Genomic DNA, 288,358 nt, shown 5'->3' on the forward strand with positions numbered 1-288,358 from the left:
GACGAACTCGTCACGCTGCTTCCTGGCACGTACCCGACTGTGCTTGTCGTCGGAGGAGCTCGGGGCCTCTGTGTCGCTGAGGACAGCTGTGGTGCCTTTCAGGACAGCCCCGCTCTTTGTTGTGAGTGTGACTTCTCGGCTCCAGCGTAGAACCCTCATCCCACTAGTACAGCTCCTTCATCCTTCTGGCATAGACTTTCTGGCTTCCACCGCTGACCCTTGGGTCTTCCCGGCACGAATCCGTAAATCAGACTGGTGTGAGTCCTTCTTGTGCGCTCTGGACTTCCAGTTGGACACGTGGAGGCATTGTCCTGAGCTCTGGGTTTTTATCTGGACTCACGTGGGACATTGCCGTGGGGTTTAGACTCTTGACTAAACAATCTATGTCATTGGTGTTGCAGATAGATTTCCTGCATTCTCCTGTGTTAACTTCCGGTGACCATTATAAAAATATTATAAACTCCATGTCCTGATCTGAATTGTTCTCTGTGTACAACCCCTGACTACAACAGGGGAATAGGAGAGAGGAAGGAAAAAGAAAAAAATGACCGAATAATCATAAAATTGAAACAAAACTTTGTAAATAAGGAGGGGAAGAGAGGGTGAAGGGAGAGGAAGGGAATAGGGGAAAAAAGAGGAACTAAGATATATCATGTACAAGAACAAATTCTTTTTGATGAATGTGATCACTATGTGTATCTACACTGTACCAGTAAACTTAAGAAAAACACACACACAAAAAAAAACCCCACAGCAGAAATAGTGTTGCCGAAGGAGAAAAGGGAAGAAACCTTCCGGTTTCTATTGCCTTCTTCTTTCAGCTCCTGTCTATTAGACTAGAGCTTTACTGAGAAGCTACTTCATGCTACTTCAGAAATTGAAGAATTTTGTCTTTGATTATTTTCTCCTAGAACAGTGCAGAAAAGTAGAAACATAATTACTGTAACATCACCTTCTCCATGAACTTGGCTATAATTAATAACTCTTCCTTTAATTTTAGGAAGAACTGAATTACTGAGTCTGAGCTGCCAATTTTCATATTATGACAGAAAATTTCAGCTTAAGTCGCTCTTAAATTTTAAAATCCTCAGGGTTATATCACAGTTGTCGTCTTGCACAACCCCAATAGTGATGGTGAGCAAGGAAGACCTACAGGGTTATTCTTCAAGTTACAGAATTCTGGTCATCAGTGGACACGGATTACCAGACATCACTGCCAAAAACCCAACTGAGTGTCCTCTTTAGGTCCTCAGCGATCTGAATCTCTAGGTACAGACAAACCTCAGGATTTTATTTCAGGACTTTCCTTGGTTGTCACAAGTCAAACCATGTTGTTCCCCAGATGTGTGAGTGGGGAGAGGAGGGACTGTCAGAAAGTATGTTCAGATTCTTGATTTTCTAGGACCAGAGATTATTCTTTCTTTTTTCTCTAAACACATCATTTATCTTACTTAAGAGCATAATCTGATAGAGCAAAACATTCTTCTAATTGTTTTCTACTATACACTGCACTGACAATAGAAAAAAATTTAATTTGGCTTGCAATTTGAGCTAAGATATTCATACCAAATATGTTCATGTTTGTTTATCTTTGTTTCTGGTTTTCTTCTCTCTCTCTCTCTCTCTCTCTCTCTCTCTCTCTCTCTCTCTCTCTCTCTCTCTCCTCCTCCCTCTCTCTCCTCTGTTTCACTTCACTTCACTTCACTTTGCTTTGTTTTGTTTTGCTTTCTTTCTATTTTGACATTTGTGCAAACTGTGGCCTGTATACTGAGAAACACAGAAATACCATGTGGAGTGACAAGTCTTCAGAAAGTGGTGATGAGTCAAACTCATGAAAGACCTTAAAAGCTGATCCAGTAACAGAATAAACCACTATATTTACCTTTAGGCTTGTCCTGAAAACCCAGGGTAAGTCTGAGGCCTGAGGTCATGCAGTCTTCTGTTCTTCCTCCCTCTGGTCTTGCCTCCTTCCCTTTCTTTCATTTCCTTAAATGCATCCCCTCTCGTCTCCCTGCCTTTGCTTTCCCTCTTTTCTTTTCTCTCTTTCCTTTTTTTTCTCCATTTTCTCTCCACCCTCCTTATCACCTGTCCATCTATTCCTCTAAGTCCCCAGTCCGCCTCCCCTGCACAGGCCTCAGCCATGCCTCCCTCAGGCTTAGCCTCCAGGATTAAGGCAGAAGACAAGACATGGGTGTTCATCTTGTCCCAGGGTTGTTCAGGTCTGCACTGGGGGCCTTGCTCCTCTTCCCCAATCTCTGGCCTCCTGACTTAGCAAGACGTCCCGGCTAGGGAACTAAAAGCTTCATCCACATTCATGCTGGATTTGGCATGTGCTTCAGAAAAGCAGATTTCATGCTCTGGAGCCAACTTATTAACCTACTCCATCCCTTGGCCTTTATGGCACCCTTGTTCTCCCAGCAAGCTCTCCACCTCAGCTGAGGCATTCCCTTTGATGCTTTCATCCAGCTCTGAATATTTTTAAAGGACTTATCACCTGTGATGTCATGTACTAAGATAACGCCTATGGATCCTGAGTAATAGGTAATTGGCATTGTCTCGAATACTCTTGGTCAGTTGTGTCCCAGACTTGCTGATGGTTCTTCTCCCCCCACCCCCCGCCTGTATCTGTGGTACAGATTTTGAAATCAGTTCCTATGGTGATTTAAGTGGTGTTGAAATTGTTCTCTACAAAGTGAGTAATCAGATAAGTCTTGCTCCTTCCAAACATCACCAATGAGCAGCAGTTTGAAGAGGCTTTGGTCATGGTGAACACAGGGGCCAGGGAATGGGATCGGGAAGCATCCACAGTGGGATGGACAGCTGGCCAGGGACTGAGTTGGAGCTCCTGTTTCTGTTTTTCAAAAAAAGTAAAAATTAATTATATTCCACAGACATATAATATTTTTAATTTTTTTTCTTTTTTCTTTTTACCAGTACCAGGGATCGAACTCACGACCGCCTGCTTGCAAGGCAGGTTTTTATGCCACTGAGCTAAATCCCCAGCCCCTAACATATAATATTCTATAAATTACATAAAAACAAAATTCAGACTGGTAAAAATTATTCTCACACTTGCCTTGTTTCCTTGTGCCAGGCTTCTTACTAGCCAAATTTAGTGAATCACAAAAGCAACATTAACAAGTGTTCTCCACACATTTCAAGTAAAATTTTGATGGAACTTCTACTTGACCTCACTTTTCAACACTTCAGTTCCTGACAAGACATAGGGCACAAAATGTTTGAAATAAGGGCTGTGTTAGTGGAGAGGTTTCACTATTAAATGTGCATTGTGCATTCATCATAATCACTTTCAAATTGAGGCCAAGTCAAAGTCAAGACTAGGGTTTACTATTAAAGTTCATACTCAAGGAATTCCAGGGCTATTCCTTCCACATCTCCCAAGTACTTGGGAAGGTTCCTGTCATAATTCTAGAAGGACTAGAGAACCAAAATTAATTAGTTCTTCATACTGATTCACAGACACCCATACCATACCTTTCTAATGAAAATATGTACTCTAGCATAATGGTAGCCAGCTTTGCATCTCAGTAGTCGCTCTGAGTGAAACACGAAATAATCTTTAGTTTTACCCACTTTATATAACAAACAGCAAGATGTATACGCATGTACTAAAAGTGTAAATGGGTGAGTTTTACCCACATTATGCACTGTGTTACATTTTTGTGTAATTATTTGACTAGTCAAAATGCTACAAAATGGTCATGTATACCTGAATGAGCCAATGTTAGAATTAGGTCAAAATATATCATTAGATTCTTGCTAGGGGTGAAACTTATTAGATGAAATGCCAGCACTGCAATTCGATGCTGGAAATTGTAATGGATGATATGCTACAAGATTATTTGAAATATACTAATGACTAAATACAACAAAACATTCTATGTGCATCAATAGTATTACTCAAAAATATTTTTCCATGACACCTCACTATCCGAACAAAAAGATTTCATAGCAAGAATTTATTATCCTAATCATCTGAATCAAAGGATTGGTGGGGAAGTGATAGATGTGGTGTTGAGATTTTTAAAACAATAATGACACAAAAGAGATTTGGTTTCAATGGAACCTATAAAATTATAAGCCTTCAAAATTTGATCACAAAGCCCTAAGCAGTAGTACAATTTTACATCCGGATATAACAATAATCAGCTGATTTGAAAATAAATAACTTTTAGGTACATTTCTGTGGAAACTTTGTCTTTCAACTGAAATAAAATTCAGTGATCTGGGAAGCAAATGAAAAAAGTTACTTGAGCCATGTTTGCTTGTAGTATTTCTTCCATGTCTTATTTCAGGTTTTGGTGCTAATCAGATAAGTTGGTAGTTATAACCTTTTGTGTTAACATGAACATGGATAATGTATTTCTCAGGCCTCAAACCTCAGTTTCCCTGCCTGTTTCAAGAAGTTGCATCTTAATAATATGATTGATAGCTTATGGAACCCACAGCTATGTAAATCCTGAGTGAATTTTTACATTGGCTTGCCACTTCATTGTATCTCCATGGCCTTAATCTAAAATGAAAAGGGATTAAGTTTCTCCAGCCTCTTAAATACGTTATCTTTGTACAGTCTTAAGTTGTATTTTATTGACTTTTCCCTAGTATGATCAGCCAGATGCCTGCCAGTTTCACAGACATGCCTGCAACTAGCAGGAATGTGTTGAAATGTTTTTTCAAGGCATTATCTCAGTCACCAGCTTTGAACTCTCAGCAGTTGCCCAACCTCAGCCTCCTGAGTTCTGGGATCACAGTTGTGTGACACCATGCAGGCCTGAGGACAGTGTTTCTGTTAACCCAGGCCCCTCTGGGCCTTTTATTGTGTCTCTAGCTTGTGGAGGTCCTTAGGTTGGATCCCCCAGTGCTGTTAAAAAACAAAAATTGCACAAAACTACTAAGTTTTCACGTTTGCTTCAAAAAGCATCATATAGTGTGAGGCAGCTGGATGAGTCTGTAGGGTAAAGCAGTGGCCTAGGAAGGGAAAGCACACAGAACAAAGGACAGTAAGAGTTGAGACATACAGATAACTCCATTGTATTTCATCCTACATGTTTTCTTTAGCATCTGCTGTCAAAGACAAAATGTGACTTCGTTCATAATAAAGTACAAATTATACAATTGCAAAAAAAAAGAGATTTGGTTTCCTTCAAAATTATCTACATGTTGATGACAAAAAGACAGGTCAAAAAAGAAAAAAAATCTGACCATGTGAATTCTGTTCACTTGTCATCTGAATAGTCAATCAGTTTATATACCATCCAAAACATGACAACTGATGAACAATTTTTGTCACTTCGTACTGCTTGAGGCTTTCAGCAATATGGGCCAACTAAACTTTCCAACTGTGATGTAAAAATATATGCCCTAGTAGGTGCAAAGACATTTCACCTCTTGAATTTAGAAATTTACCCTGGAAGTCAGCCACCAGGTCTTTCTTCATACTGTAATAAACCATATGACTTTATGAACAGACTTGTTGCACCTACTTCAAAAAGAAACCCAAGTGTCACATTTAACAATTGATTCACTAGTTACACAAATTTGCTGAACAACAGTACAGAAACCATTTGCAAGAACAAAGCCGATTCTTTTTTTTTAAAAAGTTGCAAGTTTGCAATAGAAAAATATATAGTACAATCTTTGGATTTAAGAAAGAGATAGCATAGGCCTTCTGTATGGTAAAGAAAAACAAAATAATAATGATACTGGCAACATTACATCATATAATAAGATTCATGGTGAGGTCTATAATCCTAGCACTTGGGAAGCTGAGACAGGAGGATCACCACAAATTTGAGGCCAGCCTGGGCTACACAGTGACTTCAAGGCCAGCCGGAATTATATATCAAGACTCAAAGAACTTGGTCCTATTCCTTCCATGCCTCCACAAAAAACAAAAAACAAACAAAAAAACAGGCAAAGCTAAGCACATGTTCTGTCAGTGTAAGCAAGATTTATGTAGGGAACATGCTACCATTATTTCTGAAGATTGTTTAAGGTGTGATAATTGAAGCAAAGCTTATTTCTGTGGTAGAGATTTGTTTATATTTTAATTGTAGTTCACATAGGAACTTATTTCTGCTGTTACTTGTTGGAACTTGTAAAAAGGTAAACAGTTGATGTTGAAAATGTTGATTTTTATTCTACATGCTCACTGCATATTAAAAATTTAAGATTTTATTGATATTTTAATTTTATGTTAAGTACACATTGTTTAATATAAAAACCTCATAAAATTAAAATTAATAATTCATAAATAGAAATATTCCTAAAAAATAAACATGACATTACATGCCTTTTCTAAAAATTTGTCGGAGCTGGGGATTTAGCTCAGTAGCATAAGCACCTGCCTTGCAAGTTGCAGTTGTGAGTTCGATCCCTGGTACCGAAAAAGACGAAAAAAAAACAATAAAAATTTGTCATGATGCCCCCAAAGCCATGAAAATAAATAAAATAATTGATGGGCAAGGCCTTCAGTTGCTTAGTGTGCCTTTCATTACAGATTACGTACAACAAATCCATGGGTTCCACATCTACAGATTCAATCAACTATAGTTTAAAAGTATTCTTGAAAATATTGTGTCAGAACTGAACATATACAGAATTGCTCATCAATATTCCCTAAACAATAAAGTATAACAAGCATTTACATATTTAGGTTATATTAGAAATTATAAGTAATATAGAGATGTTTTAAAGTATACTAGCGAATGTGCATACGTTATATGTAAATGCTGTATCATTTTGTAGAAGACTGGAACATTGTGGAACATGTGGACAATTCTGGAACCAATCCTCCAATGATACTGGTGAATAACCATATTCAATACTTATTAAAATGATGAATACTTTTTATGTAACACAAGGAAACCTTGTATTTTATATTTGTTTACATAATTTTAGTTTTACATCTGTTTTGTTAGGTAGTATCTCTCAGTTTTGTTGTACTTCTGATCTCCAGAAATGTAAGATAATACATTTGGGATTTTGTTGTTCCTGTTGTTTTTGAGACAGTATCTCACTACGAAGTTCAGGCTGGCCTTCAACTCACTTTGTAGCCCAATCTGACCTATAACTCGCAGCAATCTTCCTGCTTCAGCCTCCTGAGTGTTGGGATTAAAGGAATGCATCACCATGCTCAGTTATTTGTGCTGATTTAAATCACTAATTTTGTGTAAATTTGTTACATTAGCAATAACAAACTAGTCTACTGCCTATCCATCCATTCATTCAGCTCAGTATAGCCATTGACTTACTATTCCCATTGCAACAAATATACCTCTGCCTGAAACACTTCTCTCACCCATCTGCCTAGATCTTATCCTTTTTCAAGCATAGTTTAAACTATCACTTTCCCTTGGAAGCTTTACCTACACTGGACTCCTCCACTATCTAGTACCAAACAACATGTCTCCTTTTCAACACTCTTAACACTTGTGTTGCCATCCTTAATAATCTTATTCTTGTTTGTATCATTTTACCCCTTACTAAATAATTGGGTAGTACTTTGTTATCCTTTGTTATCTTCTATATTTCTTCAACAATATAGTAAGCTTATAGAAGATGAGACCTATTCTTCTGTATGTCTACATATACATTGTATTTTCCCTCTTGTGATAATCAGCTTTTCAATGCTGGCACAAAATTCCTGACACACACAACTTAAAGAAGGAAGAGTTTATTTTGGCTTGTGGTTTCAAAGGTTTTGTGCATGGTTGGCTGACTCTAAAGCAGAAATATCATGGTAGAAGGGCATGGTAGAGTAAAGCTGCTCACTTCGTAGGAGCTGTGAAGCAGAGATGGTTTGACTGAAAGGCCAAAGAGGAAGTTCTCCAGTTACAGCCAGAAGTGTGTTTTACTTATCCAAGTGTCTCTCAAACCAATGAAGCTGAGCTGGGAATCTAGCTTAGTTGCGTAAGCACCTGTTTGGCAAGTGCAAGGTCATGAGTTCTATCCCTGGTACAAAAAAAAAAGCCAATGAAGCTGAAAATAAAGATTAGCCATCACACATCTAAGTGCTATAATACACACTGCTTCAACTCCCCCAAAAAACACTGAGGAAAAAAAAGAGCATCAAATAAAAGCTCAGTGAAAACAAAATAGACCAGTGACCTTTGCAATAAATTATTTCTCAAGAACCAAAGAAAAATAATCTGAAAATATTTTATTTTAATGCATTTCATTATGCTATTTACCAACCTTCAATTCAATTAACTTACTCCTTGGGGAAGAAACCTTAGTAGCATTTTTTTCTAACCAGAATTATCTGGTTTTTATATTGATGGTCTTTCACGTTGACTACCATGCATAACATCCAACATAGCCAAGACATATTTAGCCCCTTGACAAATATTATTTGGATGCCTACTATGTGGTAGTAATGTTTAGAAAATGATAAAACATATGTATAAATCAAAGCTTAATTTCTGGACAGGGAAGACATAAAAAATAAGGGATATATCAAGCAAAACTACAAAGGAAAATGAAGTAATGTAATAGTAAACAGATTAATGTATTGACTTTCTCTGGAGTAGAAAATCTGCATTTAAATAGAGAAATGGGAGAAAATAGGAAACAGTGGTTAAAAACAAGGATTCTTGTGTTACATGAAGCTAAATTTAAATTCAGTTCTATCACCTACTGTGTACCCTTGGACGAATTATTTAACTTACCTTAGCCAAGCTGACTCATTTATAAAATGAGAATAATAGATGCTCTCTCTGTTCTAAAGTTATTTTGAGAATCATAAAAAATAATTCATGAAAATATTTAACATGGTACCAGACACAGAGCAAGTAATTAATCCACAGCTGTTATTGTGGTGGTATGCTTAAAAAATCAATAACATTTCTTAATAACAATATCAAAATAATATCTCCTACACAATGATATGAAAAAATACATTCATTCACTCTACAAGTGCAAATAGAATGTTTCACCCAGACTCCTCTTTTGGGAATGAGACATCATCTCCCCCACAGTTTCCTGGAGTTTGGCTGCTGAAGACACATGATAGAATCACACTTTGGAAATTGCCCTTTGCTGAATAGCTCAACTACAATTATCCTCCCTTCTGATAGATGCTGCAGTGCAAAAGCCAAGCTTCGTGTTTCCATTTGGAACTAAACATTCTAGGCTCACCCTAGCTCCAGAACTTCCTGTGAGGTGCACAGAAACCTTTGTGGAATCTTCTATTTCCCTTCTTGGCTCATAGAAATGATTTGCTAGACCAATCCTGAGTAAACTTGCTCACCAAACTCCATTTCAGAGTGTGCTTCCCCTTGAAAACTTGAATTAAATCAAGCAGCCACTATGTTGACAAGTTGCTAAGTTGCTGTTGAGCAAAACTGGCAAACTTCTGTAAAAGGCCACCTAGGATGTGTTCTAGGTTTTGTTGGGCCATGTATTCTCTGCCACATCTACACAACCTTCTGATTTTCATGGGAAAGCAGCCATAGGCAGCACATAAATGATTGAGTGTGACTGTTTCCAACAAAAATTTACTTTATGGACATTGAATTTTAATTTCATACAATTTTCACACGTCACAAAATATTGTTTTTTCATAGCCCATTATCACCATGTTTGCTCTCTGTCTTAATTTCCTCTTTCTATACAGATTTACTTCAAAAAATTCTGAAACATGATATTTCATATCTGTATATTTCAGAATGATCTGAAGACAAAAGCAACCTTTTTAAAAATGCAGCTATTCTATAACAAATGCAGCTACTTTAATAACAAATACAGAGGGGTCATATTTCCTCTATTGTTTTATAAACATTAATGGTTTTTGAAGTTTGTTTGAAATGGTATCAAAACAAGTTCTCATTTAAACTGTAAGCATCTTATCCTTCTTTGCCTTCATATTTCAGGTACATTTATTGTTGTTGATAATAAATTACGTACTTGTCCAATTTTGAAAGCCATTTAAAAATAGAAAAGGCATTTTTTAAAAATTTTTATTTAAAGAGAAAATAAAAAACCATAACAGTGAAAGGGCACAAGTAATACAGAATTCCAAGAAAAAAATATACAGTAATAAATCACTAGTTAATAGATTACATATTGTCACCTAAAAATAGTTGTTCAAATTACAGAATTAAAGCATACAAAATGGACATTCAAACAGTGAGACTGCAAATAGTTCTCTTCAGTGATCCAACAAAAACTTAGTAATACAGTTTTCTATCTTACACACTTAAATATACATGCAGTTATATCCTTTAGATCACTTTCTTTTCCTCTCTTTTTTAAAATAACAATTACACATTTTGGATTTTATTACTCCCACAGTTCTTATTACTTTTTTTTGAAGAGAAAAAAACCAAATGTGACAAAGCAAAACAGTCAGTTAGAACAGAAGGATGAACATAGTACATGATGTAAAAACAGAATACCAGGTGGTCAACAATGGTTACCATTATGCATCTTGCTATCTTAAAAAGACTTGCCTATATCATCAGGTATAATAGAATTGAACAAAACAGTACAGAACAAAACCAATAAAACCTAAACATTGGAGACTTACAGGACTTCAAAAGAAGATAATAGTCAAACCATAATGGGCATCATAGTAAATCTTATTGCCTTTAAAGTGGTTGCCTATACCCTCAAAATTGATACTATCAAACAAAACAGAATAGAGTAAAATCAATGAAAATAAGATGGGGAGAACAATATAGGGGTTCAAATCAGGTTAATAGGGAAACAAAAAAGTTACTATAATATATCCCGCTATTTTTAAATTTATTTTTCCCTTAATTAAAAAAATAAGAAAAAATAAATTAAATTTTTAAAAAAAGGAAAAAAAAGGGAGAGATTGAGATAAAAGAGGACATAACAATAGAACAACACAAGTCAGAACAGAACAATTTAAGCATCATAGTGTTTCACCACCAGATAACCTGACATAATAGTAGTTACCCATAGTGTCTCTTTCCTTGAAATATTTGAGTATAACTTCATATACTGTAGCATCAAACATATCAAGACAGTGTGAAACCATTCAAGAAAATGAAAATATTACAGGGTATTTAGAACCAGCTAATAGAAAACGAACAAAGGTTTCTATATTATCTCTGCCTATAAAAAATTTTGTTTATACTATCACATATATTAAAATATAAGATACAACATATTAAAACCAATGGAAACAGATGAACAACAGCTTGATGGGACTTCAAAACAAGATGATATTAAATCAGCACTAGCTATTATGATGTCTTGTTTTCTTCAAAATAGCTATTAGTACTATCACAGACAATAAAATCAATCAATCCAGATTAAAAATATTCCAATTAGGGGCTGGGGATTTAGCTCAGTGGCATAAGCACTTGCCTTGCAAGCGGGCAGTCGTGAGTTCAATCCCCGGTACCGATAAAAATGAAAAAGACAAAAAAAAATTCCAATTAATGAGTGAAAACATTATATGGCTTCAAACCATTATAACTGGGAATCATGATTACCACATACTTTTATGTATTCTTATCATTTCTTACACTAGGGAAACTATTAGGTATTTATACATATGAGTTTGATTTATTTCACTTATGAGTATGGTCTCAAGCTGCATCCATTTATTTATAAATATCTCAATATGATCATCATTTATATCTGAGTACTACTCCTTTGTATAAAAATACCACAATTTTTTATCCATTCCTCAGTTGACAGACACTTAGGTTGTTTCCAAGATCTGGCTATTCCAAGTTGAACTGCTATAAACATGGGAGCACAGATATCACTGTGGTATGATGCTTTCAGTTCTTCTGGGAATATGCCTAGAAGTGGAATAGCTGGGTCAAATGGGGCTCCCAGTCCCAGTTTTCTGAGAAATGTCCAGACTGACCTCCACAATGGTTGCACCAGTCTACACACTCCCACAACAGTTGATACAGCATTAATATTTACAAAGTATATCAAAGTGATCTAGTAATACTGAATAGAGAAAAGATATACAAATATATACTTTAAAGTGTTTGAACTTATTTTTCCACCCAAGTATAGACATCTTCTGCAGTCCATTTCCTTCAATAAGAAGCAATTCAGATTATTTTTGAAATATATATTTCTACACTGAAATATTTGGGCTTTTAAATTTGTCATAGTGTTTGTTTTTATTTTGCTTGACTTTTCTCCCAAATTTTTATATTCCTTTCTCTTTTTTGACCATTTTTATTTATACTTTATTGGTGTACAAATTTCTCCTTGAAATCATTCTTATGTATTCTTTTCTCATATTCCTTCATCATGGGTAATATTGAGATTTCTTCTTCATTCTCATCTGACTTCCAGCCAACCTTTGCTTCTCTAGCTTGTGACTTCCTTTCACAAGCCCCTCCTGCACATTCTCAGAATAAATGAATCGAGTGTTACTTTGGATTTGAGTAATTGACAGGAATGGAAGTATGGATCCATGAACTCTCTTTATGGATTCACATTGCTATACTGAGAAATATGGAGACTAGGAGTGCTGATCTCAGTGGACACTAACTGTAAGAGGCGGCTGATGACTATATCTCTGGCTTTTGAAGTCTCTAGGTCCTTCTCTCTGGATACATGAAGACTAATTTGGTCCACATTTGTCATGATGAGTTCAGATGTCAGGATCTGGGTAGGAGAACTGTCGTGAAACATATTGTCCATAATATACTGCTTATATAACTCCACCACCTTCTGCTCCAGGTACTCGTTCAGCACCGCATTTGAAACAGGATTCTGCATTTGTAGGCTGCTTTTCTCTTTGATACTAGTTATTCTCCAGTAGGATGAGTGCCGTTGGACAGGTTTTTGGGAGAAGTCACTGGGCTGAGTAGAAAGGGAATCCTCCATGGGCAAAGAGATCTCAGATGATTTCAGCAAAGGACCATATTCAAAGCTGCTCTGGGAGAGAAAATCTGTTGTCACTGAGTTAATGGCCATCACCTGGCCCCCTGCAATTTGTAAGTCATTATAATTCTTGCAAATACTTTTGCAAGAAGGTGGAACTAAATAGGTTTCTTTGCTAGGGTCCTTGCATATTTCAACTGCAGCCAAATTGGGTCTTTCAAACACAGGATTGGGGTTTGTCAGCAACACTGTGTCTCTCTTACTTATGCTACGTTGGCTCTCTCTGGAATGCACTGGAGAAATGAACTTGCCAGAGGATTTGCAGCTCACATAAAGACTTCTGACTTGGGTTTCGTCCACAGAGGAATAGGAAAGAGCAGTGACAGAACTTGTCTCCTCTTTCTTTTCTTCAGTCACCTGTTCACTATAAGTTGCACAATTCCAGTGAATGTCATTCCAGTAGGCAAGTCCACTGAGATACCCTTCAGACAGCATCCTGGAAAGAGAATTGATGAGTAACTTTGGAGAAAAAGAAGGCTGAAATTTTTAAATTTAAAATTTTAGCAGTTGACACACCAAAAAAAGAAAGCATGATGAATGAATTCACTTCGTTCACTCACCAAGCCACTACTAATCCTGCTGCGTTCCACCATTAAAGCATGTCTAGGAGATACAAAGATGAAAAGATACGGTTCCTTTTTTTCAGGAAGTTTCCCACTATGGGAAAAAATAAGCTGGATAGAATAATTTCAATTTTACATCATTTAGAACTATAATCATTATAGGCTTAAAGGAAATAGAGAGGAAAGGACCTGGGGCAGAGTGGGAAAAGTCACAGGATATGTACAGGAAATGCAGTGTTTCCACTAAATGGTGAAAGGGTAAGTAGGCGGTTAAGCCCTGGCCCAGTTATAAGAGAACAGAGTGACGTGATCTACTGACACACACCAAGAAACTGAGCATGAGTACAAGGAGCTGAGGAAGCAAATACTCTGGAACTGGATTGTGAAGGGCCTTGGGAATTAGACAAAGAGATTTCTGTTCTGTCCCATACAAAATGAAGAGTGATTGAGAAGCTGTAGATTGAAGAGCAACATGGCTAGTGGGCTATGAGAAGAATAATGAAGAAATCTGGAGCAAATTCTGCTGGAAACAGGAGCTATATCTTACTCATCTTTGCATCTCTTGGAGGCTAATTATTTTTATTTAGGAGAGACTCCATATATATTTTTCATTTGAATGAAACAACAGTGGCATGGTAAAAAATTAACTCATGCTCAATACATCATGCAGGACTACAGAATTCACCTTCACTTTGCAGTGGAGGATGAATTATTTTTCTATCCTCACTTCTCAGAGTACATTCTGAAAATGTCTGTGCACTCGATCAATATGTTTACCTCTACCCTACTTAGCACAGAGCTTTCCTGACAGTGGGCTTTCCTTACACCTGCCTCCCATCCCCACCCTCAACAGTTGTCACTGAAGTCTAAAGAGTCTAGAATAGTTCAGAAACTAGCAGCTGCATTTTCTAAAAAGGGAAGGCACTGGCACTCCTGGCACTCGAGCAACAGGCCACAGTGACGAAAACTGTTCCTCTTTGGCCTTGAGGGTTAAGTTTCTAAAACAGACTTCTCAACTTGACCTTAAAACTGGAAAGTCAAATTAGTAAAGAAGGATCATTTTTTAAAATCATACGTAAAGGTTCGTTTTAAAAATTTCAGCCCCTCATTCACGTAGTTATTCTTTTCAAAGTCAATAAAATAGGTTCCTCTTTTTTGTTTCATTTTGTTTTGTTTTGAGATAGGGTTTCTTTCTCATCTGGGACTTGCAGGCCTCCTGTCTCAGCCTCCTAAGTGAATGTTTCTTTTTTGTAATTGCATAAGAATAATGTTGTAAAGGTTTTTTTTCTTTTTTAGAGGTATATTCTGCAAATTAATCAATTATTTAAATGTTTACTATATTATATATTGTAAATACAGTTATGTGCAATGAAGATGCAAAGCTAAAGGTCGCCAAAAGATCTGTGAATAATTATAGTATTGTATGCTAAACACATTTACAAGATAAAGAAAACATTTTCCTTTCCAAACCAGGAGTGGTGGTACATGCATGTAACTCCAGTACTTGAGGGGCTGAGGCAAAAAGATCATCTCTAGTTCAAGGCCAGCTTGAACTATCTAACAAGATCGTGTCTCAAAAAACCAAACACAAAAATAACAAAAAGAAAAGCTTGTCTTCCCCTAAAGAAAAAGATACTTTGTCAGTACATTCCACCTGCAACAAGCCCAACAACTGGTTACATATGTGGGAACATAAGAGAGATTAGCATAAAGATCTAATAGTGATGCACTTACTTCCTCATCCTAATCCCCACTAGGCTTCCAAGTAAGCTTTGCAAACACTTAGCAGAGATGAAAGTTTGAGGAAAATGTCTTTTGAGATATCTTAGCTTAAAATTTGAAACTTGATAATTCATAAGTATGAAGGACTCAGAACATAGAATTTATGCATGAATAACTATCATTCAGAAATCAACTAATAACAAGTGCTAATGACTCTATGTGGAAAATGGAACACTCATCCACTGTGGATGAGAGTACAATTAGTACAACTAGTATGGAGAATCTTCAAAAAACTAAAACTCCAGATTCCATTTGATCCAGCTATTCCCCTTCTTGGTATCTTCCTGAAAGAATTGAAAGCATCATACCACAGAGATGGATGCACACCTATGTTTATAGCAGCATAATTTGTAATAGCCAAAACTTGGAAACGTCCCAGATGCCCATCAATAGATAAAGAAAACGTGGTACTATTGTGTCATAAAAATACTACTCTGCCATAAAAAAAGGTAAACTTGAGGTACAAGGATGTACCTTGAGACCATATTTTAAGTGAAATAAATCAGACACATATGTTTAAATATTACATTATTTCGCTGCAATGAGAAACCAAAAGTAAAAATAAGGACCAAGATGAATGATAGATATCAGGAAGTAGGAAGAAAATGTCCAAATGGGTAGGGAAACTAGGGAGGGGAAAGGGGGAATGGAAGAAAGGGAAAAGGAAATGAAAGACAATGGAAGGAAAAAAGTGGTAACAAAGCTTTTGTAAATGAGGAAGGCAGAGGAGTTGAAGGATGGGGAGGAGAATGGGAAAAAGTCAATATATACTACGTACAGTTATAAATTTCCTACGATGATAAAGTTTTAAAAAGCCCCCAAATACATATCAACAAGTTTTCCAGTATATGATGATATGACTCTAGAAAATGACCTTCATTCACAGACACACAAATCGCTGTACATTTTCACATCAAACAAAGTAGCATCAGGATGATATACATCCCTACTCAATAAAAAAATTGTAGAGTATTAGAAAAAATAGACTCGAGGATATTGAAACTCCATGGAAGGAAACAGTATAGCTCCGGAGAGAACTGGAGAGTCAAGAGCACATGAAGCCTGTGTCCTATCACCCACATAGAATCCGAGGAAGCAGGAAGCCTCGCACAGTTCTCATGCCCAGCATGGTGCGGCAAGGGGGCAGAAAGACAGACAGCCATATGGGTTGCCTGGATGAACAGAGTTGAGGCTGCCTTATCATGTCTCATGACACACAAGCATGTGATTATGAGCCTCAACCCTGGAGAATACTTGGATGCAAGATGGAAAGACAGCAGACATCACTCCCATAGAGTGCTAACCAGGGGCAAGACGAATGACCTGGGTTTAAGCATGATGACAAAGCCAAAGACAACCCCGTCTACTACCCCATTTATATACATGAACAACCTGGAACTTAGATGCAAATCCAGTGAGAGAGCCCTGAAAGAAAACTTAAGATTTGTCTCTAAATAATAAAGCAAAGGAGCCTGAGTGCATGTCTCAGCACTCAGGAGGGTAAGCCATGATAATCACCATGAGTTCAAGACAGGCTGGGATACCTAGTGAGTTCAAGGACCACCTAAAATGCATAGCCCAACTGTGACTCAAATTAATTAATTAAATAATTAAAAAATAAGACAGAAATATAGCTGAAGGTCCTTAAAGTAGGGGATACCACCAGAGGAAAGAACTTCTAACCTGATAAGAAATAAATTAAATTTAAAAATATGTGTATTGGTGCTAAGATCCAAGAACTCACTCAACTGAGAGCCATCCACTTACTCGTCTCCTACAATTTAGCAAAAAGGGCCTGAACTTTCAAGGCAGTCTATCAAGAAAATTGTTCTAGGGAATCTGACTGTTGTAGTCAGAGAAAAAGAGAAATCAACATCAGAGTTCCCCAACACAACTGGGAAATCACCCTTTTCTCGAAGCTCACAAACAGTAGACCCTAGTGAACTTTGTGGATTCCCACACTTAAATAAGACTAGAATTTTGAAACATCAGTGGGAATATCTGATGTGAAAGGGACAAAAATAGCCACTTTGAGGAAAAATCTGGAGGGAGATGTATCTGCTGCCAGTATTCTCAAAGTGTTAAAATATAATATTACATTCTTGAATTGAAAACGAAAGGCTGTTTTTAAAAAGTATCCTGAAGTTCTTGGAAATTGAAAATGATCATTTTAAAATTCAATTCAATGATTAGAAAGTAAAATGGAGACAACACTTTATCTTGAAAGTAAAACAAAAGTACAAGAGAAACACTAACAACAAAAATAAAAAATATCATATGGAGATCCAGAGTAGGACATTAATTATCTGAATAACAAAGAGTCAGAAAGTGAGAACAGAGAAAATACGGAAGGAATTCAAATTAAGAACTCAAGAATGTTCCTCAGAACTGAAGGACATGAGTTCCCAAAATACTGACTAAAAACTTCCTCTCATTAATGTGAAACGATAGAAAATTTGGGACGCAAAAAAGATCCTGCAAGTTTCTAGAAGGGAAAAACATCAAGTACAAAAAAAGACTAAGAACCAGAATCTTTAGACTTCTTAACAACAACATGAGAGGCAACAAGATAAATGAAGTAATGTCTAAAAGTGCTGAGTGAAAATTTATTTCAACCTAGAATTTTATAACCAAAAGTTGTGCAGAAACAAATATATGATTTACTCCACGGCTCACTTGTAAGTAATTGTGACAACATATGAAGCACTGAAACTTGAACTAACCAAATATATAACCACAGTGTGATCATGAAGTCTGGAAATAAATATCATTTTATGTGTTTATTAATGTAATGCTAATAAAAATTAGTATTACATTAGCTATTTCCCTGCATGTCCAGACCAGATAGATGGACACTCCCTATAATTAGAGAAATGTCATAAGGTTTATACAGTTGGTGCAAACCAAGGGAGGAAAGAGAACTGAATCCTCCTCTTCATAGTATCAAGTCAATAAATAATGCCCCAAATGAAAAAACAAATTGCAACACAAACATACTATTTAAAGAAATGGAGGTAAATACAGTACTAAGCAACAAGATAAACAAGATACTGGTAGTTGCTGCTGGAGAAGTTTCAGGGACTGCTGTTTTCCATGACAAATCTTTTGGAATTGTGGGACCCTATTATGTATGTGCACACCTTTGTTTCAAGTTTTTTTTTTTTTTTTTTTTTTTGCTTTTTCATTTTTATCAGTACCAGGGATCGAACTCACGACTGCCTGCTTCCAAGGCAGGCGCTTATGCCGCTGAGCTAAAGCCCCAGCCCCCGTTTCAAGTTTTTAAAGAAAATTTAAAAGTAAAGAAGAATATTTGAGAATAAGGGAAAAAGAAAAGAGAGTAGTACTTGGTGTCCAGCTGACTTAAGGCCGAAAAGAGAAAGAAGACTATGAAAAGTGAACCTTTATTAGGCTCTGCAGAACAGGAAGGATACAATTAGGTAGTGAGTAAGGGTGAAAGCATCGTGGACAGAAGGGAGAAGGGAGACACGAGAAAACAGTACTATGTTGTCACACTCACGTGGGGTAGTGGTGGACACCAGTCTGAGTGGGAGGGAGGTATTAGCTTTCAGACTCACTCTCATCTAAGAACTTCATTCAGATATGCTCCAGCTCTCCCCCATTTATCTCTTTTTGCATTAGTCCACTGGCCGTGATGGCGTCTTCTTTCATTATATATGTATAACATGAGAATGACCTTTCACTGCATCACAATAACCAAGGAAGAAAGTCTGGGATTTTGTGATGAGTGGTAGGCTTTCCTCCTTATTTATCATTTATGGAGATGTTTGTTGGTATCTTAATTCTGATGGAATAAGAATCCTAACATTTTGAGGTGTGGGGCTGAAGGCAGACCAGTAAATTGGGGGATCCAGTAATAGGAATCAACTAAACGCATCTTAGTGTTCAAGGACAGAAACATTAAGGTCAGGGAAGTAAATTGGGGCATGTAAGCCTGAAGATATTTAATTTACCTTACAAGCAATGTAAGTTGAGCACTGAAATCCAAAAATTCAAAATTCAAAATGTTCCAAAATGTGAAACTTCTTAAGGGCCAAAACATCATCACAAGTGGAACATTGCACTCTGCATCTCATATGATGGGATACTCAAAACTCAGATGTACTAAAATATTATATAAAATTATTTTCAAACTATATGTACACAGATTGTATAAAAAATAAATTTTGTGTTTAGACTTGGGTCCTAACCCCAATACTCAAAATCTGAAACACTTCTAATCTCAACTATTCCAGATAAAGGATGGTCACCATGTAGAAAACTCTGGCAGCTAACCACGAAGCTGATTCATGGTATGATGTAAAGTGCAAGATGAATTTCAACAGAGTGAGAGTGGAATTAACCATGAAAGTTAAGAGTGGACATGGTGGTGCACATCTGTGATCCCAGCTCCTTGGGAGGCTAAGGTACGGGGATCACATGTTCAAGACCAGCCTGGGTAACTTAGGAAGAGCCTGTTTCTAAATAAAAATTGAAAATGATTGGGGATGTAGCTCAGTGGTCATGTGCAAGGCTCTAGGTTCAATCCCCTGTATCACAATTTTTTTAAAATGCAAGTTAGCAAGCTGCTGGCACCGTAACCAAGAGGGAGAGAGCAGAAAAGAAAAAGAAGGGATCAATATGAGAGACAAAGATTCCAACATATGGAAATGAAGAAGATAGAGGAACCAAAAATAACTCTAAGTCTGAATATGTCGAGAAGTGTCAGCAACACTGACAGAAATATGGAGAATAGGAGGAGGAGCTGAGCAGTTTAGCTTAGTTCCTCTTGAGCCTGACATGAGGTAGACAATCTAAGTCCTAGAGTCTAATTGTCTATTAGAGTTTCGAGCAGGGATCTCTTTTAAAAAGTTACTTAAAGTCAACAATGAAACAATCTTCTGAGTGTAGGAAGTGGGAATTTATATTAGGAATTTGATCAGCGTTTGGATGTTTGCAATAACTCCTGTGAGGAGCTCACCTCAAACAATACAAAGAGAAAAGCCAGAAGCAAGAGCTGCAGGTGCAATACTTCATAGCTGTGTAAAGACTTCAAGAGCTTCAAATAATGTGTCCAGTGTAGTGGTGCACTCCTGTAATCTCGGCACTCCAGGACATTAAGGCAAGAAGTTAGAAAGTTCGAGCCTAACCCAAACAATGTAGCAATTTAGCAAGAGCCTGTCTCAAAATTATAAAAGTATTTTGTTTGGTTTTCTGAGGAAGGGTGTCATTTTGTGGTGCATGCGAGCTTTGAATTCACAATGTAGCTCAGGCTGGCCCTGAACTCATAATGATGCTCCTGGCTAAGTCTGCGGAGTGGTGAGATTACAGACATGTGCCACCATGCCCAGTTTAAAAAATAATTTTTTAAAGGCTGATGATGTAGCTCCATGTGAAGGCTCAGAAATAATGCCCATACCAAAAAGGAAAAAAAAAAAAAAGGGAGAAAGCCATATTCATACTGCTTAACTTCTCAGTTTCCATTTTCCATATGTAAACTTAGAATGTGAGGTTAAATTATCTTTAAGCACACACCCTCAGACTTTTACACTGCGTGAATTTATGAATTAATTATGTGACCATTACTCAGAATCTGATGTTTCTGAAAATTAGCAGTAGAGGGCAGCAGAAAACGTGCTAAGGAGGCTTTTGAAAGCTCTAAGGCTGTGCAAAGCCTAATACTGAACTACATAAAACTTATTAACAAAAAACTAAACATAGATTAACACATTTAACTTTCATATTAATCTTTTAATGCACCACTAGAATAAAAACAGTGTTGTTCATGTCAACATCCTAAAAGTTAAAATGGAGAAATAAAAAAATTACTTGGGCTTATTTTGATTAATTGTTGGCATTTTTCTTAATAAGTTTTTATTATCTGTGAAATTTTGCAGGAGAATGTTGTTTCCACTTCTCCTTTTGTAAGTCCACTGGCTCTCTGATTTGTTTTTTGTCTCTCATCAGCTGCTCAGATACATCAGTAGAAGTAATTTCCTGATTTATACTTACAGGGACATCAAGTGTATACTGTAGTACTTGCGGAATATCTATGAAGTTTCAAAAAGACATCACAGGATCTCATCAAAGGTATGTATAAATTGTGTACTACCAATAAATATCAACACATCTTTTAGTCTTATTTTATTTGAAACACTAAAATTTAAACCAATGGGTTATTTCAAGTGCTCAAAGATATTTTATCACTTGAAGTTTTATTTCTTATCTTAGACAAATTATATATGAATAACTATATGCAGATATGTATATGTACATAAATGAGTACATATAGAGTCCTCACAAAAATATATGCCTCAGGAAAATAAAAATTTGTATAGATATTTTAATATTAAATTTGTTGAAATATCATGAGTTTAATACAAGGTATCTTTGAACTCTAGAAGTACAAAAGGTCTTCAATATGGTAGCCATTAAATTCCAAAGATTAGTACAGTGAACTGCTAAAGTAGATATATACTTTTTGGTAGGATATATATGTATATACACATATTTTTCCATGATTGCTTAAGTGCGAAAGAAAAAAAAAAAACACTGAAGGACATTTGCAGATGAGATAGTCTACGTAAATTTAGACTACATTAATCATTACTAGACAGGGGAATACCAAAATTAACCTTATGTGCAAATTCACAAATTAGAAATATGTGCTAAAGTGCAGCACTTTGTTAAATCATTTACTTGGTTTTCAGAAGAATCTTCAATATAAATTCTTCCTTTGAGACTAGCATTTTCACAAGTTCTCAGAAAACTGTTCTTATCATTTCTGGGCATAGGTGCACTTTTAATTTATAGCCAAACAACACAAGTGTGAGTCAAAAAGGAAACATAAAGATGAAGAAGTTTATAAGAGGGGACATTTGAAAAAAAAAAAAACTAAGGGATCTGAAAATAATTTCTATAAAGGCATAAATAGTAAATATATGAGATTTAACAAATCAATCAGACTCTGGTAGTTTAGTCATCATAGTAGGAAGGCAGATACAAGCATTATGTAAACAAATTATTATGGCTGTATTCCAATAAAACCTTATTTACAAAAACAGTGGATCAATTTGGTCCTTGGCTGTGGTTTGCCAACCTCTGACTTCAGTGAAAGGTAGATGCAAAAAACTACTTTTGGTATCATAGTAACAACTGTGCATTGCTAGTTTGCATATGTTGCCCTAATCTTTAAATAACACTATACATTAGGCATTCTCATAATCTAGATTTCCAAATGATACAACTGAATTTCAGGTATAGCAAATTCCTTTCCCAAGGTCACACAGTATTAACTTCTAGAAGCAAGATTCAAGTCCAAGAGTACAAATTGCAGAGTATATATTCTGTTCTTAGAACATACTGCTCTACTGCATAGTGAAGAGCAATTAATGTCACACAACCCTCATAATGAATAATTAGTTCTTCCAGGAAAAGAGCATCAACTCTAACTCAATTTAACAACAATCACATTTGCCAAGTAAGGAGAGGAACATGCACTGAATACAGAAAAGCTGCAAGAGGACAGTCAACACCTACCCTACGTGTCCCAATTGTGTATCAATGCACATATATCTTCGAGGCATGTAAATAGATTTTCCTCTATCTTTTCTATCTTCTTTATGACTGTTTTCCTCAACCATAGCCTACAATTCTATATCCTTAATTTTACAACCACTTTCCACATGGTAATGTAATATTACAGATGTTGTATTTGAATGCCAGCCACTCCCCGTCACCTCCAGGACAACATCCATACACGTTAGGTCTTCCTGATGCACAATCCCTGTCTGTCTTTCTAACGTCATCTCTGCCTGTTCCCCCCAAGAACCAGGTTCCCTACCATGCTAATTCCCTCTCAGTTTTCCCAAAGTCCACTCCTGTCCCAAGGAGTTGTACATTTTTCTTCCTTCTCTTCTGTGAGCCCTGGTTCCATATCCACCCTCTGGCCATCAGGTCTCATCTCAAATAATAACTGAGAGCCCTTAACCACACATTCAGGATTTTTATCCCTAAAATGCAAAAGCAGTACAGGTTTCTGTCTTCCTTGTCCCCTAGGTATTTATCAAGACTGCATGGAACTTTAATAAAACCCAGATACTACCACAAACAGTAAAATAAATCATTGGAAAAGACTTTGGAATGAAGAGGTAAGTAGCAACAGCAAAAGGAAAATCAGAAGATTGGTGGCCAGTGGGGAATGGAGCAATTGGGGCAGAACAGATTCTGTCTGCCTCCTGAAGAGTATATTGGAATGAGAGCAACTGAGACACCTGAAGAGGACTGAGATGGATGCAAAAGCAACATCCAGCAGCTGCCACTGGGCATCATGTAACGTAGCCGTATGGAATAAAAGACAGAAAAATGTTATCTGCTGTTTCATAGATATTGGGTCAGTCTAGGTGGGGTGCAATTTAGTTCTCTAATGTCTGTTTATACAGATATAAACTTATTTTAGAAACTTTACCTTGATATTTAAAAATGTCTGTTCTTTGGAGCTAAAAATAGCTAATCAGTTCATCACATACCTAGATCATATTGCTATTATTTCACACCTTACTGCTCTAAAATTCCTGTCACAAAACAGATAATTTGAATTATCTACTTTCTATCAAATACAATGATTCTTAGTCTATTTCTGAAAATCTAATTTGATGGCTAAAATAATACAACTGTAAATCAATATCATCTTTCCATTAACCTCACCAAGTAAATGAATAATTTTGTGTTTAGTTCTGCTTGGATTCTTATGTCCAAAGGTAACAGCTGCTTCTATGAGCTTAATCTGATGTGTGAAATTCCTTATTTTAGAAGCTGTAAAACTTTGTGCAGAAATACTATTAATTATAATTTTGCTTTAATTTGTATATTTTCTCCATATTCTTTCTTGCTATCTCATAAATTGAAAAAGAAAACCTTGTGATCATTTTTAAAATTACTTCAAATGTATCTGGAGACAAAATAGTTGAGTAAAAAATTAAGAAAACTAGCCACACTTGGTGCCTCATGTCTATAATATCACAACTCTGGAACACTGAGGCAGAAAAATTGGAAATTTGAGCCCAATCTCAGCAATTTAACAACACTTAATCTCAAAATTAAAAAAGGGAGGCCTAGGAATGTAACTGAGTTTGAAGGCCCTATGTTCATTCCCAGGACTAGAAAAAAAAAAGAAAGAAAAAAAAGTCATACTAGGATTGTACTGATGTTAAATTTTCTTACTGTTTCAATCATTAATTATTGTTAACTATGTCAATTATGCTTGTTACCTTAAATATTTATATAATTCTAGGCATAGCAATCAAGCTCAATGAAAGGTTTTTGATTGGATACTAGATATTAAAAAAACTCCAAAGCACATGATAGTTGGGGAAATTTGAATGTGGGTCACATGATAGGTAATAGCATTTACTGGTGCTAAATCTCCTTCATGTCACAATTGTGTTCTAAAGTCAGTAAAAGGCTGACTTTATTCTTAAAAGATACATATCCAACAATTCAGGTATGACATATGCCCTAAAATCAACAATATTCAGTGATTCAAGGAAAAAACACACAAAGAAAAAAAGAGAGAGAGGAAAAGGAAATGGAAAAATTATATAACTGATTAAACTTTGTGATGGAACTATGGTTCTTCATTGTACTGTTACCTTGAATTGTATATAAGTTGAAACTTTCATACCCATGATGAATGTGTGTGTGTATGTATATATATATATATATTTTTTTTACAAATATACCCTAATAAAATCTTTTAATTAAGAAAATGTTAGGTTCAGAATGGTGGTAAATGCTTGCAATCTTAGCACTTCAGAAGCTGAGGCATGATAACTGTGAGGTAAAAGCCAGCCTGGGCTACTTATCAAGATTTTACCTCCAAAAAATTTTTGAAAACAAAAAAATAATAAAACAGTAAACCTTTAAAAGTAAAAATTCAGGGAGAAGTAACTGTATTTAGTTAAGTAAAGAAACATTTACATTATAGCACATTTGTAAGAGCTTAAAGGAATAATACCTTATAAATCTAAAATAACCATAATGCATGTGGCTGGAAATGTTTCAGTGACTTGATACAAGTATTTCCAACATCATGTTGCTGTTGTATACTACTTTTGTAAGTTTCCCAATTTACTACTATAATACTGATATTTAACATAGACTTTGAATACTCTTCACTCCTACAAAAAGCTTCTCAAACTCAAAAACAATTGTCTCAAATGTACCTGTGCAAGAACTGTGCACACACCTGTAATCCCAGCACTCGAAAGGCTGAAGCAGGAGGACTGTTGGAAGTTCGAAGCCAGTCTGGGATAATCGTAGCTCAAGGCTAACCTGAACTACATAGCAAGAACTTGTCCCAAAAAAACAAAAAACAAAAAAGAAAGGAAAGAAGGAAGGAAGGAAGGAAGGGAGGGAGGGAGGGAGGGAGGAAGGGAAGGAAGGAAGGAAGGAAGGAAGGAAGGAAGGAAGGAAGGAAGGAAGGAAGGAAGGAAAGAAAGAATGAAAGAAAGAAAGAAAGAAAGAAAGAAAGAAAGAAAGAAAGAAAGAAAGAAAAGAAAAGAAAAGAAATGTGCTATATATATGTGAATATTGTGACTTGGGGCCGGGGATTTAGCTCAGCGGCATTAGCGGCATTGCAAGCGAGTGGTCATGAGTTCGATCCCGAGTATCAAAAAAAAAAAAAAAAAAAAGATCTAACTAAACCAGGTCTATTTTCAAACTCAAAGAGATTTGCACAAGAGAAATGTCTGAGAGAACTAGACTAGAGACAATTCAAACCAAAGTTCACATATACATATTCTATTTTGAATACCAAAAATCTGTCTCTCCCTAAATCACTTAGGTGACAATTTTGAAACAATGGTCACTGTAGATAACATTTACTTGAAAATATTCTGCCATGTAGAAAAGCACCATCATAAACTCAGTGAACCAAAAAACTGAGAGTAAAATTCAATGGGAATGCACAGTGACCATGTTTTTCTCTAAAACTTATCACCATAACTGAACTCAAGAGCTGTGTTGTCCCTACAAAATTCTGCTTAAGTTTTTAGGCCTTCTTTTAAAAACACAGAAGCTAAACTAGTGTAGTAATTAGGAAAAGAGGATTGACTAAGTTTTACAAAAAAGAATTTGATTTAACCAGTAACAGATTTTAGATTAACAAAGTATTTTAGAAACGCACAGAATGCGGACATGAAGTCAAGAAAAGGAAGCTTTTAGTTGCATTTATTGTCCGACTCCATTGATTGCTTGCTTCATCTCACATCTGATTTAGTAAGCTAGAAAAGCATTTCAGATGTTGCAAGATTCCACCTGAGTTCTGAAAATAAAAGGCTAAGAAAGTCTGAGATGAGAAATGAGAGGAAATGTAAACAGAATGGTAGGGCCCTTGGCCTCTTTTTTCTTACCTTCACTAAACAGTCTGTTCCTTTGTTTCTGCAATTGGCCAAATAGAGAACCAACTTAGGGGCACTCTGCAGAAATGTTAACAAGTCCTTCCGGGTGAGACCAAGAGACTGAGCTGGTCATTACATTACCATTCTCTTTATAACTGTTTCTATGGAAAGAGATGTTTGCACTTAAGTCTGATTTGTGCTAAAGAAGCAGTGGGAAGTCCCAGGAAATGAGGAGGTAATAACTGACAAACCCACATTGAGCTACAGAATGGTGTTTCTTCCCCTTTTTTGAAAACTGAAACCTATCTGTGAAACTGTCTCTTGTTAAAAAAATTGTTAATGCTACACATTATGTAAGAAACCTTATTGACATAATTATTCTTCCCATGAATTCTTTGGTGACCCTCTTCCTAAGAGACCCAGAGTTACATATGACTTCACTCATCGCTTATCTACTATTTTTAAAGTATTCTCACTTTTATAACTTTTAAAAATTTAAATAATGCATTTTATCTCCAATTACCAAAAGTCAAAGTTTTGTGCACAAAGTTATGGAGAACCAGGCACTCTTGTACACTATCAATGAGATTATAAACATATTTGGAGGACAATTTCCCAGTATCTGTCAAAATTTTAAATATTCACACTATTCAACTGTTAGAGTGAACTGTATTTATGTCCACTGATAGAAATGGATCTCTAAAATACATTGTTTAATAGGAATTCATGTTTTAAATTGTATTGGAGGGGTACCAGGAATTAAACTCAGGAACTCACACTCACCAGGCAAGCACTGTGCCACTAAGCTAAATCCTCAGGCCCTAAAATTGTATTTTTTTCATTTCTTTTTTTGTCTTTTTTCCTTTTTTTTATCGGTACCGGGGATCGAACTCACAACTGCCTGCTTGTAAGGCAGGTGCTTATACCGCTGAGCTAAATCCCCAGGCCCCTAAAATTGTATTTTTAAGATGCATATATTCACACTATTTAAAAGGATATTTCTTTTCTACATTGATGCAAAAAATTAAAAATAAACAAGTCTTTCTAGAACAAGACTATATTCTATCTTTTTGAAATTTCTATCATATGTTTTACTTTTTCATTGTACAACTAGTGTTTTTAAGCCCCGTTAAGCTTTTTTTAAATTTTATGATCCAAGCATATTATAATCCGTGTTTTTTCTAGGGGACATACAAGAATGTCAGCAAAGGGTCAGCTCTTCTTGCTCCCCAAAAGAGACTTTTTTTTTAATTAAAGTTTTCAAAATCATTTAGCTGACTTACTCTTAACTGCTTCAAGTTAACTAGCAGTAAAATTTTACCCACTGTCCTTTTCTGCCTAACTGATCAAAACTAATTTCTAAATTGTTAGTTGATGAACATTTCCATTAGTTAGTTATGATAGTTTTGTTCAGTGATCTAACTTAAAATCTAATATTTAAAAGTATAGTAACATTTTTCCTTGTTAGTGTTTCATGATTTTCTATACTACCTCAGAGAACTTTACTTAGATTTAGTGAAAAAATCAGGTTCCTCCACATGAGACATTTGAAACTACATTTGAAACTATTACAGTATTTTCAAATATGACTTGACCTGCCACCACAAGAAATACCAGACTCATCATCCCAAGGCCAAGTTCATTGTAGTGTAATCCTATAACATCAGGTTCCAAGGCTGGGTTTAGTGGTGCATGCCTATAATCCCCAGCACTCAGGAGACTGAGGCAAGAGGATCCCCATGAGTTTGAGGCCAGTCTGGGCTACAGTGAGTTCAAGGCCAGCCTGAACTGTATAATGAAAGCCTGTCTCAAAGACAGATAGCAGGTTCCAAGGATGCCTTCAAGCTGTGATGACCTATCAAAGGTTTATCTGAAATCAAAAGGCATACAGCATCTTCAGGGATAAACACTGTTTTGTTTTACAACCACAACCATGTGGATATTTTAGAGCAGTGACGGTTAATCTTTTAGAGACCTAGCACCCAAACTGGAATCCAAAACTCACTTATTTATTGCAAAATGTCAACACTGCAATTAATCCTGAGTACTGATGTTTTAGTTTAGAAAAAAATAACTCCTGAGGCAACTTGGCTCACATGCCAACAGAGAGGCACTCATGCAGTAGGATCACCACCGCTGCCCTAAAGTCAGTCTTACCTAACTCCAGAAACGCTGGTAAGTTCCACAAGAACTCCCTTGGATGTGCCAGGAACTTAGAATGTGTGGTGATGCCATCTCCTCTGGTTTGGCTTCAGTCACATGTATTTCTTTATTCAACTACAAAATGCAGAATTTGTTTATACTCATTCCTTACTTTGTCCCTTAAGTTATTCCTTTTATAAAAATCATCCTTTCCAGAAAAAAATTATAATCAAAAGTTGGCACTATATAAGGGTTGCTTACCACTTCTCCTGTCATAAAACCTAAACATATGAAATTGGCTTTAAACTGCTTTTTCTTTGCTGACTATAATAAAATAAAATTATATCCTTTTTAGGTAAAATCATATAATATTATTATATGATTTTCCATCAACCTCCTGGATGGTAGATAAAAATTATTGCCTTGATTTCAGTTGCTCTAAATGGATATTATTTCTATTATCCAATTACCTCTGTTGGTGTAAAAAATATCTTCCAATTTATTTTTCATTATGATGTTCACATTTAGCTGTTTCAATCTTTACCAAGTTTCTTCCACCTTAATCACTCTGTACTCATCTCTAAGTATTCTTATTAGCACTGTAAATTCCTCAGCAGTAGACCTTTCTGTCACCTCCTACTTGCCAATATCTAGTTTTGTTTTACAAAATTGATAAAATTCATTACTGCCTTTTCCTAAGTAAAGGAAGATGTATAAAAATGTGTTATGTATATTTATGCACATATATACAAAAACTGATCTGTTCATAACTGTTCCATCTAACTTCAACTGTATCAAGATACATTCTGTCTTCCTAAAGCTTGCTATTCAACCACTTATAATATAGTTTTCCCTTTCAGTACCCCAGTGACTCACCTTAAGCTGTTCTGAAAGTTACCCGAACTCCTTAAACATCTAGTCTAATGGCTTTATCTCACTCTATATTTTCTTTGGCATGTCACAGTGTTTGAAACTGGTCATCAATCACTTCTCTTTTTTTACTTGTTTTTGAAAATTTCATACAGTGTACATGATTTTTTAATGGTAAATGGTGTACAAGATATATAGAAAAAATGAAACCTTTCTCCCCATTTTATTTCTAGGTCTCCCTAACCCTTTATTTTTCAATTGAAACAGTATCCTGTTCTGCTTTTTCCTAAGCTAATCCTTATTGTCAGCTTTCTGAGTATCAGTTCAAATATTACATGTATCTTGTTTTGTATCCAAATAGTACGGCACTATCTATACCATTCTGTACCTTACCTTTTTTCTATATAAATTTTTCCATGACAGCGCTGATAATCATCATTTTTAACAACTACCTCCTCTATGTAGCATATGTAATAATGTATCTAACCAACTCCTTATTGATGCAAATCCTTCACGTAAGACCTCATCACTACTACCCGGTTGATTTTATGTCTTTGAATACTATTAGTTATTCTATCTCCCCAATTTCTAATCTCCTTAATCGATTTCCTATCAGCCATTGTAGGGGAGGATTTCTCGATATTAAACAAAGGACCTCAATGAGGTACATCGCCAGCTTTTATTTTTTTATTTAGTTTTGGGACAAAGTCTCACTAAATCACTAAACTCCCCAGGCTGAGTTTGAACTTACCATCTTCCTGCCTCAGCCTCCAAAAGTACTGGGAATAGGCATCAGCATGCCTAGTTTTATCTATTCCCTAGAACTGAAATTCCTAGACCTCAACTTTCTTTTTCTTCTTTCTTTCTTTCTTTCTTTCTTTCTTTCTTTCTTTCTTTCTTTCTCTTTCTTTCCTTCTTTCTTTCTCTCTTTTTTTTCTCTTTCTTTCTTTCTTTCTTTCTTTCTTTCTTTCTTTCTTTCTTTCTTTCTTTCCTTTCTTTCTTTCTTTCTGTGCCTTCCTTTGTTGAACTCATCAATTGCAATACTTGCTATTATCATCTTTGGAGGTCCTGTGTATCAGTATCTCTAGACCTGATGTCTGCATCTTATGATCACCAGAATTTCATTTATAGGCATTTGACTACTTAACATAAATAAGGCCAAATTTTTAACTTTTGGCTCCAAGAATCACATCTGACCTCTATGGCATTACCTAAGCTTACCACATTAAAACCTCTCTAATATCATCTTATCCTTGATCTCTACATATGATTAGTCACCAGTGATTGTCAACTCAACAAAATAGACAAGAGTCATTTATAACTGAATTTGATTTGTGCCTCTAAGAAAAGTAAACTAGTGCTCAAATGACAATACATAATGATACAAAAATAAATTTTTTCATAGCAATGCACAATATAACATCTTTATAAACACAATTGTCTCTTCCTGTATTCATTTTCAGTTTATCTTAATAATTTTGTAACCATTGTTCCTACAGACATAATGATAATATTCTATATAAGGCTTTAATGTACTTCCTCTACAGAAGATTGATTTTAATTGACACTCTATAAAATTAACATGAGCATTTGAATTTAGAAACATACTATACATCCCATAGAGTAAAATTAATACAGCATTTAAAATTTTTTGGTTATACTTCAGTAGGTTTAATTTATACCAAAGAAATCTACAAGGTAAGCTCCAGGGTAGTACTGCTTATCTGGAGGACAGGATGACAGACTATAATTGCTTTATTAAGTACAACATTCTGAATTCCTATGAAGCTGTAATAGCTTGTTGTGCATTAGAGATTTTGTTATTTGGGATATAATTGACTGTAATGTATACTGTTTGCTCTTGAATAACTCCCATTTTCCACCTCAGAGAGGTTTTCATTTCAGCATCAAATAATATGATTACTGCATTTGTAAAGTTTCTGAAGCATCTTGAAATACCTTCAGTTGAAAAATTTTTAAATGAAATATCATATAAATTAAAGGGTGAAATTGAATTTAATCACAGATATTTCATTTTAAAGCCATGTATAATACCCAGAATAACTCATCCTGGTTTGCTGTTACCCCTTAGTTGGCTTCAGTCAGAGCTAGTAAGGCAAGTATCTAAAAGCTTAAAGAATTAACAGTCCTATTAAATATTTTGATTTATTGTTTCTAATTGTCATCTTTTGTTTTATCTTGGCACTATCTGCTTTAGCAATTTAGCAAACATCCCTTACACCAAAACTCAAATATCTATGATTAACTCTAAATTAGCCCTTGGGAATATTTGACACAGTTTCTGCTACACAGCCCATTTAGACAAACTTCCATCTCTCTTTACTAGTTTTTATATTTTCCTCTGTTGACCTCTTCTTCCTCCTCCCACAATCTTACTTTCAAATCTTGGTACACAGAGACAAATATCTTCTCCTTAAACTAAGATAATCCTTTTCTTCCTCTACCATACATTTTTTGGTTCTGTTCCCTGGTTGAACAATTGAGGATTTCCACATTCCTGATGTTATTTATTTTTCTAACCTTTAAAGTTCATACAACTGAGTATTTGCATAAACTCTGCTTTGGAATTCTAATAATTTTTTTCTTTCAAGACCAGGAAACAAAAGGCTCAGTCAAAAGCTAGTGGAATCACAAGAATTTCAACTTTCATACATTGATTTTCCTCTGCTATTTCCAACTGAATCATTATCTCTTTTTTTGTTTGTTTGTTTTGGTCTGCCTTTCAGGCAGGAGGGAAACTCAAACCTGTTGATCTTTGTTCTTGCTGTTGCTTCTTTAAAGGACTGAATTAAATGAAATGATGAAAAAGATACATTGAAAAAAGATATGGAAAAAAAGAAAAAGATATGGATTCCATGTCCCTTAACATTTTTTGCTTCTGCATTTTCAGGTAAAATCTGAACTATAAACCAGGCTTGGTGGCACATGCCTATAATCCCAGCACTCAGGAGGTTGAGGCACTGTGAGTTCGAGGCTAACCTGGGCTAACTGGAGAATTCAAGGCCAACCTGAACTGAATAGTAAAATCTCATCTCAAAAAAATAAAAAAATAAAAAAAAAATCTGAACTATACTATAAAGAATGAGTAGAGTCAATCTTGCCACCCATACATGATAGTGGGCTACCATAATTCATGTATCTTCCAACCTATAGAACAGCAGCTTTGGAAAACAAAGTTTCCAAGTTTAGATGTGACTCAATTTCCAGATTTCTAATGAAAATTTTAGTTTCTCATTAAATAGAAGTTCATAGGTTCTTTATGAAAGTTAACTGAACAGTTCTTACTCCATGAACCAGAAGTAAAAAGGACTAGAAAAATTAACCTGCCTAATCTTTGGTTATGCTAATCCCAGAAGACTGTGCAACTTGAGGCTTTATTTTTCCTACTGCTGTTTATTGAACCCTGGGTCCTATGCATGGTAGGCAAGGACTCTAACATTACATCCCCAGCCCTAAAATGAATTTCTTAAAGAAGAAGGACAACACATTCTGAAGCCAAACAAGAGTTTCTACACCCCAGAAATAGTTCCACATTTTAAAAATTGATGTTTGCTTGGGAATACTTCTTCTTCATTTCCTGCCCCCCCTTGATTCTATTTTTATCATGCCATAGCAATGGCTTGTGTTAATAAAAGCAGTCAGAGACACATGAGGTCTGTGAAGGAGAAACTGGAACTTAAGTACAAATAACATTATTTCACAGAGCAATGGAGAAGTGAAAATAACGCTGTCAAACTCCATATTTCCTCCCTTTCTGTGGAGGGGAAGAAATTCCCCATCACTGTCTCCAAAGGGCCACATTTTTTTTCAGGCTTTATATTGTTTTTATTAGAACCATCTCTGATAATCTAGAAAACAGTGATAAAAAACTGCAAAATAAATATATAGGAAATCCCAAAGGGCCACATTAAATCTTCCTTCCACCCTGCGTTTCTTTGAATTAAGCTCAAGGACATGTATATATTAAATTACATGGTCAAAACTAGCTTTTCAAAGGTAACTTCTTTTTTTTCCTTTTTTTATTATAAAGAGGGTAAGATTAAACATGTCAAAACAGAACAAAACATATCATAAGGGGGGCTAGGGATTTAGTTCAGTGGCTGCCTTGCAAGTGTGTGGTTGTGAGTTCGATCCCTGGTACCGATAAAAGAAGAAAAAGACAAAAAAAAAAAAACAGATCATAAGGAAAAAATTTTAAGAAACACAGATTTCAAAGCAAGTCCATTGGAGATCTTCACTGTCTATCTTATTGTCTCTAGTTTTCTTCCAAATAGTTGTCCCCATCTTAACACATTTTGAATACATATTGAACATTATAGAACTAATCAAATCATTACAGGCTGATGAAGGCTCTTTAGGTCTTCAAGACCTGACATTGGGGAAGTCAATAATGACTGCCATAATTGAAAGGTTTTTTTACTGTAGTCGTAAAGGCTGGGAGGCGGAACCAAAGGGCTCTATCTTGAGGTCCGCTTTTCCTACCCCTAGGCGATTTACCTGTGGCACAAAATGAATACCAATGGGCTACCTGTGCATCACTAATACTCCTTAGACACCACCCCAAACCTAAACTACATATATGCCCCCACACCATGTGTCTGGCGGAGAGAATGCCAGACCCCGGAGAGAATGTCAGATCCCAGAGGGTCAGGGGGTCTCTCCCCACATTATTAAAATAGAGGTCTCATTTTTATTTCATACTTTTTTCAACGCGCCAAAATCCTATCAGATGGTTCCCTTCCATGTGGAAAATTCTAGCAATATCTCTCATTCTCTTCGTAGTAGCTGTCCTTGTCTTTAAGTATGCTGAAATTGAACATAAAAGACTAGAATAATATCAAACTGAACAGTGAATAATAGTATTGCTAGATTTTATATCATAATGCTACAGAATTAGCATCAGGTTTCTTAGTGTCTCTTCTTCAGAGTATCTGTTCATTACATCATACTTTATATAATTTGTTTCCATAAAATGCTTAGAAATTCTCCCCATGTGTGAATCTCTACATGTATATCTATCCTTTCTGTATTATAGGGAAAAACAGATCATAACAAGACAACAAAACAAATTCCTAGAAAAACATGAAATGAAAAAGATATATAAAACCACAATATTAGGTGATCTAAAGTAGTTACTATGCTTTCTCTTGTTATTTTCAATAGAACTGTCCACATCATCACACATACTATAACTGAACATAGCATTACATAGCTATTTTAATAAAAACACAACTTTGGAGACATTGTATGACTTCAAAAGAAGTTAAAAATCAAACCGGAATGGGTATTTTATTACATCTTGTCATCTTCAGAGTAGTTGTTTCTGCTCTTAGTGTTGATACTATCAAGCATACCAAATTCGAATAAAATCAGTCAAGGTAAAACAACAGTCTAACAAACCAGCTTCAAATAATATCACTCATAGGAAGACAGTGCTAGTAATACAGTGCTTCAGTTTAAGTTAATAGGAAATTAAAGATAGTTACTGTGGTATAACCTGCTATTTTGGGGATAGCCGTCTGTTCCCCCAAATCTAGTATGAGTAGACAGAGCCAAACAAAATAAAATCAAACAAAAGAGCTATAAGACTACTGTGGCTTTTAAATCCTGATACACTATTAACAATGTTCTCTGCCTTCCTTTTTTAGGAAATTTCTCACCTTTCCTTTTCTCACGGAGCTTTGTATATTTTGGGTCCCACTAGCTCATTTAGTTTTTAGATTAGGGGGTCAACCTGTTACCTAACTGAGTGTTGCTGAACCTTTTTACCCCTGAGCTGGATCTTCAGCTGTACTCCTTTACTTACTAAAGCCACAAGGGTTTCCTTCCTTCTAGCTGTGTAGGTCTACACTGCACAGAAGTGTCATAACTTTCCAACCTATCTGCAGCTGCTGGACGAGTTGTCCCTATTTCTCTCTGGTTCCCTGTCACATAGAACATCATTTTCTCATCTTTGATTTTCAGTTTACTAACCCTCTTTCAGGTTGAGTATATTTCCTATTCAGAGCATCTCCATGGATCCTGCCTCCTAATCTACTCCGCTCGTATTTCTTTTTGTTATTGTATCAGGGCTATCTATATTAAAGATTATAGCCTACCTTCTCTGCCTCATTTATGCTATTCTATTTTTCTGCTATTATTTGTCCACTTTTCTCCTTCTTTCCACTGTCTACCCTGTTCATTGAGGCCTATCTGCCACTGTTGCTGGAATTCTGGTATTTTTTTCTCTCTCTCTCTAGAATGTCCTTGAGTATTTTTTGTAAGGTTAGATTGGTGGTTGTGAACTACCACAGTTCCTCCTTGTCTTGGAAACATCTTATTTCTCCATTGATTTTCAGAGAGAGTTTTTCAGGGTACATCAATCTGTGTTGGAGGCTATTTTCTTTCAGGGCTTGGACTATTTCCTCCCAGGCTCTTCTCAATTTGATAGTTTGTGTTGATAAGTCTGTCATTATTTTGATGATTTTTCCTTTGTAGGTGATCTGCTTCTTTTCTCTGGCCACTTTTAATATTCTGTTCTTGTGGTGGATTTCTTGGATCTTGATTATTATATGTCTGGGTGTAGATCTGTTTTGGTTGTAGTTGGTTGGAGTTCTGTATGCTTCATTTATCTGGATATCATTTCTTTTTCCTATGCTTGGGAAGTTTTCCTTAATTATTTCTGTGAATACTTTTTGTAATTCATTTGTGGTTACTCCTGATTCTTTGCTCATTTTTTTATTCTTAAATTATAGATTCTCTTGTCATCTTCTAGCCTTTAAATTGTTACTTCCTGGTTCCTTGTTATTTTTAATAGGTATTTTATTTCATGATCACACACTGTAAATCTCTCTTCAAGTTTTGAAAGGCTAGCTTTAGTTTCTGTCAAGGCATTTTGCCAGCTTTCAATGGAGTTTTTAGTTTCCTGGTAATCCCATTGGATCTGTTTCATGTATTCTAGATTTTGTTTATATTCTTCACCAAAGGTTTCTCTTCCTTTTCTGGGTTCCTCCATTCCTCCACCTGTTTTTTCTTGAGAAGGGCTTAATATTTGTTTAATTAATCTTTTTATATCTTGCCTCACTTGGATTAGAATTTCAGTTTTAAATTTGTCTATGAGGTCATGAAGGTATTTCTTTATGTCCGTTGATGTTGTGGCTAATATTGTATGATTGCTGCAATGGTTCTTTTCTGTATTTACCTCTCCTGGGCTCATTTTCCCAGAGTCAGCAGCTGGAGGTTTTCTCTTATTTTTTTCTCTTGTCATGTTTCTTGTTTCTTTCAGACAGGTGTATGGTGCAAGTCTCAGGCCCTTCCCATATTGCCTACTGTTTTTCTGCAGCATGCTGGCTTCTCCAGTTTGCTGTTATCTGAGGTGCATGCAGGTACTGCGGGCTAACAGCTCTTCTCTGAGCCAGTCAACCAGCAAGTGCCTTCAGCAACTTAGGCTGTGCTGTGGTGGATGTCACAGGTTCAAGACAGTTTCACCCCTGGCTATTGGGTCCTGACCAGGGGCATGACTCAGCCCAAGCTGATCCCACCACTCCTCTCTGAGCCAGGGGCAGCTGACAGATACCACCACAGCGCCGGACTCTGCTCCACTCCAAGATGTCTTTCAGCTGGCCTCACCTACCATGGGACCCAATTTCCAGCACTCACCAAGAATTAATGCAATTCTCCACCTTGGCTACACTCCACACTGTGCCTTGTCCTCCTGTCAAGGGCCTGGGACTCACCAATTCCTGTTATCGGTGGCCACAGCTTCAGCATGACCGTGGATCGTGGGACTCCACAGCATTCCCAGCACTGTGCGCGCAGGATGGGACTCAGTGAGTGCGTCCAGCTCCAGCCCTCCACTCGCATTCTGCATTTTTTCTTCCTCTTCCTATTTTTCTTTTTCCTTCAGTTTCCTACTGAGGTTCTGAGAATCCCTCTCCACTCATCCAGCCATCTCCATGCTGTCAAATTCCAGCACCTGATTTGTTTTTTCCAGAGAGGCTCTCTACCCAGCTAGCTAGCAAGCCACCATCTTCAGGATCAAGGGTAACTTCTTTCTAGAGTTATTTACAGCAAAACATTTGTAATTCTTTGAACCCTTGGAGATGAGAAAAAAAATATATTTTAGGCTAATAAAAACATCTTTCAAGACAAATTATTTTCAAGACACATTTTAAATCCACTAGTCCCTCTACCTTCATATTTACTAGAAATCAATTAATTAGTTTTAAATTTAAATTTTTTTATTTATTTTACGCATTTATTTATGTTTTGGTAACAGGAAATAAACTCAGGATCTTGCACTTTCCAAGCAGGTGCTGTTTCTTTTCTTTTTCTTTTTTTTTTTTTTGGGGGGGGGGCTTTTTGAGACAGGGTCTCACTATGCAGTTCAAGCTGGCCTTGAACTCACTTTGTAGCCCAGGCTGGTCTCAAACTTGCCACAATCCTCCTGCCTCAGCCTCCCAAGTGCTGGGATTACAGGAGTGGGCCACCATGCCCGGCTAGCGGGTGCTGTTTCTTTGAGCTACATCCCGAGCCCAGTTTTAAAGTTTTTAGAAGAAAGAAAAAAGTTTTTGGTTTCTTGATACTGGGTCTCATATGTAGTCCAGGCTGACCTTGAATTTTGCAATCCTCTTGCCTCAATTTCCCTGATGCTGTATGACATTGGGCTTGAAAATTATCTTTTGTATCAACTCATTTGGAGGAATTATCTTGATGTATGCAAACTTCCTTTTTGGGTTTTTTTTTTTTTTTGGTACTGGGGGTCAAGCTCATGACCTTGTGCAGGAGCTTATGTCACTGAGCTAAATCTCTGTCCCCAAAACCTTCCTTTTTGAAGACTTATTATCAGAAATTCCCATCATAAGACTAGGTAAGAATCCAATCTAGTATACAGAAGTGCTTAATTGTGCAAATATCCAAATCAACTGACAGATCTCTCCACTGTTCTTTAAACAATCTTTTACATTTTATGTACTTGCATCACTAAAAAAAAAACAGAAAAGGATAACTGTATGTGACACAGAGTGACTGTATTGATCATTTCACTACATAGATGTATCTTAAGATAAGTGTAACAGAAATCAATTTGTACACTTTAATTATATTCAGTAAAAATGTCCTTTAACAAAAACAGAAACTAGAAAAAAATTTAATTAAAAAATGTGACCTAATCTGGGTGTGGTAGTACATGCCTGTAATCACAGCACACCAGAGGCTGGGGCAAGAGAATTGCTGCAGGTTTAAGGCCACCCTTAACTCCATAGCAAGAACCTGTCTTTAAAAAAAATTGGACCTGAAAGTAAAAAGTAGAAACAGGGGAAATGAATAGAACAGAAGTAGGGTGGTATAATAGAGGATGGACATGATCAAACTATGATAGATGCATGAAGGCAAGAAAAAGTCACAGCAAAACCCATTAATTTGTACAGTTAATGTGTGTTAATAATTACAACTTCAAAAAGAAATACTAAAAAAGTGGTCTTTTAAAGTAGTGCATCTCCAACTTCGAAATGCTTTGAAATCCCCCGAAAATGTTGTTCAAGTCCAGATTAGCAGATCTAGAAGGAAGCCTGATGCTGGATACAGCTGCCACTACCAGGGTATAAAACACCACTCATCTGTGGGAGACCACGCTTTACCTACTGAGTTAAGCCAACTAAGTATTCATGCAGTTGCCACATTTCTTTTTGTTGAGGTATTAGTGCTACAGGTATTTTTGATTTTTGTTGATTTAAAGTTTTTCCAATCCTTGGGATTGAACATAGAATCTTAACCCTGAGTTACATCCTCATCACTTGTTGTATATATATTTTTTTATTTCAATGCAAGGTCTCTCTAAATGGTACAATTGTGTAGTTTAAGCAATTGCTCAGGTTTAGTATACTCCTGCTTCAGCCCCCAGAATGCTAGGATTACATCTGGGTACCACTGTGTGCAGCTATCACAGGTTTTAAGACACTTTTCTTTAGCCATTTAATATGAGGCTTTATTCAGAACAAATGTCTTAATCTATAGAGTTCTTATTACATGTGTGGTACAGACTAAAGGTTTGATGTATGTTTTTTTTTTTTTTTTTTTTTTTTTGCGTTTTTGAGACAGGGTCACACTATGCAGTTCTGGTTGGCCTTGGGCTCACTTTGTAGCCCAGGCTAGTCTCAAACTTGCAATGATCCTCCTGCCTCAGCCTCCTGAATCCTAAGGATTACAGGTGTGCACCACCACACCCAGCTTGATGCACATAAAATTTAATCTTGAAAATAACCTATGTGTGCATGATTATTTTCTTTCTTTTTTTTTTTTTTGTCTTTTTCATTTTTATCGATACCAGGGATCAAACTCACAACTGCCTGCTTGCAAGGCAGGCGCTTATGCCACTGAGCTAAATCCCCAGCCCCACATGATTATTTTCAAAAACAAAGTTGGAGTGTTGGGGCGGAGCAAAGATGGTGGATAGATAACAGTTGGCTACAGAGGCTCCCTGAGATAGTGAGCTTAGAATTCAACATAATACAGAATGGGGAGACTTGAACAGAGGGAGTTGAATTCTCTCGTCCCAAGAAGAAACTAAGGTGAGAAGAACCAATCAAACATTCAGTCCTGGTGCTATTATTGGAACAGCTAAAGATTCAGTGCTCCCACACAGCAGGTAACTTGCCGAGCCATTGGAAATCCCGCCATGTCAAGTCACTGGAGGTGCAGTCACATTGAGGTCAAGGTCACCAGCCAAATGGAGAGCTGAGCTGGCAGGGAGTCAGCATCAACCTGTGGTGAGTGACAGGAGTGGAGCCATTCCACAGAAAGGGGGGTTCTGGCAGACCACATTCTGGGACCCAGCAAGACTGGCAAGTACAAGGGGCAGCAGTGACTTCATTCAGTTGTTCCCTTCTGAAACAAGATTGGTGGAGTGAGCTAGGCCTGGCTGACACCCAACAGGTTATCCAAAATCAATTCCCTATGGCGGTGGCACACACTAATGCAGTGAAGCCTCAGAAGTTTGACTGACCTGGAGAGGAGGCAGAACAAAGTAATTCAGTGCAGGCCTCAGCAGCCTGATTGATCCAGAAGGAAGGGGCCAGCATATGCTGTCCCTGTCTGCAACTCACTAGCATACTGCAGTGGGAAGGGTCACCTAGCCAGCGTCCTTCAGAAGAATTGTAACCAACAAAGAAAGAAACTGGGGCCTCCTGGAAGGAAAAAAAAACATAGGAAGAGGAAGCAACAAGAAAAAGTCCCCATGTCCAAACCCTGAGAACATTGACCCAGGACAGGTAAATACAAAGAGAATGAGAACAGCAAACATGCAATATCAGACATGGCACCAGTGGACATAAAGAGATTATCTTCGGGACCTCATAGATGAGTTCAAAAGTGAAATATTAGGCCAAGTTAAGCAAGATATAAGAAGATTAATAAAAGAGATGCTAAGCACCCCTCAAGAAGACACAGAGAGAAGAAGGGAGGAACTCACACAAAGGAGAGAACTATTTGATGAAGAATATAAAGAAAATATAGAATACATGAAGCAGATACAAAGACATTACAAGGAAATTTAAAAATCTATGGAAAGATAGCAAACCAGCTCAAAAGAAACTAAGGATAGATTATCCAACCTGGAGGACAGGTTTGCAATGTGGGATTATGAAAAGAAAAAACTTTTAACAAGGAAACAAGCAGTAACAACATAAAGGCTAGAAGTTAACAAGAGGATCTACAACTTGAGAATAAAGAATGTGAATGAAGAAGCAGAAGTACAAACAAAGGAATTACAAAGGCTATTCACAGAAATAATTAAGGAAAACTTCTCAAACATAGGAAAAGTAAATGATACTCAGATGTATGAGGCATACAGAACTCCAGCCCCCTACAGCCAAAACAGAGCCATACTCAGGCATATAATAATCAAGATCCCAGAAATTCAATATAAAAACAGAATATCAGAAGCTGTTAGAGACAAGAAACAGATAACCTATAAAGTAAGGCCCTTCAGAATAATGGCAGACTTCTCAACACAAACCATCAAGTCAAGAAGAGCCTGGAGCAAAATAATCCTAGCCCTGAAAGAAAATAACTGGAGCCCAGATTGATATACCCTGCTAAACTGTCTCTAGAAATTAATGGAGAAACAAGATGCTTCCAAGACAAAGAGGAACTTGGGAAATTCACAACCACCAATCCAACTCTACAGAGAATACTGTAGGGCATTCTAGAGAGAGAGAAAAGTACTAGGATTCCAGGAACAGTGGCAGAGAAGCCTCAATGAATGGAGCAAAAAACAGAATGAAGAAGATAAGTAGACAACTGATGGCAAAAAAAGAGCATAACAGAAATAAGGCAGAGAAGGTTGGTTATAATCTCTAATATAGATGGCCTTGATACACTAAATTTAAAAAAAAAGAACCACGTATGGAGTAGATCAAGAGACAGGGTCCACTGAGATGCTATTTATAGGAAATATAATTAACATGTAAAAGAGTACATGGACTGAAAATCAAATATGAGAAGACAATGCTTTATGTGACAGAGAACCAAAGAGTAATAGGGGCAACTAGGCCAGTATTTGTGGATAGGTAGGAAAGACAGGCTTTAATAGGTAAAGGAATAAAATTAGAGAACAAGTCCAGGAGAGAGAAGGTTCAGAACCACTTAGGTAAATAGCAGGTTCCCCCCTCCAATTTAAAGCCAAGGGTCTATTCAGACCCAGAAATGCAGTGTACCCTGAGGAAGGGAAAGGGAAGGGAGAATCTTAAAAAAAGATGGCAGAAGATATTGTTAATAGTGTATCAGGATTTAAAACCACATTACTCGCACCACTCTGCTTAGATAGATTTTATTCTGTCCCACTGTGTCTGCTTGCTTTAGATTTGAGGGCACAGACAGCTATCCCAAAAACATCAGGATATAGCACTGTAATCATTTTTAATTTTTCATTATCTTAATCAGGAGCCCTGTATGACTTATACTTTTATCATGACTGATCCTAGTTAAATCTGGTTTGTTTGATTGGTGTTTGGTATTGACAGATTTTATTCAAAACTGATATGATTGATAGTATCAAGTCTGAGAGTATAGGCAACTACACTGAAGATGACCAGACTCTATAATACACATTCTGGTTTGATAACTGCTTGCTTTTGAAGTTTTATACTATATACAAAGTTCTGTTTTTATTACTACTGTTACGTACTGATATATTAAATTATATTATGTCTGATGATATAGCCAATTCTATTGAAGATAAAAAGAGACCACACAGGGACTCCTTGTACAACGGTCTTATATGTCTTTTTTGTTTTATGTGTTTATAGGAATATGTTTTGTTTTATCTTGCTTTGTTTTGTTTCTCTCTCTAATATATAGAGAGGATAGAAATACATGTTAAGGATAGAAATACATGTTAAAACACATGCATGTATAGAATCTATAAACAGTTTATGAGAACTGATCTTATGACATGTGATAAAATGAACTGATACTATGACATGTGATAAAATGAACTGATACAGCAATACTATTATTCTTTGTTCAGAACGACTTTAGCCTGCTTTAGTTTGTTTAATCCCAACATAAATTAAGATATGGATAATAGCATGCATGTTTAAGTGTATAGAATTGACAACCATATTACTAAGTTTTTGTTGGATAGTTGAACAGAACTGTTTTCAGTCTCGCTGTTTGAATTCCCAATTTATATGTTCTGCTTTTGTATCTTGAACAACTATTTGTAAAACAACAATATGTAAACATTAACTAGTGATTTCTTACTGTTTATTTTTTCTCTGAACGTATGTATTATTTTACCCATTTTCTGTTTTGTTTAGTCTTTCTTTAAATAAATTTTTTTTAAAAGTTGGGCTCTCTGAGAGGTTAACAACTTTGCCCAAGGTGAGAGTGCAAGTGCATCCCAGGAATTTGGAACATATGATAAAACTGTCTCAACAAACAAACCAAAAGAAAGGACTTTGATAGTAAGTAAAGAGAAGGATATATGAGCAATAATGTTTTATGAAATCTGAACAGAACTATTTGATCAGAACAGTGTTCCAGCAGCCAGGTGCAGTGGCACACGCCTGTAATCCCAGCACTTAGGAGGCTGAGGCAGGAGTATCAGTGTGAGTTTGAGATCAGCCTGGGCTACAAAGTGAGTTAAAGGCCATTCTGAACCACATACTGAAACTCTGCCTCAAAAAAGACAAAAAACTAGAGTTCTACATTCCCAGAGTGTATTAGTTAGCAGCTGCTACATAACAAAATGTTCCAAAATTCTGTGGTTTTAAATAATAGCTCTTTTATTTAGATCATGATTCTCTAGATTGTTTCTGGTCCAAGCCATACTAGGCTGATCTCACTCACCTGGCACTGGTTGTTTATCTATGGTCAACCTGGTCAGCTGGAGAGTTAGGTGGGGGCTGACTGACCATAGGTGAGCTCATTCAGGTACCGTGTTCTATAGGTTGAAAGAGAAATGAATTGTGGGAGCCCACTATCATGTTTAGATTTGAAGACTGACTCTACTCATTCTTCATGTTATAGTTCAGATTTTACCTGAAAATGCAGAAGCAAAATATTAAGGGGTCTCATCTCAGCAGTGGTAAAAAAATATTAAGGGGCATGGATCCATATTTTTTCTAAAGCAAATCTTATAGCCACACATTCTATCTTGTATGTGTGTGAGTATGTGCTGGGGATCAAACTCAGGGCCTCAAGGATGCTAAGCATGCACTGCACCACCAAGTTACACCTTCACTTCATGATTCTACTTCCATTTTAATTTTTAAAAATTCTTCTGATTTCACATTTTACCTCTATAAAATGAAGTAGAGAATTGTGTGCATTCTAACAACTGCCAGTTATAGATAATGGTGAAGAGGACTGGAGAAGAGTGAACTTCCAAAAGTTGTGGCTAAAGAAGAAGGACAACAATCACCAGAGTCCCTTCAATATTTTTACTTGTAGGCTTACATGACACATATTTACATTTGTGAAGGGCTGGGGACGTAGCTCAGTGGCAAAGCACATGCTTAACCTGTGTGAGGGCCTGGGTTCAAAACCAGCACCAAAAAAGAAAGCCCGGAAAAATTTAAACTTGTCATTTTAAAATAATTTCTGCAAATTACTTTATAGTTTTTAAAAATACGATAGACAGCTACAAAGAAAAAGGTCTGCTTGACATGGTGACACATGCCTGTAATTCTAGCTACTCAAGAGGCTGAAACAGAGGATTAAAAATTTCCAAAATAGGTAACTCAGTGAGATTCTATATCAAAATAAAATATGAAAAAAGGAGGGCAGGGAGGTAGCTTTCTGGTAGAGCATACCTAAATTTGTTGTCGCTTGGCATAACTGATGCCATCTTGAGCCCTGCATTTAGCTTGTGCCCTGTACTTGACTCAGGAAAATGGAAAATTGCTCAGAGTCTAAGTCCCATGAGAAAAGCAGAATGAGCTGTACCCTCAGGAGAAAAATTAACCTGCTCAACAAAAGAAGCAGGATACAGGTGTCAACCAAAAATTAATGTAAGATTCTAGCTAAACTGTTTCCAACAGAATGTCTTTTGTGATTCTCTTTTTTAAAAACTCTGTAACTTTCCAGTTCAGTGCCACTTGTTTGGATTCTGAAATGGGGGATTCTGTGTATGAATGGCCCTCAGGTCAGTTAATTAAATTCCAAATTTATCAATTTTGCTGCTTGGATTCCTATATTGTTCATGGACTCACCTCAAATTTAACGCTCAGTACAGGAAAAAAAAGTCTTCTTCTCTAAACCTCTTCTTTTCTACTCTCAAAAGGAAAACATTGTTTTCAATATTAGGTTTATTTCAATATTAGGTAAAATTAAGCTTTTATTGTAGATTTTAACAAATTTTTAATGTTGAAGTTGTTATTTTAAGTAAATATTCCATGTAGAATTGTTAATATTTTGTAACATTTTAACTTTGAGATCTATACTTGACCATATTGCATCCAGTTCAGAAAATACTTATTCAGCTTTATTATGAGCCAGGCATAAGGCATTTAATAGATAAAAACTACTAAAATTTGAGTCAGTTGTGGTATCACATACCTGTATTCCCAGCACTCTAGGTGGCTGAGGCATTAGGATGGGATCACAAGTTCCAGTCCAGTCTGGGTAATTTAGCAATTTATCCAGATTTTGCTTTAAAATTAAAGAATTTTAGAGCTGGGTGTGGTGGTACATGCCTGTAATCTCAGCACTGGAAGGCTGAGGCAGGAGGAATGCTGTGAGTTTGAGGCTATCCTGAGATACAAAGTGAGTTCAAGGCCAGCCTGAACTGCATAGTGAAACTGTCACAGAAAAAGACACACACTCACATATGCACACACATACAAAAAAAGAAATCTAAAAAGGACTGGGAATGTATCCCAGTGTGAAGGCCCTAGGTTCACTCTCTAGTACTTAAAAAAAAAAAACTACCAAGATTCAACTCCTAGTTTCAAAGAGATCATAGTTTGGTGTCCCCTATATCTCTAACCAGGAAAAAAGATGGGGCAGCAGACAGGAAACTACTATTTAATACCGATAGTGTCTTCTTTCCATTTTACCATACAGAGAACTTTAGAGTATATTTTCTTCAGGCAAGTTTCAGCTCTCTCCTGTGATTCTCACAAACTGATTGTTTTTTATGTGCATTCCAACGTAATCCATGAACTTCTCTCTCTGTATTTCTCTACCTCTTTACAATTCATAAGGAAATGATGTTGTATTTACACTGCTTTTATCTTAAGTACAACATAATTAAACCAAGAAAAACTGGTTCTCTAACCATTGGTCCCTCTGACCTTGAGTCAACTGCAGATTCACCCAAGTCAAATTTTTAGAATCCATTAAACTTGAGCACCCTGAGAAAAGGCACTAGTCTTTCTACACAAGAATACTTTGTTGTCACAAGAATACTTTGTTGTCAGGCTGGGCAGCCCACACCTGTAATCCCTACTACACAAAAGGCTGGGATAGGATGATCATAAAGTCAAGGCAAGCCTGTGCAACTTAGCCAGACTATGTCCCCAAATAAATTTTTATTTTATGTTTTTAAGATAGGGTCTTGCCCATAGTTCTGTCCTACCTCATGCCTCACTTGCGAGTTCCCAATCTTCTTCACTGTGGACCTGTCTCAACTCATGGTTTTGCTCTATAAAGATCCCTAGAAAAGTCAGGGTCCTCAGCAACCCACTCTGGACCCCTTCTGTCTCTCAGACAGAAGCTTTCTTTCTCTCAGTAAATATACTCTTCTCTTAAAAGATACGGTCTTGCTATGTAGTTCAGGCTTGCCTAAAACTCATGGAAATTCTTCCTGCCTCAGCCTCCTGAATGCTAGAGTTAATGTGTCACCATGCCCAGACTCAAAAAAAAAATTAGAATGGGACTGGAGTGTAGCTTCATTGTAGAGCATTTACTTAGCATATGCAAGAGTCCTGGTTCCATCCCCAGCACACACACAGAAACACACACACATATTACTTTGTCAAACCCTCTATCTTGATTCCTTTAAGTTTTAAAGTCATTTCTGCAACAAAAACTCACACTGAAAAGTAGCAGCCCAAGGAAAGTTATAGAATGTGTATAGTCCTCAAACTTCAGTGATGTACACTAAGTTGAATATTGCACATTTAGTAATTAGCCCCTTACCTAGCCAGCCATTAAGATTGAGGATAATGGTCTAATATTTCCAAAAGCTGTCTCATTTTTCAGAATCACCTGAGAGCCAGGGAGGTAGCTCAGCAGTACAGCACCTACCTGGCAAGCCTGAGGTATTGAGTTCGATTCCCGCTACAAAAAAAAAAAAATCACCTGAGATGCTGATTAAGCATGGAGCTTTTCCAGATCTTTTCACTGGGAGATTTGGTTCATGATATTTGAACCTAGAACCACTACAGTTAATAACTATCTCCCCAGTGATTCTTAAATTTATGCAAGTTTAAAAAACATTACCATAGGGTAGGGGAACATTTTAGACCAAGTTCCCAAACTGCATCTAAAAACCCCACTTATTAATCACAAAGTACCAACACTGCAATTAACCTGAAATACTGAGCTTTAGGAAAAATCAAATCATACATTAATATCTTTCATCTTAAAAGAAAAACACAATAATAGAGCTTTCAATGGTATAAACAGTTTTTGTTGACAGATAAAAGTTCACCTTTGGCAAGCTTTTGCATAATTAATATGATCTTTGCTGTTGTATGCACACTGATAATTTGTCCAAGCTTGGCTGGAGTAGCTTGGCCCATGTGCCAGCAGCGAGGGATATGCCTACCCACTGCATCAGACATACCATAAGTTTGCCACCACTGGCATAGGGCAATAGTTTTCAACCATAAATGTGTATTAATACCAACAGGAGAGTTTTAAAATGTACATATTATACATATTTGTGCCCAATTCCAAGCCCAGAGAGTCTGATTGAATTTACTAGTATTGCTGTTTGTTTCTATGATTCTCGAGATTAAACTCAGAGCCTTCCAACTGAGCTAAACCTCCCAGCCCTTTTTAAAAAAAATTTGTTTTGAAACATACTCTTGCTAAGTCATTAAACTGCCCAAACAAGGCTTCAATTTCTGGTCCTTCTGCCTAAACCTTTTAGGTAGCTGCAGTTACAGACACGAGCCATCATTCCTAGCTGTTTTTTTTTTTTTAATTCAGGCAAAATTTTGCTATGTAGCCTAGGCTGGCCTTGAACCAGCAACTATTCTCCTGCCTCAGCCTCCTGACTGCTGGGATTACAGACATGCACCACTATGCTCAGCCACATTGATGATTTTAAAACTTCATATTATGTTTTAAATATGAAGTTTCCTATAAAGACACATGTATTGAGGGTGATAATCTCATCAAAGAATTAATCCATTGATGAGTTTATATTAGAGGTGGTCATTAGGAGGTGGGGCCCAGTTTCAGGAAGTAGGTCACTGTGGGTATACCTTTGAAAGTTATATTCTGACCTCACCCCTTTCTATATCTCTTTCTGGTTCTTCCCCTACTCTCTATGTCCTGCCTTCCATGAAGGTAGAACTTTCTTGCTATATCATGTCTCTGCCTTAGTGTTATCTTACCACTGAATGAAACCTCTGAAACCATAAGCCAAAGGAAACCTTTTCTTTAAATTCTGGGATCAGGTATTTGGTTCCAGCAATATAAAGGTGCCTAATACAAGTACCCAGGAATTTCTATTGATGAGCAATTCTAGTGTCAGAAAGAAGGATCTAAAGCAGTATCAGTGTCCTTTACACACATAAAAATTCAGGAGAGCATCAAAAAACTTGTTTAAGTGGGTCATGTTCATATTTTTCATAGTAGAAATTAAAAGCAAGACATTTTAAACAGTTATTGACTCATTTTGTTAGTTTACTATCTTTGTTAATTTTCTCTCATTGTTGAGACAATATACCTGACACCCAAAGTGAAACAAAGGAAGGTTTGTTTCTTACAGTTCTTGAAGTTTTCAGTCCATATTCAGCTGGTTCCAAAGCAAGATGGCATGGCTAAGGTGCAGCTATTTGTGGCCACTACAAATAGCAAGCATGAACAGAGCAAAAAACAAAATACAAACCTCCTTCCCACCCTGATACTGTATGCTGGTTCCGCCCCAGAGCAGGTGCAAGACTCATACCACTAATCCTAGCGCCAGACAATGAATCAACCTTGAATTCCAGAATCAACTGTGTCCATGATTGCATGAGGCTTGGGAGGACGATCTGAACACAAACCATAACATCTACTTTCCCAACACAAAGACACAATACTTTGCCCTTTTAATTTGTCCCATGGTTTCAAGAGATTCATTCCATGATCAGCTGGCTCTAAGACATCAATATTATGATGGAAGGCCCTAGGAAAGTAAAGCTACTTAATTAATGGGTATCTTAGTTACTTTTCTTGCTGCCTTGACAAAAATACCCAATACTGAAAGCTATAGGAGGGAAGGTGTATTTAACTTACAGTTTGTAGAGGTTTCAGTTCACAGTTGACTGGCTCCAAGGCAAGGTGGCATGACAGAGGGACATCTCAGAGGAGAAAAAGAGTTCATGGTGGGTAGAAGCTAGCAAAACAAAGAAGTAACTAGTGACAAGCCCTGACCACAGCTCTTTTGGTCCTTTATATCTTACCCAGGATCCCTGTCTTTAGGGGGTAGGTAGCACTCACAACCTTAAACTCACCATCTCTGTTTTAATTCCACCATGAATCAATCCCAGCATTATTTCCTTCATCCCAGCAGCACAAACCTTCAATCCAGCCACCTCCATAAAGCCCCAACTATGATCACATGAGACTCTGGAGGGACATGTAGATACAAGCCATAACAGTGGGAAACAAGGAGCAGAGCAGGAGAACAGTGTCAAAGTTTTAGGGCCCGGGGATCAGATATAGACCCCAAGACTACTCCTCCATGACCCACCTAAAAATGTGCTTCACCAATCTTCAGGATGGATTTCAAAGTCAATAAATTTCAAATTCTATCCTGACTGCCACATTCATTTAAGGTTTACAATAATAAACCCATTGCATGATAATATAATATAAACGTATTTTCAAAAACATAAGCCTGATGTGATGGTGCATGCCTGTAATCCCAGCACTTGAGAGGCTGAGACAAAAGAATCATTATGTGTTTGAGACCAGCCTGAGCTACAAAGTGAGCTCAAGCCCAGCCTGAACTGCACAGTGAGACCTTGTCTCGAAAAAATAAATAAAAATAAAAAAATTAGTAAGAAGAGTAGCATTGTTTTCTAGTTTTGTAAATCTCTTTATATTCTGGCCTATAGTAGACAGCTAGAGCCTACATTTAATCTATGAAGATATGTTATTTGATTAAAGAATTCAGCTTGAGCTTTGTTTTTTAAAATATAGCCATACAGAGATATATTAGAGATATAAAGGAGAAATATTATTTGTTTGTTTGTGTGTGTGTGCTTGTTTATTTATGGCACTGAGAATTAAATTCAGGGCCTTCACATTGAGCTATACACTCAACACTTTTCTGTTTTTTGTTTGAGTCAGGGTCTCCCTCAGTTACTAAGTTGCCCACCCTGGGCTCAAATTCATGATCCTCTTGTCTCAGCCTCTCAGAGTGCTAAGATTACAGGCATGTGCTACTGGGTCCAATGAATTTTTCATATCATGCAATATCAACTATGTCACATTATAAAAGAATGGAAGAAGGTGATCCAGAGATTGACAGAGGCACTGGGAGGGGAAGGGGACTTAAAATGAATTAATATGTGTTATATACATGTACCAACTCCCTACAATGAATGTAATCATCATGTATTGCAAATTTGTACTAATAAAAATAAATTAAATTTAAGAAACAAAGGAAAGGGCTGAATAACTCAGAGAATCAATATTTTGTCAAATGACCAACACATAGTATAAACTCTTACATGGATAGAAGATACATTCACAGTTAAGAGCAGTGGTGTCTAATGTAATAGAAAATAAAAAAAAAAATCATTGATGGTTCCACATTAGAAGCAACTTTTAAACTGCACAAGTTAACGCCTGTAATTCCAGCACTCAGGAGCCTGAGGCAGGAGGATCACCAAGAGTTCAGGGCCACCTGGGGATACATAGGGAATTGAAGGCCAGCCGGAACTACATAGTGAGATCCCTCTTCCAAAAAAAAAAAAAAATTACCTCTTGTAGTGTTTTGGTGTTGTGTTAAAGAATATCCGCAATCACCTGAGAAGAAAACAAAAAGCAAAAATCACAGTTTGACATTTGTTCTTTCAAGTAAAAATGATGTTTCATGAAGAAAAACTGCTATTTCACACCAGGCATGGTGGCTCACTCCTGTAATCCCAGCACTCGGGAGGCTGAGGCAGGAGGATCCTTGTGAGTTCGAGACTAGTTTAGGTTACAAAGTGAGCTCAAGGCCAGCCTGAACTGCATTGAGAGACCCTGTCTCAAAAAGACAAAAAAAGATGCTATTTCAGCCTTTAGCCCATTCATTTTCTCTAAAGGCATCTATTCTACTTCAGTATGCAGCAGAAGTGCTTTGTGTGTACATCACATCTCAACACAAGGAATATTTTATAATATGCACTCAAAAGCTGGGAATAGTGCCACATCCCTGTAATCCCAGGAAGCTGAGTCAAGAGGATCATTAAAAACTTTTGGCCAGGCTCAGCTTTGTATCAAGTCCAAAGCCAGTCTGGACTATAAAGCTAAGCTCTGCTTCAAAAGATGTATATTTGAAGGTTTAAGGCTAATACCATTTACAAATTGTCGAGTTTCATCAAAGATATTCTTAAATGAGAGTGACTTCTTTTTACTGTGTATGTGGAATAATAAACATGTAAAGATTACTACTATACTATAGTACTGATACTGCTTGTTTCAATTCACTTTAAGGAGTCAGAAAAATTTTTTATTGCTTTTGTGCCATCAGTACAAATGTCAACAGAGTTATGAAGGGAGGTAGTATTATCACAGGGTTTTAGAGGTGCTGGAGTCTCCTTCAGGAGGGGATTTCTAGATTCTTTCTGTCCTAAGAAAACAATTGAGCAAGAGAACCACAAGTGGTAGCAAAGTAATACTAAAAGTAGGAAAAGAAGCAGTCTCTGCAAAGTGAGTTTTGGCCAAGTAAAAATAGGGAAAGGACACCCTATAGCATGAGGGTAGGTTAACAGACAGGCAGGCAGGTGCTCTGTCACTGAACAGCCCCAATGGGCTAATACAAGAGAGAACACAGTGGTCAAAACTCAATGTGTACTGTCTTTTTTTGTATCCTATCAAAAACCTGCTCAAGATTTCCTGAGAAGTCCACATGCAGGACTTTGAGAGCAGTTCTGTTCATGTGTCCTTTGATTTTGCAATTAATTGGTCATACATGCTTCCCTAGCCAGCATTACCATGCCCTAATCTTCTGTCTCAGTGTTGTGGCATTATTTTGAAAATGGTTTTAGACTCATGAAACCCATGAAAAGAGCTTTGAAATCACATTTGTAGAATAGCTGAACTAAAAGAACATAGAGTGGTTTTAATTAGAAAGATAGATGGGAAAATGTAGCATGCATTTTCCTATTTATTGCTGAAATTTCCTATATTCACAAGCTAGGTATTATTATTTATATTTTATAAATAAGTTAATTGAATCTCAGGGAGCTTAAATAATTTTCTAATATCAAGGAAGAGCTAGGATTTAAGTCCAGACCTTCCTGAATCTAAGCTTGTCCTGTTGTTGCTATGCCAATTCATCTTCCTTCACTTGAACCATTTGAGGTTTAAATAATAGCTAGGAAGACATACTGAGCATTTACACACTGAAAACTATTCTCAAAACTCCAATGCATGGCCAGGGATTTTAGCTTAGTGGCAAAGCGCCTGCCTGGCAAGTGCAAGTTTCTGAGTTTGATCTCTGGTACCAAAAAACAAACAAACAAACAAAAACCCTCCAATATCTCCAATGCATTAACTCATTTAACCCTCCCAACAGTTGGGCTCTTCTATCAGCTCTACTTTAGACAAGGAAATGGAGACCCAGAGAATTTTCATAGCCTTCCCAAAGCCACAGAGCTAAGAGCTATGGAGTTAATACTGTTACAGGCAGCTGAGCTAGTTATAAATATTATAGGCAGCCAGACAGGACTAGGCCCTTGAGGAAGCAGGCACAGAGGACCAAATGTCTTGTGACCTTGGAGGAGACACACACCTCTTGCTGTGGGCCAGATCTCAAGACAGAAGGCAAAACAAATGCAACCACACCCTAAGTATAAACATTAGAGATTAAGTATGGATCACCTTGAGAAGCCAGGAATCACCATCCCAACCCACTATGGGAAGAGCCACTGAACCATGAAGAATGCTTGCTTGGTATGTGACTTGTTTCCCCATTTATCCGTAATTTGGTCAATTCTACCTGAACAATTAATCTGATTGGTTGATCATAGTTCTGTCCCATCTCATGCCTGTCTGTCTTGTGAGTTCTCAGTCTCCCCCCCCCCCCCGCCATTTTAGGCCTGTATCACCTCATGGTTTTACTCTATAAAAATCCCTAGAAGAAAAACAACCCTTGGCAATCCACTCAGGACCCCTTCTGTCTCTCAGACAGAAATCCTCTTTCTCTCAATAAATATTTTTGCAATTTAACCTCCGTTGTTCCTAAAATTCATTCTTCAGTTTTAGAGAACAAGAACTCATACCAAACATAGGTTGAGAATTTCATTACCTTATGTCAATATTCTAATCTGAAGGGCAGGTGTTAAAACCATTTTGGTTTGCTTTTGTGGTGGGAAGAGGCAGGCAGGGTCTCACTAATAGCCGAGGCTGGCTAATCCTCCTGCCTCAGCCTCTCGATTTCTGGAATTACAGGTGTTGGCCTGTATGTCCAGCACTCAAAACCATTTTACTAAAACATCTAAGTAGAAATGATAATGAGAAATCTCAAATAAAAAGATAAATTGTTTAATATACATAATTCATATTTATAATTATTACTTGGATAACAATAGAACTAAAAGAGTTTTGGCTCAGACAGGACACTGTAGCCGGTGAAGCCTTAGAGGCAGAACCAAGGAGCTCCTATCTCCCGCACCCCTAGGAATTTACCTGTGACTCCATCTTCCCTGCCCCTAGGAATTTACCTATGGCACCAAACAAAGACCAATGGGCTACTTGTGCCTCCCTAATGCCCCCTTAGGTTCCACCCCAAACCAAGGCTACTTATATACCCCCCACGCCACATGTCCACCAGAGAGAAAGCTGGACTCCAGCGGTCGGGGGTGTTTTGGTTTTCTTTCTCTGCATTCTCAGAATAAAGGCCTCTTTTGTTTTATACTTCTCATCTTTTGGATACAACCTTATCATTACTACTTACATACTTTTGCTTATTTGAACCTAAAATGATGTTGGTTTGTTTCACTTTCTCATGGAGACACAAAGCCACATGTGGGAAAAAACTCTCTAAAATACGTGGAAGAAGCAAGAAGTTAATTCACAGGAATTAACTAATAATAGAAACTTAGAAGCAGTGTAGTTTAGTTTACATTTTTAGACTTTTGAGATCAGGATGTGGTGACCAAATGTGCAGATGGGAAAATGATGTGGTCTACATCACACTGAGCATATGACAGATACTCATCTAGATCACACCTGTTCCTGGAGAAGATCAGGGCACTGGAATAATCATGAGTATAACAATAGAACCATTTCCTTTGCCATTTAGCAGCACAAAAATTGTCTTTGTATCTATTTCCTTTTTTTAAAAAATAATGGTAATAGAACCATTACTCAACAGACTAAAATAGATTTATATGTTAGTTTCCAGGAGCTTTTCCTAAATGGACCTCCATTTCTCCAGCCAATCCAAGCCTACTCATTTGGAAAAAACAGTTATTTATTTTTATCCATAGAGGAGCCACAGAGATGACTCTCCTTAAAAAAAAAATCAACTATCTCCATTTTAGTTATACTTGGCCCTCTCTCCATGTATTGATATGTACAGAGCTGGCTAGGCTATTTCTTTGCCTCTTCAATTGGCTTTAAGCAATGTAAATTGGTCTGGCTAAGGAGCTAATGTATAATTTCTGAAGCAAAGTGACAGCATTGCCCCACCCAATGACTTCCCAAATATGTGGTTGAGCTGGGCAGAATGGAGAGCTGTACTCTACACTGGGACCGAGCCTCAAAACAGAGGCTATGACTTCCTAGGGCAAAAAGGATTATCCATTAAAACTAAAGCATGGACGCCAAGTTATTAGCCATTATCCCAGTTGTTATACAGATTGCTCTCTCTGGATTTCTTGTCCTCTACATATCACAGATGTGATCTCAGATCTCCTACTTAGGAGCCCAGCTCATGGTTCATGGCAGTCACATATTTCCCCACCACTCTCACTGTCACTCATCCCCAAGCCACTCCTCTCATAGAGAATTAATAAAACCTGGAAGGGCTCTGGGTCAAGGCCTTTGCTCTGCTGAACCACTAACTTGGCTGGATTTAGGCCTCCTTGGCTCCCCATAACTGTGTATATGTCTCAGTGTCTTTATTCTCAAATGGGTTACAATAAAGTGGTAAATTAACTGATTAAAATTCTAGTATCTTCTTTTTAGGATTATAAGTATAAACTTTCCTGGACCACAAGGAAGACAAAAAAGAGTTCTCCATATTTATCTATGAAAAAGCCCAAAAGAGCACAGTTGCAGAACTGGCCTTTCCCATGCCTGGGAAATAGAAGTTCCTCTCCTGTCTCCTTGTCCCTACACTCTATACTCCATCAACTTTTACTCTACTTTCCCTTCATACCTATAGCTTTTCTGTCTCACTTTCTGAATTCTAATTGTTCTGTCTTGCCTTTCCCAGATAAAAAGAGGGTGGGGTGTCTCCATAGGAAGGAAAGGGACTTTTGTTATGTGATAGCTCGGACCCTGGAATAAAACCCAAGGAAGCAAGAAATTAAAATTTGGGGAGCAAAGGCTTTATTTTAGGCCAGGCCTTGGAGACGCAATCCCCGGGAGCCAATTTGGAGACTGCATGCCTTCAGCTAGAAAGGTTGAGTTTCAAAGCTGAAAACTACAGGAATGTTGCGAACCTTGACCCAGTTAGATAGCCTCTGAGCCTTACAGAACTTCCTGTAATTTCCATGAAGTTAACCATTTCTTAAAGAACGACACATTTTATTACAGATAGGCAGATGACGGTAGGGGAGGGGGTTACAGGAAACTGATACCTAAGGCTTTTACAGGCTTTCAGGAAATTGAAACTTAACGTAGAAAGACAGGAAGTGAAGGGGGGGGGGTGAGCGGCACTTACAGAACAGAAATGAGGTGCAAGGTTAAAACTAGGTTACAACATTCCCCTCTGATGTTGTGACTGAGGTCAAATCTTTGACCTAATTTTTAAGGATTTTGAAGTACGGGCTTGTAGGCATGCTGGCATAACATCATCAACTTTATGCCTTGCATTTGATGTCTGACATATACAGTTATTCTATTGAGTATATAAGGACCTACTGTGACCAAGAGCAGTACTCCTAACAATGGTCCAAGCAAGGGCAGGAGATAGGGCAGGATTCCATTTTAGACACTCCATAAAGCATTTTCAAATAGCTCTCTCCTCCTTTTAACTAGGTCCTCCTATAGTCTCTTGATTTTATCCCCTTCTGTTTTGGAGAACTACTTCAGCCAATGAGTCTATTTGGTCTTGAATGACCTGAATGGTACTACATAATGCCTGCACATAATAACGATCTGGTTGGAAAGTTGGACAGAAACCCCTACTCCTGCTGCCCCCATACCTAAGGCTCCTGATATTGTTAGGCCTACCAATAAAGGAATAAATTGAATTGCCCTCTTTGAGCAGTCTGTAATGTAATCTAAACTAGGAATGGGAACAGGCTCATCCCTGGGTAGGATCTCTATATCAGGCAATAGGACTGCTGTTACACATATCCCTGTCCAGTTAGTTGGGAGGAAAGTATAGGCCATATTTCCTCCACAAATAAATACTTGCCCTTTGGCAGGATAAAGGGAGGTAGTCCGGTTAACTATGGAACTACAATTAGTAAGTGCAATGAACCCCACGTCAATGTCGGAGGTATCATTATGAAAACCTCCTTGAAGACAGAGAGAGTCCTTGAAGCCTACTGATTGTACTCTAAAGGTGGGACCAGCATTACAATTTAAGTAATCTTGTTCCTCCAGCGTAGTCAGAGAAACATTGGTGGGAATCACAAGGGCCATGGGGGAGCCCTGTGCCATGCATAACCAGCAATCTTCAGCCAAAGTTGGGTTGGAAGCATTTAAGGCTTTATGAATGGCCTCTAGAATATCAGAAGTTTGAGCATCCAGATCAACTCCCTGCGATTTAGGCAGCACCAAGAGGCAATAATGTATCTGGGGAAACATCTTTATTAGCTGCTTGACTCGTTCCTCAACCATGAGTTCTCTGATCTTATCTTGTGGGCCGCTCCCATCAGACACATGTATAGGAGCCACCCTGCTCCAGCACACTGATTTACCAACCGTGCCAAGACATGAGGCTTGGGCATACTTTGAACTTCCTATTATTGTCAGATTGGTGGACCAATCACCTCGAACACTTCCAGTTCGTGTCCTCATAAGCTCAGCAGTGAAGTAAGTTTTGCTATCTATGCCTATACATTCTTGTACAGAATCATAGCAGGAGGAATGCATTTCTGAATACTAAGAACAATTCTGAGAGCATGGCCCTGGCTGGCTATCTTTGTTAGGTATCATGTGGGGCTTTAACATATACATCTACCGTTGAGTCAAACCCCCTGTAACTGAAGGTATAGCAAGAAGGAATGTTAACTTGTCTCCACAATCTGTCCGAAGACTGTATGTATACAATTTATCATTTGTGTGGGAAGGATCTCGATCCTTGTTTCCTACTGTATGTATAATCCCCCCCCAGTTGGTGTCTTTACCTTTAGTAATATAGCCCCCTCCACAATCACAGGGGTTCCCATACAAAGATCTTAACAATTGTTCTTTGCTTACAGGGGGACTAAAGCCGCCATGCAAGGTCAGCATCAATGTTATTAAAATCAAAGCAAGCAAGCTAAAACAGTTCATGCCTGGCATAATCTAACTATGCTTTAGTCAATTTTAAGTTTAAGGGGTTACCAGTCTGCTGTACAGTCCACTGAGAACACACCTCACTGTCTGTTGCTTCCAGCGGTTTGACATGGGTATGGTGAATCCACGCAGTCTTTCCTGCTACCTTGACGGGAGTGCTGAGCACCACGGTGAAAGGTCCTTCCCAGCAGGGTTCGAGGGAGTCGCGGTGGTGACATCGCATCAAGATTGGAGTCCCCAGCTTGATCAGAACCTTGGGGGGCATCTCTGAAGGCAGATCTGGGTGTTTTTGTCTAAACAGCTGGTGGATTGAAGTCAACACGGGTTGGAGAGTCTGCAGGGACTTAATGAGATCCTGATTAGTTATTTCAGCTAGTTTATCTTCTGACAATCTTGGAACTAATGGAGAGGTCCTCCCTAACAAGGCTTCAAAGGCGGAAATTCCAGAAACATATGGGGTACATCTAGCTCTTAACAGTGCAAAGGGAAGAAGGCTCACCCAATTATCACCAGTTTCCAAGGACAATTTAGCTAAAGTATCCTTGATAGTCCAGTTCATGCGCTCTACTTGCCCTGAACTTTGTGGCCGGTAGGCACAGTGGAGTTTGTAATTAATCTTTAATGCTTGGGCTAACTTTGAGGTGACTTGGGTTATGAAAGCCGGGCCATTATTGGACCCCATTAATAGTGGCAGGCCAAATCAAGGTATGATCTCATGAAATAGCTTTTTAACTACTCCTAAGGCTGACTTGGACTTAGTAGGGAAAGCCTCTACCCAGCCAGTGAAGGTGTCTACTAATACCAAGAGATAGTGGTGCCCCTGTAAACCAGGCTTTACCATGTCTGTGAAGTCTACTTCCCAATGTTCTCCTGGAACACTTCCTTGATGTCAGGTGGTCTCCAGTGTAGAGCTCTTGGCTGAGTTGACTAACAAGCACTGTGGGCATCTGGAGCTCAAAGAGGCAGTCAGTTTGCAGAGTTTTGGAATAAAAAACCAAGTTCTGAACAATTCTGCAAGTTTAGTTCCACCTAAATGGGTAGTTTGGTGAGCCCAGTGTATCAGCTCCCAGCTTTGTGCCTCCAGTAACAGTACTTGTTTATCAGGTAACTGGTACCAGCCCCCTGGGGTGGGGGACTTCTCTTCAAGTTGAGATGCTAACTGTAGGTCTTTCTTTGTGTAGACTGGTTCTGACAAGGTCAGAGGGACTAACATCAGAGCAGTTACTTCCTTGGCAGGCTCCTCTGATGTGGTTGCTATTTTTCGAGAGGCTTGATCTGCCAAACTGTTTCCTAAGGTGACAGGGTCATCTCCTGTCTAGTGAGCCTTGCAATGAATAATAGCAACTCATTGAGGTAGCCAGACAGCTGCCAACAAGTCTAGAATCTGTGGAGGATTTTTAATCTTAGTCCCAGCTGAGGTTAAGAGACCTTGCTCCTGATAGATGGCTCCATGTACATGCACAGTAGCAAAAGCATATCTACTGTAAGTATACATGTTTACCCTCTTTCCCATGGCTAGTTTTAGCGCCTCAGTTAAAGCAATGAGCTCCGCCTTTTGGGCAGAGGTGCCAGGCTCTAACCGCTTAACCCAGAGTACCTCGTTTTCGGTGGTCACTGCTGCCCCAGCCACTCGTTTGTTGTTCTGGATGAAGCTGCTTCCATCAGTGAAATAGTTGTCAGCATTTCCCAAAGCCTGGTCGGTAAGATCAGCCCGTAGGTTCTGCTGCAGTTCGAGGATGTCAGCACACTCATGGAGAGGTATCCTTTGTTCCTCTGGGTCATCATCAGCATAAGGGTGGCTGGGTTTAAAGCTGAAGAAGTCTTGAAAACTACCGACTCTGGGTCTAGAAGCAGGGCCTGATAGTGTGAAATTCTAGTGCTCGAAAGCCATTATTCTGGAGGGGTTTTGATAAGAGTCTCTAAACTGTGGGAGATCACCACAGAAATCTTCTGTCCATAAGTAAGTTTTTTTAGCCTCTTTAAGTAACATTGCCACAGCAGCTAGCATTCTCAGGCAGGGGAGCCATCCTCCTGTCACCAGATCAAGTCTTTTGGAGAGGTAGGTTATAGGCCTCTTCCAAGAGCCAATGTCCTGGGTTAGGACTCCTTTGGCAATGCCCCTGAGTTTATCTATGAACAAGGTGAACAGCTTGGTAACATCAGGATGTCCCAGAGCCAAGGCCTCTGTCAAGGCCCACTTGAGTTGCTGGAAGGCCCATTCACAATCATCAGTCCAGTTCAGTGAGTTTCTCCCTTAAGGGAGTCATATAGGGGGTGAGCTGTTTCAGTAAAATTTAGAATCCATAGCCTACAGTGTCCAATGCCACCAGAAACTCCCGTACTTTTTTTTTTTTTTTTTTAGTTTCTCTCTCATAGAGCAATTTTAACACCTTGGTTATCTTCTTGTTGGTAGCTTCCTGTAAATTCTCTCTGTTTTCAGAGACCTTTTGTGCTATCCCTATTAACTACCTGAGGGGCATTTTCTCAAATCTCTCAAACCTTTGCAATTTTTGTCTAACATGTGGGGCTGACTGAGTTGCAAAGAGAACAACTGGCGATACTGGGGGGAACCTCCTTACCTCTGGTTGTTCAATCAGGTTGGGACAAAAGGAGAACATGGTTTTGGCATTCCAGATCAGAGAGCAGGCTTCATCTGGATGGCACACCGCTTTTTGTCCCAGGGTGTCATGTGGCAGGCCATCATTTTACTGAAATTACATGCTTAACAAAAAAAAAACACTTTTTCATAGGTAACAAAATTGTGCTGCATAATCTCCCAGATGTTCACAGCACATGCAAGAACTTGTATCTTATCTCTATAATCACCTATAATCTCATTTTAATGGAAACATTTTGCAGCAAAGGTTTACCAATCTTATGAATCAACCAAAACTGATCTAATACTGTCAAATTCTGAACAAATTTACTTCTTGTCAAACCTGTTATTTGCAGTACTATAAACCAAGACAAATAAAATTCACATCCTCTCGAGCTTTCTACAACTTACAATATACCCCCAAGTTGAGCTTTTATCTTCTTCCACATTCTGGCACAGCCAGACATTTTTCCTTGAAGATAAAACCACTTTCTTTGTCCTTCTTTTTCTTACTATTATCAGTCAATTACCTTTCCTCTTGCTTCTCAGACAACATTAAAACTCTCAACAAAACCCTTGAAGTCACCTTTTAGTAGTCTAAAACATATTTAATTATTTTATGTCTTTTTACCACATTAAAATCTACTAGCAGGTAATTTCTTACTGTTATGGTTTTTTGTTTTGTTTTGTTTTGTTTTGTTTTGTAGTTCTGTATTGCGTGTACCCTTACGCCGCTTTGGTTTGTTTTGTGTTTTTCTCTTTTTCCTCTTAAATAAAAAAAAAAAATGCTATTATTTTTCACAAGTAAAAAAAAAAAAAATGCTGTAAAAAACTGTAACCTTTTAACTGGCTCAAATATAGTATGACCTGGTTTTTACTTGGTAAAGTTGATATGATTCTTTAAAACCATAAATATACATATATATGTGTGCATATGTTTACATTTTAATGAGAAAGAAAAATACTCTTTTTAAAAAGGCATGCCAAGGTTGCAAGTAATCAATTGAGGACTAAAACATTAAACAAGGCACCACAACATAAAAGACACAAACAAAGACTGCTTCATGCACAATTTGGTGAGCTAAAGGAAATAATTTTTTTACTATGAACCTTGAGTCTAATAAGCCATATGGATCCTGCAACAGAAATGGGTAGCGAGCCCCTAAGTTAGGTAACAAATTCAAACAGGCAGACAATTCTAAAGTACAAAAACACTGAACATAAATATCTAAATCCCTTTGTCCATTTTGGGCTCATAGAAGGGGTTCCTAGGAGAGAATGTTCAGTTAGATTTGGGGTAACCAAAAGGAGAACAATTAGAAAAAATGGACACACAGACAGACATACAAGACAAGACAAGCTGCAGCAAAAATGGCCTTTGCTAAAAATTGGTGAAATTTTGGGATCTGGAGGAATTAACAAATTAACCAACAGAGTGGTTCCCCATCCGGGGCAGAGTCACAAATGGACAAAGTTAGTCCCCAAAACTATACAAATGGACAAGATTTGTCCCAAAAAACCAATTGACTCTGTCCTCAGGAGGTCCCCGCTTCCCAAATTGAGGGCGTCCCCTCCCGAAGAGTACAAACTGGCCACAGCCCAAACAAACCCTCCAGAGTACTTACTTTCAAATGTTCAGAAATGAGTCTGGGGTCTTGCTCCCATCCCAGACGAGCCCCCAAATGTGATAGCTCGGACCCCGGAATAAAACCCAAGGAAGCAAGAAATTAAAATTTGGGGAGCAATGGCTTTATTTTAGGCCAGGCCTTGGAGACACAATCCCCGGGAGCCAATTTGGAGACTGCACGCCTTACAGCTAGAAAGGTTGGGTTTTAAAGCCAAAAACTACAGGAATGTTGCGAACTTTGACCCTGTTAGATAGCATCTGGGCCTTACAGAACTTCCTGTAATTTTCTTGAAGTTAAGCATTTCTTAAAGAACAGCACATTTTATTACAGATAGGCAGGTGAGGGGGTTACAGGAAACTGATATCTAAGGCTTTTATGGCCTTTCAGGAAATTTAAACTTAACCTAGAAAGATAGGAAGGGGGGGGGGGCTGAGTGGTGCTTACAGAACAGAAATGAGGTGTAATGGTTAAAACTAGGTTATAATAGGACAAAAAGGAAAACCAGTAGGTGTACAAGCTCAACAGAAGAGTTTATTTCAGAACAAACCCAACAGGGACCACCCTGGCACTAGAGGCCAGACTGGCTGGCCCTCTGCAGGCTATAAGTTCTTTACAGGGTCATGAGCATAAAAGCAGGGAGGAGCTGTAGAAGGGGAAAGTCACAATGGGCCTTGTAGGGGAAGGATGAAGTTCAGTATAAACAAGCTGTGGCTATCCACCTGGGACAGGTTTGAGACTGTCCAAGAGGTTGTATGTTGTTTGTGAAGAGCATGGCTGAACAATGATTGGGAATTATGGAGGTAGCTGTGCTTACCCCCATAAGCTGCCTTATCAACTCACGAGGATATATCTGCAGCAGGTGTAAAAGCACAGCAGGGGAAAGGGATTTAAAGTGGTCTTTGTTCAGACCAGCATGGTAGTAGTCTAGTCCTTCAACTTTGAGACCAGGAAATACTTTCTTGGGGGGTAACATCATTTACCAGCAAGAAAGGAGGAGAAATCTTGTTCTATAAGGACTCCAAACTTTTCATCTGTCTCTTTCTCTGTCTCTCTCTTTTGATCTGTCTCTCTTTCTCTCCCTTCCACTTTCCCTTTCCATCTGGAGATTTCAGTCTCTGCTCATCCTATCCAAAAGCTCACCAATAACATGAATGAAAAAGGAAGGACACCCAACTTTTCTCCAAGAAGCTCTGTTTTTCCCAGGCTCATCTACTGTTTCTGCCCACCCCAGCCCTTTAGACTCATACCCAAAATGAGTTTCTCCTTCCTCAAGCCTTCACACTCTCTATTAAAAGTCTCTATTTCCTGATGAACATGATGTGCACACCTACAATTCCAGCTATTTGGGAAGAAGCCAGGAGGACTGAAAGTTCAAGGCCAGCCTTGGAATCATGATGAGAACATGGTGTGGGGGGGAGAACTCTTTTTTCCAATCATAGAAATCAAATCCCAGATGGACTCCACTAGGAACTCAAAATTGCCAAGTTCTAGTTACCACTTAGAAATGCCTCAAGGAGTCAAGAATCTATGAAGACATTTCCCCTGTAAGAATTGTTAACACCTCTTGGTTTTGATCTGCAATTTTCTTAACATAAATACCAAATTCATCCTGCTGGTTAGCTTTGTCTAGGAATCCTAACTACATGTTTAGCCATTCTTTCATTCAATAGGAAGTTTTGTAGACAGAACTACCATAAGAACTGTGCTAGTTAGGCATTGTATAAAATGAAATTCCAATTTTCATAAAATCAATCCACACATCCAACTTGATGACTATCATCAGGGTAAGTCCCCATTGTAATACAAGAATTATTACACAAAAGATAACCTGAGCCCCTCAAAAGGTTGGCAGAAGACCAACATTAGAATGCAGGGGGCAGCTATTAATTCTCCCAAGATTTCCAACCTTAGGGAAAGAACTGAGGAATCTCTGTGAAAAGAGGATCCAGCACAGCACTGTGTTAGGAGAGGTACTGAATTAGGGTTGTGGGAAAGTTGGAGAGGAATTTTAGAGGAGGGGAGTTTGAAACCCTCCTGTTATCTGTCTCAACATGGTGAAAAAGTCACCACAAGCAAGGGTCAGAAAATAGATCCAGCCTGAGTCTAATGTGGTGGCACATGCCAGCACACTGGGAGGTTGAGACAGGAAGATCAGAAGTTTGAGTCCCTCTAGAACAATTTAATAAGACACTATCTCAAAACAAAAATAAAAAATGGTTGGGGACATAACTTAGTGCAAAGGCCCTAGGTTTAATCCTTGGGGATGGAGGTGGAAGACGGAAAGAGTGAAAGGGAAGGAAGCAGAGAAAAGGTAGGGAGAAAAGGAGGAGGGAAGGGGAGGGGAGAGAAATACTACAGGGGAGGGTGAAGAGAGGAGAAAAGAAAGGAAAGGGAAAGAAAGAGAAGGGAGGAGAAGGGAGGACAGGGAGGGGAGAGGAATAGACAGGACAGAAGAGGAGAGAATAGAACAGAAAACAGACCTGGTCTGGTCTTGAGGGTCTCATCACATCAGAGCCTCTGCTATGAAGAGAAAGACTGCTGCAAGAGGCAAGAGAACCAACTAAAACAGCAAGCAGGCAAACGGGCCATGAGGATGTGTTATAAGGCATAAAACCAGGATTCCATCTGGGCAGAAATTTCCCCTTTCCACACAAAGTAGGAAAAAAAGATAGTCTACAATTCCAATAGTGTTCGTTCATTCTCCATAGACTTCTCTTTGCTTTACTGTCTCTAGTCACCGACCCCAGCCATTCCCAGTCTTCCTGGTGTTCCCTCATCCCAGCTACAGATGGTGACTCTCCACACTCATTCCCATAGTGAATATACTAGTTTGCATTCTGACCAACAGTATAGAAGAGTCCCTTTTGACCCATAACTTCACCAGGACTTTTTACTATTTGGTTTCTTGATAATAGCCATTCTTGCTACAGTAAGATAGAATTTCAGTTAGAATATTTGCATTTCTCTAACAATCACTGATTTTGAACTTTTTATATGTTTCTTTTTAAAATTTGAACACAAAAAATAAAAACAATGATACAGAGTTTCAAAACAAAATAATAGGAGATTAACAATGGTTAATATATTGGGTATTGTTATCTTCAAATATTTGCTTGGATTATAAGATATAGGCCTGAAAATTTATATATTTCTTGACCATTTATGTATTTCTTATTTTGTAAAGTGTCTATTCATTTCAGTTGCCCACTTTTTCACTGGGTCATTTGTTTTGGTGGGGGGATCTAATTTATTTTTAGTTCTTTATGTATTCTAATTATTAGTCCTCTGAGGAATATCATGCAAAAATTTTTCCAAATTTCATAGATTGTCTCTGTACAGAAGCTTTTTTATTTTTATATGGTCCCATTGTTGATTTTTTGTGTTATTTCTTGAGCAATTGGGGTTCTATTCAGAATGTGTTTGCCTATGCCTGTGTTTTCAAGAATTTTACCTATGTTATCTTCCAGCAGGTTAAGTGCTTTTGTTTTAACATTTTGATATTAGTTTAGTGCATTGTGAGAGATATGGTTCTAGATTGATTGATGTTCTGTCCTCACATTGGTCACTTGTGCAGCTGACACAAACAATATAATTTTTAATCTCCTTGGTTTTTGTTTGAAATCTTTTCATGGACTCTTTAATTCTTTGCTAAAATAGTCCTTAGTGTTTTGTATCATTTTATTTAGCTCATCTAGTGTTATGGATTAAACACTGGTCACCAGCTGAATTAAATCAGCATGGTGCTGCATGTAGATGGCCCACCTGAGGAAAGTTGCCAGCTTAAAAGGATATATAGAGAGGAAAAATGGGGCATTGTGGGTTCTCCTAAGTGTCATTGTTTGGAGCCATTTTTTCTCCTTGAGGAGCTTGTCATGGCTAGCTTCCCTGATATGAATTCAGCCATTATCATCAGAGGAGCTCAATACCTTGTCATTGAGAGGGGATCTCTGCTCTTTTTACTGAATATTGCTTTCTGGCTCCAGAGGGGGAGATGTGTGCAATTTAATCTCCAGGAGAAGCTTATCATGCTGGCTTCCTGATACACACTCAACTCTTCTCTTTGTCAGAGGAGCTTGGGGTCTCGTTGCTGAACACGGCTGTAATACTCTTCATGGCAGCCCTGATCCTTATTTCAAAGTGTCATTTCTTGGCTTCAGTGTAAAACCTTCAACCTACTAGCACAGACCCTGGACCCTGCTAGCATAGACTTTCTAGCTTCCACCACTGATCTTTGGCCCTTCCCAGCACAGATCCATTAAAACAAACTTGCATGAGTCCTTGTCATAGGTTCTAAACCTCCAGTTGAACTTGTGGGAGGTACTGTCATGGCCTCTAGATTTTCAATTGGACTCACGCAGGTCATTGCTGTGGGATCCAGGCCCTCAACTGGATTTTGTAGGTCTTTAGTGTTGTGGATAGATTTCCTGCACTCTTTTGTATCTAACTCTGGATGACCATCATAAAATACTATAAGTTCTGTGTCTTGTATGTAATTGTTCTCCTTGCAATCCCGGACAACAATAAAAATTGGTACCAAGAAAGTGAGGTCACTGCTGTTATATTGCCTGGCCATGTGGCTTAAGAGCTTTGGGAATTAACTTGGAAAGATTTTGAAAGACTGGACAAATGACAGCCCCTGTATGCTGTAAACTATATTGAAGACGATGGTCAGAGCCTGGAAAATCAGAGTACAGATGGAAATGATGCCAGTTAAGATGAAGTTCAGGAGGCTTTATGTTAGGTGTATCCTGTATTCCACAGGGCCCTATATTTCCTCACAGTGTGGTAATGTCTGTGCTGAGACATATGCTTGCTCTCTTTTGTGAATAGGTAAAGCAGTCATACCTTAGATCTGTGCTGGATATAGGCAGCAGGGTCTCAAACTCACAGCAATTCTCCTGCATCAGCCTCCTGAGTGCTGGCATTATAGGCATGGACCACCACCCCTGACCCTCATTCACCACATTCTTAAATTTACATCTAATTTTTCAGTTTTTGGGTCCTGATTGGTGTCTCACATACCACTGTTTATCATCTCAAATTCTGCCTCTTCCGTGTTCTTGTGAATTTTTGCCATTAAGCCACACATTCCTACAGCTGATAGTGCCCTCCCTCCATGAGAGTACTGCTATTTATGTCAAGGGTGCTTTCATCTTAGATTCTTAATGTTGTCTGGCCTCAAAATATCAATATATCATCTCATTACTTAGAGTCTTCCATGTACCAAAGCAAGATGTTTCTTACATCCAGAAGTAAGAAGAAAGCTCCCCCTCTCTTAATCAGTATACTTTATCTCCTGTGCATTGACCCAGAGCTGCTTGTGCCTTGGTGTTGACAACATTTTAAATCAGGTTTTTAATCCAAGAAAAATATATGCAAAAGAATATGGTATTATTCTGTGAAAAGTCCCTTTCCTTTGCTTTTTCTTCTTTGTTTCTTGAATTTCCATAACTATGTCTTTTATGTGTGATAAATTTTCAACAATTTTATTTTGTTTTACTTTTAATATCCAATTAAAGCATATCCATTATAAATTCACTTTGGGAGGCTGAGGCAGGAGAATCACAAGCTCAAGTCTACTCATTTAGGGAGACTATCTCAAAATTAAAAACAAAAACTAAAGAAATACATGGAGTTGCAGTTCAGTGTGAAGGTCCTGCGTTCAATTCCCAATACTAAAAACAATCAGATCTTTACCTTCTGCCTAAAGGATAGCTGTTCACTTGCTGCCTACAGACATATTTACACACGTAAGTCAGTTTGAGGGTAGTGAACTCTTATCTAGGACTGAGGTCAAGTCAACTTTTTGTGGCCTGAAGGTACCCTTATACACATTTACTCTTCCTGACTTATTCATTAGTATATCATATAAGCCTAAATCCCAGCTCAAGTGAAGGCTACCATCCCAGGTCCACAAGGCAAACTAGGTCCTTTCCAGTGTCAGTCCCTCTCATGGATTCCTATCTGCTCTTCTGTTACTTTTACCTCATGACATACTCCCACACACACAAGTCTCTGTGTGATAACTACAGTGAATTACTGATAGTCCCTCAATGTGCCTCACTTTCATATCTCCTTAATTTTACCCAGGCTGGTCTCTCTTCCTGGAATGTTTTTTCACCAATTTCTAGTTGAAGATTTCTTCTTCATTCTTTATGACTCAGCTGTAATGCTTATCCACCTGTAAAATCTCCCTCAAGTTTCTTGGTCATAACAAATTAGTAGTACCTTTTACATAATTTCTTTACCAAAATATATGTGATTTTCTCACCTAAACATATTAGGCAATCTTGGTAGAATTGAATTGGCAATTCAAATACATTTGCTTGATAGTAAAAGCTATGTCCTAGACAGTAGAAAGGAGAGTGTAGCTTTAAAAAAAAGTGCCTATGATGTGAATGACTGAATAGATAAAGGAGGACTAATGTGGAAAATGAGACAGCATGCAGAAGGTAAATAGCGGTGTCACATCTAAAGGTATATGAATGTAGCAAGTGTTGCTCCACTTCTGGGTATGACAAATTATCATCAAAGGAGTTCTGTTGAAATTCTTTTATTAATGAAAGCAGTTTGATGAGACTGATGATGCATTCAAGGGCAGGAGGCAGAGTTCCTGAAATCAGACCTTAACCTAGCCTGAGCAGTGGGCCAAAGGCCTTTATATTCTAGTTACATTTGGGAAGGGATGTTTTATACCATCATGTACTAGCAATGTTCTAAGGAAGGAAATCTCTGCTCTCAGGTGTCTTAGAAGTTTGAGGATTTTAGGGTAGATGTTAAGGTATATGTTATGTGTATAACATTATGTTAAAAAAATTGACCTCGGTATATTAAGTGAATAAATAATAGAATACAGTTTCAGCTTTAAATTGAGCAGCTATTAAGAAAAAATATATGCAAAAGAATATGGTATTGTTCTGTGAATAGTCCCTTTCCTTTGCTTTTTCTTCTTTGTTGCTTGAATTTCCATAACTATGTCTTTTATGTGTGATAAATTTTCAACAATTTTGTTTTACTTTTAATATCCAAATAAAGCATATTCACTATAAAATAGAAACTTCAAAAGAGAATCAAGTGGTGGGTGGATGCACTCTGAGAACTGGAATCCAAATCATGGAAAATAACAACTTGGGGAAGAACAAAAGAGAAGTAGATTAATGGAAATCAGGAAGAAACTAACAGGAAAATTAAAAGCTACAGAGTATTTTGAGAAATATACCATAATGCAGATAAGGAAATGAAAACAGTCTGGATTCTCTCCCTGGCTCATAGCTCCCAGCTCATAGGGAAGGGAGTCTGGCTTTGCAGAAGTAAAGTGAACACTGGGGCTCCAAAAAGAAACAGAAGCAGATGACTTGGCTAGCAATATGGCCTCCAGGGGGAGTTTACAGTAGTAGTTGTGATCTGCAAGGACAGTACAGGGGTTTATTCTGAGGGGAGGGACTCCCACTGCATGACAGGCAATAAATTAGATAGGAGTCCCAGCGTAGGTGCCAACCACACTGCTGAAGAGTGCTTGTTTGGGCATCATTCTCTTAAGGATTGATTAAATTTGGGAATCAGAACAACAGGGGATGGCTTCACTTCAGGGGTCCCAGAATGACCTTCTCAAGGCACAACAATGAATAAGGAGTGGACTGCAAAAAGACCCCTTGAGAGGATTGAGCTTAGACTAGAAAGGACACAAATCCCATGTTCTATGGTGGAAGGCAAGGCCCAGGTTGAGTTGCACTGAGTCTGAAAGTCCTGGCATTGAGAACTTAGGCCCTCTTCCGGGAGAACATGGCGAACAGATAGCAGCAGCTATGGAGGCTCTCTGAAACACCCAGCTTAGAATTCAGGAATGGTGCTGAGTAAGGAATCATAAGTAAGAGGAGATATACCCCGGTGACCCAAGAATGAACTGGGCTGAGAGAAACCAACTGGGAATGCAATCCTGGTGCTATAACAGGAACAGATAAAGCCTCAGTGTGGAAGCTGGAGCCCGCGCCATTGGAAGCAACGATTTGGGTTTCCCGCCACTGCCACTGCTTCTGCATCTGCTCGGCAGGGAGAGAGACGCGCGGAAGCTCTGAGAACAGGAATCGGTGAACGGAGTTGAGAGCAGGACGGGCGGAGAGCCGTGCATCCATGTCCGGTGAGTGAGGGAAAACTGGGACACTTCCATGGTCTAGGAGAATCCAACAGAGGACATTCTGGGACTGGGCAGACTTGCGGGAACAGGGCGCTGCAGTGACTTCAGTCACGTATCCCCCTCTCAAGCAGGATTGGTGAGCAGTGCCACGCCCACGTGATGCTGCTAGCTGAGACCCAGTAGGCTAGCACAGCCCAGGTCCCAGCTCCTGAAGGTAGACTGACCTGGAGGGGTGGGCCCTGAATAGGCTGCCTGGTCTACAACTTCCTGGTGCGCTGCGGTGGGTGGGAACACCTAGCCAGCGCAATTCAATCGGACTGTGGCTGACAGGGAAGGAAGCTGCTCCTCCTATATACGCTTGCATATATAAGGAACAAAGAATATGGGAACAGGCAGCAAGAAGCAAGGGTCCTCGGCCCCCAATCCTGAGAAAGAGACAACAGCAGACACAGCACCAATAGATATAAAGCGCTATCTCAAGAGCCTCCTAGACAAGTTCAGGAATGAAGTTATTAATGACCTGAAGCTAGACATAAGCAGAATAGTTAGAGAAATGCTAAGTACCACCCAAGAAAAAACAGATGGTAGAATGGAAGAACAGAAAAAGAGGGGAGAATTGTTTAATGGAGAAAATAGAGAAAGCATAGAATACATGAAGCAGGTTCAAAGAGACTACCAGGAAACTAAAAAGTCTATCGAAAACTGGCATAACAGCTTGAAAGAAACTAAGAACAGATTATCTGAACTGGAGGGCAGATTTGTAATATGGGAGCATGAAATGAAAAACTTCTTAAAAATAACAAAGAAACAAACAGCAATAATACAAAGATTAGAAGATGATAAGCGGGTCTATAACTTAAGAATTAAGAACATAAAAGAAGAAGTAGGGACACAAAAAAATGAACTACAAAAGCTACTCACAGAAATAATCCAGGATAATTTTCATAATTTAGCAAAAGGTAAAGATACTCAGTTGTATGAAGCATACAGGACCCTAGCCACCTACAACCCAAACAGAGCAACACCCAGGCATATAATAATTAAAATTCCAGAAATCCAATACAAGAACAGAATACTAAAAGCCGTCAGAGACAAGAAACAGATCACTTACAAGAGAAAACCCATCAGAATTACAGCAGATTCTCGGCACAAACCATCAAATCATGAAGAGCGTGGGGGGAAATAATTCAAGCTTTGAAAGATAATAATCTCCAGCCAAGATTGATATATCCTGCACAACTATCCCTGGAAATTTATGGAAAAACAAGGTGCTTCCAGAATAAAGAGGAACTAGGGGAATATGCAACCAACAATTCAACTCTACAGAGAATACTGCAAGATATTCTAAAAAAGAAAAGTATGAAAAATTCAGAAGTAGCGGCAGAGAGGCCATAATTAATGGAGCAGAAAACAAAATGAAGAAGACAAACTGACAACTAATGACAGAAAAAGAGCTCAACAGAAATGAGGCAGAGAAGATTGGATGATAGGAACAGCTATTTTGGAGAAAATGACGTCTTAAGAGGTAATACTAATTTAGTATCATCTTGTTTTGAAGTCTCATCAAACTTTTGTTTTTCTGTCTCCATTGGTCTAAACAGGTGGTATCTTATTGGATTTTATTATACATGATACTATAAGCAAAACCTTTTATAGACAAGGAGATTATACAGAAACCATTGTTCATTTTCTGTTAGTTGATTCTAAATACCCTGTAATACTGTCATTCTCTTAAATGGTTTTACATTGTTTTGATATATTTGATGCTACAGTATATGAAGTTATACTCAAAGATTTCAAGGAAAGAGACAATATGGAAACTACTTTTATGTCGGGATAATCTTGTGGTGAAACACTATTTTGCTTAAATGGTTATGTTTTGATCTGTGCTGATTTGCTGTTATGCCCTCTTTTATCTCAATCTCCATTTTATTATTTACTTTTATCCTTTTAAGGGAAAAATAAATAAAAAATAGCAGGATATATTATAGTAACCCACTTTGACTTTCCATTATCTTGATTTAAAGCCCTGTATTGCTCTCACCATCTTGTTTTGACTGATGTTCCTCTATTCTGTTTTGCTTCTGGTTCGAAAGTTTAGGCAACAGCTGTGAAGATAGTGGGATTCATTATGACACCCATTCTAGTTGACTATTATCTACTTTTGAAGACCTATAATGTCTCCAATGTTTTGGTTTTGTTGGTTTTGTTCTTTACTGTTTTGTTCAAATTTTATTATAACTAATGATATAGGCAATTCTATTAGAGATAGCAGGAGGCATTATGGTAACCATTGTTGATCACCTAGTATTATGCTTTTACATTATCTATTACATCCACCCTTTTGATTTGACTGACTGTTCTCTTATGTCACATTTGGTTCTACTCTTTTCCAAAAAAGTAATAAGAACTGTGGGAGCAACAAAACCCAAAATGTGTAATTGTCATTGTACAAAAGAGAGGAAAAGAAACTGCTCTAAATGATATAACTGCATGTATATTTATGTGTATAAGATAGATAATGATATTACTGAGTTTTGTTGGATCATTGAACATAACTGTTTGCAGTCTCACTGTTGGAATGTCCACTTTATAAGCTTTAATTTTGTAACTTGAACAATTATTTCTAAGATGACAAAATGTAATCCATTAATTAGTGATTTCCTGTTTATTTTTTCTGTAAATCTGTATAACTTGTACCCTTTCTCTGTTTTTTTTTTCTTTTTCTCCTTAAATAACATTTAAAAAAAGAGAGAACTTGGCCCTTGTCATACTATTGCCTGTATCCATCATGGATCTGGGGCTTACTTACCTTCCTTATCTACCCAAAAGAGCAGGATACATCTCAGCTTGGACATTGTCACAACCTAGGGTACACAGATGAGACTGTAGAATGGGGAGGGGGACTATAAAAACCACAAGATGTAAGGCTGAATAGATTCCGGATTCAACACTGCAGACCAAAGAAGAAAACTATTACAGACAGTTAAATTATGTAGAAATATTTTGGATCTCACAAAGCAAAAAAGAAATTATGTAGAAATATGATAGTTAGACAGGGCTGAGCCCTCGAGGGAGTCAGTGCAAAAGATGAAAATCAGTACCGTGGCTGGTGGTGCACATGAAGTTTAAAATCACAATGGTTAGTTCTGCATACTTCCCTAAGGGATGAACAGAGGCTTGGGATCATTGATATCACCCTTTTGAGATTTCTGATGATCTCATTATTGACAGGCCATCCTCCTCCATCTACTAACACTAAGACTAAAAGCACTAAGACTAAGAACACTAAGACTAAGACTAAAGAAAAGACTAAAAACTACAGATTATTGATCAAGGTTAAAGATATCCCTAGCTCCCATTACGTCAATATTACCTAACTGACTATACATGCAATCTTACTGATTTATCATAATTTTTGATCCACATTGTACCTACCACATGATTTTGCTCTATAAAGCTTCAAGAGTTGCGCTTGTTGGTACATCATTCAGGACTCCTCCTGTCTCTCAGGAACCTTCTCTATTCATCATTGCATTTCTCCAATAAATTTTCCTCTTCTTAACCTGTCATTCCTTGGAATTCATTTTTTGACTTTGGGGACATAAAATCAGTGTATTTGACATCTGGTATTTCCCCTATATCAAACCACTAACTCAAAAATATAGAGAATTTTTTCTGCTTTTGAGTTTCTATAATACCCTGGAGTTCATGACTCAAAAATACATGTATTTCTCACAGTTCTGGAAAATGGAAGTCCAAGATTGGATGCCAGTATGAGTTCTAGAGAGAAGCCTTTTCTCATTTACAAATACCAATCTTCTGGATGTATTCCTATGTAGGAAAAGGAGCTATTTATTTGTCCAGTTTCTTATCAGAGCACTGATCCCACTAATAAGAGCTCTATCTTCATGACTTAATTACCTACCAAAGCCCCATCTCCAAATACCAGTTTGTTGGGGTTAGGATTCCAATGTATGAACATACATTTAGTTCACTGCAATAACCAAATCCCAAGTCCAAATGATAGTTTGACAGCTCCCTTCTATCAAGTTCCCATATTTTTTTTTCCTACTCTTCATCCTGAGATTAGTCCAAGTTTTCACAATTTTTCCCCCAATACCAGGAATTGAACCCAGGGCCTTCAGCTGCACTATATTCCAAGTCCTCTATTTTTTTTTTCTTTTTGTGAGACAGCATTTTCACTAAATCACTGTTTCCCATACTGGGCTCAAAATTGCACTACTTGTACTTCGGCCTCCCAGAGCACTCAGATTATAGGCATGTGCCACAACACCCAATTTTTTTACTCTATTTGTCATTCTGTGTTTTGCAATCCTTCTCTTCTCATCCTTTCTATTTTAGGCTTCTATAAACAGATCAAATCCTCCTTATAATCTCCTTCTCCACCCTTGGTCTCCATAAGAAAAACACACCTCTGAAAAGCTTTCTCCCTTTCACCTCAATTTGTTAACTTTGTACAAATTTGTTAACTCGATTCCTCCAAAACCAACCTAGTCCCTTCTGTCCTTTGTCACTCATCTGATACCCTTACATTTACCAAGGATTTAAACTAGTTTTGCACCACTTGAAAAGTTGGATGTGATAGATTATTTGCAAAAGAATACTATAAAATTTAACCCTGTTCTTAAATGAATATACTTTTCCATGTGATTCAGCTCTTCTTCCCATCCATACAGTAAATGGAAAGGGATGGGAGTTGTGTGCCCTGAAGTGTAAACCTGAATCTCATGCATACTGCACAAATGGCCAATCATGGAGTAGGCTCCCCAGATCCAAATAGATGGAGTTTATTTTCTCATCCCTTGAATTGGGAACTAGTCCTGATTTTTGTTTGTTTTTGTTTTCTGGCTTTTCGTTTGTTTTATTTTTTTCATGGTTTGTTTGTTTCTTCCTTTCTTTTTTATTGAGACAGGGATTCTCTACATTGTTCAGGCTAAATTTGAACTGTTGAACTCATTATGTAGCCTAACTGGCCTCAGGTTCATAGTAATCTTCCTGCCCCAGCCTCCTGCATACTAGGAATACAGGCATGCGCCACCACACGTTGCTTGGAACTAAACTTGTGAGTTGCCTTAACCAACAGAACACAACAAAAATCATGCCACACCCATTCCAAGCTAGGCCTCAAGAGACCTGGAAACTTATTTTCTAATCCACGTGTGACACTAAAGCTGACACATGAGGAATCCTAGGAAAATGTCTTTGAGGACAAAATCCAAAGGGAACAACAGGTCCAGTTGATAGTGCTAACTACTAGACATTCAAGTGTAACTGTATTGCAATTATCAAGCCCTAATTACCTACCACATGACTGAAGTTATCTGCATGGCCCCACACAAGAACAGTAAAAGAATCACCCAGAACACTAAGCCCAAGTTGCTGATGCATCAAACAGTAAGCAAATAAAATGGTTGTCTTGGTTACTTTTTCTTTCTCATTGTTGAAACAAAACACCTGATGCTCAAAATTAAAAGGAAAAGGTTTATTTAACTCATAGTTTGTGGAAGTTTCAGTCCATAATCTGGTGGTTCCAAGCCAGGTTCATGGCAGAGGGCAACAGTTCATGGTGTGGAAGACAGCAAAAGTAACAAGAGCAAAAAGGAAGTAGTACACAGAGAAGAGTCTTTATGTCCCTTATATTGTATATAGGCCACCCACTATAGTGTGGGTATAGCATGCACACTCAGAACCCAGCATTGGATCATGAATAAATCACAAATTCTACAAATCCCACCTGCATGACTGCTGGAGGCTTTGGGGAGACATCTAAACACAAACTATAACATTCCACCCCGGGCCTCACAAAACTCTTGCACATCCTTTATGCAAAAGACATTTAGTCCATCTCTAAGAGTTGCCAAAATCTTAACAGTTTCAACATTGCTGAATAATCCAATTCCCAAGTCTCCTCCAAGACCTAAGGCAATTCTTATCTGTGAGACCCTGTACAAATGAAAAGTTAAACACTTTCAACATTCAATGACACAAGATAAATATTACCATTCCAAAAGTTAAAAACATGGCAATACAAAGGAATGAGACAAAAGCAAGTCCAACATACAGCAGGGAAAATATTAAGTGCTGTAGTTCCATGTGGAACATCCAAAGAAATCTGTGGTAAGTTGTGAGCTCCAAAGAATTTGTGTCATTGCACCCCTACAGCACACCCAGTGATTGTTGCTCCCATGGATTCTCTTTTGAGTCCCCCTTGCTCCTTCCTGGCAGGTTTTCTCACATGATCTATGTTCCTGGCACTTTTGGCTTCACACTCACAGCTTCACACAGTGCCCTCTTGGGCACACTGGCTGACCTCCCATCCCTTTTGAAATCTGAGATTTTTAAACCTGAGAACTCTTGCATTCTGTATGTGCATTAAACCAGTGCCACATGGATGATGCCAAGGTCTGCTGCCAGCAGTAGTCTGGATTTTTTTTCTCTCTTGGCTGTAGGAATCAAGTGCCTGAATTTCTGGGTATTCTGAATCCAATTCCAAGGATCAAATTTTCTAGGTTGCCACCATTCTGGAGCCTGGTGTGGCCACCACTGCCATTCTGAAATGTAGTGTCTGTGGCCTAATGAGTCAAGTATGATAGAAGCATGACTCATATGGCACTTTGGTGATTAACTGGTTACTCAGGCAAAGCCCAATCTATACTATGAAATGTCAACTGCTTCAGAGATGAAAAGAGTTGTGTCTAGAGGAAGTTCTTGTTGAAGCGTTTTGTTTCTGCTGGGTTTAAGCCTTTAAGCAGATCCTCCTGAGATAGTATATCAAGACTTCTCTCAAAGCACCATTATGGAAATTAACAAATAAATCACTGAAAAGTAAAATTAAACTAAGATCCCTAGGAAAAGAAAATCAATACTCTAGAACATGACTCCATAGCTCAATTAGACTGCCATAATTCTTAAAATTATAGCTTTTAAACCACTTCAGATTGTCTATCAATGTAGTATTGTGTTGCTGAAAAATTAGGGAGGCATGTTCTCTGCCTACAAGATCCTGTTCGTAAACCAGATGTTTCTGGAACTACTTTTTGCTAAAAAGATTTAGTCCCCCTTCCAGTTCAATAAGAAACAAGAATTATAATAGTTAAAACATACTTTTGTTCTGGGGCTATGGCCCAGTGGCACATCACCTGAGTGGCAGGCATGAGGTTCCTGGTTAAAAAAAAAGAAAAGAAACATTCTCAAACCTAACATATTCCAGATAAATGGGTAAGCAATAACAATACTATATTTTAAAATTAAAAGTTGAAGATTTAAGGATAAGCAAGTTTATGAATGTTGAATGTCTTTCTAAAGTTAAATATATATATATAGGCCAAGTGTGGTGTCACATAGCTGTATACCTGTAGTCCCAGCACTCAGGAGGCTGAGGCAGAAGAACTGTCATGAGTTTGAAGCCAACTGGGATTACACAGTGATTTCAGTGCCAACCTGAATTACATAGTGAGACTCTGTGTCCAAAAACAGAGTTAAATATGCATTAAAATTTATTTTGTTTTTCAGGTCCTGAGGATAGAATCCAGGACCTTACAAATGCTAGGCAGGCAGTCTACCACTGAGTTTGAGTCCCAGCATCTTTCTGAAGTTAAGAAGATACACTCTTGATTGATTTTTTTTGAGAGTTCAGGAGGTTTTTTGTTTACTTGTTTTTGTTTTTATTTTAGTTTTTCTCAGCACTGTGGATGTAGTAGGAAACTAGAATGTGACAGTCTGGCTGGAGCAGTTAGGCATGACCTTCTCATTGAGAAAGAATATTATCCATGGCTGCAGAAAGCAGTGCCCAAACCTAAAGCAGGATCAAGCCAAGTCCTGAGGTCAGCACCAATCTTCTGATTATGAGAACATGCTGAACCTGGCACCTGATCTCAGTCTTCTATGAAGTGATCAAAAGGGACCACCTGGAACAACTATCAAAGGAGATGTAAAAGAATTGCATCAACAGACTTTGTCACACCCTCTTGTTCTTACAGTGACTCATAATGCTTATAAGACATATCTTCTCTTATTCTTTTCTCCCTGAGTACTTTTGTATGCCCCCTTTTTTCTTTCTGTCTTTTTTCCATTTTTGCCCCAAAATAAATGGTTACCTTTAACATCTACCAACTGACCTTACTAATTTATTGATCTGGACAAATAAGAAGCTATAAAACACTGCTGGTCCATACCCCTGTACTGTAATAGGGATTGGACCCAGGAGTACTATACCACAAAGCTACATCACCAGCTCTTTTTTCATTTTCTTTCTAAAATTTCAGACAGGGTTTTGCTAAGTTTTGTCCAAACTGGGTTCAAAGTTGGCAATCATCCTCTCTCAGCCATCTAGAATTCTAGGATTATGGAAGGTGCGCCATCTTGCCTAGCAAGAGCCTAGAATTTACGTAAAATATATTCCTATTGATGTAATTTTTACAAATTTTTACTTTTTTTTTTTTTGTTTGGGTGTTTGGTTGAGACACAATTTCACTCTGTAATTCAGCCTAGTTTTGAACTCACTTTATAGCCCAGGATGGCCTCAAACTTCCAGTGATTCTCTTATCTTAGCCACCTGAGTGTTGTGAATATAGGTGTGTGCCACCATGACCAGTTTCTAATTTTTTTTTATATCTTTGGTACTGTAGATTGGACTCAGACCTTTTGCAATGAAGTGCATCACCAACTCTTTACTTTTATTTTTTTTATTTTGAGAAAGGATCCTACTAAATTGCCCAGGCTGGGTTCAAACTTTCATCTTCCTGCTAAGCAGTCTCCTAGAATGCTGGGATTACAGGTGTGCACCACCACAGCCAGTTTAGAGACCATTGTTTTAGTCTAAGATTTTGTGTTAGGCTCCAATAGATCAGACCAAAAATCAAAATGGAATCACTCACATCAAGAAAGGGTCCTCAGTCCCCAATCCTGAGAACACTGATCCAGGAAAGGGAAATGCAAAGGAAGACAGAAAACATGCAATATCAGACATGGCACCAATAGACATAAAGGGATATCTCTAGAGCCTCATAGATGAGTTTAAAAATGAAGTATTTAATGAAATAAAGCAAGATATAAGTAGAATAGTTAGAGAAATGCTAAGCACTGCCCAAGAATGTTCAGGAATGAAGTTATTAATGACCTGAAGCTAGACATAAGCAGAATAGTTAGAGAAATGCTAAGCACCACCCAAGAAAAAACAGATGGTGGAATGGAAGAACAGAAATAAAGGGGAGAATTGTTTGATGGAGAAAATAGAGAAAACATAGAATACGTGAAGCAGGTTCAAAGAGATTACCAGGAAACTAAAAACTATCAAAAGCTGGCATAACAGCTTGAAAGAAACTAAGGACAGATTATCTGAATTGGAGGGCGGACTTGTAATATGGGAACATGAAATGAAAAACTTCTTTAAAATAACAAGAAAACAAACAGCAATAATACAAAGGCTAGAAGATGATAAGAGGATCTATAACCTAAGAATTAAGAACATAAAAGAAGAAGTAGGGACACAAACAAATGGACTACAAAAGCTATTCACAGAAATAATCCAAGAGAATTTCCCTAAATTAGAAAAAGGTAAAGATACTCAGATGTATGAGGCATACAGGACCCCAGCCACCTACAACCCAAACAGAGCTACACCTAGGCATATAATAATCAAAATTCCAGAAATCCAATATAAGAAGAAAATACTAAAAGCTGTCAGAGACAAGAAACAGATCACTTACAAGGGAACACCCATCAGAATTACAGTAGACTTCTTGGCACAAACCATCAAATCATGAAGAGCGTGGGGGGAAATAATTCAATCTTTGAAAGATAACAACCTCCAGCCAAGATTGATATATCCTGCACAACTGTCCCTAGAAATTGATGGAAAAACAAGGTGCTTCCAGGATAAAGAGGAACTAGGGGAATTTGCAACCACCAATTCAACTCTACAGAGAATACTGCAGGATATTCTAAAAAACGAAAATACCAAGACTTTAGAAACAATGGCAGAGAGGCCACAATGAATGGAGCAGAAAGCAAAATGAAGAAGACAGACTGTCAACTAATGACAGAAAAAGAGCTCAACAGAAATGAGGCAGAGAAGATTGGATGGTAGGAATAGCTATTTTGGAGAAAACAAGACATCATAATAGCTAGTGCTGATTTAGTCTCACCTTGCTTTGAAGTCTCATCAAGCTTTTATTCTTCTGTCTCCATCGGTCTTAACAGGTTGTATCTTATTGGATTTTATTATATGCGATAATATAAGCAAAAACTTTTATAGACAAGGAGATTATACAGAAACCATTGTTCATTTTCTGATAGTTGGTTCTAAATACCCTGTAATACTATCATTCTCTTGAGTAGTTTTACATTGTCTTGATATGTTTGGTGCTACAGTATACGAAGTTATACTCAAAGATTTCAAGGAAAGAGACATTATGGTAACTACTTTTATGTCAGGATGTCTTGTGGTGAAACACTATTTTGCTTAAATGGTTATGCTTTGACCTGCGCTGTTTTGTTGTTATGCCCCCTTTTATCTCAGTCTCTTTTTTTTTATTATTTACTTTTCTTATTTTTCTTTTTAATTAAGGGAAAAATAAAAAAATAGCAGGATACATTATAGAAACCCACTTTGATTTCCTATTAACTTGATTTGAAACCCTGTATAGCCCTCACCATCTTGCTTTGACTGATTTTCCTCTATTAAGCTTTGCTTGATAGTACCAAGTTCGAAAGTATAGGCAACAACTGTAAAGACAATAAGATTCATTATGATGCCCATTCAGGTTGACTTCTTTTAAGGCCCTGTAATGTCTCCAATGTTTTGGTTTTATTCTTTACTGTTTTGTTCAATTTTATTATAATGATTATATAGGCAATTCATTTAAGTTAGCAAGAGGCAATATGGTAACCATTGTTGCTCACCTAGTATTTTGTTTTTACATTATCTATTATGTTCATCCTTCTGATTTGACTGACTCTGTTCTGTTATGTCACATGTGGTTTTACTCTCTTCAAAAAAAGTAATAAGAACTGTGGGAGTAATAAAACCCAAAATGTGTAATTGTCATTCTACAAAAGAAAGGAAAAGAAAGTGCTCTAAAGAATATAACCGCATATATATTTAAGTGTATAAGATAGATAACCATATTACTGAGTTTTGCTGGATCATTGAACAAAACTGTTTCCAATCTCACTGTTTGAAAGTTCACTTTGTATGCTTTAATTTTGTAACCTGAACAACTATTTCTAGAATAGCAGTATGTAATCTATTAGCTGGTGATTTCCTATTGTTTAGTTTTTCTGAAATTCTGTATAACTTTCTGTACCCTATTTCTGTTTTTTTTTCTTTTTCTCCATAATAAAAAAAAACCAAAAAGAAATCTAAACTGGTGTTATTTTTCCAACATTCCCCTTGTCATCACCTTACAAGAGAAGTAATTTTAAAATAACTCAATTAGTTCTTTGTTTCTGCTGCTTCACTGTATATAAAATCCCCCTCTAGGGACCAGAGATTTAGCTCAGTGGCTTAAGCACTTGCTTGGCAAACACAAGGTCATGAGTTCAATCCCCAGCACCAAAAAAAAAAAAAAATCAACCTCTTAGCCAGGAGTGGTAACACACTCTAGTAATCCGGTACTCTAAGAGGCTGAGGCCAAAGGATATCAAATTCAAGCCCAGCATGGGCAACTTAGGCACTTTAAGTGAGACCCTGTCTCAAAATAAAAAATAAAGTAGTGGAGATATACCCCACTGTGAAGGCTCTGGGTTTGATTGAGGAGATTAGTGTATGGCAACGCCATCTGGGGAAGTAGGCATGATCTGTTAATTACAAGATCCTGGAAAAGGTACACAGAACAGTTCCCAAAGCCTTGCACATGGACTCCTCACAAGAACTCAAGCAGGTTTCCAATAGGATGCCTGGACCTGACCTCACTCTGACATGTGGGATCCTAGCATTGCCTCTCAGAAGAAGTTCTCACAGGTTGAAGAAGCTTTCACAGGTTTCCTCTAGATTTGGACAGCATAAAAGGATACAGATGCAAAGAAGAGCTTGATTTGGCTTTCCTCATGATAACCTGCCCTGTTTTCTCCAGAGTGTTCTTTTTTTGTTTTTGTGGTGGTTTATTTGGTACCAGGGGCTCGAACTCATGACGGCGCTTGCAAGGCAGGCACTTATGCCACTAAGCTAAATCCCCAGCCCTCTTCTATCTTGCTTTTTCCTCTTTCATTCAGCCCAAGCTTATTGTGCAGAGCCAGTTTTTCCTCTCACTCTTCATTTTTTACTTTTTCAAATAAACATTGCCACTGCTTTTTGCTTGTGTTGTTCAAGTCTTTGTTTAAAATGAGAAGAACCTGGAATCCAACTCCAAAAGGAGAGTTGAGCAATACAAAACCTGGCAACATTTACTTGGTGGGCCACTTTTAGAAGGATATACCCAATAACACCACTCAACTATACCTCCATCTCTTAGTGTGAAGTCTTTTAAATTAGTGCATATCAATTGTATAGAATATATACATATATACATATATATATATATATATATATATATATGTAGTAGGGGATTTTGTTTTGGAATATTTACATAACATAATACATATAACATACTTTACAATTAACAATGTTAATTGGTTCTATTTTATAGAATTGGGCAACACTGAATTTCATAAAACAGCAAGTGTGTCAATGTGTCAATGAGCTAAGTATAGGAGATGTGTGTGTATTACTAGGAATTGAATTTGAACCTCAGAATCTCTGGCTTTTTACTCTCCTGGTTAGCTACACCAAAATATTATTGGGTAGTCTATTCAATAAATTGTGCTGGAACTGTAGGATATCAGTATGAAAAAAAGGCAAATTTCAATCGATACTTTTGGAGTGTAACAAAAATCAACCAAAAATTCATCAGTCCTAAAGGTAAAACCTACATGTGTAACAGTTCTAGAAAAAATAAGAGAAATTCCCTTATGTGACATTACATTAGGGAGTAGTTTCTAAATATTACACCAAAATAAAGACACATAAAAGAAAAATAAATGATTACCCTTCATCCAAATTGATGTTCTGCTTTTTTTTTTTTAATTTTCTTTTTTTTTTGTCTTTTTTCGTTTTTATCGGTACCAGGGATCGAACTCAGGACTGCCTACTTGCAAGGCAGGCGCTTATGCTGCTGAGCTAAATCCCCAGCCCTGATGTTCTGCTTTTCAAAAAGCAGTTAATAGAATAGAAAAACAAGTCACAGACTGAAATAAACTATTTGGAAATAACTTACCTAATAAAGACCCAGAATGTATAAAAGAGTTCTCAAATATCGATACTCTAATGGGAAAACAAAAAACATGATTAAAATATAGCAAAAAATTTTGAATGCATACTTTACCAAAGATGACATGAATACCAAATAAACTCATAAAAAGATAATTTAACAAGCCAGATGTGGTGGCTCATGTCTGTAATTCCAGCACTTGGGAGGCTGAGGCAGGAGAATCATTGCGAGTTTGAGACCAGCCTGGGCTACAAAGTGAGCTTAAGGCCAGCCTGAACTGCATAGAGAGACCTTGCCTCAAAAAGACAAAAAAAAAAAAAACCTTAATGTCATTAAAGAAATGAAAATTAAAACCATAACGAACCATATACCTATTAGAATGTCTCAAACAGAGAATGTTTGAAACTAAACTGAACATATTGTTGGTGACAATGTAGAACAAATGAAATTCTGATATGTTTTTGGTGGAAATCAGAAATATAGTTTATTGAATAAATATATATCTACAATATGATTCAGTTTTTATGTTCCTATGTATGCATTTACTAAATGAAAAAGAAATCAAAGAATATATCCACACGAAGACTTCTATATAAATGTTCATAGTAGCTTTACTTGTTGATAGTGAATAATTATAAACAAACTGGATGTGATAGCACAAGCATGAAATCCTGAAACTGAGGCTGAGGCAGAAATATCACCACCAGTTTGAGGTCATCCTGGGCTACACAGTGAGTTCAAGGTCAGTCTGAACTACATGGTGAGATCCTGTCTACAAACAACAAAAAAGAAACAGAGATGAGGGTGTAGCTTAGCAGTTGAATGCTTCCCGCTTGCTACCATGCACAAGGCCCTGGCTTCAGCTCCCAGAACTGCAAACCAAACAAAATAAAACAAAGCAAAACAATGCTGGAAACTTCCCAAATGTCTAACAAGTGAATGAATTAAAATATTTTGGGGTATCATGCAATCAAATATTATAATTGATTATTATTAAATAATAAAAACAAATGCATAACAGGGACATAGAGGCAGGACTTGAAAATACTCAATGGATACTAAGAGCAAAATATAAACCAGGTTTGATGAACCACACCTATACTCCCAGAACTCTTGAAGGCTGAAACAGGGGTATTACAAATTAGAGCCTAGCCTGGGTAATTTAGAAACTTAGTGAGATCTTATCTTGAAGTACAAAATGCATAAAGAAAAGGAGGAAGGGAGGGAAGGACAAATGGAGGGAGGGGCTGGAGATACATCTCAGTGTGAAGGTCCTGGTTTAATACACAGTACTGGGGGTGAAACGCGGACAATAATATTTGTCATCTCTGGTTTCATTTTTTGGTTTGCTTTATTACCTGAAAACTCTGGGTCAATTTTTTTCTCAGCTCTACATATAAGCATGTTAATCGATTGGTGAGCATATAAAAGTCTGCATAAAGTTGATTAGACCTAAATTGCCATAAACCATTCCATCCTCCTTCAAGATTGAGGACAGTAAGAGATTTACAGGGCAATTGAACTACATTCACAAGTTTCCATTGCCTTAAACCTACAGTCACCTTGGATTCCAGCAGACTCTTAAGACTGACACTGCCCCAAGCAAAAACAATCTCACGGAGATTAAACTGACCTTTAAGCAATAAGAACTTCTCCCAGAGCTTCCTCACAAAAATAGAACTGAGATAATTAATGATCAACCAGACTCTAACTCTCCCCAGCCAAAATACAAAAGCAAGTCTCATTTTGTGAGTAGGACAGTCTGCACCTCTTCTTCATCAGAGTGTGCCCCTTGGTAGTTCAGGCATACGTAAGTCCTTTCTCTATCTTCTCTTTCCTTTGTTACAGGGCTAGCTTGATCTTTGTTACCTCCCTAAATTAAAATCCCTTATCATTTTCTTATTTCCCAGTTAAGGCTTCCAAATTCATGCCCTTTTCTAATTTCCATTGTCACTGAAAAAGACCTGCACAAGGCGATGACAAAGGGGATGGATCTCAAAATCATTTTTTACTGTGAAAAAAATGTCAAGCAAAAATGAATAATTACTATGATGCCATTTAAATGAAATTCTAGAATAGACTAATCAATAGTGTTATAACCTAAGGCCCCCTAACTATAAGGTCGGTTCTGTATAAGCCCACCTGCTGCTTCCCCTCCCCTTCTCCCTTCAAATCTAACTAGGTTAAGTTTTAACTTCCTAAAGGCCATAAAACAAAGGCCTGAGGTAATAGCTCCTGACAACCCGGGTCTTCCCTACCCGGTAGCCGTCACAAACTGTGTTAATTGCATTAGATTGTATTAGATTGTACATTCTTCACAAAAATATCTTTGTTTGTATCATAGCAATACCTGTACTTGGCCTTACTGTAAATGTGTGTTTCCCTTTCCCTCTGGGCAAAGGATTGATATGTTAATCAATGCTCTCCTCTGTAAAGAATTGTAAAATCTTACCTAATTGATATGTTAACCATTGTTGCCTTCTACAAATAGAACAATTGTGGTGCTAGGTAAGGTAACTAAGGTTGTTAATTGCTGTTAGACTTCTCTATTCTTTGCTAAGAAAAACAAGATTTCTTCTTATCTAAACTTGCTAGTATGCAGGGAGACTTGCAATTGCCATTTCTGCTTTGTAGTGCGTCACACCCCCACCCCCTCCTTACATTGTGTGACCAGCAGCTGATTGTGGATTTACAAGATAAAAAGACCTGACTTTTAGCTGTGAGGTGCACAGTCTCCAAATTGGCTCCTGGAGACTTGTCACCAGGTCTGGATTTTACCTAATAAAGCCTTTGCTTCCCAAATTTTAATCTCCTGGCTTCTCAAGGTGATCCATACCTCATCCCTAAGGATTATACTTAAGGGTGTGGTTACATTTGTTTCACCTTGGGTTTTTATCTTCTGTCCCACAGCATGAGGTGTATGTCTCCCCCAAGGTCACAAGATATTTGGTCCTCTGTGTTGCCTTCCTCAAGGGCCTAGCACTGTCTGAATGCCTATAATATTTCTAACTAGCTCAGTTGCCTGTAAACACTAGTAGCTTGTTTTATTCTTGAAAGTTTCAGATTTCTAAAATTCTTAAGTTTAAAAACTCGGAAATACCCACATCACATCTCAACCAGGGAGATTTCAATCTTTAGGAACAGTCTATCAGATAGCATGGCATGTTTTGTAATGTGAATTTCAGTTAAGAGAAGGCAAAAAAAATTTTTTTTCTATCGTTACTGGGAATCGAACTCATGACTGCCTGCTTGCAAGGCAGGCGCTTATTCCGCTGAGCTAAACCTCCAGCCCCCAAAAATTCTTAAAACGAGTAAAGCCAAGGAATAAAAGATGTCTCTTATACACCTTTGTCTTTTGCCTCTGGTTAACATGGCTATGAAAGAAATTTAATTTTGGGGAAGATGTACTTGATTTTATTCTCTCTCTCTCCCTCCCTCCCTCTCCCCTTCCCCCCTCCCTCTCCCCCTCCCCTTCCTTCTCCCTGTCTCGCTTGCTGTGTACTTCAGGTTGACCCTGAACTCACATTGTACTCCAGGGTGGCCTCAAACTCAGTGATTCTCATGCTTTGGCCTCAATTGGGTTGGGATTATAGGCAATCACCACCACACCCAGCTGTCTATATTTGATTTTAAATTCTCTAGATTGGTGGACCTGGTAGTGCACACCTATAATCCAACCTGGACTAATTGGTGAGCTCAAGGACAGTTTCAATATAGTGAAATACTATCTCAAAAATAAATAAATTCTTTAGATCAACCAGAGCCCTTCACTTTTCAAGTCCTCCTTCCACCTGAGCCCCTTCCCACTGCAGTGACCACCAGGCTCTAAGCCTGTCTGTCTTGGAGTAGAACTGGAACGTGGAAACAGGATATTGAAATTAGGAGTCCCTGCACTACCAAATCTGCAAAGCGTCAAAAGAGACCACTTGATACAGTAGAGGTAGGTCAGAAAAAAAAATAAAGATAGGCAGAAATTCCAGACATGGTGGTACATGCCAGTAATTCCAGAAATCAGGAGGCTGATGCAGAAGGATCACTGTTTGAGGCCATCCTGGGCTACATAATAAGTTCAAGTAAACTACATACCAAGACCCTGCCTCAAAAGAATAAAGGAGGACCGATTTATTTATTTATTTACTTGTCTTTTTTGAGACAGGGTCTCACTATGCAATTCAAACTGGCCATGAGCTCACTGTGTAGCCCAGGCTGGTCTCAAACTTGCAATGATCCTCCTGCCCCAACCTCCTAAGTGCTGAGATTACAGGCATGTGCTACCACACCCAGCTAAAGGTTTATTTTTAAAGAGAAAAAAATAGAGGGGCTGGGGATTTAGCTTAGCGGCATAAGTGCCTGCTTTGCAAGCAGGCAGTTGTGAGTTCGATCCCTGGTACTGATAAAAATGAAAAAGACCAAAAAGAGAGAGAGAGAGAGAGAGAGAGAGAGAGAGAGAGAGAGAGAGAGAGAGAAATAGAACAAAATTTTAAAACAAGATATTATGAGAGTAATGATGGTTAATATATTGCATATTGTTACTTTAAATTAGTCACTCAGAATATAAGATATAGGCATTTAATTGTCCAAACAATATTGGTAAAAACAAAAAGGTTTATTTTGGCTAACAAACAGTTCACAGAGATTTCAGTCCACAGTCAACTGGCTCCACGGCAGGATAGCATGGCAGAGGGAGAAACAGTCCATGGGAGAACAGCAAACTGTGGAGCAGCAGCAAGCCTCTCTTTCTCCTTTATCCTACACAAGCTACAAACATTTTGGGTGGTGCCCTTCACATCCAGGATGGGTCGACCCGTTACCCACACACAGAACTATGATAAATTAGTGAACTAATCCAGTTCCACATAGTCCTTAATTCTAGTACACAACCTAGAACCAGCCACATCTGAAAATCCCCACCTATGAATATAGTGAGGCTTTTGGGGGATATCTAGATATAGGGCATGTATCAAGTTTAATGATACAGAAAGAGGGGATGGGAGGTCAATGTTTTAAGATGCACAGAGATCAAGTTTATTTAAAAGATACAAAGGCTTCTTGCTTACTTTCTTAGTAAAAGATATAAAGGAAAAGAAGCAAAGCTCTTGCTAGCCAGGAAGGGGTTCTGAGTAGGACACCTACAAGGGCTCTTTGGGAGCTTTTAAGCATTTTAGAAGTGATCTTAGGCCACTGTATAAGCAATGCAATATCTACCCTATAGGACGCTACATACTTTTCAGAGTCTATTCTATGCAGTGTTCATGCAATGCTCATGCAAAGCCCATACATCCTTGAGCCAACATTCTGCCTGACTGTGGTCTGAGGAGGTCCTAGACAGCCAAAAGACACCTGGCAGATATTTTTGCATAATCCCTGAAGGGTCATGACTCAGTAGGGCTCATTTTCAGCTCCCTAATTACATTTTAGGGGTGCTGTCCTGCCTAATAAAATCCTAACTACTGTCTCATTGATTTCTGTTACATTAAGATACAGAAACAGATTCAAAGAGTTCAAAAATATTTGTAAGCAGACCTCTTGGTTCAACCACCTTAAAAAATAAATAGAGTGTCCCTGTGCCTTTCTTCTGTAAAACGGGCCTGTTTCATTTGGCCAGAGTTTGGGGATTTTTTTGTTTGTTTTTGCAGTACTGGGACTGAACTCAGGGTCTTTGCATTGAACTACTTTCCTTTTATTTTTTATTTTAAGACAGGGTCTTGCTAAATTACTAAATTGCCTTCGCTGGGCTCATACTTGTGATCTTCTTGCTTCAATATTCCAGACTTTTGAAGTTTCAGGGTAGGGCAACCTTGTACCTGTATATTGAGCCATTATCTTTCTACCTGTGCATGGATCATCATTTTTCTCTTGTACATTAATCCTGATATTTTCACAGATTCCCAAATCTGACCAATTTTTACTCTTCCAAAATACATACATTCTCTCAGTGCCATTAACAGACCATACTATGCCTCTCTCTTGAAGGCTTCCACAATTTTCTTTAATTCTGTCTTTCTCTAATTCTGTCTAGTAAAACCTTTGTGTGTCTCTTACTGACACGTCCTGAAGTTCTTTTCTGTGACAAGAGTCAAAATACTGGCTGACTGAGTTGAGATCACTATCTGCTCTTCAGGGAATTTTGTGAACCTCATCCAATGACACTGTAACATGATTATTTCTATGAGAGGATTTGGCAAACACTTAAGAAAGGCCTTAACCCCCTCTCTACACCACAGAGGGAGAGAAATAACAGTGAAATAGCATGAGATGCATATGAATATAAATTCAATCTGGAAAGAAAAAACACAAAGAGAAAATTTAATATAAGCAATGATAATTATAATATGAGCTTAGAGTAATATGGAATATGAAGAATACAGGAATATCAAATATAAAACCAACCACAAACTGAGTGTGGTGGTACATACTTGTAATTGCAGCATCTGGGAGGCTTAGGCAGGAGGATTACTAAGAGTTTAAGGACAGCCTGTGCTACATAGTGAGTGCAGGGCCCACTAGAGGTACATAGTGAGCCCTTGCCTCAAAAAAAGCAAACCAAGCCATAGACCTCCAAGAGCGGGTTCCTAAGAAAGATTACTTTTCCCCCAGACCTGAGGCTGAGACCTTGTTGGGAAGTTATGGTCATGACTCGCTGGTTGACAGAGATGTTGTCAGTTGTGGTACATTGCAACAGAATTTGCTGGTGCTGGGTGAAATTTGTGAGAGTCCACTGACTTGGACCAAGCTCCTGCACTAGGCTCTAACAGAACAACCTAAAATGGAATCATTCATGCAAGGGATCTATTTCACAAAACTGGAACCTAACCTGTTTACTTATAAAATCAGATATTATGAGAATCCCACAGGGAGATGATATCCAAATCTCTATACAGGCTAAAACAAAACCAAAAAGAAAAAACACAAGATGTTCACAGTTACCAATCAAACGAGGCCCAAGAAACCTGAGCAAGAGTAGTAAGGTAGCTCCTCTGTTTTAACTCATACAAGGAAATTAACCTAAAGTAACCTATTGTAAACCAATGTGCTTTTTTTGCACTATGCTGTTTTGCTGTTTTCTAGTCTCTTGTCAGCCTATCAATGAAAACTGACTGTTCTGCCCTGCACAGTGGAGTTCATGGCTGTTTTGTAGATCAGATGTTGCCTGTTTCAGGGATTGCTAATAAAAGCCAATTACATCTTTCTCAATCTCCAGGACCAGGACCAGGGATTCAACCATGGGCACTCCACCACTGAGTAATAGCCCAGATTATTTTCCCCTGGTACTAAGGATTGAACCTAAGGCCTTTTCTCTGAGCTACTTGCCCAGCTCCACTCCTTTTTTCATTTTGTTTTGAGATGGGGTCTTCCTAAATTGCTAAATTGCTTGCATAGGGCTCAAACTTATGATCCTCCTGCTTCACCCTCCCAGTACAAGAAATTACAGGCCTGTGCTAACATGTCCATTTATTTATCTTGAGACACAGTCTTTCTAAATGTCCCAGAGTAGCCAGGAACTTGTGGTCATCCACCTCAGTCTCTGAAGTAGTGATGAGTAAGTGGGGTTACATGCATGTGCCACCACGCCGGCAAAGGTCAACTAGATCATTCAATTTCACTGTCCCACAAGCTGGGGAAGTATTGGAGAGGGCTACATAGCATAATGTTGGTGAATGGATACACTGTTATTATTAGATAAGAGAGAAGAAATTCTGTTGCTCTGTTACAAAATAAAATGATTAGGCTGGGGATACTGTTCAGTGGCACAGCGTCTGCCTGGCAAGCATGAGGTTGTGAGTTCGACTCTCAGTACATCCAAAAATAAAAATAAGATAGTTACAGCAAACAAAAATGTATATTTAAAATAGCTAGAAGAGAAATGGTGTACATGTGTGGGTTTTCTGGTGCTGAGGATTGAACTCAGATCCTTAACCATACTAAGCATGTGCTGTACCTATAAATTACACCTCTAGCCAGGGATTTAGCTCAGTGGCATAACTGCCTGCCTGGTAAGCACTAGGTCATGAGTTCAATCCATCGTACCAAAAATAAATAAATAAATAAATAAATAAGTAAATAAACTATACCGCTAGTCCCTACAAGAGAAGATTTTATATGTTCTCACTACAAAGAAATGATAAATATTTAAGGCAATTAGAGATACTAATCTGATCAGTTCACAATGTGTGTATGTTTCAAAATATCATGTTGCACTCAAGAAATTATAGAATCATAATGTGTGAATCAAAAACATTTTAAATCATAAATTTGTTGAATTTTCATTCTTTTGACACTAAAAAAACACCTTTTGTAACTTGTTGAAGGTAGAACTCTAACCTCATTGCAGGAAGCTGAGAGGCACTCTGCTATACCATTGTCAAATGAAGCTTCAGGGCACTCCATACTGCAGTCGGCCCTGTTCTGTGGAAACAGGGTGCTGCTTAAACTACCATGGGGCAGTTTCTTACCATTTCACAACATTTATTTAAGATTTTGTGTCTTATTAACTCTTTCGGTTTCTTACACTAGGGAGACTATACAGTATTTATACATGTGAGTTTGATTTATTTCACTTATGAGTATGATCTCAATGCATCCATTTATTTATAAAAGCCTCAATGTGATTCTTCTTTATAGTTGAGTAGTACTCCATTGTATAAAAATAACATATCTACTCAAAGGGGAAAAAACAACTCAGATAGGGAAAAGGAGAAAAGGAAGGAAAAGAAAAAAGATATAAATTGATATATATACACTTAAGATAGCTAAAATGATTGTACAGCTAATTCTACTAGTCCTTGGAATAAAACAGTTGACATTCACAGAATTGGATCAATTCTGCAGGTTTACATCTGGTAATCTAAATAACTCTTTTGAAGATAACTCTGCAAAATAACCTTAGTTATGTTCCTACCACTTTGTTTTGAAAGCATATATTATTATTTTGGCCTTTTTGTTATTATTTATTTGTCTCTGTTTTTCTTGTACTTTGCTATATTTTATTTTTCCCTCTAATACAGAAAAGATAGATGTACATGTATAGGCTTATACACGCCTAGAATTTCTTCTAAAGAATATACAAGAATTGATTTTACTGTGTGTAATGGTATAAACAGCTACTTTTAAGAAAAGGAGTCAGAGGACCAGGGGTTTAGCTCAGCAGTGTAAGTGCCTGCTTGGCAAATGTAAGGCTGTGAGTTTGATCCCGAGTATCAAAAAAGTAAAAAAGAAAAGAAAAGAATACATAATGGTAGCTGCTACTGATTTTCTGCCATCTTTTGAAATCGAATAATGTTTTCTTTGTTTTGATTGATATTTATCTGTTTTCTATTATTTGATTTCAATACTTGTGAAGGTATGTACAGCTATTTTGAAGAGAACAAGAGACATTATGGTAGCTACTGTTGATTGTCCTATTGTCTGGTTTTGAAGGCTGGTAATGCTTTCATTATTTTGATCAGTTTTATACTATTTTGCTTTTTTTAAATTCAACCTGTGTGAAAATATGGACATCTATTTTGAGGAGAACAGGAGACATTGTGGCAGCCATGTTTGATTTCCTGTTGTCTTGTTTTGAAATCCTGTGTTGCTTACATTGTTTTGTTCTGATCTGCTTTGTTCTGTTGTTTTATTCACTTTAAAAAAATAACCACTGGGGAAGCCCAGAGCCCTGCCTCAGCCTAAGTAAACACATCAGAGCTTGAAATGAAATCCTTTCGTTCTGTAATGTCTTTCTAGCACATTCTACTGACAAAGTTTAAGATGATGCAGTTGCTAAAAGAAACCTATTTAAAGAACTCAGATCATTGGGAAATGTTCACATGGGATGTCTCTCACATATATAAGGCTCTTACGTATACAAAATAGCTGAGTGGTGGATTTCCTCAGCCCTCCATCCATAAGATCAACTACTAGTTATCTGCAGTTGAGAACAGCTTTGTATTTGCTCTGGTTCCTGTGCCTATTCTGTTCAGAAAACCATGGTGGATTATGCAGGATGAAATATCCCCATTCCCCAGGATCTTCAAGTATAGTACTGGCTATACTTATGATGTGGGATAGTAGGCACCAAGGGGCACTTACCCAGGGATGATGGCTTAAACAGACTAACAGTACAGGCATATCCCTAGCTCACCCTTTTCCAAAAAGAGTAATTTAAACAGCACTTATAATACTAATAAACGATTTTGCAAAGTGTGCATTACTACATGCTTTAAGTGTTTTTTACTACTTTACATCTTATATGAATCTTATATGAATACTATTGTCAGCAAAGTCCCAAGCTCTTATGATGAGAACAGCCGAGTTCATCTCAGGAAAGCCAGTGTGACAAGCTTCTTCAGGAAACTGAACAGCACATCACATTCCCCTCTGGATCCAGAAAGTGATGCTCAAAGTAAAGACCAGAGCTCCCCCAAAGTGAACTGCAGCCCTTCTCAGCGATGAGATCCGGAAAGCCTCTGACAATGAGAATAGCTGAGTTTGTATTAGGAAAGAAGCTCAAAGAGCTCCTCCAGGAAAACAAACCACAACGGGAGAACCAACAACACCACACATTTATTTTCAGTTTTTTATGTTGTTGCCAAGGATCCTCAGGTGAGCCATTCATACCCAGCACCATACTGATTCAGTTCAGCTGGGTGTTAAAAATTGCCCACCATCCGTCAATCCACCACAAATACATTTTTTAGTTAGTTCTGTGAGTGTAGATGGTTTGTGCTGTCATCCATAAGGGCTTTGTGTTTTTCTTCTTGATACTCAAAAAAATTCAAGTGTGATATATAGTCATTTATTCTGTAAATGACTGCTTTACAGCCAATTTCACTGTTAAGATCATTTGGCATAATAACTCAGTATTCATAGTACTTCCTACCATGTTCTATTTAATAACAACAATGACTGTGGTAGGTACTGTTTTCACCCATATTTGTTTTATTGTTTTATTTATTTATTTATTTATTACTTTGTCTTTTTGAGACAGGGTTTCACTATGCAATTCAGGATGGCCTTGGACTCACTTTGTAGCCCAGGTTGCTCTCAAACTTGCAAATGATTCTCCTGCCTCAGCCTCCCAAGTGCTGGGATTCCAGGAGTGTGCCACCACACGTAGCTTCACCCACATGTTATGTAGATGGTGAAGTGATGCAAGGAGAGTCTAAGTAACTTGCTCCAGGCCAAAGCAGTAGACAACTAAACTGGATTTGAACTTAGGTAGTCTGACTCAAGTGTTTGCTTAACACTAAGATACTAATTGTTCCACATTAGGATTTTTCAGTTACCATTCCTTCAATTTAAGTGTAATTCAGATAATTCCCACCAAACAGGTGATTTTCTCATAAGTCATTCAGTTGATCAATTATAACCTTAGATTTAAATTATCAAGTTCACTTACTTAAGTAATTGTTTTTCTTGGTATTGACTTGGGTTTTCATAACTGCCTCTTAATTATCAAAGAACAATTAATAAATCCATTAAATAGTGCCCAACAAAGACAAAATACACCCCAAACTAGTTCTTTATTAACTTAGTATAGAAATCTCTGCAAGTTAGAACACTGGCTGACCTTTGATGCCTGGTATAAAATACAAAACAAGACACAGATTTTTCACATTGTCATAACTTTGAAGTGGCTTCGCTAAACCACCTTCATTAAATGGAGACTGAAACAGATTTTTTTTTTACTTAAAACAAATATTTAACAGAAATATAAACAGAGCAATGACATGATTTCTCAACATGTTCTTTCTCACTAAAGGATATTTAACTAGGGTTTTTTTTTTCTGTTTAACTAGTTTTGATTTGTAGTTAGGATAAACATGTTGCAACCTTAAAATTTCCAATAGTAAAGACACATAGACAAAAAAGATAAACCACATAATTTATTTAGAAAAGAAAAAACATACTATCATTTAATTTCTAATACTAAAGATACTTTTTTGTTTTGCCAGGTGTGATGCCACACACTTGTAATCCTAGCACTCTATGAGGCTGAGGCAGGAAGAATACAATTTCAAGCTCAGCTTGGGAAATTTAATAACTTAATCAAGCCCTGTCTCAAAATAAAATAAAATAAAATAAAATAAAATAAAATAAAATAAAATAAAGGACTAGTGATGTAGCTCAGTGAAAAGGCCCTGGGTTAAATCCTAAGTATAAAAATATACTGTATTATATATATATATATATACACACAATATATATATATATATTTTCCATTAACTCAGAAAATATGGCATTATAAAAGTCTTGGGGGTTGGGCTGGGGATGCTGACTTTCCTTGGATTTTGTTTTTTGGTGCCAGGGTTCCTTGAACTTTAACAAAACAAAAATTTTCATCTTTCAGTTGATGTGCTCTTTTTTCTGAATTCTGAAGTTCACTGTCAAGTTAATGATTGGATTTAAGCAAAGGAAAAAGAGGTGTGTAGTTTATGAACAGCTGCTTAAGAAGATATTATGGTTCTTTGTTGTACATTTCACAACCAGTTACATAATCTTTACCGGATATATCATCAGCAGTAGCCACTTACTCAAATAACATATGCTAAGTACACAAGGATACTTGGCTTCTTAGTTTCTGTGATTTGAAGTGGGCTTCATTACCATTTGTCATTCCACTTGGTGGGTAGAAGGGGAAGAGAAGGGAGAGGGGGGAGCAGGGATGACAGAAATGTTCTTATAGGTTGGCTGGGAGAGTCATGAATATGTTCCCTGTTTATCCCCCTAATCTGACATCCACACCCACATTACATAGGGACCCCCCACACAGATGAAAGAAGCTTTATATTGCATTGAAAATGACACAATAATGGTGTGATTTTGGCTCTCTTTCCCTGTGCTTACAGGCTCAAAGCCAGGTGTAATTTCCACTTCCTTTACCACAACATTTTCTCACCTCTTTTCCTTGGTTCTCTTGATACTTTTTTCTTAAGAACCGACCATTTATAGAGGTCATTGCCTGGTTTTTTTGTTGTTCCCTTTTAAACTAGGTGAAAATTACATGACCTTTGTCAAGGTACTGTTTGCTGAGAACTTGCTGGGGGATCACGCCTTTACCAAATACCAGGTAGACAAAACACAGTAAATGCACTCCCTACTGAGATGCTGTAAACTTGTCATTTGTCATCCTAGAGGAATTCTCCCCTCTGACCAGCTGCCTTAGCCCTGAAATTTCGCCTATTCCTCTAAGATACAACAAACTAGAATTCTGTCTCACTTTAAAGAGTACAAATTCTGGAATTGAAAGTTCAAACTAGCACTTAAGTTCTGGCTTAATTCCCCTGTGGATAGCTCGCACTTGTTCATGATTTAATTGCTCCTATTTTGATTCCTGCTAGATCCACTTCAGAGGATGACTTTTCTACTTCATTTTCAAATTTTGGGTTGAATATTACTGATGGCATGAAGTCCAGAGTAAAGATAAAAGTTTGAAGTAGGGCTGGGGATTTAGCTCAGTGGCTCAAGTGCTTGCCTGGTAATTTGATTCCTGGTACCAAAAAAAAAAAAAAAAAAAAAAAAAGGAGAAGAAGAAGAAAAAGAAGAAACTTACATTTGAGCTCTTAGAGAATAACTGACATCAATTTCTCTTGTTAGCCCCAAATTATTACATACTCTTAAATTTTGCATTATATTTCTGTTTCAAGCCACTATACATTCTACTTTATTTTCCTACCTAAACCTCCAGAGTAAAGATTATATCTGTCTTTGTGTATATCACACACACACATCTCAAATAAGTGTTGCTAATGCATACAATTTTTCAGTTAAGACTGATGAGAAGTGTACTGTATCAGGAGAGTTGTAAGATATTCTCAAAATGTTAGGAACAAGGTTAGGAACAAAGCTGCACATCTGTAATCCCAGCTACTCAGGAAGCTGAAGCAAGAGGATCATAAGATTAAGATCAACCTGCCAGGCATGGTGGCTCATGCCTGTAATCCCAGCACTCAAGAGGCTGAGGCAGGAGGATCATTGCAAATTCAAGACCAGCCTAGGCTACAAAGTGAGCTCAAGGCCAGCCTGAACTGCATAGAGAGACCCTGTCTCAAAAAGGCAAACACAAAAAAAATAAGATCAATCTGGGCAATTGAGACTCAAAAAATAAATGAATAAAAAGGACTGGGGATGTACCTCAGTATTAGAGTGCCCTTGGGTTTGATATCTAGTACTACCAACAAAAAGTGGTGTGCCAACAGAGTACTTGATCTCCAGCAGAAGACTCCTCATCTTTTAAAGCTGTAATGTAGTGTATGAAGAACTCTTTACAAGGGCAAAAGCAATGATACAGAATCAGGGACAGGAAATACATCTCACATAAAGAAGAGGAAAGGAGCTAGGTGTGGTGGCGTACTACTGTAATCCCAGCACTCAGGAGGCTGAGGCAGGTGGACCGTTGCAATTTCAAGACCAGCTTGGGCTACAAAGTGAGCCTAAGGCCAGCCTGAACTGCATAGTGACATCCTGTCTCAAAAAGACAAAAAAAAAAAAAAAAGAAGAAAAGGGAAGGAACAAAGGAATTAGGCAGTCAGGAGTCCCATTACTTCCCAGATTCAACTCAAATATAAAACTTGACTAGCATAATGGTTTTTCCTTCAAACTAGGTAATACTTCACATTGAGAATATAATGCCACATTTGACCTCACAAGATGAATTATCAGCATCAATACTGTATCAGTTAAGGTTCACTAGAGGAATAAAATGTATACACACACACACACACACACACACACACATATATACATACACACCTGATTTACAAGGTAGGACTTACATGGCCACCAGCAGAGCCTGATGTGGAAGAATGCAAAACAGCTGTTTTTGTGCTGGAAATCAGAAAGCTTCAGTTACAATTAGAAAGCCATGGAGCTCACTGCAGTGTCTGGTTCAGGTCCATATTAGAAAGCTGAAGAGTCTTCTCTGGAATCCTGGAAACAGAAATCCAAGGTGATGATGAAAACCTGAGCTCCTCCAAAGAAACAGAACTGAGACTTCCTACTTCTCTCCATTTTTATTTTATCTATGCCACACCCAGGATAATTTTTCCATTTTCAGTAAGTCAATCATCTAAACACACCCAGGACTGTGCTCAACCAAACACTTAGGTATTTCTTATTCAAGTATTCAGTTAACTATCACAGAGCTCCCCTGGTTTATATTGGAAGCACCCACACAATGACCTGGAAATAGTGATTGTGTGGTAGACAGAATAATGGTTCTTCACATGTTCACATTCTAGGGCCCAAAAACTGAATATGTATCCTTACATGGAAACAAGAAATTAAGGTTTCATATTAAAATAATAAAATATCACTCAAGAAAATGTATAGAAAAAAAAGATAAAATAATCTTACTATAGGGACACACACACACACACACACACACACACACACACACACATATATATGAAAGAGTTTTGGCCCAGGCCGGTCACTGTAGCTGGAAAAGCCTCATTCGGGACCAAGGAGGTCCTATCTCCCTCACCCCCTAGGAATTTAACTATGGCGCCAAAAGAATACCAATGGGCTACTTGTGCATCCCTAATGCCCCTCAGACACTACCCCCTACCTAAGTTATATGTATGCCCCCACTCCACATGTTCCACGGAGAGATCGCCGCCCCCAGGGGGTGATGCTGCACCCCAGAGGATCCGGGGTGTCTCTCTCCGCATTCTCAATATAAAGGTCATTTATATTTCATACTTCTTATCTTTTCAGCCATCGCCAGTCCCCCACAGTTCTATCAATATACATACACAAAAGACAGCTAAGATAATTATACTACTGATTTCTCTTAGTTCATCGAATAAAATGGTTTGTGCTTATTTTGATCAATTATGCATGCTTACATCATATAATCTGAACAATATATTAACCTCTATCAATTTCCTTTTATCTTGTTTTTGAAATTGTTTTTATTGTTTTTCCCTTTAAAATAATATAATTTTAAAAACATAAAATTCTTGATTGCTGCAAGTTTGAGGCACGGTTGGGCTACACAGTGAGATCAAGGCAAGACTGAGCTACACAGAAAGACCCTGTCTCAAAAAACAAACAAGAAAACAAAAGCAAATGCCACGTCACATGAATTGGCATGTGGCAATCACACCTGTGGCATGTGGCAATTACACCTGTAATCCCAGCACTCGGGAGGCTGAAGCAGGAGGATAGCCATGAGTTCAAGGTCAACCTGGGATACAGGGAAAGTTCAAGGCCTGCCTGAACTCCATAACAAGACCCTGCCTCAAAAAATTATTTTTTTTAGTGGAGAAATACACAGAAGTAAATATACAGAAAAATATAAAATCAAATAATAAACAAAGGGCTGAGGATTTAGCTCACTGTTACAACACCTGCCTAGCAAGCATGAAGTCCTGAGTTTGATTCCCACTTGCCCTCTCCTCCACATCCCCCCCAAAAAACAAATGGAAAACACTGGCCCCTGACTCCACAACCTACATAATGTTTGTTGATGATTTTATCTATTTACTTTATTAAATTCTGCACCAGGGATTGAAACGAAGGCATTTGCACTGAGCTATACTCCCAGCCCTTAGGACCAAAAATAAATCAAAAAACAACTTTTTAAAAGACAGGATCATGAGCCAGGTGTGGTGGCTCATGCCTGTAAATCCCAGCACTTGGGAGGCTGACATAGGAGGTTCATTGCAAGTTCAAGACCAGCCTGAACTACAAAGTGAGCTCAAGGCCCGCCTGAACTGATCAAAAAAGACAGGATCACACTAAGTTTCTAAAACGGTTAGACTCCGAATTATGATTTTCCTACCTCAGCCACTCAATTTTTTGAGGACAATTTTTAAATCTTAGCAATAAATGTGAATGTGTAGAAAATCCATGCTCTACACATTGGTACAAGGTGTTAAATGAGCCAGACATGAGGATCTGAAGTTCAAGCCCAGCTTGATAAGTTTAGAAATATGTCCCACAAAAAAGAAGAAAGAGAGGAAGGAGGAGGGGTGTGGAACATTGAGGAAAGGAGGAGAAGGTAGCAACAGAATCTAGAGAGCTACTAAAGGGCCTGGTTTCAATCCATGGTACTGCAAATGAAGAAATGGATTTAAAAATAAATAAATAAATACATAAATACATAAATAAATAAGCTATTAAGTGAAGGCTTACCTGTTTTCTTCTTCTATACCTCTCTTTCCAAAGGCAGCAGCTGCTCAAAGTTGGTTGCCTTTTCTTGTAGAATTTATACTTGCATATACTCATGCTTAGTTGTTTGTCCTCTCTAAAAAATCATGCTGGAGTTTAACTGTCATTCTAACAGTATTAGAAGGAGAAATTGTTTTGGATTTTTTTTTCTTGATACTTGGAATCGAACTTAGGACCTCATGGTTGCCAGGCAGGTGTTATGCCCCTGAGCTACATCCCAGGCCCTCTAGAAGGTAAAACTGATAAGCAGTAATTAGAAGCTTTTTGTAGGACAGATATAAGAGAATCAAAAGTTTAAATCTTGCCTTGGTAATTTAGCAATTACAAGACCTTGTTTCAAAATTAAAAAAAAAAAATTAAAGGGCTGGAGATGTAGCCCAGTACAAAGCCTTTGGATTCAATCCCCAGTCCCTATTTTTACTGGGGGTATAGTATTCCACCTAAGGGATATTCCAAAATTTATACAAGTAGTCTCCAATTATCAATGCCTTAGTCATTCCTTTTTCCACTATAAAAAAGTTATAATGAATTATCTTTTGGGACATACCTTAAAGAACACTGGCAAATATATCTCTAAATTAAATTCTTATCAGTGGGATTTCCAGATAAATACAGGACTAAATGATCAGTAGCTAGTATCAAATTGTTCTTCAGAAATTAGTCATTTCATTTTTCCTGTTAATAGACTGCCCTTCCAATAAACTATGAGAATTCTGTTTGCTCACTCTCATTATTACTAGATATCATAATAAATATTTAAATTTATTATTAATGTTTACGGGTGAGGCATAACAGAGTCTCTTCTAGTAAAAAATGTTCAGGGCCAATACCAAACTATGTATTCTATTTATTTCACTTAGTATTACTTTGCATATTTATTTCCAAATAGTTAAGTGATTCTAACATTTGTCTTTTCTAAGGGAAATATCAATCTATTGCCTAAACATGTTACAATTTGCCCAGTAATTTCTCCACCATGGTATTTCAAATGCCTTCCAATTTTAACTGGAATATGATATGCAAATGTAAATGTACAAATGAGTATGCCTTTTTCTCTGTTGAAGTGTTTCATTTGTAAATACTGCTCACTTTCTGTCAGCAATGTGGAAAAATTATTTTTCATCCAAAACCCTGTCAACAATGACTCAAATTGATGTATAGTTCCTAATTAAGCACATTATAATTAAGATACCTCACAGTTGTTCTCATTAATGAAACTGAAAATTCTTAATGTTGGGAGGGAAAGGGTCTTGCTAAGTTTCTAACTTACTCAGACTGTGGTAAAATTTGCAGTCTTCCTGTTAACACACTGGGAGTGTTAACATCCTAAACACTGAAACTGAACAGGACACCCAAGAGTTGCAGCAGGATCAAGGATTTATTTGAAAGAGAAAAACAAGTGCTGGATGTAGTGGTACACACCTGTAATCTCAGCTTTTGGGAGGCTGGGGCAAGATGATCACCGAGAGTCTGAGCTCCAGGCCAGCCTGAACCACACAGTGAGACACTATCTCAAGAAAGAGATAAAGAGATGGACAGATAGGCAAACAGCCAGATATTTCATAGGGTGGGCCAGTGAGAAAAAAGTTCACAGTTTATAATTTCTAGTTTTTGAATAATGCTTACTTAATGCCATATAGTTCTTCTCATGTAACTATATTCATATTGTTAAAGTGATTATTGCTTTATAACCCATTATCTCCTGCTTATATATTTTTGGACTAAAATTTGTTTCTACGTATCAACTTGGAATATCTTTCTTACTGAGTTGTGTTCATTTAACAATTAATTGCTATGGAAAAGGAGTTTGTTGTTGACAATATCCATTTTATCATGGATACTTTTATTAGTTTAATTATCAAATTGTCTTCCTTTCAGGACTGATTTAAAATCTGTGATTCTGATTCGGGGATGACAATATGCAATGTATGTACCATTATTGCTCCCTGATAGATGTGTTTCGAATACGTTTTTTGTTTTGTTTCTCTCTTTTTCTTGAAATAAATAAATAAAATAAATTCTGTGATTCTATTTGCTTTTGGCTTTGTTGGTAGAACTTTTTAATATTTAACATTTTAAACTAATTTAAAATGTATTTTGGAGATAAGAAAATATACTGCTGCAAATTAATTTTTCTCCATACTCATTTCTTTTTTTTTTTTTTTCAAGAGGAAAAAGAGAAAAACACAAAACAAACCAAAGCGGTGTAAGGGTACACGTAATACAGAACTACAAAAAACAACAAAACAAAACAAAACAAACAAACAAACAAAAAATAACAGTAAGAAATCACCTGTTAGTATATTACATATTATCATCTTGAAAATAGTTCCTCAAATCACAGTATCAAAGAATACAAGGTGGACATTCAAACAGGTAGACTGCAAACAGCTGTGTTCAATGATCCAAAAACATTGATACAGTCAGCTATTTAACACCCCTAAACACACTTGCTGTTATATCCGTTAGAGCTCTTTTTCTTTTTCTTTTTTTTTTCCCTCTCTTTTTTACAACAAAATTCACACACTTTGGATTTCATTACTCCTTAGTGCTTATTACTTTTTTTTGGTGGGGGGGAAGAATACAGTCAAATATGGCAAAACAAAGCTGTCAGTCAATACCAAGGATAGACATAGCACATGGTGTAGAACAGAGTACAAGTTTATCAACAATGGTTATCAACGTTGTCCCTTGTTTCCTTAAAAAGAATTGTCTATCTCATTAGATATTATAAAGTTGGACAAAACAGTAGAGAACAAGACCAATAAAACTTAGGCATTGTAAACATTACAGGACTTCCAAAGAAGACAATAGTCAAACCAGAATGGGTATCTTAGTGAATCTTATTGTCTTCAAAGTAGTTGCCTATGTCTTCAAACTTGATACTACCATATAGAATGGAACAGAGTCTAATCAGTCAAAACAAGATTGTAGGAGTACTACAGGACTTCAAAACAAGTTAATAGGAAATCAAAAAGAGTTACTATTTATATACCCTAATTTTTTGAATTTTTTCTTTAATTAAGACAAACATAAGAAATGACTAAATAATTTTTTTTAAAACAATAAGGGGGAGATTGAGGTAAAACAGGACATAACAATATAACAATAGAGGTCCCAGCATGACTGTTTCAACAACCTAGTACTTCACCACCATATAACCTGACTTAATATTAGTTACCATAGTGTCTTTTTCCTTGAAATATTTGGATAAAACTTCATATACTCTAGCTTCAAATATTTTCAAATCAAGAAGCCCAGAATAAAGCCTTTCTAATTAATGAGTGAAAACTTTATAAGGCTCCAAGGCCACCTAATGGGGAATCATGATTACCACATATTTTTATATATTTGAATCATTACTTACATTAGGGAAACTATTCGGTATTCACACATGCGAGATTGATTTATTTCACTTATGTCCATACTCATTTCTATTTTCCTTAACATAATATTCCTGATTCAGTTTTATTACTTAATGCCATTTAACTGGTCCCATATCAGATCTTAAATGTTTTAAATCTGCTTTTTATGTCTATTCTACCTCAACATTCTATGTTTTCTACTTAAGATATGTAGTACTTGAAAATAATGATAATTGTTTAAAAATTTATCAGAATAAATCTTACACTGTTATTGTCTTTTTGCCAAAAATGTATTTTGGTGGCATATTTTTTCAAAAACAGTTTACTAAAGATATTCAAGTTCCATTATGTATTCTATTAAGAATTTAACTGGTAATATAGTGAATCTATAAATTAATTTGTAAAATATCTCTTCATCATAGTCTTCCCAAAGAGAATGTATATTTCTCTTATGTTCAAATTTACTATTTTTGCCGTAACAGTTGCTGAATATTCCTCTGTAAGTTACAGATGTTTCTTACTAGATTAGTACATACTTATTATTTCTATTATCTCTTACATTTCTAAAGCTTGGATCAAGTCCAAAATATTTTTTGATCACATAGTTACTCTAGATTTTGTTAACACAGCACTTTGCTGTCCATTATCTCACTGGAATTATCCCACCAATCCTGTGAGACAGGTCAAATTTCAGGCATGTGACTTCAGACGTGAAGATATGCAAGAAGTTACATGGTCACTCAGCACTAACAAGTGTAAGTGAGTCTCAAGCCCAAACCTGGAACTGTTTATTCCTCCTTATTGGACTGCATAAGAAAATATTAAGGGCCAAGCATGGTGGCGAATACCTGTAATCCTATCAGTTGGGAGGCTGAGGCAGGATTATTATTGTGATTTAGAGGCCAGCCTGAACTACACAGTGAGACTCTATCTCTAGAAAAATCAAAACTCAAAAAAAGAAAGAGAGAATATTGAAATGGCAAGTTATTATTGTTATTCTTTATAATTTCCCTCAGATCAATAAAAATTTGTGAATCCTCATATGGTGCAACGAAAAGCATAAAAATTTTGGCATGGTCATTTATTATTCTTTTGACAATTAACCTTTGCTTATCTATAAAATTGAGGACCATTTGACATGCCTACTTTGCAAGATTTTAAAGATAAAACAACATATATATATGAAAATACCCTAGATATATTGCTTTAAAAGTCACCAAATGTGAGGAGCTATCTCTAAGGTTTCTTCCAACACATCACAAATATTCTATCTAACACAGTCTATCATTTGAGGCTAGTAGGAGAGCAATTATACCCAATGTCATTAAGGATACAATAATTTTACTTAATAATTACAAATACCATCTCTTACTGAAGGTGGCAGTGCTGGTTGCAGGAGGCCAGCAACTTGCCTATTTTTTAGATTTTGAAATTCTCTTAAGTGTTTCTATAATAACTTTACGTTTTAAAACTGTAAATGAAATTATGTTTTGCATTAGAATGTGATACTTTATGTCCTGTTTGAAGATATCCCCCAAAAGCCTCATGCAATCATCATAACTGGGGTTTATCAGAGATGCCTGAATCTAGTATTTGTGGTGCTGAATCAAGGATATGATGCTGGGATTGATTCACGGTGCTATGTTAAGACTAAAACTGCCCCAACCTAAGTGTACTACCCATCTTAAAGGTGGGTAGCCTGGATAACATATAAGGGACAGAAAGAGGGCTAGTGAGTTTCTTTCTGCTTTTCTCTTGCTTGCTGCCTTCTGCCTAAACTACTTTGCCATGAACTGTTTTTTCTCTAAAACTCCTGTTTGTCATACTACCCTTCCTTGGAGCCAGCAGACTATGGAATGAAACCTCTCTAACCTGTGAGCCAAATAAACTGTTCCTTCTTTAATTTTGGGTGTTGGCTATTTGGTGTCATCAATGAGAAAAAGTAACTGCTGCTATTGTTAATATATACCACTGGGATGTCACTGGTACTGAAGTTAAAATTCCAGGCAAGTGATTTGTGCAATTCCTCCAAGCTAGACTTTATGCTTACTCTCCATATTATGACATTCTTGGCTAGAATTGCAGCATCCTTGTTAGTTCTTTAAATAGGTTAGAAGTCATTGTGCCTCCCTTTTCCCTTTCTGTTACCTATGTGGATAGCAATGTGAACTAGTGAAAATAGAGAAGAGTTCATAAGAAGAGATTAAGGCACTTTGGTGTCCCTATTAACACTGGATTTTGGGTACCTTATTTAGTATAATTAGCCCATGGGCAAAAATTGTGAAGGTCATATCATTTTTCCTCCAGCTCCTAACTTTTCTCTTGGGACCTTTATTTGACCTTATACCCAATTCTTTTCCTATTAAAAGAAACCAAATTTGAGAAGCAAAAAATTTAGAGGAAAGTGCATAGTTTTGGCATTGGAAAACGTATGTTGTTATCTTTATTTTCCCACTTTGAATTTGATTCACTTCAGATTAATCATTTAAATCCTGAGCTATCGTTTTGTCATTTATAAATTCAGGTCAGTGATGTCTAGTTGAATGTTGTCTGCAGATATAACAAATAGAAAGGTATCTATATAATTTATATATTTAAGTTATTAATTTATTAAGAAATAGACATGAATATTTAATGGAATATCCTCACATCAATGTGCAAATAACCCCAGGGTCCCTATACATGCTGTTGCCCTGGCTGGAATGACTTCTGCCCTTTATTTTCAGTGTTCTGACTCTAAAAGACTGGTAGAATTCTCTTATTATAGGCTCCTATAGCATTTATGATTGTTTTCTTTTTTTCTTTTTATCAGTACCAGGGATTGAACTCACGACCATGTGCTTGCAAGACAGGTGCTTATGCTGCTGAGCTAAATCCCCAGCCCCCAGCCCCTATGATTGTTTGCATACAATATATCAAACCCATGGGCACTCTACACTGAGATACAGTCCCAGCCCACCCTCCTTTTTTAAACTTTTTGATGTAGTGTCTCACTATGTTGCCCCAGGATGGTCTTGAATTTATAGTCCTTCTGTCTCATCTCACAAGTAGTTAGGATTACAGGTATGGCCATTGAACACAATTTTAAGCTGCCATTTTGTCTGTACTACAGATTGCAATGTCCATTTACCTGTTACATCTCCCTCTAAAGCAAGTGGAGTGCTTTGATAGCAGAAACTTTAAGGACACACAGCCTAGGAGGTCCAGGTAAAATAACAGAATACCCAATAGATAACTAACACAGATGGAAGGCAAGGGAAAGATAGATAAAACAAGTGCTGATAAAAATAATAACACAAAACACACTTTGCGATATGCTGTGGGGTTAAAATCAGAACGGATCTTATTATCTTGGGCAATCAACTTCATAGAAGAAGTGGAATTAGACACAGGCCCTGAAGAAGGAGAATAATTTGATAGGTATAAATTGGCAACACAGCATTCCAGATAGAACAGTATGGTCAATGGTACAGAACAGGTAAAGAGCAGGATGTGTTTGGAGAACAGCAACTACCTTTGCTGGCAACGGTTACAGTACACATGGGGAAGTTGTGAGAGATGAAGCTGGAAAGGTAAACAGGAGCTTACTCTGAATTCAGAGATGAGGAAGTTTACAGAATTCACCCTGCAGCTTGGCCTATGTCAGCTTCTTCCCATAAGTGCAGTGAGTAAGCCCTTTCCTTATTTCTTCTAATATTTACAGTAAGGCTGCAGCTTCCTCGCCTCCATTGGTAACTGGCTTGGATTAGGAACCTTTCCTGAGGCCATCCGAGTAAACCTCTGCTTCTGCTTTACTACTATCGCCCCTCCCCTCCGGCAACAGTTTACACTTACTGAGTCTTCTGACTTTGTAATCCTGATTCTGCTCCTCAAATAATCAAGACCAATCATATAGGCATGAGCCCATTTTGAATTTGGTTTCTGAAAATAGTTATATGATTTGACACATAATCTACACATGACAAATTAAAGCAACAGATAAAGTTAAACCAGTAACTTGACAATGGAGTCACTTAGACAATAGTAAGGAGGAGTGGGGTGAAAGGCAGGAAGTTTTGCAAGACAGAAACACTGTTAGCTAGCAGCCCTTTTTTTCCTGGCAAGCCCTGAGGACCTTTAATAGCCTTGAGTTTCTGGCCCTACGCAATTCTGATCAAAGTAGAGTGTCTGGAGCCTGAAATCATCCTGCCTTCTTGGACTAATACTCGTCATACTGAGACCTTGCCTCTGACCTTTACCTTGTTGGCCTGAAATATAACTGTATTCCTGTGCTACTTTCCTGATATGCACAGTTTTCTCATTCTAAGGAGTATAGCTCTTCTCTGATTTACCTGGCTGGCATACTCTGCACTGTGGGGCCATGTCTTATGGCGCCATATTGGATTAATAGTAATAATAGCACTGATACAGACCAATACTATATCTACTTAAACTCCATCAGTTTGATTGCAATAGATATTAGAAATCATTCTTTAGCTGAAGCATAAGGAGCATAGGTTCAAGTCTAAACTAGACAACTCTGAAATCCTGTCTCAAAATAAAAGAAAATGGGATGGATATGTAGCTCTATGGAGAAGCACTTGCCCAGGTTGGATGCCATAAATAAATCAGCTGTTCTTTTTTTAAATTAGTATGTTTGCAGTATATGCATTTTATAATTGTTTTGAGAAGTTGGTGCATGTACATAATACAGCTTACTATGTTTTCTTCCCCTTCCCTGTTCTCCCTGCTTCTCTAGTTCCCCATTCCCTCTTTTCATTATTGTTTATATTTTTAGCCTCAGTTCATATCTACGGCACATAACTGCCATGGTCATTGATGTTGTTAACACCCTCCCTGTACATAGCATACCTTCACTCTACCTACAAGTCATTCTTATAGGTAAATTAGTTTCTTTATCCTGTAGGCCCATCTCTCTTAGATCTTTAACATGACACCACCACTAATGTCTCTGTTGTTCCAAATGTGAGTATGAAGATATAAAAAGGGGCAGTTTACTAGGTGGTATGACGAGCCTCAATCTTCAGCCCTATCTCTATGCAGACACTTGCCCTTTCTCACTGAAGGTACAGTTCACTTCTCTCTACCCCTTGTCTTTAGGTTTGGCCATGTAACTTGCTTTGGAGAATGAGATCTGAATGGACCATCAGTATAACAAATTTCAAGTCTAGGCCTTAATTGACTTACATGTTCCTAATTGTCCCTTTGTATTTCTGCCATCATCATGAAAACATGTCCACTAGAAAGCCATCTCATTGATCCAAAGAGGAAAACAACACACATAGAGCAGAATCACTTAACTCAATATATAGCCCGTGTCAAGTAAGATAGGTCACTCTAGCTGGCAGGGCCTGAAACATACAGAGCCAAACCCAACCTAGATGTGCGGAATTCCAGGCAACATGCAGATGCACAAGATCTCTGCCCACTTCATCTATTCTATGTCACCACTAACCAGTTTGAGACAGTCACTTGCTCACGGAGCAATAGGCAAATAAGCTGAGCCAATCAGACCTTCCTGAGGGTTTGCATTTGCAGATTATAATAAAAAGGGATGGAGCTTTCTAGACTTGAAACTGGGGGGGTATCATTAGCAACATGATAAATGGTCAAGAAAACTGTTATTCAGAGGGATGAAGGAAAACAATAAATATTTAGAGTTCAAGAGGAGCGAGAAAAAGTAACAGAGAACAGATCTGGAGAATGGACTCAGTTCTCTAAGGCTTCTCACATCCAGTACATATGAAGCCTGCTGAGCCGCAGATCTCATATCTAAAACATTGCCTGTTCTGGGATAAAAATTCTCTCACTTTCCCATTCAAAACATGCACCTGCACACACACTGAGTTTTGTTTTTAGCTAGCATAAATGGATTTTTTTCTTGAAACTGAAGAACTGACCAAGATACTTTCCATAATGGAAGAAGGACAGGCAAGCAGGTATATGATTAGTATTTCCTCACATAGTGGAAAACTAAATTCCCTGTACAGGTAGGATGTATTACTTTTTTTCTGCATAACAAACCATCTTGAAATTTAGGGGCTTACAACAAACTATTTTGTTTAGCTCAAAATTTAGATTGTCTATGATGGTGAGAATATTTGGAATGATTGACATTTCTGGCCTTGGCTGGCATAGCTGCGGCTGGGTATGTTAGAATGATTTCACTTCTATGTCTGGTGATTAGGAAGCTAGTTTCCTCAGAAAAACTCAACATAAATGATATGTCTCTACTCCATGGGGTCTTCCATTCTCCAAGACCCTAGTGCAGGTTTCTTCACGTTAGTTTGAGGAGTCCTCAACAAACAACAGAGGAAATCGAGCCGCATTTAAGAAACACATGTTAGCTAAGTGTATTGGTGCCTGCCTGCAGTCCCAGTGAAGTAGAGGTTGAGACAGAAGAATCATAGATTCAGGACCAGTCTGGGCAACTAATTGAGACCATGTATCAAAATAAAAAATTTAAAAAGTTGCTGAGGTAAGAGAAACAAATTCAAGTAAAAGTTCATTATTAAGTCTCCGTTCATATTATATTTACTACTGCCTTAATTGGTGACTCAAGGTGGATGCAGACTACCGAGGGCTCATTTATAAGAGGAAGTGAATATGTTAGAACCTATAATTGCAAAAATATACCATACACTACAATGGACAGGGGAGAGGTAAAGGGAATGTTGTTCAAGAAGGGGTTATGAGCAAAAGCTAAGGCCAAAAAAGTCGGATTGCTTTGCTTTGCTTTGTTTTGTTTTGGCTTTGTCTTTTTTTCTGAAATTGCTATAGTCAAGGTTTATAAGCAAAAAGACTTAATAGAGGACACATAATTTATAGGGTTATTTTATAATGTTTATCCAGAGAGTCAAGTGCAGAAGAGTATAGGCGATCCACCCACACTTTAGAGATCCAAAGAATCCAGCTGAGGGTCTGGATCTCTTGGCAATGTCCTGCATGAGTCCAGCTGAAGACCTAGAGCCCATGGCGATTTCCTCCATGAGTCTAGCTATAGGCATAGAGAATACAACAATGTCTCATGTAAGTCTGTATCAAGTATTTGCACTGGGAAGAACCAAAAGACAGTGGTAGAAGCTAGAAAGTCCATGCCAGCAGGTTGAAGGATTTGTGCCAACAGGCTGAGATCTGCACTGAAGCCAAGAAGTAATGCCCAGAGTAAGGACCAGAGCTCCCCCAAAAAAACCATAGCCATCCTCAGCGACAGGGAGGACCTGAGCTCCTCTAATGCTGAGAAAAGCTGAGTTCATAACAGGAAACCCAGCATAACAAACTTCTTCAGGAGAATTAACAGCACAACACGTTATCTTCCCATCCAATTCTCTTTTTATGCTGTTGGCAGCAATCCTCAGGTGGGTCTTCCATACCTAAAACCATGGTGACTCAGTTCAACTGCGTGTTACAAACTGACCATTAGTTAATCCAAGAAAAAGTACTGAGGATTGAAGTCAACAATGTAACAGTGAGTTAGAAACCCATCCTCTCCCTTTTTGAAAGTGTTTCACTAACCTGCTAAATTACCCAGGCTGGGCTCAAATGTGTAGGACTCCTACTTCAGTCTCTCAGAGTATGGTTTGACAGGCATGCACCACTGTACCACTGGGAGTGGTATTTTTAAGAGAATGGGATTAAGAAAACTTCCAGCTTGCTATAACTTTACCTTACTCTCTTATTGGAATATATACTTTCCTTTTTCTTATTTAGAAACATGATTACAATAGAATTAACAGGGAGAAATACTAAGAGGATGGAACTAAAGTTTTTCCTGAATACGAGGATCCATATCATAAGTTATCTTGTACTTGATAGGAGAAATAGCTCCCAGATAACAGAATTACAGGAGGAAAAAATCTTCTATGCAAAACATTTCAGCCGGGCGTGGCTAGGAAATTTAAAGGAAAAAAAAAAGGCATAATGGCACAGGCCTATAATCCCACCACTTGGAGGCAAGAGGATCATAAGAACATCAAGGCTAGCCTAGGCTACATACTGAGGCCTTCTCTCAAAAAAAAAAAAAAAAAAAAAAAAAACCACCCAGAAAAGGGATGCTAGAAAAGGCACCCAACCTTAATTGAAATGTAAAGGAGGCTTCTGTTTGTTTTTTGAGACAGGGTCTCTTTGTATTCCACACTGCTCTTGAAATCACTATGTAGCCCAGGCATCCCAGAGTGGCTTTGAATTTGCAATCCTCTTGCCTCAGCCTCCCAATTGCTGAGATACAGGCATGTACCACTATGCTCAGTGCTTTTTTCCTTTAAACATCCTAACCACATAATGGTGAATCATAAGTTAAAAGCAATCACACTGTTCTCTTTCTTGAACACATATTACAGACTGGGGTCCATATTGGAATATTGGCAAACTGGAGATTTCCAATGTCTGAAGTAATAATGGTTCTGTTACTCATGAAATATGCAGAGTCTACATGTCAATACTACCCTGAAGCAAGTTCTCTTCAATAGGCAGAGATATCATATTATCCTATCCCCAAGAAGAGGGAGTCAGGAGAGGAAAGTCACACAAACTTTTGGTTTCCACATCACGGAAATTCTAACTTATAAACAGGAGTTATTTCCCTTTTAACCAGGTTCCTCTTATTATGTTGCCTAACTTCAAACCAATGGTTGTGACATTACCTTCATTTTCCGGAAATCAGGCACAAACTACAAAAGAGAATTTCCATTAATCAGCATTTATGGGAAAAGACATGAAGGAGACACATTAAGGTACATTTGAAAATGTAGCACTCCAGAGGCTGACACAGGTGGATCGCAAGTTTGAGCCCAGCCTGCACTACATAGTTTTGAGAAGCTGTTTCAAAACAAATGAAAGCAAGAAAGAGAAAAAGAAAGAAGGAAATACAAATAGAAAATGTACTTGAAAGTGCTCAGAAACAGAGATTTGGAAACCAACTGTTTTTCAAGGGAGAAAAAAACAAACAAATAAAACTAGCAAAACAAAACTGGGAGTCTGAGGCCAGAGGATCACAAGTTTGAGCACAACCTTGGGCAACTTAGGAATTTAGAGAGATCCTGTCTTTAAATAAAAATGGGCTGAGGATACATACAGCTCAGTGTGAAGATCATGAGTTCAAATTCCCATATTACAATGGGAGGGAAGGAAGGAAAGAGGAATGGAGGAAGGAAGAGAAAGAGAGAAAATTCTATTCTCCATAAGTGATTTCATGTTGTGTTAATAGCTTTCAAAATATTTAAAATAGCCTTAGCATTTACAAAGTTTACTTATACCTGGTACTGATAAAAAATAAAAAAATAAGTTTACTTACAATAAAAAATTAATTTAATAAATTTTATTATCAGTCAGGTGTGGTGGTGGACACCTGTAATCCCAGCACTCGGGAGGCTGAGGCAAGAGAATCATTGCAAGTTCAAGAATAGCCTAGGCTACAGAGTGCAAGGCCAGCCTGAACTGCACAGCGAGACACTGTCTCAAAAAGGACAAAAACATTTAATAAATAAATTTTATTATCATCAAGGAAATCTACCAATCCAAGCAAAGTGGCCAACAGTAAGGGAGGATGAGGCTGTAAAATGGAAGTAGCAACAGGAGGGAAAGTGTGCTCATTTTTCAACCAAGGTAGTAGTGAACACCGGAACAAGCAATGAGATGAGGAAGATGAATAAGGGACAGAACCATCCAAATATACCAAACATATTCCTATAATTTTTAAAATACACTTTATATTTTAGAGCTGTTTAAGGTTCACAGGAAAACTGACCAGAAATTACTGAGATTTTCCAGGTACCTCCTGACCCCACACCTTTATCACCTCCCCCATTACCAACATTCCAGCCCACAGTGATACATTTGTTGCAGTCATAAGCATAAGGGAACACATCATCAGCGAAAGTCCATAGTTTGCATTAGAGTCTCTCTTGGCATGGAACACTGCATAGGTTTGGACACATATATGATATATATTCAAAACGATAGCATCATACAGAATATTATGGCAACCAATACATTTTTTTTTACTGTCTTTATAGTCTTGCTTTTTCTAAAAAGTTCCACAGTTGGAATAATGCTGTATTAACTTTTCAGACTGGATTCCTTAAGTAATATGCATCTAAGTTTCTTCCATGTATTACCATTGTTTGGAAGCTGATTTAATTTTGAACTGATAACGCTCCACTGCCTAATGTACAACCGTGTATTTAGCTATTCACTTGTCGGAGGATATCTTCACTGCTTCCAAATTTTGGACTTATGAATAAAGTTGCTATAAACATTTTACAGGCATTTGTTTGGACATATTGTTCACTTTTAAGTAAATACTGAGGTGACTCTGGAGAACATGGCGGACAGACAACAGCAACTACTGAACGCTCTCTAAAGGCTCGGCTCAGAGGCCAGGAATGATGCGGACTAAGGAGATACGAACCAGTAGAGATATGCTCTGCTGACTCAGGAACGAACTGGGCTGAGAGAATACAACTTGGAATACAGTCCTGGCGCTAAAATAGGAACAGAAAAATCTCGGTGTGGAGGCTCGACTCCGCGCCATTGGAAACCGCGGCTTGGATTTCCTGCCGCGCGGCGGCCGGCTACCTCCACAGCGGCTCAGCAAGGAGAGACGCGACCCCCGAGCTCTGGGAACGGGCGTCTGGGAACGGTCTCGGAAACGCGACGGGCAGGAAGGAAGGCTGACTAGTGGCGAGGTGAGCGAGGAACTGACTCCCTACCCCAGTCTGACTCCAGCGGAGGATTTTCTGGGCGCGGGCAGTCCTGTAAGAGCAGGGCGCGGTGGCAACTGCAGCCGCGCATTTCCCTCTCGGACGGGATTGGTGAAAGGTGCCTGGCCGGAGGGACGCTGCTCGCGGACTCCCTAGGCTGGCCTAACCCAGATCCCAGAGCCTGACGGTGGCCCGGAGGAGCGACCGACTTCCGCGTAGGCTGCCTCCTCCGCAACTCCCTGGGGCGCAGCGGTGAGCTGGAACAACTAGCCAGCGCAATTCGATCAAGCTGTAGCTGACAGGCAGGGAAGCCGGGCCTCCTGTGTAAGATTACATTTTATAAGGAACAGAAAATATGGGGAAGGGAAGCAACAAAAAAGGCTCCTCGACCCCCAATCCTGAGAATCAGGCAATAGTGGACACTGTACCAATATACATTAAGCGCCATTTAGAGAGCCTCATAGACCAATTCAGGAATGAAGTTATCAATGACCTGAAGCTAGAAGTATGCAGAATAGTTAGAGAAATGCTAAGCACCACCCAGGAAAAAGCAGATGGTGGAGTGGAAGAACAGAAAAAGAGGGGAAAATTGCTTGATGGAGAAAACAGTGTAAAGGCTGTGGGTTCAATTCTTAGTATCTCCCCAAAAAGCAGAACTCTGTGATAATACACGTGATGCAAACATGTGTGCGTTGCATCAGGTGTAGTGGTGAAGGTCTCCAATCCAAGTACTTGGGAGGCTGAGCCAGGAGGATTGCAAGTTTAGAGGCCAGCATAGGCTACAGGGGTTACATAAGCAAATTCAAGGCCAGTCTAGACTGTGTAGGAAGAGCCCATCTCAAAATAGAACAAAAACAAAACAAAACAAAAAATACAAGGTAAGAGTTGGAGCTTCTCCACAGCCTTTCATCTGCAGGTTAGATTATTTTTCTTATATCATGGAAGCTAAATTCCAAGAGGTTTTATTTATTTTTTGAGATGGGGTCTTCCTGTGTAGTTCACATTTGTCTCAAATTCACTACTTAGTCCAGACTGGCCTCAAATCAACAGTAATCCTTCAGAGTGCTGGAATTATAGGAAAGCACCACCGTGCCCTGCTCCAAGAGGTATTGAAAGGCTCACTTCTGCGCAAGTACTTTTCAAGTCTCTATTCCTGTCAAGTTTGCTAACATCCCATTGCTTATGCAAGTTACATGGTCCAAGACCAAGATCAACAAGGGAGGGCCCAACAAAAGGGCACTGTTACTAGAAGGCATGAGTCAGGAGCCACCTATCTAGCAGCCTACAGCACTCATTCATTCATTCATTCATTCATTCATTCAATACTTCTAAAACACTTGGGCTTCATCGCTGTCATTCCCTATACTGTTTAGCCACTCTAGTACCCTAAGACATACCAGTGAAATGCTGCCTCTTCTTTTTGTATGGGATCCCAAAAATAACATGAACAATTAAAAATTTATTGAGCATCTAAAAAAAGATCAGGATAAAATTCTTGGAAGGAGCCTATCTTGTTGCATTTAGATGGCACAGAATAAAAGAGGGTAAAAAAGGGGTAACAGATCTGCATCATTATCAGTTAATTTACCCTAAAATTTTATATATCAATATCTTAATCACTTGGTTCATAGCTGAGATCTAATACTGGGGGAGGAATTGCACTAACAATTCATGAAACAGATTTCTTTTACCTCATTATTTCACCATAGTTTCCACAAACTGGCCCACAGCCCAGTGGTTCAGAAAGCATGGTCACTGAATCAACATCATCAGGGAACTCATCAACACTGCACATCCTCAGGTCTCACCCTGGAAACAAGAAATCGCAGAGCTGCAGCCCAGCAACCTGGGTTTTAACAAATCCTCTAAATGTTTCTAATTCAAGGAAGCCAGAGAATCACTACAATTTCCTCACCCCATTCTCACTGCAATACTGTGTAAAGTGACACACAATTTTAGGTAGTCACATTTAAATTACTAACATGTATGTAAGGGAACTCTCCAATTTGCAAGAGGAAGGGAGTGGTTCCCAATTTTGCCATTTAAACGAAGTAAAATTTAATTTCTAATCTGTCTTTGTCTTTGATTAGCAGAAGCAAATAACTTCACATTATCTATTTAATTCATCCATGAAATAACAAAGCACCTGTGCTCTTTACTGTAAATCTCTCCAGCACTTTCTGTGCTATGCTTTCTATGTCCACATCAATTTATAGCCAAATCATCATTAGAATAGGAAGGAGGGAGTAAGGAAAGGCTACCTTTCCAAATAGACTAGATTGGACAAAAGGTGTTACCAATCAGGCAAATATAAGAAGATCAAGAAGTGTTGCCTGAAAAACAATACACCATTGAACAAGGAGAAACTCCCAAAATGCTGAGTTTGTATTCTCTAAAATTGAGGAATAAAAACTGTAGGAACAATAATTAAGAGTAGGAGGAATTTATGGAGAGAAAGAAAGCTTCGGAGAGGGATATAAAGGGGTCTGGAATTCAGGTTGCCTTTCAACCCTGCTTCTCAAAGGTGTTTTACTGAACAAGGCCTCAAGGTGAGGTGGGGTTAAGGTGGGACAGAACTATAACTAATCAATAGGATTACACTAAGTCACTTAGGTAATATTTTTTTTCACTTAGGTAAATATTGATGCAATGCCAACTCATAGGATGGGTGTGCGGTGGGTCAAAACTATGGTCAACCAATAACTATACAGCAAATATAGTCAGTATGGTAATATTGATTAAATGGGAATCAAATGGGGAAACAAATCCATGGACAAGGACTTTCCTGGAAGGAGTGGGTTAAGGAAGCTTTGGTCCTCCACCCCAAGGTGATCTATGCCTCCCTAGAGTATCAATCACTGCTGTTCATTTCTAGGAGAAATATATGGGTGAGTACTTCTTTTTCCTGAGCCCTGGCCTTCAGTGAATGTATTTCCAGCCACAAGAGTCTTCTGCAGTGACCTCTTGAGGGCCCAGCTCATTCTGACTGCCTACAATATTTTTCCCTAATTTAGCAATTTATAATACCACCAGCAAAAGCTTCTCCAGGCAAATGTAGGCTTTCTGCTCATATAAATTTTGTGTATGAAAACCAAGAACAGGTAAAACATGAAAAAGAAGTGAAATACTCAGAGATTGTCCAAGGGGGATTAACTAAGATTTCCTGTTCTACCAGTCAGAAGTCATCATAGAGAGCTTTAGATGACTCAAACTATTTCAATTATTTGCAGGAATGACCTTGCTCCTGATTTTCACCTCTGGGTTTCTTTGGCAGAAACAGATGTGACAGTCTAACTATGTTATGCCTTTTTTTGATACGTCTTGGTAAATTTCAAAATTACCTAGGTGGGGTTTTAATTTGCAAACCTCAACCTCAAGTACTAGGAATACCAGCATGTGCCACAATACTTGGCTATAACCATGCTTCTTGTACAGTGCTCTCACAGGCATCACATCAGTTAAATTACCCATTAGCCCATCCACGTCAGTGACAGTGACATTTCCCCTATTTTACAAAGGAAAAAATGAGTTACACAAGGTCACAAAGATTAAGTGCTGAATGACAGGGTAAAGATCAGAGCAAGGACCTTACATTTCCAGTCCAGTGTTTCTTGTACTGCTTGTTTTGACATCAGATCTTACAGGGGTGAATAGGTGGTCCAGCATTCCATCTTCTTCGTTTTCATCCATCATCCTGGTATCCTTGCACTTTCATTTCCTCAGGCTGCTGTAAAAGGGCACTCAGTTTGATATCCAGAAACTGACATTCTAGTATCTCACTTATGCTTTCTGGGCCCCTAGCTGTCCCCTTGTTACTTCCAACTTTCTCACTGGTAGTCTGGAAAGTGGAACCAGAGCATCTATTGGTTGATTTTTACATTTATAGAGAATTTTCAGATTTTAGCTGCAGTTTAATGAGTTGAAAAATGTGAGCAAATGAGAGTAATTCCAAAAGGTTACAGTTCCATGAAATTAAATATTTAGGGTGTGGAGCTGAGATGGGCCACACTAGACCTTTCTGTTTAAGACACTTTCTTCCCATTTCCTGGTCTCTGAAACCATTAATATATATATTAATTTCTGAAAATTCAAGTAATATTTTGGCTTTCCAGTTTTGCTTTAGTGAAAAGAATGAATGTGGGATACACAACTATTGTAGGAAAAATATGTGAATACTTTATCTCTCCTCTACATCTAGTCCTATGTATTCTGAAATGACTAAACTGTAATCCCCACCATGTTGGTAAACAATTTGCTGTCCTGTTAGAATCTGAGCCAAAAGTGTGTGAAAGTTCAAACATGCTCAGGGATTTTTTTTAATTAATGGATTGATGTCGTAGGCTTGGTGACTTTGTTTTTACTGACTTCTGGAATCAAGGAAATTCTTACTCAGGTCATTTATTTAATTAATGCCTTTCACAGTTTCTGGAAGCAAGACAGTTTAGTTTATACCTTAATGCTTGCCTATATCCTTGCCTATCTCTTCCTATTCTAGGAAGTTCACAAATACTGACTCTCCTGCCCTCCTAGTTTAAAGCAAGCTGTTAATAATTAATAATAGTTATCAAACCCAACATCTCTACAAGCAGGCTTCATCTGGAACACCAGAATCTGATGCTTAGACAAAGTGTAAGAAAATACACTTCAACAGCCAAGTGTGATTATATAAACAAAAGACAATAAATGAAGTGGTATCAACAGGAGGGGAAAATAGAAATGATGTTCCAGCCGAGCATGGTGGCAAATATGTTTAATTTCAGCACTGGGGAGACTGAGGCAGTAACATTACTGTTAGTTCCAGACCAGCCTGCGCCACAGTTAACTAAGGGCCAGCCTGGATTGCACAGTGAGATCCTGTCTCAAAAAGAGAAAAAAAAAAGAAAAAAGAAAAAGAAATGATGTTTCAAAACACTGAGATATTTGGGAAAGCAGTGGAAGAAATAAAAGAGATTAAAATGCTTTGTGTGTGTGTGGTACTATGGAGTGAACCCAGGACCTTCACACTATATCACCAGCCCTTTAAAAATGTTAAAAAATTTTGAGTTAGGTTCTAAGCAGCTAAAATGATCAGGCTGGACTTGAATGTTCGATCTTCCAGCCTCAGCGTTCCAGAATATCTCGATTACATATAGATGTGTGCCACCTTTGTCAGCTGAACGTTTTTAAAATTGATGAGTGTATGGTGCCTTACAAAATCAATTTAGATTTTCAATCAGTATTTTGAAAAAATGATACAGAATTTAAAAATACACAAGACAAATACTGCTTAGGAAACTTTTTTCAAAACAGGGTCTTGCTATGTATACGTAGTTCAGGCTGCCTTTGAGCTCAGTCGTTTTCTCCTACCTCAGTTTCCCAGTGCTAGGATTATAGTCGCATTCTAACATTTTTTAATATACACTAATATATGTATATATATAAAACGTATTTATATAAATAAAATGTATGTGCACATACAGACACACAAGTCCTAGGTAGGTTTGTAAACTATTTCTGTGAATCTTGAGCTAAAGTTTGAAAGCTCCTGGTACACAGGACTCAAAACAGTATTGGAAGGTCAAGAGACAAATCTCCCTTTCCTTGCAAGCTCCCCTCCTGAGCAGTTAGTTAAGGCAGGGAGCGGAAGCGGCCTGTAGTGGAGAGGGGAGAGCAATGTGAAGCCCGGCGAAGAGCTAGGGCACGTCAGGACAGGGAAATGCCCTTTGCTTTCTGCCTGATTGGCCAATAGAGTGATTTTAAATGTTTTCCTCAAATGCTAAACGGAAAATCATCCGAGTCCCTGGTCCCTGAAATGCTTACAAAGGTGATAGGTTCGCCAGTTGCCCGAGGTGGTTTCACATGGCTCGACGCTGGTAAGTAGTGTTATCGACATGCGCCAAACCAGGAGGTGGGCGGGCTGTGAGAAGCGCGGGAAGGCCAGGCCGGGTCGGCCCACACAGCGACTCACGTGTTCCGCACAGCCCACCGGACGAATTTGCAACTTGGGATTTTTCTGAGGGCGCGGGTGGAGGTGTTCTTTTGCAGGCCGGCGGTGTTCACTGCCAATGGGCACCGCCCGCCTCCACGCGTAGCACTGCGGCGGGATGCCTGGGACGTCTGTTCTCGAGCGTCTCACGTGATGTGCTGCGCGGGCCACCGCCTCCTCCGCGCCGGGGCCCGCCCCCGTGACGTCGCACCGCCCTCCGCCTGGCGCAGTCGTCCGCTTCTTTCCGCGTTTGCTAATTGGCCATCCCTGTGGGCAGCACGCCCCCCCACACACCGTCACGCCCCCGGAGCCTTGGAGAACGCTGTGGAGGCGGGGCCTGGGCCAAAGGGGCGGGGTGAGTAGTCCCGGCGTGGGTAAAGGGGGCTGCTTTGAGCACGGTCCGAGCGTTTCCCTGCCGCGCGCCGCCTTGCCTTTTGCTCTAGTTGCCTACCCCTCCCCCGCCAGCGCGGTCACCTGGGAAACCGGCCGCGAGAGCCGGCGGACCTGCAGCTGAGTACATGGCATCTACGAAGAAAGCAGATTTGGGGCCGTTGGTGGGAGCGGTGGACCAGGGTACCAGTTCGACACGCTTTTTGGTGAGCACGGGGTGACATCTGAGGAAGCGCTGAGTCCGGGTGGAAGCTCCTAGAGGGAAAGGCTGCTAAGTCCCCATCACGCACCTCTCCTAACCCTGGGCCCCGGGTACTGGGCAAGCGGGGAGACCGAAGAGGGACCCGGCACGCTGGGGCTGCGCCGCCTGAGATCGGTGATCTCGGCCTCCCAGGACCCTCGCGTCAGAGCCTGTGCAATCTGTCGCGGCGATGGAGCCAGGTCACGTACTATCATGGGGACTCTATCTCAGAGAGCTGAGACTCTTGGAGCATCGACGCACAGCCGCCCGCCGGCAGCAGGGGACAGGTGGCCACATTGACCGCTAGAGCCATCTTCCCCAGGAGCATTTGGCCTGCGAGGCGCAGGACGACCTTGGATGTAGGGAAAGCTGTGTCATGGCTCTGGTGGCTTAACACAGCGTCCTTTTGAGCAGTAGGACAAATAAAGTATCAACATGATGATGCGTTGTCATCCACTTCCACAGAAATTGCAGAAGGTAGAACAGAGAGGGCGGCAGAGCAAATTAAGAAGCAGCCACACTGCACTGCTTTTGCCAAAATACTTCGAAAACTTGAAAATTTTAGTTCTGATACTATGCCCATTACAAACAACTATTGTCCTTTCTGCGTTTCCCAGCATAATGTAACTGGAAATTGTTTTCTTTTTATTTTCCGTGTGTGACAGAGTTTTACCAAAATAGAGAGCTAGTTAAGTAACTCTGCTAAGTTTTGTGAGTTTAGGAGAGTGCTCTTAAAGTGATCTAATATTGAATTAAGGGAGATTAATTTGTACTTTTTCACTTAAATTAGATTTTATTGGTACATTTCAGCTACACATAACTATCATATTCATATTTGTACGTGATATAACTTTTATTATTTTTCCCCATTTACACAGCTTTGTTTCCATGTTTTTCTTTTTTTAAAAAACGTTTTCTAAGGGAGATAATGGACATATGCTGGTAAAAGTCTATGCTTTCTTTCAGTGGGCATTTCACTAACCTGGCAAGCTAAGGTAATTAGTTGTGATTTTTTTTTTTTTAAATGGTTTTAGAAAGTGAACCCGGGCCTTGTACTCGCTAGGCAATCACTTTACTACTGAGCTGTGTGCCCAACTGAGACAGCATTAAGCAGCCAGTCTAGCCTGGGACTTGCAATCCTCATGCCTCAGCCTTCTCAATAGCTGGAATTACAGGCATGGGCCGCCATGCCTGGCCTAGTTATTGATCGTTTAGTTCCCACTTGATTTCCTCATCTCAAATTATTTTACCTGTATTGTGTGTTACAAATAGTTCAGTACTTTGGCTTGAACCTAGGGCCTTCCAATTGAACTCCATTTCCAGCCCTTTTAGAATTTTTATTCTGAGACAGGGTCTCACTAAGTTGTCCAGTCTGGGTTCAAATTTGCAATCCTCCTGCCTCAACCTTCCAAAGTGTTGGGACAATGGGTGTACCACCATACCTGGTTTGCACTGTTTATCTTTTGATTGCTCAGGGCAGGGTTTTTTTTTTTTTGTCTTACATTCATGTAAATGTTTATAAAGTAATTCTGAATCATAAGTAAGACAGACTGCTTAACTGGATTTGATTAATAAGTAAAATACAATCATTATTAGTATGTTCCCAATTTAAGAAAGACCATTAAGACTAGTGCCAGCTAAATGTGGCTTGATCTTCAAAGCATATTCAAGAATTGCTCATATAGATTCCTGAAAGGGTCAGGCAAATAGCAAGGTGTGAGCATACTGGGGAACATTTCATGCCAGGGGGCCACCATTAGCTGCTAAGCAGAAGTGCAGGTCCAGGGCTGCCATACCTTCACTTATTTATTTATTTTGGAGGGTACTGGAAATCAAACTCAGGACTCTGTGCTTGCCAGGCAGGCTCTGTGTGGCTGAGCTGCATCCCTGTGGCTCAACCTTCACATTTTTAAAGAAAAGTCCATAGTTTTCAATAACATCTTCTAACTTCTAAGTGATGACAAACTAGTTCATAAAGCATTGTGGAGTCCAAAGCAAGCAAGACAATTGGTATCAAGTTTGTGTGGCCTTTGTGCTCCTTGAAAGTGGATAAAATTTTTCATAACTTTGTAGGCTTCTTTTTAGCAGCCAACCTGAACATGTTTGTCTTTTCTTTGACTCGTTATTGCCGTACATGTAGCCCAGCAATCTTCTTTATCCACTTCACTTTGTTCCAGAGCCCTCCGATTTTGTTGTTCAAGAGGTATCTGTCTACGTTGATAGAGAAGGAATGGATCTACTTCATGGTGCCACAATCATTTGTTCAGTGTATAACATGAGCAAAATATAGCTTCGAACATTGGGTACCATTTGCTTGGTTCTGCAGGTCATGATCTCAGTGAGGGAGCTAAGGTACAAATTCAGAAAAAATTCTCATCCTGCTTAGAGATTGATGTGTAAAAGTTGATCAATAAAATCTGCTTCGGAGAAAGTTATAAATAATGCTTCAGAGACAGGTCCTGTGTGAGGTAGAGAAAAACTTGGGAAAAGTTTAGCAAAGTAGTTTTTTCTTATGGAAAGAAGTTATGAAACTACTCCCTGTGAAATGTAGATAAAAGATTTGCTGAATAAGTGCTTTAATCACAAGGTGATATCTAGGAATTATTCCAGCAATATTGTTCCACATTGTAATTATGACTCAAACAATTGCTTACCTTCTCAGGAAAAATACAGTGGAGAACTATAATAAGGAAGATTATAAAGTTAACTCCTTGACCATTAGTCATTCAATTTGCAAATTTAATTTAACTTTCTCAAGGTAGGTAACTTCCAAGTGTTTTTCTCCCTTTTTCTCTGTTAGCAATATTAGCTTCCTGCCATATACAGAAAAGGCTGTATTTATGCTCTTTATTGTGAGAGATATGTCTTCTACTCTATCCCCAACGTATCTGCTTCTTGAAATTCCATTCTACCTGTAAGGGCTCAAATGCCAGATTTTCGTAGTTTTTCTCAAACCCTTAGTTTGAACTGTTCCCCCTTCCTATACCATTTTTTAAAAATTAATATTTTTTAGTACTGGGATTTGAACCCAGGTTCTTCACACCAAGCTACATTTCCAGACCCTTTTTATTTTATTTTATTTTATTCTTTTAATTTTGAGACAGTCTTGCTAAGTCACTAATTTGCCCAGGCTGGAGTTGAACTTATAAACCTTCTGCCTCAGCTTCTCAATTTACAATCCTTCCTGCAGGGATTACAGATGTGTACTGCCATACCTGACAATTTGTTTTATTTATTTATTTATTTTTATTTATTTTTTGTCTTTTTGAGACAGAGTTTTACTATACAGTTCACGGCTGACCTTAAACTTGGTTTGTAGCCCAGGCTGGTCTCGAACTTGCAACAATCCTCCTGCCTTAGCCTCCCGAGTGCTGGGATTATAGGGGTGCACCACCAGGCCTGGCCTGCAATTTCTTTTATATTAGTTTTAAATATGCAGTCTTAGAGCTTGTCCATTTCTTCATCTAAGCTGTGAAAAAATTATTATTCTGGCTCTGCATATATTTTATACTAGCGGGAAAATTCCAACTTCTCTGATGTGAAAGTGAAATAGGATTGGCATATAGTTACTCATTTCAGAGTAGGAACTTCTTGGAAAGAGAATTAGTGTAACAGGTTTTAAGGAGGGGTTATTTATGAGACAAAAATTTCAGCTTAAGCAGTCAACTTCCTTCTTTAATTTGGTAACTTGATTTTTTCTATCAGGTCATATGTTTACAAAAAGGCTTAGAATATGTTGTGACTTGACATGTGTCAGATACTGCGCAGAGGACTTTTCCAGTATTAAGTAATTTAACATGATGCAGATGCTATAGGAAGCTCCAGCACACAGGTGAGGATTGTGCCCAACGTCACAAAATAACTGGTCAAACTAGGATTCAAGTCCAGGTCTTTCACACTGTGAATCCAGTCCTCCTAGGTACTGCCTTAGGTTCCCTTCTGCCTGGAGGATTATGAATAGGAGATGAGAGAACAGAGAAGGCTAGCGCCCCACCTGTCAATCAAGTGTCAGTTCCTATCATGGGATTATGGTCACAAGTAAATGACTCTTGGCCAAGAAAAACATACACTTGCAAATTGACTTCACAAGGTATATAAAATGCTGCTTTGAATAAGCACTATAGGTTATGATCATCTTGTGACTCAGATTTAGTTGGGCCTGGGCAGGGCTCAGGTGTGTCACTGGATAATGATTGCATAATCATTTGTTCCAATAGTCAGTATGTATGAAGAATGCCTAGAATTGTAGTTCTCTCCTTGTTTTGGCAGGAAGTATTGCCTTGGCCCCAAGTATCTCATCATACTTAGAGATCTCATAAGGCTTATGGCCAGATTTCCTCTTCCTTCCTTTTCATTTATTTACTTGACACATATAATATGTACCCATTATGGGTCAGGGATAAGGTATAGTAAATTTGGTAAAGTTAATTTAACTTATAGCTGGAATGAGGACATACGGTAAGTTACCCGTAGTCCTTGTTTATTTTTTCCTTACTGCATTCACTTCTTTTCTTGTCAGTTATACTACCAAGGTGGCATGAATACATCTTATCAGAGGGCTTCCACTTGTTCATTTCCTCTTGTCCTTCACAGTTTGTTTTTTTGAACTCAGGAACATGTACTTGCCAGGCAGGCACTTCAGCTCACAGCTTTCAGTTTTGAGCTTCCTGGGGGGCAAAACAGTATGTTGTTTCTTCCCCAAAGGTATGTAATAGTTGCTTCTCACATGAAGAGAATCAGCAGAAAGCGGCTTGCAGGGCTCAGATGTGTTGATTAGAATCCCAAGATTGTAAAAATAAACAATAAAAGTTGGAGGGTCTTGGAAAATGTCAGTTTTAAAAATTATATCTATCAGATGTGTTCATGAGTTATTTAATATGATTTCATTTTTTAAAGAAAAATATGAAGTCATTTGCTATGTTTTTTCCCTATGGCTTGTTGGAAGATGACGTTAGACCTTTTCTGATCAAACTTGTAATGTAGGATCAGAGATGTAATTCAGTGGTAGAGCACTTGTGTAGGATGCACAAAGCCCTGGGTTCTCTTCCCAATAAAGTCAAAAAAATAGGAAGGAAGAAAATTGTAATTAATATATTTATAGCTAGTATTTTTATTGTTGACCATTCAAATTTGTGTAATACTGTGGTGTTCTTTGGGGGTTTACTTATCCTGAGAAATGCCGTATCATTGTAAAGTTTAGTGTGCCATAAAAGAGTACGCTAGCGGGGATATCACAGAGGGAGGGAAATGAATGTGCATGTTCAGCTGAATTAGTCATAGTATGAGCGAGGCAAACCTACAGGACACTTAGTAAGGAGAACTTTTCATCTGTCCGTGGTGTGCTTTATGAGACAGAAATGAATGCATTATTTAAATAGGCTATTTTAAAACACTTACAAAAACATATTTCTTTCTTTAGTTTTTCAAGTCAAGAATTGAGTCATAATTGAGGCATAGGAGGCGAAAACAGCTGGTGACTTTTAATTCTAATTCTACCACTTAATAGGTAACAGTACAGTAGTGGAGGTGGTAATAATAATGTAGTAATAGCCGCCACAGTAGTGGTAAACTCACGTGAGCATATACTGTTGGCCTATACTGTGCTAAATACTTTTTATATTAAATTTATTGGTACATTTTAGGTATTCATACTGATCACATTCATCACAGGGAATTTATACATGATATATTTTTATTCTTTTCTCCACTTCCCCAATCCTCCTTTCAACCTGCTTCCCTTCGTTATTTACAAAAGCTTTGTTTCCATTTTTTCCTTTTCCTTTCCTTCCATCCCCTCTCCCCCCTCCCAAGTTTTACCTTCACGTTTGATTGTGTGCTTGTGTGTGTGCGTGTGTGTGTCTTTTTGATACAGGGTCTCTTATGCAGTTTAGGCTGTACTTTGAGTTCACTTCCTAGGCCAGGCTGGTCTCAAACCTGCATTAATCCTCCTGCCTCAGCCTCTCCTGAGTGCTGGGATTATAGGTGTGTGCCACCATGCCTGGCTATACCTTCCCACTTGACCATTTTCTTCCTATTTCACAATATCTATTGTACATTTTGGTCCTTGTTAACACTTTTGGTTTCTCACACCACAGAAACAAGGCAATATTTACATACATGGTGTCTGATTTATTTCACTTAAGTATATGGTCTCAAACTGCACCCATTTAAATAGGAAGGTCTCCTATTTATACTTTATGGCTGAGTAGTACTCCATTATATTTTTAAAAACTCACATCTTTAGCCATTCATTAGTTGATGTGCATTTGGGTTGTTCTCAAGATTTAGCTGTTACAAATTGTGCTGTTATATACATGGGTGCAAATATATTGCTGTGATATGGTGTCTTTAATTCTTCTGGGAAGATACCCACAATGACAATTAGGTGGAATGAGACCTCTGCTCGTAGTTATTTTGAGAAATCTTCACACTGATTTCTACAGTGGTTGTACCAGTCTACACTCACACCAACAGTGGAGAAGGGTTCCTTTTTCCCTACAATCCGGCTAGCTTTTGTTGACTTCTTGACAGTAGCCATTCTTTCTCAGGAGAGCTGGAATCTCAGTAATGTTGTTCTTTTTTTTTTCCTCAGTGTTTTAATTTGCATTTCTCTAATGATCTACATTATGCTAAATTCTATTTCTGCATTGACTTTCCTTGGTGATTTTGAGATAGGGTCTCCCAGTATTGCCTAGGCTAGTCTCAAACTCATTATTTGTGTGCTTCAGCTTCCCTAATAGCTAAGATTTCAACTGTGCACCACCATAGACAGCACATTAATTTCAGTTTTTGTTGTCATTGTTTTGTTTTGTGAAATGGTTTCTATGTAGTTCAGGCTGTCCTTGAACTCTGGCAATCCTCTAGCCTCAGGCTGCTGAGTGCTGAGATTAAAGGCATGCACCACCACACCTAGCTAATTTCTTTTCTTAAAGATAGTCTGTGATAGTCTTTTTTTTCTTGTAGTGCTGGGAATTAAACCCAGGGTCTTATGCATGCTAAGCAAACACTTTGCCACTGATCTACATCCCCAGCCCTTTTTAGGCAGTCTTGTATCCTGTGCCAGTATGTTTTTAAGTTTGATGAATTAAGATGAGAAGATCTATAATTCTGTGATTTTTGTCCCTTACCATACATATATATATATATAATATATATTTTTTGACATGATGGTGGAGATTGAGCCCACAGACTTTAGCACCAAACTGACAATGTCAGCCGTTTTTCAATAATATTTTTTTGAGACAGGATTTCACTAAGTTGCTGAATTGCCCAAGTTGAACTCAAATTTGGAATCTCTCTGCCTCAGCCTCCTCGAGTACTGGGATTACAGACATGTGCCATGATGCCTGGCTCCTCAGATGAGTTTTTCTTTTCTTTTTTTTTTTTTTTTTTTTTTTTTCCATTTTTACCGGTACCGGGGATCGAACTCACGACTGCCTGCTTGCAAGGCAGGTACTTATGCCGCTGAGCTAAATCCCCAGCCCCTTCAGATGAGTTTTTAAACAAATGATTATGCTAGACATTCTATAAAGTAGGTTACACAGCCACTGTCATCTTTGATTGGCAATGGTTTTTGAAATTTTCTTAAAACTGACTGATATTCTTTATACATTCTCATGTGAAATCAGTTGTACTCCACCATAGTGTCTTAGAAACATCATTTTCTTTCTTTGTACCTTTGTCCATCTGGAGATAAACAGACATTAAGGAGGCTTCATTAAGATTCTTCCTGTGGACTTAGATGTATAAGGAAGAAAGTGCTCTAGAATTTCACTGGCCAGTATGATAGCCACTGGCCACATGTGGCTATTGATTGTTTTATATGTAACTAGTCCAAATCGAGGTAGGCTGTAAGCCTAAGTAAGATATATACCAGATTTCAAAGACTTAGTATTTGAAACAAGCAAAAAGATCTCCATGATTTTTTTTAACATTTGTCATGTGTTGAAGTGATAATTTATAAATATACAATAATGACTGAGATCAAACATGTTATTAATTTTACTGGTCTTTTTACTAGTTTTTATGAGAAAGCTTCAAATTACCTATTTGGCTTGCATTCATGGTTTGTATTATATTATTGTTGCTTAGTATTCTAAGGAAGTTGCTGATTCGAAAAATACTGAACTGATAAAGTCTCCCACAAACTTGGGGGGTACATAGGGCTACATCCTTAATGTAATATCTCAAAAAAGTGTTAGCATCTTTTCCTAAGCTTGGGAGTTCTGTTGAGGTAAGTCTAGGCTGCATCCTGTTAGTTCCAAATGCTGTGTGTGGATGGATGCCTTCATGCTCTACTCCAGTAAATAGAATTTACCAAATCCTTCCCTTGTCTGTGTTTATTCCAAAGACGTATAATTCCATGTTTTGTGTAAGGGCCCTGAAGTTAGCCTGATTCAAAATAGGAAGTGATAGAAGAGGTATCCCTTTCTGTTTATAGCCTCATCACTCTGTTGTTGAAGTTTTTATGAATCTAGCCAGCAGAAAGACATACTTCATTTCTTAACCCAGACTCCTTCAGAGAATTGAGACTTAGCAAGGAAGTAGCAATAACATGAATAACAATAATAGAACTGTAGTTTCGTATTAGTTTTTCTGCCCATAACCATTTTTATTTTATCTGATGATTTTTCTTCTAATAAACATTTGTACTAGACCATATTTGTTCAGCTCTTCACCAAGTGTTTATTGAGCATCAGATATCCTAGAGATATTTCAGTGAATGAAATAGGACAGATGTAGCTTGACATCTTAGACACTGTAATGCGAAGTTGTAAATCACAAGGATATTACGTGGTAATCTGCCTTTGAATTATGTGCCTTTGAATTACAACGTGTTGAGTTAACCTTTGACTTGTAAGATACTTTATCTCTTTGAATAACTGAAGAATTTGCCCTTTTGCTTTCATTATGTTTAGCAGTTTGTCCAGAAAAGAAGATATGTATGATGGGGAAGGAGGGAGACAACACATCATGGTTAGTCTGTATTGAAAAGGTAATTTTCTCCCACAGGAAACCTAAGCATGGAAATACTTTAACTAATTTGAAATGACTTTATTGCAACTATTATAATGGTTTGGGGAGTTAATTTTAATTAAAATACACATTCTTACCCCAAAAGAGGAAATACTTTGGTAAAAAGCAGCATATATGAACAAATGTTGGGAAGTTATTTTGTTTTTTTTTATTTGTCTTTTTGAGACAGGGTCTCACTACACAGTTCAGGCTGGCCTTGAGCTCACTTTTTAGGCCAAGCTAGTCTTGAACTCTCGCAGTGATGCCCCTGCCTCAGCCTCCCAAGTGCTCGGATTAAGGTGTGAGCCAACATGCCCAGTGTGAAGTTTTTTTTTTTTTTTTTTCCTCCTTTTTATCGGTACCGGGGATTGAACTCATGACTGCCTGCTTGCAAGGCAGGCGCTTATTGGCCACTGAGCTAAATCCCCAGCCCCCAGTGTGAAGTTTTTTAAAGTGCTTTTTAAATAGTATTAAATTGTGGAGGATTATGTAGCACTTCTTAATTAGCTTTCTTCCTTTTATTTTCAGGTGTTGTACTAAGGGTCAGCAATTTGTGACAATGGTATTACAGTGCTTGGTGGGATGAGCCCGTATATACACTTCTGTCCATTGATAGGGCATTGACATTTCTCTCAGGAATTCACAGTAGGCATTCCTGCTTGAGCATCCTATGCCCTTTCTGCACATCCAGTATGAATGAGGAGTGGGTTATTATGTCATCACTATTAACACTGTATTATTCTTGATTTTCCTTTTCTCTGAATCCATGCTGATAATTGGTTCATGTGTTAACTTTCCTAAAATCAGAGAGTTATTTTGGTTTACTAAGGAATTTCCTCTTAATTTACCTGTATCGTCAATACGTTTCTTCTTTTTTATTTAAAGAGAAGTTTTGGTTAATTTATTGGCCTACACGTTTTTAATTAGCTATGCAGATTAATGGGATTCATTTTGGCAGATTTGTACAAGCACACAACTTACTTTACTCATTTTCACCCTATCCATCATCCCCCTTATCCTGCCCTAGTTTCACATGAGGAGAGGGTAAATGTGTATATTTTGCTCATACTGATGCTCCCTCTCTCCACTGCTTGTTCCCTTTTTCTTATCCAGGCTGACCTTGACCTCGCTGTGCAACGCAGGCTGGCCTCCAACTTGTGATCCTCCTGAGGCTTACACCTTTGATAGCTGCCTGCATTTTTATAATACTATTGCAACATGTTTTTCAGGTTTTCAATTCAAAAACAGCTGAACTTCTAAGTCATCATCAAGTGGAAATAAAACAGGAGTTCCCAAGAGAAGGGTATGTTTTCTAATTTAATACATAAAGACATATCTTCTTTAAAGCTTTATCTTACTCTCTCTACCCTGTGAATTTATAAGATAAACTCTGCCAGATTCTTTCTTGAAGACTTTAAATATTGATTAGTGAAGAGAAGAAACAATAACTTGTTTGCAAAAATATGTGGGTAGTTGATGGTATAGGAATTCATTGACAAAAAAGGAAGGGAGATAAATTATAAGGCAAACAAGATTTAACATCAGAAATGGTACATTTAGTTCTCTGTCCCCACTATTGCCAAATACTGCTTCATTAATTTGAGTACTGTACAACATAGGTTTTTTTTTAAACTAAGGACATCTATTTTTTTAAAAAAAGCATTCACATGTGACTAATATTAAATCTTCCCTTTTTTTGTACCAGGGATCGAACTCATGACCTTGCACTTGCCAGGCAGGCACTTGTGCCACTGAGCTAAATCCCTGGCCCTAAATCATCCTTTTTGGAAAAAGTGTTAATACGTGGAAATTGTAACTATATATAATGTTGAGTATATTCTTTAAAATTGAAAGGTTTTTATAATACAACCCCTTTGAAAGCTGTATGACAGTTTCTTAAGTTGACCTTAAATCTGCAGTATTTCATTCTGAGGAATTCTTAAAAGAGGTGAAAGGATGTACTTAGAAAGATTTACACATGAATATTTATATGCACTTTATTCATAGAAGTCCCAAATATCTATCATCAGTAGAAAGGATAACAATGGAATATCATACAGCATTTAAAAAAAGTAACCTGATTCTTGCAGTACCATTGAATCTCAGTGACATTATAGATGGTAAAAAAGTACAAACAAGAACACATTGTACACTTCCATTTGTCTAAATTTCAGGAATAGGATAAACTAATGTAGGATAATGGAAATAAAAGTGAGTTATGTGATTGACTTGAAAGGAGCATGAAAGAACTTTGTCTGGTGAAAGAAATATTCTTGGCTGAAGTGTTGGTTAGATGGATGTCTGTATTTATTAAAACTTAGCAAATTGTGGACTTTAGATCCATGCATTTCACTGGAAAATTTATCTCAATTTAAGAAAAGAGAAAAATGTTTTACTAAGTTGTGTCATTCCTTTTTCATGAAAAAATGTGCTTTCCTTAGCTTGGCGTAGTGGCATATGCCAGTAATTGAGGCTGCTCAGAAGGCTGAAGCAGGAGGTGTACAAGTTTGAGGCTAGCCTGGGCAACACAGTGAAACCATGTCTCAAAGTAAAATAAAAAGAGTTAGATATATAGCAGTGATGGAGTGCTTACCCTAGTGTGTGCAAGGCTCTGCTATCACCAAAAAGAAAAAAAGTTTTCCTATATTTGAAAGAATTTTCTTCTTTCATTAAAAGATTATGGATCTATTAGCAGTATTAGAATGACTGTCCTCAGACTCAACCAGGGCTATTGTAGGGAGGATACTTAGGTTATAGATGACAATTAGAAATGCATAGAAGGAAGGTTTTTTGTCAGGGAGGGAGGTGGAACTGGGAGTTGAATCCAAGGCCAGATGCATACTAGACAAGTGCTGTACCACAGAGCTATATCCCCATTCCTTTTTAAAATTTGAGACACTCTTGGTAAATTCCCTAGGCTGACCTTGAATGTGCGGTCCTCCAGGTTCAGCCTCAAGAATAGCTTGGATTATAGGTGTGCACCACTAAGCCAGGTTGAGATTAGGATTTTGAGGAGAGAAAAGGTATAGATAAAACTTGAAGCTTACAGGGCATAAGAGCCTGCCTTGCAGGTGCATGGTCGTGAGTTCAAATCCTCAGTACTGATAAAAAAAAAAAAAAACTTGAAGCTTACAAAAGAGAAGCAGTTAGCTAGTCCAGAAGAAGGCAGAGAATAAAGGTATTTGAAATTTCATTGCTACTTCCAGGCTCTGGAGTAGACTTTTTTCAGTTTGTGTTACCTACTTTGGGACTTCCTCAAATTACTTCTCTAAATCCTCTCTTGCCTATCATTTGTTATTAGTGCCTTACCAAAACTGTGCAGGAACTGAAAACTTCGATCAGTCATTTTTCCACACCAATAGTTATTAGCAAGTTAAACTTTGCTGCTAAATTCCAATAAAACATTTTGGGGGGAAAGTAGTAACACATACTTGCTTGGCTTTTCAAAATTTTCTTCACTCCCCAAATATGATTTGTAAAATGTTTCTGTCAACTCAAAAATTGCTAGTGAAACAAATATATTTCCATCAACTTAGAAATAACTATGGAATCAAACCCACAAAGTGTAAAAAATTGGCGTGCCAATCTCTTTTCTTCTTTACTTGAAAAAATAATTTAAAAGTAGATAGAATATTTGCTGTTTATAGCCTCCTATTTAGTGGCTTTCTTTAACAATAATTGATTATTGCATATAAAAATATAAGGTCAAGCTTTTATTGAAACCTTTTCTTTAGAAAGTGAGATATAGGTAAGCTTTGCTTATCGAATTTTCTTTAATTTGTACACCAGCCACACACTCAGAAGGTAACATTTCTGTAGAAATAAAATACATTTGTATTGCTGTCTTGTAGACTAACAAATACATTGTTTTGTTAAAGATGGGTGGAACAAGACCCCAAGGAGATTCTGCAGTCAGTTTACGAATGCATCGAAAAAACATGTGAGAAACTTGGACAACTCAATATTGACATTTCCAACATAAAAGGTATTTTAATAGATTATATTATTTTTATAGCATGATTCAACCAAATTCATTAATTGGTTCTTTCTGCTTGTAATGAGTGCTTATGCAATTCTAGCCATTTCTGTGTGAGCTTGAAGATGCATTAGACAGAAGATCAGGTTCCTGTTTTCATGGAGCTTTTATTTTGGTAGGGGTAAGGGTGAGTAAAACAAAGCAGCCGAATAGAGGCTAGCTTTGGATACTAGTACATTCCTTGCAAAACGTAAAAATCAAGTTTTTGACGGCATGTGCTCAGAACGGTTTACTTTAGGTTGGGTCTCCAAGGAAGGATTTCTTGAAGAGGTGATGCTTGCTGAAATTCCCAAGGCCAAAATGGGGATGGCCATGTGACTATCTGGGGGAAGAGTGTTTGATAAAAAGGAGTGTTTGCATATGCAAAGGGCCCATGGTACAAAGAAACTTGGGGCATTCCGCAGTCAGAGTATGGTGATAGGACAGTAAAAGGAGGTTGAGGATGTCAGGCATGGTGACACATGCCTATAATAATCCCAGGCTAAGGTAGGAGGATCACTGTGAGTTTAAGGCCAGCCTTAACTCATGGTGAAACCCTGTCTCAAAAACTGGGGAAAAAAAGATTGAGCTATGTGAATGGATAGTAAGTTGGGATTTAAGTAGGAACTGAAAGCTGCAGAAAAAGTGAGGGCCTTTTCAGCTAGTTTCTTAGGCGTTTAGATATTAGCATCACAGGGGGAGCCATGAGAGGGTTCTGATCACCTTAGTAAGGGATAATTGGCAGTTTAAAGGGGACTCCCTAACTACTATATGAAGAGTACTGTGAGGGGGTTTAATGTGGTTGCAGGGGGACCAGTGCAGAGGCTGCAATGGAAGCCATAAGTGAAGTAGTGGATAGATAGCATGGAGGTGAGGAAAGACCCAGAAGTTGCTGATGGATTGGCTAGAAGGGTAATAGACTTGTGGGATGAGAGGGAAAAGATGAGTCAGAGATAGGGCCAGGCACATTTCTTCTTCTTTCTCTCTCTGTTCCTCTCTCATTTTTCCTGTAGCGATAGGATTGAACGCGTGGTAAACATGCCCTCTACCACCGAAGTCTAAGCAGAGCCTGATGCTTGGGTTTTTGCTCGAGCTCCTACCTAATAATAACGCCTTTTATTGGGGCAAGAAAGGGTAGTGAAAGGAACAGATCAGGGGAGGCTTGTTTGAAATCCAGAAACTTCACTTGTAAATGTTTTCCAAAATATACTTGAGAAAGCATGTGATCTCTCTAAATTCTTAGTAGTCATAGTAGTATCTGTCTACATTTTGCTGTTTTGCTGTGTAGACCAGGTTGACTCTCAACTCTTGGTGATCCTCCTGCCTCAGCCTCCCAGGTGCTGGATTACAGGCTTGCTCAGCCTGTATGGATTACGACCATAACTGGCCTACATTTGGTTTGTCATTCATTCATGGAGAAAGAAAAGAATGCAGTCATCTAAGATTCATATACTGTAATAACATGAAGGGTAGAAGCATAATATGGTAATTGCTTTTTTAACCTTACAATTTTTAATTTCACCATTCAAGAGCTATTTTTTCCCTTAGTTTGATCATAGGTAGAGAGAAGTACAATTTATGGTAGTGCCCTGATTCACATCATGTTGACTTGAAATTTACCATCACTCCTAAGATTTTTTTCCTATTTGTAAAAATAAAAACTTCAAAACTGAAGACCACCATACATACTCACCATACATTCAGCAAGTCTACAGAATGCCTGTTATTTGGTAGGTGTGCTGGGGATACAGCAGAGCATGAATGGAGCCACGCAGCCGAAGGTCAAGTAGGGGAGTAACTACAGATAAGTGCAGGATCCTAACAATAGTGTAACTATTCAAGCTATTACAGATTTTAAATGAGACAAACACCTAGGAGCAGTTTTGGATTTTATTAACATTTTTGTAAAGTCATGCGTATATTAGTCCTGTTTCTTCTCCCTACATCTAAGTGGAAGTGCTTCTTTTTAAAGTTTTAGTCACCTAAGTTTAGATGTGCTGTCAAAGCTATCAAAGTGATTGCTGTTTGTCCTTCCTCCTTTTCTTCTCCCTTCCCTCCATTCTTCCCTTCCTGTCTCCCTTTCTCGCTCCCTCTCTTCTCTCTCTCTCTGAAGTACTGGCGATTAAACCCAGGACCTTTATCCTGAGCTATGCCTCCAGCCCTTTCTGATTTTGTTTTTGATTTTTGTTTCATTTTTTGTTTTTAATTTGAGACAGGGTCTCATTAAGCTGCTAAATTGCCAAAACTGGGCTAGAACTTGCAGTCCTTCTGCCTCAGTTCCTAAGGAACTCAGCTTACAGTTGTATACCACCACGCCCGGCTTTGTTGGTCATTTCTTTGAGCTGTTCTTGTAGCTTTCGTGGTCTAAGCACTGTAAACATAACAGGCATTCAGTAGCATATTCTTGTCAAAGTGGTTACTACCCAATACTTAGGTAATCCATGGAGTTTAAAGCCATATTTAGAATCCACTCCCAGGTGATTGACCATGGTGACATTAATGTTCTACCTTCCTTATAGGTAATGTAAGCAATATTGTGTTGACTTTTTGAACCCATTTGGCTGCCAACGTTTTATGGCTGGGTTTTGTGGTATATGTGAAGATGACACAACTCCTGCACAAGGGATTTGTCTTACACCTGTAGTAACTAGTCTGAAAGAATTGAACACACACTCTCTACACTCCTGTATTTGATCAATGTGAAAGCCATATCTGAGCCACAGTGAACCAGTCAGTGGCCAAGGATGACAGTGTCCCATAAGCCTCTCTATACAAAGCAGTGATGCTGAATTTTTCCTTGATAAGTTACTGAATTGCCATTGCCAAAGGCCAAGCTTTTGCTTGCCTATATAGAACACTGCCTATGTAGAATGATCTGTCAAAGCTATAAAGGATCTTTCTTCACCCAGACCAACTCCCCCTAGCTTCAGTGAGGGAAGGAGACTTATTGAAGGTCCCACAACTCTTTAGTGCTGCACAGCATTAAAACACAGCTTCCCTACCTCCTCGAGCAGGGCTTTTTTTTCCCCTGAGCCATACTGGTGATAATCTCAAAAATTACTTCAGTTGATATTTTTTGTGTAACAAATAAATTAGCTTTGCCAGCTGAAGAGTGCTGTCCTCGATAGTCTTAACCTGATAATCATTAACCAGGTTCATCATATCTCTTTATATTTCTTTGAAATATTCTGATTCATTGTTTTTGGTCATCCTTATCTGTCACGCAGCTCACTGATTTCAGGTCACTAAGAACAGTGTCTTCCAAATTAAGAATCATTCTAACTGAACAGTATATTCTAGCCCAAAGCAAGTCATTGGGCTGCTTCTTTCCTTCTTGACTTGAGGCAAGAAGTTCTTTTTGTCTTTCAAAGAATTTAAGGAATTACAAAGTATCAGGAATTAGAACACGAGATAATCTCTTTCATTTTTGTTTGACATGATAGAAGCAAAACACAATTTGCTTCTAAACAGTTTGAAAGATAAGGTCATAAAATCCTCAAGAATTAAATGTTCTTGTCTCTAAAGCAGTTATTTCAACCATTGGAGGAAAGAAAAACTACTAGGCATGGTAGTGTTTACTTGTAATACCAGTACTCTGGGAGGCTGAGGCAGGAACAAATTCTAGCCTGCCAGGGCAACTTGGTGACATAGTGAGACCCTGTCTCAAAAAAAAAAAAAAAAAGACTGGAGATGTATGTAACTCAGTGTGAAGTCCAGGGTTCAATCCGCAGGACCCCCCCCCAACACACACCCACACCCACACACACACACACACACACACACAGAAACTCACACAACTATTCCTCTAATTTGCTACCCTATCTGACATTCCCACACATTTAAGTTACCTCTTAGACTCAGTCTTTCAGGGACTTCAGCAAGTCACTTCACCCTCCAAAATAACTTTTCCATTAGCAGCAACATCTTGTTTGTGATGACTTGCCAAGATTTTTGTTTATGGTGCTACAGTTGAACTTAAGGCCTTATAAATGTTAGGTAGGCACTGTACTACTGAGCTAAACCCCCAGTACTGCAATTGTCAAATATGCATTTTCAGTGGAAAACCATACAAAGCTTTTGATTGTTTAGAAAGCGTTATGCCTCTGCCCATATGGTCCTTGTAGTAGATAGAGATGTTTTCTCTAAAGCTTTTATTATTTTGCTCTGTTATTTTTTTGTGAAAAATGTATTACTTCCTAATTTGTTTACTTCAGTACTGGAGATCAGACCCAGGGTCTTGTACATGCTCAGCAAACACCCTCCACTCCTAGCTGCACCCTTAGCCTGATTTCATTTTTCAAAAAGGATTCATGTGTGAGGCCTGGTGGCCTGTGCCTATAATTCCAGAATGCAGAAGGTGGAGATGAGAGGATTGCAAGTTCAAGGCCAGCTGGGGCAACTCAGAAGGATCTAACTTACAGATAAATAAATTTAAAAAGTGATATATATTTAAAGAACTGGGGATGTAGCTTAATGGTAAAAAAAAGACTCATGAAAAGAATCATATCATCCATAAGTCTATACCAAGATTACAATAATTAATATCTTGAAGTATTTTCAAGAACTTTTTTCTAAGTATATTTTCTTAACTGACTGTAAGTTTTATAGACAACTTTAAGCAACATTTAACCAGAGATGCTGGATATTAACTTTTAACTACTTGAGTTTTACTGACACTCACTATAAAGACACACACCCCTAAAAAAAGTGAATCTGCTAGATATAAGAGGAACACATTGTATTTTATAAATGTTAATGATTATCATATCTTCAAGTAAAAAGTTTTGAGGCCAGAAAATGTGTCGTTCATGTATGTCATATCCAATACCTCTAAGTGGTACAGATGAACTATAGTAGGAAATTACAAAATCTAAATCTGTTATTCTTAGGAAAAACATTAAAGTTAGGATCCGTTGCTAATGGCATACGTGCTAGGATTAAGAGTCAGAAAAGTTACTCTTAAAATCCCTGAGGGATTTTAGGGAAAATGACTAAGAGTTAGAACATGGGAAAAGCTCAGATGCATTGCATAAGACCTGTGTGCCCTGGGGAGCAGCCAGTGTTAAAGATGTCTGTGGTTGGAAGACAATCCAGAGAAGCTGTTTCGATGGACTTTGATTGTCTGCAAGAAAAGCAATTTTACCTGCCAGGTAGAAGTGGAACAAAGATAAAGGAGAAAGGAGTGGTCAAGGAGGAATCCATGACCTAAGAATCAGATGAAAATAGCTCCAGATTCTATTCTAAATACTAGTCAGAAGGAGCCAGTAAGAAAAGGTAGCAGGATGAATACAAAGTAGTGAAGCAAGGATTGTGCCTAAAGGAGCAGCCAGGTGGTTTACAGAAAGATAAATGTGTAAGGAGACATCCTATTGACCGTGAATTCATTGTGGTTCCATCTTGTAAAGTTATCACCTCCAAAACAGTATTCATAATACTTCTGAAGCAATCTGTGGCTGAATTACTTTCTGTGTCTTGCTCAACTTAATCTTATTCTCTGCAACTGGTCTCCACACTGCACAGTAATAACAGTGACAAGATGGGTGTGGTGGTGAGTGCCCATAATCTCAGCATTCTTGGGAGGCTGAGACAGAAGGGTCTAAATTAGAGCCCAGCCTGGGCAATCTAGTGACTTAGCAAGACCCTGCCTCAAAATACAGAAAGGGCTGGGGATGTTGTTCAGTATGAAGGACCAAGGGTTCAATTTCAAAACAGCTATGACAATGACAATATAATGATAATAATGATAGTGGCGGTAGATAACATTTAATAAGTACTTCCTGTCTGCCAGTCATGTGTTTTAATACTTATCACTGTAACTTAGTAAGGTGAAATATTTTATTCTCTCCATTTTGTAGGAAAAAAATGAAACAGAACCATCAGAATTGGAATTTGAATCCCAACTGTCTGGGTTCAGAGTATAAGCTCTAGTTCCCCACCCCCACCCCCCCATCCTTTTGAGTCCGTGTCTATCCAAGTTGCTGAGACTCTCGTCGAACTTGCCATCCTCCTGCCTGAGCATTCTAAGTAGCTGAGATTTCAGAAGTGTGACACTCTGTTGGCTTATTCCCCAAACTCTTGAGGCTGCTTTTACTTGGTCCTATTTTAGCATATGGTCTTGCCTACTATTTCACGGGGAAGTGGAGACTTTGGGACTTCAGGGTCTACACTTTCTATCTGGATCTTCTGCTCCCTTTCTTAGGAGAAGCAACAGTCTGTCCCTCTTCAGGCTCCTCCCTCCACCTGTGCTGCTGATCGCTTCACTTCCTGTCACTACACATCAGGACCACGTCCTGATGTTTTGTAGTCCCACCCTTCACTTGTCCTCTTTATTTCTTCTTGTGTATATTGTTGTGTTCTAATTTTATAAGTAATCAACCTAGACTCTCTACTCTTTACTGTATGCCTCTTAGTTTCTTTGAGCAGAATTTTAGTCATCTTTGTACTATTAAAAAACTGTCCAATAATGTGAGCATGTCTGCATTGGATGGGTAGTATTAGAACAAGGGAGCTGGTGGCCCTCTTTGATCCTGTGCTGGTCACAACATTGCTACTGTATTTTCTTCTAGGTGTATATTTGGAATGATATGAATAGATAGCTGCATACCCTGGGAACTGTGACAAAGACACTTTAAACCATGTCTTATGGAAGCAGAGGCAGTCAAAAGAAATATGTTTAGCCAAGACAATGGAAGGGAAGACTGGAGGGATAAAATAGCTGCTTTGGGTTTCCAAAAGATTGGCATGTGGAAGCAAGATTGACTATATTTTTTTATATCTCAAAAAATATGGCTAACATTTGTAGCTGACAGTTACAAGGAAAAGAAATTTTTTTGCAGTGCTGTAGATCAAGCCCAACAGTAGGCTAGTGTTGTACTATAAAATCTACCCACAGCCCATGGACTTATTTAATACCAAAGTTATCCAGTAGACGTTGGTCTTCTGTAAGAGATGTGGTGACCAGCTTATCACTGGAAGTGTCATCCAGGGTACCAGGTATAGCTCAGCAGCACAGCACCTGCCTGGCAAGTGCAAGGTCCTGAGTTTGATTCCTGGTACAAAAAAAATCTAGCTGATTCTAAAGTTGATTCGGAAGCCAAGTCTGGGAACTTATGACTTACCAAATCAAACTGATCAGATTCAGATGGTATGCATTAATATTTTATTTATACTAACTGTAAATACAGCAGTTAAGTTATATAGGTCAGTTTAATGTAAATGCCATTACATATTTATACCTGATTCAAACTGTTATGTATTATGATATAGTAAAATGTAAGAAGAAAGCTGAATTCCTAACCACCCATAAAATTGCTTAGCATGAAGGCGTTTTGTTTGGTTATTTTCTTAAAATGTAGGTATGCACATGCATGCACGCACATGTGAGAAGGCAAATGTCTTGTAGCAGTTACTAAATAAATTAATGAGGTGATTGTTGGCCTGCTCAGAATAATAAATAGATTGTTATAAACTTGGAAAGTTGCTGCATTCCTTAAGGCAACCTGAACCCCTTTCCTTTGGATATTGACCCGGCTCCATGTCATTGTGTGCAGGTAGTAAAGTGGAAGGAGTATGTAGAAGTAAAAAGAAAAACTTGACATCCTGTGTTCACTTCTCCCAGGACCACTCAAGGAAAATAAGCACCACTACAAATATTCAGTGTTGGGGTATTTTTTAATTGTTATGCTTGTTTTTGTCAATAATGAAAGTTGAACAATTTTTCTAAAGTAATATCGTAGTTAATTTCCTCCTCTCTTCTCTTTATCTTTCTCTTCAAAGCTATTGGTGTCAGCAACCAGAGAGAAACCACTGTAGTCTGGGACAAGTTGACTGGAGAGCCTCTCTACAACGCTGTGGGTAAGCCATCATGCATGGAAGTTCAGTACAGGACCTCAGGTCTCTTGCAGGTGTGGTCACGCAAATATATGCTGCTAAAAAGTACATTGTCATCTTTCCATAATCTAGTGGGATGAGCAGAGGAGTCATCTAAGCAATTAACTGTTGTATATTTATAACTTTTAGACCACCATATTTATTCACATATTGAATGAATTCTCTCCTGTTCTCTCTCCTTTTGCTAATTATTTGCTTTATGCACAAAAGAATGTGGACGGCTGTTAATAATCCCTGTGTTTCGGACATTGAAAAGAGATCTTATTTCCTTCTATCCTCAAAAATGCCAAAATTTCATCAAGAATAAGAGAATAGCAATAGCTAATGTACTGCTTATTGATGTCTTCTAAAGAATTAAAAAGCAAAAGAAAAATCATAATTGCAGGTGTCCCATCATCTGTCTATACAGTATTGTGTATTCTTTCCATCTAAAAAATTGAATTACTTTTCTGAGGTCATAAGAATGAAATACTAGAATTTTGACATTGACAGAGTTATAGCTGAGTGGCACAGTGCCTGTCTGGAATTTTGGATGCTTCTGCTAATTTGGCTGTTTTGGCAGGGATTAAAAAGACTCGAAATCTCATACATACTACTTTCTTTTTGGGTACTAGAAATTAAACCCAGGACCTTCACACTGACCTATGTCTGCAACCCTTTTCTTCTTTTTTTGTTTTGAGACAGGGTCTTGCTAATTTGCTAAATTGCTTTCAAGCTGTGTTCCCAGTTCCTGTCTTCCTGCCTCAGCCTTCCAGGGTACTGGGATTATAAGCCTGCACCCACCAAACCCAGATCATACTTACTACTTTTAGGTATCACATCTTGGTTTAAATGATCATGGATGTTTTTGAGGATCATTCTTAGAACATGACAATTGTTGAGCACTAAATTATATTGTCACTCCCTAAAAAGAAAATTGTGTTGTAAATTTATAATTATTAAAGGAATTTTTCACATTGAGGATTGAACCCTTGGCCTTTGGTACATGCTAGGCAAGTGCTCTAACACTGAGCTATGTCACCAGCTCATTTTAAAATTTTAAGGCAAATCTTGTTACCCAGGCACCTCAGACTTGCAATCTTCCTGCCTCCACCTCCCTTGTAGCTGGGGTTACTAGTACCACTATGTCTGGCTCCAAAGCATGATTACTTATCAGTGAAATACCAGGTTGTGGAGTAGAAAATGGGGCTAGAAATTGTCAGCATTGAGGTTATTTACAAAATGAGCTTTTCTTTTATTTATTTTTTTTTAAGGCTGGGATTCCAGTGACCCTTCAACTTAGGACTCCAAAGTGCTAGGACTACAAAGGTGCACCACTGTCAGCTAGAATAAGCTACTTTTACTTTGTAGTTATTTTAGAAATATAGTTATTTTACATTGATTAGAAGAAGATAAGATCAAAGCAGAAACTGTGGAAAAGGTGCATTGTAAGAATAGCATGAATTCATTATAATCATCTTTATAAAATTATCTAAATGTTATTGTATTGTAAGGAAACATGTAACACGTGTTCTGTATTTGTTTGTTTGTTTTTGTAGTACTAGGGATTCAACCCAAAGGCTTCACAATGAACTGCATCCCCAGCTCTTTTTTATTTTGAAACAAGTTCTTGCTACATCACCAAGGCAGGGCTCGAACCTGCTTTCTGTAATAGGGATTGAATATAGGGCTTTATTATAAGGCAAGGTTTCACTAAGTTGTCCATGTTGGGCTTGAACTACTTGCCATCCTCCTGCTTCAGCCTCCTGAGTAGTTAAGATAACAGGCATGAGCCATTGCTTCTTGAGAGATTAATTTTAGCTAACTTCTTGAACTACTTAAGGCATTTTTCTTGTTGTTGTAATTTAGGGTCTTTAAAATGAGAAGTACTCCTTCAATGATTAGAGAAAATAATGTGGAAATAAAGATTTTTGTTACTTTCAGGTCTTTGGGGGTTACATAGCATGTCTAAATGCCACATACATAGAAATTAGATGGTGCAGGCTGGTAGAGACCTACAGACAACCTCTTTATTGGGGTCAGAGTGTTATCCAAATGGATTTCGTGCAAAGAATTGTAAAGCAAGCACAAGTTTCAGGGTGTCACTTGAAACTGAAAGGTGGTCATTGACATCTGCATAGTCTGCATGGGGTGAGAGGGGCCAGTCAAGTTGGCTGTATATAGTAGTTGTCTTTTAGAGAGTTATTCACCAGGAGGAAGCTGTTTAAGGCAAATATCTGGACTAAACCCCTTGAGGGACTGAGTGGAGATGTAGAATTCAAAATTGTGTCAATTGAGCCTTGCTTCTATATGAAAAATTAAGACTGTGTTTAAATGGATAGCTAGGCAACATAATTTATAAATTTTAAATTATAAAAACGGAACTTTGGAGTGTGTGTGTGTGTGTGTGTGTGTGGTATTGGGGACTGAACCCAGGGTCTTCATACTGAATCACTTCCAAGTCATTTTAATTTTAATTTTTTGGGGGGACAGAGACTCATTGTGTAGTTCAGGCTGGCCTTGAACTTGGGGCAATCCTCCCACCTCCGTCTCGTGAGTGCTAGCATTACAGGCATGCACTACCATACCCAGCCATTTTATTTTAATTTTTATTTTGGGACAGAGTCTTGCTAAATTGCAGGCTAGGCTTAAATTTGTGATCTTGCTTCAGCCTTGAGGAGTGCTGGGATTACAGGTGTGTGGCACCATGCCCAGCTAGATTATTAGGTTGGTTGAAGTTATAAATACGGTAAAGAATTTTTTTCTTTTTAACGTACTGGGAATCAAACCCAAGGCTTCACATATACTAGATAAGATAACCATTCTACCATTGAGCTAAGCTGTTACCTCTATAGGGAAAAATTTAAGTAAATATCCCCAAATGGTGGTATTGTTCATTCATTTTTCTTCCACCAGAATCCCTCTGTACTGCTCCTATTCTGTGTATTTTAGAGTATCAATTCAAATATACCTAACATACATGAAGAACTTTTTCTATACTGAGCTACATATATGATTTGAGAACCTCTTATGTATTTGATATTGCTCTCAGCATTGTAAAATATGTAAATATGAATTTTCATGAGCATTTTATAATCTAGTTTTGATAGAGTCTAACAATTTAGGACACAGTTGACAATAGTGTACTGCTAAGCTGAATAGGAACTAGAACAAATCTATGTCAAGATTTTAAATTTTTGACATAGCTGTCATTGTGGAGTTTAAACTTCATTTGGACCTTAAAGTATGTGTTGGATTACATTAGACAAAGGAAGAATTGAAGGATACTGGCGTAAAAATGTGTATATATAGTTCACAAAAGTAATTAATCAGATTTGAGTGTTGGTTGACTTATTTATTTTTGGTGTTGGAGATTGAACCCAAGGCCTTATGTTGCTAGCTAAGAACTTCAGAGTATAGCTTCATCCTCAACACTTTTTTTTTTTCTTTTTTTTTTTTTTTAAATTTTATTTAAGGAGAAAAGAAAAAAAAAGCAGGGAAAGGGTACAAGTTATACAGATTTACAGAAAAAAAATGAACAGTAGGAAATCACTAGTTAATGGATTACATATTGTCATCTTAGAAATAATTGTTCAAGTCACAAAATTAAAGCTTGTAAAGTGGACATTCCATCAATGATACTGCAAACAGTTCTGTTCATTGATCCAATAAAACTCTGTGATATCATTTTCTATCTTATACACTTAAATATACATGCAGTTATATAGTTTGGAGCACTTTCTTTTCCTCTCTTTTGTACCATGACTATTACACATTTTGGGTTTCATTGCTCCCACGGTTCTTATTACTTTTTTGGAAGAGAGTAAAACCAAATGTGACATAACAGAACAGAATCGGTCAAGTCAAAAGGGTGGACATTATAGATAATGTAAAAACATAATACAAGGTGATCAACAATGGTTACCATAATGCCTCCTGCTATCTCTAATAGAATTGCCTATATCATTAGTTATAATACAATTGAACAAAACAGTAAAGAATAAAACCGACAAAACCAAAACATTGGAGACATTGTAGGTCTTCAAAAGTAGATAAAAGTCAACAAGAATGGGCGTCATAATGAATCTCATTATCTTCACAGCTGATGCCTAAACTTTCGAACCTGATACTATCCAGCAAAACAGAATAGGGGAACATCAGTTAAAAACCAGATGGTGAGAGTAATACAGGGCTTTAAATCAAGGTAATGAAAAGTCAAAGTGGGTTACTATAATATATCCTGCTATTTTTTTTCTTTAATTAAAAGGATAAAGATAAAAAAGTAAATAAGGGAGTGGAGATTGAGATAAAAGAGGGCATAACAACGAAACAGCGCAGATCAAAGCATAACCATTTAAGCAGAATAGTGTTTCACCACCAGATAATCCTAACCTAAAAGTAGTTACCATATTGTTTCTTTCTTTGAAATCCTTGAGTACAACTTCATATACTGTAGCATTAAGTATATCAAAACAATGTAAAACCATTCAAGAGAATGACAGCATTACAGAGTATTTAGAATCGACTAACAGAAAATGAACAATGGTTTCTGTATAATCTCCTTGTCTTTAAAAGGTTTTTGCTTATACTATCATACATAATAAAATCCAATAAGATACAGCCTATTTAGACCATTGGAGACAGAAGGACAAAAGCTAGATGAGACTTCAAAACAAGATGATACTAAATCAGTATTACCTATTAAGATGTCATTTTCTCCAAAATAGCTGTTCCTATCATCCAATCTTCTCTGCCTCGTTTCTGTTAAGCTCTTTTTCTGTCAGTAGCTGTCAGTTTGTCTTCTTCATTTTGTTCTCTGCTCCATTCGCTGTGGCCTCTCTGCCATTATTTCTGGATTCTTTGTATTTTTCTTTTTTTAGAATATCCTGCAATACTCTCTGTAGAGTTGAATTGGTGGTTGCAAATTCCCCCAGTTCCTCTTTATCCTGGAAGCACCTTGTTTTTCCATCAATTTCCAGGGACAGTTGTGCAGGATATCTCAATCTTGGCTGGAGATTATTATCTTTCAAAGCTTGAATTATTTCCCCCCATGCTCTTCGTGATTTGATGGTTTGTGCAGAGAAATCTGCTGTAATTCTGATGGGTGTTCCCTTGTAAGTGGTCTGTTTCTTGTCTCTTACAGCTTTTAATATTCTGTTCTTGTATTGAATTTCTGGAATTTTTATTATTATATGCCTGGGTGTTTCTCTGTTTGGGTTGTAGGTAGCTGGGGTCCTGTATGCCTCATACATCTGAGTATCTTTACCCTTTGCTAAATTAGGAAAATTCTCCTGGATTATTTCTGTGAGTAGCTTTTGTAGTTCACTTGTTTGTGTCCCTACTTCTTCTTTTATGTTCTTAATCCTTAAGTTATGGATCCTCTTATCATCTTCTTGTCTTTGTATTATTGCTGTTTGTTTCTTTGTTATTTTTAAGAAGTTTTTCATTTCATTCTCCCATATTACAAGTCTGCCCTCCAGTTCAGATAGTCTGTCCTTAGTTTCTTTCAAGCTGTTATGCCAGTCTTCTATAGACTTCTTAGTATCTTGGTAGTCCCTTTGAACCTGCTTCACGTATTCTATGCTTTCTCTGTTTTCTCCATCAAACAATTCTCCCCTTTTTTTCTGTTCTTCCATTCCACCACCTGTTTTTTCTTGGGTGGTACTTAGCATTTCTCTAACTATTCTGTATACTTCTAGCTTCAGGTCATTGATAACTTCATTCCTGAATTGGTCTATGAGGCTCTCTATATGGTGCCTTATGTGTATTGGTGCGGTGTCTGCTATTGCCTGTTTCTCAGAATTGGGGGCCGAGGAGCCTTTCTTGTTGCTGCCTCTTCCCATGCTGCCTCTTCTTCTCTGTTCCTTATATATGCAAGCTTATATAAGAGGCCCAGCTTCTCTCCCAGTCAGCCACAGCCTGATCGAATTGCGCCAGCTAGGTGTTCCCGCTCACCGCTGCGCACCAGGGAGTTACGGACCAGGCAGCCTACGCGTCTCCCCTCCCGGCCACCGTCAGGCTCTGGGATCTGGGTTGGGACAGCCTACCAGGTCCGCCGGCAGCGTCAGGCAGGCCAGGCACTTTTCACCAATCCCGCCCGAGAGGGGGATGTGTGGCAGGAGTCGCCACCGCGCCCTGCTCCCGCAGGACTGCTCGGGCCCAGAAAGTCCTCTGCTGGAGTCAAACTGTGGTAGAGTGTCAGTTTCTCTCACTCACCTCACCACAAGTCAGTGCACGCCTCCCTGCCGTTCGCAGATTGCCGTTCTCAGAGCTTCTGCGCGTCTCTCTCCTTGCCGAGCCACTGTAAAGGCAGCCAGCCGCCGCGCGGCGGGAAACCCAAATCGCGGCTTACAATGGCGCGGTTCCAGCCTCCACACCGAGTCTTTTCTGTTCCTGTTTTAGCACCAGGACTGCATTCTAAGTTGGCTTCTCTCAGCCCAGTTCGTTCCTGAGTCAGCGAAGCATATCTCCACCTGCTTATGTCTCCTTAGTCCGCACCATTCCTGGCTTCTGAGCCGAGTCTTTCAGAGAGCCTCTGGTAGTTGTTGTTATCTGTCCGCCATGTTCTCCCGGAAGTCCCATCCTCAACACTTTTAAATTTTATTCTGAGGTAAGGTTTCAGTAGGATTCTCAGGCCGGCCTTGAACTTGTAATTCTCCTGTCCTGCCTCCTTCATAACTTAGGGGTACAGGAGTATATTTCAATACCTAGCTGCTGGTTTATTATTTTTAGTGAACTAGCAGTGATAATACTTGTTGTGTACTAACTGCTATTAGTGTGAGATTGTACTAAATGGTTTATCCAAAATATATAATCTCAAAAAACCCTGTGATACAGGCTTTACTTGTCTTCTTCTAATTATGGAAAAGCCCTATAACATGTCCACTGTCATGCAGCTTGAAGTTGAAATAAAGCCACAGTTTGAACATACAGTCTCCAACCCCAAAGTGTGTGTTGTAATTTGTACATATAGGGGTTGCTGAGGACACACTGAAAGTCATGCATAGTAATGTAGACTTGGTAACAAGGGCACCTTGGGATAAAGAGTGGTTTATTTTTATATTTATTTATTTATTATTGTCTTTTTGAGACAGGGTCTTGCTATGCAATTCAAGCAGGCCTTGAGCTCCCTTTGTATTCCAGGCAGGTCTCCGAACTCAGAACAGTCCTCCTGCCTCAGCCTCCCGAGTGCTAGGATTACAGGCGTGCACCACTGTACCCAGCCTAAGTGTTTTAAACACACTGGTATATTAAGAACAGCTAGAAAAATGTAACAAAATTCTGAAAGACTAGGAGGCTACCAGGGCAATGATAACTTAAGGGAGCAAAATCCAATAAAGAAGGAAATCACAGAGACTGAAGTCTGGCATTTGGTATTGCTTATCCAGTAGAGATATCCATCCGTAGGTTCTTAAAAAATGATCTGAAGGGCTTAAGTAGCATTTGCATAGGTTCATGAATGAAGATAGGGAAGAAAAAGTAGGGTAAGAGATTGCCAAAGATTAGAGTGGGTGTTCAGCCTAGTCTTTGCATCGACACTGTAAAGGGCCAAGTCTAAAAGTAAGATAAAATGGAATTACACCAGTCTACTCAGGTAATGAAGCCCAGATTCAATATGATTCTTTGGATTAAGATTATTTGAGATTGCTAATATAAGTAGCCTAACTTTCTTTCAGAAATGGAAATAAATCCTTTTTGGAGGAAAACAATATCATCAAGAGTGTCGTGATGTCTCTATAGTTTTTTCATATACAGTGTCTAATTTTCTATCAAAAATTAACACACACATAAAACAAAACAAGACAGGGACACACTTCCTGGCCTTTCAGGCCTTCTTCTGAAATCTGAGTGGAAGGCTCCAGTGACACTATGACTGTTGGATTCCACATGTCTGCAAATCCAGTTCCATGTAGATCATGCCAGTGTCTGCTGCCAGCTTGAACAGAGACAGATACCAGGGATGCAGCAGGCTATGAGTACCTGGATGGCAGAACTCAGGAAAACATTTCTCTGTGGGGTCTTGAATAACCAGGGCACCCTGAGGCACTCTTCAAATGAAAGCTTACAGTTTTCACCTTTGAGCCCACAAAGGGTAGTGTCCCCCTGATTCTTGAAATGCCTTTAAGCCATATTTCCTGTTGTCCTGATACAAACTGTTGGCTACTTTTTAATGCTAATCTTTTCAACCACCAAGCTCTCTGGGTTCGTAACTTTACAGGTACTTCCTTTCTGGTGAAACTGAAAACTTTTCAAATGGATATTTTGCTCCTGATTTCTTACTATAAATCTGGCTTGACAGCACTGAGAAATACCATGCCACAGTCTGAAGGTTGGAATGCCTTGAAATTTTCTCCACCAGATTAATTAATCTGCTGTCACTAGTCTGACTCTCCCATAATATCTCAGGACATGGGCAAAATGTAGACAAATTTTCTCCCAAAATGGAGCATACATAGCCCTTAGGCCAACTGCTAGTGGAGTCGTGAATATCAACCATCTGAGCCTGGCTTTTACTAAATGCATTTCCATCAGCATTCTGGTCTTCTAAATGCTTAGTAGAGTGTCCCATCAAATTCAGCTTATAGCATTCTAGGGCTTTCTCTAACCAGCATCTCCAAAGATTTCCAAACTGCTCCTGCAAACCAGTTCCAACTTCTTAAGCCCCATGGTCAGATACAGTGACAGCAGAAACCCCACTTCTTTGGTCCAAAATTTTTGTTAGTTACTTTCTTGTTCCTGGGATGAGATACATGTTAGTATTATCTTTACAAATAGTTTTGCAAAGTGCTCCCTCCACCCAGTTCTATATTAAGCCTTTGTCTTCTGAATCCAGCTTTTATTAGTGTTCTTTATACTCTGATGTCTTTTAAGTATTATTCAAAAGGGCTTGAAATTTAAACTGTATACTATACTAATAAAGAAGCACAAAACTACCCACAAATTTCAAGTGAAGGGTGAAGGAAGGCTTAAATCAGTGATATTCACATACATTCCTTGTATTGAGGCTACCAGCAAAATGCTTTGCCCCAACTAGGGTTGCCCAAGTATTTTCCTCTTATTGACTAGGTTGGGTCGCTCTTCACTGCATTAGAGCTGTATGCATGGTCAGACTGGACTTGTACTCACTATATAGTATAGGTTGGCCTTGAACTTATGGCAATACTCCTTCCTCAGCCTCCTGCTTTAGCTTCCAGACTGCTGGGATTGTGGGTGTGTGCCACCACTCTCAGCTCATCTTTTTTTCTCCTTCTCCTCCCTCTTCCTCCTCTTCCTCTTCCTCCTCCACCTTCTTAAGTCAAACTCAGAATCTGTGTCCCTTGCACTGTTTTCAAATGGTTTTGCAAATAGTTTTTCCAAGATGTTGGATTTCAGGTTCCCTGTAACACATCACTCTTTTTTAGTTTCCCAGAATCAATTTCAGGGCCTCGCGCTTGCCAGGCAGATGCTGTGCCACTGAGCTATATCCCCTGGTCCATAACTTTTTTGTTATGTTTTGGGTTTGGTTTTGGTTAATTTTTTTGAGACAGGAACTCACTCTGTATGTAGTTTAGGCAGTCCTTTAACGCAGTATGTAGCCCAGGGAGGCCTGGAACTCATGGCATCCTCCTGCCTCAGCCTCTTGAGTGCTGAGATTACAGCCATATATCACTGTACCTGGTTCCTCACATAAATCTCTTTATAGAGAATGTTAAAGCTTTAACATTGGTCATTCTTGTCCCTGCTTTTTTCCCCTCTAACATACTGGTTAATGGAAACTAATGATTAACCTGTCTTAAAAAGTTAAGAGGTCTGAAGGAACATTGAACTCAAATTTTTTAGAATTGAATTGAGTTTCAAAGAATGAGCAAAAGAAGCCATAGATAGCCAGCCACTTAAACCACTAACACATTTGGCCTTAATTATGATGCATGTATTTTATTGTTCCTTTGGAGTGCAATTTTTTTTTACTTTCATGAAATTAGCTTTATCAAACTTTAGTTTTGATTTTCCAAGTCTTATTTTAATACAAAAAGATATTAAGAAAATATAAACACTTCCTGCTTTATGAAAAAATAAAACAAAATTCAGAGACAATGAAGCTAGCAATGTCAAAAGGTCCAGTTGAATGAATGTATCAGGTAGGTGTGGCAATTAAGTAGAAGGCAAATAAAGCAAAACAAATACCAGTAAATAATAAAATGACAGGAATGTCAATATCCATCAATTATAACTATTAATGTAAATGGACTCAGTTCACCAATCAGAAGACACAGATTAGTAGGTTGGTTCAAAAACAAATCCAACTGTAAGCTGTATACAAGAAACACATCTAATACAGGAAAAATTCAAGTCTTTTATTACACAGTTCTTTGAATGACTTACAGCTACTTGAATTCTGAGTAAAAAAATAACTGCTGTATTTTTCAGTGATTGATTTCTTCAACACCAGGTAGTTTAAATAAAAAGAAACTGATTTAAATTTCAGCTTTGAAACCTCAAATATTTTTCTAGGTTTATTCTCCCAGTCCTCAGTTTCTGTCATCAAGATGTTTTCGCTTAACACATTACACTTTTTTCTGGGGCTGAAAATTATGGTCAGGATCCTTTGGGGTTTTGTTTTTAAATATTTTACCATGCATTTTATTCTACTTTTTAGTAGTATATATTGATTATATAAGTTAATGAGTTTTATTTTATTTTGGCAAATTTGTACATATTCATAAAATACATGTTAATCCTTTTTCTCTATCATAACTCTTCACCCTTCCCACGGGTTTCACATTTGGGGGGAAATTTTAAGTGTGTATAAAGTATTTTGATTGTATTCTTGTCCGCTGTTACATCGTCTCTCCTGCTTCTTCCTTTCTCTTATCTAGTGATAGTTTTTCATCTATTCATCATCTTTTTAAGATACCACAGATTAGAGAGGTTATGTGATATTTGTCTTTCTGAGTCTGGCTTATTTTACTCAGTGGATGGCCAGATACATCCATTTTTCTGCAAAGGATATTTTTTTGTATTGTTGACTAATACTCCATTTTGTAAATATACCACATTTTCATTATCCATTCACCTAGACTGGTTCTATATCTTGGCCATTGTTACGTAACTTTTTCTGTCATAAAAAATGGGTATTCAGGTATCCCTATGGTATGGGGACTTTAATTCCTTTTAGCATATATCAAGAAATAGTATAGCTGGATCAAACAGTAGTTCTATTTTCAGGTTTTTTCAAAAACTCTGTATTGGTTTTCAAAGTGGCCATATTAAAGTTTTAACTTTCTTCTGCTTCCCCCGCACCATTTTTTAGAGGGAGGGGCACCTGTTTCTGAAAATGTCATCACATGAGGGGCAATCATTAATATAATCTCTATTCCATTGTAAATGACTTCTTACTCAGTTTAATTAATAGCTTAACTTTGGTGAATGGTAAGATGTAGTAGTTACATATGTTTTTGTTATTACATTATTGAGGAAAACAACCTAAAAACACTGTAACTGTCAGTACTGCTTACTTAGGATATATTCATTCCATAACCTGGAGCCCCAGCTTCCTCTGGACTTATTAAATCTCAGAGGAGATTTACTGTTTGCCTTTGTTTCTAGCCAAAACTGGAAATAATTTAGATGCTCTCTAGTGGATTGTGTGTGTCTGTGTGTATGCTTTTAATTTTTCTTTTGTTTCTTAGATGCTTTATCCTTGTTATAACTTCAAAATCATGCAAATTTGTAGATTTATTAGCCTTTTTACTTTATTATTTTTATTAGTACATGTTTGTGATACATAATGAATATATGGATGTTTATTATTCTAAATAGTCTGAAAATAATGCCGCCTTCTGGACTATTAGTACATCATTAAACTAACTTCAATCGGTGGGGAATGAGGCAACTACATTTCTGTTCATTCTTAAAACTTCTTTTTCCAGAACAGACTGAGTCAATCAGATATATAACAGATGTGACTTTAATACAAATGGGTTTCTGGTCATCCACAAAATTTTAGCCTATTCATTTGATTGTCTAGGCCACTTCATTCCATTTACTTGATCCAGATGATGGATATACCTTCTAGAAACAGGCTGTATAGTGTCCTGGACTCCATAGCATCTATTTTCCTTTTAAAGTTTTCCCCTAATCCTTTTGGAAGTTAGTAATTGCTGATCACTTCTATGGAGGGGGCCTTTCCCTCCAACCATCCTACTAGGAAAGTGTTGCCTGGGGTCATGATTTCTCAAAGCAGCCCTTTCATATCTTACAGCAGATGATGACTACAACAAACATGGTGGCATGCTGTTTAGCATTCCTGTCTCACATCCCCCAGGGATGTGCTCCCTCAATAAATGTATATATCATGCATCATTTCAATTCAGTGCTCAGTAAGTAACTGAGCCACTTTTCTAACTAGAATGCATGTATGTTGCCAGATAGGAAAAGAGCTATCCTGAAGAAGAAAATGTTTGCCTGTTCTTCATCAAATGGAAATATTATTGAAGCAGACATTCAGACTGGACCTCCTGTGTTTCCTTACTATTCCTTGTCTCTTCTTTTCCTACACTCCCATGGTGTAGAAAATGTTCGTTCTGATAAACTTGCTCAAGTGAGCTACCAATACCTAAGTGGTCAGCAAGAGTGCATAGACCTTGAACCTGGCCATCTCTAGCATGAAATGCCATTATTTCTCCTAATGCTCCAGCTGCTCCAGTTTCTCCTGGCACTTCAGTTCCAGTTGCCGTTGTTTCCTCTGGCTCCTCAGTTCCAGCTGCTGGTACTTCCTCAGGTATTGGTGTCCTGGCTACTGCTCACTTCCCAACCTTCCAACCCAGACATGTTGGGGGAAATTGACTGCTGCTACCAGATCTAAATCTGTCACTTCTTTTGATTGTTCTAAGAAATTACCTATTCAAGGGGCTTAGTCTTCCAGCTTGGGGTCTTTCTTCTCTTTGGCTTTTGGTCTCTTATTCTGCAAATCTAATTGTGTTATCTTAGTTTCTTTAATGAGTTTTCTAATTTTTTTGTTCTTAATTCATTAATTTTGAGTATTTGTGAATTGCTTTGTAGTCTGTCAACCACTGACATTTTTATCTTTAGTAGTTTTTACTAATTCTGTGTATTCTAATTGACTTAAAGTCTTTAGCTAAGAAAACAAGATAAATATTTTAACAGCCTTTTGTGATCATGGGATACTGGAGGAGAAGGGATTTGGAGATCATCTAATCCAAGGTCCTTATTTTCATATTTAGGAAAATATAAGAGCCAAGAAGGGTAAAATGACTTGCATAAGTCATAAAGCTCTTTGATGGCAAAGCCAATATAAAACTATGGTTTCATAATTTCACATCCAGTGTTTTGATTCTTTGTGGAGAAGATTTCTCTGGATGCCACTGTTGTTAGATGTTTCAAATGAGGAGAAAAGTAATAGACTCACAGAGCCACAAGGACTCAGGAAGCCTCTTGATCTTCAGTTTTTAGGGTTTTTTTTTTTTTTTTCAATGAATGATTGAGCTGGGAATATAGCTCAACAACATAAGTGCCTGCCTCTCAAGTGCTAGGTTGGGAGTTCTATCCACAGTACCTAAATAAATAAATAACGGATTGAAACACATCTAGTATCCTAAAGAACAAGACTTACAAAAGAGACTTTCAGATTTTAATATTAAATTAGATAACTTGAAATACTTTTAACAAAAGTTTAGAAGCTCAGGCCTTGCTTAGACCTGTAACCAAAATTCTACAGGGTAGGGCCTGGGTATGTGATTATGAAGTTTTCTAGGTGGTGCTGATACAATTTTTAGATAAGAACCACTGCTGTATTTCTTAAAGTGGAATGCTTATTTGAAAGTTGATTTTATGAGTCCGTCTCCCAGACTTACTATTCCAGAATTTTGGGAAATGTAATTCATCTTTAAGCTTCCTAGTAAATGTGTATCCCTTAAGACATCTTCATCTAGGTTTAAGACATTAAACAAAAAGCCTGGAGCAGTGACTATCAAATGTATTTGTTCATGTCCCTTGCTAAAAATATATATATTTTACTTTTTTAACTCAACAAACCCACATAACTAAGCCAAGGTTCATAAATCTATATTTATCTTCAGAGCTTGTTTGGAGGTTCTCGCTGGGGAGTGCAGCTACTTGTGTACCTTTGGTCAAGGAAATGGTTCTCCTCTATTGGGTGGTTGTCCTCTTCAACCAAGCATGCAGCTTCAATAGAGATGTACATGGAGAGGTGAGGGAGTAAGGGGACAGGTGCCTAGACAGCCAGCTCAGCTGAATCAACCCAGGCCATCAGTGGGGTGACAGATGTTGCAGCCAGATTATCCTCACATCCATCAGTATTTTATCTTTTTTTATTTAAAGAGAAAAAAAGAAAGGACATAAAACAAAGCAGTAAAAAGGTACAAATAATACAGTATTTCAAGAAAAAAAATATACAGTAAGGAATCACCAGTTAATAGGTTACATATTATCTTCCCAGGAACAGTTGTCCAAATTACAAAATTAAAGCATACAAACTAGACATTCATACAATGAAATTGGAGACAGTTCTGTTCAATGATCCAACAAAAGCTCAGTAATATGGTTTTCCATCCTACACCCTTGAACATACCTGCGGTTATATCCCTTAGTCCACCTTCCTTTCCTCTTTTTTACAATAACATTTAGACTTTTTGGGTTTTATTACTCCCACAATTCTTATTACTTTTTTTGAAGAGAATAAAACCAAATGTGACTAAGCAAAACAGAGTCAGTTAGAACAGAAGGGTGGGCATAGCACATGATGCAAAAATAGAATACCAGGTGATCAAAAGTGGTAACCATTGTGCCTCTTGCTATTTTTAGAGTGGTCTATATCATCAGATATGATAGAATTGATCAAAACTACAGAATAAGACCAATAAAACGTACACTGAAGACCTTGCAGGACTTCAAAAAAAGGATAATAGTATTTATCTTGCCAAGTACACTAAACTTTAATATTTTTTTCTCTTTTTTGAGATGGGGTCTCTCTATGCAGTTCAGGCTGGCCTTGAGCTCAATTTGTAGCCTAGGCTGGTCTTGAACTCGCAATGATCCTCCCATCTCAGCCTCCCAAATGCTGGGATTACAGGTGTGAGCCACCACACCCGGCTGTTGAACTTTAATATTTACCATTCGAATTCTATTATACTTGGTAAAGTATACGGTTATCAAAACTCAATAAATTGATTTACAAACTCATAGTTTGAATTATTTCACTTTTTCCAGTTCGTTCTTGTTAAACCAATAACACCTGCTAAAGTTGCTTGACTATAAGGAAGGTTCACTGTTTTCCATAGTCATATGGTATTGCCACTGTTTCAAAAGTGGATTCTCGGGGCTGGGGATTTAGCTCAGTGGCAAAAGTGCCTGCCTGGCAGGCCCAGGGTCATGAGTTCGATCCCCGGTACCACCAAAAAAAAAAAAAAAAAAGTGGATTCTTTGGTTCTCTAGGCATGGGATATCGTGCCACCTCCATAATGATGTCACTAGTGGTGTATGTCAGTTACAGTATAAATATTAGAAAACTCAACTCTTAATGAAGAAACAAGAAAATTCTTTCATTGAGTGGCACCAGCCATCCAAGAGTAGCTTAGTGTAGGTGCTATTTGACTTCTGTACTCACACGGTATCACCTGGTTCTCCCTCAGATTGATCTTTTCTGCAATAGTTTCTGATGTGGTAGATTCAGATCTCCCTTCAGGAGGTAAGCAGACCTAAGTCACACACTGCCAGGCTTTCTCACTTGGCATATTTGACCACATATTCTCTTTTGAATCAATGGTTGGAGTCCAGATCCTACACAGAACCTGGGGACAGGCAGTCAAATCTCGGGCAGAACACATGCTGAGATGAAGGAGAGTTGATCTCCTAAAGAGAATTTGAAGTACTCCTTCCAGATGTAAGAGGAGTATATGTTGGACAGCAAATGCAGATCTCATCTAAAGGCCATATATTTTCATGGTTTTCTCCTTTTCTTCTTATTTTTTTGGCTGTGATGTATATTTCTCTTGCTGTGTTTTATACCTATAGAAAATAGTGTTGTTTCCTGAAGTACTTGATTTAAATCTAATGGGAAATAGCCACTGTCAAAGTAAAGCAGCAGGGCCCTCAAGGGAAATGATTGTTTAAATAATTAGAAAGAATTTTTAACAATTCATTACAGGAAAGAATTAATTTTAAATGAATAGAGCAGAATAATGTAGTTATGAGTGAAGGAAATTAGATAATAACTGTAAGCATTCAAATGTGTAGTGGGCAGGCCTGTTGTCCTTGGAGCCCTTTAAAAGAGAATGTGAGTCTGATTTTTTTCAGGAGGCATCTGAGCACAACGAGTGTCCTAAAAATATGAAGTGACCATGCATAGATCAAAAGTTGTTAAAGTTAAGTACAAAAATTAAATCTCACAAATAAAGCTCAGTGGATTGATATTGGTTGCTTCCCAACATTGCTTTGTGTACTATTTAATAATTTCTCTTCCTCAAGCCTTCTGTCATGAAGGAAAACAAATACTGTCTAATAAGGGCAATTTGGTGATCCACTAAAATGGAGATTTTTTTCTATAACAAAGCATAGAAAATGGTGACTTTTTAAAATATTTCCTGAATTTTAGATCTTGTACATTGTCAAAGATTTTAACATGAATAAGCATTTCATACATACTTTGTTCCTTCACTAATAAGGTTAGGCCTTCTGCTTTTGTCACAGATTGCTGCCAAGTTTTCTAAAATACACAGTTTGCATTGGCCTTATGCATTTGTACTGCCAATCAGCCTGCCTAGCTGTTAGGTCCTTTCAGTACTTGAATATGCTTTAAAGAATCTATATTCCAAATATTCATAGTTGTTTTTCCTGTTAGAAAAAAACGAACAAAATAAGAGCATGAAGGTTTGTATTATTTCCTAACATGGTCTGTAATTTTGCACAAAAGCTTTAAATTCTCCCTATAAATTTATTCTCTTCTAACATTATCCCCATTCATTTCTAATTTTCTAATTTCTGTCTTATAAAAGCTATAGCATTTTAATTGCTTATGGAAACTAATCAGTGTCCTATCCTTGACAGTAATTTCATTAAGTTCTTATTTTTACGAAGTTTTTCATGTATATTATTATATTTTGGTCTATAGTGTGGCTTGATCTAAGAACCCAGTCTACCGTTGAGAATCTTAGTAAAAGAATTCCAGGAAATAATAACTTTGTTAAGGTAAGAGATCTCTTCAAAAGTATACTACAAGAATGTTTATTTTAAAAAAGGACTTTACAGATTTCACTAAAAAGACTACCTGGGCCTTGCATTTATGGCAGAATAGTTATTTGATACAGTTCATATAATATTTCCTGCAGACAACTGAGGTCTAATCAAGCCTTGACCTTGTTGTTTTTCTCTTCCTGTGGTAGGTTGGAGTAGTAATACTTTAAGTATTACTCAGGGTATTAAACTGTGTCTTAGGGGTTTAAACCATACTCTCTAAGGAGTGCTTTCTATAAGTCAAAAGAATCCATCCCTGCTGTTTCCAGTTGCCCACTGAAAATAATGCTTTTGAGAGTTTAGACATCTGGGTTCAAGAACAGAAAAAGTATATCTTTTAGCCCTTTATTGAACATCCTTTGTAATATATTCATATGATGAGAGCTAATAAAAATTACCTAGTATTCAGTCTTTATATAAAAGTCTCTTCAGATAAATGAAGGGACAGAGAATTTTTGAAATCAATGAAACCTTTTTCTTAGCAACATCAAGGCCAGGTTTTTCTGGTATCCAAAAAGAAGTTCCCTTATACTGTTGTTTGCTTATCTCCTTTTTATGCCTTTGGTATGTTGTTTTGGATGCTTTTGATATTTTCTTTTGATTCTTAGATTTGAAGCTAGGATTCAAACCCCATTAATTGCAGCAACCTAGTAAACCATTCCTTGTCTCTTCCCCCTGCCGAAGTAACTTCAGGCTTGTCCTGAATAAACCTTTGTCCATTTCCTGTTCTGTTCCTTTGTCACCCTGCTTAACTTCAGCTGTCTGTTGCTTCAGAGATGCATGCTTTTCTCCCAAATGCCACTTAAAGCAACTTTTACACCTTCTAACTGTATCTTTAACATAAGATACTGTGTTACTACCTCACTGTATTGTGGCATCTTCCCAGGACATCCTGTGGAATGACCCTTGGTCCTTCAAGTCAAATAATATTTCTGTAAGTTATTTTCTTTCATTATTTCTGAGCATCAATTCTTTTTTCCCTTAGGAAAACTAGAAAACTTTTAGTTGAGATTATTAATTTACATATTGCATTTAAGTATTAGATACTGTGGTTTGAGTTTTCTTATAAGCCGTGAGTCAAGAAAGAAAAAGGTATCACTTTCTGCTGTTAGGTGATAAATGAGAATAAGTATCAGAGGAAGGAAAAGCAGTTGTATTATTTTCATGTATGTGTTTTTTAAACACTTAGCCTTCTTTTTATTTATTTATTTATTTATTTATTTATTTATATATAGTTTTTATGATGCTGGAGCTTGAACCCAGAGCCTCATGTATGCTAGGCAAGTGCTCTTCCACTGACATTTTTGTTTAGTTTAAAAATTTGAGATAGCATCTCATTAAACTGTCCAGGCTGTCCTCAAATGTGCAATCTTCCTGCCTCGGCTTCCCAAAAGTAGTTAGGATTACATAGAAGAGTACAATGCTACATTGTGCTTAACTACTCAGCTTTAAGTATCCTTTATACATAAATTTGTTATTTAGTATACAGACAGAAAAGAGTTGGGCCTGACCCATTCTCAAAGATTGATAAGTTCCTATATGTTTTGTTTCTATCCTTTAGCATTTTTTCCATCCAAATTCCTTCTGTTTGATGTATTTGATGACACTTAGTCATACACTTCCTTAGAGCAACTCTGTGGCTTTAATCTGGCATGTCTTTGAGCTCTACTTTAGTCTCCACTGACTATTAATGTGTTACTTATGTGTTTGTGTGATACAGTTATCAGTTTATGATTTGACATACTCTTTGCTTGTGAATAGCTTATCAATTTCATGAAATATAAACTACAGAGTTTGAGGCTACATATGGTAGAAATTGTTTGTAAATGTTAACATCACCATTGTCACTATTTAATCACAAGATGTTGTATCATTTAATTTTCCTTCATGTTATATGGATGCTCTTTGAACTGCAAACAATTACTCTGATATTTATGCATGAATATGTGTCATGAGATAGGAATACAGTGTCATTCATAATACTATGAGATTACCTTTACAACCATTAAACAGTGTTTTTTTTTTTTTTCAATTTTGAGTTCTTTGGGTTTGGAGGTTTGGTTTTCAACTGTTACAGATTTAATTTGCTGACTGAATTTCCTGTTTTAGTCCAAGACAGGCCTTCCACTTAGCACTTACTTCAGTGCAGTGAAACTTCGCTGGCTCCTTGACAATGTGAGAAAAGTGCAAAAGGCTGTTGAAGAAAATAGAGCTCTTTTTGGGACCATTGATTCATGGCTTATTTGGGTATGTTTGCATATTATGTATGTAGAATTCTGGAGGATATATGGAGAACTTTTTCTGAAATTGCTTAGAATTCTTTGCCTGACATTTTCTACCAGTAATTCAAACATTAAGTAGCAACATTGTTGAGAAAAACCTCTCAGAAGATAGCAGAATATAACGGTCTCCATTTAAGAGACACTTTTGCCTACTTCCTCTTTATTTTTTTTTCACTTTGTGTCACTGAAAGTGTAGGATAATTATCAAAACTATACCTCATATGTATTACTTTTAGAATAAACAATTGATGTTGCCTTTGTCTCTCTTGCTTACCATATACTTCTCCACTAGCCATTTCTTAGAAGAAATGACTACTTAATATGATAAAACACCTAGGCTACTTTTATGGTACTTTTATCATTTGCTTTAAACATTACATAGCTGTCTCTTGTATAATAATCCATAATGGGGAACTAAATGATAGTGGTAATTTCTGTTAAATAGTCCTTTTGCCTATGCTGAACACGAGTGAGTAAAAATAAACTTTTTAAGTATTTTCAAGACTTATCTTAAAATTAAGTGGTCTGTAGTTCTTTGTGCCTGTCGCTGCCTCTGTCTTGCTGTTATTTTTACTATGGACATTTTCCAGAATTTCTAAGAGTAGAGGGAATAGTATAATAAACGTCTCCAGCACTGAACCAGGTGCAGTGATCATCAACCTATGGGCCAATTTTGTTTCAGCTGCACTCACATAATCTTTATTTCCACAGATAATTTTAATGCAAATTCCAGACATATAATTTAATTTGTAAATACTTTAGTAAGTATGCGATGAATTTTTTTCAACATTCATGAGAACTTCAAAGGAATATTGTCCCCCCTGTTCTCACTTCCACAGAGTGGTTTTTCTAGAACCACTTCCAGAAAGAGGTAATTTTTTTACCCTTCCCTGTATTTGATCAGGGAAGTTTGTGCTTTATGTTTGTGGCAAGTTTTCCTGTGTGCCAGGTATAGTTAAATAAATACCTGGCTATTGCCTTGAGCAAATCAAGCAGGATGTAGGACAGCTGCAGGAGACTGAAAGAGATATAATTTGGCTGAGCCACATGGCATATCATTTATTGAACTTAGTTCATTTCTCTTTTTTTGTCTTTTTCTTTCAGACAGGGTCTCACTATGCAGTTCAGGCTGGCCTTGAGCTCACTTTGTAGCCCAGGCTGGTCTCGAACTTACAAGGATCCTCCTGCCTCAGCCTTCCAAGTGCTGGGATTACAGGCCTGAGCCACCACGCTGGGCTAATTTAGTTAATTTCTTACCTCTTATTGCTTCCACCCAAAGGCAGGCAGCATTGTTTCCAGTTGTGATAGTAGGTTGATAATGTAGGGAGTTTAAAACTCTGCTTTCTGCTTTCAGGACATGTGCTTCATAGCCCATTGTCAGTTGTTGGAAAACACACACACACACACACACACACACACACACACGCACGCACGCACGCACGCACGCACGCACGCACGCACACGCACGCATTAACAGCACAGACTTCTCTAAAAGCCTTAAGAGGCAAACATTTGCATTTCTTTCACCTGGCCAAATTTAAAGAGATTGAATTTTCCAAAAACAAGATGAAAACATAGCTGATTTTTTGTTTGTTTGAGCACTGATTAACTAGAATTGTCCTAATCCAGGAACTACTAATCTCATATGTGGCTATGAGTACTTGATTGCAATCAGTCAGAATTGAGATATACTGTATTAACTTCACACTGATTTTCAAAAACTTAATACAAAAAAAAATTAAAATGCCTCAGTAATAATTGTATGGTGCTTACATTTTTAAATGATATTTTGATATAAAAGCATTTATTAAAACTAGTTTCACTTATTTGTGTTTTTAATATAGCTGCTAGAAAATTTTACATTTGTAGCTCACATTTTATTTCTATTAGAAATTGCTAAAAACTGGAAAACCAAATAATTGAAATGTTCTATTCTTCAGCTTTAGTACTCTCTACTGTTTCTGACCCTTAATAGTAAGTAAATTAAGTTGGAAAGAAGTACAAATTGAACCTCTCCTTTATTTTGTCTAGAGTTTAACAGGAGGAGTCAATGGAGGGGTTCACTGTACGGATGTAACAAATGCAAGTAGGACAATGCTTTTCAACATTCATTCTTTGGAATGGGATAAAGAGCTCTGCGAGTGAGTTGTGTCTTGCACTAAGTATAGCTTCCTCTGTATGTTATTTATAACCTAAATCTTACTATTTTCAGATGTCACTGGGGGACCAAAATTTAACTGTTGATATTTCAACTATGCATGCAAGTCTTTGTTTTATAGGTTTTTTTTTTTAAGAGAGACTATTACTACATATATAATAAACAGGACAGATTATTCTCCATGGATCTTTTTTTTTTCTGAAAAGTACTTTGGTTTCCATGTGTGCTTTTAAATTTTGATTGATTTGATTCCATGAAGTTAGAATGTTAATTATCCAACAATCGACTATGTTTTACTGGTTCCTATATTTACTACTCTTTTTTAACTCTACTCAAATGTATCCATTTTCTAATTATTACATTATTATTATCCATTTTCTAATTATTTTTACCTTTGGGCTGGGGATTTATGTCAGCGGCATAAGTGCCTGCCTGGCAAGCGCAAGGCCATGAGTTCGAACCCTGGTACAAAAAATTTACCTTTAATTACATATAAATGTTTCTAGGTGTTTATTTAGAGCAGTGTTAAAGTACCCAAACTTACTCTTTTTCAGATTTTTTGGTATTCCAATGGAAATTCTCCCAAATGTCCGGAGTTCTTCTGAGATCTATGGCTTAATGGTAAAAAAAAAAAAAAAAAAAAAAAAAAAACCATTGGGGGAAGAGTGCTTTTGAAAAACTTTAATTGTGCTGTGTTTTGTAGTTTGAGATTTGTGACTTTGTTACTGCAAATATTTGTAGTATATAAAATAAGAATTTAGTATTATTTAAGTAGTATTATAACTGAAAGCCTTAGACTCCTTACCACCCAATTGATTTTACATTTATAAACTTGAATGGGCTTTTCTTTATTGTTTTTAAAGTATTCACAGGATAACTTGAAACAGTAGTGTGGGAATGCAAGTTTATTATTTAAATACAAGTAATTGGTTTTTAGCTGTGAGAGCTACCTTTAATTTAGATCAGTGACTGTTCACATTTTAATGGTGTTCTTTTCCCTGTTGAATCTCTAATTGGAAAAATCATTGTTAGCTTAAGTAAAATTTAGCAAAGAAACTGAAAGGAGAGAATTATTTCAGAATTGGGATGACTAATTAGATTGATTTCCAAAATGCATATTTTTATTACTGCTTTATTGAAACCAGGAAAATAATAGTTTCAGTAAAAAGTATGCTTAGCATCATTGAGAGTATATGGTCAAATGTCAGAAATGAAAACCTCTAGGAGGATTTGAAACCACAAATCTGGAATCAATGATAAAATTTAAGAATAAGTTTGATAATAATTTCCAAAATGTAGACATTTCATAAAAGTATTTTAGAAAATCCATTTTTAGTGTTAGTAATAAACACTAAGCCCTCTAGATCAAGCTTGATCAAGAATTTTTAACAGGTTCATTGTACTAAAGCTTTATAAAACAACATGGAATTTCATAAAGGATGCACAGTCACTGCTTATCTATTGTAAAAGTGCTTTGACAGTTTAATAGGTGTCACAAATTGACTTGGGTCAGAAAAAGAACTATTGTTGAGAAATAGTTTCAGAGAATGATTGAAGAAATTGGCCTAGTTTTCTCTTGCATTTAAAATGTTATGCTTCTGTCCCCCCTTCTCCCCCTTGCTGACTATAGAAAATCTCTCATAGCCTGGTGAGTAGGTTGCCCGTCAACCACACCACTCATTTATTTGGAAAAGATACAGTGCATTTCCATGTACTTTCAGACAAGCAGAAATCCATTTACTAAAGAGATATATCTAGAATTTTTGTGATCCTCCAAATCTTACTTTCTAATTTTTTTAAGTATTCCATATTGACAGAGTGATGTTTCTAAAATAAAAGATCTAGGTAATTTTCTATAATGCAAGATTCTGATGTTACCTGTTATAAAGTACAGTTATGTACTTCGGCCTGTAGCATAATAGGAAAACTAGATGGGAGTTTTTAAATGACCTAAATGTCTATCTAAAATATACATTAGCCAACTTTTCAGACCAGTTAGTTGGAAACGCACTGTCCCTTTTTCTGCATGCTTCATTAGAGGATACTCCAGGAATCCTTCAGAGGCCCCTCTCCCATAAAGAAAAAGAGTGCTTTCAACTTTACACACAGTTGGTCTTGCTGAGAGTGTGATCATTTCTAAAGTATAAGCAAACTTTTTAAATTTATCAAGATGTAAAGTCCTGGGTTTATAGTTCAATGAAAGCGTGCTTGCCTAGCATGTACAAGGCCCGGGGTTCATTTCCCAGTACTGAGAAAAAAGCCCTTTTAACTTCCTATTCATTCACTTTTAAGAGTTTTTTTTTTTTTTTTTTTTGTAATTCAGCCTTTACTTAATATCTACATTCCAGATTTTCTCTATATATCCATATATGGGGTCATATATATTAAATAAAAAGCAAATCTTGAGTTAACCAGTAAATATGAAAGAAATAAAGTAATACCAAGTATCTGGAAGGCATTTTCTGTTTTGTAAAGGGTCCTCACATGTATGCCCTTACTTCCTTATCATTAAGCTAAATGATGCAGATTCTACTCTTACCTTCACTTTAACAAGGGTGCCCAAAGCTCCCAGGGCCTTGGAGACTTGCTCACAAACACCAGGCAGAGGAGCCCAAAGCTTTCATTTGATGTTCTCCCTGATATATCACTCTTTATTTTGGGAATCATGCGTTAATCCCCTTAATTCCTGCCATTGAGCTACACCCTTAGCCTTAGGGCATGTTTTTTTAATAAGTTTATAAATCCCACAATCAGCTATTTAAATATTATTTTTGTTCCTAAAATGTTAGCCATATCGATCAAAACAAAAATCATTCACGACACAAATTAGCTGTTGCTTGTTTAGATTCAAAGCATGATGTTTGCTATGAACAAATATTCAGTACCTGAATACCTTTGTTTCTTAATTAAGAGCAACTTGACTAAAATATAGCCTTCCACAAAATGTATTCCATGCTGGTTTGCAAGCTGTATAAAGGGTGTGTTAGTCATTTCATTTTGCAGGTAAATAACTAGTTGAGGTGTGGAGAGGTTTCAGCAGCCTGCTTGTGTCCTAACACTAACTAACCAGAAGTAGAGTCCCTGTCTCCCAACTGCCAGTCCCGTGTTTCATGTTCATTCTCCAACGTCACATCTGTTCTTGTCATTCTAGGAATACTTCTAGTATCTGTCTCTGTACCACTCATGTAGTTGAAACACTTGCTTTGTCTTGTCTTACCACGTCCTCTGGCACGTTGCTCTTTGTGTTCATTCCTCGTGGTTATGTTAGTAGAACCAATGTTTCTGACTGTTCATAATCTTTTTTTAAAATTTTATTAGAAAGCTGGGGCCTTGGAAGGTGTGCCAATATCTGGGGTAAGTTTCATCACCAAATGTCTCCCTGCCACTTCCCCACCCCTACCCCATGTTGTAGCTTTCTTTCTCCATCTTAGTCAGTTGGCCCCATCCTAAACTAGAAAGGATAAGGAAAGAGCAGAAAAGTGGACTGCTTTTTGTTCTCATGTGACATAGTGAAGGTAATTGAGGGTCTTTTGAAGAAATTCTCGCTGTGTTCCTATACCTGTTATCTTATAGGGGGTAATACAAATGGGGAAAATGGCCAAATGGAGGAAATATAAGGACATTAGATACCTTGATAAATAAAAGAAGAAAAATCTTTATAAAAAGGAAATGAGTAATGTTATCATTTATATTTTCAGTGTTTGGGGGATCAGTCTGCTGCTTTGGTGGGACAAATGTGCTTCCAGGATGGACAAGCTAAAAACACGTAAGTTTAAGAAACAGACCTTAAAACCAGTGGTATTTTGTCTCTCACCCTTTGTGCTTTGACAGAAAGAAAGCTTTTGAATTTTGACTAAGCCAAAATCTCAATACATTGTGTGCCATTATCGATATATGCATTTTTAACAGTTTTTATGTCCTTCAAATGAAATATATCATACTATATGTAAATATAGAGACAGCTTGTAAAGACCTCACTTTATAAGATTCATAGACTTTTTCACTCAAGGAATTATATTTTGGCTCCGTGTGATTGCCTGTTTTGAAGAGATGGGTGGGACAGGAGAGAGGGCTAGGAAGAGGTGAAGAAGAGTCATGGTGTAAAACAGTTTTCAACGTGTTATTTCTGCCCAAGTTTTTCTCACCATAACGATGAAGTCATCGTTTTATAGGATCTTCAAGGCTGTTTCTTAGCCTTGTTCTTTTTCCTTTTTTATTTATATATTCATTTATAATTTTGGTATTAGGGATTGAACCCAGGGATCACTGAGCTGCATCCTCAGCCTTTTTAATATTTTTATTTTGAAATAAAGTCTCACTAAATTGCCAGGTGGCCATGAACTTGAGAGCATTGGTCTTGGCCTCATGAGTAACTGAGATTATAGGTGTGAACCATCACATTTGGTGCTTTTTCGTCTGTTATCTGCAGTTTTTCTTCTGACAAGAAACAAAGAAAAAAATAGAAACAGTATTTTTCTCCTAAGCTTCTTACTACTCATCCATTCAGCCGCATTTTTAAGAGTCGTAAGAAGATAACTCCCAATTTAGAATGAAAAAACCACTGCTTAGACAGGTCAAGTGCTTGCTTGCCTCAGGCCATGGCGTTGATTCAATGGCAGAGCCCTATCTCAACCCTAAACTTTCTGACTCGCGTGAGTTTGGTGTTCTTTATTTTTGTTATATCACTAACCGTACTATTTGAATGTAATCTTCTAAACACAAAAAGTCCCTGCCAATTACATGTATTGATGAATAGAAAACAATATGCCCCAAGTGCTAAAATAATAGCACTTGCTCAACCAGTGACTAGTATATATTGTGCTCCATTTGTTCTAAATGTGTCAGAATCATTTAATTCCAGTGTTCCTGTGTAAGAAAGGTTTCCGTGGGTTGAGTTCAGTATAAAAGTTGAGACTGAGACATTTGAATTCCCCTATAAAGATGTGATTTTAGCCAGGCGTGGTGGCACACACCTGTAATCCCAGCACACAGGAGGCAGAGCTAGAAGGATTGCTGTGAGTTCGAGACCAGTCTAGACTACATAGAGAGTTCAAGGTCAGCCTGAGCTACATATTGAGACCCTGTCTCAAAAACAAAACAAAAAACACGCAAAAATGTGATTTTGAAGTAATAAAAGTAGAGGGAGGGAAGTCAGTGGCAAAGTAGAAAGGATCAAGAAACTATGCATATATATATATATATATATATATATATATATATATATATATATACTAGTTCCCTGTGATGGGTGTATTTATTATGTTATCACAAACATATATTAATAAAAATAAATTAAGACATAAAAGTAAATGGCATTATTGAAAACCAGTGTTTAGATAAAGGAGATATTTAGGGAGAAGTAGGCTATACTACGATAAAGAAGTGAGAAACAGAAAACAGAGTGTTTATTAATGTGGAAAGCCAAGGGAGAGATACTGAAGAGGGAAGCATGTATAACAGTGCCAAGTACTACACTATAAAGAGATTATAGAGGCTAAGAACTGAAAACAGACCATTTTATATAGAGATTAAGTCCTCATTTAGTAAGCTCCAGGAATGAAGTTTTAGAGCAGTGCCCAGGATGAGAGCAAAGTTTCAAGTGAGTAGGTATAAAATAGAAACAACAAGATGGAATGTGCTTCACAGAGATGCAGCCATTCAAGAACGATGAGAGATGTACGCAGAATGATGGGTGTGAGGTTCACAGAATCCTACAACATTTTGGGAATTTTGGTTTTGTTTTGAAATTATAACAAGACCAGAGAATATTTCTTTGGAGTGTAAGATTACACGTGGGTGTTATAAAATAAATGGGAGATAAATGATGGGCAAAATGAAATCCTAAGAGGTTGGAGCGATTGGGATTGAGCATTTGGTTAAATGTTTCCCAGCTTCAGCAGGGAGAAGATGACAGGCAGCTCAGTTCAGAGAAAGCCCACCTCTGGTTTAACATGGCTTGTAATTTCCAATCATTTTTTCTAAAATGAGCCTGTATTATTTGGTCACTAAATTTCGGTTTTCAAAAGAGAACCTAAGGTAGTTACCTCATTGTCCCAAAGGTACTGGCTAGTTGTAAAAAGTCTTTTACCTTCTTCCTAACTTTACTGAGGGTCTCTAAACCTGTCCCTATGCATCATCATTAGTACATATCTAGTCATGAACATTAGCAAACAATTATTCCCTCTGCAGAGGATGAAAGAGTCAGACCTGTGTCTACAGTGTTTGAACATAGCCAACAGTTGAGGCAGGTTAGGTAGATCACATAAATGGTGAAAGTTTCACATATGCTTAATAACTGGGAAGATGGAATAATATAAATTAAAAGGAAAATAGTTGCCTGTATACTGCTTTGAAAGCCATGGTCTAAAGTAGTAAAAAATTCTCTTCTTACATTAATACCAATCAGTACTAATTCACTTATATTAAGTGCCTTGTGCCTTCTTACCAGTTTTGTACTGTAAAACTGGTACATAATGACTCAGAATAGTGCTATCTGGGGTGCCAAATCAGTATGATTTCTCCTTGAAAAAGTATGAAATGATCGTTCATTGTCTTTGATTTTGTGAATATTTATTGAGTGATTAACTTGAAACATTAGCTTTGTTAACATCGTGGTGGTAGAAGGTATAACGATTTTTGTGTTTTAGTTTGTAAATGTAATACTTGTGCCTAGTGCTATTTGACATGTGTCTTTTTGAACTTCAGTATTCATTAGTATTCATTCATTAGTGATCCCTGAATGTGTCACCTCTTCATCAAGCAGGCCAAGAATCTTACCTGAGTGAGAGGAGGTTGACTATCTTGGCTACTCCTTGTTCAGAACAATGATGCTTAAAGAAAATGTTTATCAGGGGAAAAAGTCACCTCTGGTTCACTTTTGTTGCAGAAGAAAAATGCAGCTGATGTTATCTGTTAACTTAGTGCCGACAGTTAGTAGCTTCTGCTAGGATCCTTCTGCTAGCCCCTGAACTCAGCACTGTTCCTTGTCCTACCTACTGGGATGTCAGCAGCACAGTTAGCACTGCAGTTGCCCAGAGCACAGCAGTGAGGTTCGTAGGAGGGAATCTCAAGCTTGGGCAGAGATAATGGTGTCTATGGTAGCCTTGTTAACCCAACTCCATCGAAAACTGTTTCTCTGTGACCATTACTGGTATCAGTTTAGAATGCTGCTCTGCCTGGAACAAACCACTTATTAACGTCCAAGTGGCAACTTTTTGCAGAGCCCAAAGCATATACTGGTAAGACTGCCACAAAATAAATTCATTTATTCTGTACCAACCATGTTGTTACAGCTCTGATTATCCTACTGTATTCTGTTGGGAGAATAGGAAAGGTGGACCTTAAATAGCTTTTTTTTTCCTGTGCCACTTTTGCTCCAGCTTTTCTGCTCCAGTCTCTCATACTTTGTGCCTTGCCTAGCCTTCTTCTCTGCCTGAAGACAGTTGTGTTGTTTAGTTTATAAAAATACTAATGCTAGAACTAAACTTCCCAACTCCATTGGTGAATGACTGCTAGTCATGATGCTTCACTCTATGTAAGTTAGTAGAAACATAACTGTAACTGAACATAGAATTCATTATAATTCAATAACACATTCATAGGCTGTGACTGACTAAATGCTAAACTAAGGATTACAGCTGTGTTTCTTCTCATTAAGATTGCACCAGTATATTTTCTTCTAGACTGAACTCTGAAACTTTCTTTCATGAGAAGTTATCTAACATGAGTGTAATGACTTTTATTATACTAAATTAAATGTCAGTTTATGTCGTTTGTATTATTTAATGTTTCATCTTTTGCTTTGATAAAATTGTTATACTGTTCATTTTTCCACTTGTAGGTATGGAACAGGGTGTTTCCTCCTGTGCAATACAGGACATAAGGTTCGTTTGTGTTTTTAAGTTACAAGATTGATGAAATTCTTTAATAATGATTGACTATAATTTGTTATTCAGTTAATTTTGCATATTTTTAAGCTTTTATAAAGCCTTGAAAGCCTTTTAAGCCTTATAAAGCCTTAGTGTTTAATATTTTAAAAATGATGCAAATTATTAAGTTGGAGTTATTCTAGTAAGAACCATTTCATGTTTTTTGAGTTTTGTATGTGTTTTTTAAATTTTATTTAAAACGAAAAAGAGAAAAAACAAAACAAAGCGGTGTAAGGGTACAAGTGTATGTGTGTTTTTATTGGTGTTAGTGGGATATCTCAATTGCGGTCTCATCCCATTCTTCATGCAGATCTGATTTGGAAGAAGTAATACAGCCTAAGCATGTTCTTAGTACTAATAATTTTAAGTAAGGTTCTTAAAATTTGTTTATTGATTTTGTGTCTGTGTCACTTTAGCTTTACACATTTTCTTGTTTTTCTATTTTTTCATTCTCTCCACAATGAAATGTGTTTTCTTTTCTACAGTGTGTATTTTCTGAACATGGCCTTCTAACCACAGTGGCTTACAAGCTTGGCAGAGACAAACCAGTATATTATGCATTAGAGGTAAGTTCTTTTCTATCAGTGAATGATATGACCTTTAGAGCTAATAAATATAGAAGCATTATGCAGTACCCTTTATGGTAAGTTTTAATGTATTAGACTGAAAAGTTTTCATTTTTGTCTTGGCCTTTGATGGAATGGAAAGAATCTGGGTCTGAACTTGGTCAAAACCCTCAAGAGACCTTGATTACAGTATCTACTCAGTTACTATCCCAATTAGTTGTGTCACCATGGGAGTATTACTTGATTACTCTGAAATCTAATATTTTCTATCCCTAAGGTTTAATGAAGTGAATAACTTGGTCTCTAATATTTCTTTCAGTTTCAAATTTTGTGTTTTCACAACTAAATGTCCCAGTGTTTCAGAAAGAGAGCCACTGGGCAGAAAAAGGCAGAACAATTCTACTTTTCTCCTATAAAAATGAAATTTATGTAACACTTTGATACTGGATAGAAAATGAAGCAGTTTATCCTATTTATCATTAGAAGTGTTTGTCTCAAACATATTAGTAAGTTATGGTAGTATTATTTCAGCATAAATCTGTAGGATGTGAGAAATTTGTATGAGAAACAGTAGAAACCTTTATAAAGTCAGACACAGCATTCTTCTTGTCAAGGCAAATTGCTTAAGAGCATATCTGAGGTGGCTGGAGATTTAGCTCAGCGGCATAGGTGCCTGCCTTGCAAGCAGGCAGTCGTGAGTTCGATCCCCGGTACCGATAAAAAGGAAAAAGAGCGGAAAAAAAAAAAAAAAGAGCATATCTATATAGTTAGTTTTGGAGTGGCTGCCTTGTAATATACAAGTATACAGATGATCTGAAAACTTACTAAGAAGCTAGAGAGGCGGATAATAATTTGGTCAAAGGTTTAGGCTTCTAGTTAGTTATATATAGTTTAGAAACATTTTCTGAGTTGTTAGGCCTAGAACACGAAAAATAATAGATTTTCTGCCCTGCCCCCATCATCAGCATGATCTTCCCCTAATCTAGTCTCTTTTGTTTAGAGCAAAGCATTTGTGTAATACTTGTTGTATGCATTACAACACTTGTTGTATGCATTACAATACTTGTTGTATGCATTACAAATACTTGTTGTATGCATGGTATCCTAACATTTCTAGGACTAAAAGTCCTATGAGCCCTCTCCCTCTCTGTCTTGACCCTGATGGAATGTGCTTAGCACTACAATAGGCACGTGAAACATGCACTTAATCAGTATTAGAGATAATGATAATAGTAGTAGTAAGGTGCACAGGAAACAATTAGCAATTACACTCTAGATTCTTTAGACTTATCAAATGCCTCAGGGACAGGGATCACCTAATCTTAACTTTCTACCTTGTAGGAAAAGATACTTTTTGTTTTCTTCACCAGCAGCCATTCAACTTCTGTTTGGAGCTAGCACGCAAAAATGCTTCCTAATAATATACCTTAAGGAATAAACTAGATCAGCTATCAAGAGTATGCAAACAGTAGGAAGCAGTTAACAGTTTGGGTCTTCCCCCAGGAAAAACTGCCCTAATGCCCTATCTCACATACTTGCTAGATGCTTGGTAGTTCTGAGCTACCTTTATTAGATGTATTCCCATTCACCAGTGTTTCCCTTAACAGAATACAACATTCCATGTGTAATCTGACCTGTGCTCAGCAGTGTGCTTTGTGGCCCTCTCACCGTGAGTGCTACTCTAGTTTGAGAGTTCCTTAATTTAGTTTAATAACCCCTTCCTTCCGTTAGCCTGAAGAACATATACTAAAATACCAAGCTCGCGCTCTCAAATGAGTCATTGTTCAGCCAGGTCTGCTCCATTGTGGATTTGTCTACATGATTTTTTTGTTAATCTAAATTGAGGTCTTTGTTTCTTCCTATTTAATTTTATGATAGTGATTTAAGCATATTCTGATATAGTCTGAATTTGTTTTCATTCTTTACAGTGTTACTCTTCTAGTTTTATCTCATCTGGAGACTTAAAGATATGCTTTAGATTTTTCTCAATTCATGTTACCTTTTTTAGATTCATAGAGTTTAAAGCTGAGTGACATTACATCACATGACAGCGTACTTATTTACACTGTCCTTATCCTCTTGTTTTACACATAGTCTGAACTTAGAGAAGCGAAATTAGAGTCACTTGACAGCCAGTGGATAGCAGATCTGGGATGCAAATCCAGATTATTGAACATCAAAGCCTCAATTTCTAAACCAACCCACGGTCCCATCTCCTTCCAAGTCTGGAGATCTTTTTCACTGCAAATGGCATACGTCCTCTCTTTCATCTGCTAACTTACCAGTCCTAGCAGCAGTAGCAGCACCACTGCACATACAAACAAATATGTGTTAATAGTAGCATGTAGGATTTTTTTCCTTTTTTCTGTTTCCTTAAGTTTGTTTTTGCATTTAACAAATATTTTTTTAAAAAAAATTTAAAATGGATAGGAAATCTTGCTTGCTTGGTAAAGCCCTAAATCCATATTAATTTTTTCATAAATGCCTACAAAGCATAATCATGCCTTTAGTTTAATAAACTGGTAGGCTTAAAAGTCTGGGGTATTACATTTTTACTTTCTATCCCTTTAATAACTGAATAACAATCCATCTTCAGTCTTAGGCTTCTTTCCTTCTCTACTGGTTTGAAAGCAACATGATATAATTTTTTTTGGTTTGATTTGCTTTTTCTTTTGAGTATATCTTTAGTATATTTTTGAGCTATTACTTAACTCTTTGCTTTTCTACACGGGTAGCTGTTCAGTATTTTTCATTCCTCAGTCATGATGAGGAACTCAAATGCTTTACCTCCTACCACTCGTTAGCATTCTTATTGTTAAATGGTTTTATAACCCCCTTTTCCTTCGACTTATAATAATAGTACTATTTTCCTTGCAGTTAAGAGTCCATCATATTTATTGACTTTTTGTATCCATTTCTGTGTCCTCTATCATTTCTTTAGTCCCACACCTTTTATATTCCCATCCACATTTTTTTTCTTGCTGAGGGACATCCTTTTATAGTTCTTTCAGTAAGGATGTATAATAAGCCTTTTTGTTTTGCCCTCATTTGGCAGTAATTATAAAATCCTTGATTAATAATTGTTTGTACCAATCTCTCTGGCGATTTTTAATGCTCCTGAGACTTCTGTTGTCCAAATGTGGTTCCTTTGTAAATAATCTGGTTTATCATCTTAAGATTTTTTAACATCTCTGTATAATTGATGCTCTGTAGTTTTGTTATGCTGTGCCTGGGTTTGGATTTATTTTTATTTATCCTGTTAGGTACTTGGATCCAAGTCAGTCTTCAGATCTGGAAAATTCTCAGCAATTATCTCTTCAAATATTGCTTCTCTACCATTACCTCCATCCTGTTCTGGAATTGCTATTGGATGAATATTGGAACCTTTCAACCCATCCTCCATGTCTCTTAACTGCCCTTTATATTTTTTAAATCTCTTTGTTTCTCTGTGCTGCATCCCTGGTGAGTTTCTCAGTATCTACCTTCCATTACCAAATTATTTCTTTAAAACAAACAGAAAACCCATTAAACCTGCTTTTTATTGTAAAATATAGGACACACACAGAAGAATGCATTAGATTCATGTATAGCTTGATAAATTATTGGAAAGAGAAGATCCATGTAACTTGTGCGCAACACCCAGAATTCCCTACATGCCACTCCTTATCAGCCTGTTCCCTCTCTTCTGAAATAAGCATTCCCCTTTTACCATCAAGAACTTTCTTATTTTCCTTAGAATTCTACACTTAAATGGGCAGAGTTTAGTTTTGCATGATTTTAATAGTCAATATATATTAAAAATATAAGATAGAATGCGAGAGGCCACATACATAGTCATACATAGTCAAATACATAGTCATATACTATGTATTTTCTTTGGCTTCATTCACTCAACATTATGGTTATGAGATTCATCTGTGTTGTTAGATATAGCTGGTATATCATCCTTTCTCATTGCCATACCTTAGTATTTATCCAATTGTCGATACTTGAGTTACTTTTGGTATTTAGCTATTAAGACAAGTGCAAATACAAGCATTTGTGTCTGTATCATTTGTTGTATGCATGCACACTGTTCTGTAGCAGTAGAATTTCTAGGTTGTAGATTATGTGTGTCTTCACTTTAAGTAGACTCCACAAACTGGTTTTCACAGTAGATGTACAGACTTATGCCCCACTAGCAGAGTATGACAACCCTAATTTAGTTATTTCTTTATAGTCTGGACTTTATTCCATCTCTTATACTTTTGAAAAATTTAATTCAATATTTTTACTTAATGGATTTTTATTGGATTATTTTTGAGATCTACCTAATTTTGTTTTACTTCTCTTTTCTTTTGATTTATAATTTAATGTTTATGTGTTTCTAATGAAAGTTGCCTTTTAATGAAAGTCATGCTTCAATTTATCTCATTGATTACTTTTAAATCTAGTTATTTAAAGACTTGATCGTACTGGAATGGGCTATATTCCAGATGTTAAGCTTGTTGGCAGATTTCTTGCTATATATTTCTTTATGTAGTTTTAAAATTTTCACTTTTAGTCTCATCTTCCACTAAGCCATATGCCCTTAATCAGACAAGAAAACAGTTGCTTATTTATCAAGAATTGTTACACATGTAGAAGAGCACCACTTATCCCTGATTTCAAGCATTAGGCCTGATTCTGTTCCTTACCCTTTACAAAGCACTGTGGACCCCTTATCTCTAGAGGAACCAGTTTCTGGCCACCAATTCTACACATAAAATATAATAAATCAAAACCCATTGTGCTTGAGGCATTAGTCCAGTATTTAAGACAGCATGTGTTCCTTTACTTTTTTCTTTTTATATTTTATCTGTTAGCCTATGTTTAGAACATGTGGAATTTTTTGAAATATAAACCCATCTCCATCATTAAGAACATCACTTTTTTGTTTCCTGAGCTCCCAGCAGGTAATTCTAATCTTGACATTTCAACATCTCTGAATTATCATTTTCATTATCTGTACAAAGGAATTGGGGAATGCAATTCTTAAAATTGTTCTACAACTTTAAACTCATATAACTACTTAAATTTGATCTGCCCTTTCTAGTTGGAAAATGTTTTTCAGTGGTGGAAGAGATAGTAGCAAAATAGTAATTAAGTGGTTCTACTCTCATCTGTTAAGAGTACACTATCTTCTCAAGCCCGTGCTCTTCCTTGTTTCTCTTCTGTTCCTAAGGTTTTTTTTTCACAACTCACACAAAAATCCTTTTGATAGCGTTTAATATGATTGTGAACTTGAGCCTACATGCAATTTGACACTTCTGTATTTTGTATTCTATCGCTAGACTATATAGGCTTCCTGAGGCCAGCATGCTTGTCTGTCTTGTTCACCAGTCCCAACAGGCTGGTAGATAATAGGTAATAAGTATTATTTAAATACTGAACCCTATGATGTTATTACCGTTTTTTTCTTTTTAAGTGTATGCATCAAAGACAGTTCCTCTATATTACTCTATTGGTTTCTTTAAATGCCTCTTTGCCCATCTCTTTTTTGATATGATTTATACTTACAGTGTCAGGATTTCCTACTGTAGAATTTTTTAGGCTTTTGAGCTAGATTTTTGCATCTGAGTTCTAAGCCTATTCAGTAGTCATTTCTTGCAATATATAACAATATTTCCAGACACTTAAATAGCTTAAAATTGCAATCATTTATCATCTCTTAGTTCCCATGGGTCCAGGGGCACAGCTCAGCGGGTACTCTGGTTAGAGTCTCACAAGCAAGGTGTTGGCTGAAGCTATGATCTGATCTGACGTTCCATTTGCTTCCAGGCTCACTCAGGCTGTTGGCAGGATTCAGATCCTTAAGGCTGTATGACTAAGGGCTTCAGTTCCTTGCGAGCTGTCAGCTGGAAACCACCTTCAATTCCTAGAGGCCACCTGTAGTTCCTTGCTACATGGTGCTTCTCAACATGGCTAGAAAGGGAAGAGGCAGCAGCAGTGATCTTATGTAACACAATGACACACGCCTTGTTGCATGTCCATCCTGTCACCTTTGATGTACACTGTTTAGAAGCAAGTCACAGGTCACACCATACTGAAGGGGATGAAGGGAACACCAAGAGGTGGTGATTACGGAATCACCTTAATTAAGAGTGTTCACCATAGTTTATAAATATTGCTCATAGAGTTTTATAATGTATTTTCTTGAAAAGTGTACCTTCTGACCAAGAAATGTACTAATCTTGGTTTCCTGACTTGTTATTGAACTTAGTGAAAAATATCTTTATGTTCCATTTTTCTTTGATATTAAAAATGCGGTAGAATTAGATTTTGTATTTTAAATCTACTATATACAAATTAAGTCAAGTATAAATTATATACATAGATCTACATATCACTACAGTATACACAAAACTGTGTTTACTATGGCTAATGAATGATTTTAAGTAATTTAAGAAGAATCTCAATTTTACATGATTTTCTTTCCACTCCTCAGTGTTAACTCCAACTACCTTATAAGGTACAACTCCACTGTACCCTGAAATAGTCTCCTTCATGTTTACTGTTGTTTGTGGCAGTGGCATTTGTGTCAAGGACCTGGAGGAAGAGTGCATTTGCCTGCTATGACAATTACATTAGTGCTACTTGGTTAGTTTTAATCCAGTCTTCCTATAGCCTATTCCTTAGCCTTTTACTTTCCAGGCTCCATATCTAGTTTTTAAATAATTTATTCCTCTTATCCTGTTACCATTTAAGGTATCCTTCCTCTTACCGTCTCCCTTCCATTGTATCATCCTTAGAACATAACTATTAGGCTTGTGTGCACCTTTTTAGAGGGCCAAGACTTGAAACTAGGGAAGATTTATATTTGTAGAAACTGCACTGAAGTATTGGATCTTTATATTTAAGATAATTAAATTGTCATTTGAGATAATTGATAACAAGAAGTCCATGTGCCATTTTAGATTTCTTCTCTGTAGTCTTCCTGTCTAGCTTCTAAGCAGCATACCATCTTCCATTTTGTCTTCTGCCTCTGAATTCAGAAGACCATGTATCTTTTGTGAATTTTGAGGTTTCTCTCATTTTTACCAATTTCTTTAAAGGCTAAATCATACAGTGTATTATATCCTTGTATAAAATTATACACTTCTTTCAGATAAGTGTTTTTATTCCCCTTTTATTTTCTTACATTGAATCTATTTCTTCAGTGACAGTGAAACACCTGTACCTCCTGATGACCAAATTTAAAGATATGTTGCCTCTGAAGCCTTTTCAATGTGTTTGTATTTTTGTGTTATAAACAAAATAATGTCTCTGGGATATCATCTTGCATTCAAACTCTTCATTTTCCTTTTGCTAAAACCATATCACTTCCTCTTTAAAAAAAATTGTCTAGGCATTTAGCCTCTACCTTTCTCAATGGAAATAATGCACATTAGTACTTGCTTTCCCAAAATACAAAGTCACAATAGCTAGCTGATAGACATAAAACCACCTGACTAGACTTCCAGATCATAGCTTTTTAAAACATCATAGATTAACTTAACTTGCTTAAAATAATTGAAAACACGTGCATTTCTTAGTTAACTGCCATTTAGGCACAAGTGTCTTTTGAGTCTATAAGGGAAGCGACATTTATTTCATCATTTAGGTTTAGAACTATTCTGCCCAGTATGGCAGGCTCTAGCTACGTGTGGCACCACAAATGTAGCTAGTTTTCATGGAAATGTGCTATAAAGGTAAAATATACACTATATTTCAAAGACATAGTATTAACCATTTTAAAAATAGTACAAACCATTTAAAAAATCTTAATACTGGTATTTTAAAATAAAAATTTAACGTATTATGTTAAATAAAATACAACTTTACCCATTTTATTTTTTAGAGGAAGTAAAAATTTAAATTACACGTGGTTCCCATTATATTTTTATTGGACACTGATCTAGAACCTTACATTTACTAGTATTTGGCAGCTACCATCTCTTATTTGTTTTCTTCAAAGGAAATTTGAGAGTAGAGTCTCTCTAAAGGAAAATTTTACTTAATTCTCTTAAATGGTCCCGCTAAGTGCCTAAATATATAAACATATCAAAGTTAGGATGTGTATTAAGAATTTTGAGAAGGAGAGGTACATTTCAATTCTAGTTTATTCTGTCGGGTTCCACTCCCAGCACAGAAAATAAAAAGTGAGGAACAAAGTCCTACAACAAAGCAAATTCTCTACCAATGAGATACATCCCCAGCCCAGTCTCTTCTGTATCTGCACAGTTATGTCACATCTGCTTCTCGAATACTTTTTAAAAACACCACTGTACAAAGGAAACAGTGGTAGCATTTAGCAGCTTTGCAATAATATATAGTGACTTCTTACGGAGGCCATGAGTGGTGGAATGTGTTAGTGTATTCACTCTCTAGTTGGTCTATATCCTAACATCTGACAGCAAGAAGGGATGATCATATGTAATGCAGTTAACTGGTGACTACTTCCTACATTTACTATTCCTTGACATTTGGTTTTGAGTGACTAGGTGAGAGTGATTTACCTTACTATTATCTGTATAAATTAAAATCAGAGCAAAAAAAGGAATTCTTAAATGATCTGTGCTGATACATTTCCTTCCCTCAGGATTTTTTATAATAGTTTTATTGAGACATAATTCATATACTACAGCATTCACCTTGTTAAAGTACACATCAGTGGTTTTTAATATATTCATGGATTTTTATAAACATCAGTAGCAATTCAGACTATCCTCATTACCCCAAAGAGAAACCCCATAACTGTCTCCCTCCAGATCTAAGCAACTCTAATCTACCTTCTGCCTCTATGGATTTGCCTATTCAAGACATTTCATATAAATGGAGTCATACAATACTTTATGTGGTATTTTGTGCTTAGCTTTGTTCACTTTGTGTAATGTTTTCAAGGCTTATCCATGTTGTATCTCAGGGCCAAATAATATTCCATTGGTGGTTATGCCACATTTTTACCCATTTACCAGTTGATAGAATTTGGCTGACACTTTTTTAACACTTAAAAATAATGAATATAGTATTTATATTCAGTAATAACCTTCATATGCATTTTCATATTGAGCCTCATGGTAGTTTGTTTAGGTAAGTATTGTTATAGTCACTATCATTTTATAGATAAAGAAATGGAGTTCAGTAAATCCTAAGACACCAGACAGGGTACATTCCTGAAGTCCCAGCACTTTCAGGAGGATCACAAGTTCTAGATCAACCTGATGTGCACAGCAAATTCAAGGCTTGTCTGGATTACATAGCAAGATCCTGTCTCAAGATAATAAACAACAACAAAAATCATATGTAATTTGCTTAATATCACATAGCAATTAAGTGCTAGAACTGATATTCATATCTGGTTCATTTGATTTTGAATTGTATATTTTATAGCTTATAGCTGCATGCTTATAGCTATATCCCCTCCAAACCTTGATTACTGATTGTAAAGAATAATTAGGAGTTAGGCTCTGATAATTTTTTTGGCTAATTTTCTATACTATTAGACATGAAAACCAGACTGCAAGAAAATTCTAATATGGCTTCACCTACTAACTTTGTGGATAAGGTGCAAGTGTATTATAGATGACCATGTACCTGATAGCTTAGCAACAAATAAAAAAAAACTGTGTTAGAATCAAACTGCTCAAAAGATCGATGTCCACCTATAGAAACACATGCAAGGATGGACTCAAGGACTCACTTTTTTCTCTCCCATGAAAAGCTTCCATTAGTGACCAGACAAGCTATGCTTATATTAGAAGACCTAGTTTATTATTTTTATTGGAGTTCCAACATTGAATTGTTTGAATTTTATCCAGCTAATAGTGTCACAGAAAATATGCTCACTCAAACCTTTGTGATGATAACATATATTCGATCTCTGATTTCTTTTTTGTCCTCTCCTTAGGGTTCTGTAGCTATAGCTGGTGCTGTTATTCGCTGGCTCAGAGACAATCTTGGAATTATTAAGACTTCAGAGGAAATAGGTGAGTATATTCTCACAAAGGATTAGAAAATCTGATGAAACATTTAATATTTACCTCTGCAATTTATAAATACTTATACTTCACCACAAATGTGATCCATAAATTATGTAAACCCCTATTTGAAGTTTGACTTACACAGTAGGGACTACTTTGTGAAGTTTTATTAAATAATGAGTTGACATACTTATTGGTGGTTAATAATAAGCTGATAAGGTAGGACATAAAAATCACCCAAGTGTAAAATTGAACACCAGAGATTGCATGAATCTGCAGGTAAAGTAGTTTAGTTACATTATCTGATGAGGTGAAGTTTTATCTTCTAGATTAAAATGAACATTACAAGTTTGGTACCTATAATTTAAATATTAATCTGGCTATATTCAGTCCATAGATAATTAATTTGAACTCATCTGCTCTTTCATATACTTGTTTAACTTTCCCCAAAGGTAACACAATCAGAAATGCACTTTTGATTAGGCGTGCATGAGAGGCTATTTTATTTCTTAGTCAGCAACTTTAAAAATAATAGAAGTAAGCTAAAACCCCTTAAAGAAGTTAATCTGATCCCTTGACTTCTTTTTTTGTTTTGTGTTTTATTTTTTGAAACAAGTTCTCACTACAGTTCAGGCTGGCCTTGAACTCACTATGTCACCCAGGCTGGCCTCGAAATCACAGTGATTCTCCTGCTTCTGCTTCCTGAATGCTAGGATTATGGGCATGCACCACCATGCCCGGTTCCTTGACTTCTTAAGTTGGGTTATTTTTTAGCAGGGATGTTTAATATAGGGGAAATGTTTTTTGTTGCTCCTAGCACACTAGTATAATTAAGAACATTCTTTCATACCACTGAATGGGAAACCAAAAACCCTGCACTAATTTTGAAGTTACGTTTATTTAATAAAGTGAGATGTTAGTGTGATTTTTGTTTTTCTTTTCTTTTTTTAATGTTAGAAAAACTTGCTAAAGAAGTTGGTACTTCTTACGGCTGCTACTTTGTCCCAGCATTTTCAGGGTTATATGCACCTTATTGGGAACCTAGTGCACGAGGGTGAGTATTACTGTAGTTTACTGTTACACATTATTTGCTTATAAGAGATAGAAGATACAGTTTTAAATGGTCCAATACAAATAATAAATGTTGGAAAGATGTATATGCTAAAAACCCTGATTTGATCATCAGACATTGTATACATGCATCCAAATACTTTGTCTTCCATAAATATATACAATTGTTGTGAAGCAGTTAAAACAAAGTGTATAGGTATTGGTAATAGTCTTTTTTTGGGTACCGGAAATTAATCTCAGGACCTTGCACTTACCAGGCAGGTGCCATGCCACTGATCTATATCCCTGGCTCAACAGTCTTATATTTGGATGTCTTGATTTATTTACTGAGTTAATAAATAACTAGTTAATAGTTTCTTATCTATTTTCAAATTATGTAAAAGTGGCGAACAAACCTCTTCTATTTGGTGACTCTTAATTTCAATGTTTAAGCTCCAAGAAGTTATAAATTAGCAGACAGTGGTACCTACTGTATCGATACCTGTGTTAATGTTTTTGCCATTTGTTTTAAAGTCATCTGCAAGTTGCACAGTTCAGCAAAGGGACTTCATCTAAATGAATAATGCTGGTTTGGTTTTACTACTCAGATAAATCATGAACTTGTCCATGTGTGTAGGAGTAAGGGCTTCCTACTTATTTAACAATTATGTCCAGCTTTCTTTCCCTGTACATTTCTGTCTACCAGACTCACCCATTCTGTCTCCGGGACATTTCAGATCGATGACTCATTGATACTACTCTAATTTGAAACTTTATGTCTATTTTTAGGATAATCTGTGGACTTACACAGTTCACCAATAAATGCCATATTGCTTTTGCTGCACTAGAAGCCGTTTGTTTCCAAACCCGAGAGGTAATGAATATGTGTCTGTTTTCTTGCATTTAATTTGCTCTCATCACTCATAAGTTATGTATTAGTGCCTGAAATTTATTAAATACTAAAAACATTCTTAACAAAAAATGAAGCCCATTTAAACATTAACTATAAGCACAGACACACCCTTTTCAGCTATCATCACCTAGGTCCCAGTTAACTGCCAGGCATGGGGAAGGCCAAATACACTAGGCAAAAGCAACAGCCCATACATAGGCATGAAAACGGGAAACCTGGATGCAGAATAGGTGTTTGACTTGTTGAAATTCAGGGGAGCAAACTTGTAATGAGAATAAACACTGATTGTATCCAGATCATGGAGGGCTTGGAAGATCATAGTAAGATGTTACAGTTCCATTCTGTGGGAATTTGGGAAGCTCTTCAGGGTTTTTGAGTTGGGGATTGCCATTTTTAGAAATGCTACTATGAAGTAATTTCATTATATTAATTGCATCAATTTATTTTAGATTTTGGATGCTATGAATCGCGACTGTGGAATTCCACTCAGTCATTTGCAAGTAGATGGAGGAATGACCAGCAACAAAATCCTGATGCAGCTACAAGCAGACATTCTGTATATTCCAGTGGGTTAGTAAATTTTCATTCCTTTAACCCCATGAGTAGTGTCTCTGGGAAGAACTGGCTTTAAGCGAAGGGAACTACAAGGTTGCTGATAGAGCTTTTTCCCCTCAGTGAAGCCTTCCATGCCGGAAACCACTGCTCTGGGTGCCGCCATGGCAGCAGGGGCTGCGGAAGGAGTTGGCGTTTGGAGCCTTGAGCCTGAAGATTTGTCAGCAGTCACAATGGAACGGTTCGAACCTCAAATCAACGCTGAGGGTACAGTTAAATAATTAAACTTTGGTATAACTGTTGCAGTGACCTTAGTGTGAGGGAGTTTGCCTCTTTACTGATTTATAAGTTAAAAAACAAAATAACAGAAGGTACTGTTTTAGATTCAACTGTTAAGCGTATTGGGCTACACTGAAAAGTTTGAGTGGACAACTTTAGTTCCTTATTTTAAAAAAAATTCAAAATCACTTTTTAAAAGCCATTCACTTTAATACTGTATAGGAGAATCGCACTGCCACCTTTGGTGCTTATGGCCTGGTTTTAGGTGGTTAGCTAGCCTATCAGACACTAGTAACTTTTTTTGTCTTTTAAAAGTTATGATAACCAAATGCAAATACCCAGATTCCATTTGATAAACAACAGACACTGGTAATTTTTAAATACATCAGGACTAGCCTGACAAGGGTGGGACCATTTTAAGTACATAAGCATTAAATATCAGATTCACTCAGAGACCTAAGAAACTAAGCTGAGCTGGAAGCTCTGATGAGCATCTTTATTAAAATAGTGATGCAGCTCTTAAATTGAAACAAATATGACTAGGAAAATAAGGCTTTATATACTGAATTTGGTTTTATAACTTCTTAGGAACCTATGCATAAGATTGATGCTCTATTGGGAAGTGACTGTTCAAATGTATTTTTGTTCTGTTTTCTAGAACTCTGCCAGTGTTTCTGAATTTTATTCATTCTTTTCCATATGTAAGAAAGTGAATTATAGTACTAATGATTCTGTAGTTAGACAGTGTACCATGTCTACAATGTAGACATCTGTTTCAAAATCTGATATTCTGTCTGAATTTTTAAATTGTAACTCCAGATAAAACATGAAGTAAAAAAATTTTGCTTCTGAAAAACAAAGCCACTTTTTAATATGTAAGCAAATGCTATTTAGATCAGGTATGTGATCCCTAAATGTTTTTCCTGTTCCTAAGGCAGGGAAGTTTTGTGCAGAGGGTTTAAGATTACTGTTTAGGAGAAAGACCATCTTTGCTATTATGTAAGGCTTTAGCCTTTGGGATGACCGATTGTACCATCTCTCCTTTCTCCAGCCCCCATCCCCCTCCTCCATAATAACAGACAGGTAGGTACAGATAGTTCATTCTTCCAGCTGGGCATTGTTTAGAGCCAACCCTGAGGCTAGGAATTGTTACTGACATTGGGGATACAGAGATGAAAGAGATGAGGTCCTTACCCTTCCAGAGACTGGTATATATGGAGGGGGAGGTAGACCAAACCATAAAAGTTCACTATGGTAGCTGACCCAGAGGCATATGTGAAGTACTGTGGGAAAAGGGGAGTAGAGGACAGAAGCGGGATAAGAAATCTTCTAAAGTGAGTGATCCTTGAGGCTTGGAAGGCTGGAAGGATTTAGAGAACTCTAACTTCAGGCATGGTTCAGGACCCTTCCGAATACAGCATCAGTGCTCATTTTTGTTTAGTCCTCCTGTTGTGGATTTTCACCTTGAAGAAACTCTTCTTTAATGTGTATGTCAGGAGATCTCACAGGAATGCAATCTTGTGCAAAATTAATATTTGCTAAATCCTTCGATTGGACCAACAGCAATTTTCCTAATTTTCCCACATGACAGCACACCCTCTGCTCATGTTAGAACCCCTGGCACACCCTTAAAAAGAGAAAACAGCAAATGGGATCCCCCTTGGTAAAACAAGTGTCCACTTGGTTTGGGACAGCCTTGTCTTCCTAGCAAGTAGTCTGTGTCCCAGTCTCCGTCCTACTGTCCCATGCTGTATTTCTCCTGTCACATTGTTCTCTAGTTTGCAAGCAAGTGGCTCTAACAGTCGCTGCCTGTCACCAGTAACCATATGTTCCCAGATATGAGTCCACATAAAGCCGTCCTTGGAAGAATGCTGAGTAACATACATAGTATGTATGATACTTATAACATTTTGCAGATTACTTTTCATAATGTGTATTTTTTTCTACCTTCAAATTCCAGAAAGTGAAATTCGTTACTCTACGTGGAAGAAAGCTGTGATGAAATCAATGGGTTGGGTTACAACTCAGTCTCCTGAAAGTGGTAAAATCTTTTTATTGTTTACTATTGTCACTTTTTCTGACCATTTACACTGAGCTAGAATACTCTGAAGAAATGCGTTATCATATGTCCAAAGTGTCTAACATTTTGAGAACATGTTAAGCTCTAAACATAAAATGGAAATGATCAGGTTAATAGACATACTTTCACCCTATCCTGCCACACCTTTCCTTATTAGTTTATTCCTGGAACTGAATTTTCTAAAAGTAAAATTATTTCTAGTTTCTTCTAAATTAAAAAAAAATCAACTGCAGATTTCTTTTTCTCTGTCTTCTCTATGTCTTACCTTTTTGGGAGGCTATCTTATGGCTTGAACTGATTGAAAGCTGTACTATTTTCAAAATACAGTTTGCTACTTTTTAGACTAATTCTAAGCACTAAGGCAATGCACATAGGAGGAATTCCTTTGAAGCTCAAGAAGAAGAAATGTACCAGACATACTAAAGTAGAATTATTAAACTGTTGACAGAAAATAGAAAACTTACTTTATTTTTCAAATCACTTAGGAAAGTATTTAGTTTTGAGTAAGTCATCCAGATTTAAACAGTCTTAAACTGGCATAAATATTATAATTCTTTTCTAAATGTAAGAGTTGGACCATAATGAATTGAACAATGACCAATAATATATTAAAGCATTTACTGTAGTAGAAAATTTATGAATGAAGTATTACCTTGCCTTGCAGCCTCAGAATATAGAACCGCTTTTAATTTATGTGGCTTTTGGAGAAGTTTCCAAGGCAATACACTACCATACCTCACTGTGATCTGTATGTTCAGTCCTGACTGTTTCTACTTGAAACTGACATTTTCTCGTAAATAAACGTACTATCCTTTTTATTCTGAGAGTCAGCTTCTCTTTCCAAGGTGGTAGCCATATATTTCTTGCTAAAATTACAATTTTGAGATCCTTTACAATTAAATTTCCCTGTCATATGTATTTTTTTAGCACACTTGCAGTTGCTGTGTGAGATGTACCAGATACAGACCTTGACTTCTTTTCTAGATTGCCTAAAGTAATGGTTGATGAGAAGTTGGGTTTCAGAATTTCTTTGAGTAGATGAATTTTGTTAATGTCACAATCCTGCCACCACCCCATATAAGCTATATAACTATATTATTTTAATAAACTTGAAAAATTGCTACCTGGTATCCTATTTTTAGATTGTTTAATTTATGAGAATAATATTTACTTAATTTCCAAAATAGCTTGGCAGGGTTGGAACAACCATATTTTTTGTTTATATATAAATGCATTATAAGCAATTTTAACATGTTTAGCATGTGTTTTAAGTGTTGTAGAAGTGATTGGGGATTTGTTATTTTTTAGAGAAAGGTTATCACAAATGTTGTTTTGGCTCTAGACTCAAAACCCACCCACCAAAACAATAGGTCAGTGGCCTGGGGATCTAGCTCAGCGGCACAGCACCTGCCTGTTGGGTGTGAGGTTGTGAGTTTGATCACCTGTACTAAAAAAAAAAAAAAAAAAAAAAGCCAAAAAAAGGAGAACAGGTCAAATTGGTTTAAATGCATTACACAGCTATCAAATTACAAGTATATTATACATATAGAGGCATGTATGATATGCACATTATATATAATATATACACATTTTATATATGTATAATATATGTACATATATATGTATATTTTTATATATAAAATGTATACATGTATACATATATATGAATGGTAGTTAAATCAGTTTCACAGGCATCTGTGTATATTTGCCAGAAAAGAGAAATATCATCATTAAATAGATGCCACCTAAATCTATGGGAACTTGTGAATACAGATATTCTTCTGATTTTCTTCATAAATCAGAATCCACTGTAGGTACATCAGAAATAGCAGTTATTATTACTTAACATACTGACTGCTCGCTCTAAGAGAGCCAGAATAGACGTTCATCTTTTTTAAAATCAGACTAAAATACAGTCTTCACAATAGTGGAAATAAAATAACCTTTTATTTGAAAAAATAAACTGTGACAAAATAGGGGAAAGAGCTTATGTCCCTCTTTTTGGCAGGTTTTTGTTCTGTTTTTTCTTTCTTTTTTTTTTTTGTTTTTACTCTTCTTTTTGAGACAGGGTGTCACTATGTAGTTCAGGCTGGTCTTGAACTCACTGTACATCCCAAGCTGTCCTGAAACTTATGGTGATTGCCCTAAGTGCTGGGATTATAGACATTCTTAACCATGCCCAGCTATGGCCCTCTTTAATAATTTGTCTTCTAAGGGAAAGAAATTTGTGATGAAGGAGAAAAAAATCTTCTTCCCAAAAAGGCAAAGAAAAAACTACCATCACTATACTATATTACAAAATGTGCCACAGAAAATTTTACAGTATTTCAATGAAGTGTTTGTCTAATGTTTGTATTTTCTTAACTCTTTGATGTTATTTTTAATAGGTTTCTCTTTTTGAAAGAGTATTAAGTAATCTGAGGGCTGGAGGAACAGCTCAGATGTCTTTGGTTTAGTCCTCAACACAAATACACACACACCAAAAAACAAGTATTAAATATTCTTGACATATCACTTTTACATTTAATAAAAGGATATATGTGAGAAATAGTTTTTAAGAGAAGGGCTTTGAAGAGTAATCAAATTTGAAAATGTCGGATTAATCATGTTGTCAGGTAACTAGATTAATACAGCTTTGCAGTTGTGTTATTACCAGATATATTTTTTTACACACCAAATTCTGTTTAGAAAATAAGAATAAACAAATGTTTTAGCAGAAATTGTGGTTTGAATTCATTTTTCAGTAGAATAATGTAACTCTTCTCTGCCAACCAAAGGACCCATAATTTTAGCTTTGAGTGAACTGCATTGTTCATTTTTATCTGTTTGAGAGAAAGCATCTAGAAAGCCCCAGTTAACAGCCTCCCAAAAAGTTCTTGCATAGGCTGCCTTCTAAGCCTTGCCAGAAGAAGGCTAATGTTGGTCTGTTTGTACTATGTTCTTGGCTACTTGTGGCATGCTGTCTAGATTGTTAACTGTCATAAGCCTTTGATACTGATTATAATTTTGATTTTAAGTAATAACTCTTTGCTACCTTTATGAATATGCTATTTTTATAACTTGTTTTGCTATGTTGTGATTCTTAACATAAATATTGTAATTATGTGTCTCTCTTTTGATTTGCTTGACTGGAATTCCCTTCTACTTGGATGACCACAGGTGACCCTAGTATCTTCTGTAGTCTGCCTTTGGGCTTTTTTATAGTGAGTAGCATGGTAATGTTTATCGGAGCAAGGTACATCTCAGGTTAGTTGCTCTTTAAATTAGATAATTTTTATTTAGTTAGTTTTAATGTATTTATGTGTAACTCAGAAAGTTGTCAGTATTTTTTATTCTATGTTTAGGAGCCTGGAAAATCAACTAAACATATAATTAGTCATATCAAGTATATTTGAAGCAGTTAGAATTAAAGGTTGACTTTGCTTGAGCTTTTTTATGTTTAGTAAATGATTTATTTGAGAAGCTATGTTCTATTGACAGCTGCAGCAGTAACCAAAAGTAGAAAGTACAAAGGTTAACGTTTAAATGAAAAGATTTTCAGAGTGACTGAAAGTTAAACGTATAATTTTGACATTAGTTAACTTGTCTTTCAGATGTGCATATATATATATATATAGTGTGTGTGTGTGTGTGTGTGTGTGTGTGTGTGTGAGAGAGAGAGAGAGAGAGAAAATTTGTTAAGCAAGTATGTCAAGTTTCAATCCTGGCAAAAGTTTTGGCCAGAGCATGTTCCCAGGGTTCCTATAAAACTTTAAAACTGGGGAAGATTTGTAGTTATTTTATTTTATTTGAAAGAAAGTTTTTTAGCTGGGCACAGTGGCACATATCTTTACTCCCTGCTACAAGGATCAAAAGTTTGAGACAGGCCTGGGCAATTTAGTGAGACCGTGTCTCAAAATAAAAACGTTGGAGATACAGCTTAGTAGAGCACTTAATTTAGTATTCCCAGGGGTATAAGCTAAAATATATATATATATATATATATATATATATATATATATAGTTTTTAAATTGTCACTTAAAAATGTATCTTAAATGAGAGTTGAACTGAAAACTGAATTTTTATTTTTGCTTATTAATTTCTAGCAGATACTGTATTCTTATAAAATTAAAACGGGTAAGCATGTTATGAAATAACATGCATAATCTGTGTTAATTTAAATATAATAGCCATTTTGGAAACTGCTTCTGATGATAGTTCGTTTTTTCTTCAAATTACTAGATAAATTAGAAATGACTTGTTTCTTATTCCATGTTTTAATGAAAATAAAACACTTTGAAATCTTCATGATTTAGAGAAAGGGTTAAATTATCTCTTATTTAATAAGATGATGAGCTAGATTTAAAATGTAAAATTAAGGGCTGAGGATTTAGCTCAGTGGCTTAAGCACCCGCCTTGTAAGGGCAGGGTTGTGAGTTCGATCCCCAGTACCGACAAAAAAATTTTTAAAAAATTAAAAAATATAAAAGTAATTAACAGTTTCAATATGTGTTTTCAGCTGGACTTGAACTCACTATGTAGCCTAGGTTGGCTCCAAATTCATAAGGATCCTGCCTCAGCCTCACAAGTGCTAGGATTGTGGGCATGCCTCACCACATCTAGTTTCAGATGTAAAATTTAAACTTTATTAGTGTGAAGAGAATATCTGATTGTAGAAATCCAGCAAGCATTTCTATAGCTTAGTATCATCAGTATAGTGCTACATATAAATATGAATCTAAAACTATTTTCATTAGTGGAATATTCTCAATAAGTAAGAAAATTAGTTACTTACATGAGAATTTAAAAGTAATTATATTACATTGCTTTATATTTTCATATTCAAGTATATTCAAGATAATTTTTTCAAATCATCTGTTTCTGCTCTAGTAATACTTTAGTATTATTTAGTATCTAGTAATATTTTAGCATTAGTGGTAATGTGGTAAGGATTTCAGTACATAAATGTGTATGACATTAGCAGATGTCTCTTTCTGATTCTCAAGACTGTTTGGAGGAAGACTTTAAATGTTCCCATGTGAACTGTAATTTTAAATTTATAACAAAATATATAGGTTGTTCTAGAAAACATTCCATTATTTTTCATTATCCTGAATGTTTTGGTCTGTGTAATAGTGATCTGGAAAAAGAAACAGAACAAACTGCAGCTGAAAGTTTTCATTGATTTTATTATCTTCATTGTTTGTTTTTGGATACCATGACAACACGAAAAGAGATAGTTTCTATGAAAAATGAGACATAGAGCATCTCTCAAAACTAAAGGACACATTAAGTATCCAAGTGATTCTAAACTGCATATGATCACTGTCTCTAAGTTCTTTCTTTGGTAACATACTGAGGAAGAGTGAGAATTGTTTGCCTTAGTAAACAGTTAGCAAGATGGTAGTATTTATTATTTGGAACTGGCGCAGTTAAATATGTTGCATTTTAACTGGGAAGTATTGTTAAATCACATGAAATTAATAGTTAAATAAATGATTGAATAGTCTTCGTTGCTTTAACTCATCAATTGTATGCATGTCTGACTGACTTAAATGGTTTGTGTCCCCTGTTTTAGGTATCCCATAAATAATACCAACTCATGGATTCCCGAGATGCGAGCTTTATTCATAACAAGAGAATCCAGCAATTCTATTTCTTAATGTGATGACACTATTCATAGACTCTGATTTTATGTATAAGCCACTTGCTGCATGATCCTCCCAGTAGATCTGTGGCTTGAAATAAAAAAAAATGTAGCAGAAAGAATGCTACGGAAACATTTGGTTTGTTTTTGAACACTGACAAAGATTGGGCTGGCCACCATGGGGGCTGACATCCTCCATTGTCATAACATACTGCCCCATTTCCGCTTAGGTTCAGAAAGGATTCAGATCCTTCCATTGAAATCTCCCATCAAATGCATTCAGATGCCAGTGAACTTGGATCTGATACTCAGCACTATGCATTCATGATTAAGAAGCTAATACAAATCTGCTAAAAATGAGTGACTTTGTTTTTGACCAGTCCCCCAGTCTTTTTTCTACATGCTACAAGGTCATAACATCTTCACTGAATGTTTAAGTGCAAACTTCTACTAAATTATTAACATGACCATTTAGTACTCTCATAGCTTGGATGTTTTTCTGAAAAATATTTGCCAAAACTGCAATCCTTAGGCATTTTACATTATCTCCCTAATTATAATGACCTTTGTCTGGATCTTACAGGGAAGAACACTTTTCTTTTTCTTTCTCCATCTCCTGTTTATATTTTTTTTACTTTGTATGTACAACATACACATATGTGTTTTATACACTGAAGGTAGCCCATTTATAAATTAAGAGCACATTGTATTCAGTAGGTTTATAACAGGGCTGGTTTTAAGCAGACTACTATGTATATAAATATTTGGAGGAAAACAGCTATATACATTTTTGGGCAACGGTTATGCATATTATTTACAGGAAGAAATTTTTTCTAACAGAGCCAACACATAAATAAGTACTGTATGTTCTATGTCAATAAAAGAAAATGTACTTTATTATGACTTCAACTATATTTCTTACACTCTTTTTATTTAATTGTCTAGTTGAACATATGCTTGAAAAAGAAGAAAAACTGGAATACTCCAGTAAATAATTGTTCTGAAACAAAATACCAGTGCAAATAAAGTTATTTTTCTTTGGCATTCAGTTTTTACATATTTAAGATTCTTTTGAGGAACCGAGGGAATATCAAACATGTTTAAAAGCCAAGTAGAGAAGAATTTAGGAATAAAGTCAAGAATCCTTTTCAGTCTAAATGTTATCAACTATTCATGAAAAATTATAATTTCTGTAAAGGATAAGAATTATTTCTGTTTTATGTCATATTACAACTGAACAAAGATTTACCATTAGAAATGTCTTTGAGCGAAACCAAGAATTTCTCAAGATACTTAGCATTGTATGTTATAAGAATTTACCCAATTTAACTGAGCATCCTTGTTTTAATGTGTTAAAGTTAATTTGTTTTGTAGTAAATAAGAAAATACTGTTTCCTAACTATTTTCTTCTATCAGTGCTGAGTGAGAAAGTACTTATGTTAATATAAAAAGTTTTATTTTGCTTGGAATTAATGATAGCTTGCTTATATTTACTGTTCTGACTATACTGTTGCTAAATTATTGAATCTGCTGGTTTTATTGAGACAGCTACCACTTAAGTGACAAATATAGAAAGGTACTGTGAAGTTATCACTTTGTGGCAGTGATAATTTTACTATAGTTATGTTTTTACCCATATAGGTTGAGTTCACTGTAAATAATTGTGCAAACCACTGTTCAGATAATTTTAAGATTACATTAATTTTTCTATAAATTATAAGGTTTATAAATGTTTGAAATTGTACACATTGATATTTAATGATAAACTTACTTATAATAAATTGACCCCTCGTTCTTACTTGTATTTCTCATTTACAGACTAGAACTTAGATCAAGTTAAATTAACAAAGATGTTTCAGTAAACACAAAACTCAGTTGCTAGCACTTCATCCGGCATACTCTAAAGAATTAACCAACAGCTGACAAAGTAGTTTCTGGAATGATGAGCATTTAAATCATTTTATTAGAACAGACTAAACTGTTCATCTCAGTATTTCCAGAAAATCTTTTGACAAGGTCAAATGTCATTATCAGTAGTGTCGCCTGGCTGATCTTGTCTCTTGTGTTTCATTCTGTGCTTCAGCTTCTTTGTCTGGGTTAGTGGAGTCCACTACACAGTCTGTTCTCTTGGCTTGATAACCCACACCTCAGTCTCTTCTTATCCAGCCAATAGTAAAATAATAGTGCGTCTTTGCTTTAATCTCTGTAATAGTATCATAAGGGTTTCTTTTTATTGTGCCCAAAGTTTAATGCTTTGGACTATTTATGAGTGTATTATATCATGTGTGAAAGAAGAATGCTAGCTATTTTGGAGAAATCTCCAGAAAAAAATTTGTGATAGCCCAGAAACTAATGACACTGATGCTAGGATAGGTTCTATTTCCTCCATTGTGCTTACCTCACAGTAAATATGTACACAAATTATTTTAACGATCACCTTCTTTGGTACCAGGAATCGAACTCATGACCGCACACTTGCAAAGCAGGTGCTTACAATTATAATAAGTTCACGTAAGAAACAATTAAGAAACTGAGAAAACAGTTTGATGGCTATGTTGCTCATGTTTTATTGGCACATATCTTAAGGCTGACCTTATAATTAAATATAAGATGTGCTAAATACCATAAATGAAAACTTTACATGTATCTCCTGAGAGTTCCCTGTCATCAGATTCAATTAAAATGACCCGTTAAATTTGAGGAGTATAAAGATATTCTTTCTGAGAAGCTAAAGTTAGGCCACTGTTTGTAATTACCAATTTTTACCCTATTTCAGATAACTAGTTCTGACTGACAGTGTAAGAGTTGAGGTGATGGCAGTATTTTATTTTAAAGCACAATTGCTGTAGACCATTTTGGATTTCCCTGATGAGTATTAAGTATCTTGTTTTCTTTTTTATTAAATATGATAGTATTATCTCACTTGTGCATATTTTATGACTAATTTATAAGTATCCATTAATGAGTAAATAAGTTTTATATCTTTATATGAGTAGTAGAATACTAGCCATATAATTGAATAGAGTACTGAAATATGCTAAACATGAGTGATGTTTGGAAATATGCAAAGTGAAGGAAGCCAGATCCAAAATATCACAATTTATGCCACATATTGTATGCTGTATATTATATGAAATCTCCAGAGTAGACAAATCCATAGAAATTGAAAGCAGCTCAGTGATTGCCTGAGGTGGGAGGAAAGAGAAATAGGAAGTAATTTTAAATGCATATGGAGGTTTTTTTAGGGGGATGAAAATTTTGGAAATCAAATGAGATGGCTGTACACTTGTGAGTATACTAAAAACCAGAAACATGCATTAAAGGGGTGTATTTTATTGGTATGTGGATTATAACTCAAAAATGCAATTAAAAATTTCGGATATCATGAGTTCATGATCTACAGACCAAATTCCCCCTACAGGCCTATTTAAAACAAAACTGGTTTTTTGGCACTAGGGATTGAACTTACAACATCCTGCTTGCCAAGCAGGCACTTATGCCACTGCGCTAAATCACCAGCCCAAAACAAAATAATTTTAATTTGTATTTATGTAAAATAAATGTAAATACCAAGTCACAGGTGGCCAGGGAGTGTGTGGTTCCTGAAATAAACTTTTCTTTAGCCCTTGAAAAATGGAGGTTAATAAATTAACTCCCTTTTTGCTTTTTTTCCCTTGATGCGGGGCTTCTTTTTATTTCTCTCAAGAGTTTAATATTGGAAATAGATGCTTTAGTCACTGATACCAGAAGGTTTGTGATGAACCAAATTCTGTCCTTGCACTCACCCTCCTAGGGGTTTGCATGGTGTTTGTGTCTTAGACTATACTGACACTTAAAGATGCAGTTAACTGGTCCCCCAGCCCAATCACCAAAAGCCAACCGACCAATCTGTAATAAGTGAGAGGGCAGTCTTCTGAAAGTATTAATCCCAGTATATTACCACAGTTATCTGTAGCTTGACTTTTCCATACAAAAAAACTTCTAAATGTGCTTTTAATGTTCTTACAAATGTTTAATTTCATCTGTTCATCTTCCCAACCTCACTTTAAACCTTTGGCTTTTGTTTTTCCACTACATCTCTTTTCTGTAAAGCTTATGAGAGGGAACAGTAGGTTAATCTATAACTTACTAGTTCAATTCATTGTAAATCAAATTTAAATGCAAGGAAATATTTGCCCATTCACTGATTTCTCAGCTGTCAAAGGAACTCTAAAATGAGCACTTTTGTCCACTTCTTTAAAAAAACTGCTTGGAAATGAAAGTAATACTATTAGAAAAATTGGAAAAGAGGTTAGAAAGAAGAGTAGAAAATGACACAGTCCTTAAACTACTGCTGTGGTTATCATTTTCATCATTTCACCACTCTTTAACGAAGTGTTTCACGCATCTTGAATACTTGGAAACTTTTTTCATGGTACTGGTGTTTGAACCTGCAGCCTGATCACTCAGGTACATCCCCAACCTTTTAATTTTAATTTTTTTTATTTTGAAACAAGGTCTCCCTAAATGTTTTGAGTTATCCAGGGTGATCTTGAATTTATGACCCATCTATCTCAGCTTCCCAGAGTACTAGGGTTACAATCATGTGCCATGATGTCCAACTCTTGGAACATTCATAAACTTTATGTAAAATTTTTAACATGCAAAATATGAAGTATCAACTGTGGATCCATGCCTGTGAGTAACATATGGATAGGGGTAATACCAAGTTGGGGGTAGCACCTACCTCTGGGAAAGGGGTCTAGAATCATGGGAAGCGGCTTGATTGGAACCTGAAAAGTTGCTTAAAAATAAATTACAGCAAATACAGTATAGCACAGTTTTAAAAATTGACACTGCTTAGTGTTAAGTACACAAGTATTTATTCCCTACATTTTTGTATGTTTGAAAGAGCCAAGGCAGATTTCCATCAGTTTCTGTCTTTCAGTGTGATTGTGTTTGTCCTGACAGCCTTCTGAATTAAAAAGGTTGAAATTTTTTCCATCTTGTTCTCTGACAGAATTATTCTGAGCACCTGATATAAAGTATTATTACAGAGAAGAAATAAATGTATTCAAAATTATATTCTTAGCCATTTGTTATGAACAGAATTTAAAAGGCTGAAAAAATACCCACTTTATTTCATATATAGTACATTCCACAAGTTTTAATAACCACATCTGTAAGTTCACATTTATACTTACATTTAAGGCTAGAAAATGTCTATATAAAAAAGTCCCAACTTTATACAAGGTCAAGGGAAAAACAATTGTGACCATAATATTGGATTTTAAGTTAGGCACAAGGTCTGCTTTATTGTATTCCAGGTGCTAGTTCATATGGTTCAAAGAAGCACTAAATGTGAAATAAATTGGAATTTTTTTCCTTCTGGACATGTTTTGAAAGGATCACAAAGATGGATAAAATGAAATGGGAAGATGCCAATCAAAATGATTAAAAACTGCTAATGAAGAGAAGTTGAACTCTGAAATTCACCAATTACCAGCTTCACTTACCTTTGCATTGGGGTTTTATACTTTAGTTATCTTGGCTTCCACTCAAGGGAATGCTGCTGCTGTTTAGTTGCTTTCTCTAAATGTTTTTAAAGGAAGTGACATAACTAATGGCTGAAACTGTTGTTTCAAGGTAAGCTATCCATCCCTCAGGGAAATTCTCTAATTCTGTGTATTAAATGTATATATGTGTGTCCCTTAGGGATACACACCCTATCCCCAACACAGTGTATTTTTTGTTCAGCATATTTACACGAGTATAAGTCAGTGTTTTCTATTAAGTCTATACACCTATAATAAAACCAGAGCTAGTCTCTCTGTAGTTATAGAATGCAATAATAAACATTTTTGGGGGAAATTTTTGCCAAGTCCTCAATGTATATAGGTGTCCATTAGAGACCCCATGTTCCCCTTCTTTCGTCTCAGAGACATACAGGTATGGTAAGCCTGGGTGGAGCTGTGCCTCTTATATGCAAGGCTTCCTATTACACTTGAGTCCACTGCTTCTTACATCTGTCTTGTAATAAACTGAATTGCCCTCGCTGGTCATGGTTAGCACAGTGGGTGCCCTTCTGTAGTTGAGTGTTGAAATGATTTAGTAGGATCAGCCAATTCCAAGGGAAATGTATGCCCTCATTATAGTTCCAATAAAGCCAAATGAGGCTCTCCCTCAAAAAGAGTTTACCCTTTATAGTTAAAGAAGGAAAATCCGTGTCCAGCCCCAGATTCTTGGCTTGAGCCAAGCAACTAAGTAGTTCAAGTTAAGGATGTCTCTTCCCAGCTCAAAGAACTGGAAGATAAAGTGGGAAGCTGTAAGTGTTAACATAGGCATCTTCCATTTGATTATAGTAAACAGAACTTCAAATGTAATGGTGGTCTTCTTTTGAGTTTTAGACATCATAGTGCTAATATTAAATGATTATAATTGAACATACGCTAAGCCACTTCTGCCCAAATAAGTATCTAATCACAATTTGTCAAGGAATTCATTATGCAATGTTCATCTATCTAAACTTTCGATATCCACTTGCGAAAGCCATGTTTCTACATGGCTAGTGATTTTTAGCTAGTGATTTGGTTTGGCTGCCTGTTGGCTGTGTTTGGTTTCTTGTAGGAATCAAATTGGACCTGTAGGTGGCACTGCTTCCCACTTTCTCAGGCTTCTCAGGAATCCAGCTGTCAATATGTGCTGCAGAAGTCAGTCTGTGGTAATCACAGATAAATGCAATCACTGAGTGACTATGAGAGATGTACAGCTGTTTCACAGTATGATCATAAAAACCAAAAGCTTAATTGATGCTATAAATTCGCTTACGCTTTCCTACATCGTCGAGCTTCCTTGGACTTTTCAGCTCATCAGAAAAGTCAGGTTTACAGATATTTCTCATTGTCACTTATAATTTAACGTTTAGCAATAGGAATTTCTCTGCTAATTATACATCGTATTCTCTCCATTTAGTCAGTCACAAATATAGTCTTGTCTACAGTCTGTTTTACTTTAAAAGCTTTTTTAAAAAAACTTCATAATTGAGTGTTGAATCAGCTAATTCCAAGGGCATAATTGTGCCACCACCATGATCCCAATGCAAAGCAAATTACTTTTCACTTTCCTTTATTTTTGCTTTCCATCTACCTGGTTGTTGAAAATTATTTTAAAAATAGGTTCCTTCTATAACAACCTACAAACATGACCAAATCAAGACAAAATTGTGTTAATTGTACCTTCAGTTGATAACGTCATTATTGTCTCACTACGAGGCAAATCTTTTTTAACAATTATCATTGTCACTAGCTTCTTACATATTGAGCTTTACTGAGTTATTAAAGTTTTATTACTACAAACCATCAGCATTTAAGCACTGTAGCATGCAAACATAATAAAACCTAACTAATTTAGAAAATAGTAATATAGCAGTATTTTGTAATAAAGGAATTTACACATGGAATTGTATGAGATAAAAGGTATATATGTGAAATTCAAATTTATATTAACATTAATAACCTATACGCACAAGATTAAATTCCTTTAATCATGAAAAGCTATTGAGGCAATTTTCACCCTGAATTCTTAAGCATTTTTAAGGTAAATTATACTTTAAAATGAAATTTTTTTTAATTTTAAAAATACTTTCTTTGAATACGCTACTCTTAAATTCCTGGGCTGGGGATGTAGTTTAGTGGTAGAGCCTTGGCCTAGGAAGTGTAATCCATATTGACTATTATCTAAGGGCAATAATGACTTTTTTTTTTTTTGGTACCTGGGATCAAGCTTACAACTTCACGCTTGCCAGGCATGCACTTATGCTGCTGAGAGTTAAGTCCCCAACCACGAATGACATTTTTGTCTGCATTATACTATTAGTGAGAAATTCAATTATAGATGGATGGACAGATGCTAGAAACACAAGACCATAAAGGGATAGTCAAAGAGATTGTCTTGCTCTCCAAATTATTTTGGGGGACTGTCTTGTAGACAGTCATCAGAAAGGTTTTTATCCAAACCATGTGACTAGAAAGTTAACTTGAGGGGCTGGGGATTTAGCTTAGCGGCATAAGCACCTTCCTTGCAAGCAGGCAGTCGTTGAGTTCGATCCCTGGTACCGATTAAAAAAAAAAAAAGTTAACTCGAAATAAAGTAGATGGCCTTAGGGTTTTACTATTTCTTACTCTGTTCTCAGGTTTCTAGGTTAAGGAATAATGAGTTTTGTTTCTAAATACTGCTTTAACACAGCTAATTTTGGTCCCCTTAAAAGCAGAGCTTGGAGAAATGTAGGTGCAATTTTTCTCACCAAGCTTTAGTACCAGTTGACTATGAAGTATCCAAACAAGCCTAACCATTTTAACAGTATATGCTAATAATTTTTCTAAAATCTAAAGAAAAAAAATTTCCTAAATCAAAAGAAAAAAGCCCAATTCTGTGGGTTTTTAAAAAATTTTTTTATTGTTGTTATTTTTGTTTTTGTTTTTGACAGGGTCTAACTTTGTAGGCTAGGCTTGCCTTGAACTCACTGTATATCCCAGGCTAGACTCCTGGTGATCCTCCTGCTTCAGCCTCCCAAATGCTGGGGTTACAGGCAGGCATCAGCCACCACACCCAACCCAAAAAGTTCAATTCTGCCATCAAGTATTTGGTTAATACAATAAAATATATGTGGATTATTAGGAAATTTTACACAAATATCTTCTCAGAATAACAAAAACTAAATTTTTGATGTTTCTGGCATTAAAATTTCAGTTGCAGATTTTGATAGGTGGTGAACTGGGTATATCAGTTATCTTTTGCGTTTTAACAAACCACCCCGAAGTTTAATGGCTTGAAACAATCACCATCATTTTATTGGTCACAATGTTACAGACCATCAGTCTGGTGGGGAGGCAGTCCCATTGCTTTTTGTGTGAGTCACTGCTAGGACTACAGTCATATGACTTGCTGACTGGAAGTGGCTGGCCCCACCTGATTTGTTTTTCCATTTCCTATCCAGTAGAATAGCTCAGACATCTTCCCATGGGTCTGGATCCCAAAAGGGCCAAAATGGAAGTTGTAAGACCACTTGGAGCCTTGGCTTGGGAAGTTCCACAGTGTGACTTTTACTGATGCTGCTAGTCCGAGAAAATCATAAGGCCAGTTCAGAGTCTAAAAAAGATAAAATAGATATCACTTCATGATAAAGACAGCTCCAAATAGTTTGTGACCAGATTGATCTATCACTTGCTTATTGAGGTCAACCTTGTTGAAAATGTCAAAATAATGCATTAAAAGTATCAAGGGGCAGGAAAGATTCATAAATACCCAGAGAAACTTTTAATTTTGGATGACAGTCTGGAGTTAGAGAGATGAGTTATTAAAGCACCCAAGTCCAGAAGTGCAGGATCAGCATGCATTCAAAATGTAGGGAATCTTATAGAAGATTTTCTGGAGTAATAGAAGGATCAAGGAAGTAACTTGTGGATCAGCTTCCCTCCGTATTCTGAAGAGGCTGCAGAGAAAGCTGCCTTGTCTCTGAACAGAGCTAGGTAAAAGAGTGAAAGAGAAAGAATCCCTGAGAAGTTTTGCCACATGCCTACCCTCAGGCAGATTTGCACCCTAAGGGCTCATAGCACCAATGAACAGAGTCTATCACAACCTGAATTCAGTCAATGCATCGTGGACCCAAAGTACTCCTAGGCACCTGATCAAATCGAATCACAAATCGTCTCCTTGGATCTCTGGAGACGATTAGAAATAATTGTCCAAAGGCCTGATAAGCGTGAAGTCAGCACTAGAAAACAAGGCATCATGAAAAGAAACCTGAGGAGACAACAGCAGAGAGATTTTAACAATTTCAGATATTACCTGACAAGTTTCAAGAAGTAAATGACAAGCTTACAAACATCTGTAAGACTGAGAGTTATGAAAAGCGACGTCAGTTTGGAATCAAGCTGAACTTCTAGGAATGGGAAACCCAATCACCAAAATTAAGAATGCAGTGGGTATTTTGAACAACATGTGTATATATTAAATCTCCTAATTTAATTAGTAAGATAAAAGGTGAATCAGGGCAGATTACCCAGGACTGAGCACACAAAGCAAGGACGGCGGAAAATCTCTGCTGGCCCAAATTGGAGTTCCGGAGTGAAGGTCGCCTGTGAGATATCGCCCATTTTGGGCAAATGAGACCAAGCTTAAGCAGCACCATCTACTCAATTATGGCCCAGGGCCTATGCTAAGAAAAGCTTAATCTCGGTTCAAAATCTGTGAAGACCTTGAAGGAGCTTACCACCGGAGGTATACAAAGGTAGGAAAATTACAAAAACTGCAAAGGAGTGATGAACATGGAAATCAGGATCACAGTCACCTCTGGGGGCTGGGGAAGGGCTATGGTTGGGCAGTAACGCACAGGAAGCTTTTACAGTGAAGGCCATGTGAGCTTGATAAAGCCTTTAAAAATTAAATGTTTAACTGCAACTATAGAAGGTACATTTTTTGATACTAGGAATTGATTCCAGAGGTGCTCTTCCATGGAACCGCAGGGGCAACCTTTTTATTTTATCTTTTTTTCCCCTAATTTTGAAACAGCCTGGCCTTGAACTTGAAATCTTCCTGCCGTATCCTCCCAGGTAGCTGCGATTGTAGGCACATTCCACCACACCTGGCCAGATGATATTTTAAATGGAGGGGGGAAGCCATGATCAAAATCATAATGTACCTAATATGTTTACCCTCTTCCCTAATCTTTTTTTTCCATAGGTGTTAACACCATCTGACACACTACGTGTTTTTGTTAAAGTGCTCTGCTTGCTATCTAGTTCCCTTATCATCCTCTAGAATGCACACTCTATGATGACAGAAAATTTTTATCTGATTTATTTTTCATATTTCGTGCCTAAGTGTTTGTAGCATATGTTAAGTGCTATATGTAAACATGTAAAATAAATGAATAACTGGCTGAATAAATGAATCGCATTCCAAGAATTTCCTTTAACTACAACAGAGACTGTTCTGGTGGTTTGGAATGACATTTTAGAATGCCATTTTATGAATGATGAATCTCCTTTTGGCTTACATAATGAGTTTTGGCTTGAAGGAAGGCGTGTTAACTATTTTCTCCCCTAGAATTATTCCTAAAGTCACTATTCTGCTTCTCCATTCTCTTTAAAGGTTGATGCAAAGTAAATAAAGCTAAATAGATATTCCCAGAACTCATGAAGTTCTGGACATAGTTTCTGCATATTATGATCATCTCATAAACTTCATGATAGTGGTTTTCTCCTAATATAGTCATTGACTGATAACTAGACAATGCTATTGTGATTTATAAGAAAAATCTACAGCAAACTTTCGGTAATCATCCTTTCCTAGTAGTTTGTTGGAAAGCAAACTTTTTCACTTCTATATATACATCTGTATAGTTTGACTTTTTATTTAACAGATAATTGCAGTTCTACAGAGAACAGCATACAATTGAAAGCAAATCACAACTCACTAGAATCCTGAAGGAAAACACATTTTTAAAACATTGGAGGAAAGCATAGTAATTAAAATCTTGGACTGTCTGCTGGGTTTGACCCACAATAATTCACTATGTGGCCTTTGTCTAGTTGTTTAACTGGTTTGCATCATTTCCTTACTTAGGAAATAAAGATAGTAACAAATCCAACCTCTTAGAATTCTGAGGATTAAATAATAGACACAAATTGCTTAGAGCTGGGATGTCACAGAGTAACTTTGCAATAGAGATTGATTCATATTTCATTTAATAACGAGGAAATAGTAATGATAAACTTACAAAAGGAAGCTTATTGTGAGTTTTCTCCTTCCCTTTGCACATTTCTTATCCTTATGTCTTGTAAAAATATCAAATGGCCACAGATGTGAGGCCAGAAACACAAAGAGGAAGGAAAATAAAGAACACAGGAAAAGATAGATCTTTGTAGAAAGAAACATTCACGTGTAGTCTGTGAGAATGGAGATTGTTGTCATGAGAAAATGCAGTCCGCTGTTTTCCTTTAGCAAGTGTTTCCTTCCTTCCTTCCTTCCTTCCTTCCTTTCTTTCTTTCTTTCTTTCTTTCTTTCTTTCTTTCTTTCTTTTCTTTTCCTTTTCTTTTCTTTCTTTTTTCTCTCTGACTGAACCCAAGGATATTCTAACAGTAAGCTACGTCACCAGCCCAGCTCTTTTTATTTATTTATTTATTTTTATTCTGAGGTAGAGTCTCATTAAGTTGCCCTGGCTCATCTTAAATTTGAGATCTCCTTGCCTCTGTCTGGAATTACAGATATGCCACAGTACCTGGCTTGTTGCAAGATGTGAAGTAGTATAATGATGTATATTAGCTTTGTATCACTCTAAGACATACCTCAGATAAATTATAAAGGGAAAGGGTCTAATTTAACTTACAGTTTTGGAAGTTTCAATCCATAATTGCTTGGCCCCAATGCTTTTGGGGTCTGTAGCCAGGCAGCATATCATGGTGGGAGTACATATAATCAAACTGGTTACCTCATGGTCAGAAAGCACAGTCCCCTTAAATGGCATCCATCACTGATCCAAAGACCTCACTGGGCCACACTTCTCAATAGCACTTCACTGGGGACCAAACCTTTATCACTTTTAAGCTTTAATTACAACAACAAAGTAGACATTTAGAAAATAAGAATAAACTGCATTAATTTTGAAATACTTGGGAGACAAAAGAGATTAACAAAACTTGAAAAATATTATATGTTTTTAAAAAAGACAAGCCAGAATCTGAGTCTAGATCTCTTACTTTAAAGCTAAATGCCTAAGAAGCTTAATATAAAGAGCTCACTCTGGTTTATAAACTGTTGCTCACATGAGATGATAGGCAACCAATAATAGTATTATCAAGCTGTCACAGTGTTTCCAGCTTAAGTGTTTTAGATGGTTTATTACGCATTATTGTACCATATTAAATTTTTATAACTACTCTGTAAATCAGTTTATCCTGTTTCCCAATCTGACTAGACAATTCATTGAGCTATTAAAATGTGTTTTCCCCCCTCTTTATTGCTTTGAGGGCTTTATACTTAGAAACAAAGGAAAGAGAAATGTTTCTAAGGGCAGAGAGTGAGGAAAGAAGGGAAAGAAAGGGGAGGCTCGGGTTTTGCTCCCTATACAAACTCAGGCAGAAAATTCTACCGCCGTGACAGGTGGGTGGGAATGGGAAGGAGGAAGTGGCCAAAGAGTGAACAAAGAGTCTGATTCTAGTATTAGAATTTCCCTAAGAACAGACAATCCTTAGAGACAAGGATTTAGAAAAGTTGAAGATTTAACTAAGAGCAAAGAAAAAGTGAGTGACAGAACTGAGGGTCACCTCAAGTGTTTCAGATTCCAAAGCCAAAACTCTTAAGCATTCTACTGACCTTAGCATGATTGATTCTCTTCTAGTCATGAGTAACTATTTTTCTGCCAACATGCATTTCTGGAAACAAATGTTGGGCAAAGCGTACATTTAGAACTATTACCCAGAAATGGTACTAATACACTGTATGATGGTGTGTAGCCACTTGTCTGGAGGTCCTTCTATATTAGCTTTAATTCAACATGCTAGTCTATAATTCAAACTTTCATTCAAGAAATATGGGCCGGCTTCATACAGTAAAATGGCCATAATGAATATTTGCACATGTATTTACTTGCAAATCTTTACTTTGTACATCAATAACTTTTGCCATTAATATTTATTATTAATCCTTAAAGTCTACACGATTATACATAAGTAGGCAACCCAAAATTAGCAAGTTCTTATCCTATCAACCGCAGAAGATTTATTTGCTCCCGGAGCAAATATTCTTTTAATCATTGATTCTGTAGGGTGATTTCAGAATTGCCTTTCACAGACATTGCTTCTCAGCTAATTGGCAAAATAGCCTGACAGCATCATTTCCAAGTGTTGCTTCTTTGACAAATGTCTAGAATTTTATTTAAAGATGAGAACAGACGGTGATCCTTCCTCTGTGAATAATAATAAAATATCACAAAAGGAAAGACTTTTTTGATATACTTGGGGTAAAAGGGCATAGTGTGTGATACATTTGATAACTTATTTAAATGAGCAAATTTCTTACCTGTCCAGGCAACATACACACATACAGAAATTATAGACAAACTAAAACATGTCTAGAATTTTCATAAAGTAGATAAAAGATATCTCTGCCAAATTTAATTGTCATTTAAGGAAGAATTTAGAAGCAGAGTGTGAAAGAAATAACCTGTTTTAAAACTTTTGAACATAGCTACTTCTGCCTCTGCTGCAATCTCTAGATGTGTGCTTTGGCTTACCCTCTTGTTCCAGGACTATGAGAGATACCCTAATCTAGTTTAGGTCAGCAGATTCCCCAGCTGATCTATGGACTTGGGAGAAAGCAATGTCTAACTTTTTTTTTTTATCTTTTTGAGTCAGGGTCTTGCTATGTAGTTCAGGCTGGGCTTGAGCTCTCTATGTAGCCCAGGCTGGTCTCAAATTTGCAATAATCCTCCTGCCTCAGGCTTCCAAGTGCTGCGATTAAGCAATGTTTAACATTGAATGACATCAAAATTCTGTATTTTGTCATTACTTCCCAGTATCTGACCAATACAATCATATCTATGCTTTAAAAAGCATATATTTATTTTAAGTTTTACTTATTTTTTGTCTGTTTGAGACAGGGTCTTGCTATGCAGTTCAGGGTGGCCTTAGGCTTACTTTTTAGCCCAGGCTGGTCATGAACTTGCAATGATCCTCCTGCCTCAGCCTCCTGAATGCTGGGATTACCAGAGTATACCACCATGCCCTGCAGAAAGCATATTTTTTAAAGCAGAAAGTCTACATAAGCAAATGTATAGTGATTTATGATGTTCTTTGAGTCAGATACAAGATATTGGAGAGATCAAAATATAATTTAGAGTCGTCATGTTAGAAGCACAAAAAAGCCAGATCAAATGTTACTTGTGTGGCTAGAGAACCTGTATCAAAGAGTGTCAGTCAACTGTATGGTTTTGTCTTGATGACTGAATACATACATCAACTTGACATGGCTAGACACTAGATCAGGAACACTAGGTCGAATAGTGTTGGTGCATAAGCAAATGTACTGACTCTACATAAATGTAAACAAAATGCTCAGATCATAAAAATTCCCCTGAAACTTCTGAGGTTCCTCCTCATTAAAACAATGAAACTATATGTGGCAGATTATTTCAGTAATGGTCTCCAGTTCCATCATAGTTCTTGAGACAGCCTCTTGTACAATGACTCTGAATTTCACAATGTCACTTGTTTTGTCCAACAACATAACAATAAATGAGATACTCTACAACCCAATGCTGGAAAAGAGACACCACCTTTCTCTTGCTATTCCTGGAATACCATGTAAACAAGCCAGAGTAGCCTACTGGAAGACAATAAGGCCGTACAGAATTGTCCATAAGCCACTGAGGCTGAGGTTTCTCAGGTGATCTGTCAGCTAAGGGCATTCATAAAAGTGACCCAGAAACAGAATCACAATTCTGAGCACATCCCAAATTACCAAGCCTCAAAATTGTGAGTAAAAAAAATGTTACATTTGGGGGGGGGAGGGCTTGTTATACAATAACAGCTAAACGACATACCATGTTCAAAACATCATGTAGACAATCTCATGAAAATGCTTTTGCAATTCTTGTCCCCCAAAATGTGGCTTATATCTATCTCTAAGAAGTTGGTAGAAGCTTTAACAAGGTACTATAACTTTGTATCATCTAAAAGTCGACTTTAACACCTCTGTCTCCCTCAGCTGCACAAAACACCACCAAAGTCTGTTGACTCTATCTCCTGTAAATCTGAAATCTATCTGGATTTCCACTGACAACCTCTAGTCTAGGCTTCCACCTGGACTACTGAAGGAGAATTCTTTTTCTTTCCCTAGAAAAGAATGGAATCTAGGGGTACTCTACTACTGAGCTACATCTCCATTCCTTTCCATTCTTTTTATCTAAGTTACCCAGACTGGCCTAAAACTTGTGATCCTCTTGCCTCAACCACCTGATTACCTGGGATCACGGGCCTGTACCACTGCACTGGGCTAAACAGGGTTTGTTGCCCTTAACTTGTCTCCCAGCATCTACCATAGCCCCACTCTGATCTGTTCATATTACATTCAGACCAATCATATTTATAGTAAGTCTGGCAGTTCTCTCCCCTGAAAACCATCCTGTCACTCACTTATCTTACTGTGAAAACCAAAGTATGTACAGGTCTCTGCAGTGCATGCTGCGCTCCAGCCCTTCTGTAAGTTCCGTTGATGAGCAGGGCCTCTTCCTACCACGCACTGGGCCTTTTTGCACACTGTTGCTTTTTTTGCCTGAATCTGTTCTTCTTGCCACCCCTCCCCTCGCTGACTTCTTCCAACTCCCTGATCCCATCTCAGCCCTTAATTTCTCAAGGACACCTTTTCTGAACCCCTAGTCCAAGTTACATTCTTTTCATTTATGGCAATTATCTCTTACCTCATTTTTTTGATTGAATATGCTTGTTTGCATGACTACAAGAGTAATGTCTGCATTTCCAACTAAATTATAAACTCTATAAAGCAAAGAATGCTGAATTTTGCTCACCTCCAGAGCTCTAATGTCAAGCATACTGCCTGGCACATAACTAATATTTAGTACATAATTGTTGACTAAATGAATAAACTTGACATGCAGAGTTGCAACTGTATTTGGCAATCAAAAGATACTCAATAATTATTTGCTGAATGAACAAGGAATTAATGGAAAATCTGTGGATATGGAAGGACTACCAAATGAGAAGCCCTATTTTGCATAACATTTAGCACTGTTCCTTGTACATAACAAGCCAAAAAAGTATTTTTAGAATGAATAATAAAACTAGAGGATTTTGAAGGAATAAAAAGGAACATGTATGAAAAGGGAACAAGATTTTTTTCTCTTATAATTTAAATAATCTTTCATTATGGTCTCCTTTGTGTAAATATGGAATTGATTTGTAAGCAAAAATATAGGACTGGAGGTGTAGGTCAGTGGTAGAGCACTTGTCTAGCATGTGTGAGGGCTTCAGTTTGATCTCCAACACTGCAAAAATGGGTACTGGCTGTTTCTCCAGATGTGGAACTATAAACAGTGGTGAGTTCTATGGGACAATAATTTGTATCAGAGTTGTCTAATATTTCCGTAGGATGAATATGTTTATACAACACTCCCATCTTTGCAATAGAGAAATGAGCATGAACCATCATCAGCTTATCTTAAGCATAAATAGAAATAAAAATAATATATATATCAACATGTCCCCTGATTGTCCTCCTTATTAACCTTTTTGAAAACCTAATTATCTCTTGAATATACACAAATTTAAAACAATCATCAGAGTAATAGAATATCACCTAATTTTTTTCCTTTTGGGGAAGGTAGGTATTGACTTTATTACTTTTTTGAAATGGAGTTTTGCTACATTTTCTCATTTTGAACTCCTTGGATTAACAATCTTTTGGCCTCGACCACACCTGGCTCTACTCACAAGTTTAAAAGCATCTCCTAGGTGATAGGATTGAACCCTCTGCCATAGATCGGTGCAGTGATAGTTCAACCAGGTCACACCCTCCTGTATCTGTGCCTTTGATGGATCCTCATATATACCACGCTAGAATTTGAGGAACTAACTGCCCCGATTTTCCACTCTAACATTAATCTGATACATCACTCTTCTAATTCCATGCCTTCAAGATTCAGTAGTCACATTGAAGAAGGAGCCAACAGTTTTGAGGAGTCAGGAATTGGATAAGCACACCTTTCTCAGAAGAGAGGTCAAGGTTTGTTCAGAAGTTTGGTCAAATCTATGCGTGTGTGTGTGTGTGTGTGTGTGTGTGTGTGTGTCTCAACGTTTACAAAACTACATGAGCTTCTGTAGACTGTAATCTACTGGCAAGTTCTCACATTCTCTTGAAAATTCAGAAAGATTATAAAATATGGAAGCAGACATTAGAGATTTGGGGGGCATACATGACACTAAGAGTGCTACATCCTGGGAAGGATGTGGGGCAATGTTGGCAGTAATTTACCTGTCCAATTTCTTTTTGATGCATATTCAGCATCTCGGTGCAATCCTCTGATTAGCATGCAACTCCCTTCACATTGTTAAACAGTGATAAATAGGTCCAGATGCTTTACTTTAAAAGGACATTTTAGTTAATGTTCCTTGAGGAGAAGCAATACTTACCAATGTTGCCCATTTGTCTGGTCATTCTGGGCTCCAGATGGTTTCATCAATGCTTGAGGAAATGGGAATGTTTTATTGAGCTGGAAGAATAAATATGTGCTGAGCCACTTCTACCATTATGAAAGGGATTTTAAGTTCAAGCCTAGAGCATTTCTGGTAAAACTCACATCAAGTGTGACAAAGTAATCAAAACTACTCTGTTGCAACAGGATGAGTTAGCTGTTTTTCTTTCTCACAGTGAGCAAGTTATACACTGTCCCTCTGCCTGAAAGCAGAAAACACTTTGAAGTACACTGTTATCAAGCAGACTTCCAAAGGACCTAGTTTCAGAACAAAGAGTACATACACTGTGCATCTCACAGTTCATCAAATAGCCTGTCCCAGGGAAAGTGAACCTTTCAGAAATTAAATACTTAAAAATGAGATTAGCCTGAAGAGACTGGTTTGAAGTCACTTTTGGTTTTAAAATATGCAATAGGGCCAGGAATTTAGCTCAGCAGCACAAGTGCCTGCTTGTCAAGTGCAAGGTCATGAGTTCGGTCTCTGGTACAAAAAAAAAAAAAAAAATTATGCAATACATTTTTCTTTTTGTTTCTTTTCTTTTTTAGATTTTTTTATTTGAAAAAGAATAAAACCAAGCAAAATAAAACAGAATAAAGCCAATCAAAACCAACCAGTGTGACACAGGACTTCAAAACAATAGGAAATCAACAATGGTTACCATGCCTCTTCTCTTTAAAATAGCTGCAGATAACTTCAGATATAGTAAAATTCAAAACAGAACAGAATAGAACCAAAAAAACAAATCATTGAATGCAATGAAGGACTTCAAAACAAGCCATAATATATCTTGCTATCTTTGAAATAGCTGCCCATCCTACCAGATATAACAAAATCAAACAAAACAAAACAGAATAAAACCCAACACATCAGAATAATGAAAATGATACAAGACTTTGAAACAAAATACTAGGGAATTAATAATGGCTACCACCTTCAGAAGGAGATCCCCCATAGATGCCACACTGCATACTGTTATCATTTGAATAGATGATCAGACCACCGGCCCTAGACTTGTAAAGTCAGTGAAACACCAAACACCACAAGCGTCAAATTGCCTTTCACCTCACTAGATATTGTTGCAGCCTGTATTTCTCTGGATCTGCTGGTTGCTTGGGGAGTGGGGGTTGGTCCTTCTTGTTTCCAAGCCTGCATGCCAGAAGGGGCTGGGGTCTGACTGTCCCCCTGTTGGCAGCAGCTCACACATGGTGCTGATTTGCAGGGAGGGCTTGTTTCTTGGTGACTTCTTATTCTCTTCCCCCAAAGTCCACAAATGACCTTCTCTCTCTCTCTTTTTTTAAAATAATGTATATGTCGTTTAGGCTGGCCATGAATTCACTGTGTAGCTTCAGCCTCCGAAGTCCTAGGAGTGTGGACTTGTGCCACCATGCTAAAATCTTGAAATACTCTTCTTGTAAAGTTTTCCTATTTAGTTCTAAGCTATTGTTGTGCCAATGAGATATGATTGCAAACATTATGTAACAAACACACTTTGTTTTCTGATGGTACTGAGGATCAAACCCAAGGGAATTCTGCTACTGGATAACCAGTTTCCACTAGCCGTGGTAGATTGCAAACATGACCAAAATTATTTTCCTCTTTTTACAAGGTGTAACCTGTTTCTCCACTTGAGAAATTTGACTGATTAGGCACTAAAAAATGTGAGGCAATTAGGCATTGTGATGCACAATCGTAATCACAGCACTCCGAGAAAATGAGGCAGGAAAACATAAGTTTAAGCCCAGCCTGGGCAATTTAGTGATTCAGCAAGAGCCTATGTCAAACTAAAAATAAAAAGAGCTGAAGAGTTTGCTCAGTATGAGAGCCCCAGTTTCAATCCCCAGTATTTTAATAAATAAATGAATGAATGAGTGCACATGGTAAAGGTATAGTTGGCCTGTGGAGAAAACGAAACTACAGTAGATGGACCAATCACCCCCAACAGCCTGACAACCCTAGGAGGGAAGCAGTTTTCTAGATGGCCAGCAGCCAGCTGACCTTGAATGCATGAGTAGCCCCAGTGGGATCAATCAAGATAGCCCAGCCAGAATCATCCAGCTGAGCCAAATTATCAGGGGCTAACTATATAATGGCTTCAAACCAGGAAATTGGGAAGGGTAGTTACATGGTAGAAGCTGTCTACTTACTACATAATTTAAACTAAAAATAGAAGGGTTGTTGGATGATTCCACTTACGCACTTCGAGACTGAACCAGGTGGAAGGAAGGAGTCTACATGGCTTTCAGAAATAACTGGAACCAAGGACCTAAATATCAGCACAAAACAAAACCCATAATCTGAGGTAAAGATATTTTCAAAGCTCATATACCTCATAAGCAATGAAAATGCAAATATGAGCAAGCCAGTTTTCCAAATCTGCTTTTCTTTAACTTTTGGCTTCCATCCTCCTGTTTCTGTAGCACCCCCACCAAATTACTGTGTTTCTATGTATTCTATTTTATGTGTTTTTAAAGATTGCACAGATAAGTGAGATTGTGCAGTATTTTTCTATGTGGCTTATTTAAGAATCCACAGTACTGCCTATTACCCAATGGACCAGTTATTTTCTGGCTTATTTCACTCAGCATGATGTCTGCTGGGTTATTCATGTTGTTACAAATGGAAGAATTTCCTTTCTTTCTAAAGCCTAAATAATATTCCATTGTATATTTGTGTTATGCATACACAACAATTCTCTAATCATCCACCGATGGGCACTTTAGCTGTTTCTGTATCTTGGCTGGTGTGAACAGTTCTGCAGTGATCATAGGAGGGCAGATGTCTTTGTAAGGCAGTGATTTCATTTCTTTTGGGTATAGTTCCACCTTGGTTTCAGTGGAGGATTTTTTGTAGGACTCTTGTGGACACCAAAATCTCCAGGTGATCAATTCCCTTCCGTAAAATATTGTGGCTGGCATGTAACACCTACTAGAGTGCAGGGGCTATGTAAATAGTTGTTTTATTATTTAGCGAATAATGACAGGTTTTTAAAGAAAGTGTCATTGTTTAAGAAAAAGAAACAGAATTGACCTAAACTTTATGGTAAAAATAACAAATGGTTCTTTTAAGATTTTCTGGCAAAATTAAGAGTCTTGAGAGTTGTATTTTTTATTAGTATATGATACTGATATAGAATGGTGGGATTGTTTGGGGAGACTGGGGACTGCATCTAATGTATATGATCTTTTTTGGTCCTATTAGTCTTCTTTCTGTCCCTCATCCTTTTCCCCATTCCCACAACTCGATCTCCTCATTTTATCATCTTTCTTTTATTCATTAAATTTTAAATTGTGAGGTCTCCTGTAAGAAAGAAAACATACAATAACTTTGAGTCTGGCTAATTTCACTTAATATCATGGTATCTAGTTCCTTCTGTTTTCCTACAAATGACATAATTTATGACTAATTCTTCATTGTGATGATATATCACATTTTCTTTATTCATTTATCTGTTGGCAGACATCTAGGCAGTTTCCATAGCTTAGCTACTTTGAATCGCTCTGCTATAAACAGGGGCATGCGTGTATCACTGTAGTATGATGTCTTTAATTCTTTCAAGACTAGGCCCAGGAATGGTATAGCTGGATCAAATGATGTTTCTATATTGAAGGTTTTTTTATTTTTTGAGGAAATTCCATGCTGATTCATAGTGGTTGTACTACATTGCCACCAATAATGTCAGAAGGTTCTTTATTTCCCACCATCCTTGTCAGCAGTCATCATTTTTTGTATTCTTGATGATAGCCATTCTGATTATGATGAGATGGAACCTGAAAATGGCTTTGATTTTCATTTCTTTGATGGATTCAAATGTTTAACATTTTTTCATATGCTTTTTTCCACTTGTACTACTCAAGAGTGTCTATTCAGTTCAGGTAGCCACTTTTTTATTGGTTCTTTGGGGAGAGGCTATTTTTTTTAGTTCTTTATATATTTTTGATATTACTCTTCTATAAGAAGCACAGCTAACAAAGAGTTTATGCCATTTCACGAACTGTCTCTTCATTCTGTTGTTTGTTATGCTGTGTAGATTTTTAATTTTAGGTAGCCCTGGTTGTTGATTCTTAACATTATTTCTTGTGCTTTGAGAGTCCTATCCAGGAAGTCTTTGCCTACACTTGTGGCTTCGTGTTTCTTCTGTGTTGTCTTCCAGAAGTTTCAGTGTTTGTTTTTATACCTAAGTCTTTGATCCATTTTTATTTGAGTACAGGATGAGACATAGATATCTAGTTTAAATTTGCATGACGATATCCAGTTTTCCTAACACCATTTTGTTAAAAAGGCTATCTTTGCTCTAACATATGCTTTAGGTTCCCTTGTCAAAAATCAGATGGTTGTAGGTGTTTGTCTCTGCATCTTCTATTCCATTCATCACATTTCTGTTTTTGTGACAGTACCATGTTTCTGTTACTGTGACTTCACAGTGTGCTTTGAAGTTTGATATTGTGATGCTTCCAATATTGTTCTTTTATAACATCAAAACAGTATATTTTTTGAAAATATTTTTATTAGTGTTTTCAGTACACAATGATTGCATTTATCATGGGGAGCTGGCACATGTGCATAATACACCTTAATTCTTATGTTCCTCCCCCTCTCCTCATTTCCATCTCTTGGTCCCCTTCCCATTTGCAAAACCTCTGTGTCCCTGTTTTCTATTATCTCTTTTACTTTTTTCTTTACTTAGACTTTCTCATGTAAGAGAAACTATGTAATATTTAAGTTTACATGTGTGATTTTAATTTAACAGTAAAGGCTCAAGGTGCATCCATTTTTCTACAGAATAGTACTCCACTGTGTATTAATACTATCTTTTCTTCATTCATCAGTGGCTTTTGTTGTTGTTGTTTTGTTTTTGTTTCGTTTTGGTACTGAGAATTGACCTCTGGACCTTGTGCTTGCCAGGCAGGCCCAGGGTTGCTGAGCTATATTCCTGGCCCTACCCATTCATCTGTTAATGGATATATGGGCTGTTTCTAAGATTTAGCTTTTATGAGTTGTGTTGCTATAAATGTGGGTATGCGTGTATCACTGCAATGTGATGACTTTAACACCTTTAGTAAGATATCTAAAAGGGGAAATACCTGGGTCAAATGTAATTCCTATTTGTAATTTTTTGAGGCATTATCATACTGATTATCATAGTGATTTTTCTAGTTTCTCACCTACAACATAAAAGGATTCCTTTTCCCTCACAGCCTCTCAAGCATTTATTTTTTGGTTTGTTGACTATAGCCATTCTAGCTGGAGTAAGATGGTAACTCAGTGTTTTATTTTGCATTTCTTTACAAGCCAGAGATGCTGACCATTTTTTCCTGTATTTACAGTATTGACCATTTCTATTTCTTTTTTCTTGGAAGTGTCTGTTCATCTCAGTGGCCCATTTTTGATTGAAGAGTTTATTTTGTGCCTAATTATTAGAGTTCTATATATATTCTATATATTATTCCTCTGCTTGAGGAGGAACTGACAAAAATGTTTACCCATTCTATAGGGTGTTGCCTTTATTTCACTCTATTGGTTGTTCCTTTGTGGTACAGAAGCTTTATAATTTGATGTAATCCCATTTGTTGATTCTTGATGTTATTTCTTACACAATTGGGGTTCTATTCAGAAAACCCTGGTTTACACCTATGTCTTCAAGAGCTTTACCTACTTTATCTTCCAACAGATTAAAAATGTTTCAGTTTCAACATTTAGATCTTTGATCCATTTTTATTTTATCTTAATATATGGTGAGAGATATGGGTCTAGATGCAATCTTCTGGCATGTGTATAGCTAGTTTTCCCAGAACCATTTGTTAAAGATGCCATCTTTCGTCTAGCATATGTTTGTGGCCCCTTTGTTAAAGGTCAAATGGTTGAATGTGTCTGGGATTTCTGCATCCTTTTCTGTTACATTGATCCAAATATCTGTTTTATGCCAGTACCGTGCTGTTATCCTTCTAGATTTGTGATAATACTTCAATTCTGGGATTATGATGCATCCTACTTTCCTCTTGTTGTCCAGGATTGTGTTTGCTATTCTGGGTCTCTTCTGGTTCTGTATGAATTTTAGGATTGTTTTTCCCATTCTGTGACGAATGCTGTTGGCATTTTGATTGGGATTGTTAAACATGTGTAACAGTTTTGGAAGTATGGACATTTTGACAATATTGGTACTGCCAACCAAGGAACCGTGGATATCTTTCCATTTCCCAGTGTCCTCTTGGATCTCCTTTTTCAGAGTATTATAATTTTCATTATACAGGTCTTTCACTTCCTTTGTTAGGTTAATTCTCAAATATTTAATTTTTCTTCAAGCTATTGTGAATGATATCATTTTGCTAATTTTTTTCTCAGTCGGTTCATTATTGGTGTCTAGAAACTCTTGAATTTTATGTGCTAAAGTTTTAAACAGCTACACTGCTAAATTTAGTAATTAATACTAGGAGTCTTCTGTCTAAAGCATAACATTATGTACAAATAAGGATTGTTTGACTTTTTCCTTTACTTTACATATCTCTTTTATTTCTATCTCTTGCCTGATTGCTATAGCTAAAGTTTTGAGTACTGTATTTGAACAGAAGTGGTGATAGTAGATATTCTTATCTGGTTCCAGACTTTATTTTTTTATTTTATTTAAAAGGAAAAAGAGAAAAAACAAAAACAAAACAAAGCGGTGTAAGGGTAAAAGTAATACAGAACTACAAAAAAAAAAAAAACAGTAAGAAATCACCAGTTAATAGATTACATATTATCATCTTAGAGATAATTGCTCAAGTCACTGTATCACAGCATACAAAGTGGACATTCAAACAGTGAGACTGCAAACAGTTGTGTTCAGTGATCCAACCAAAAACATTAATATGGTCAGCTATTTAACACCCCTAAACACACTTGCTGTTGTATCCTTTAGAGCACTTTTTCCCTCTCTTTTTTACAACAAAATTTACACATTTTGGGTTTTATTACTCCTTAGTTCTTATTACTTTTTTTTGGGGGGGGAGAGAATAAAGTCAAATATGGCAAAACAAAGCTGTCAGTCAAATGGTTCCAGACTTTAAAGGAAAACCTTTCAGCCTTTCTACACTTAATATGATTTTGGCAGTAGCTTTTTCATAAAAGTTTTTTATTAGATTGAAGTAGTCCCGCTAGACCTATTTTCTACATGGTTTTTTATTATGAAAAATAAAAGGCTTTTCCTGCATTTACTGAGATGATCATGTGCTTTTTGTCCTTGCTTCTATTATGTGATATATTTATTAGCATACTATCCTTGTATCCTTGGGATCATACTTGGTCGTGATGAATGGTATTTTTGACTTGTCGCATTCTGTTTGCCATGTCTCATTGAGGATCTTTGTATCTATGTCTATTAAAGTGATTGGCCTATGGTTTTCTTTTTTAGTTAGTCATTGTCTGGTTTTAGAATCAAGATAATGCTAGCTTCCATGAATAGGTTTCTCAGTACTCTTCCCCTTTCAACTTCATTAAAGAGTTTGAGGAGTATTGGCATTATATCTTTCCTGAAGTTGTTGTAGAATTTAGCAGTGAGTTCATCAGGTTTGGGATTTTCTTAGATAGTACGTTTCTTTTATTACTGCATCAATTTTATTGCCTATTATTGGATATTCAGGACTTTTATGTCTTCTTATTTCAGTTTTGGTAATTCATATGTATCTAGGAATCTATACATTTCTTCTGGGTTCTTGCAGAAGACTGACTGGTTTAAATGACTGGTTTCTTTCCAGAGCTTGCAATATGAGAATCCATCAGATATGAGGAGGGGATAGTGACTCATTATTAAGGCCTATTTTGCTTCCACATTCATGTTTTTGTATGTGAATTCGGAATGTTGCCCTGAATTTGCCACTGGGCATCGTTTTTTAGTGGCTGCGTTCACTCTAGCCACTCCCAGTTTCTATGTCACTCTACACAACCCATGTCATGGCCCTTCTTGCATACTTTTATGTCTTGTGGGCTTTTTAGGTATATCACCCCCCTCACCAAGAACCTAGTGAGATGTTTCCCTGATCACATTGGCAGGTGAGGAAAGAAAACAGACCACTGAGTTCTCTGTAGGACATAGGCAGCAGGTAGGGGGATCACACAGACTCTTGGATGTAATGCCAACACTTTCAGAACCAACCCCCTGAAAATCATACACATTTGACCTGGATTCTCACCACAGTGGATACCCCTGTGTCATTCTCAGACTTAATTTAAACTTCTCCAGGATTATCTATCTAGCCCATTCCTTTTTCATGACTATGTCTTATGACCACCTTCTATCCAATGACTGTGGTAGAAAACATGAAGTACGGTTGTTGTATATTCTTAAGCAGTTAAACCTTCCTAAAACTGACTCCTGACTGGGCTCACTCTGGCATCACATAATCAAAATTGCTCCTGATTAAACATTCTCAAATATGGCAGGCACTGCGCTGGATCTCTTCTCCAACTCTAGTCTGCCATATAGAAGGAGTTACTTTCAGAGTAAAACTCCACACTGTTTTTGCAGTTAACAGTGGCCATGGGCTTTTCTTGGGGCTTGTAATGGCCTAGTGCATTTTTTCTCCCTGGATCTACTGAACCTCTCTGGGATTACCTTGTGTTTGGGGAGACCAGACTCTCTCCCTGGGAACTGGAGTTAGCTTTCTAGACTGCTTTATTCTTTTCTGTACATCATGTTCAGATTCCCCAGCCTCTGTGTAGTTTCTAGATTTTCTTGTCAGCTCCCTCCCAATTTCCAGAAATCTATTGTTTTTCCTACCAAGTTTTTGTTTTCCAGGTGACTTGATCCCAGGTCCTAGATAGGCTGTATTTTGCTGCCAGTCTTTACCATTTTAAATCTCCTGTTGTTGCTCTTTTTGTTTAGGGTTGCTTTAGTTATCCTGGCAGACTAGTATTGATTGACATGAGTTCAGAACCCATGGATATGGAGAGTTGACTGTATTCTAGAACAGGGATTGCTAGGTCAGATTTCAGTTTTATTTTTAATTTCTGTGTGAATCTCTTGTTTTCCACAGTGACTGCACAGATCTACATTCCAACCAATAATGTAAAAAGATTCTTTTCTCCACCCCCTTGTGAATATCTGTTATTATCTTTTTTATTTTTGTATTTTAAAGAGAAAAATCAATAAAAATCAATAAGCAGGTTGGGGATTTAGCTCAGGGACATAAGCACCTGCCTGGCAAGCATTAGGTCATGAGTTCAATCCCTGGCACCAAAAAAAAAAAAATACCAATAAGTAAACAAACAATAAACCCCCAAAAATAACAAAAGCAAAACAATAACAGTGACAACAAATAACAATAGCGATATAGGTTTTCAAAACAAGATTAGAAAAATGGTTGTTATATTGCATATTGGTATCTTCAATATAGTTGCTCAGGTTACCAGATACAGGAATAAAACAAAACAATAAAATATAACAAAACATTGGATTTCAAAAACAAGACAGGAGGAAATCCCCCACAGTTGCTATAATGCATATTGTTATCCTTCAAATAGATGCTCAGATTACCAGCTTTAGGCCTGCAAAGTCAATCAAACAATACAAGCACTAAGTTATTTTTTTTCTTCAGTTGCTATCACCTCTGCCTGAGTTATTCCAAATCAGCCAGTTGCTTACCAGGAGGGAAGGGGGTGGGTTGCTCTTCTTGTCTCCCAGCCCACATCCCGGCTGGCTCATGGGAAGGTATGGTTGGGCTTCTTGATTCTCTTCCCATTCCACATGGCTGCCACTGGCTCATGGGAAGGTGTAGTTTTTATTGTGTTTTTACAAAAATGTTCCTAACTGGTGTGAGGTGATATCTCAGTGAACCTTTTCAAAGACCTGCTGGCCATTTATACATCTTAGAAATGTCTACTTGGAATTTTTGACAATTTTTAATTAGGGTGTTTGAGTTTGTTTTTGCTGTTGAGTTGCAAGTTCTTATCTAATTAATCCTTTACCAAGTATGTCTCACAAATATTTCTCCCAATCCCTACATTGTGTTTCCTTTTTGTTGAATGATTCCCTTAAGCCATGGAAGATTTTTTATTTGGTGTAGTCCTGAACATTTATGTTATTCTTACATGTGCTTTTGATAGCATAATGTACAGACAAACAAAAGCAATGCCAAGATTCATGTCATGAAGATTTTCACCTATGTTTTCTTCTAGATGTTTTATGGTTTTGGGTCTTTACTTAATTCTTCAACCCAATTTAACTTTATTATTTATGGTATAAGGTCAGAGTCCAGTTACATTCTTCCTGCATGTTGTGTTGAAGCAGCTATCATTTCCCCAATAGAATCTTCTTGGTGCCCTTGTTGAAAATTTGTTGATTGTGTATTCTTGTGTTTCTTTCTGGTGTCTCTATTCTGTTTCATTGGTGTATGTGGTGTGTGTGTGTTACTATGGATTGAAATAAGTTTTTGCACTGAACTACATTTCTAGCATTTTAAAAATTTTGAGATGGGTCTCACTGAAGTCACTATGTTTTCCAGGCTGCACACATAACTTGTAAACTTTCTGCCCTAGAATCTCAGAATGCTGGGATTATAGGTATGCAACACCATACCCTGATATGTGTCTGTTTTTAATGCCAGTACTATATTGTTTTGATTACTAGAACTTTGTGGTAGATTTTGAGGTCAGATTAAATGATACTTCAACTTTGTTTTTGTTTTTACTTTGTTTTGTTTTTGCTGAAGTTTGCTTTGGCTACTCAAGATCTTCTGAAGTTTCATATAAATTTCAGTATTGTTTTTTCTATTTTTGTAAAGACATCATTGGAATTTTGATATGAATTACATTTAATTTGTAAACTTTTTGATTAATATGAATTTTAACTTTTTCCAAATCATGAATATAGGATATCATTGCAATTGTTTATGTTTAATTTATTTTATTCATATTTTATAGTTTTCTGTGTATGGATTTTTTTAATTTTTGCTAAGTATTTTTTGATGCTACTATAAGTGAAACTGTTTTCTTTTTTAGCTAGTTCATTTTTACTGCATGGAAACACTACCAATTCCATTTTTTTATTCTGCAACTTTACTAGATTTATTTGTTACTCCTAACAGTGTCTTAGTAGAGTATCTAGGGTTTCCTATAAATGATGTCTGTGTAGAGACAGTTTTACTTATTATTATCCCATTTGGATGGTTTTCTTGTCCAACTTCTCTAAATTGTAAAAGTGGTCATCTTTTACTTGTTCTTGATTTTAGAAAAAAGAACTTTCCACTTTTTACCACTGAGTATGATATTAGCTGTGGGCTGGTCATCAATTGCCTTAATAAAGGCTATGTTGAAGTACATTCATTGAAATACACTATACAACGAGATGCTGATACACATCTATTAGAATGGTTAAGATCCAGAATACTGACACCAAATGCTTATGAGAATGTGAAGCAGTGGTGACCTTCATTAGTTGCTGGTTGGAATGAAAAAGACTATAGCCACTTAGGAAGACAATTGAAAGTTTCTTACAAAAGTAAACATGCCCTTACCATATGACCCAGAAATCATGCCCCTTGTTATTTGTCCAGAGGAATTAAAATTTTATACCCACACTTGGAAGCAACCATGATATAGTTATGTAGGTGAATGGATAAATTATAATACATCTAGATGATGAAATATTATTCAGCATTAAAAACAAATGAGTAGGTACTAAGCCATCAGGTCCCTAACACTTAGTCTCTGCATGCAAATATCATTCTCTATCACCGTGAACCAGCACTCTATTTGTAACTCACAGAGTACAAATTGTGGCTGTCATAAATTCCAAGTTTTACATATTATGTTTAGTGCCTTGTAGAGGACCCCTGTGTCACTTTTCCTTTTCTGGTGTGACTGTAAAACCAAGTGTCATGATGGAGCCCACATAAGCCTGAGCCCCTGAAATGGTAATTTGAGCAGAAGTTAGAAGCAAACATTTTATGATTATCCTTTGAGATTTGAGAGTTGTTACCAACATTGTAGTCTATCCTAACCTGTTTGGGCTAATAGAAAATCCTTGATGTTTAAGGACTTTGTGGATTTTCTCCTTATTTTTCTATGACAAAAATTAGAAATTTTAAGAAAGAAACTTGTACTAAAAATAATTGGCATCTTGTATATAAAATCTTGCTTGATTAGTGATCTTAATGGTATGAATAGCAAATCAGTAAGTAGAATTAGCTAGAAAATGTTAAAAAATAATCTCTCAAAAGAGTCAATTTCCTTGTTGGTTAGAGAATGTTATTGTTATAGTATATTCTTTCCTAGTAATATATAAAATAATATTTGAAGGCTATATGCATAAAAATCAGTCAGTTCTTCATTTAATTTTATAAAATAAGTATTTGAATAATTTATAGCAGGAATTTCTCTGAGTAGATTATAAATAAGATATTATATTTATATTATTAGTTTATATTTCATAATATCATTCATGTAGCAAAAACTGAATAGATGAACCAGTTTTAGAAGCACTTCTAGACCAAACATATGACTGACAAGTTTAGAACAATCTTCAGTGTAATTTTTTTTTTATTTAAGAGGAAAAAGAGAAAAACACAAAACAAACCAAAGCGGCGTAAGGGTACACGCAATACAGAACTACAAAACAAAACAAAACAAAACAAAACAAAAAACCATAACAGTAAGAAATTACCTGCTAGTAGATTACACACTATCTTCTTGAAAATAGTTCCTCAAATCACAGTATCAAAGAACACAAGGTGGACATTCAAACAGGGAGACTGCAAACAGCTGTGTTCAATGTTCCAAAAACATTGATAAAGTCAGCTATTTAACACCCCCAAACACACTTGCTGTTATATCCGTTAGAGCTCTTTTTCTTTTTTTTTTCCCTCTCTTTTTTACAACAAAATTTACACATCTTGGATTTTATTACTCCTTAGTGCTTATTACTTTCTTTGGGGGGGGGAGAATACAGTCAAATATGGCAAAACAAAGCTGTCAGTCAATACCAAGGATAGACATAGCACATGGTGTAGAACAGAGTACAAGTTTATCAACAATGGTTATCAACGTTGTCCCTTGTTTCCTTAAAAAGAATTGTCTATCTTATTAGATATTATAAAGTTGGACAAAACAGTAGAGAACAAGACCAATAAAACTTAGGCATTGTAAACATTACAGGACTTCCAAAGAAGACAATAGTCAAACCAGAATAGGTATCTTAGTGAATCTTATTGTCTTCAAAGTAGTTGCCTATGTCTTCAAACTTGATACTATCATATAGAATGGAACAGAGTCTAATCAGTCAAAACAAGATCGTGGGAGTACTACAGGACTTCAAAACAAGTTAATAGGAAATCGAAAAGAGTTACTATTTATATATCCTAATTTTTTTGAATTTTTTCTTTAATTAAGACAAACATAAGAAATGACTAAATAATTTTTTTTGAAACAATAAGGGGGAGATTGAGATAAAACAGGACATAACAATATAACAATAGAGGTCACAGCATGACTGTTTCAATAACCTAGTACTTCACCACCTTATAACCTGACTTAATAGTAGTTACCATAGTGTCTTTTTCCTTGAAATATTTGGGTAAAACTTCATATACTCTAGCTTCAAATATTTTCGTATCAAGAAGCCCAGAATAAAGCCTTTCTAATTAATGAGTGAAAACTTTATAAGGCTTCAAGGCCACCTAATGGGGAATCATGATTACCACATATTTTTATATATTTGAATCATTACTTACATTAGGGAAACTATTCGGTATTCACACATGCGAGATTGATTTATTTCACTTATGAGTATGGTCTCAAGCTGTGCCCATTTATTGATAAATATCTCAATGTGATCCTTCTTTATAGCTGAATAATACTCCATTGTATAGAAATACCACAACTTTTTTATCCATTCCTCAGTTGATGGGCACTTGGGTTGTTTCCAAGATCTGGCGATTACAAATTGTGCTGCTATAAACATAGGTGCACATAAATCACTGTGGTATGATGCTTTCAGTTCTTCTGGGAATATGCCTAGAAGTGGAATAGCTGGAATAAATGGGATTTCCAGTCCCAACTTTTTGAGAAATCTCCAGACAGATCTCCACAAAGGCTGTACCAGTCTACACTCCCACCAGCAGTGCAGGAGAGTTCCTTTTTCCCCACAGCCTCTCCAGCATTTGTTGTCGGTTTTCTTGATCCTGGCCATTCTTTCAGGAGTGAGATGGTATCTCAGTGTGGTTTTAATTTGCATTTCTCTAATGACCAATGATGATGAGCATTTTTTCATGTATTTATTTGCCATTTGCATTTCTTCATCTGAGAATTGCGTATTCATCTCAGATGCCCATTTTTGGATTGGATCTTTGAATTTCGGAGGTCTGAGTTTCTTTAATTCTTTGTATGTTTTAGACAAGAGGCCCTTGTCTGAGAGAGAGTTCACTAAAATCTTTTCCCAGTTTGTGGGTTTTCTTTTCACTATGCTGGAGATTTCTTTTGACATGCAGAAACTTTTTAATAAGAAGTGGTCCCAGTTATTGATTCTGGGAAGTATTTCCCGTGCGGTTTGAGTCCTGTTCATGAATTCTTTACCTACTCCTATGTCTCCAAGGTTTCTACTTATTTTGTCTTCCAATAGATTTAGTGTTTCTGTTTTAATATTCAGATCTTTGACCCATTTACATTTTAATTTAGTACATGGTGATAGACATGGGTCTAGCTTTAGTTTTCGGCAAATGGAGAGCCAGTTTTTCCAGCACCATTTATTAAAGAGACTGTCGTTCTTCCAGTGAACCTGCTTGGCTCCTTTATCAAAAATAAGGTGGTTGAGTGTGTTCGTAGTTGTGGTTGTATCTTCTAATCTATTCCACTGATCTTCAGCTCTGTTTTGATTCCAATACCATGTTGATTTTACTACTGTTGCTTTGTAGTATAACTTCAAGTCAGGGATTGTGATGCCTCCTGCTTTGTCTTTGCCGCTTAGAATTGCCTTTGCGATTCTAGGTCTCTTCTGGTTCCAGATGAAATTTAGGAGTGATTTCTCTAGATCTATAAGGTATGTTGATGGTATTTTTATTGGGATTGCATTGAATCTGTATAACAGTTTTGGGAGAATGGCCATTTTCACAATGTTTGTTCTTCCTATCCATGAGCAAGGGATGTCTTTCCATTTTCTGAGATCATCTTCAATTTCCTTTTTCAGTGTATTATAATTTTCACTGTATAAGTCTTTCACTTCTTTCGTAAGAGTAATTCCTAAATATTTCATTTTTTTGCTTGCTAATGTGAATAGTCCAGTTTCTCTTATTTCCCTCTCTGTAATTTTGTTGTTCGTGTATAGGAATGCTATTGATTTCTGAGTATTGATTTTGTATCCAGCCACATTACTGAATTTATTTATTGTATCTAAGAGTATTTCAATGGAGCTTAGGGGGTCTTCTATGTAGAGTATCATGTCATCTGCAAACAATGATAATTTAACTTCTTCTTTTCCTATCTTTACCCCTTTTATTTCTCTTTCTTGCCTAATTGCTCTGGCTAGTACTTCCAGTACTATATTAAATAGGAGTGGTGATAAAGGACATCCTTGTCTTGTACCCGACTTTAAAGTAAAGGCTTTCAATTTTTGGCCATTTAGTATGATGCTGGCTGTTGGTTTGTCATAAATGGCCTTTATTATATTGAGGTAAAGACCATTTATTCCAATTTTCTGTAAAGTTCTTATCATGAATAAGTGTTGGACCTTATCGAAGGCTTTTTCTGCATCTATAGAGATGATCATGTGATTCTTATTTTTGGCTTTATTGATATGGTGGATTACATTTATTGATTTGCGTATGTTGAACCATCCTTGCATTCCTGGGATGAATCCCACCTGGTCATGGTGTATAATCTTCTTGATGATTTGCTGGATCCTATTTGCCAATATTTTATTGAGGATTTTTGCATCTGTGTTCATTAGGGAGATCGGTCTATAGTTCTCTTTTATAGTTGGGTCTTTCTCAGGTTTTGGTACTAGAGTAATATTTGCTTCCAGGAATGACTTAGGAAGGATTGCTTCCCTTTCAATTTCATTGAATAGTTTGAGGAGTGTCGGCATTAGGTCTTCTTTATATTTCTTGTAGAATTCTGCAGTGAATCCATCTGGGCCTGGGCTCTTCTTGGTGGGCAAGGACCCAATTACATTCTCAATTTCATTAGCAGAGATTGGGTTATTCAACAGTTTTATATCCTCTTGATCTAGCTTTGGTACTTCATATGCTTCTAAGAATCTGTCTATTTCTTCTGTGTTATCAAACTTTTGAGAGTAGAGGTTTTCGAAATAGGTGTTGATGATCCTCTGTATTTCTATTGGGTCTGTAGTGATTTCTCCTTTTTCATTTCTTATTGCATGAATTTGAGCTTTTTCTTCCCTTTTTTTAATAAGGTTGGCTAGGGGCTTATCGATTTTATTTATTCTTTCAAAGAACCAACTCTATGATTCGTTGATTCTTTGGATTGTTTTCTTAGTCTCTATTGCATTGATTTCTGCTCTGATTTTTATAATTTCCTCTCTTCTTTTGGCTTTAGGCTTGACTTGCTCTTCTTTTTCTAGCTGTTTGAGGTGTAGCATCAAGTTATTTACTTGTATTCGTTCTGTTTTCCTGATGTGGGAACTCAGTGCAATAAATTTTCCTCTCAGAACGGCTTTCATTGCATCCCACAGATTCCGGTAAGTTGTATCTGCATTTTCATTTTCTTTTAGGTATTGTTTAATTTCTTCTTTAATTTCTTCTGTGACCCACTGATTACTCAAGAGTGTGTTATTTAGTTTCCATGTGTTTGCGGAATTTTTGCAGTATCCTTTGTCATTAATTTCTAATTTCAGAGCGCTATGATCCGATAATATGCAAGGGATTATTTCAACTCTTTTGCATTTGCTTAAATATGTTCTGTGAGCTAATATATGGTCTATTTTAGAAAATGATCCATGTACTGCTGAGAAGAATGTGTATTCTGATGTTGTTGGGTGGAACATTCTGTATATGTCTATCAAACCCATTTGTTCACAGGTGTGATTCAGTTCTGTTATTTCTTTGCTCATTTTCTGTCTGGTTGATCTGTCCCTTGGTGTCAGTGGTGTATTAAGGTCTCCTGTTACAATTGTGTTACTGATAATTTGAGTTTTCATTTCTGTTAATAATTGTTTTATATAACTGGGTGCTCTGGAGTTTGGTGCGTATATATTTAAGATAGTTATCTCTTCCTCTTGGAGTTTTCCCCTTACGAGTATGTAGTGACCTTCTTTGTCCTTTATGGTCATTGTTGGTTTAAAGTTCACGTTGTCTGCAAACAGAATGGCTACTCCTGCCTTTTTTTGGATTCCTGCTGCATGAAGAATTGTTTTCCATCCTTTGACTTTCAGTCTGTGAGTATCTTTCTGGGTTAGATGGGTTTCCTGTAAACAGCATATGGTTGGATTTTGTTTCTTGATCCATTCTGCTAGTCTGTTTCTTTTGATTGGTGCATTGAGACCATTTACATTAATGGTTATTACTGTTAAATGCTGGTTAATTGTAGGAATGTTATCTCTCTGCTGTTGCATCTTTATCTTTCGGTTCTGTTTAATTATTTGCTTTGCTTAGTGGTTTTTTCCTTTGTGTATCTAAACTGTCTTTCAATATTTTTTGCAGGGTTGGTTTGGTGTTCATGAAGTTCTTCAGCTGTTCTTTGTCATGGAAGTATCGTATTGTACCATCTATTTTGAATGATAGTTTTGCAGGATATATCAGTCTTGGTTGGAAATCATTTTGCTTTAGGATCTGGAATACTTCACTCCATGCTCTTCTTGACTTTATCGTTTGTGCTGAGAAGTCTGCTGTGATTCTGATAGGTTTTCCTTTATAAGTGATTTGTCTTTTCTCTCTGACAGCTTTTAATAATCTATTCTTGTGTTGGATTTCTGGGATGGTGACTATTATATGTCTGGGTGTAGTTTTATTTTGGTTATGACTGTTTGGAGTTCTATATGCTTCACTGATCCTGATGTCAGTTTCTGATCTCATGCTTGGGAAATTTTCAGCTATTACTTCTCTAAATATCCTCCTGACATCCTTCATGTTGTCTCCCTCTCTTTCATTAATCCCTATCATTCTTATGTTATTCTTCTTTGCATCGTCTTGCAGTTGTTGAATTGTTGTTTCCTGGTTCCTTGTTATTTTCAAAAGATCTTTCCTTTCCTGTTCACTAGCTGCAATCCTGTCTTCAAGGTCTGAAATTCTATCTTCACTTTCATTAAGGCGGTTTTTACAACTTTCAGTGGAGTTTTTTATTTCCTGTATATCTCTGTGCATCTGCATTATGTATTCTGTTTGTTTCTTATATTGCTCGTCTAGGGATTCTATCTTTTTGTTTAGTTCCTCCAATTTTTTATCTGTGTTTTCTTTAGATATATTTAGAATCTCTTTCATTTCTTTTATCATTTCTTCTTTTATCTGGGAGATTATTTCGAGTTTAAATTTCTTTAAAGCTTCCTGGAGTTGCTTGTCAATTTCAGTGGCTATTGTGTCTGATATATGAGGTGAATGGGATATATTTTCTTCTATATACATCGCTCCTAGGGTTTCTTGAGATGGGCTGGAGGTTTGAGGTTGTAATTTGGTCTTTCGTTTTGTCATTTTCCTATATTTCTGTGTTTCAAGTGTTATTTGAAAGCTTCCTCAGGATCTGTTGAAAATCCCCTTCTATGTTTGGAGCTACTGGGACTCTGGCGCCACGCTACTCCAAGCCATTAGGCATACAGAACCAGTTGCCCTCCTCTGCCTGCTCAGAACTCCGAAGTTCCAGACAAGCTGGGCCTCAGGGACACCGTGCGCCCACCTGCCACTTGGAAGCTCCACAGTTCTTCAATCGCAGCCGGGTTAGGGTACTCACCACAGGCCGCAGTGCTTCAGGAACCTGTGGACCCTCCCTGGTTGCAGAGATATCCACAGTCCTCCAGACACGCAGAGAGGCCGGTGAGGGCACCCCAGATCTGCCCAGCTCCTCCTCTGCAGACCTATGGCCAGGCGCGGCAGCTAAACAGGCTGGGCTAGGCTGGTAGTGTGGGCCAGCCCACCTATCGGGAGCTCAGCAGGTCTCCAAATGAAGCCGGGAATGGGGAGGCTGATGTGGAAGCCTCAAACCCACCTCTCCCCTTCACTGCACCTGGAAGCCTGAGGGAACTCCAGCAGACTGGGCGCAGATATCCAGAGTCCTCCAGAAACGCAGAGAGGCCAGTGAGGGCACCCCAGATCTGCCCAGCTCCTCCTCTGCAGACCTATGGCCAGGCGCGGCAGCTAAACAGGCTGGGCTAGGCTGGTAGTGTGGGCCAGCCCACCTATCGGGAGCTCAGCAGGTCTCCAAATGAAGCCGGGAATGGGGAGGCTGATGTGGAAGCCTCAAACCCACCTCTCTCCTTCACTGCACCTGGAAGCCTGAGGGAACTCCAGCAGTCTGGGCGCAGAAATCCAGAGTCCTCCAGACACGCAGAGAGGCCAGTGAGGGCACCCCAGATCTGCCCAGCTCTTCCTCTGCAGACCTATGGCCAGGCGCGGCAGCTAAACAGGCTGGGCTAGGCTGGTAGTGTGGGCCAGCCCACCTATCGGGAGCTCAGCAGGTCTCCAAATGAAGCCGGGAATGGGGAGGCTGATGTGGAAGCCTCAAACCCACCTCTCTCCTTCACTGCACCTGGAAGCCTGAGGGAACTCCAGCAGTCTGGGCGCAGAAATCCAGAGTCCTCCAGACACTCAGAGAGGCCAGTGAGGGCACCCCAGATCTGCCCAGCTCCTCCTCTGCAGACCTATGGCCAGGCGCGGCAGCTAAACAGGCTGGGCTAGGCTGGTAGTGTGGGCCAGCCCACCTATCGGGAGCTCAGCAGGTCTCCAAATGAAGCCGGGAATGGGGAGGCTGATGTGGAAGCCTCAAACCCACCCCCCTCCTTCACTGCACCTGGAAGCCCGAGGGAACTCCAGCAGTCTGGGCGCAGAAATCCAGAGTCCTCCAGACACGCAGAGAGGCCAGTGAGGGCACCCCAGATCTGCCCAGCTCCTCCTCTGCAGACCTATGGCCAGGTGCGGCAGCTAAACAGGCTGGGCTAGGCTGGTAGTGTGGGCCAGCCCACCTATCGGGAGCTCAGCAGGTCTCCAAATGAAGCCGGGAATGGGGAGGCTGATGTGGAAGCCTCAAACCCACCTCTCTCCTTCACTGCACCTGGAAGCCTGAGGGAACTCCAGCAGTCTGGGCGCAGAAATCCAGAGTCCTTCAGTGTAATTTTAGTCTAGAAACTTACTTATTTTTGAGATATAATAGATGGCCAAAAAAAAAATAATAAATAAAAAGGAAAAGAGGGAAGGTTATAATAAGCAAGGGGTATTATCAAATCTGGGCTTATAAATATTTGGTCATGTAGCATTATTATAGTCCAGAATAAGAAAACAGAGGATGTCTTTTGTCATAAATTTTTTTAAAATTTTACTTAAGGAGAAAAAGAAAAAAAAAAACAGAAAAAGGGTACAAGTTATACAGAATTTCAGAAAAAATACACAGTAGGAAATCATTAGTTAATAGATTACATATTCTCATCTTACAAATAGTTGTTCAAGTCACAAAATTAAAGCATACAAAGTGGACATTCAAACAGTCAACAGTTTGCAGTCAGAGACTGCAAGCAGTTCTGTTCAATAATCCAACAAAACTCAGTAATATGGTTATCTATCTTATATACTTAAATATACATGCAGTTATATCCTTTAGAGCACATTCTTTTCCTCTCTTTTGTACAATGACAATTACACATTTTGGGTTTTATTACTCCCACAGTTCTTATTACTTTTTTTGAAGAGAATAAAACCAAATGTGATATAACAAAACAGTCAAATCAAAAGGATTGACATAATACATACTGTAAAAACAAAATACAAAGTGATCAACATTGGTTACCATAATGCCTCTTGCTGTCTTAAAAAGAATTGCCTATATTATCAGTTATAATAAAATTGAATAAAACCAATCAAACCAAAACATTGGGGACATTACAGGACTTCAAAAGAAGATAATAGTCAAACCAGAATGCGCATCATAATGAATCTTATTGTTTTCACAGTTGTTGCCTATACTCTCAAAGTTGGTAGTATCAAGCCAAAAAGAATAGAGGAAAATCAGTCAAAACAAGATGGTGAAGCAATCCAGGGTTTCAAATCAAATTAATAGGGAATCAAAGTGTGTTACTATAATATATCCTGCTATATTTTTATTTTTCCCTTAATTAAAAAGATCAAAATAAAAAAGTAAATAATAAAAAAGGAGATTGAGATAAAAGAGGACATAACAACAAAACAGCACAGGTCAAAACATAACCATTTAAGAAAAATAGTGTTTCACCACCAGATATCCTGACATAAAAGTAGTTACCATAGTATCTCTTTCCTTGAAATCTTTGAGTATAACTTCATATACTGTAGCTTCAAACATATCAAGAGAATGTAAAACCATTCAAGAGAATGACAGTATTACAGTATTTAGAACCAACTAACAGAAAATGAACAATGGTTTCTGTGTTATATGTGATAATATAAACAAAAACTTTTATAGACAAGGAGATTTTGTCATAAATTTACCAAGCAGTCTTTGTTTTTCTTTTGGCAAAATATTATTGAATTAAATAGTGTATGGAAAGAGAAAAATCTAACTGTTATTAATTCAAGAGATGCAAATTAAAACAATGCTGAGATTCCATCTCACTTCAAGAATAATAGCTATCATCAAGAAATCAACCAATAACAAATGATGGCGGGGTTATGGAGAGAAAGGAACCCTCCTGCACTATAGACTGCTGTAACTACTATGGAAATCAGTGTGGAGATTCCTCAAAAAACTAGGATTAGAGGTCCCATTTAACATAGCCCTCCCCCTCCTGGGTATCTTCCTGAAAGAATTAAAAACTTCATACCATGGCAATATATGCACATTTGTGTTTATGGCAGCACAATTTGTGATAGCTAAATCTTGGAAACAGCCCAAATGCCCATCAATCAAAGAATAGATAAAAAGACGTGTTTTTTTCATACAAAGGAATACAGTGCACCTTGGGACCATAATCTTAAGTGAAATAATCAGATACACATGTTAAATAACAGCTTTTCTGGTGTGAGAAACCAAAAGTATAAATTAGGACCAAAATGTATAATAGGTATTGCAAAATAGTAAGAAATTGTTTAAAAGAAATGAGAACTAGGGAGAGGGCAGGGGAAAAGGAAGGGAAAAGAAAAAAGCAATAAAAAATACAACAGAAACAAAGCTTTGTAAATAAGGAGGGGAGGAGGGGTTAAGAAAGGAAAGAAGGTTACAGGACAAGAAGGAATCAAGATATATCTTGTGCAGGTATAAACTCCCTATAGTGAATATTATTTTTATATATGTATCTAAATTGTACCAATAAACTTAATTTTAAAAAAGTATACTACTGAGTTTAATATTTGAACTCAGTGTTTTGTATAAAGTAACATTTGATTATTCTCAATATTAAGTGAAAAGTGTATTTGTTTGTTACTTTTTTTAAAATTTTATTTAAGGAGAAAAAGAAAAAAAAAACAGAAAAAGGATACAACTAATACAAAATTTAAGAAATAAACAATAAGAAATCACTAGTTAATAGATTACATATTCTCATCTTAGAAATAGTTGTTCAAGTTACAAAATTAAAGCATATAAAGTGGACTTTCAAACAGTGAGACTGCAAACAGTTTTGTTCAATGATCCAACAAAACTCAGTAATATGATTATCTATCTTATACACTTAAAATATATGCAGCTATAACCTTTAGAGCACTTTCTTTTCTTTTGTACAATGACAATTACACATTTTGGGTTTTATTACTCCCACAGTTATTATTACTTTTTTGAAGAGAGTAAAAGCAAATGCGACATATGAGAACAGAGTCAGTCAAATCAAAAGGATGGACATAATAGATAATGTAAAAACAAAATACAAGGTGATCAACAATGGTTACCATACTGCCTCTTGCTATTTTAGGAAGAACTGCCTATATCATCAGTTATAATAAAATTGAACAAAACAGTAAAGAATAAAACCAAAACATTGGAAATATTACAAGACTTTAAAAGAAGATAATAGTCAACCAGAATGGGTGTCATAGTGAATCTTATTGTCTTCAGAGTTGTTGCCTATACTTTCGAACTTGATACTATCAAGCTAAGCAGAATAGGGGAAAATCAGTCAAAACAAGATGGTGAGGGCAATACAGGGTTTCAAATCAAGTTAATAGGAAATCAAAATAGGTTACTATAAAGTATACTGTTATTTTTATTTATTTTTCCCTTAATTAAAAAGATAAAAATAAAAAAGTAAATAATAAAAAAGGAGACTGAGATAAAAGAGGGCATAACAACAAAACAGCATAGGTCAAAACATAACCATTTAAGCAAAATAGTGTTTCACCACCAGATATCCCAACATAAAAGTACTTACCATAGTGTCTCTTTCCTTGAAATCTTTGAGTATAACTTCGTATACTGTAGCACCAAACATATCCAGACAATGTATAACCATTCAAGAGAATAACAGTATTGCAGGGTATTTAGAACCAACTATCAGAAAATGAACAATGGTTTCTGTATAATCTCCTTGTCTGTAAAAGTTTTTGCTTATATTATCACATATAATAAAATCCAATAAGATACAACCTGTTAAGACCGATGGAGACAGAAGAATAAAAGCTAGATGGGACTTCAAAGCAAGATGATACAAAATCAGCACTAGCTATTATGATGTCTTGTTTTCTCCAAAATAGCTATTCCTACCATCCAATCTTCTCTGCCTCATTTCTGTTGAGCTCTTTTTCTGTCATTTGTTGTCAGTTTGTCTTCTTCATTTCTCTTTCTGCTCCATTCATTGTGGCCTCTCTAACACTATTTCTGGAATCTTGGTATTTTCCTTTTTTAGAATATCCTGCAGTATTCTCTGTAGAGTTGAATTGGTGGTTGCAAATTCCCCTAGTTCCTCTTTATCCTGGAAGCTCTTTGTTTTTCCATCAATTTCCAGGGACAGTTGTGCAAGATATATCAATCTTGGCTGGAGGTTTTTATCTTTCAAAGCTTGAATTATTTCCCCCCATGCTCTTAGTGATTTGATGGTTTATGCCAAGAAGTCTGCTGTAATTCTGATGGGTGTTCCCTTGTAAGTGATCTGTTCTTGTCTGTGATGGCTTTTAGTATTCTGTTCTTATATTGGATTTCTGGAATTTTGATTATTATATGCCTGGGTTGTAGGTGGTTGGGGTCCTGTATTCCTCATACATCTGATTATCTTTACTTTTTGCTAAATTAGGGAAATTCTCTTGGATTATTTCTGTGAATAGCTTTTGTAGTCCATTTGTTTGTGTTCCTACTTCTTCTTTTATGTTCTTAATTCCTAAGTTATAGATCCTCTTATCTTCTAGCCTTTGTATTATTGCTGTTTGTTTTCTTGTTATTTTTAAGAAGTTTTTCATTTCATGCTCCCACATTACAAATCTGCCCTCCAGTTCAGATAATCTATCCTTAGTTTCTTTCAAGCTGTTATGCCAGCTTTTGATAGAGTTTTTAGTTTCCTGGTAATCTCTTTGAACCTGCTTCACGTATTCTATGTTTTCTCTATTTTCTCCATCAAACAATTCTCCCCTTTTTTTCTGTTCTTCCATTCCACCATCTGTTTTTTCTTGGGCGGTGCTTAGCATTTCTCTAACTATTCTATTTATATCTTGTTTTAGGTCATTAATAATTTCATTTTTATCTGATCTATGAGGCTCTGGAGATATCGCTTTATGTCTATTGGTGCTGTGTCTGATACTGCATGTTTCTCAGGATTGGGCCCGAGGACCCTTTCTTGTTGCTCTCTCTTCCCATATTTTTTGTTCCTTCCATACAAGTGTATATAGGAGGCCCAGTTTCTTTCTTTGTTGGTTACAGTTTGTTTGAATTGCGCCGGCTAGTTGTTCCTGCCCACTGCAGTGTACTAGGGAGACAGAGACCTGGGCAGCCTATGCTTGGCCCACCCCTCCAGGTCAACCTACAGAAGGCTTCACTGCTAGGATGCACCGCCAAGTGCTGGGGCCTGGTTTGGGCTAGCATACTGGGTCTTAAGTCAGTGGCAACACCCAGACCAGGCACTCCACACCAATCCCACTTGAGAGGGGAATATGCGACTAAGGACACTGCAGCGTCCTGTTCCGGCTAGTCTGCCTGGTCCCAGTATGTCCTTTGCTGAAGCCTCCTACTCTATGGAAGGATCCCCGATCTGTTCACTCACTGCAGGTCGATGGAGGGCTCCTGGTCAGTCCCACTCTCAACTCCATTTGCCACTTCCCACTCTCAGAGCTTTCGAGCCTCTCTCCTTGCCATGCCGATTAGGACCCAGCAGCGGCTGCAGGAAATTCAAATTGCAGCCTCCAGTGGTGCGGGGTCCAGCTTCTGCTCTGAGACCTTATCTGTTCCTGTTATAGCACCTGGATTGCGTTTCCAGTTGGTTTCTCTTAGTTTAGCTCGTTCCTGGGTTGGCAGGGTATATCTCCCCTAGGCCCGGCACCATTCGTGAATTTTAAGTGGGGTATCTCAGAGAGCCTCCGTAGCTGCTGCTATCTATCCACCATGTTCTCCTGGAAGTTGTTTGTTACTTTTGAATATATTTTAAAATTAGTGATTGTGATTGCCCCCAAATGATTTTTTTTAATAAAATGGGCAATTTTGCTTCAATGAACATTTTTATGATTTTTATTCACATATATTAGAATATCAGTAAATTAAACTTTGTCTCTTTATTGATATGCTGATCATAGTTAATTTATGAGAACTTTGTTTTATGTCATCTAGAATTTTTTGCTTCCAGATTTTTTCTGTCTTGTATGGTTTTTGTGTTTATAAATAACTTTAGTGCTTTACTACCTACATAGTCATATAATTTTTCTTCAGTACTTGAGTTTGAACTCAAGGTCGCTCCCCTCAGCTATATCCCCAATCTCTTGTCCCTTTTTAAAAAATAATTTGAGACAAGATCTCACTAGTTACTAAATTTCTCAAGCTGAGCTCAACTTGAAATCCTCCTGCCTCAACCTGTCAAAGTGCTATGATTGTGGGTATGTACCACAACATCTACTAAATATTTTAAAAATGAGTTTACTGGACAAGTTTATAGCTAGCTTAGTGAGTAAGCATGTGCTTTATATATGGTAGGCCTTGATTTTAATCCTCAGCACCAAAGAAATATTAGTTTATAACTGTTTGTCAATATTTTAGTGCTATAAATCAATATTCTCGTCATTGCTTAGTATAATCCAAAAACTGAAAACATGTGTAGTCAAACATTAAATAATATTAAATATTTAAAACATCTTTATATTTATTTAAATAACAAGAATACATTTTTATTAAACAGGAAAACACTTTTTCCAAATGTTTTAGAAAAACTTTACTAAACATAATAATGGCAAAGATGGCTATTAGCTAGTATACTACTTCCTGTGGTAAGAATTCCAGAGCAAACTTTAAAGTACTTTATGATAGAAAGAATTAAGATATGTATATACACAACTTACCACAATGATTGCAACCATTATGTACTACAAACATGTACTAACATTAAAAAGTACTAGTGCTTGCTTTGACAGTATATACACTAAAAAATACTCTATTAATTGTTAATTAAGGTATTTGTTACAAGTAATACATATAACTACATTGGTGGGAGGGAGGGCATAAATGTATGGTATCCTGTAACCAATCAGTGGGAAAGCTAGATCCATGCGCACAAAAGCCACAGTGATTTCTCTCCCAACAGAATTCTCCACCAAGATGATATCTGACATGGAAACTCTGGGCACTCATCTCTACACTGCTTCAGTCAACAAGGAAAGAAAACTTCCTCTTCATTTACAATCCAGAAAAGGATAAGGAAAAAAACCCTGGCCCAACTAGAGCCATCCCTCATCCCTGTGGATACTTACTGTGGACAAAGGAGTAGAAGGACCCCAGACAGCAGTTCCAGAAGCACAGAGGAAGAGAAGCTTCCTAAAGACTATTATTCTATCAAAATAAATGAAGCTTAATAATCCAGTTGTAAGCCAAGATATCTAAGATATCTGAGAGCAGAATAGAATGCGAAAGGCCTTACCAAGTTTTTCTCAAACTGACCATTCTGTTATAAGTTCCAATTTTTCAAGAAGTTAGGAAAATTAAAAGTATTTATATACTTAATAAGACCCCAAGTACAGTATATAGAGCGAAAATTGCAATAAAAAATCACAATGGTAGATATTAATCTAGATATTATTAGTTTAATATGTAAAGCACATAAAAATTGAGGATATAGACAGTTTCAACCAAGCAATCATATTAGATTATCTATAAATGCTATATGCAAGAGTGGCAAAATACATATTCTTTTCAAACACACAATTTACAAAATTGGTCCGTAAAACAAATGTCAGCATATCCCAAAGAATCAGTATCATACGGTGAAGTTTAATAAAAGTTCTACTCTCAAAGTGATCAAGTGATGTCTAGTGGTATATTGTATGGTTACCCAACAAACAACTTAAAAGCTCTGGACAAAATACACAAGCTATAGGTTTTAGAAACTGAATCTTAACAGCAAAATATGGAGGAAGGCATTAGACCACAGTGACTTAATCATTTCTTATGGTCTTAATTTTTTCTTTGTGTTTGGCTGGAGGTGAAGCTCATTGGTAGAGCGCTTATCCAAGATAGAGAAGGCCCCTGGATTGACTCTCCAGCATTGTGAAAATCAAAATGAAAAACAATGCACTGAAACTTTTACCAACACTACTTGCTTTTCCATAAATTGCTTGATTTGGGAAGGGGGTTTAATAACCTTGGTAACTACCCTGTATATAGATAAGCTTTTTCTTTTCTTTGGGGGAATGGGATTGATAGTTTTTGAGACAGGGTCTCAGTACACAGTCCTACTTGACCCCAAGCTTGCCATGTAGCCCAGAGTGGGCTCAAACTTGTGATCCTCCTGCCTCAGCCTTCCAAGTGTCGCTTTTACAGGTTTTTACCATCACGCCCAGCTCCACAGAAAACCCTTTAGTATGAATGTATATTCCTATCTCCTTTATACCTGAACAATCCTTATGGTTGGCTAAAAAGAATTTTTCCATCTCTCCTCAAATCAATTCCTGGTCTATGATACTAGTTCTTAGGCTAGTTGGGTTCCCTAAACCAATTCCTTCACAGCTGATTTTGAAACTAAGTAGTTCTAGCTTACTGGGTCACCTTTGTTTGTAGTAATTAAGTTTATTGGTACATTTTAGGTATACATAGTGAGTACCTTCATTATAGGGAATTTGTACCTATACATGATATGTCTTGATTTTTTCCCCTTTCCCCTACTCTCTCTTCAACACCTCTTCACCTTTAAAATCATTCCAGGAAGACATGAATCTATATCAATTTTATAAAATGATGACCTAAACCTTCACTCTAGGGAAGTTAGGATTCAACTACTACCCTTCCTCTTCCTCTCTTCCCCTCCATTCTTTCTTTCCTTCCAGTTAGAAATTAAATGCCTCTGAAATCTTTCTACTGGATTATCAGGTCTCTAAGTTCATGACAGGTTTCTAATTAAAATGAGTTTATTTCCATTTGGCCATATTAAATATATACACACATATTCTCAGTAATGAAGAAGCAGTCTGGTCAATTAAGATAATTTAAATTGTGTTTAAGTGGCATGCATAATTGTAACAATTTTGAGTGAAAAAGACCCCAAAAACAAGCTAACATACTTGCTGAAAGTCCTATTAGAAAATCATTGTATTTTTGTTTAGTCATTTGGAAATTGATACAGCCAAGAGCTAAGAAAAAACCCAAGACATTGCTGAAAAAACATTACCTGCAAAGAGTATGACCTTTCAGTATGGTAGTGACCCTTGAACTTTCACCCTCATGTGGATTATTTTTGTCAAAAGGCCCTTGTAATGAGTCAAGTTAAGGAAATGTTTTTGACTATATACTTTTTCAAAGGAAGAAAATAGATTGTATTTATTTATGACTTGTCCATAATTGTGAGTTTTACAATTTCTGTTTTGCTGCCAAACGAGCAAGTATTTGCTTTTCTAGCTCCTAGCAATCCTTCAGCCACCATTCCTGGTACTGTGTTGTGGTGGTTGTTGTTTTGAGACATGGTTTCACTATGTAGCCCAGGCTGGCTTCAAACTTATGGTGATCCTCCTGCCTCAGCTTCCTGAGTGCTAGAATTACAGGTGTGTACCACCACACCCCACCCTAGAAGTCTTTATTTATTTGTTTATTTATTGGAGAAAGGGTTTTGATATGTACTTCAGGCTAACCTTGAACTCACTATGTAGCCCACATTGGATTCAAACTCATGGCAATCCTCTTGTCTCAGCTTCCCAATTGCTGGGATTATAGGAGTGTCATGACACTTGGTAGTCTTAGTACTTTTAAAAGCATTACATAGTATGTTGGTCCAACAGTTTTCATTTCAACACATACATTTTCTTAATGAGTTTTCAAAGTGGGAAATAGTTTAATGCATTTATTTTTTTCAGAAGTCTTAACTTTTCTTGAAAGTTACTATCAAGTTTAGAATCCATAGAAAATGTGAAAGAGTATTCTGCTGAAATTTTAAGAATTATTATCTTTTATCAATGGGATTTCAGTTTATTTTGCTTTCCTTTGTGCCTTTTTTCTACCATGATGGTATATTTCAAAATCAGAAAAACAGAAAAGATTTAAATGCAAAACATTTATAGGAAAGGCCATATTAAAGCCATTTAATTTCTCAGGGCTGTCATTGCAGTTCATAAGCAGCAAATACTCACCAATGCATTTTGCTTAACTTCAAACCTGCAAAGTTCCTAATATGGAAATAACAAAGAAGTTGTACAGCAGTGCTAAGCACTGGAGGAGAGAGAATTAATATGTAAAAAAAACTTGAAATTGCTCTTATAAATAGGATGTATGTTTTATAAACAAAATGAATCTCAGAACTGTGAGGCAATGACTTGCCAATGTCACATCATCAATAAGTGGATGGGTTAGATTTTTTCAGTGATGATCCCAAGAGCACATCTTATATATATAAACCATATGACTTGCTGGGTCCAATGGGATCTTAGCAAACAGAACACAAGCAGAGGCTTAGAGACAGTTGCCAGCTGGGGATTATCTCTCTTATTACTCGCCAAAGGTTCCTGGACTAGCCTATTAGTAAATAAAGCTCCAAGCAGAGCACAGTTGAACTTTAACAGCTGAGACACATGTGAGGGAGGCCATACCAGGTCACTCAGTCCCAGTAGAGCATTCAAATGGTTTCAGTAATCGAGTCAGCTATCCCAGGCCAGAATAGCCCAGCAGACCTTCGGAACTATGAAAGACAACATATTTATTATTTTAAGTCATTAAGAGAGGTTGGTTATGCAGCACAAAAGTATAAACTGATCAAACATGCATTTAATTTTTCTCCCTCTGAAACTCTGATCTTTTGTATTATAAACCATCAGCTACCAAATCCTATTAGCTTTCAAACAGATGGAAGGGATATTTATGACTCAAATAACTAAACATAAAGGTCTGATATATATATATATATGTATATATACATATATATAATTTATAATTCAACTAAATAACCTAACCTTGGCTAAAAGTCAACCCATATGGCTAAGTTGCATGTAGGCAAAATTACTCTCGAAAACACATTAGGTCCAGGCAGAGTGAACAGCAAGTGCATAGGTCCTAAGGAAGCTACATGGGCTTGGTGATATAGGTGGGGCTTTGCAGACCATCACTGAGTAGTCTTCCCCAACTGACAATAAGGTAGGAGTGGACTTTTATTCTATGGGCGAAAAACCCAGGAGCTTTCTAAGCAAAATTGTAGCAATATGGTTCAAAAAGTAAACCAGTAGAGGGAGGAAGAACAGGGATGGCAGTCATTTAGGGAAAAAGCACGGGTGTGGTGATGTCAACAGAAAAGATGCACAATAGTCAACGTCTGCAGCTGAAACTGAGTCGTTGGCACTTAGTGACAATGTAGATGTGGAAAGTGAAAGCCAAAGAAGCAGCATGAGTGACAAATATTGTGCAAAGCCCATGGAAGGACAAATAACATTTGATGCCTATTGTGTGCCAAGCACTTTACACTCAATGTCTCCTTTAATTTTTATTGTTCTTCACATTGTACAAAAGAGAAAACTAGGCTTGAGTCTATCAAGCAATAGTGATATCAGAATTCAACCCAAGTCTGTGAGACATTTTATTGGGGATAAGTGGCATCATGAACAGTCATGGCAGACTACATTTGCCTTGCCTCACGCATACACTGCTATATTCCTATTAAACAAATTTTAGTCCTCAGTAAAACTATATACGTATCAGTTTGTATTATAAGGAAGCTACCAAAAATATCACCTAAGTTAACCAGGTTAAATTATCTAGAAGAGAGTAAATTAATTCTCTCTGAAAAAATGATGCATTTTTATTTTAAAAAGAAAAAAATAAACATAAAAAGTAAGCAAACAAACAAAAAAAACCCAACTAAAGTAAAAGGTCAGCAGCAGCAACAACAAAAAACAATAGCTATGTAAGTAATCAAAACAAGATAGGAATTTAACAATGGTTGTTATACTGCATATTGTTATCTTCAAAATAGTTTCTCAGATTACCAGATACAGGAATAAAATAAAAGTGCAAAACAGAACAAAACATTGGATTTCAAAAACTAGACAAGGAAATTCCCCAAGTTGCTATAATGCATATTGTTATCCTCCAAATAGATACTCAGACTACCAGCTTGAGACCTGCAAAGTCAGTCAAACAATACAAGCATTAAGTTTTTTTTTTTTTTTAACTTCAGTTGCTGTCAACTCAGCCTGAGTTCGTCTGAATCAGTCTATTGCTTATGGGTGGTGGTGGCTGGGTGTTGCTCTTGTCTCCCAGCCCATGAACTGCCTGGCTCACAGAAAGGCGTGGTTTGACTCCTTGACTCTCTTCCCATTCCTTATGGTGGCTGTCCCTGGCTCACAGGCAAAATTGTGTAATTTGAGCACTCTTAAAGTTTTTAAGTATGTCAGGTATAATAATTTCCTTTTAATTTCTGGTTTTGAGTTTTCTCTTTCTTTTTCTTAGTTTCTAGCTAAGGGCTTGACTATTTTGCTTATCTTTTTGAAGAACCAGCTACTTTTTAAAATTATTCATACATGTTTAAAGTATATAAAATTTACAGCCTTTTATGAAATTTGTTCATGTACGTAACATATCTTAATTCTTTTTTTACCTCGGTTAATTTCTCTTCTCACCTTTTCTTTTTATCTCTTAATCCCCTACTTGCTATTATCTTTTATTTTGCTCTTTATATATACATTGGATTTCTCATATAAGAGAACAATATTGAGGCTTGTGTGTCAGATTTATTTCACTTAATATTATGGTCTCACGGTATATCTATACTCCTATAAAAGACCAAAGTTTCTGTTTCTTTATGGTGCAATAGGACTCCATTGTGCATATATATCACATATTCTTTATCCATTCACCTGTTGATGGACATATAGAATGCTTGGGGTTTAGCTCTTATGAATTGTGCTGCTGTAGACATGAGTATGTGTATATCTTGATCTCGTGCCCCGGTTTTTTAAATCTCAGTTTCATTTGTTCCTGCTCCAATCTTCATTGTTTATTTCCTTCTTCTAATTTTGGGTTTGGTTTGCTTTTGTTTTTCTAATTTCCTCAGATAATCCATCAGTTTATGAAAACTGATCTTATGACACATGATGAAATGCACAGATACTGTGATGGAAAAGAGACACTAAAGTACCCAGTGCTGATCCTGGAGTGTCATAATGTGACACCCAGCAATAGTATTATTCTTTGTTCAGAGTGATATTACCTGCTTGGGTTTGTTCCATCTCAACATAATTGAAGATATGGATAACTGCATGTATGTTTAAGTGTATAGGATTGATAACCATATTTCTAAGTTTGTCAATACTTTGACAAATGCAAATTATGCTCAATTTTGAAAGCCACTCTGCAATCATAGTAAAGAATTTGGTAACCCTAATGACAATGAGTTCGTGGCAGTGAGTTTCTCAAATGCAAGCATATGAGGTAATAAAAAGCTATAGAATAGGAACCAGGACACTTGGACCCTACTTTCCAGATACATAACCAGAATGTTCTGAAATTGCCCTGGAAGGTTCTCTAGAGCCAAGATGATAAATTTCAATAAGCCTTTTAAAAAATATTACTAAATACTTATGAAAATGAGCTACGCATAAAGGGTAAGGACTGCTTACCACAGTCTCTACTGCTCTACTGCTAAAATATTAAAGGTTTACATATTTTTCCATGTGGCCCTTTTCCCAGGGACTCCTATTTGGAATACTCTGTAGTTTAAATGTGCTGGGCACTTAATATCTGTTCTCTTCACTCTTCACAGAAACCTTAAAAAGGATTACTTTTATCATGTGATGCCTTAATCTCAGGATAAGACTAATTTGTCTTAATGAGACACAACGTCTCACTGATTTAATATTATCAAATCATCCTGTCTCTCATACTATCCCACAGCAATGAGTACACTAAAAAAGACTACCAAATAATTTCAAAGATTTATTTAATATATTAATGTATTCCTAGTATTTTGAAGAGGAAATATGAAAGAAATTAGATTGTGAAGCAGATAAAATTTAGGCAACTAATTGGTTTGTTGTTTGAGACAGGGTCTTAGCCCCGGCTGGCCCCAAACTTTCCATGATCCTCCTGCCTCAACCTACTGATAGCTGGGATTATAGGCATGTGCCACCACACCAGGCTAGGTAACTAAATTTAAAACTGTCAAACATACATTATTTTTTCCCACTTATGGTAGAGAAATACATAAGTGATTCCTCCTGCTGCCATGAGCCAAATAAACCAATACTTCTGGGCTGCCAGTGGTCCAAATTCTCGGAGATTTAACCATGGAGTATAAGAAGCAACAATGAAAAAAATAAATAACTATTCTATCACACATGTGAAAACAATACTGTCCTTAAGTGGCTCTTTTTCCATGACATGATGTGAAACACTGTAAAAATGATGAGGCCTCAGAGACCCATTTCCTAAATGTACACTATTATCCTTTTCCGGTCATCAATTAGCTGATGGAGGAAGTCACCTGACCACAATGGCCAGAGCAATGAGGACTGTGCATGTGTCACCACAGTTTGTTCATAGCAAGTTGGTTTGTAGCAGCCATTGGGGCAGGATGGTTCCTGAAAGGCTGGAATCTATCCCGGAGCCAGAGGCACATTGCTCCTCTGTTCCTCCTCCTGGGCCTAAGCTCTACCTCTTCAGCGCTCATGGCTTGGGCTGCTCCAGAAGTGGCTTGCGAGCCAAACCAGGCGATCTGCTTGACGTGGGAAAGTTAGAGTAGGCCACATGGGGTCCGGACAGGGTCGAGGCCAAACCAGGTGGCTGGGGGCAGGAGAGAGGCCACTTAAATGGCCGGACAGGGTCGAGGCCAAACCAGGTGAGGAGCTGCACCTCCACATCCCCCGCGCTTTGCATCTTCGCGCAGTCACTCGATATTTTTAATTGGAAGATTTAATCCTTTTATATTGAAGGTGTCTATACCTATGTATAAAGACGTTATGAAATTTGTTTTCTCATTTCTTTGTAGTACTTTTTTCCCCCTCTCGGTCTTCCTTTGTTAAGTAAGTTACTTTACCACTATAATTTGTTTCCTTATTTTTGGTTCATTGATTATAGATTTTTTTTCTTTGTGGTTGCCATGAGGCTTACAAAAAGCATCTTTTGATTATAGCAAGCTTTTCTGAAATAATAGTAGTTTACATGATTATAAAGGTATTTTCTAATTTACATGTACATTCTAAATATTTTCTTGGATAGGTGCTATTTCATTTTATTTTAAAAAGTATTTTAAAATTATCTTGGAGTCTGAAACGTAAGATACTATTTGGATGTTGAGAGAAAAAATCATTTCTTCTTTACCTTTGTATCTCTACCATCTTGCCCAGAGCATGACATATATTTGGAGCTTTGCTAGTGTGCACTCATAAATTGATGACTTAATTGCACCTAACCAACCAACTCTTCATTTCAAAGGTGAGAGTATGGTACCATTGGAGACCCACAGCAGCTACTGGAGGATGTTTAGGAATAGATTATGGCTCTGATTATGGCTGTAACATTACATTGCTACAAGACACTTCACTTTTCTAGACATTTTTTAAATCATCTAATGCCAGAGACTTGTATTGTGGCATATTCTGTTGGTTGCCTGGCTGACTACCATTCCTAAGCTTCTTCTACTTTGTCTGTCTCCCTCCCCTAAAAGCAGAAAATGCCAAATTGTCACTTGTCCAATTTCATTTGCATACTGAATTGACTGTGTGACCCAGATTTAGCACACAAGAAAGAGAATTATAGGAGGCTCTAGTGGAAAATGCTCATAACCTATAAAAGAAGCAAAGCCTATGTTCCTTTTCCTTTTCTACTTTAGATATACTACCATTTATGAAAAGATTTCTGCAACCATCACAGCCATATAATAACCACATGACTAAAGGACTTTAGGACATTACATAGCTACCTTTAGCTTGGTGCTATTAGTTTGCCAATATATTCATTTTAACCAATATGATGGTCTAAGTATTTGATTGGTCTATTCACTGTGTAACTAAAACACTTAAGACTAGTCTGCAGTTCTCTAAAGCAGCTATTGATATCCATTTTCCCTAGATGATATTTTTCACATAGATCCTCCTGCAAAGTACAATTAACTGTGATGTCTCAATTAAAGAAAAACGTTATTTTTCTCCTTTCAAATATGTGTGCCAACAAAAATGACTTTTAAAACTTAAAGTTGGAAAAACACTAAGAAGTGTTGTTTGATATTTGATGAAAACCAAGATGTTCAATTCAAAGTAGTCCAAACTGAGCACTTCTGGTTTGGCTAGAAAGAAGTTGTTGTGACAACCTGTAAACATTCTCTCAACCCATAACTGAAATATACAGAAGCTATACACTAATAAAAGTCGACCCAGCTGTCACTAATTTCAAATAATATTTTCATTTGGTATTTTCTTATATTTTTTCTTTTTGATATGAGCTCAAAAATACTCTTGTATAACAACAAAGTATTTGAGAACAAACACTTAGGGAAAATTCATTTTATCCAGGCAATAGATCAGAGACAATTTTAGAAAATCAGGGGTAAATCTGAGAGCTTCAGGGAAATTAACTGAAATCTGTTAATATGGGCCATTAATGGGACAGATGGTACTGTCAAAAAATCAAAAATAGTATCAAGCTGTTGCCTACTATTCAATTAATGATAATATGGAATTTTAGAATAATTTTATAAATTTTATTATAATAAGTTTCCAAAATGGAGACCAAAACTTGAAGCACAAAAATAACAGGTAAATGTTGGAAGTGTGACTAGTTAAATGATGTTTATTATACTTGAAAAACAAGTTATTTAAATATTTTTAATTTTAAATTAGTTTAAACTGAACTATAAAAAATTATACATATAGGTTTTCTTCCCCTGGGGCCCAGGATCCGGCTGCCTGTGGGTCACCTAAGTCCAGCAGAGGCATGGAGTTCTCCTCTTTGCCTGCAGGCCGGCCTCCTCACCTCCCAAGGCCAGCAAACTGTTTTCTCTGCCTGGGGCCCAGGATCTGGCTGCCTGTGGGTCTTGTAAGTCCAGCGGAGGCATGAAACTCTCCTCTTCGCCTGCAGGCCGGCCTCCTCCAGCTCCCTGTTGGTCCCGTAAGACCAGTGGCAGCAGGGAACCCCGCCCAAGGCCAGTGAACTGTTTTCATTGCCTGGGGCCCAGGATTCGGCTTCCTGTGGAAATCAGTGAGTAAGGAGGAAGCAGGGACCTCTGTCCCAGCCTGGGTGACCTCTCTACCTCACTTGGAACAAAACTTGAAGCACAAAAATATAGGAAAATGACAAAATGAAAGACCAAAATGCAATCTCAAACATCCAGCCCATCCCGAGAAAGCCTAGGAGCCATGTGCATAGAAGAAAATATATGCCACATACCTGAAATAACTGAAATAATAGTAACTGAAATAAAGAAGCAACTTTGGGAAGCCTTAAAGGAAATCAAATTAGAAATAATTTCTCAGGTAAAAGAAGAAATGATAAAAGAAATGAAGGAGATGCTGAACATATCTAAAGAAGACACAGTTAGAAAACTTGAGGAGATAGACAAAAAGATAGAATCCCTGGATGAACAATATAAGAAACAAACAGAATATATAAAGCAGGATGCAAAGAGAAATACAGGATTTGCTTAAATATGTTCTGTGAGCTAATATATGGTCTATTTTAGAAAATGATCCATGTACTGCTGAGAAGAATGTGTATTCTGATGTTGTTGGGTGGAACATTCTGTATATGTCTATCAAACCCATTTGTTCACAGGTGTGATTCAGTTCTGTTATTTCTTTGCTCATTCTCCGTCTGGTTGATCTGTCCCTTGGTGTCAGTGGTGTATTAAGGTCTCCTGTTACAATTGTGTTACTGATAATTTGAGTTTTCATTTCTGTTAATAATTGTTTTATATAACTGGGTGCTCTGGAGTTTGGTGCGTATATATTTAAGATAGTTATCTCTTCCTCTTGGAGTTTTCCCCTTACGAGTATGTAGTGACCTTCTTTGTCCTTTATGGTCATTGTTGGTTTAAAGTTCACGTTGTCTGCAAACAGAATGGCTACTCCTGCCTTTTTTTGGATTCCTGCTGCATGAAGAATTGTTTTCCATCCTTTGACTTTCAGTCTGTGAGTATCTTTCTGGGTTAGATGGGTTTCCTGTAAACAGCATATGGTTGGATTTTGTTTCTTGATCCATTCTGCTAGTCTGTTTCTTTTGATTGGTGCATTGAGACCATTTACATTAATGGTTATTACTGTTAAATGCTGGTTAATTGTAGGAATGTTATCTCTCTGCTGTTGCATCTTTATCAAATGCAAAAGAGTTGAAATCATCCCTTGCATATTATCGGATCATAGCGCTCTGAAATTAGAAATTAATGACAAAGGATACTGCAAAAATTCCGCAAACACATGGAAACTAAATAACACACTTTTGAGTAATCAGTGGGTCACAGAAGAAATTAAACAATACCTAAAAGAAAATGAAAATGCAGATACAACTTACCGGAATCTGTGGGATGCAATGAAAGCCGTTCTGAGAGGAAAATTTATTGCACTGAGTTCCCACATCAGGAAAACAGAACGAATACAAGTAAATAACTTGATGCTACACCTCAAACAGCTAGAAAAAGAAGAGCAAGTCAAGCCTAAAGCCAAAAGAAGAGAGGAAATTATAAAAATCAGAGCAGAAATCAATGCAATAGAGACTAAGAAAACAATCCAAAGAATCAACGAATCATAGAGTTGGTTCTTTGAAAGAATAAATAAAATCGATAAGCCCCTAGCCAACCTTATTAAAAAAAGGGAAGAAAAAGCTCAAATTCATGCAATAAGAAATGAAAAAGGAGAAATCACTACAGACCCAATAGAAATACAGAGGATCATCAACACCTATTTCGAAAACCTCTACTCTCAAAAGTTTGATAACACAGAAGAAATAGACAGATTCTTAGAAGCATATGAAGTACCAAAGCTAGATCAAGAGGATATAAAACTGTTGAATAACCCAATCTCTGCTAATGAAATTGAGAATGTAATTGGGTCCTTGCCCACCAAGAAGAGCCCAGGCCCAGATGGATTCACTGCAGAATTCTACAAGAAATATAAAGAAGACCTAATGCCGACACTCCTCAAACTATTCAATGAAATTGAAAGGGAAGCAATCCTTCCTAAGTCATTCCTGGAAGCAAATATTACTCTAGTACCAAAACCTGAGAAAGACCCAACTATAAAAGAGAACTATAGACCGATCTCCCTAATGAACACAGATGCAAAAATCCTCAATAAAATATTGGCAAATAGGATCCAGCAAATCATCAAGAAGATTATACACCATGACCAGGTGGGATTCATCCCAGGAATGCAAGGATGGTTCAACATACGCAAATCAATAAATGTAATCCACCATATCAATAAAGCCAAAAATAAGAATCACATGATCATCTCTATAGATGCAGAAAAAGCCTTCGATAAGGTCCAACACTTATTCATGATAAGAACTTTACAGAAAATTGGAATAAATGGTCTTTACCTCAATATAATAAAGGCCATTTATGACAAACCAACAGCCAGCATCATACTAAATGGCCAAAAATTGAAAGCCTTTACTTTAAAGTCGGGTACAAGACAAGGATGTCCTTTATCACCACTCCTATTTAATATAGTACTGGAAGTACTAGCCAGAGCAATTAGGCAAGAAAGAGAAATAAAAGGGGTAAAGATAGGAAAAGAAGAAGTTAAATTATCATTGTTTGCAGATGACATGATACTCTACATAGAAGACCCCCTAAGCTCCATTGAAATACTCTTAGATACAATAAATAAATTCAGTAATGTGGCTGGATACAAAATCAATACTCAGAAATCAATAGCATTCCTATACACGAACAACAAAATTACAGAGAGGGAAATAAGAGAAACTGGACTATTCACATTAGCAAGCAAAAAAATGAAATATTTAGGAATTACTCTTACGAAAGAAGTGAAAGACTTATACAGTGAAAATTATAATACACTGAAAAAGGAAATTGAAGATGATCTCAGAAAATGGAAAGACATCCCTTGCTCATGGATAGGAAGAACAAACATTGTGAAAATGGCCATTCTCCCAAAACTGTTATACAGATTCAATGCAATCCCAATAGAAATACCATCAACATACCTTATAGATCTAGAGAAATCACTCCTAAATTTCATCTGGAACCAGAAGAGACCTAGAATCGCAAAGGCAATTCTAAGCGGCAAAGACAAAGCAGGAGGCATCACAATCCCTGACTTGAAGTTATACTACAAAGCAACAGTAGTAAAATCAACATGGTATTGGAATCAAAACAGAGCTGAAGATCAGTGGAATAGATTAGAAGATACAACCACAACTACGAACACACTCAACCACCTTATTTTTGATAAAGGAGCCAAGCAGGTTCACTGGAAGAACGACAGTCTCTTTAATAAATGGTGCTGGAAAAACTGGCTCTCCATTTGCCGAAAACTAAAGCTAGACCCATGTCTATCACCATGTACTAAATTAAAATGTAAATGGGTCAAAGATCTGAATATTAAAACAGAAACACTAAATCTATTGGAAGACAAAATAGGTAGAAACCTTGGAGACATAGGAGTAGGTAAAGAATTCATGAACAGGACTCAAACCGCACGGGAAATACTTCCCAGAATCAATAACTGGGACCACTTCTTATTAAAAAGTTTCTGCATGTCAAAAGAAATCTCCAGCATAGTGAAAAGAAAACCCACAAACTGGGAAAAGATTTTAGTGAACTCTCTCTCAGACAAGGGCCTCTTGTCTAAAACATACAAAGAATTAAAGAAACTCAGACCTCCGAAATTCAAAGATCCAATCCAAAAATGGGCATCTGAGATGAATACGCAATTCTCAGATGAAGAAATGCAAATGGCAAATAAATACATGAAAAAATGCTCATCATCATTGGTCATTAGAGAAATGCAAATTAAAACCACACTGAGATACCATCTCACTCCTGAAAGAATGGCCAGGATCAAGAAAACCGACAACAAATGCTGGAGAGGCTGTGGGGAAAAAGGAACTCTCCTGCACTGCTGGTGGGAGTGTAGACTGGTACAGCCTTTGTGGAGATCTGTCTGGAGATTTCTCAAAAAGTTGGGACTGGAAATCCCATTTATTCCAGCTATTCCACTTCTAGGCATATTCCCAGAAGAACTGAAAGCATCATACCACAGTGATATATGTGCACCTATGTTTATAGCAGCACAATTTGTAATCGCCAGATCTTGGAAACAACCCAAGTGCCCATCAACTGAGGAATGGATAAAAAAGTTGTGGTATTTCTATACAATGGAGTATTATTCAGCTATAAAGAAGGATCACATTGAGATATTTATCAATAAATGGGCACAGCTTGAGACCATACTCATAAGTGAAATAAATCAATCTTGCATGTGTGAATACCGAATAGTTTCCCTAATGTAAGTAATGATTCAAATATATAAAAATATGTGGTAATCATGACTCCCCATTAGGTGGCCTTGAAGCCTTATAAAGTTTTCACTCATTAATTAGAAAGGCTTTATTCTGGGCTTCTTGATATGAAAATATTTGAAGCTAGAGTATATGAAGTTTTACCCAAATATTTCAAGGAAAAAGACACTATGGTAACTACTATTAAGTCAGGTTATAAGGTGGTGAAGTACTAGGTTATTGAAACAGTCATGCTGTGACCTCTATTGTTATATTGTTATGTCCTGTTTTATCTCAATCTCCCCCTTATTGTTTCAAAAAAAAATTATTATTTAGTCATTTCTTATGTTTGTCTTAATTAAAGAAAAAATTCAAAAAAATTAGGATATATAAATAGTAACTCTTTTCGATTTCCTATTAACTTGTTTTGAAGTCCTGTAGTACTCCCACGATCTTGTTTTGACTGATTAGACTCTGTTCCATTCTATATGATAGTATCAAGTTTGAAGACATAGGCAACTACTTTGAAGACAATAAGATTCACTAAGATACCCATTCTGGTTTGACTATTGTCTTCTTTGGAAGTCCTGTAATGTTTACAACGCCTAAGTTTTATTGGTCTTGTTCTCTACTGTTTTGTCCAACTTTATAATATCTAATAAGATAGACAATTCTTTTTAAGGAAACAAGGGACAACGTTGATAACCATTGTTGATAAACTTGTACTCTGTTCTACACCATGTGCTACGTCTATCCTTGGTATTGACTGACAGCTTTGTTTTGCCATATTTGACTGTATTCTTCCCCCCCCAAAGAAAGTAATAAGCACTAAGGAGTAATAAAATCCAAGATGTGTAAATTTTGTTGTAAAAAAGAGAGGGAAAAAAAAAAAGAAAAGGAGCTCTAACGGATATAACAGCAAGTGTGTTTGGGGGTGTTAAATAGCTGACTTTATCAATGTTTTTGGAACATTGAACACAGCTGTTTGCAGTCTCCCTGTTTGAATGTCCACCTTGTGTTCTTTGATACTGTGATTTGAGGAACTATTTTCAAGAAAATAGTGTGTAATCTACTAGCAGGTAATTTCTTACTGTTATGGTTTTTTGTTTTGTTTTGTTTTGTTTTGTTTTGTAGTTCTGTATTGCGTGTACCCTTACGCCGCTTTGGTCTGTTTTGTGTTTTTCTCTTTTTCCTCTTAAATAAAAAAAAAAAAAAAAAAAAAAAAAAAAACTCCATCGAAAGTTGTAAAAACTGTCTCAATGAATGTGAAGATAGAATTTCAGACCTTGAAGACAACATTGCAGTCAGTGAACAGGAAAGATCTTTTAAAAATAACAAGAAATCAGGAAATAACAATTCAACACCTGCAAGATGATGCAAAAAGGAACAACATAAGGATAATAGGGATAAATGAAAAAGAAGGAAACAACATAAAGGATGTCAAGAGGATATTTAGAGAAGTAATTGCTGAAAACTTCCCAAACATGAGACTGGAAACCGATATTAGGATCAGTGAAGCATATGAAACTCCAAATAGCCATAACCAAAATAAAACTACACCCAGACATATAATAATCATTCCAGAAATTGAACAAAAGAATAGAATATTCAAAGCTGTAAGAGAGAAAAGACAGATCACCTATAAAGGAAAACCTATCAGAAGCAGACTTCTCAGCACAAACAATGAAGTCAAGAAGAGCATGGAGTGAAGTATTTCAGATCCTAAAGGAAAATGATTTCCAACCTAGGCTGATGTATCCTGCAAAACTGTCCTTCAAAATGGATGGAGAAATAAGATACTTCCATGACAAAGAGCAGCTGAAAAACTACATGATCACCAAGCCAACCCTGCAAAGAATACTGAAAGACAGCCTAGATGCATCTAGGAAAAAAACTACTAAACAAAGAAGACAATTAAACAGAACCAAAAGACAAAGATGCAACAGCAGAAAGATAACATGTCAACAATAAACCAATATATAACAGTTATAACCATTAATATAAATGGTCTCAATGCACCAATTAAAAGAAACAGACTGGCAGAATGGATCAAGAAACAAAGTCCAACCATATGCTGTCTACAAGAAACCCATCTAACCCAAAAGGATACACACAGACTGAAATACTGAAATTCAAAGGATGAAAAACAATACTTCATGCAACAGGAACCCCCAAAAAAGCAAGGGTGGCTATTCTTTTTGCAGACAATGTGAACTTCAAGCCAATAATGATCAGAAGGGATAAAGAAGGTCACTACATACTGGTTAGGGGAAAACTCCAAGAGGAAGAGATAACTATCTTAAATATATATGCACCAAATTCCAGAGCACCCAGTTATATAATACAAGTACTAACAGAAATGAAAAACCAAATCAGCAATAACACAATTCTAACAGGGGATCTTAACACACCATTGACACCAATGGACAGATCAACCAGACAGAAAATCAGCAAAGAAATAAAAGAACTAAATTGCACTTGTGAGCAAATGGACTTAATAGACATATACAGAGTATTCCACCCAACAACAAAAGAATACACATTCTTCTCAGCAGGACATGGGTCATTTTCTAAAATAGACCATATATTAATTCACAAAACATATCTAAATAAATGCAAAAGGGTTGAAATAATCCCTTGCATGCTATCGGACCATAGCACTATGAAATTAGAAATTAATGATAAAAGATACTAGAAAATTCCCACAAAGACATGGAAACTGAATAACACACTCTTGAGTAATCAGTGGGTCACAGAGGAAATTAAAGAAGAAATTAAACACTGTCTACAGGAAAATGAAAACACAAATACAACTTACCGGAATCTGTGGGATGCAATGAAAGCTGTCCTCAGAGGAAAATTTATAGCACTGAGTTCACTCATCAGCAAAACAGAATGAATACAAATAAATAACCTGATGTTACACCTCAAACATCTAAAAAAGAAGAGCAAGTCAAGCCCAAAGCCAAAAGAAGAGAAAAAAATTATAAAAATCAGAGCAGAAATCAATGCAATAGAGACTAAAAAAACAATCCAAAACATCAATGAATCAAAGAGTTGGTTCTTTGAAATAATAAATAAAATTGATAAGCCCCTAGTCAACCTTATTAAAAAAAGGAAGAAAAAAGCTCAAATTCATGCAATAAGGAATGAAAGAGGAGAAATTACTACAGACCCTATAGAAATACAGAAAATCATCAATACCTATTTTGAAAACCTCTACTCTCAAAGGTTTGATAACAGAGAGGAAATGGACAAATTCCTAGAAGCATACAAAGTACCAAAGCTAGGTCATGAAGATGTAAAACTACTGAATAACACAATTTCTATTAATGAAATTGAAAATGTAATTAAATCCTTACCTACAAAGAAGAGCCCAGGCCCAGACGGATTCACTTCAGAATTCTACAAGAAATACAAAGAAGACTCAAACTCTTCAATGAAATTGAAAGTGAAGCAATTCTTCCTAAGTCATTCCTGGAAGCAAATATTACTCTAGTACCAAAACCTGAGAAAGACCCCCAAAAAAGAGAACTATAGACCAATCTCCCTAATGAACACAGATGCAAAAATCCTCAATAAAATATTGGCAAATAGGATGCATCAAATCATCAAGCAGATCATACACCATGACCAAGTGGGATTCATCCCAGGCATGCAGGGATGGTTCAATATACATAAATCAATAAATGTAATACACCATATCAATAGAGCCAAATGTAAGAACCACATGATCATTTCTATAGATCCAGAAAAAGCTTTTGATAAGGTCCAACATTCATTCATGATAAGAACCCTGCAGAAAATTGGAATAGATGGTCTTTACCTCATTATAATAAAGGCCAACTATGACAAACCAACAGCCAATATCATACTAAATGGGCAAAAATTGAAGGCCTTTACTTTAAAATCAGGCACAAGACAAGGATGTCCCTTATCACTGCTCCTATTTAATATAGTACTGGAAATACTAGCCAGAGCAATTAGACAAGAGAGAGAAATAAAAGGCGTAGATAGGAAAAGAAGTTAAGCTATCATTATTTGCAGATGACATGATACTCTATATAGAAGATCCCCAAAACTCCATTGAAAGACTGCTAGATATAATAAATAAATTTAGTAATGTAGCTGGCTATAAAATCAATACTCAAAAATCAATAGCATTCCTATACACTAACAACAAAGTCACAGAAAGCAAAGTAAGAGAAACCACACCCTTCATACTAGCAACCCCAAAAATGAAATATCTATGAATTACTCTCACAAAAGAAGTGAAAGACCTGTACAGGGAAAATTATATTACACTGAAAAATGAAATTGAGGATGATCTCAGAAAATGGAAAAAACATCCCTTGCTCATGGATAGGAAGGATAAATATTGTGAAAATGGCCATTCTCCCAAAACTGTTATACAGATTCAATGCAATCCTGATAAAAATACCATCAACATACTTCATAGAACTCGAGAAATCACTCCTAAAATTCATCTGGAGTGAGAAGAGACCTAGAATAGCAAGTTCTAAGCAGAAAAGGCAAGGCAGGAGGTATCACAATCCCTGACTTGAAATTATACTACAAAGCAACCATAGTAAAATCAACATGGTACTGGAACCAAAACAGAGCTGAAGATCAGTGGAATAGATTAGAAGATACAACCACAACTGCAAATGCACTGAACCACCTTGTCTTTGATAAAGGGGCCAAACATGTTCACTGGGAGAATGACAGTCTCTTTAATAAATGGTACTGGAAAAACTGGCTCTCCATACGTGGAAAACTAAAACTAGACCCATGCCTATCACCTTGTATTAAATAAAATCTAAAAGGATCAAGGATCTAAATATTAAAACAGAAACACTAAAGACAGAACACTAAACACAGAAGACAAAACACTAAACACAGAAGACAAATTGGGTAAAAAATCTTGAAGATATAGGAGTAGGTAGAGAATTCATGGACAGGACGCAAACCGCTCGGGAAATACTTCCCAGAATCAATAACTGGGATCACCTCTTATTAAAAAGTTTCTGCACGTCAAAAGTAGTCTCCAGCGTGGTGTGAAGAAAACCCACAAACTGGGACAAAATCTTAATGAACTGCCCCTCAGACAAAGGACTTCTATCTAAAACATACAAAGAATTTTTAAAAAAATCAGACCACCAAAATTCAAAGAGCCAATCCAAAAATGGGCATCTGAGGTGAATACACAATTGTCAGATGAAGAAATACAAATGGCAAATAAATATATGAAAAAATGTTCATCATCATTGGTCATTAGAGAAATGCAAATCAAAACCACACTGAGATTTCATCTCACTCCTGAAAGAATGGCCAAGATCAAGAAAACCAACAACAACAAAGGCTGGAGGGGCTGTGGGGAAAAAGGAACTCTCGTGCACTGTTGGTGGGAGTATCGACTAGTGCAACCATTGTGGTGGTCAGTCTGGAGATTTCTCAGAAAACTAGGACTGGAAGCCACATATGACCCAGCTATACCACTTCTAGGCAAATTCCCAGAAGAACTGAGAGCATCATACCACAGTGATATATTTGCACCCATGTTTATAGCAGCACAATTTGTAATAGCCAGATCTTGGAAACAACCTAATTGTCCATCGACTGAAGAATGGATAAAAAAGTAGTGGTATTTTTATACAATGGAGTACTACTCAGCTATAAAAAATGACCGCTTTGAGACATTTATAAATAAATGGACGCAGCTTGAGACCATACTCATAAGGGAAATAAATCAAACTCACGTGTATAAATACTGAATAGTTTCCCTAGTGTAAGAAATGATAAGAATACATAGAAGTATGTGGTAATCATCATTCCCAATCATATTGGTTTGAAGCCATACAATGTTTTCACTCATTAACTGCAATGGTTTTAACCTGGGTTGTTCGATTTCAGTATCTATGATAGTACGAATAGCTATTTTGAAGACAGCAACACAACATAAAAGCTAGTGCTGATTTAATATCATCTTGTTTTAAAGTCCCATCAAGCTGTACTTCATCTGTTTCCACTGGTTTTAACATGTTGTATCTTACTATATTTCGCTATAAGCTATAGTATAAACAAAACTCTTCATAGGCAAAGAGATAATATAGAAACCATTGTTTATTTTCTATTAGCAGGTTCTAAATTCCCTGTAATTGCATTCTCTTGAAAGGCTTCACACTGTCTACATACGCTTGATATTATAGCATGTGAAGTTATACTCAAATAATTTAAGGAAGAGGCACTGTGGTGAGTACTATTATGTTAGATTATCTGGTAGTGGAACACAATGATGCTTGAATTGCTCGGTTCTGCCCTGCATTGTTCTATTACAATATCCTCTCTTATCTCAATCTTCCCCCTATTTTTAAATTAATCTATTTTCTCTCATTTTTTTTAATTAAGGGAAAACTAAATTAAAGAATAACTGGACATATTATAGTAACTTTTTTGTTGTCCTATTAACCTGACTTGAACCCTAGTATTGCTCTCCCCATCTTGTCCTGTCTGATTATTGTATATTCTAGTTTGTTTGATAGTATCAAGTTTGAGGTATAGGCAATCACTTTGAAGGCAATAAGATATACTATGATGCCCAATATGGATTGACTATCATCCTTTTTTTTTTGAAGTCCTGTAAGGTCCTCAGTGTAGATTTTATTGAATTTATTCCATATTGTTTTGATCAATTCTATTATACCTGATGATATAGACAACTCAATTTGAAAATAGCAAGAGGCACAATGGTAACCACTTTTGATCACCTGGTATTCTATTTTTGCATCACGTGCTATGCCCACCCTTCTGTTCTAACTGACTCTGTTTTGCTTAGTCACATTTGTTTTTATTCTCTTCAAAAAAGTAATAAGAACTGTGAGAGTAATAAAACCCTAAAAGGCCAATTGTTACTGTAAAAAAGAGAGGAAAGTAAGGTGGACTAAGGGATATAACCGCAGGTATGTTCGAGTGTGTAGGACGGAAAACCATATAACTGAGCTCTTGTTGGATCATTGAGCAGAACTGTCTCCAATTCCACTGTATGAATGTTCACTTTATATGCTTTAATTTAGTGATATGGACAACTGTTTCTGGGAAGATAATGTGTAGCCTGTTAACTGGTGATTTCGTACTGTACATATTTTTTTCTAGAAATACTGTATTATTTGTACCCTTTTACTGCATTGTTTTTTTATGTCCTTTTTTTTTTTTCTTCTCTCTTTAAATAAAAAAAAAGTGAGGGAAAGAAAGTGCTCTGAAGGATACAATTGCAAGTGTGTTTAGGTGTGTTAAATAGATGACCCTATTAATGTTTTTGGTTGGATCATTGAACACAACTGTTTGCAGTCTCACTGTTTGAATGTCCACTTTGTATGCTTTGATCCTGTGACTTGGACAACTATCTCTAAGATGATAATGTGTAATCTATTAAATGGGGATTTCTTTCTGTTTTTTTGTAGTTTTGTATTGGTTGTACCTTTATACTGTTTTGCTTTGTTTTGTCTTTTTTCTTTTTCCTTTTAAATAAAATTTTAAAAATTATACATATAAATAAGGTATCATGTGATGTTTTGGTACATGTATACAATGCAGTATTTACATTAGGTTAGACATATCTGTGCTCTCAAACATCATTTTTAGTGTTGAAAACCTTAAAAAATCTGTTCTTCTTGAAATACAGTATATAGTAGTATGCATAGTGACCATACTGTGAAAAAGCATACCAGAACTTCTTGTTTTACTCTAACTGCAACTTAGTTTCTATCAGTCAACCTTTCCCTATCCCTTCCTCTTTTTACTCTTTCCCCATCACAGGGAGGCACCATTCTACTCTGTACATCTCTGGTGCCAACATTTTTAGATTCTGAATGAGTAACATCATGCAGTGTTCATCTTTCCATGCCTGGCTCGCTTTATGTATTATAATGTTCTCCAGTTCCATTCATTTGCACAAATGACAGCATTTAATTCTTGATTATGGTTGAGTTGCATACCATTCTGTATAGTACCATATTTTCTTTGTTGTTTCAACTTCTTTCCATTGTGAATAGTGCCACAATGAACATGGGATTGTACAAGTCTTGTTTTTTTTTTAAATTAAGTTTATTGGTACATGTTAGGTATGCATCATGATCACAGTCGTTGTAGGGAATTTCTCCCTGTACATGACAGAACTTGACTATTTTTCTTTCCCATTCCCCTACACTCCTTTCAACCACCTTTCCCCTCCTTATTCTTTTTTTTTTTTTCTTTTCTTTTTTTCAGTACCAAGGATCAAACTCATGACCATGCGCTTGCAAGGCAGGCGTTTTTGCCACTGAGCTAAATCCCCAGCCCCCATTTCTTTTCTTTCTTTCTTTTTCTTTTCTTTTCTTTTTTTTTTTTTTTGTGCCAGGGATCGAACTCATGACCTCACACTTGCCAGGCAGGCACTTAAGCCACTGAGCTAAATCCCCAGCCCTTCCCCTCCTTATTCACAAAGCTTTGTTTCTATTTTTCTTTTTTAGTCATCTTTTTTTTTTTAGTACTGGGGATGGAACTCATAACCTTGCACTTTCCAGGCAGGTGCTTATGCCACTGAGCTAAATCCCCAGCCCTGATGTTTTCTTTTTATTTTCCTTCCCCCTCCCCTATCCCTAGTTACCCTTTCCATTTGAATATTTTCTTCACATTTCACAATATCAATTATGCCTTTTGGTCCTTATTTACAGTTTTGGTTTCTTAAAGCATAGAAAGTGTGGTATTTGCACATGTGAGTGCAATTTATTTCACTTAAGAGTATGTCTTCAAGATACATCCATTTAGCTATATAAATGTTTCAAGCTTGTCCTTTATGGTACAATAGCACTTCATTGCATTTTAAAAAACTCACTTTTTCTTTAGCCATTCATTATTTGGTGGACATTCGGGATGTATCCCAGATTCAGATATTACAAACTGTGGTGCTATAAATGTGGGTGTGCATATATCACTATGGTGTGATGATTTTAGTTGCTTCTGGGAAGATACTAAGAAAAGGAATAGTTGGGTCAAATGGAAGCTCTACTCCTAGTTTTTGAGGAATCTCCACACTGATTTCCACAGTGTTGGACCAGTCTACACTCCCACTACAGTGGAGAAGTTTAACTTTTACCCTACAGTGTCACCAACATTTCTTATTGGTTGATGTCTTAGTAACAGCCATTATTAGAGGAGTGAAGTCGAATATCATGTTATTTTAATTTGCATTTCTTCAATGACCAGTGATGTTAAATATTTATTCATATGTATTTTGCTTGTACTTCATCTGAGAAGCATATATACATTTTGTATTGGGTTTTTAAATTTTGGGGGTATGATTTCTTTTGGCTCATTATGTATACTAGATGCTAATCCTTTGACAGGAACATCTGGGGTTGTCTCTTCTCTCTGCTGGTGTTTTCTCTTGCTGACCAAAGCTTTTAAATAAGGTGGGATCCCTGCTGATTCTTTGTGATAGCTTCTGTGTGACTGGGGTTTTGTTCATAAAGTCTTTGCAAACACCAATGTCTTCAAGAGTTCTACCTACTCTGTTTTCCAGAAGATTTAGTGTTTCTATTTTAATATTTAGATCTTTGAACTATTTTGATTTTAGTTTAGTATTTAAGATATAGTACTGGTTTTAATCTTTAGCATGTGGAAAGCTAGTGTTTTCAGCTTCATTTATTAAAGAGGCCATCTTCCTTCTAAGGAAGGTATTTGGCCCCTTTGTCAAATTTAAGGTGGCTAAAGAATGTCTGGAGTTGTTTCTGCATCTTCTAATCTGTTTCACTCATCTTTAGGTCTATTTGTTATTTTTTTGTTTTTGCCATTACCATGCTATATTTTTTTTTAGGTTTTTTTTTTAATTTTATTTAAGGAGAAAAGAAAAAAAAAAGCAGGGAAAGGGTACAAGTTATACAGATTTACAGAAAAAAAATGAACAGTAGGAAATCACTAGTTAATGGATTACATATTGTCATCTTAGAAATAATTGTTCAAGTCACAAAATTAAAGCTTGTAAAGTGGACATTCCATCAATGATACTGCAAACAATTCTGTTCATTGATCCAATAAAACTCTGTGATATCATTTTCTATCTTATACACTTAAATATACATGCAGTTATATAGTTTGGAGCACTTTCTTTTCCTCTCTTTTGTACCATGACTATTACACATTTTGGGTTTCATTGCTCCCACGGTTCTTATTACTTTTTTGGAAGAGAGTAAAACCAAATGTGACATAACAGAACAGAATCGGTCAAGTCAAAAGGGTGGACATAATAGATAATGTAAAAACATAATACAAGGTGATCAACAATGGTTACCATAATGCCTCCCACTATCTCTAATAGAATTGCCTATATCATTAGTTATAATACAATTGAACAAAACAGTAAAGAATAAAACCGACAAAACCAAAACATTGGAGACATTGTAGGTCTTCAAAAGTAGATAAAAGTCAACAAGAATGGGCGTCATAATGAATCTCATTATCTTCACAGCTGATGCCTAAACTTTCGAACCTGATACTATCCAGCAAAACAGAATAGGGGAACATCAGTTAAAAACCAGATGGTGAGAGTAATACAGGACCATGCTATATTTTAAATGACAGTAGCTTCCTAGTATAATTTCAAGTGAAGGATTTTTGTGTTTCCTGATTTGCCTTCGTTGTTCAGAATTGCTTTTGCTATTTGAGGTCTCTTCTGGTTCCAAATGAATTTGAGGATTGTTTTCTCTAATTCTGTGAGATGTGCTGATGGAATTTGCATTGGGGTTGCATTAAATCTGCATAGCAATTTTGGAAGTATGGACAGTTTTACTATATTGCTTCTTCCTAGCCCAGAAAAAAAGATAACTTTCCATTTTCTGATACTCTGTTCAATCTCCTTTTTTAGACTACCGTAATTTTAAATGTAGAGGTATTGTGCTTCCTTCATTAGATTGATTCCTAGGAATTTCTTGGGTTTTTTTTGGGTTGCTTTTGTGAAAAGTATTGTTTTCCTAATTTCTCTCTCAATTTGCTATTCGTGTATGGGAACGTTATTGATTTCTGAGTGATTTTTATATCCATCTATAGTACTGAATTTGGTTATTCAATCTGTATATCTTTTGGTGGAGTTTTTGGTATCTTCTATGTAGAGTATCATGTCATCTGTAAATAATGATAATTTAACTTCTTCCTTTCCTGTCCTTATTTCTTTTATTTTTTTTTTCACTTGTCTAATTGCTCTGGCTAATGTTTGCAGAACTATATTGAATAAGAATGGTGAATGTGAACATCCTTGTCTTATTCCTGATTTTAGTGAAAGCTTTCAATTTTGTCCATTTAGTATGATATTGGCATATCATAGATAACTTGTCATAGATAACTTTTATCAGATTGAGATAAAGACCATCTATTCCAATTTTCTGTAGGATATCTATCATGAATGGGTGTTTGACTTTATCAGATTATTTTTCTATATCTATTGAGATGATAATTCAGTTGTTGTCTTTGACTCTTTTAATATGGTGTAATACAATTATTTATTTTCATATGTTGAACCATCTCTGCATCCCTGGGATGAATCCTACTTGGTCATGGTATATAATCTTGATGATTTTCTGCATCCTGTCGCATCTTACTGAAGATGTTTGCTTTTATGTTAACTGGGGAGTTTTGCCTGCACTTCCCTTTCTTGATTGGGTCCTTCTCTGCTTTTGGTATCAGGGTAATGCTTGTTTCCAGGAATAAATTTGGAAGTATTGCGTCCCTTTAACTTTCATTAAGGAATTTGAGAAATAAAGGCATTAGATCTCTAAATTTCTTGTGGAATTCAGCAGTGAACCTGACAGGGTCTGGGTTTTTCTTTGTTGGTAAGTTTTTAATTACATTTTCAATTTCATTGACTGCTATTGGGCTATTTAGAATATTTGTATCTCCTTTATTCAGCTTTGGTAATTCATATGTGGAAAGAAATCTATCATTTTTTTCTGCATTTACATGTTATTAGAATACAAGTTTTTGTAGTAGGTACTAATGATCTTCTGGGTTTTTACAGGATCTATTGTGATTTAACCTTTTTCATTCCTAGTTGCATAGATTTGACTCTTTTCTTTCCTTTTTTGTTGTTTGGTTAAGAATTTGTCCATTTTATTTAATATATCTAAAGAACTCATCAATTTATTAATTCTTTGTATTTTCATCAGGCTTGATTGCACTGATTTCTGCAATCTTAATAATTTCCTCCCCTATACAAGTTTAGGTTGTCTTGCTCTTCTTATTCCAGAAGCTTGAGGTTCAACATTAAGTTGTTTTTTGAGTTAACTCTCTTTTCCTCATTTAGATATTCACTGCTCTAAATTTTCCTCATAAGACTGTTTTCATTGTGTCTCATAAGTTTTACTATGTTGTGCTGGCATTATTATTTAATTGGATAATGTGTCTAATTTCTTCAATTTTATTTGTGACACATTGGTTGTTCAGCAAGGCGTTATTTAATTTACATATATTTATGAATTTCTTGTGGTTTACTTTTACCATTGATTTTCAATTTCATTGCACTATGATCTAATAATATGCATGGGATAGCTTCAACTTATTTGCATGTACTTAAGCATTTTCTGTGAGCTAGAATGTGGTCTATTTTAGAGAACTTCCTATGTGCAGCTGAGAAGAAAGTATATTCTGATATTGTTGGGTGGAAAACTATAGATTTCTACTAAGTCCATTTGTTGAAGAGTTTGATTTGGTTCTGTTATTTCATTATTGATTTATTTGTCTAGTTGGTCTGTCTATTTGTGACAATGGGGTATTGAGTTACACCATTACAATTGTATTAGTGCTTATTTGATTTTTCCTGTCCGTTAATATTTGTTTTATATAGTTGGATGTACAGGCATTTGGTGCATATATATTTATACTTGTTATCTCTTCCTCTTGTATTATTGCCTTCACGAGGAAGTAGTGACCTTATTCATCTCTTTTAATCAGTCTTGACTTGAAAAACACTTTATCTCCTAATAGGATAACTATCCATGCATTTTACCAGGTTCCTGTCATACAGAGTATTATTTTCTATTCTTTGACTTTTAGTTTCTGAATTTCTTTTTGAATTAAATGTGTTTCTTGTATGCAGCATATTGTGGGATCTTGCTTCTTGATCCATTCTGTCACTCTATTTCTTTGATTGGTGAATTGAGGCCATTAATGTTGATAGTTATAACTAATATATTTTGACTAATCCTTGTTATGTTATTTTCCTATTGTTGGCTGCCTATTTTCTTCTTTAATTGTTTGTCTTTCCTTTGTGAATTCATTCTGTTGTCGTTCATGGAGTTGTAATCTTCTAGAGTATCTTTCAAAACATTTTTATGTGCTAGATTTCAGTTCAGAAATTTCCTTAGGTGATCTTTATCAGTGAAGTATCTTATTTCTCTATCAATGTTGAAAGATAATTTTTCATGATCCATCAGTCTGGGTTGGAGGTTGTTTCCTTTTAGAGTTTGAAATACTTCACCCCAAACTCTCCTAGACTTTGCATTGAGAAGCCTGCCATGATGATGATGAGTTTTCATTTATAGGTGATTTTTTTCTTTTCTCTAATAACATTTTTTAATATTTTGTTCTTGTGCTAAATTTATGGAATCTTGAGTATTATATGCCTTGCTGTGGATTTTTTAAAAAATCATGGCTATTTGGAGATCTATATGTCTCACGTATCTGTATATCAAATTATTTTTCCTTACTTGTGAAGTTCTCTGCCCTGACTTCTGTGAACATATTTTTTAAAATGTCATTTGTGCTATCTCCTGCTTTTTCATTGACACCAATCAAGCTTATGTTGTTTTTCTTTGCACTGCTGAGTTGATGTTTTATTCTTCCTATTTTTAAGAAATCTTTCTTTTCATGATCATTAACTGCAATCTTGCTCTATATCTGAGATTCTGTTCTCATATTGGCTCATTCTGCTATCTACACTTTCAATGGAATTTTTAATCTCCTGAACATCTGTTTGAATCTCTTTTGTGGATTCCATTTCTTTCCTATGTTGGACATGCATAGTTTCCACCATTTTCTGTTTTTAAAATCTGTATCTATTCTAGAGTCATTAAGCATGTTTTTCATTATGACTAGCATCTCTGTAGTTACCCAAGAAATTACTTCTGATTTTATATTTTTCAAGAGTATCTTTTTCATCTGCTTAGTTACTTATCCTTTACCACTTAAGAGCCCATGTGAGTGGCTTTAAGATTTTCCCCTCTCATTGTACGCTTGTTTTGCCTTTGGTGAGCTGGATGCCTAAGGTTGTATCTTGTTTAAATGTCTTATTTTTTTTTAGTTGCTGGGTTGGTGCTTGTAAATTGACTATGGTGAGTAGCTTTATTACTAGGATTTAGAACCTATAGGAATTGTCTACTTCTCTGAGGTGTCTTCCAGGTGTACCTGGCTTTTTGGTTTTGAGACTGTTGCAAGAACCTACCTCTTTAGATTATTGGGAATGAGAAATTGCTGCCTATTTGTCCCTGCCCCTAGTTCTTTGGCACTGGCCTGTAGTATTTTTTAAAATCACTTTTAGGTAATCTCAGTCTTGGTATACCAGCCAGAACACCTGGTTAGAATAATTGCATTACTTTGGTAAGATGATACAATTAGCAATAACAATAGCATCAAATGCAGTCTTGAAAATGATATAATGGTATGTATGAATGTGGAAGATAGATGACCATATTACTAAAATTCTGTTAGATCATTGAACAGAATGGTTTGCACTGTCAATGTTTGGGTGTCTAGCCACTTTTTATGCTTTGATTTTGTAACTTTGACAACTATTTTTAAGATGACAACATGTAATATATCAACTATCAATTTTATGATGTTAATTTTTTGAATGCTGTATTATTCTATCTTTTTTCTAGTTTGTTTTTTTTCTTACTTTAAATAAAAAAAGAAAGTGACCAACTGTGGTAACTATTAATTTGCAAACTTTAATCATATTAACTAGACTCATGTTTATATAATAAAACAAACTAGAAAATTATATGCAGTAAATAAATGCTTGATATGGCAATTTTCCCTCAGGGGAAAATTTAAAAGGGATTGGGGCAAAAAATAGAGAAATAGAAGAAAAGAAAGAGATTAGAAGCAAGGCTGGAGGACAAAGGAGGATCACATACTTAGGTACCAAAGACAGAAGGGAAAGAAAAAAGGAAGAAATAAAAACAAGAACAAAACAGAACAACAACAAAACTAGAAACCATGTTCATATTCACATAAAAGCTAAAACAAAAATGGAGAAAGAACTCCCCCTTCCCCCCAAAAAAACAAGCAAGCATGTTTTTTTTTTTTTTTTTAAGAGCAAAAAGTGTCCACTTCAAAATGTATCTTTTCTGCCACTGGCAGACGATGTGGGAAAGTCCAGATCTGCATTGATCAATTCCAGAAAGCACCTCCGTGACTGGGTAGAGGATGGTCCCAGTGATGCTGCACCCCTGTTTCCACTGAAATTCAGGTGGGCCTCATATGGCAAGGTTGGAACCAGACCCATGCTTGAACTTGCTTGGGAGGCAATAGGTGGAGCTAGCAGCTGCTCCAAGTCCCAAATTCTGTTGGCCTCTCATGAAGATGACCCCTGGCTAAACACCCTCTTTTGCAACATGTACTCACAGGACAACTCACCAGTCACCACTGTCCACCACATCCACTGAAGTCCACTGCTCTGTACCACTGGTGCACTCTTCAAGGAGGCTTCTGGGATTGCCAGTAGTCATTGTTCATCTGCCTCTCCCATGCAGTGAGCCCAATGTCAGGGACAAAGTACCACCTGCCTCTTCCTCCTCCTCCTTCCTTGAACTTTCTCACTTCACTGTTTCCATGGGCTTAAATTCTTGGTTTAGATCCTTCTTGGGTCACAGGGACCACTTCCCTCCTTCTTCACTTCCTCGCATTGCTATATTCCAGTGTTTGAACACTAAATCTTGGAGAGGCTCTTTTGCCACTCCTCTCCACTCTGCCATTTTCCCAGAAGTCCTGAGACTTTTTTTAAATATACTGATTTCATTTCCTTATTCTACATACCCAGTAGTGGGATTGCTGAATCATGTAGTAGTCCATTTTTCTTATAATTTTAGGAATTTGCACACTGTTTCCCATCATGGCTGTACTGATTTACATTCCCACAGTGTCAAGCAACTCCATTCCTGTACATGCTCACCAGTATATGTTTGTTATCTGTAATCTTTTTGACAGTAGCCATTCTTACTGGGATGAGGTGGCATCTCACTGTGATTTTGATTTGCATTTCCTTGATGAGTTGTGATGCCCAGCATTTTTCATTTGTCTACTGGCCATTTGTATATCTTTTTTTTGAGAAATGGCCATTTAAATCTATCACCCATATTTTAATCACCTTTTGGCCTAATGGCCAAATGAATCAATGAAGTATTGATACATATTCTGGATATCAATACTTCACCAACTGTGTTGTTTGAAAATATTTTCTCCAGTACTTTAGGTTTTCTCTTCACTCTTTTGATTGATTTCCTTTACTGTGTGGAAGCTTTTTAATTTATATAATCCCATTTATTTTTGCTTTTGTTTCTTATGCTTTGATAGGGGATTTGCCCCCAAAGCATTCTTATATATTCTAGTGTTCTGAAAATTTTTTTCTGTATTTTCTTGATGTAATTTCATAGTTTCAGGTCTTATATTTAGGTATTGATTGAGTTGATTTTTTTAACTATCAAGGAATGGGGGGTCTAATTAGATTTTTGTGAATATGAATATCAAAGTCTCCTAAACCATTTATTGAAAAGATTGTTTTTTCTGTAATGCATGTTCTTAGGAGCCTTGTGGAAATCATTTGGCTATAAATGTGTGAGTTTTCTTTTAGGCTGTCCTTTTCCATTGGTCTATGTCTGTTTTTATGCCAAAACTGTATAGTTGCTTTTTTCCTTGCTATGTAGTCCAGGCTCGCCTCAAATTTGGAGCAATCCTCCTGCTTAAGCCTCCCAAATGCTGGAATTATAGAGACACATCACTATTCCCATCTAATACTGTGCTGTTTTGAATTCTACAGATTTGTGTATGTGGTTCTTTACCTTTGGAAGTCAGGTAATGTACTATATCCTGCTTTATTGTTGTTACCCAAGATGGCTTTGACTGTTAGGAGATTTTTATGGTACCATGTAAATTTAAGAGTTATTTCTAAATCAATGAAAAAAATCATTTGTATTTTGATAAACGCTGTTCAGATCTGTAGGTTGCTTTGAGTAGTATGCATATCTTAATATTCTTCAATCCACAGAGGATGCCTTACAATTTTTGTGTTCTCTTTAATTTCTTTTGTCAATATTTCATAATTTTAATTGCAAAAAGCTCCATCTCTTATTTAAATTTATTTCCATGTACTTCATTTTTCATAGGTATTATAAATGGGATCTATTGTTTTCTTGATTTGCCTTTCTGATAATTCTCTATTGTCATATAACAAGGCTACTGATTTGTGTATATTAATTTTGGATCCTGAAAATTTATTGAGTTCTGTTATTATTTCTAATAGTTTTGTCTAATAGTGTTTTGTGAACAGTTTTTTGTGAATAGTTCATTTATAAAACTATGTTACCTGCAGTGACAATTTGACTTCTTTTCAAATTTGGGTGCTATTTATTACATTCTCAGGCCTGATTTTTCTGGCTATGTTTCATAGAAGTAGAGAAAATGAATATTCTTGCCACAGATCATAGAGCAAAAGCTTTCATTTATCCCCATTCAGTATAATGTTGGCTGTTTTCTTATCATATATTGACTTTATCGCATTGAGTTTTCCATGGCTAATTTGTTCAATGTTTTTATCATGAAGCAATATTGAACTTCATCAAATGCCTTTTTCTGCATCTTTTGAAATACCACTTTTGTGCTTCTGTTTATAATATATGTTTGTTGATTTGTATATGTTCAACCATCCTTGCATCTGTGACATTACTCTCACTTGATCATGATGAATAATCTTTTTAAAATACATTACTTATTAACATTACAAAATATCAGATTTCAATGTATTTTCATACATCCATATTGTATTTGGATGTATGAAATAATGGAATAATGGATATGATAAAAATATATTTTTATCATACCCATCCTCCATGAATAATATATTAATGTACTATTGGACTCAGTTAGCTAGTGCTTTGGAAGAATTTTGCATCTATTTTTACCAAAGATATTAGCCTGTAGTTTTCCTTTTGTTGTTGTGTTCTTACCTAGTATCTCTGAGGATTATACTGGTAGTTTTCTGGGAGAGGAAAAATTATACCTCCTCCATCTATGAAGCTTGGGTTTGTCCATCTATGTTGTTGTCTCAGGTCTCTGATTGTGGTTCTAATCTCTCTTGCTGATTTGCAGTGTTCTTCTGTGGTTTTCTCAAGAGCAACAGTTGCAACTTTGATTTGTGTTTGTAGAGAAGGTGGCTGTTGGGCACTTCCACCAAAACCTACATAACCTTAGAGCAGGACTGAGACCCATATTTCCGTGGGCTGTCTATTGTGGTAGACTTCTGGTCCAAGACTGCCAAGTGATGCTGGGTGGAATTGAAATCCAATAGACCAGAGCTGCCATTTTGAATTTCTCCTCTTATATTTATTAATATGTAACATCATCTGGGCACTTAAGTGTTAAATATTCTAGTCTGTAATCTGAATTTGTTTAGGCCTGTCTTTCCAAGTTTTCTAAGCAAACTATTTTCTCTGAGTCTGTAGTAACTTCCACTGTCTCCACACTGAATGATGCCCAGGTTAGGTTTGCTGAAAGTCTGGTGTTGGTATGTTATCACTGTTTTAGTGCTGGAGCACAACCCAAGTTCAGATTTGTCTTATATCCACAGTTGGGGCATTATTGAGAATAAACTAAAGGAGGCCTAGAAATAGTAATTTGTTCCCACTAGCCACTTCACAGGGATAAGGTAATCCTCAGTGCTTTACCTAGAGTCACCAGTTTTTGTTCAGGCACTGCAGAATTCTGGGGAGTTATCATGGATGAATCAGCCCCAATACACTACGTCATTGCTACAGCCATTAACACCACAGAGCTGTGTAACACTCTGAATGTGCAGTCCACCAAAACCTTAGAGTAAGACCGAGACCCATATTTCTATGGGCTGTCTGTTGCTATGGTAGACTCCTGGTCCAAGACTGCCAGGTGATGCTGGCTGGAATAGAAACCCAATAGACTGGAGCTGCATGTCTTCTCTTAGCACCAGGACTAATGTTTTGTCCATAGGCAAGTTTGGAAGTGGAGGTTGCTAGGATCTGCTCAGGGCTAGGACTCACCAGCTTAGCACCAAGTTAAAGGGCAAAGTCTTGTGCTTATTACCCTGTCCTACCCTCAGCAAAGAGATTCTTGCTCCAGATTATGCTGCCCGTGGTTTGGTATATAAGGTTGGTGAAGGCAGAGTCTTGGCCATCAACCCAAGTTGCACCTGAATCTCACAGCTGCTAGGATATTGTCACAGGCATATACCTGTACCACAGCTGTTAGTAATGCAGGCCAAAACACAAATCTGTCCCACTGCATTCATGTCTCTTCCTGGTGTCAGGCTAGTTCTATGAGCTCCATTTGTGAGCATTGGTCTGGAAATAGCTGTACTACAAAGGTTGGGGTATAGGCACTAGAAATAGTCCCTTGACTATCAAGGATGAGTCTAACCTGAGTCTCACATTCATGGGGACCTGCATAGTCTCAGAAGAAGGCCAGGTTTTTTCCAGACCCACTCCAAGGCAGAAAATGATGCAAACTAAAACTCAAGTCCATCCCACTTGCACATTATATCTGTTTATGATTCAAGGTCAAGACCAGAGGCGTTGTTTACATGAGACCTTTAGTTTCTATACAGGGGGTTTCATTGTGGCAAACCTAGTACTTGGACTCCAATAGAGAGTTATGTGTGAGCTTTCATACCCAGCCCAATAGTGGGTTGACATTTGTTCCCATTCTGCCACCCAAGGTTAGAGAAGAGATAACAGAAGCAGTCTCTATAGCAACTGCCTCATGCAATTCCAGAAGCTCAGTGAACACATCACATTATCTTCAATAAGTGACTATGGTGTATTACTAAGTATACTGGCTTGTGAGGCACGCAAAGCATTAACATACACATTTATGGGTATGTCCGTATGGATCATGGAGGTATGAATTTAGCATCTATAAATGGTCCATGGCATCTTACTCTCTGGTACCATTTCCTGCTCTGTTTCCCTGGTACCATGAACTAGGTATCTTTTTGTTTGTTTGTTTTTGTTTTGTCTTTTTCCTTTTTATCGGTACTGGGGATCGAACTCATGACTGCATGCTTTCAAGGCAGGCGCTTATGCCACTGAGCTAAACCCCCAGCCCCTGAACTAGGTATCTTTGTTTCTGCCATGCATAAAACAAAACAAAAACAATATAAAGGAAAAGAAAACCAATGTCTAACTCGGGCCCCGGTATAAAACCCAAGGAAACAAGAGTCCAAAAATTTAAGTAGCAAAGGCTTTATTGAGCCAGTCCTGGTGGCACAGTCTCTCCCGGATCGACCCAAAGACCGCGTGCCCCAGACTGGGGAAAGGGGTTTTTAAAAGTAAGGGAAAGTGTGTGTGTGTGTGTGGGAAACCTGCAAGGCCATTAAACCTGTTGACCTGCATCTGGAAACTGTATTGCTGTCCACTTAGCTCTGACAATCTTGGGAGTTCCTGGTGTTCCTCAAATTACTCCCATCCTGCAGACTGACATTATCTCAGAGTGGCACATCTGCAGCAATATTTGGAGAAGAAAGTGGAGAGTTAATTATCCCAGGACAGCTTGTCTTCGCTAGTGAGTGCGAAGGGGTCACGAGTTACAAGGCGCTGAAACAAGTTTTACAAAGATCTGATATCTAACTCATTTGATACATACAGAACAAAAGGAAAGCACTGATCGGGTTTTGGGCCATAGTATTACCCGGTAATTTCTTTTAAGCTAAGCAGTTCTTAAAATTGGGACAGGCTCATTTTATGACAGATCATCACCGGGTCGGGGAGAGGTCACCAGAAACCCAAATTCTTTATGGTCCAGATAGGTGGGGGGGGAGGCAATAAGGTGCGCTACAGAACAGGAAAACGGTGGGTATCTATCTTGTGGGAAAGGGAACTAAGGTTAGGTAAAAAGGTTAAACTCATACGCAAATCTCCCTGCATATAAACAAGTTACTTCAAACAAGTGTAAATTAGTAGGCCTCCTAGTCTTCTTTAGCTCTTTAGTGAAGAATAGAGGCACCTAACAGTGATTAACAACCCCTGTTAGCTTGTTTTAGCACCACTCTTCTTGTTTGTAGAGGGCTGCTCTGGTTAACATCTCAATTAAGTGAAATTCTTGCAATTCTTTACAGAGGAGAGTATTTCTCAACATATCAATTAGGTCACTTAACATATCAGTTAGGGAAAAAGGATAAAAAAAACACATTTAGTAAGCCACAGTACAGGTTTGCTATAATACACAAAATGATGAAGCTAGTTTCTTAGAGTACAACAATGTCCACTTCAAGCCATGTTTGTGCTACTCTAGTTGACAAAGTAAACAGAGCCAGATCTGTGTTGATTAATCCCAGCAACATAGCCATAGTTTTATGGTGGAGTACTGGATAATTCCTGCAAGACTGCAACATTAGTTTCACTGAAGTTCAAGCTGGTTTCCAGCTGTAAGGCTGGAACACAAATTGTTCAGCCTGTAACACTCTGTGTGCCTCTGCTGGCTTGAACTTGAATCCTTGACCTTCTAATGACTTGAACTTGGCAGCCTCAATCTTACATGGGCACTGAAAGATGGAGTCAACACAACTGCTCTGAGTTCCAAGCGTAGTTTGGCCCATTTCCAAGATGGGTACCAGCCAATCACCCTCTGCTAGGGTACATATGAACATGAATAATTCACTGGCCACTGGAGACTGCTGTATGTACTGCTCTGTTCAACTGGTATGTTCCTCAGTGGAGGCCTCTAGGTTTGCCAGTAGACACTGTATATCTGCAGGTTTGAGTTGCCCCTCCCATGCAGTAGTCAAGGCTCAGAGAGAAAGCACCAACTGTTGCCTGCTGCTGCTTTTTTGAAATCTCTCTCTTCACTCTCTCTTCACTGTTGAAACTGGCGTTCCATTTTCACTTCCTGGATCCCAGGGACCTACTTCCCTCCTTTTCCTTTTCATATTGGTATAGTCCAGCTTCTGGACATCAGGTCATGGAGAGGCTTTTTCTACATTGTTTACCACTCTACCATCTTCCTGGAAATCCTCCATCTTGAAATCATACTATTTAAACTATCATGATAAGAAAAAGCATAGTACTGGTTAAAAAACAACGAAAAAAACACAGCTCTGACTATCAATGGAACAGATTAGAAGATACAGAGAAAACTCAAAACATATTCATATCTTTGATAAAGAGGCCAAGCACTTTCCCTAGAAGGAAGATAGCCTCTTTAATAAATGGTACTGGAAAAACTTGATTTCCACATGACAAAGATTAAACTTAGATCCATATCACTCACCATGCACTAAACTGAAATCAAAATGGATAAGACATCTAAATATTAAAACAGAAACCCCAAATCTGCTGGAAGATAAAACAGAGCTCTTTAATATATTGGTATAAGCAAAGACTTAGGAAGAAAACACTGACCACATAGGAAATAATACAAAGAATCAACAACTGGGATCTCATCTTATTAAAGAGATTTTGCACATCAAAAGAAACCACCAAAAAATGAAGAGACAACCCAAAGTGGGAAAAATAATTTGCCAGCTTTTCCTCAGACAAAGGTCTAACATCTAGAATATGTAATGAACTAAAAAAAAATCATACCCCCCAAAATTTAAAAACACAACCCAAAATGGGTATTGGAAATGGATATATAGTTCTCAGATGAAATACTGCAAATAAATATATGAAAAAGTTTAATATCACTGGTCATTTGAGAGATACAAATTAAATTGGCACTGAAATTTCAGTTTGTCACAGAAGTTATTTTCTTTTTCAAATTGTATTTTAAAGAGAAACAAGAAAAAACAGAAAAATCACAAACAACAAACCTTAACAAGAACAAAAGCAAAATGACAACAACAATAGAAACAAGAATATATAGGTTTTTAAAATAAGACAATAGGAATTTAACAATGGTAGTTATATTGCATTATTGTTATCTTCAAAATAATTGTCAGGTTACCAGATACAGGAATAAAACAAAACAGTAAAATGGAACAAAACATTGGATTTCAAAAACAATAAAGAAATCAATGTACACTCCAAATAGATCCCCAGACCACTAGACCCAGGCCTACAAAATTGATCAAACAATACAAGCATAAACCTATTCCTTTCACCTCAGTTGCTATCATCTTACCCTGAGTTCCTCCAAATCAGCCAGTTGCTTACTGGGGGGTGGTGGAATCATAGTGGACTAGCCTTCTTGTCTCCCAGCCTGCACACTGACTGGCTCATGGGAAGGCATGGCTTGGCTTCTTGCTAAGTCTCTTCCTGTTCCTGGTGGTGGACACTGGCTCTCAGGAAGGCCAAAATGGTTATTTTCAAGAAATCAACCAAAACAAATGCTGAAAGTGTTGTAAGGAAAAAGAATAATTTTCTAATGTTGGTGGGAGTATAGACTGGTGAAACCACTGTGGAAATAAGTGTGGAGATTCCTGAAAAAACTGAAACTAGAGGTTCTATTTAACCCTATTTTCCTTCTTGGTATCTTCCTGAGAGAAAAGCAATTTTTGTACACCCATACTTATAGAACTCAATTTGTGATGGCTACATCTTGGAAACAGCCCAAATGTCCATCAGTGGAGGGATGGATAAAGAAGATGTGGTACCTTTATACAGTGGAGTACTAGTGTGATAGAAAAAAAAATAGATAAACTTGAGGCATTATTAGGTAAATGGTTGCACCTTGAGGACATACTCTTAAGTGAAATAAGTTGGACACACATGTTTAAATATTGAATGATTTTCCTGGTGTGAGAAATTAAAAATGTAAATAAGGACCAAAATATATAATAGATATTGGGAAATGGGATAAAAATGTTCAAATGGGAAGGGAAACAAAAGAGGGAAGTGGAGGAAATTATGGAAGGGAAAAGAAAAAAGAAGATTATAAAGTGGGAATTTTTATAAATAAAGAGGGAAAGAGTGGTTAAATGGAGGGGATAGGATGGGAAAAAGGTTAAGATATATTATCTACAAGTATAAATTACCTATGATAAATTTGATCACTATGTATATCTAAAATATACCAATAAAATTAACACACAAAAAAAACTAGTTAAAAAAACAGGAAAAAAACCAAGAACATATATGTCAGACAGTCTTTGTCAGGTCTAGGTTTGGAGCAGTGCAGTAAGAGCTGGGAAGAGGCTTAGTTTTATTCTGGGGTGCTGTTGAAGTCAGGTTTTCAAGGGAATTGATTTACTATACGACACATAATTTATAGGATTATTTTATAAAATTCACCCAAAAAATGAAATGCAGAAAAGTACAAGTGATCTGATCTGTACTACAGATCCAGTTGAGGGCCTGGAATTCGCAGCATTGTCCTGCAGAAGTTCAGCTGGAGGCCTAGAGCCCACAGCAATGTTTCATGCAAGTCTGTATCAAAGACCTGCACTGGGAAGGCACAAAGGTCAGTGGTGGAAGCTAGAAAGTCTAAGCCAGTGGAATGAAAGATCTGTGCCAGCACACTCAGGGATCTTCACTAGGACCAGAAAGCAATGCTCAAGGTAAGGACCAGAGCTCCCCAAAGAAAACTGGGGGCAAGCATCCTCAGTGACAGCAACGACCCAAGCTCCTCTGACAATGAAAACAACAAGTGCAACAAGCTTCTCAAGGAGAATCGACAGCATGCCATTTTCCCTACCAGTTCTCTTGTTTTTGTTGCCAACAATCCTCAGGTAGGCCTCCCTCACTCAGAATCATGCTGGCTCAGTTCAACTGGGTGTTACAAGTTGACCATTAGTTAAACCACCACAGACACCAAGTACAGACTCAAAGCAGGCCAGAATTAGCTTCTGTGTCCTGGTACATTAAGAATATTCCAGTTTCGGTTGATGTGGCATAAGCTACAGGCTCCCCATAGTGACATGGGTGTGCCAGTGTCCAATATTGAAGTCTCTCAACACAGGCAGCCACTGCTTATCATCTCAGTGGCTGAGATTGGGAGCATAGGAAGGGCGCTGCTTCCACCTCTGGCCACTCATCTCTGGTGTATGCCAACAAAAATGCCTTCTCTGTGATTGGAGAGGGGACAATGAAATATAAATTCCCCAAGTCTATCCTTTGAGACTAGACCCTGCCACACTGCTTGGGACCCTGTAGCTATTTGGCAACTTTTTAGAATGACCGCTCCCATGATTGACAAGTGTAGAGGCCTTGTGGGCCAGTCTGCTGACCACTTTCCTTCTTTTAAAAGGCTATCCATATGATCTACAAGTCTTTACTTTCAATTTGATTTTTTATATAGGGTATATGTCCTTCCCCTTCTGTCAGTTACCTATGGTTTTAATTGATCTCAGAATCTCAGACATGGCTCCCCCCAATTCAGCCTTGCTGAATTTCCTTAATTAGATTAGTTTTTGTTGCAGGACAAAACATCTGACATGAAGAATTTAAGAATAAAAATTTTGTTTTAGCTCATGGTTTTAGACATTGAAATCTATTGCTGTTTCCTATGGAGAAATATCATAGTGGGAAAAATGAAGAAAAATAATTACCATGTAAGAGCCAAGAAGCACAGAGCAGAACAAGTCCCCTTTCCCATTTTTAAATTAAATTGTTTTTTATTAGAGTTGTAAATGTTCTTAGATAGTTTGGACAAAAGTACCATGCCTGATAAATGATGTAATTTTTTTCTCCCTTTAGAAGGGTTTTTTTTTTCTTAATGGCATTGTTTGTAGCACAAAACATTTTAATTTTTGTGTAATTCAATTTAATTTTTCTTTTATTGCTTATGCTTTTTGGCGTCATATCTAAAAACTGTGGCCCATTCTATAGTTGTGAAGGTTTATTTGTAAGTTTTCTTCTAAGATTTGTAGTTGTGGCTCTTACATTTAGGTCTATTTTATGTATGTTCTGAGAAAAGAGTCCAACTTCATTCTCTTGAATGTGGTTATCCAGTTGCCTGTGATCACAAAACTATCCTCTCCCCTGTTGGATTTTCTCAACAACCTAGGAAAAAAATCAATTGAGCATAAACGTAAAAATTTATTTCTGGACTTTCACTTTTATTCCATTGACCTACGTATGTATTTTTATGACAGTACCATGTTATGTTTTGACAATTGTAGTAGGTTTTTAAATTTAAAAGTCCTTAGATTTTGTTCTTTTAAGGTTGCATTGATTTTTCCACTATCCCACATTTTCTCATGAAATTAAGAATCAGCTTGTCAATTTTTCCAAATAAATCAGTGGGGATTCTGATAGCTTCTGCAATTAATGTGTGGATCATTTGGGTACTACATAGCATCTTAATAATGTTAAGTCTTCTGATCTATCCATATGGTATGTCTTTCTATATATTTAAATTTCCCTTTCAATTATGTTTTTTGTTTGTAGTTTGCAAGTTCTGTGCTGCTTTTGTAAATTTTGTTCCAAAGAATTATAATCCTTTTCATGCTATTTAAAAAATTTTTATTTTGCTTTTCAGATTGTACATTGTTAGTTTATAGAAATGCAGTTGATCTTATCTCCTGCAAACTTGCAGAACTACTTTGATTTTATGTATCTTTTAGAATGATCTATATACAAGGTCATGCCATCTGTGCGTGAAAAGTGCTTTACTTCTTCTTTTGCATGATGTAATTTTTTTTTCTTGTCTAACTACCTTGACTAGAACTTCTAGTGCAATACTGCATAGAAACGATGAGAACAAGTATTCTTACTTTGTTCTTGATCTTGGTGCTGATGGAAGTATCCATTAAATACAACATTAGTTGTGGTTTTTTTTTTCCACAAATGCCTTTAAGCATGTTAAGTAAGTTTACCTGTATCCTATTTTGAGGGATTTGATGACAAACAGATGCTGGATTTTGTGAAATGTTTTTCTGATACTATTGAAATCATGTTTTGTTTTGTTCTCTGTTTTATTAAGATTGTGTATTACACTGATTTTTAGATAGTAAATTAATCTTATATCCCTAGAATAAATATCATTTGATTTTGGTATATAATCGTTTATGTATTGTTGAATACATTTTGGTAGTACTTTGTTAAATTTTAGCATCAATATCTGTAGGAAGTATAGTGGTGAGTTTTGTATCAACTTGACTGGATAAAGAATGCAGGATGGTTAACATAACATGCTCTGGATGTGTCTATCACAGTGTTTCTAGAAAAGATTAGCGTTTGAATTGGTCAACGTAGGTGGGCATCATTCAATCTGTTCAGGGACTTAATTGATCAAAGTGAAAGAGGTAAGTAAATTACTAATTTCTTAATTTGTTACAGTTTTATTAAGATTTTCTATTTCTATATCAGTTCCAGTATCTCATCTCTATAGGAATTTTCTCACTTCACCTGTTACTTGATTTGTATTATAGTTTTTCATAATATTACTTTAATTGTATTTTTATTTTATTTTATTTTTGGTACCGGGGATTGAACTCACAACTTTGCGCTTGCTTAGCAAGTGCTTGTGCTGCTGAGCTAACTCCTGGCTCCATAATATTATTTTAAAATCAACTTTTTTTCCTGTAATGTCAGTAGTGATGCTCTCTTTCATTCATGAGCTATTTGATTATTCTTTTCAAGTAATTGAGTTTTTCACTGACTTTTTATACTTTTTTTAGTCTCATCATTTAATTGTACTCAATTTATTTGCTATTACCTAATTATTTTCTTCTTTGATTACTCTGGATTTAATTTGTTTTTCTTTTTGTACTATCTGAAGGCAGAAGATTATTATTAATTTGAAATCTTTTATATTATAGGCATTTATAACTACAACTTTCCCTTTAAGTCCTGTGTTAACTATATACTCTTAAGTTCTCATATATTTTATCTTGTAGGATGTTTAATTAGAGTTACCTATGGAATGTTTATATAGAACAGTCTAACTAAGAAGTTTAAAATAAACTTGAAATTTGTAAGTTCAAAATGAGAGATAACATAGGAGTCCTTAGCATTCTAGTGAATGACTTTACCTGCGAATAGAACACTAGTGAAAAGATACAAGCGCAAAAATAATACGCTGTGTGTCAACCACATGAATGTTCTGGGCAAAGAAGAGAATTCTAAGGAGTTGGAAGGTAGAAGGAAACTTGCAAGGTCCTGAGTTCTTGGAGCTCAAGGCAAGAAAAGAAAGCAAGAAGAAGTTAACATTACAAAGTGAAATAACACTTGAAAGCATGACATTCTCAAAATTTGAAAACACTGTCAGCAGACACTTTGGCAGATAGTCTAGTTTATGGTATAGTGATCAGCAACAGTCAATAAAAAGTAGAAAGCTAGTATGAGGCAATATATATGCCTGTCAAAGGGACCAGTAAGATAGAGAAGATATATTAGAGTTTGGGAACTTGAAAAGTATGTTTTTTAACAATCAAAGTCATTCATGCGTATAGTTCAATAATATAGATTGCTTCCGATTAACAAGCTATTGTCGTTTACTTAGAGGTAAGCAAAGGCAAAGGCTCTCTCCCTTGCTCTAACTCTAGTCTCCTCTAAACTCTCTTCTTAACTAAGCCCGACTTTTGGACTTTTCACCTATTCCAGGTTTAGCAAGAACCATACTGGGTCACTTTAGTGAAAATTCCCAACCCTTGATACCTGGCCACACAGCCTCAATATTTGATCTCATTGGCCTGTCTTTCATATTAGATTTATCCAGGAATCCCTTCACCTGATGTTCCTACTTAACCATTTTTTTATCCACTGAACTTACCATGATTCTTGGCTATAAATTCACACTTTTCTTTTCTCATATTAGGAATTGATCCAAGTTTTTCTCTTCTACTGCTAAACCGCTTACAGTAGTCTCTATGCCTACCATTGTTCTGAATAAAGATAGCTTCATCATTTTAACAAGTGTTGTAAATAGATTTTCTTAACAACACCGTTTATCTACTCAGTGTTGTGTTATATAATATATTCATATAAATTCTTGACTTTTCAAGTTTAGATAACACCTAGAAACTCTCTATTTTCATAGATGAGAATTTTATTCATTTGCATCTATATTCCATCTCCCATTCTCCCAATATAAACATGTCATTTATTTTTGTTTCCTTCTTGCTGGCTTTTGAAACTCTGAATAATATAATAAAGTTCTGCTTCTTATCTCAACTAGAGCTGATGTTCTTGTCCCCACTTTGTAAGATTAAGGTGTCAACTCCAGGAACCTGCTAGTTGTTTCTCTGGTTACCACTCTCAACTCTATATGAACTTTCATATCAACCAGGTTAATAATATGTATTACTCCATCCTCTAACCAAATTCAGTCATTCTTATTTTTTTCTCCAGGTTGATTCTAAAAGCTGAAAACCAATAGCATCCCTATTTCTGTGACTTTGTTAACTTCAGAACTACATTACATATTCATGTGTCATTTCCCAGCATTTTCAAGATGGTAGAACACTTATCCTCCTGAACCACAAGTCCACTGGATTTCCTCTGTAGAGATATCACCCAGAAATTTCTTTTCATTTCTCTCTTGGATCATTGCTCTTCCTCCTCCTCCTTGTTTATCCTCTCATTTCACCATAACATAGCCTCCAGAAATTTCTATAAAAGTGTAGAAAAGGTGAATTTCTAAGTCTTTTCTTTGTAGATTCACATTTGAATGAAATATTCCTAAGTATATATTTTTAGTTTTAAAGTCACTTTTACTTAACACTTAGGATAAAAACATGCCTAATACTAGGGTTCATAATCTAGATGTTAAGCTGGTTGTTTTTCCTTTTTTGATGATGTTTATTCCTTCTAGGGGTACTCTCAGGTAGCTCCTGCTGAAAGTGGTTTCCAATGAAATGTTATCAGGTTGTAGGTTGCTTGCCTCTCCTTGTGGAATAGATTCCAGGTTCTTCTAATGTCAAACAAAAAAATTGGAATAGACAAGGCAAAACAATACTAAATTTTATTTGAAAAATTCAGAGTGAAAGGTATATAGGAGGAACCAGCTCTGCAGAGTGAATTAGGGCAGAATAAGAGAAAAAGAAGATAAAGGCAAAAATAAAGTACATGCATCTGGGATGTGCAGTGTAGGCTACTATGAGAAGTCATGATAGCATTGTCTTCTTGGCTTCTATGTTCTTCATAGTGTCCACATCTCAAGGAAACCCATGAGAACTTCTAAATATGGGTCCTGAGAAGCAGTGCTTGGATACCATGCCTCAGGCTGATGTCAGAGCTAGGTCATCCTCCTGGAAACCTACTCAAGTTTTCCTGAGCATGGGCCACCAGCAGAATGGAAACAGCCAGACCCCAGCCCCTTGTGGCACACAGACTGGCAAACAAGAAGTACCAATCCCCCCCCCCCCGCCCCAAGCAACCTGCTTATCTGGAGAAACACAGGCTGTGATGAGAACTATGGAGGTGAAATGCAATTGGATGCTGTGGTGCTTTGGTGTTTCACTAACACTGCAGGTATAGGGCGAGAAGTCTGATCATAGATTCAGAAGATAGTGGTTCACAATGTGGCACCTAGGAAAGATCTTCTTCTGAGGTTTGTAGCCATTGTTGATTCCCTACAATCTTGTTTTGAAGTCCTATATTACTTCCGTTGTTTTGTTGGGTTAGGTTTTATTCTCTTTTGTTTTGTTTGTTTATGTTAAATCTGATGGCAGAAGTAACTATTTCACAGATAGCAAGATATATTATGGTAGCAATTTTGGATTTACTATTGGCTTGTTTTAAGTCCTTTATTGCATTCATTATTATTTTTTTATTTAAAGAGAAAAACAAAACTAAACAAAGCAAAACAGTAAAAGGCTAGAAGTAATACAGAATTTCAAGAGAAAAAATATACAGTAAGAATTCACTAGTTAATAGATCACACATTGTCATCTTAGAAACAGTTGTCCAGATTACAAAATTAAAGCATACAAAGTGGACATTAATACAGTGAGATTGCAGACAGTTCTGTTCAATGATCCAACAAAAACTCAGCACTATGGTGAGTTTAATATTTAAATATACTTGCACATTTAAATATACTTGCAGATATATCCTTTAGATCACTTTCCTTCCTCTCTTTTTTACGCTAACAATCACACATTTTGGTTTCTATTACTCCCACAGTTCTTATAACTTTTTCTTTGAAGAGGAAAAGAAAAAAGACAAAAAACAAAAACAAAAACAAAAACAAAACAAAACAAGACAGACCAAAGAAAAACCCAATGTGACAAAGCAAAACAGAGTCAGTTAGAATAGGAGGATGGACATAGTATATAATGCAAAAAAAAAAAAAAAAAAAAAAAAAAGATTATTAGGTGATCAACAGTGGTTACCATTATGCCTCTTGTTATCCTAAAAAAAGTTGCCTATATCAGCTGGTATAAAAGAATTGAACAAAACAGTACAGAAGCCCAATAAAATCCACATTGGAGAGCTTACAGGACTTCCAAAGAAGATAATAGTCAAACAATAACGGGTATCGTAGAATATCTGGTTGCCTTCCAAATGGTTGCCTATTCCCTCAAACTTGATACTATTAAGCAAAACAGAATATAATAAAATCAGTCAGAACAAGATGTGGAGAACAATACAGGGGTTCAAATCAGGTTAATAGGGAAACAAAAAAGTTACTATAATCTATCGCGCTATTTTTAATTTAGTTTTCCCTTAGTTAAAAGGTAATAAGAAATTAATTAAAAAAAAAGAAAAAGGGTGGAGATTGAGATAAAAAAGAACATATCAATATAAAAACACAGGTAAGAACTGAAAAATTTAAGCATCATTGTGTTTCACCACCAGATAGCCTGACATTAATAGTAGTTACCATAGTGACTCTTTCCTTGAAATATTTGAGTCTAACTTCATATACTATAGCATCAAACATGTCAAGACAGTGTGAAACCGTTCAAGAGAATGAAATTATTGCAAGGCAGGTATTTAGAACCAGCTAACAGAAACCGAACATCAGTTTCTATATTATCTCTTTGCCTATAAATAATTTGCTTATACTATTGCATACATTAAAATATAATAAGATACAACATGTTAGAACCATGTAAACAAATGAACAACTTGATGGGGCTTCAAAACAGGATGATATTAAATCAGCACTAGCTATTATTCTCTTATTTTCTTCAAAATAGTTATTTATACTATCACAGACAATAAAATAAAACAACCCAGATTAAAACCATTCCAATTAATGAGAGGAAACATTATATGGCTTCAAACCAGTGTGACTGGGAATCATGATTACCATGTACTTTCATGTATTCTTATCGTTTCTTACACTAGGGAAACTATTCGGTATTTATACATGTGAGTTTGATTTATTTCACTTATGAGTATGGTCTCAAGCTACATCCATTTATTTATAAATGTCTCAATGTGATAATTCTTTATAGCTGAGTAGTACTCCATTCTATAAAAATACCACAACTTTTTTTATCCATTCCTCAGTTGATGGACACTTAGGTTGTTTCCAAGATCTGGCTATTACAAATTGTGCTGCTATAAACATGGGTGCACATATATCACTGTGGTAGGATGCTTTCAGTTCTTCTGGGAATATGCCTAGAAGTGGAATAGCTGGGTCAAATGGTACTTCCAGCCCTAGCTTTCTGAGAAATCTCCAGACTGACCTCCACAATGGTTGCACCAGTCTACAATCCCACCAACAGTGTAGGAGAGTTCCTTTTTCCCCACAGCCTCTCCAGCATTTGTTGTTGTTGGTTTTCTTGATTTGGCCATTCTTTTAGGAGTGAGATGAAATCTCAGTGTGGTTTTAATTTACATTTCTCTAATGACTTAATGATGCTGAACATTTTTTCATATATTTATTTGTCATTTGTATTTCTTCATCTGAAAATTGTTTATTCATCTCAGATGCCCATTTTTTGATGGGGTCTTTGAATTTTGGGGGTCTGATTTTTTAAATTCTTTATATGTTTTAGACAGAAGTCCTTTGTCTGGGGGCAGTTCACTAGGATTTTTTCCCAGTTTGTGAGTTTTATTTTCACTATGTTAGAGATGTATTTTGATGTGCAGAAACTTTTTAATAAGATGTGATCCCAGTTATTGAATCTGGGAAGTATTTCCCGTGCGGTTTGAGTCTTGTTCATGAATTCTCTACCTACCCCTATGTCTTCAAGGTTTTTACCCAATTTGTCTTCCAATAGATTTAGTGTTTCTGTTTTAATATTTAGATCTTCGGCCCATTTAGATTTTGTTTTAGTATATGGTGACAGGCACGGGTCTAGTTTTAGTTTTCGGCATATGGAGAGCCAGTTTTTCCAACACCATTTATTAAGAGACTGTCATTCTTCCAGTGAACATGTCTGGCCCCTTTATCAAAGATAAGGTGGTTGAGTGTGTTTGTAGTTGTGGTTGTATCTTCTAATCTATTCCACTGATCTTCGGCTCTATTTTGGTTCCAGTACCATGTTGATTTTACTACAGTTGCTTTGTAGTACAACTTCAAGTCAGGATTGTGGTACCTCCTGCCTTGCCTTTGCTGCTTAGAACTGTCTTCGCTATTCTGGGTGTCTTCTCACTCCAGATGAATTTTACGATTGATTTCTTGAGATCTATGAGGTATGTTGATGGTATTTTTATCGGGATTGCATTGAATCTGTATAACAGTTTTGGGAGAATGGCCATTTTCACAATATTTATTCTTCCTATCCATGAGCAAGAGATGTCTTTCCACTTTCTGAGATCATCTTCAATTTCATTTTTCAGTGTATTATAATTTTCCCTCTATAGGTATTTCACTTCTTTCGTGAGAGTAATTCCTAAATATTTCATTTTTTTGGTTGCTAGTGTGAAGGGTGTGGCTTCTCATTTCTCTCTCTGTGACCTTGTTGTTAGTGTATAAGAATGCTGTTGATTTTGTCCAGCCACATTGCTGAATTTATTTATTATATCTAGGAGTCTTTCAATGCAGTTTTGGGGGTCCTCTATGTAGAGTATCATATCACCTGCAAATAGTGATAATTTAACTTCTTCTTTTTCTATCTTTACGCCTTTTATTTCTCTTTCTTGTCTAATTGCACTGGCTAGTATTTCCAGTACTATATTAAATAGGAGCGGTGACAGGGGACATGTCTTGTGCCTGATTTTAGAGTAAAGGCCTTCAATTTTTGGCCATTTAGTATGATACTGGCTGTTGGTTTGTTCATAGATGGCCTTTATTATGTTGAGGTAAAGACCGTCTATTCCAATTTTATGCAAGGTTCTTATTATAAATGAATGTTGTACCTTATCAAAAGCTTTTTCTGCATCTATAGAAATGATCATGTGATTCTTACTTTTGACTCTAGTGATATGGTGGATTACATTTATTGATTTACGTATGCTGAATCACCCCTGCATACCTGGGATGAATCCCACTTGGTCATGGTGTATAATCTTCTTGATGATTTGCTGCATCCTATTTGCCAATACTTTATTGAGGATTTTTGCATCTGTGTTCATTAGGGAGATTGGTCTGTAGTTCTCTTTTTCACTTGGGTCTTTCTCAGGTTTTGGTACTAGAGTAATATTTGCTTCCAGGAACAACTTAGGAAGGATTGCTTCCCTTTCAATTTCATAAAAGAGTTCGAGGAGTTTCGGCACTAGGTCCTCTTTCTATTTCTTGTAGAATTCTGCAGTGAATCCGTCTGGGCCTGGACTGTTCTTTGTAGGTAAGGACTTAATTAATTTTTCAATTTCATTAATAGAAATTGGGTTATTCAGCAGTTTTACGTTTTCTTGACCTAGCTTTGGTACTTCATATGCTTCTAGGAATCTATCTATTTCTTCTGTGTTCTCAAACCTTTGAGAGTAGAGGTTTTTGATATAGGTGTTGATGATCTTCTGTATTTCTATTGGGTCTGTAGTGATTTCACCTTTTTCATTCCTTATTGCATGAATTTGAGCTTTTTCTTCCCTTTTTAAAATAAGGTTGGCTAGGGGCTTATCGATTTTATTTATTCTTTCAAAGAACCAACTCTATGATTCGTTGATTCTTTGGATTGTTTTCTTAGTCTCTATTGCATTGATTTCTGCTCTGATTTTTATTATTTCCTCTCTTCCTTTGGCTTTGGGCTTGACTTGCCCTTCTTTTTCTAGATGTTTGAGGTGTAGCATCAAGTTATTTATTTGTATTTGTTCTGTTTTCCTGATGTGGGAACTCAGTGCAATAAATTTCCCTCCGAGGACAGCTTTCATTGCATCCCATAGATACCAGTAAGTTGTATTTGTGTTTTCATTTGTTTATAGATATTGTTTAATTTCTTCTTTAATTTCCTCTGTGACCCACTGATTATTGAAGAGTGTGTTATTCAGTTTCCATGTGTGTGTGGGATTTTTGCAGTATCTTTTATCATTAATTAGTAATTCCATATCACTGTGATCTGATAACATGCAGGGGATGATTTCAACTATTTTGCATTTGTTTAAATGTGTTCTGTGAGTTAATATATGGTCTATTTTAGAGAATGACCCATGTACTGCTGAGAAGAATGTGTATTTTATTGTTGTTGGGCAGAATACTCTGTATATGTCTATCAATTCCATTTGTTCACAGGTGTGATTCAGTTCTTTTATTTCTTTGCTGATTTT

The 288,358-nt window shown here is 36.9% G+C and overlaps 2 protein-coding genes and 1 long non-coding RNA gene across 62 annotated transcripts; 2 read left to right on the plus strand and 1 right to left on the minus strand.

Annotated features, from left to right (window-relative positions):
• Positions 1–9,964: 9,964 nt before the first annotated feature.
• Positions 9,965–121,191, minus strand: Tasl (TLR adaptor interacting with endolysosomal SLC15A4). 50 transcript variants are annotated; one of them, XM_063242860.1, is made up of 14 exons: positions 120,864–121,191; positions 118,657–118,791; positions 116,756–116,873; positions 98,599–98,752; positions 60,796–77,759; positions 58,296–58,517; positions 51,314–51,358; positions 49,619–49,718; positions 49,108–49,185; positions 47,414–47,446; positions 45,376–45,433; positions 44,012–44,203; positions 37,399–37,757; positions 9,965–13,345 (listed from the first exon to the last, which is right to left on the minus strand). In XM_063242860.1, the coding sequence occupies exons 13-14, from the start codon at positions 37,530–37,532 to the stop codon at positions 12,448–12,450; spliced, it is 1,032 nt and encodes a 343-aa protein (XP_063098930.1). In that variant the 5' UTR covers positions 37,533–37,757; positions 44,012–44,203; positions 45,376–45,433; positions 47,414–47,446; positions 49,108–49,185; positions 49,619–49,718; positions 51,314–51,358; positions 58,296–58,517; positions 60,796–77,759; positions 98,599–98,752; positions 116,756–116,873; positions 118,657–118,791; positions 120,864–121,191; the 3' UTR covers positions 9,965–12,447. The 50 variants fall into 50 exon arrangements, with proteins under 50 accessions (XP_063098930.1, XP_063098925.1, XP_063098926.1 ...); XM_063242855.1 differs by having other exon boundaries at positions 58,296–58,550; XM_063242856.1 differs by having other exon boundaries at positions 58,296–58,559.
• LOC111755419 (uncharacterized) lies at positions 21,015–32,742 on the plus strand. Its single transcript, XR_002789972.2, has 4 exons — positions 21,015–21,175; positions 21,266–21,341; positions 23,310–23,401; positions 32,574–32,742. It is a non-coding gene; the product is annotated as an uncharacterized LOC111755419 (long non-coding RNA).
• Positions 121,192–121,390: 199 nt separating the features above from the next.
• On the plus strand, positions 121,391–238,877 carry Gk (glycerol kinase). Of its 11 annotated transcripts, XM_023562859.1 has the most exons (23): positions 121,391–121,625; positions 131,905–131,978; positions 134,554–134,660; positions 142,467–142,544; positions 155,236–155,319; positions 159,688–159,764; positions 160,696–160,743; positions 161,919–162,056; positions 164,123–164,232; positions 164,804–164,870; positions 165,880–165,897; positions 167,568–167,603; positions 167,948–168,015; positions 172,090–172,132; positions 172,663–172,743; positions 182,651–182,729; positions 183,681–183,777; positions 184,563–184,647; positions 185,136–185,256; positions 185,362–185,505; positions 187,478–187,558; positions 190,757–190,843; positions 193,156–195,022. In XM_023562859.1, the coding sequence occupies exons 1-23, from the start codon at positions 121,548–121,550 to the stop codon at positions 193,164–193,166; spliced, it is 1,812 nt and encodes a 603-aa protein (XP_023418627.1). In that variant the 5' UTR covers positions 121,391–121,547; the 3' UTR covers positions 193,167–195,022. The 11 variants fall into 11 exon arrangements, with proteins under 11 accessions (XP_023418627.1, XP_063098891.1, XP_023418630.1 ...); XM_063242821.1 differs by lacking the exons at positions 190,757–190,843; positions 193,156–195,022 and adding an exon at positions 238,270–238,877; XM_023562862.1 differs by lacking the exon at positions 190,757–190,843.
• Positions 238,878–288,358: the final 49,481 nt, after the last annotated feature.

The sequence above is a fragment of the Cavia porcellus genome, unplaced genomic scaffold (assembly GCF_034190915.1).
Source record: "Cavia porcellus strain 051 isolate PalLab524CR breed Dunkin Hartley unplaced genomic scaffold, mCavPor4.1 scaffold_33, whole genome shotgun sequence".
Taxonomy (NCBI): domain Eukaryota; kingdom Metazoa; phylum Chordata; class Mammalia; order Rodentia; family Caviidae; genus Cavia; species Cavia porcellus.

Coding starts and splice junctions, on each gene's coding strand:
- Tasl (XM_063242854.1), bottom strand. CDS start 37,532: ATGCAGAATGCGAGTGGAGGGCTGGAGCTGGACGCACTCACTGAGTCC. Junction 13,346..37,398: donor GCCACCGATAACAGGAATTG/GTGAGTCCCAGG, acceptor TTCTCTTTCCAG/GATGCTGTCTGAAGGGTATC.
- Gk (XM_063242821.1), top strand. CDS start 121,548: ATGGCATCTACGAAGAAAGCAGATTTGGGGCCGTTGGTGGGAGCGGTG. Junction 134,661..142,466: donor TGACATTTCCAACATAAAAG/GTATTTTAATAG, acceptor TTCTCTTCAAAG/CTATTGGTGTCAGCAACCAG. Junction 159,765..160,695: donor GAAATAATAACTTTGTTAAG/GTAAGAGATCTC, acceptor GCATCTTCCCAG/GACATCCTGTGGAATGACCC.